The sequence below is a fragment of the Heptranchias perlo genome, chromosome 26 (genome assembly GCF_035084215.1).
Source record: "Heptranchias perlo isolate sHepPer1 chromosome 26, sHepPer1.hap1, whole genome shotgun sequence".
NCBI lineage: Eukaryota > Metazoa > Chordata > Chondrichthyes > Hexanchiformes > Hexanchidae > Heptranchias > Heptranchias perlo.
In genome coordinates, this window is record NC_090350.1 from 43285689 (window position 1) to 43574046 (window position 288358).

A 288358-nucleotide genomic window follows, 5' to 3' on the forward strand; every position below is an offset into this window, starting at 1 on the left:
CTATGTTCTGATTCTCCCTCCTCCGTAATGGATTCTTCCTTGGATCCTCTATGTAATTCACTGTCAGGTATCTGTTATTCCCTATGTAACCCAATGGCAGGCATGTGATTAAGCTCCATGCACTTTAATGTTCATATTTTTCAGTACCATACAAGTGTAATTTACCAGTCATGCAACCTCTGTACCACCTATTGCTAAAATACACTTAATGATACATAAACAAGAAATTAATGTCCAGCCTAGTGAACAATATTTTTTATTTATATCAAAATACATATTTTGGAAGATATATTTTAGAACATAGCAGAGTCTATCTGTGACCTACCGTGGTCTATTTTGGTGTAACACCACTAGGCTCTGTTTACCTTCTGGGTAACTTTATAGTTAAAAAATAAATCTGAATTGAAGAGACTAAACCATGAGTTTGAAGAAAACAAAATGCTAATTTTTAGTTGAATCATCTCAGATGCAGTATCATTTTCGGCTTCATTTTTTTTCTCCAGCTTTAGTCCACTTCCTCTATGGTTGGTCCAGCAGATTCTGGGGCACTTCCTGCTCCTTGGGGGAATGCCCCTGGACCAGAGGCAGCACCACTCTGGTACAGCTGGGTGATGACAGGGTTACACACCTTCTCCAACTCTTTTTGATGAAAATCAAACTCATCCTTTTCAGCCATTTGGTTCCGATCTAGCCAATCCAGGGTCTCCTTCACCTTGTTCAAGACTTTCTGTTTGTCATCTTCACTAATTTTTCCCTGGAAAGATAAAGTGGAAGATATAATGCTCCAATCCATTAAATGGCTGATATGGTGGAGTTAATTCTCAGTCATGGACACTGAGGTTTGAGCCTCACTGATGGAAGGGCAGTTGTTAACTCTTATTCAGTGATGGTGGTGTTGGCAGCTCTTGTTGAAGGATACTGAGGTTTCATAATGGACAGTGAGGAGTTGAGCTTAGTGATGGATGAAGAGGAGATTGGTCTGATTGATTAACAGTAAGGAGATTGGTCTTATTAATGGACAATGAGGACATTGGTTGTATTGATGGACAATGAGGAGCTTGAACTTGGGCTGAGGCCAATTAAAATCAGGGATCAAACCAGGGACTTTCCTGATGGACATTGAGGAGATTGGTCTTATTGATGGACAGTGAGTAAATTAGTCTTAAGATGGGCAGTGAGGGGTTTGGACTCATTATGTGATAGTGGTGATAGTTGGGGTTACGTCTAAATCGATGGATTTTGAGGATTAAATTCCAAAAATAAATAGTAAGTGCCATACATCATTGATAGATAACAAGGGCTAGATGGAATATTATGCATGAATGGTTAAATATATCTTTAGATTGTATATTGGTTTGTCAAATTTGTAGTCATGGACATTGACTCAGCTTTTACACGAGGAACTAAAAATGTTTCCAAAACCCAATGGGCTATGACCAAATGAATTTTCAGGTGAAGAATATCTGAACAACAATTGAAATTATTTCCTTACATCAGTCTTGTTTCCACTCTCTTTTTCCTGACTCCTTCAATAAGAGGACTCTGTTTGTTTATTTAGGCCACTTACACTACCACGACATTTTATCTGAATTTAACCATGGACTTGAGGGTCCTGTGTAAAGCCTAAATCTCCCGCCCATGACTTTATAGTTTAATTAAGTTACAGTAGATCAGCAGTTGATTGAATGATCTGGTAGCGATCACCCTAAATATGACAGATACTGAACCAAAGGTTATACAATAGAAGTTTGGATTCCCTCAGTTACCACAGGAGATTTTCTTTGTCCCTCCAATTTTCTTCCCTCTTCTCCTAAATGTGCTGACTTATACACCTTCCAATATAGGTCATTGGATATCAAGCAGAAGTGACAACTCTGGCTGATTTTTTACTTTGTGAAATTTGGGGGAGGAGGGGCTGAGGCCAATTAATATGATCTAACTCTGTGAAGACTTCAGATCAAACCAGGTACTTTCCTAGACTGTATGTCTGGACAGTGAATTAACAACTAAGCTATGACGGGAGGGAATCCAATTGCTCCAATCTTTTTAATAACTTGATATGCCACCACTGGGGCTTTTATGCTATCTGATTTGGAGGGTGGGTCTACAGTGGAACAGGAATGAGAACACTTAGACAACAGCCCAGTATATCTTTCTCCCCCTTTCTGAATTGATCATATCATGGCTAATTATGCTCTAGATAATTCTCTCCCTCACAAACATGCACACACATGGACAGACACAGACAGGCACACAAAACTCAGTGAATTTCATGTTATTCTAAAGTGGAACAAGACTGAAGTTAGAAAATATGTTCAACTTGTGTTAAAATATTCTTCACTTGGTACTGAATCTTCACTTGGACATCATCTATGTGGGTTTTGGACATCCTCTGGATCTTTGTATAATACGTGGGTCTGTCCATGAGTCAAATGTTAGTCACATCTATGACCAGAAATTTGGCAGACAAATATTGCTAATTGAAAGACTACTGTTGTATTCTGTTTATAAATGCAGCAAAATACTTAATTGATATTCGGTATGAGTCCCAGTTAGTGGAACAGGGAATAGAGAGATGAAACAATCAATCTATCACTCAAAATGTGATGAAGATAAGTATATAGATTGATTTTTTATTACAAAGGAACCAAAGTGAAGGGCCACGGCCCATAGTACAGGATACCACCAGTGTTGGAAAAAGTAGAAAAGAAAAGAAAATAAATCAGGAAATTACTTTTAAAAGCCTACAGGTAAAAGGGAAGTCTGAGGGAGGGGAGGAGTTCCAGAGTTTGGATGTCCTGGGAAAGAATGGATTGGAGTAGGAGACGTTCAATGAGTCCTGATTTCACTAAACTAAGAATGTAGGAATTTAAATATATTTTCAATTCCCCAGATTACCCAGCAAGTTTATCCAGTGAGTTCTGAACCAAAAAGACCAGAAAGATCCCAGATTTGATCCCAAGTCTGTGCTGAGTTAGCGGATGTCAGTTGGGACAATTTTAGCACATTATAATTGACCTTTAGGTTAGGGAGGGGGAAATTAGCTTGGGCTCCAATCCTGATCACCATCCAGCAATCCCTGCGGCACTGTTCAGGAAATTTGTGTGTGATTGTTTGAGAGTGTGTGTGTGTGTGTGTTTGTCTGTGTATCACTCTGTGTGTGTGTGTGTGTGTGTGTGTATCACTGTGTGTGTGTGCAAATCACTGTGTGTGTGTCACTGTGTGTGTGTGTGTGAGTGAAGGCTCAGGTTTGGCTGTGATGAGCCCATGGTTATAAACCCTGCTGACACTGACCATTACATGAGAATATTGACCACTTTGGCAAGTTAGCAGACGACAACCATTGCCCAGGGAACCGTATCTGAGCAAGGATTCAGTGTCTTGAGTTAAGGAGGGAGAGCAGAAAATTGGCAAGAAGAGGGGAAATAGAGGACTGGGTCAGCTCCGTCCCTGGTCCCTGATGATAGAATCATTTCTGTAAAACATTATTTTAATTTTACCAAAGGGTCAACACTTCCATTCTTTGGTTCCATATTTGTTTCAAAATAGTATGGTGGAAATAGTTTTATTAAGCTCTTTATATACTTAATGAGTACAATAACAAGGCCCTTGGGGAAATCCTTTTGTTTAAGCATCTCCGATCTATGGGTGGATGAAAGTGCGATGTGCCATTTCAGTACCTTGGCTTGGGTTTGGGCTCTTCTACAGCCTACTGTGGAATTATACACTTTCCAGTGATGTGATAGACTGTGCAGAGCTGAGTGCTTTATATCACTGCATGCTCAATGTGACAGATTCACCTGTCCTAAATGTATTATTTTTCTTTTGAAGAATCCACAACCCATGAGAAATTACGTAAACACGAGTGATCTATAGTCACCTCTTAAAACATAATTTGTACAGCACCTTGTAACTGCTCCTGTATTGTGGAATCTACATTACTGACACAATCCAATTCTTTAATAGTCTGTTTGTCCATTTCCTTAGAAACCCCCTATTTGATGTCACAGTCTTCATTCCTACCTTTATGTTGTCATTTTCCACCGTGGATTTCATGCTGTACGCGTAGGATTCAAGGGTGTTCTTGGCAGCTACCCGCAGCCGTTGTGTCTCATCCTCCGTTTTGTAACGCTCTGCCTCATTCACCATGTGGTCAATTTCCTCCTTGCTCAGACGCCCTTTGTCGTTGGTGATGGTGATTTTATTCTCCTTTCCGGTACTTTTATCCACAGCAGAAACATTCAAGATTCCATTGGCGTCAATGTCAAAGGTGACCTCTATCTGAGGGACACCCCGAGGTGCTGGTGGGATTCCTATCAGCTCAAACTTGCCCAATAGGTTGTTATCTTTGGTCATGGCTCGCTCACCCTCAAACACCTGGATCAGGACCCCGGGCTGGTTATCTGAGTAGGTGGTGAAGATTTGGGTCTGCTTGGTGGGGATAGTTGTATTCCTCTTGATCAGGGTTGTCATCACTCCCCCAGCTGTCTCGATGCCCAGTGATAGGGGTGTCACATCCAGAAGGAGCAGGTCCTGCACTGCTTCCGAGGTGTCTCCACTCAGAATGGCCGCTTGCACAGCTGCCCCATAAGCCACTGCCTCGTCAGGATTGATGCTCTTATTCAGCTCCTTCCCATTAAATAGGTCCTGCAGAAGCTTCTGGATCTTTGGGATTCGAGTAGATCCTCCCACCAGTACGATTTCATGGATCTGGCTCTTGTCCATTTTGGCATCTCTCAGAGCTTTCTCCACAGGCTCCAGGGTTCCTCGGAAGAGATCAGAGTTGAGCTCCTCGAACCGTGCCCGGGTGATGGAGGTGTAGAAGTCCACGCCCTCATACAGGGAGTCGATCTCCAGGCTGGCCTGGGAGCTGGAGGACAGGGTCCGCTTTGCCCGTTCACATGCGGTGCGGAGGCGACGTACAGCTCGCTTGTTCCCGCTGATGTCCTTCTTGTATTTGCGCTTGAACTCTTCAACAAAGTGGTTCACCATGCGGTTATCGAAATCCTCGCCGCCCAGGTGTGTGTCTCCAGCCGTGGATTTGACCTCAAAGATTCCGTCCTCGATGGTGAGGATGGACACATCAAAGGTGCCACCACCCAGGTCGAAGATGAGGACATTGCGCTCAGCCCCCACCTAAACAAACAGCCAAAGCAACTTAAATGGGTACAATCCCCACCAGAGGAGTTTAACTAGAAACAAAACCAAACAATATTCACAAACTACAAATCAACGCCTATATAAAGGAATACAACCAATGGGAGGACTGGAACTAAATGAAAGGTTTAATGGGACAATATTATCCAATATTGTAGAACCCAACAGAATGTTATAAATTGGATAGCCAGGTGGTGAAGGATAGAATACTAAAGCCTGGTCTTCAGTTGCTTCCAAGCCTTTATTCACAGAGCTCTGCATTACACCCACACCCTAGATCAGCTCTCTTATAAATGGATACAAGAGAGTTCTCAATTGATACGCACCAGCTAAATCCAGTTAACACTAATTGATATAAATCACTTGGATACAATTAACACAGACAAGCACATTGTCACTATTACTGTTGTAAAGAACATTAGTTTGAGATGCTGTGTGTGAAGGGCAGTTTCTGGACTGGGCTCCATTTTTGATTGGTTTCTCACTGTGTCCCCTGCAATCACTGGGAGGTTGAGTTAATTTAATGCAGTCAACGGTTTTCAGATTATAGTTTTGTGTGGTTCATGGTGGGTGTCAGGATTGTTTTGTGGTTATTTTAATTGGAGTAGTGGGAGCAGTGTCACATGATATGTGAGAAATATTTATCATACTTGTGCGTCAGTACATTGTAATTGTTGAAAAGTGTCACTGCTGCGGATATTGCAGAAAACAGTAATTAATATATAATTGATTATTGTACTCTCTACATACATATTGGATAAGGTCTTTCCCTTATAATCCACTGCCCAGCATTTTCTATTTTTATTTTATATAAACTTTATATTCTATTCTATCAGACAATGAAACAATCTTAATATTGCTTCTAACCGAAGGTAAATGTAATTTGCTCTAATGGTATTGTATAGCCTACTCTCACAATGTACTGCCGCCTAATCTCACAGTATATTTTAGCCTACTCTTATAGTGTAATTAAATCTACTGTCATTGTATACTGTAGTCTAGTCTCACGGTGTATTGTAGTCTAGTCTCACGGTGTATTGTAGTCTAGTCTCACGGTGTATTGTAGTCTAGTCTCACCGTATATTGTAGTCTAGTCTCACGGTGTATTGTAGTCTAGTCTCACGGTGTATTGTAGTCTAGTCTCACTGTATATTGTAGTCTAGTCTCACGGTGTATTGTAGTCTAGTCTCACGGTGTATTGTAGTCTAGTCTCACGGTGTATTGTAGTCTAGTCTCACGGTGTATTGTAGTCTAGTCTCACTGTATATTGTAGTCTAGTCTCACGGTGTATTGTAGTCTAGTCTCACGGTGTATTGTAGTCTAGTCTCACGGTGTATTGTAGTCTAGTCTCACTGTATATTGTAGTCTAGTCTCACGGTGTATTGTAGTCTAGTCTCACGGTGTATTGTAGTCTAGTCTCACGGTGTAATGTAATCTACTCTCATGTTACTGATTGTTACCAGGCTGCCTCCCCACAAGTATGACACTGTGTATTGTACAGAGTAACACACTCTAAAGTCAGTTCCAAGGCAGGAATACATCTGTGGGTGGAAGTGGCGTGAACTTTGCTCCTGTCGTTTCTGACCCCATCTCAAAACATGTTCAATAACCTTATAACATACTCCCACACTCTGCAATTGTCTCCATTAATATCTGAAATATCTGTCTATCTAATCTCTCTCTTTGATCCAGTCCCCAAGGTACACTGTACCTGGTTACCAGATATACCCAGCGATGATAACCCACCTTCTTGTCCAGCCCATAGGCGATGGCGGCGGCTGTGGGCTCATTGATGATCCTCAGGACGTTGAGTCCGGTGATCGCCCCGGCGTCTTTGGTGGCTTGGCGCTGGGAATCATTGAAGTAAGCGGGGACGGTGATGACGGCGCTGGAGATGGATCTGCCCAGATAAGCCTCGGCGATCTCCCTCATCTTGGACAGGACCATGGAGGAGATCTCTTCTGCGGAGAAGGTCTTGGTTTCGCCCTTGTGTTGAACCTCTACTTTGGGTCTGGAGGAGTCGTTGATCACTTTGAAGGGCCAGTGTTTGAGGTCGGCCTGGACAGTCGGGTCGTCGTATCTCCGGCCGATCAGTCTCTTGGCGTCGAAGACGGTGTTCTGGGGGTTCATGGCCACCTGGTTCTTGGCCGCGTCCCCGATCAGCCTCTCGGTGTCGGTGAAGGCCACGTAGCTGGGGGTGGTCCGGTTGCCCTGGTCATTGGCGATGATCTCCACCTTGCCATGCTGGAAGACCCCGACACAGGAGTAGGTGGTGCCCAGGTCGATGCCCACCGCCGGGGCGGTTTTGGAAGTCATGGCCGCGGGAGGTGAAGCGGTCGGTCCGGCACTCTGCGGGTTGGGGTCCGGGGTCCGGGGGCTGCCCTTTATACCAGTGATTAGAAGCTTCTGGACGAGGGCGAAGCTCTGGTATTGGTCCGTGTGTCTGACACTTGGCCGCGATACTCACCAGAAATAGATCGGTTCGTCAGCAGAGCGGGTCACCGGGGATAAACTAAATATAAAGCGGGTCCGCCCGGGGGGTCAGGGGGTCCCGGACACGGGCACGGCATCGAGAGCCGCTCACAGCGACTTATCGCAACTGATCAGAGCAAAGTATCGATTCTAATCAGAGTGGGGTATCGGAACCAATCAGATCCGGTTCCCACTCACCCCATTCCCAGTCTTTCTGTTTCCATTTCAAGCTTCCTCCCTTTTTAATCATCCTGTTCCTCTCCCCTCCCTCTGCCCCATCTCTTTATCTTGTTGTTTATCCTTTTCTTCTCCCGCTGTGATCACTCTCGGAGTTTCACAGCTGAGGCTCAGGTTGCACCTTCTGGAAGTTGAGAGAAGCGGCCGAGTGTTTGGGACACTCAGTGAGCAGCGGCGATGCTCTATTTAAAGCCGCTTCTTTCCCTGGGCCATCACTCTCTCTATTAATATCAGGATTGCTGCAGCGTGAATCATACTCTGTAACCAGCTCGCTGAAAGTTGCACCCTGCTCACAGTCCCGACCCCTTGTGTTCTCATAGTCCCCAGTGCGGTCGCGGGTATTTTGGAGCCTTAAGTGAGGAGTGGCTGCGAGTATGAGCGGTGCCCCCTCTTTAAATCCCGCAGCTTGTCCACAGGACACCGAGTGACAGGTTTCCCGGTGATCCAGGCAGCCATGGTCTGCTGTGCAGGCTCAGTGAGAGGGAACTGAAGGAAGGGCTCTCTCAGCACTGCAATGCTGGTGAGTATTTATTGCCCGTCCCCAGTTGCCCTGAGGGAATGAAGAGTCAGCCACACAGTGTAGGATTGGAGTCACGTGTAGCTCAGACTGTTTAGCGGTGGCAGGTTCCCTTCTCTGACGGGCATTACTGAACCAGCTGGGTTCTTGTCATAACCCAACAGCTTTCAAGGTCATTTTTCTCTGGTACATTAAAACCCACGTATTAACCTGCTGCTAAGGTAGAGTTTGATTTCACTTGATTTGTCCCTTAAAGTCCTAAAATCTATTTGTTGTAAACTGGTATATCCTAAGGTGGCTACAAGAGCAGGTCAGAGACTGGGTATTCTGCGGCGAGTGACTCACCTCCTGACTCCCCAAAGCCTTTCCACCATCGACAAGGCACAAGTCAGGAGTGTGATGGAATACTCTCCACTTGCCTGGATGAGTGCAGCTCCAACAACACTCAAGAAGCTCGACACCATCCAGGACAAAGCAGCCCGCTTGATTGGCATCCCATCCACGACCCGAAACATTCACTCCCTTCACCACCGGCACACTGTGGCTGCAGTGTGCACCATCCACAGGATGCACTGCACCAACTCGCCAAGGCTTCTTCAACAGCACCTCCCAAACCCGTGACCTCTACCACCTAGAAGGACAAGGGCAGCAGGCACATGGGAACAACACCACCTGCACGTTCCCCTCCAAGTCACACATCATCCCGACTTGGAAATATATCGGCCGTTCATTCATCGTCGCTGGGTCAAAATCCTGGAACTCCCTTCCTAACAGCACTGTGGGAGAACCTTCACCACACGGAATGCAGCAGTTCAAGAAGGCGGCTCACCACCACCTCCTCAAGGGCAATTAGGGATGGGCAATAAATGCCGGCCTCGCCAGCGACTCCCACATCCCGTGAACGAATTAAAAAAGGTCAATTAGAGCCTAATTGCAGTTGTTGAGAGAAGTCTGTCTGTAGATTGGTTGCTGCTCGCACATGAAGCGCCTGGGGACGTTTTACTACGTTAAAGGCGCTATGTAAATGCAAGTTGTTATTATTGTCCTTATTATGTTACAAACCTTTTTTTCAATACTGAGCTTTTATCTTAATGGAGAAAATAAGATGATAGCCAAAATTTTAAACATTCCTATTGTATCCCCTCTCAGTCTTCTCTTTTGGAGGGACAAAAGACCCCGGGTCGTCAATCATTCCCTTAAGTTCTGGGATCAGCTGTGTAGCCCTTCTCTGTACTCCTCCAATAACTTCATATCTATTTTGAAATAGGGAGTCCAAAACAACAACAACTTGCATTTATATAGTGCCTTTAATGTAGTAAAACGTCCCAAGGCGCTTCACAGGAGTGATTATCAAACAAAATTTGACACCGAGCCACACAAGGAGATATTAGCATGCAATACTCCAGAAGTGGTCTCGCCAGGGCCAATCCAGTTTCAAAATGACCTCTCTGGATTTTTACTTGACACCCCTTGCTATACATCCCAATATTCTGATTTTTTTTTAACAGTTTGGGAACATTGTGCTGTTGGTTTCAGTAACCTGTCCACGAAAACCCCAAGATCTCTCTCCTGCTCCGATACCTCGAGTACATTTCCATTTAGCACATAATCCATATCAACCTTCCCTCAGCCCAATCTCATCACCGTACATTTTCCTGCATTAAACTCTGCCTGCCATTTCTCCACCCACTGATTTAACTTTTAAAAAATTCGTTCATGGGATGTGGGCATTGCTGGCGAGGCCGGCATTTATTGCCCATCCCGAAATGCCCTTCAGAAGGTGGTGGTGAGCCGCCTTCTTGAACCGCTGCAGTCCGTGTGGTGAAGGTTCTCCCACAGTGCTGTTAGGGAGGGAGTTCCAGGATTTTGACCCAGCGACGATGAAGGAACGGCGATATATTTCCAAGTCGGGATGGTGTGTGACTTGGAGGGGAACGTGCAGGTGGTGTTGTTCCCACGTACCTGCTGCCCTTGTCCTTCTAGGTGATAGAGGTCGCGGGTTTGGGAGGTGCTGTCGAAGAAGCCTTGGCGAGTTGCTGCAGTGCATCCTGTGGATGGTACACACTGCAGCCACAGTGCGCTGGTGGTGAAGGGAATGAAGATTTAGGGTGGTGGATGGGGTGCCAATCAAGCGGGCTGCTTTGTCCTGGATGGTGTCAAGCTTCTTGAGTGTTGTTGGAGTTGCACTCATCCAGGCAAGTGGAGAGTATTCCATCACACTCCTGACTTGTGCCTTGTAGATGGTGAAGAGGCTTTGGGGAGTGAGGAGGTGAGTCACTCGCCACAGAATACCCAGCCTCTGACCTGCTCTTGTAGCCAAAGTATTCATGTGGCTGGTCCAGTTAAGTTTCTGGTCAATGGTGATCCCCAGGATGTTGATGTTGGGGGATTTGGCGATGGTAATGCCATTGAATGTCAAGGGGAGGTGGTTAGACACTCTCTTCTTCGAGATGGTCATTGCTTGGCACTTGTCTGGCGCGAATGTTACTTGCCACTTATCAGCCCAAGCCTCGATGTTGTCCAGGTCTTGCTGTATGCGGGCACGGACTGCTTTATTATCTGAGGGGTTGCGAATGGAACTGAACACTGTGCAATCATCAGCGAACATCCCCATTTCTGACCTTATGATGGAGGGAAGGTCATTGATGAAGCAGCTGAAGATGGTTGGGCCTAGGACACTGCCCTGAGGAACTCCTGCAGCAATGTCCTGGGGCTGAGATGATTGGCCTCCAACAACCACTGCCGTCTTCCTTTGTGCTAGGTGTGACTCCAGCCACCGGAAAGTTTTCCCCCTGATTCCCATTGACTTCAATTTTACTAGGGCTCCTTGGTGCCACACTCGGTCAAATGCTGCCTTGATGTCAAGGGCAGTCACTCTCACCTCACCTCCGGAATTCAGCTCTTTTGTCCATGTTTGGATCAAGGCTGTAATGAGGTCTGGAGCCGAGTGGTCCTGGCGGATCCCAAACTGAGCATCGGTGAGCAGGTTATTGGTGAGTAAGTGCCGCTTGATAGCACTGTCGACGACACCTTCCATCACTTTGCTGATGATTGAGAGTAAACTGATGGGGTGGTGATTGGCCAGATTGGATTTGTCCTGCTTTTTGTGGACAGGACATACCTGGGCAATTTTCCACATTGTCGGGTAGATGCCAGTGTTGTAGCTGTACTGGAACAGCTCGGCTTGTCCAAATCCTTTTGAATTTGTGTACATTGATGTTCATCATTAACCACTGTTCCCCAATTTGATGTCTGCAAATTAGGACACTTTTGACATAATTCCTTCCTCTAAATCATTTATAAAAATTATAAACATCTTGGCCCAAACACCGAACCGATAAGTGGCACTCCATTGGCAACTGGCTACCAACCAGATACTTGCCCATACTTTCACCTTTAAACTGTACCCTTAATTCCAACATTTCTCCCTCATTTTTTTGTGAACCACTGTTGAAAAATAACGGTTAAATACTACAGCAATTTCTCTATCTTTGGAGACCACTTCCCCGTAAAGATGGGCCTTTGACACATTGGATTTCATCCTTCCAGAATACCAACCCTACTGTCTTCCCATTACACTGGTAAACGAAGCCAGTATCCCATCCTCATCATTGTTGTTTACCAAACTTTGCTCTGTTTTCACTTTGAAGTTAGTTTTAGTTTTTTTTAACGTAACTTTCAAGTATGTAGTTCCGAAAACAATTCCATTGACTTGTGGTCTCTGGGTAGATGTTGTTCTTCACCTGGGTGGGGATCTGGCCCAGTGGATTCTCTCCCCTTTATATAGAACCCACTTGACTTTCAACCCATTCATTTCAATGGGATGAAAATCAGGTGGGTTCTGCAACAGGCTGGCCATCCGCTCCCAGATTCTTTCAAATAGCTGGCACAGGCACGATGGGCCAAGTGGCTTTCTTCTGTGCTGTTCCATACAATGATACTGACAACCAGTGAAGACCAAAATGTACCCCTCTGTCTGCTCCCTTTCTATCTCTACCTCTATGCATCCCTTTCTCTCTCTCTCTCTCTTTCTCACGGTCTCTCTCAATCTTTGTGTTTGTTTCTCTCTCTCTGTTCTCACTCTGTGTTTGTTTCTCACTATCTCTCTCCCTCTGTTTGTTTCTCACTGCATCTCTCTACCTTTCTCTGTCTATGTATTTCTTTCTCTCGCTCTGTTTGTGTTTCTCACTGTCTCCTTCTCTCTCTCTGAGTTTGTTTCTCACTGTCTCTCTCCCTTTGTTTCTCACTGTCTCTCTCCCTTTGTTTCTCACTGTCTCTACGTGTTTGTTTCTCACTCTCTCTCTCTGTGTTTCTGTGTGTGTGTGTTTCTCACAGTGTGTGTGCGTGTGTTTCTCAGTGTGTGTGCGTGTTTCTCACTGTGTGTGTGTGCTTCTCACAGTGTGTGTTCGTGCTTCTCACTGTGTGTGTGCGCTTCTCACAGCGTGTGTGTCTCACTGTGTGTGTGTGTCTCACTGTGTGCGTGCTTCTCACTGTGTGTGTGTCTCACTGTGTGTGTGTTTCTCAGTGTGTGTGCGTGTGTTTCTCAGTGTGTGTGTGTTTCTCAGTGTGCGTGTGTTTCTCAGTGTGTGTGTTTCTCAGTGTGTGTGTGTATCTCACTGTGTGTGTGTGTTTCTCAGTGTGTGTGTGCGTGTGTTTCTCACAGTGTGTGTGTGTGCGTGTGTTTCTCACAGTGTGTGTGCGTCTCACACTCTGTGTTTCTCACTCTCTATGTTTCTCTCTGTCTCTCTGTTTCTCTGTGTTTCTTTCTCTCTCTCTCTCTCTGTTTCTCTGTGTTTCTTTCTCTCTCTGTTTCTCTGTGTTTCTCTCTCTCTCTGTTTCTCTGTGTTTCTTTCTCTCTCTGTTTCTCTGTGTTTCTTTCTCTCTCTCTCTGTTTCTCTGTGTTTCTTTCTCTCTCTCTCTCTGTTTCTCTGTGTTTCTTTCTCTCTCTCTCTGTTTCTCTGTGTTTCTTTCTCTCTCTCTCTCTGTTTCTCTGTGTTTCTTTCTCTCTCTCTCTGTTTCTCTGTGTTTCTTTCTCTCTCTCTCTCTCTCTGTTTCTCTGTGTTTCTTTCTCTCTCTCTCTGTTTCTCTGTGTTTCTTTCTCTCTCTCTCTCTCTCTCTGTTTCTCTGTGTTTCTTTCTCTCTCTCTCTCTCTGTTTCTCTGTGTTTCTTTCTCTCTCTCTCTGTTTCTCACTGTCTCTAAATGCCTCCTGAGTACACACCTTGGCTCCTCAATGATTGACAGATGTAGCGGCAAATGGGGGCTCGCCGCCGCCTACCTGTGAGTGACGCGGTGTTGGGCGGAAGCGGCTGAAGTTTGGACCTCTCCGCTCAGCCTCGCTCTCTCCACTGTGTTTGGTCCGGAGTCAAGAGAAGATGGAACCGATTAACACCTGGAGTCCTCGCAGGGTCTTGGTGTGGTTACAAGGTGAGAGATCCTGAGATGCCCAGGGGAGGAGGGGGAGGAATGAGGAAGTGGGGCGAGTGCTGCTCCTTCAGGGACCGGTCGTGTTGGGTCTTGTTGACCTTCGCGATCTATTCCTGGGTCGGGTCGCCGCTCCTGCAGAAAGACTGATGAAGAAATCTATTTACCATCGTCAGATTGTGTAACTCCCTCCCCGCACAAGCAGTTCTCTAACCTGATCCTGAAACTCGGTGAAGTGTTGCTGGTGTTTATAGGCACATTTACAGATGTTTATAGCAAAAGAACAACAAGCGGCCATTGCTGCCCTGGGGAGCTTGTCCACCTTTGGCCAGGACTGAGCTATCCATGTTTTCCAGCGGCTGCCCCTCCTGCCAGCTTGGGCAAACAGGCCTTGACATTGTACAAGGGAAAGAGGGTACTTGAGCTGGTTCTAGTCCCAGGGGTTGGAATGGAGATTCAATGTCACCGTGGGGGCTCAGTATCTGCAAGCTATAGCTAAACCTTTATAAATCACTGGTTAGGGCTCAGCTGGAGAATTGTGTCCAATTCTGGGTGCCACACTTTAGGAAGGATGTCAAGGCCTGAGAGAGGGTGCAGAGGAGATTTACTAGAATGGTACCAGGGATGAAAGGCTTCAGTTATGTGGAGAGACTGGAGAAGCTGGGGTTGTTCTCCTTAGAGCAGAGAAGGTTAATAGAGGTGTTCAAAATTGTGAACAGTTTTGATAGAGTAAATAAGGAGAAGCGGTTTCCAGTGGCAGGAGGGTTGGTGACCAGAGGACACAGATTTAAGGCGATTGGCAAAAGAACCAGAGGGGAGATGAGGAAATTTTTTTTGGGGCAGAGAGTTATGATCTGACTGCATTGCCTGAAAGGGTGGTGGAAGCAGATTCAATAGTAACTTTCGAAAGGGAATTGGATAAATACTTGAAAAGGAAAAATTTGCAGGGCTATGGGGAAAGAGGGGATGGAGTGGGTATAATTGGATAGCTCTTTCAAAGCGGCGGCACAGGCACGATGGGCTGAATGGCCCGTGCTGTATGATTCTATAGCACTGACACACCAACTGTCTGTGGGGTCAGACTGTGATGTCTTCTGATGCTCACTGTCTGATGTCTGTGTGTTAGGAGGGGATGTGGAGTGGAAGTCGAGGCATTGGGTTGGAGGGAAAATTAGGAAGGCATGTTAACCCTGGCAGCTACTGGAACCTGGACACCAATTGGCACTGATGGAAAGCTGGGAGTAGAATGCCTTGTCTGACAGAGAATGGGATATGGTTTATTGACACTGTTGTGGCATCAATGGTTTTTATTATGTCAGAATTTTGAAATCCAAATACTCTTACCAGAAATCCTGTTTAGTCTATCCAGTGAAACACTGGGAATGGAATATTGTTGTTTGACTATTGAGGAGGGGATTCCATGCTTGGCATGTAAGACATTGTCTTCAATTCTGTGCAAGAAACTTATCACAGTCTCTGGGGTGAAATATGGCCCTATAAATCAATCACTTTGTCTGCAACAATTATACATCATAAGTGGAACGAGCAGAACCAAAAAAACCTTTGAATCATGATGGAGCTCAGCAGGTTCTTACACATTTTTGGTGTTAAGGTCAATTAGTGCATCTGTGCAAAGCCCAATAATAGGTTCAGCAGAGCTGACATCATACTTTTGAGATGATCTAATAACTCATTCCATGCTCTGTGATGTTGGGTTGTCTCAGCAACAGCCACTTTGATAGTCAAACCATTGCTTAGTCAAGAGACTGGGAAGAACCAATGAGATGTTATCTGAGGCAAAAAGCAACTGTTTTCTTCAGGCCCCTCTAGCGGATTCCCTGATTGACATAGTTGAGCAAAGTGACTTCTGCTTCCAGAGTTATGATATTTGGAACTCATCTTTATATGACATTAATTATAAGGGACCATTCTGAGCTGAGAACATTTGCTATAGGCTACTTCATGTATATCCAAGCTGCTTCAAATGCTTGGTAAGGTAACTAAGCCCAAGCAATAACTGAGAAAGCACCTTTAACATAGTAAAATATTCCCACTTCGACTACAGAAGGAAATTCAAATTTTCTTCAAATCCATCAAACACAGTTAAATGAGCTAATTGCTGTTTGTACACACTGATGCAAATAAAACGCTCGAGATGGTTTGCATTAACTCTGCTCCATCTGTTAGATTTATATTGTCGTTTATCTGGTTCACAGAAAAGATGGTCCATTTTAACAAGAATACAGTGCTGTCCGCCAATGTTTCAGGATCTGGGACGATGTAGACTGCGATCAAATCAATCGCAGGCGGGCATTCCACTTGTGGTTAGAACTACCCACAAAACCAAATGTGAATCATATTGCTGTGCAAGGTGTTGGTGAGATCCCATCTGGAGCACTGTGTGCAGTTCTGATTACCTAATCATAGGAAGGAGATAAACAAGTCCGGGTATCAGGAAGTAAAGTTATGAGGAAAAGTTGAGAGCGTTTTATTTGGAAAATAGGAGACTTTGAAGTGATCTAATCAAAGTTTTGAAAGTAATGTAGGACATGAGTGAAGTTGATCCTGGAAAATTGGTCACTATGATGAAGGGTTCAAATACCATGGGGCACAGGTTAGAAACTAGGAAGAAGGGAGTATTAGAATTATAAGATAAATTACTAGATCAGGCGACTGAACTGGACCAGTATAACTGGGCTAAGGAGACAATTGGATGTGTTTCTGGAGAGAAGGGATTGAAGGACATGGTGAGATCTATCGCAAAGAGATAGGCTTGTTGGGCCAGACAGCCTCGCCCTGTTTCTAAACAAATCTTCCATTCACCATCTTCCTAAGAGCCCTGATATGTGTCTGCTCAAGGGATTCTGTAAAGGCCACTGTGCCCATCAATTGTAAACAATTTTACAACACCAAGTTATAGTCCAGCAATTTTATTTTAAATTCACAAGCTTTCGGAGGCTTCCCCCTTCGTCAGGTGAACGATGTGAAATGAAATCCTCGAAATGAAATCGCATTTATAATTCACAGAACAATGCTTGGTGAGTACAGACAGTTTTTTCAACTGCCCGTTGCCAAGGCAATCAGTGTGCAGACAGACAGGTGTTACCTGCCAGGTCTCACAGAATATACAAATCACCAAAAAAAAAACAAACAAAAAAAAACAGTCATGATGTGGAGATGCCGGTGATGGACTGGGGTTGACAATTGTAAACAATTTTACAACACCAAGTTATAGTCCAGCAATTTTATTTTAAATTCACAAGCTTTCGGAGGCTACCTCCTTCCTCAGGTGACTGGGAGGGAACCCTCCAAACAGGAGGGTTCCCTCCCAGTCGGGGAACACTTCAGCAGTCATGGACATTCATCCACCGACCTTCGGGTAAGCGTTCTCCAAGGCGGCCTTCGAGACACACGACAACGCAAAATCGTCGAGCAGAAATTGATAGCCAAGTTCCGCACCCATGAGGACGGCCTCAACCGGGATCTTGGGTTCATGTCACGCTACACGTTACCCCACCAGCGAACAAATGTTATCTGTTTTTAATATAACGGGTCAGTTGCTGTCTTTTCTATGTTTCTACCTCTCTATCTCTGTTTTTTTTTGTTTGTTGTTTTTTTTTTTGGTGATTTGTATATTCTGAGAGACCTGGCAGGTAACACCTGTCTGTCTGCACACTGATTGCCTTGGCAACGGGCAGTTGAAAAAACTGTCTGTACTCACCAAGCATTGTTCTGTGAATTATAAATGAGATTTCATTTCGAGGATTTCATTTCACATCGTTCACCTGACGAAGGGGGAAGCCTCCGAAAGCTTGTGAATTTAAAATAAAATTGCTGGACTATAACTTGGTGTTGTAAAATTGTTTACAATTGTCAACCCCAGTCCATCACCGGCATCTCCACATCGTGCCCATCAAAGCAGAAGTTGCTTTCTTCAACATTTAAAAATATTGTTTTTCTCTTTTCCCCTTAACTCCCCTTGTCACCCACCGTCGCTGGATAATAAAACATGCAGGTGACATGCTGTCCGGCTTTTCTATGTATGTTCAGTACCCATCTGTTGGAGGTGCATAAGAGCATCCATCAATAAAGATGTCTGGCCTCTATTATGCACCATGTGGGTATGCCTTAGGTTAGGAACTCACTAAATGCTGATTGTGACAGGGATCTCTGTCCAATTGCTCTGTAATGTATAAAACTGGAACCCAAAGCATCGTCACTGCATTCTTCACTCTGATTCACTGGCCTGTGGCAGTGACAATACAAGTGGCTGCAATACTCTGGTGAAAAGCAGCCTCTCTTACAGTTTTCCTATAGCTGCTGATGTATCTCCCGTATCACCAGTAACTAAAGGAGAAAGCAGAATCTCTGGGCAAGTTTGTTAGAAGGCCAAGCTTCCATTAGACAACATATCTGTTTATTATTATTCAGTTTGGTGCAACTGACTCTGGTAACCCCTTAGAGTCCTGTCAGAAGTTCTGGCTGTGTTTCATCGAAAGGAATTCCACACAAACTGTCTGTATTTCATCAGTACTTACCCTCCCAAGGACGCATCGTTAACCACCTGAAGGGGAAAGATTAAAACTCGATGACTGGACACTGCTTTGGGGGAGGGACACAGGTTTTCCTCTAAATTGTTTTTTTATGAATGGGTCAGAGAAACCTCATTCTGCAGATTTTATGAACTTCAGGAAGGTAAATAAAGGATGTGCTCTGAATATCTGAAAGCATTCAGGTTTAGATATTCAGGGGGTCAGGCAAAAAAACACTTTAGTGAGCATTGTGGCATAAAATGTTTACATTTACTCCTCATTCATTGTGTCTTAAAGTTCCTACTAGTGGCAATTTGAACCACCCAATGGTATCTCAGCTGAAGATGTGATGTTGCTTGAACTAGGCAAATGAATCATCTGTTATGACTTGGGATTTTTTCAAGACTTTTTTTCTTGTGTAAACGGCGCGACAACCATTTCTGCAAACAGACTGTGTTCCTTACCAACTCAAACCGGTTTCTCTCACTCCCTGCTGCACCGGGTGTTGTTCAGGTCTTGCTGCAAATGACTGCTGGAGAGAATGTCAGATGCATGTAGAATGTGGAAAATATTCACTCTGCTGTGCTGGTTTGTACAGGTTGGACCACAGACCAAATTTATTTACAATTTAAAATGATTCATCGAAGCACACACCAAACCAAGATACTGTACAGCACAACTGGCAACTTACAATAAGTGCAGCTGGGTGACTGTTTCCCACAATTCCTTTGGAAAGACTCGGGCCCTAAGATTGCGTGGGACTCGCCCTGATATCCCACTGTAACGATGGCGGGACTTGGCAGACACTTGGAGAAGTATTTCTAGCCATTCACGCCGTTACTCTGGAGGTTCCACTAATCTCCAGTCAACTTTATAGGGGGGCATTGGGAGAACCCCCATGGAACCTGATGGCCTCAGTCTTTGGCAGCCTGTGAGCCAGGCACCTATGATCTGGGTCCTGGTCGTTATACTGTTAAATCTAGTTTCTGCAGACTTGTAGATCCAGTTTTACTGGGGTCTAAACATGCCCACCAGCTGATGGGAAGCAGATTGAACAGCTCATGGATAAAAGCAGATCAATATATCAGGGCCTTCTGCCTCCTCTAACACCTGGAGCAGCCTGATCAACAGAACTAATGAATAGCCATGAGGCTGACATTTCTACACTAGATCCATTGATGTAGAAGCAGTCTCTTTGAAGATGGTTGTTACATTTTTGGGTTATTTCTATCTTCTTACTATAGACTTCTTTGCCTCTTATAAGAACATAAGAAATAGGAGCAAGAGTAGGCCATACGGCCCCTCGAGCCTGCTCCGCCATTCAATAAGATCATGGCTGATCTTTTACCTCAACTCCACTTTCCCGCCCGATCCCCACATCCCTTGATTCCCTTAGTGGGAATGTAGGTCCATTTTACTCAATTTCTCCTCATAGGACAACCCCCTCATCCCAGGAATCAATCTAGTGAACCTTCATTGCGCCCCCTCTAAAAAGGTAAGTATATCCTTCCTTAGATAAGGAGACCAAAACTGTACACAGTACTTCAGGTGTGGTGTCACCAGAGCCCTATACAATTGCAGCAAGACCTCCTTACTCTTATACTCCAACCCCCTTGCAATAAAGGCTAACATACCATTTGCCTTCCTAATTGCTTGCATGTTAATTTTCTGTGATTCACGTGCCAGGACATCTAAATCCCAGATTTCTTAGTCTCTTGCCTTTTAAAAAATATTTTGCTTTTCTATTTCTTCCTATCAAAGTGGATAATTTCACATTTCCCCACATTTTACTCCATCTGCCACCTTCTCGCCCACTCACTTAACCTGTCTATATCCCTTTGCAGACTCTTTCTGTCCTCCTCACAGCTTACTTTCCCACCTGGCTTTGTATCGTCAGCAAACTTGGATACATTACACTTGGTACCCTCATCTAAGTCATTGATATATACTGTAAACAGCTGAGGCCCAAGCACTGATTTGCGGTACCCCACTAGTTACAACCTGCCAACCTGAAAATGATCCGTTTATTCCTACTCTGTTTTCTGTGCGTTAACCAATCCTCAATCTATGCTAATATATTATGCCCAATCCAATGAGTCCTAATCTTGTGTGGCACCTTATCGAATGCCTTTTGAAAATCCAAATATATGACATCCACTGGTTCCCCCTTATCTACCTAGCTAGTTACACCCTCAAAAAATTCTAATAGATCTGTCAAACATGATTTCCCTTTCATAAAACTGTTTTCACTCTGCCTAATCATATTATGATTTAAGTGCGCTATTACCAAGTCCTTAATAATAGATTCTAGTATTTTCACTACTACAGATGTCAGGCTAACTGGCCTGTAGTTCCCTGTTTTTTTCCCCTCCTTTCTTGAATTGCAGGGTTACATTTGCTACCTTCTAATCCACGGGGACCGTTCTAGAATCTAGGGAATTCTGGAAGATCAAAACCAATGCATCCACTATCTCTGTAGCCACCTCTTTCAAAATCCTAGGATGTAGGCCATCAGGCCAAGGGATTTATCAGCTTTTAGTCTGATTAATTTCTCCAGTACTTTTTCTTTACTAATCTTAATTACTTTAAGTTCCTCACTCTCATTAGACCCTTGGTTCCCCACTATTTCTATTTATGTTTTTTTGTGTCTTCTACTGTGAAGACAGATACAAAATATTTGTTAAACGTCTCTGCCATATCCTTATTCTCCATTATAATTTCTCCTGTCTCTGCCTCAAGGGACCAATTTTTACTTTCGCTACCCTCTTCCTTTTTACATACTTGTAGAAGCTCTTACAGTCTGTTTTTAATATTTCTTGCTAGATTACTCTCATTCAATTTTCTCCCTCTATCAATTTCTTGCTCATCCTTTGCTGATTTCTAAAACCTTCCCATCCCTCAGGTTTACTACTCTTTTTGGCAGCATTATAAGCCTCTTCTTTTAATCTAATACTATCCCTAACTTCTCTAGTTAGCCACGGTTAGATCATTTTTCCAGTAGAGGTCTTTATTCCTCAAAGGAATGTATATACTAGAAAAAAGCTACTTGAAGGTAAATCAGTGTCAGAGCAGTGGGAGGCATTCAAGGGGAAGATTCAAGGGGTTCAGAGTGAACATGTTCCCACAAAGAAAAAGAGTGGGGCTGCCGATCTAGAGCCCCCTGGATGACAAGGAGCATACAGGGTAAGATAAGGCAGAAAAGGAAAGCTTATGTCAGACACCGAGAACTCAATACTACAGAAAGCCTAGAGGAGTATAAAAAGTGCAGGGGTGAAATTAAAAAGGAAATTAGGAAAGCAAAGAGAGGGCATGAAAAAATATCGGCAAGTAAAATCAAGGAAAACCCAAAGATGTTTTATAAATACATTAAGAGCAAGAAGATAACTAAGGAAAGAGTAGGGCCTATTAGAGACCAAAAAGATAACCTATGTGTGGAGGCGGAAGATGTTGATACGGTTCTTAACTAATACTTTGCGTCTGTCTTCACAAGAGAGGGACAATGCAGACATTGTAGTTAAGGAGGAGGAGGAGTGTGAAATATTGGATGGGATAAACTTAGTGAGAGAGGAAGTATTAAGGGGATTAGCATCTTTGAAAGTAGATAAATCACCAGGGCCGGATGAAATGTATCCCAGGCTATTAAAAGAAGCAAGGGAGGAAATAGTGGAGGCTCTGAGCATCATTTTCCAATCCTCACTGGATACAGGCGTGGTGCCGGAGGATTGGAGGACTGCTAACGTTGTACCATTGAAAAAGGGAGCGAGGGATAGACCGAGTAATTACAGGCCAGTCAGTCTGACCTCGGTGGTGGGCAAATTATTGGAATCAATTCTGGGGGACAGGATAAACCGTAACTTAGAAAGGCACGGAGTAATCTAGGACAGTCAGTGTGAATTTGTTAAGGGAAGGTCGTGTCTGACTAACTTGATTGAATTTTTTGAGGTGGTAACAAGGAGGGTCAATGGGGGTAGTGCATTTGATGTAGTCTGCATGGAACTTAGCAAGGCTTTTGCAAGGTCCCACATGGCAGACTGGTCAAAAAAAATACAAGCCCATGGGTCCAAGGCAGAGTGGCAAGTTGGATCCAAAATTGGCTCAGTGGCATGAAGCAAAGGGTAATGGTTGACGGGTGTTTTTGTGATTGGAAGGCTGTATCCAGTGCGGTTCAGTACTAGGTCCCTTGCTTTTTGTAGTATATATTAATGATTTCGACTTAAATGTGGGGCACAATTAAGAAGTTTGCAGATGATACAAAAATTGGCCATGTGGTTGATAGTGAGGAGGAAAGCTGTAGATTGCAGGAAGATATCAATGGACTGGTCAGGTGGGCAGAAAAGTGGCAAATGGAATTCAATCCAGAGAAGTGTGAGGTAATGCATTTGGGGAGAGCAAACAAGGCAAGGGAATACACAATAAATGGGAGGATACTGAGAGGTATAGAGGAAGTGAGGGACCTTGGAGTGCATGTCCACAGATCCCTGAAGGTAGCAGAACAGGTTAAGAAGGCAAATGGAATACTTTCCTTTATTAGCGAGGCATAGAATATAAGAGCAGGGAGGTTATGTTGGAACTGGATAAAACACTAGTTAGGCCACAGCTTGAAACTGTGTACAGTTCTGGTCACCACGTTACAGGAAGGATGTAATTACACTAGAGAGGGTACAGAGGAGATTTACAAGGATGTTACCAGGACTGGAGAATTTTAGCTATAAGGAAAGATTGGACAGGATAGTGTTGTTCTCTTTGGAACAGAGAAGACTGAGGGGTGATTTAATTGAGGGGTACAAAATTATGAGGGGCCTAGATAGAGTGAATAGGAAGGAACTACTTCCCTTAGCAGAGAGGTCAATAACCAGGGGACATAGATTTAAAGTGATTGGTAGAAGGATTAGAGGGGAGCTGAGGAAAATGTTTTTCACCCAGAGGGCGTTAGGGGGCCTGGAACTCTCTGCCTGAAAGGGTGGTAGAGGCAGAAACCCTCAACTCATTAAAAAAAAAGAGGTGGATGTGGACCTGAAGTGCCGTGACCTACAGGGCTACGGACCAAGTGCTGGAAAGTGGGACTAGGCTGGGTGGCTCATTTTCGGCTGGCGCGGACACCATAAGACCATAAGAGTTGGAGCAGGAGTAGGCCCCTCGAGCCTGCTCAGCCATTTAATGAGATCATGGCTGATCTGATTTTTACCTCAACTCCACTTTCCTGCCCTTTCCCCATACCCTTTGACTCCCTCGCTGATCGAAAATTTGTCTAACTCAGCCTTGAATGTATTCAATGACTCAGCCTCCACAGCTTTTTGGGGTAAAGAATTCCAAAGATTCACTACGCTCTGGGAGAAGGAATTCCTCCTCATTTCCATCTTAAACAGGCGACCCCTTATTCTGAGACTATGCCCCCTAGTTTTAGATTCCCCCATGAGGGGTAATATCCTCTCAGCATCTACCCCATCGAGTCCCCTCAGAATCTTGTATGTTTCAATAAGATCTCCTCTCATTCTTCTAAACTCCAATGAGTATAGACCCAACCTGTTCAATCTTTCCTTATAAGACAACCCTTCCATACCCAGAATCAACTTAGTGAACCTTTTCTGAACTGCTTCCAATGCAAGTATGTCCTTCCTTAAATAAGGGCACCAGAACTGTACGCAGTACTCCAGGTGTGGTCTCACCAGCACCCTGTATAGTTGTAGCATGACTTCCCTGCTTTTATACTCCATCCTCCTAGAAATAAAGGCCAATATTCAGTTTGCCTTCCAGATTATCTGCTGCACCTGTATGTTGACTTTTTGTTTCATGTACGAGGACACCCAGATCCCTCTGTACTGTAGCATTTTGTAGTATTTCGCCATTCAAATAATATTTTGCTTTTTAATTTTCCTCCCAAAGTGGATGACTTCATATTTTCCCACATTATATTCCATCTGCCAAATTTTTGCCCATTCGCTTAACCTGTCAATATCCCTTTGCAGACACTGTGTCCTCATCGCAACTTGCTTTTCCACCTATCTTTGTATCATCAGCAAATTTGGCCACAAGACACTCTGTTCCTTCATCCAAGTCATTGATATATATTGTAAATAGTTGAGGCCCCAGCACTGATCCCTGCGCCACCCCATTAGTTACAGATTGCCATTTTGAAAATGACCCTTTTATCCCGACTCTTTGTTTTCTGTTAGTTAGCCAATCTCTATCCATGCCAGTATATTACCCCCAACACCATGAGCTCTTATTTGTGCAGTAATCTTTTTTTTTTATTCGTTCACGGGATGTGGGCGTCGCTGGCAAGGCCGGCATTTATTGCCCATCCCTAATTGCCCTTGAGAAGGTGGTGGTGAGCTGCCTTCTTGAACCGCTGCAGTCAGTGTGGTGACGGTTCTCCCACAGTGCTGTTAAGAAGGGAGTTCCAGGATTTTGACCCAGCATCTTATCGAATGCCTTTTTGGAAATCCAAATATACTGGAAATCCAAATATACTGCATTCATTGGTTCCCCTTTATGCTCTCTGCCTGTTACTTCCTCAAAGAACTCTAATAAATTTGTCAGACATGATTTCCCCTTCATAAAACCATGTTGACTCTCCTTGATTGTATTATGAGTCTCCAAATGTCCTGCTACTACTGCCTTAATAATGGATTCTAGCATTTTCCCAATGACAGATGTTAAGCTAACTTTTTAAAAATTTGTTCATGGGATGTGGGTGTCGCTGGCAATGCCGGCATTTATTGGCCATCCCTAATTGCCCTTGAGAAGGTGGTGGTGAGCCGCCTTCTTGAACCGCTGCAGTCCGTGTGGTGAAGGTTCTTCCACAGTGCTGTTAGGGAGGGAGTTCCAGGATTTTGACCCAGCGACAATGAAGGAACGGCGATATATTTCCAAGTCGGGATGGTGTGTGACTTGGAGGGGAACGTGCAGGTGGTGTTGTTCCCATGTGCCTGCTTCCCTTGTCCTTCCAGGTGGTAGAGGTCACGGGTTTGGGAGGTGCTGTCGAAGAAGCCTTGGCAAGTTGCTGCAGTTCATCCTGTGGATGGTACACACTGCAGCCACTGTGCGCCAGTGGTGAAGGGAGTGAATGTTTAGGGTGGTGGATGGGGTGCCAATCAAGCGGGCTGCTTTGTCCTGGATGGTATCGAGCTTAGTGTTGTTGGAGTTGCACTCATCCAGGCAAGTGGAGAGTACTCCTGACTTGTGCCTTGTAGATGGTGGAAAGGCTTTGGGGAGTCAGGTGGTGAGTCACTCGCTGCAGAATACCCAGCCTCTGGCCTGCTCTTGTAGCCACAGTATTTATATGGCTGGTCCAGTTAAGTTTCTGGTCAATGGTGACCCCCAGGAGGTTGATGGTGGGGGATTCTGCGATGGTAATGCCGTTGAATGTCAAGGGACGGTGGTTAGACTCTCTTGTTGGAGATGGCATTGCCTGGCACTTGTGTGGTGCGAATGTTACTTGCCACTTATGAGCCCAAGCCTGGATGTTGTCCAAGTCTTGCTGCATGCGGGTACGCACAGCTTCATTATCTGAGGGGTTGCGAATGGAACTGAACACTGCAATCATCAGCGAACATCCCCATTTCTGACCTTATGATGGAGGGAAGGTCACTGATGAAGCAGCTGAAGATGGTTAGGCCTAGGACACTGCCCTGAGAAACTCCTGCAGCAATGTCCTGGGGCTGAGATGATTGGCCTTCAACAACCACTACTAGCTTCCCTTGTGCTAGGTATGACTCCAGCCACTGGAGAGTTTTCCACCTAATTCCCATTGACTTCAATTTTACTAGGGCTCCTTGGTGCCACACTTGGTCAAATGTTGCCTTGATGTCAAGGGCAGTCACTCTCACCTCACCTCTGGAATTCAGCTCTTTTGTCCATGTTTAGACCAAGGCTGTAATGAGGTCTGGAGCAGAGTGGTCCTGGTGGAACCCAAACTGAGCATCAGTGAGCAGGTTATTGGTGAGTAAGTGCCGCTTGATAGCACTGTCGATGACACCTTCCATCACTTTGCTGATGATTGAGAGTAGACTGATGGGGCGGTCATTGGCTGGATTGGATTTGTCCTGCTTTGTGTGGACAGGACATACCTGGGCAACATTTACCTGAGGAAGGAGGAAGCCTCCGAAAGCTTGTGAATTTAAAATAAAATTGCTGGACTATAACTTGGTGTTGTAAAATTGTTTACAATTGTCAACCCCAGTCCATCACCGGCATCTCCACATCATGGGCAATTTTCCACATGGTCAGGTAGATGCCAGTGTTGTAGCTGTACTGGAACAGTTTGGCTAGAGGCGCGGCTAGTTCTGGAGCACAAGTCTTCAGCACCACAGCTGGGATGTTATCTGGGCCCATAGCATTTGCTGTCTCCAGTGCACTCAGCCGTTTCTTGATATCATGTGGAGTGAATCGAATTGGCTGAAGACTGGCTACTGTGATGGTGGGGATATCGGGAGGAGGCTGAGATGGATCATCCACTTGGCATTTCGACTGAAGATGGTTACAAACGCTTCAGCCTTGTCTTTTGCACTCTCGTGCTGGACTCTGCCATCATTGAGGATGGGGATGTTTGCAGAGCCTCCTCCTCCCGTTAGTTGTTTAATTGTCCACCACCATTCATGACTGGATGTGGCAGGACTGCAGAGCTTTGATCTGATCTGTTGGTTGTGGAATCACTTAGCTGTGTCTATAGCATGTTGCTTCCGCTGTTTAGCATGCATGTAGTCCTTAGTTGTAGCTTCACCAGGTTGGCACCTCATTTTTAGGTACACCTGGTGCTGCTCCTGGCATGCTCTTCTACACTCCTCATTGAACCAGGGTTGATCCCCTGGCTTGCTGGTAATGGTAGAGTGAGGAATATGCCAGGCCATGGGGTTACAGATTGTGCTGGAATACAATTCTGCTGCTGCTGATGGCCCACAGTGCCTCATGGATGCCCAGTTTTGAGCTGCTAGATCTGTTCTGAATCTATCCCATTTAGCACAGTGATAATGCCACACAACACGTTGGATGGTGTCCTCAGTGCGAAGACGGGACTTCGTCTCCACTAGGACTGTGCGGTGGTCACTCCGACCAATACTGTCATGGACAGATGCATCTGCGACAGGTAGATTGGTGAGGACGAGATCAATTAGGTTTTTCCCTCTTGTTGGTTCGCTCACCACCTGCTGAAGGCCCAGTCTGGCAGCTATGTCCTTCAGGACTCAGCCAGCTCGGTCAATAATGGTGCTACCGAGCCACTCTTGGTGATGGACATTAAAGTCCTCCACCCAGAGTATGTTCTGTGCCCTTGCTACCCTCAGTGCTTCCTCCAAATGGTGCTCAACATGGAGGAGGACTGATTCATCAGCTGAGGGAGGACGGTAGTTGGTAATCAGCAGGAGGTTTCCTTGCCCATGTTTGACCTGATGCCATGAGATTTCATGGGGTCCGGAGTCAATGTTGAGGACTCCCAGGGCCACTCCCTCCTGACTGTATATCACTGTACCGCCACCTCTGGTGGGTCTGTCCTGCCGTTGGGACAGGACATACCCAGGGATGGTGATAGAGGAGTCTGTGACGTTGGCTGAAAGGTATGATTCTGTGAGTAGGGCTATGTCAGGCTGTTGCTTGACTAGTCTGTGGGACAGCTCTCCCAATTTTGGCACAAGTTCCCAGATGTTTTTGAGGAGGACTTTGCAGGGTCGACTGGGCTTGGTTTGCCTTTGTCGTGTCCGGTGCCTCGTGGTCCAATGCCAGGTGGTCTGTCCGGTTTTATTCTTATTATAACTAGTCTATAGTTACCTGCTTTCGGCCTCACTCCCTTCTTGAATAGGGGTGTTACATTTGCGGTTTTCCAATCCGCTGGGACCTTTCCAGAATCTAGTGAATTCTGGAAGATTAAAACCAATGCATACACGATCTCTGTAGCCACTTCCTTTAAGACGCTCGGATGCAAACCATCAGATCCTGGGGGCTTGTCAGCCTTTAGACCCATTAGTTTACCTCGTACTTTTTCTTTAGTGATAGTTTTTAGTTCCTCCCTCCCCTTTGCCCCTTGATTTTCTACTATTATTGGTATGTTATTGGTGACTTCTACTGTGAAGACAGATACAAAATATCTGTTCAATTCCTCTGCCATTTCCTTGTTTTCCATTATTATTTCCCCAGTCTCATATTCTAAGGGACCAATGTTTACTTTAGCTACCCTCTACCTTTCTACATACTTGTAGAAGCTTTTACTGTCAGTTTTTATATTTCTTGCTAGTTTACTCTCATAATTTATTTTCTTCCTCTTTTAGTCATCCTTTGCTGGTTTTTAAAGTTTTCCCAATCTTCAGGCTTACTAGTAATCTTTACCACATTGTATGCTTTTTCTTTTAACCTGATACCATCCTTGACTTCCTTAGTTAGCCATGGTTGGTTCACCCTTTTTGTGGAGTCTTTCCTCCTCACAGGCATATATTTTTGTTGAGTCATAAAATATCTTTTTAAATGTTTGCCACTGCTTATCCAGCATCATACCATCTAATCTGTTTACCCAGTCCACTTCAGCCAATTCTGCCCTCATTCCATTGTAATTGCCCTTATTTAAGTTTAATACAGTAGTTTCAGACCCAAGATCCTCACTCTCAAACTGGATGTGAAATTCGATCATGTTATGATCACTGCTTCCCAAGGGATCCTTTACTTTGAATTCATTAATTATTCCTGTTTCATTACCAGATCGAAAATGGCCTGTTCCCTGACGTATTGGTCTAAGAAACAGTCCCTAATACACTCTATGAACTCCTCCTCAGGGCTATTTTTGCCAATTTGATTTGTCCAATCTATGTGAAAGTTAAAATCGCCCATGATTATTGCATTACCTTTTTTTACAAGCCCCCTTTATCTCCTGATTTATATTTTTCCCTACAGCGTAGCTACTGTTAGGGGGCCTATATACTACTCCCACCAGTGATTTCTTTCCCTCGCTATTTCTTACCTCCACCCAAATTGATTCGACATCTTGATCTTCTGAGCCAAGATAATTTCTCACTATTATACCAATTTCATCCTTTATTAGCAGAGCTACCCCACCGAATATTTAGCTCCAAACCTTAGTCACCTTGCAACCACGTCTCTGTAATGGCCACGAGATCATACCCATTTGTGCAGTCAATTCATCTATCTTATTACAAATGCTGCACACATTCAGATAAAGAACCTTTAATTTTGTCTTTTTACCATTCTTTCCTACCACAGCCCCATTTGCTCATGCACTCTTATGTTTGTACGCTCTGTCCCTTCCTGACACGCTCTGTTTATCATTACCCCCATCACTTTCCTGTACTACTTCCTTGTTTTTTCTCTATCAATCTAAACTTTGCCCCACTTGAGCCCTCCCCCCATTTAGTTTAAAGCCTTCTCTACCACCCTAGTTACTTGGTTTGCCAGAACACTGGTCTCAGCATGGTTCAGGTGAAGCCCCTCCCAACAGAACAGCTCCATCTTTCCCCAGTACTGGTGCCAGTGCCCCATGAATCAAAACCCACTTCTCCCACACCAATCTTTGAGCCACACATTCATCTCTGATCTGATTTACCCTGTGCCAATTTGCTCGTGGCTCAGGTAATAATCTGGAGATTATCACCTTTGTGGTTCTGCTTTTTAATGTAGTCCCTAGCTGCTCAAACTCCCTCAGCAGAACCTCTTTCTTAGTCCTACCTATGTCGTTGGTACCTACACAGACCATGACAACTGGATCCTCCCCCTCCCACTCCAAGTTTCTGTCCAGCCCTGAGGAGATGTCCTTAACCCTGGCACTGGGTAGGCAACACAGACTTCGGGACTCTCGCTCTTGGCTGCAGAGAACAGTGTATATCCCTCTAACTATACTGTCGCATTCCTTTTTACTCCCCCCACTTGAATGGCCCCCTGAACCACAGTGCCGTGGCCAGTTTGCTTATCCTCCCTGCACTCATCCACAAGGGCTGCAAGAACCTCGTATCTATTGGACAAGTGCAGAGGCTGAGGCTCCTGCAATGCTACCTCCTGGATCCCCGTACCTGCCTCACTCACAGTCACACCCTCCTGTCCCTGACCACGTGCCAATTCTACAGTATTTAGTCTAAGGGGCGTGACTGCCTCCTGGATCAAAGTGTCCAGGTAACTTTCTCCCTCCCTGATGCATCACAGTGTCTGCAGCTCGGACTCCAGCCCCTCAACTCGGAGCCAAAGTTCCTCGAGCTGCAGACACTTACCACAGATGTAGTCACTCTGGACAAAACTGTCCAGTAGCTCCCACATATTGCAGCTGCAACACATCTCCTACCCTGTCATAACTATTTATTTAATTGATTACTACAATGCCAATCAAATTATTTTTAGGTTGAACCAAGTACTGGCCTTGTTTAATTTATTAAATTAAGTTTAGTCTTTTTTAAAAAAATTTAGTTTTATGCTGTAAGTTACTGAGCCCACAGTCCTAAGAAAGAAAACAGAAGAGATCCTCACCACCAACCACCTACCTGCCTTACCTGTGACATCACACTGCAGTTTTGTTTTGTTCTGTTTTGTTGTTGCTGTGACCCGCTCTCGGTACGCTCCTCTCTGCTGTCTAAACAAATGCACCTCACCCCTTATTGCACCAAATTCCCAATTGTAGACTCTGTCAAAACCAGACTCCATCAATAGCTGCTACTCCATATTCCTTCACTCCATGCATTAGCAAAACCCTTCTGAATTTATGCTAGCTAGAATGCCAATCACCTGAGTCAGCCCCAGCTGACAGTAGATTACTAGTTCTAACCAGTCACCTAATTAACTAGGTGACCAACTGCCACTTCAGGCTGCTTGTTTACCACTAACTGAAAACTGCAAGTTAAGATTGAATTTAAGTTAAATGCTTGATGCCAAACTTAGTCAAATTTTAGATAAAAGTCCCCTCACTCACCAAATTCCCAATTACAGACTCTGTCGAAACCAGACTCCGTCGATAGCTGCTACTCCATGCTCCCTCACTCAATGGGCCAAATGGCCTCCTTCTGTGCTGTAAATGTTCTATGATTCTACATTTGTTGAGAATTATTAATTATTTCTTTAAATGTTCGCTATTGCTTATCTACCGTCACATCTTTTAATCTAATTTCCCAATCTACCTTAGCCAACTCGCCCCTCATACCTACGTAATTGGCTTTGTATAAATTTAAGATCCTAGTTTCGGACTTAACTACATCACTCTTAAACTCAATATGAAATTCTATCGTATTATGATCACTCTACCCCAGAGGATCCTTAACTATAAGACTACTAATTAACCCTATCTCATTACATAATACTAGATCTAAAATAGCCTGTTCCCTAGTTGGTTCCTTGACATAATGTTCTAGCAAACTCTGTTGAATGCATTCCATGAACTCATCCTCCAAACTATGTCTTGGGTCACTCTTCTGGGCATGTCCCAACTCCCTATGTCTTCAAGAGTTTCTATCCCAGCCTTGAACTCTGAGTCAGCTTTCAGTAATGTGCCCTGGATAATGATACCGAAATCTCGATCTGTTCATTATTTTTAGCTGCTGGACTTATTCTATACGTTCAAAGGATTTCTCGTCTTCAATGAATAAATAAATAGAGCATCACGCTTTCAGACCCTGCTCTGAGTCCAAAACTATTAACTGAATTTATTTAACAAAAAACAAGCCAGTAACTGTCAGATAACACGGATAAATATTTACAGTAGAAATCGTTGCACCTAACTCATCAAGTGGAAAAACAACAAAAGGATCATATACCAAGGCTCTAAACTAACCATTTGTTTTATACGATGCAGTGTTTCTTTTACCATTTGTGAGTGTACTATCTGAAAATATTACATATAAATCATAAATCTTTCTCTCTAGTTCTCTCTTTTCCTTTCTCTCTCTCTTCCCCTAGATCTGTCTCTTCCTCTTGATGTCTTTCTATCTCTCTTCCACCCCCTTCCATTTCCAACGGATCCCTCCTCTGAGATTTCAGTCTGGCTTTCCATTTCAAACAGAACAGCTCTTTTTATGTCCCACGTAAGAGTTACTGGGATGTCCAGAATTTTGGATTTCTAAATCCATAAATTTAAAAATGACCTGTCAGTCAGATACAAGACACAATATTGCTTGTTTGAATTATTCTCTTAAGCCTGTAACTGATAAAAACATGCAGCATTGTATTGATTAAGCTTGGGATAAGAATTTGAACTGCAGTTTTTTAAAAACTGCTTATACACTACAACTGGAATTAAAGGAACAGCTGAAAGAAAACCACAAAACCGGACAAAAGTACTTATTTTTGTCCCAATTGTAAAGTAAATCTTAATAGCCTTAGCACCTTGGTAAATAATTTGATGACAGTCGTGTCCTCTCGGGAGTTTCCTACATTTTCAGTGCATATCTAGACACGTGCCAATTACTCTGCCCAATCACACCAGAATGTTAGTGAGGTAAACACACACATCTGCATTCCAATACCATTGTACCAATTGATGTCCTAGTTCACAATAATTAAAGTACACAATCTAACCTCTAAACATGCTCGAAAGGTTAGTTGGCTGTCTGCATGCATGTTCCCATCCATTATGGATTATGACATTGTGGGGAACACACCCAAGGTTTTGCTCCATACCCGAGTGCAAATTTGGAAAATCGGCCCCATGGTCTCCAAGCAGCTGTTTCAGTTATCAGTACAGCACTTGGAATACATCTTAGAGCTGGGTTACCACCACTTTTAAAAGACACAAATAAGAGATCTATGCAGATAACCAGCCGAAAGCTCCATTCTGTCAGTGATGTATAACACTGCTGGGGGAAACAGAGAGACTGCGGAATTTGCCTGAAATGGAATGGCTGGTAACAGTGGAAGAGAAAAAGATTGAGCTAATGGACAGGATTTACGAGCAGGGGCCATTGAAAAGCCTGGCCCATCATCACTTGAAACAAAAGTTAAATTAATATTCCACACCTCTCAGGACTGTAGAGAGATAAATAAATGAGCTGAAAACAGTGTTGAGTGAAAATATAACAATATAAAACAAATGAAGTGCAGAGAAAGGCCACAGAGCACAGAGTAAACACCTTCCACAGTCTGACAACATGACTCACTGATGGGAAAGATTTCACCTTGCAAGCACTTGCTCAGGCTGGTAATTGAGAATAACATTTGCCTGTTCAACTGATAAATTCTATCCTAGCCACCTCCTTCAGTTCTATAATCCGTGTATGCCAACAATACTTAGTGAAGCCTTCTAGATCCTCTGGTGTAAATCACCTGATGTAAAGGCTTGGTGGTAGAGGTGGCGGGTTTGGGAGGTGCTGTCGAAGAAGCCTTGGCAAGTTGCTGTAGTGCATTCTGTAGATGGTACACACTGTAGCCACAGTGTGCCGGTGGTGAGGGGAGTGAATGTTTAGGGTGGTGAATGGGGTGCCAATCAAGCGGGCTGCTTTGTCCTGGATTGTGTCAAGCTCCTTGAGTGTTGTTGGAGCTGCACTCATCCAGGCCAGTGGAGAGTATTCCATCATACTCCTGACTTGTGCCTTGTAGATGGTGGAAAGGCTTTGGGGAGACAGGAGGTGAGTGACTCGCCACAGAAAACCCAGCCTCTGACCTGCTCTTGTAGCCACAGTATTTATGTGGCTGGTCCAGTTAAGTTTCCGGTCAATGGTGACCCCCAGGATGTTGATGGTGGGGGATTCGGCGATGGTAATGCCGTTGAATGTCAAGGGGAGGTGGTTAGACTCTCTCTTGTTGGAGATTGTCATTGCCTGGCACTTATCTGGCGTGAATATTACTTGCCACTTATCAGCCCAAGCCTGGATGTTGTCCAGGTCTTGCTGCATGCGGGCACGGACTGCCTCACTATCTGAGGGGTTGCGAATGGAACTGAACACTGTGCAGTCATCAGTGAACATCCCCATTTCTGACCTTATGATGGAGGAAGGTCATTGATGAAGCGGCTGAAGATGGTTGGACCTAGGACATTGCCCTGAGGAACTCCTGCAGCAATGTCCTGGGGCTGAGATGATTGGCCTCCAACAACAACTACCATCTTCCTTTGTGCTAGGTATGACTCCAGCCACTGGAGAGTTTTCCCCCTGATTCCCATTGACTTCAATTTTACTAGGGCTCCTTGGTGCCACATTCGGTCAAATGCTGCCTTGATTGTCAAGGGCAGTCACTCTCACCTCACCTCTGGAATTCAGCTCTTTTGTCCATGTTTGGACCAAGGCTGTAATGAGGACTGGAGCCGAGTGGTCCTGGCGGAACCCAAATTGAGCATCGGTGAGCAGGTTACGAGTGAGTAAATGCTGCTTGATAGCACTGTCGATGACACCTTCCATCACTTTGCTGATGATTGAGAGTAGACTGATGGGGCGGTAATTGGCCAGATTGGATTTGTCCTGCTTTTTATGGACAGGACATACTTGGGCAATTTTCCACATTGTCGGGTAGATGCCAGTGTCGTAGCTGTACTGGAACGGCTTGGCTCGAGGCACAGCTAGTTCTGGAGCACAAGTCTTCAGCACTACAGCTGGGATGTTGTCAGGGCCCATAGCCGTTGCTATATCCAGTGCACTCAGCTGTTTCTTGATATCACGTGGAGTGAATCGAATTGGCTGAAGACTGGCTTCTGTAATGGTGGGGATATCGGGAGGAGGCTGAGATGGATCATCCACTCGGCACTTCTGGCTGAAGATGGTTGCAAATGCTTCAGCCTTGTCTTTTGCACTCACGTGTTAGCCTCTGCCATCATTGAGGTTGGGGATGTTTACAGAGCCTCCTCCTCCCATTAGATGTTTAATTGTCCACCACCATTCACAACTGGATATGGCAGGACAGCAGAGCTTTGATTTGATCCGTTGGTTGTGGAATCACTTAGCTCTGTCTATAGCATGTTGCTTCCACTGTTTAGCATGCATGTAGTCCTGTGTTATAACTTCATCAGGTTGGCACCTCATTTTTAGGTATGCCTGGTGCTGCTCCAGGCATGCTCTTCTACACTCCTCATTGAACCAGGGTTGATCCTCTGGCTTGTTGGTAATGGTAGAGTGAAGAATATGTCGAGCTATGAGGTTACATATTGTGCTGGAATACAATTCTGCTGCTGATGGTCCACAGCGACTCATGGATGTTCAGTTTTGAGATGCAAGATCTGTTCTGAGTCTATCCCATTTAGCACGGTGATAGTGCCACACAACACGTTGGACGGTGTCCTCAGTGTGAAGACGGGACTTCATCTCCACTAGGACTGTGCGGTGGTCACTCCTACCAATACTGTCATGGACAGATGCATCTCTGACAGGTAGATTGGTGAGGATGAAGTCAAGTTGGTTTGCTCACCACCAGCCGCAGGCCCAGTCTGGCAGCTATGTCCTTCAGGACTCGGCTAGCTCGGTCAATAGTGGTGCTACCGAGCCACTCTTGGTGATGCACATTAAAGTCCCCCACACAGGGTACATTCTGTGCCCTTGCTACCCTCAGTGCTTCCTCCAAGTAGTGCTCAAAATGGAGGAGGACTGATTCATCAGCTGAGGGAGGGCGGTAGGTGGTAATCAGCAGGAGGTTTCCTTGCCCATGTCTGACCTAATGCCATGAGATTTCATGGGGTCCAGAGTCAATGTTGAGGACTCCCAGGGCCTCTCCCTCCTGAATGTATATCACTGAACCGCCACCTCTGGTGGGTTTGTCCTGTGGGTGGGACAAGACATACCCAGGGATGGTGATGGAAGAGTCTGGGACGTTGGCTGAAAGGTATGATTCTGTGAGTATGGCTATGTCAGGCTGTTGCTTGACTAGTCTGTGGGACAGCTCTCCCAATTTTGGCACAAATCTCCAGATGTTTTTGAGGAGGACTGTGCAGGGTCGACTGGGCTTGGTTTGCCTTTGTCGTGTCCGGTGCCTAGTGGTCTGATGCCAGGTGGTCCGTCCGGTTTTATTCATATTATGACTTTTTGTAGCGAGATTGTACAACTGAGTGGCTTGCTGGGCCATTTCAGAGGGCAATTAAGAATCAACTACATTGCTGTGGGTCTGGAGTCACATATAGGCCCAGACCGGGTAAGGACGGCAGGTTTCCTTCCCTAAAGGACATTAGTGAACCAGATGGGTTTTTATGACAATCCGGTAGTTTCATGGCCACCATTACTGATACTAGTATTTTTTTAATTCCAGATTTTATTTAATTAATTGAATCAAAATTCCCCAGCTGCCATGGCGGGATTTGAACTCATGACTCCGGATTATTAGTCCAGGCCTTGCCTGGAGTCTTGTATTGTAAATTCTCTCGTGTGTCAGCTTGGCTCGGTTGGTAGCACTCTCACCTCAGTCAGTCATGAACGTATAATTTAGGCCGACACTCCAGTGCAGTACAATGGAGGTGCTGTCTTTTGATGGGATGGTAAACATAGGCCCTGCCTGCTCAGATGGATGTTAAAGATCCCGTGGCACTATTTGAAGAAGAGCAGGGGGAGTTGTCCTGTCCAACATTCCTCCCTCAACCAACATCACAGAGGTGGAAGACTCTGTCCCAGTGATGGAGTGAGGGGTACAGACAATGTAGAGAAGGCCAGTCCCAGAAGAGCAGAGTGTACGTACTGCTAGGGGTGGGCTGCCGCACACTGTGAGGGCGGGGGTGGGCTGCCGCACACTGTGAGGGCGGGTGAGGTTGAGCTGTCGTGAATGAGATCAGCTAACCCGGGCCAGACTAGAGCCTGAACTGTTTGCAGGTCTGTGTGGCTCAGTAACTCACCAGACTGCGTCCTTACTCACTGTGCAGTCGGAGAAGCCGATTGTTTGTTTCAAATCTGTGAAATCAGCCCTCCCTGACCCAGACGCTGCCTGTTGCTCTGTTCCCTAGGCCTGGACAGCAGTGTGCAGAAATATCCATTTGATCAATGGCAGGTGAATGGGGAGCAACTTCTGCGACTATCACACCAAGACCTGGAGGAGCTGGGCGTGAAGCGGATCGGACACCAGGAGCTGATTCTGGAAGCAGTGGAGCTGCTGTGTGCACTGGTAAGGGAGGGGCATCGCTTTGTGTGTCACATGACTTCTAATAACACTGGAGGGGGCTGTGGACTGACTCCATTAATTTTGCTGCCTAGGACTCTGACTTATGTTGGAATGTTTCATATTCATGTCAGTCGGTTATTCAATCCCTCAAATCACTTAGATTTAACTCTGAGTGAGAAGCCAGTACCGCATCAGTGAAGCTTCCTGGCCTTGCAGGTCCATCACGTTTGTTTATATTCCAAGAGGTGAGTTGAGCTCATATCCTCCTTTCAATAAGGTTTCGGTAAATGATGACGGAAAACCATTTATAAGTGACTGTTGGTGTGAAGAATTTGGAGTGTTTCATTTAACAGATGACATCATTTGTTTCAGGATTTGGTCTACACTCTACTTGAGTGTAGATTTGTTGAAACCTTCCAGTGTCACCACCAGACTCTGCCCAATTCACCCAACCTGCCCAACTACTTACATCCTGTCCCAATTTAGTATCATCGGCAAACTTGGAGAGTTTTTTTATTATTGATGCCTCCATTAATTTTTAATCAATCATTAATATACATTAAAAACAGCAATGGCCACAGAACCCATCCCCTACAATACCCCACTAGTCACCTCTTTCCGTAATAGCATAGTAACAATTTTCAGCAGGTGTACCCCATTGGTCCATCTCCCTATGCATCCAACTTCCCCAACAAGATTACCTCGATCGCAGTATCATGCTATCATAGTACGTACAGCACAGGAGGAGGCCATTCGGCCCATCGTGCCTGTGCCGGTTCTTTGAAAAAGCTATCCAATTAGTCCCATTCCCCTGCTCTTTCCCCATAGCCCTGTTAATTTTTTCCCTTCAAGTATGTATCCAATTCCTTTTCGAAAGTCACTGTTGAATCTGTTTCCACCACCTTTTCAGGCAGTGCAATCCAGATCATTACAACTCGCTGCTCTTTTGCCGATCACCTTAAATCTGTGTCCTCTGGTTACCGACTCTTCTGCCACTGGAAACAGTTTCTCCTTATTTAATCTGTCAAAAATGTTCATGATTTTGAACACCTCTATCAAATCTCCTTTTTTTTATATTTCAAAATATACTTTATTTCATAAAATTTAAAGATACACACAGTTCAATATAAAAAGACACAATTTCAAGCAGTGCAGATCGTACACACTATGATCCCATTATTACAATTCAAAACACAGTACATATCCTCTAATACGTTTTGTACAATACAGAGTGTGGTGGCCTTTCCCCATAGAGCCTTTGCCTAGGCTGCACCTCGCTTCAGTGCGTCCCGCAGCATGTACTCCTGGACCTTGGAGTATGCCAGTCGGCAACTCTCGGTCATTGACAGCTCCTTCAGCTGGAAGACCAGCAGGTTTCAGGCCCTCCTTCACCAAGTTGATGGTCTTCCAGCAGCACTTGATATCTGTCTCAGTGTGCGCCCCGGGGAACAGCCCGTAGAGCACAGTGTCCTGTATCACCGAACTGTTTGCGATGAACCAGGACAGATACCGACGCATCTTTCTCCATGCTTTCTGCGCAAAGGGGCAGCCCATCAGGAGGTGGACGATGGTCTTGTCCCTGCCGCGGCCTCAAGGGCAGCTCGCGGTGGCACTGAGAGTCCGTGCGTGTTGGAAGGACCGCACTGGGAGGGCCCTTCTTACCACCATCCAGGCTATATCCTGGTGCCTGTTGGTCAGTGCTGGCGATGAGACATTCCATCAAATGGCATCGACCATCTGGTTGGGGAACTGCCTGATCGGATCCACCCTCTCCTTTCCCAGCAGGACCCACAGAAGGTTCTGTGCCGACCACTATCTGACGGCCATGTGGTTGAAGGGGTTCCTCCTCAGGAACTTCTCCACCTGGGACAGGTGGTGGGGTACGGTCCAGCTGGATGGGACGTCCTGTGTCTGTTCAGCCAGCATGGCCAGACCCAGTCTTCTCAGTGTGGTGGACAGGTAGAAACTCAGCACGTAGCGACACTTGGTGTTTGCGTACTGGGGCTCTACACACATCCTGAGGCAGCCAAACACAAAGGTGGCCATCGGGATCAAAGCGGCATTGGGGATGCCCTTCCCCCCCTTTGTCTGGGGGCTTGTACATGGTGTCCCTGCGGACACGTTCTACCTTGGACCTCCAGACAAAGTGGAAGATAGTTCAGGTGACTGTGACGGTGGAATAGGCCAGACCTTGGCCAAGTAGAGCAACACCGCAAGTACCTCACACCTTGTCAACTCCCCTTATCCTTCTCTGTTCTAAGGAGAACAACCTCAGCTTTTCCAGTCTCTCCACATAACTTAAGTCCCTCATCCCTGGCACCATTCTAGTAAATGTTTATAAATCTAATAATTCTAAATCATGCTGGTTGACAGCAACTTCTTCAGTCCCTTCTTGAACCCTATCTTAGTTTTGTGCTGCCCCACCCTTGACCGTGCTGCCCCACCCTTGACCGTGCTGCCCCACCCTTGACCGTGCTGCCCGTACTTTCCATATTATCAGACTTTTACTGAAAACATTTGCCTGAATTTCCCATTTTCCTTTGTCGTCCCCATTTTGAAACTGTGAGCCCTTATCCTTTAACTCCGTACCTGGTAGAAAAACGTACCTGGATCCAAATTTTGCAAACCCCTCATAATAAATACTTCTGTCCAATTAGAGCCCAGTCTTCTCTCTTCTCGACAGAAAAATCCCAGGGTTGCTAACCACTCTTCATAAGTCTGTTATCTTGCTGGTAACATCTCTTGTTACAAAGATAAGTTGTTGCTGCTCCTTTTGCATCCCCTTACTCAACCAGTTTGTTATCCACTTCAAAAGCTTCCCTTCTATCAAATGTCTTTCTACATTCTAAAGTAATCTCTTGTGCGGTACTGTGTGAAAGGCCTTGCTAAAGCCTAGGTCTTAAATCTACTGAATGACCTTGTCAGCTAACTCAGTTAGATCCTCAAGGAACTCTAATAAATTTGTCAAATGAGACCTGCCTACTGTGAAGTCACACTGATCTTATAGTATGTTTCTCTCTTCCCGCATGTTTTCAATATATAAATAAACTTAGTTTTAGCACGGCAAAAAATTATATCGATTCCATTTTGTGACGCTTTCTATTGAGTGCGGTTGGCAGTACTGTTGGTGAACAGTTCCGCTCTCATAAAGAACTGAAACTAATTGTGCAGATAACATCAGCGTGGAGAGGGGCTGGGTAGTGTTGTGGGTTAGAACACTGTCTGTACGTCTCTTGGATCTGGGTTTGAATGCAGCCCAGATGCTACTATGAGAAATTGATAAGGACCTGCCTCAACCAGGCACCTCCATGATTCATGGTTTAACTGTACAAAACTGCCCTCAAATTGGCAATCTTACTGACCAGCTTCCATCACTAGACACATCCTCTTGGAATAATGTTACATTGAGTTCACAGCACAGAAACAGGCCCAACTGGTCTATGCCAGCGTTTGTGCTCCACACGAGCCTCCTCCCACCCCTTTTCATTAACCCAATCGGCATATCCTTCTATTCCTTGCTCCCTCTTGTGCTTATCGAGCTTCCCCTTAAATGCATCTATGCTAGTGACCTCAACTACTCCTTGTGGTAGCGAGTTCCACATTCTCACCACTCTGGATAAAGAAGTTTCTCCTGAATTCCCTATTGAATTTATTAATGACTATTTTATATTTATGACCTCTAGTTTTGGACTCCCCCACATGTGGAAACATTTTGTCTACATCTACTCTATCAAACCCTTTAATAATCTTAAAGACCTCGATCAGGTCATCCCTCAGCCTTCTCTTTTCTATTGTAAACAATTTTACAACACCAAGTTATAGTCCAGCAATTTTATTTTAAATTCACAAGCTTTCGGAGGCTTCCTCCTTCCTCAGGTGAACGTTGTTGGAAATGTCTCTTTTCTAGAGAAGAGACCCAGCTTGTTCAGCCTTTCCTGATAAGGATATCCTCTCAATTCTGGTATCATCCTTGTGAATCTTTTTTGCACCTTCTCCAGTGCCTCAATATCCTTTTTATAATATGGAGACCAGAACTGTGCACAGTTCCTAAATAGACATTGCTTTCCCCGTCCACCCAAAGAAGATTGTTGGTATACTCGCTCAAGAAATGAGAGAACTGCTACTGCTCGGTCCTGACCTCTCACCTTGTCCTGAATAATGAAGTATTGGAATTAAGCTTGTCAGGATTAACGTAACTATTAGTGATTGATGGAATCAAAAGGCATTGGACTAGTTTGGATCAGTTCATTTTCATTCAATCGCCACTATTTCTGGTCTGCTTCCATTAGCAGCCAAGACAATATGGAATATAGAATGAAGAGCTGCAGTGAACTCCTTGGTTGCTCTTTACAGGTTGTCCAGTGCCCATGTTGCTTGTGTTACAGTTCAGGTAATGTGCATGGTTTAGTACTGCAATGCTCATTACCTGTTTGTCACTCCAGTGTATTATGGTCTGGTACAAGGATTTGCAGCATCTATATTGCTCTGACTGCAATAAATTGTGTGGTTTGTACGTGGCTATTGCAAGTCTAAATTAGTCCTTGGTCTGTAGATAGCCCCATGTTCCTGGTCGTTGAATGTGCTGCCCATTGTTTAAGTCTCTTTCTGGATGATCTTGTCTACACTTTCAGACCTATGACCTGGAGACGGAGAATCTAAAGATTCTGATGGAGAAGCTGAGAGCCGTATCTGGAACCCTTCAGTCCTTCATCGTCAGTCGGAGGAAAGTCAGCCCAGGACCACAGAGACCTTCTGGAGACCTCCTCACCTCTGTCATAGACCTTCTTCAAATCACGAAAGCTATATTTTCCTGGCTAAACAGGTACTAGGACAAATCAATACTGCAAATTATTCCTGTCGGTTACAAAGATCTCTCAGGAAATTGCCAGCATTCCTCCCACTCCTTCCTCCTTGAGGTCATCAACTGTCAGACATTAAATGTTCCGTTAATATAAGGGATGAAATTACGCTCAGCAACAACTTGTATTTCTACAGTGTCCTCACTTATAGGGAGACATCGTGTGCGGTTTACAGGGCAATGAACAGAGTCAACGCTAAGCTGGACATCAGCAACTTGTATTCATACCAAGTCTCTTTAACGTAGAGAAGATTCTTCGGAGGAGGAAATGGTGGATGCTGAGCGTTAGTGGGAGAGGTTGTCCAAAACTTGGGTTGAAGAGATGGATTTTAAGAAGGTTTTTAAAAATGGAGTAGGGGAGGAACAAAGAGGTTTAGGAGGAGGGACTTCCAGAGAGTAGGGCCAAGAGGCTGAGGCTCTCTCATCGATGTTGGAATGGAGGGAAGGAGGTACACAGAAGACCAGAGAGCAGAGGAAGGGATGTGAAACTGGAGAAGATGCAGAGCTAGAGTGGGGCAAAGCCATATAGAGATTTGTGGATGAGGCAGAAGATTTTAAACTTGATATGTTGGTGTGTGTTGGGAGGCAGGGTAGGTCAGTGAAAACCAGCGCGAGGTGAGTGTGGCTTAGGGCAGGTCAGGATGTAGGTAGTGGGGTATTGGAGACGTTGCTGTCTGTGGAGGTTGGGAGTAAAATTGAAGGGCTCTGGTGGTGTTTGCTAATCAGTTTTGGGGGACCTGAGGCCCTAAAGAAATTCTAACTGTGCTTCTTCTCTGTCTCTCACCTGCTAAACCAGGTACCCATTTATATGTATAATCAACTACTCCACCATGAAGAAAGAGATCATCCGGTTATGTGTGGAGCTGGCAGAGAGTATTCACAAGGTTTGTAGAATACATCAAGTCCAGTGTAATTCATAGAATTACATAGAATTTACAGCACAGAAACAGGCCATTCAGCCCAACAGGTCTATGCCGGTGTTTATGCTCCACATGAGCCTCCTCCCACCTTATTTCATCTAACCCTATCAGCATATCCTTCCATTCCTTTCTTCCTCATGTGCTTATCTAGCTTCCCCTTAAATGCATCTATGTGTGAAAAACTTTGATGATGTGTGTAGATGTTACAAAATATAAGGATTTTTTTCCTTTGCCTTTCTATATTTTTCCCCTCTCCTCTCCTCTCCTCTCAGTGCAGACTCTTGCTGGGATACAGTTCCATGGTGGTATCTCCCCAGTGGCCATATTAATTTCCGAGGCTGATTGTAGTTGTGGTAGATGGTGAGTATTGGCCTCTGGTCTAGAGTGTGATGTGGTGAAGCCAATGGATTGCCCAGACAGAGTTTGCAATAACATTAATGTTTTGCTTATTCTTTCCCCTTCAATCCCAGAAACAGCTCAAGTGCTTTAAAAGAGGTAGAGTTTCCTCTTGCAGGAGAGGCTCCATCTGCCCTTTGCAACCTCCTTCAGTCATACATTCCAGCCAACACTCTCTACACTTCCAACTTTGGCCTCCTTTGTATCCTGTCCTGCACTCTACCTTGTGGCAGCACCTTCAGCCTTCTGGGCTCTTCTCACTAACCTTGTTATCTCTCCCCATCTTCAAAATTAAACTCTTCAACCATCCCTTCTCCAACTAGTGCGCAGCGTCCATGCTCTGCTGTGTGAAGCAACTTGGACAGTTTGCTATGTTAAAAGCGCAATGTAAAAGTGTAGGTGTGCATGCTCGCTCGATGAGAGTTCCTGGAATTGGGAGAGGCAGAGGATGTGGGACCAGATTTGCAGTAATCTGGCGATACTGCATTCAGTTCTGGGCACCGCACCTCAGGAAGGATATATTGGCCTTGGAGGGGGTGCAGCACAGATTGACCAGATTTGTACTTGAGCTAAAAGGGTTAAATTATGAGGACAGGCTGCATAGACTGGGCTTGTATTCCCTTAAGGGGTGATCTAATTGAGGTGTTGACAATGATTAAAGGATTCGATAGTGCAGATAGAGAGAAACTATTTCCTCTGGGTGGGGGGGGGGGGTCCAGAACAAGGGGGCATAACCTTAAAATCTGAGATTGATATTTTGGCATAGCAATCTTCAGCCAGATGTGCCGAGTGGATGATCCATCTCTGCCTCCTCCCGATATCCCCACCATCACAGAAGCCAGTCTTCAGCCAATTCGATTCACTCCACGTGATATCAAAGAAAGGCTGAGTGCACTGGATATAGCAAAGGCTATGGGCCCCGACAACATCCCGGCTGTAGTGCTGAAGACTTGTGCTCCAGAACTAGCTGCGCCTCTAGCCAAGCTGTTCCAGTACAGCTACAACACTGGCATCTACCCGATAAAGTGGAAAATTGCCCAGATATGTCCTGTCCACAAAAAGCAGGACAAATCCAATCTGGCGAATTACCGCCCCATTAGTCTACTCTCAATCATCAGCAAAGTGATGGAAGGTGTCGTCGACAGTGCTATCAAGCGGCACTTACCTATAATCTGCTCACCAATGCTCAGTTTGGGTTCCGCCAGGACCACTCGGCTCCAGACCTCATTACAGCCTTGATCCAAATGTAGACAAAAGAGCTGAATTCCAGAGGTGAGGTGAGAGTGACTGCCCTTGACATCAAGGCAGCATTTGACCGAGTGTGGCACCAAGCAGCCCTAGTAAAATTGAAGTCAGTGGGAGTCGGGGGGAAAACTCTCCAGTGGCTGGAGTCATATCTAGCACAAAGGAAGATGGTAGTGGTTGTTGGAGGCCAATCATCTCAGCCCCAGGACATTGCTGCAGGAGTTCCTCAGGGCAGTGTCCTAGGCCCAACCATCTTCAGCTGCTTCATCAATGACCTTCCCTCCATCATAAGGTCAGAAATGGGGATATTCGCTGATGATTGCACAGTGTTCAGTTCCATTCACAATTCCTCAGATAATGAAGCAGTCCGTGCCCGCATGCAGCAAGACCTGGACAACATCCAGGCTTGGGCTCATAAGTGGCAAGTAACATTCGCACCACACAAGTGCCAGGCAATGACCATCTCCAACAAGAGAGAGTCTAACCACCGTCCCTTGACATTCAACGGCATTACCATCGCCTAATCCCCCACCATCAACATCCTGGGGGTCACCATTGACCAGAAACTTAATTGGACGAGCCATATAAATACTGTGGCTACGAGAGCAGGTCAGAGGCTGGGTATTCTGTGGTGAGTGACTCACCTCCTGACTCCCCAAAGCCTTTCCACCATCTACAAGGCACTAGTCAGGAGTGTGATGGAATACTCTCCACTTGCCTGGATGAGTGCAGCTCCAACAACACTCAAGAAGCTCGACACCATCCAGGACAAAGCACCCCATCCACCACCTTAAACATTTACTCCCTCCATCACCGCCCACCGTGGCTGCAGTGTGTACCATCCACAGGATGCACTGCAGCAACTTACCAAGGCTTCTTTGGCAGTACCTCCCAAATCCACGACCTCTACCACCTAGAAGGTCGAGGACAGCAGGCACATGGGAACACCACCACCTGCACGTTCCCCTCCAAGTCACACACCATCCTGACTTAGAAATATATTGCTGTTCCTTCATCTTCATTGGGTCAAAATCCTGGAACTCCCTACCTAACAGCGCTGTGAGAGAACCTTCACCAAACAGACTGAAGCGGTTCAAGGTGGCTCACCACCACCTTCACAAGGGCAATTAGTGATGAACAATAACCCACATCCCATAAATGAATAATAATTTTTAAAAAATCAATATTCTCATTTAACATCTGAACAAGGACTTGAACCCTGAACCCTCATATCTGTGTCGCTCTTAATAGACTAATGTTCTACCAACTGAGTTACCCAGCCTCCCAGCTATGTCTCTGTTACTGAGTCCTGCAATGGGGTTTGCTTGGTTAGATAATCAACCATCACTGGTTTTGGCATTGAAATCTTGCATTTGACATCTGTTCCATTGTTTAGGACTGCAACCAGACAGAGAAAGAAAACCGGATACTAAGCATCGTAAGTACAAACCAATTGTCTCCTTTCTGTTACACCATGGTGAAACTGAGTGTCAAACTAATGTTAATTGCTGTGTCAGCCGTGGCTCAGTGGGTAGCACTCTCGTCTCTGAGTCAGAAGGTTGTGGGTTGAAGTCCCACTCCAGAGACTTGAGCACATAATCCAGGCTGATGCTCCCAGTGCAGTACTGAGGGAGCTCTGCACTGTCGGAGGTGCAGTCTTTTGGATGAGAAGTTAAACCGAGGTGCTATCTACCCTCTTAAGTGGACGTAAAAGATTCCACAGCACTATTTCGAAGAGAGTTCTCTCCGGTGTTCTGGACCAATACTTATCCCTCAACCAATATCACTGAAACATTGTTTCATTGTTCTTTGTGGGACCCTGCTGTGCACAAATTGGCTGCCGTGTTTCCTGTATTACAACAGCGACTACACTTCAAAAGTACTTCATTAGCTATAAAGCACTTTGGGATGTCCTGAGGTCGTGATAGGCACTATATGAATGTAAGTTTGTTTTTTTTAAAAATTGGAATCTGATTACTGAATGTAACACAGGCCTGTTCAATGTTGATCCATTATTAAAATTCAGAGGATTCTGACCTGTAAGCAATTGATGTATGCCTCAGACAGGGGTTTAGGAATTATGCTGCCTCTAGGACATGTTAATAATTATTAGCAAAAGGCAGATGCTGGAAACATGAAATAAAACCAGAAATTGCTGGAAACTCAGCAATCTGTGTCAGCATCTGTGTCTAACCACCTCCCCTTGACATCAACGGCATTACCAGAGCCCACCATCAACATCCTGGGGGTCACCATTGACCAGGAATTTAACTGGATGAGCCATGTAAACATTGTGGCTACAAGAGCAGGTCAGAGGCTGGGTATTCTGCGGCGAGTGACTCACCTCCTGACTCTCCAAAGCCTTTCCACCATCTACAAGGCACAAGTCAGGAGTGTGATGGAATACTCTCCACTTACCTGGATGAGTGCAGTTCCAACAGCACTCAAGAAGCTCGACACCATCCAGGACAAAGCATCCCGCTTGATTGGCACCCCATCCACCACCCTAAACATTCACTCCCTTCACCACCGGCGCACCGTGGCTGCATTGCGTATCACCCACAGGATGCACTGCAGCAACTCGCCAAGGCTTCTTCGACAGCACCTCACAAACCCGTGACCTCTACCACCTGGAAGGACAAGGGCAGCAGGCACATGGGAACAACACCACCTGCACATTCCCCTCCAAGTAACACACCATCCCAACTTGGAAATATATCACCGTTCCTTCATCGTCGCTGGGTCAAAATCCTGGAACTGTGGGAGACCCTTCACCACACGACTGCAGTGGTTCAAGAAGGCGGCTCACCACCACCTTCTCAAGGGCAATTAGGGATGGGCAATAAATGCTGGCCTTGCCAGCAACGCCGACATCCCATGAACGAGTAAAAAAAAATCTGTGGTGATAGAAACAGAGTTAATGTTTCAGTTTGATGGCCTTTTGTCAGAAGTCAGAACTAATTACAGTGTAGAGGGGGCTGCTGTCTCTGATTCTCAAATTGTTTGGTCTGAAAGTGGTTCTGCTTTGCTGAAACTGTTGTGTGTTTTGCGTGACGATACTCTACATGAACGTGGCCATTTGTGTTTTACATATGTTGTAATCAGGCTCAGCCAGCTCTGCACCTGAAATATTACCTGCCTTTTCTGTTCCAGATGCTGTGTATTTCCAGCATTTTCTGGTTTTCCATCATTCAGTTCCTTGTTTTTATCTTTGATATAAGTTATGCGTTAATATTTATTACAGTATGGGGGTCATTTTTAACTTGCCTCTGGAGCATAAAGCCAGTGTTGCGGGTCAGGGACCTGTTCTAGGAACTGCCCAAAATCAAGGAAAAGAAACTTGATCAGTTTCTGAAACAGGCACGACCCGCAACACTGGTTTTACACTCCAACATTAAGCTGCAAATTACCCCAATATATTCCCATGTTTCACAAGATTGGTGCTTTTTCTTAAAGCGCAGTGGAATTTGCCCTGTTGAAGGGAGATAATTCCGCAGCCTGGTTTTTGTTTTATTATTTGTAAGATTCCCCTCCCCTGCACAGTGTCCCAGCTGAGGGGGAGGGGCAGGTGTGTAAAGGTGACTTCGAGAGTCTCTCCTGTGGGGAAACATTTGCTTTTGTTTGTTACCTCCCCAACAACATGGGATGCAGGAAGCTCAACTAGCACTCCTGTCTGAGCGTCTGTCTTGCAGCTTGTTAGACAATAGCAAACTATGGTGCTGTCCCTTTAAAGTGCTATTATGTTGCAAACTGCTTTCCCAGTTCTACGTAATGTAAGTATGGCAATGTTTCTGTGCATGTGATTGGTTCTGTTTGGTCCCATCATTTAAAGACTCTGTCTCACTCAGTGCAGGGAGCTCTCTGGTTTCTGTGAGGACATGCTTATGGGCAGCCCCGAGGTGTTAGTGAACCAGCGTGCCTGCCTGGAGAGTATACATCTACTCACCACCTCACCAGGACAGAGTCTGGTGAGTACAGCATGTGTCCTGTCCTGTGTTATACTGGGGATTGTGGAGGGAATACTGGCCGTGGGCTTGTTACTTTTCCTTGAATGCCAAGATAATGGGCTTTATAGACTAAGGTATGTAGGAACAATACTCTTCCCAATTTATTTTTTGAACTTTTTTTTTGAGAAAGGCAGATTTAATTTATACCTCTTTGATCCAGAGTGTTCATCACATTCTCCAAAGTGTCTGGCTGTGCTTCACATATAGTGAGTTATCTTGAGGTGCAGTGACTGTTATGTGGACACTTTGAAGACATTTATCCTCCAGCTTGGCTCGGTTGGTAATATGTCATCTCTGAAGCAGAAGGCTGTGGATTCAAACTCCACTCAAGGATTTGATCATATATTCTAGCATTCACTCCAGTGCAGTACTGAGGGAGTGCTACGTTGTTAGAGGTGCCAATGAGATGTTAACCTGAGGCCCTGCCTGTCTGCTCTGGTTCAAGTAGACATTAAACTACAGTCTATTCCTGTTAATTCAAGATGTGGAGATGCCGGTGATGGACTGGGGTTGACAATTGTAAACAATTTTACAACACCAAGTTATAGTCCAGCAATTTTATTTTAAATTCACAAGCTTTCGGAGGCTTCCTCCTTCCTCAGGTGAACGTTGTTGGAAATGAAATCCTCGAAATGAAATCGCATTTATAAATCACAGAACAATGCTTGGTGATTACAGACAGTTTTTTCAACTGCCCGTTGCCAAGGCAATCAGTGTGCAGACAGACAGGTGTTACCTGCAAGGTCTCCGAATACACAAATCACCAAAAAAAAAAGAGATAGAGAGGTAGAAACATAGAAAAGACAGCAACTGACCCATTATATTAAAAACAGATAACATTTGTTCGCTGGTGGGGTAACGTGTAGCGTGACATGAACCCAAGATCCCGGTTGAGGCCGTCCTCATGGGTGCGGAACTTGGCTATCAATTTCTGCTCGACGATTTTGCGTTGTCGTGTGTCTCGAAGGCCACCTTGGAGTACGCTTACCCGAAGGTCGGTGGCTGAATGTCCTTGACTGCTGAAGTGTTCCCCGACTGGGAGGGAACCCTCCTGTTTGGCGATTGTTGCGCGGTGTCCGTTCATCCGTTGTCGCAGCGTCTGCATGGTCTCGCCAATGTACCATGCTCTGGGGCATCCTTTCCTGCAACGTATGAGGTAGACAACGTTGGCCGAGTCACAGGAGTATGAACCATGCACCTGGTGGGTGGTGTCCTCTTGTGTGATGGTGGTATCTGTGTCGATGATCTGGCATGTCTTGCAGAGGTTACCGTGGCAGGGTTGTGTGGTGTCGTGGACGCTGTTCTCTTGAAAGCTAGGTAATTTGCTGCGAACGATGGTCTGTTTGAGGTTGGGTGGCTGTTTAAAGGCGAGTAGTGGAGGTGTGGGGATGGCCATAGCGAGGTGTTCGTCGTCATTGATGACATGTTGAAGGCTGCGGAGAACATGGCGTAGTTTCTCCGCTCCGGGGAAGTACTGGACGACAAAGGGTACTCTGTTGGTTGCGTCCCGTGTTAGTCTCCTGAGGAGGTCTATGCGATTTTTTGCTGTGGCCCGTCGGAACTGTCGATCGATGAGTCGAGCGTCATATCCCGTTCTTACTAGGGCGTCTTTCAGCGTCTGTAGGTGTCCATCGCGTTCCTCCTCGTCTGAGCAGACCCTGTGTATTCGCAGGGCCTGTCCATAGGGGATGGCCTCTTTGACGTGGTTAGGGTGGAAGCTGGAATCGTCCAGCTTCCACCCTAACCACGTCAAAGAGGCCATCCCCTATGGACAGGCCCTGCGAATACACAGGGTCTGCTCAGACGAGGAGGAACGCGATGGACACCTACAGACGCTGAAAGACGCCCTAGTAAGAACGGGATATGACGCTCGACTCATCGATCGACAGTTCCGACGGGCCACAGCAAAAAATCGCATAGACCTCCTCAGGAGACTAACACGGGACGCAACCAACAGAGTACCCTTTGTCGTCCAGTACTTCCCCGGAGCGGAGAAACTACGCCATGTTCTCCGCAGCCTTCAACATGTCATCAATGACGACGAACACCTCGCTATGGCCATCCCCACACCTCCACTACTCGCCTTCAAACAGCCACCCAACCTCAAACAGACCATCGTTCGCAGCAAATTACCTAGCTTTCAAGAGAACAGCGTCCACGACACCACACAACCCTGCTACGGTAACCTCTGCAAGACATGCCAGATCATCGACACAGATACCACCATCACACGAGAGGACACCACCCACCAGGTGCATGGTTCATACTCCTGTGACTCGGCCAACGTTGTCTACCTCATACGTTGCAGGAAAGGATGCCCCAGAGCATGGTACATTGGCGAGATCATGCAGACGCTGCGACAACGGATGAACGGACACCGCGCAACAATCGCCAGACAGGAGGGTTCCCTCCCAGTCGGGGAACACTTCAGCAGTCAAGGACATTCAGTCACCGACCTTCGGGTAAGCGTACTCGAAGGCGGCCTTCGAGACACACGACAACGCAAAATCGTTGAGCAGAAATTGATAGCCAAGTTCCGCACCCATGAGGACGGCCTCAACCGGGATCTTGGGTTCATGTCACGCGACACGTTACCCCACCAGCGAACAAATGTTATCTGTTTTTAATATAATGGGTCAGTTGCTGTCTTTTCTATGTTTCTACCTCTCTATCTCTTTTTTTTTGGTGATTTGTATATTCGGAGACCTTGCAGGTAACACCTGTCTGTCTGCGCAGATTGCCTTGGCAACGGGCAGTTGAAAAAACTGTCTGTAATCACCAAGCATTGTTCTGTGATTTATAAATGCGATTTCATTTCGAGGATTTCATTTCCAACAACGTTCACCTGAGGAAGGAGGAAGCCTCCAAAAGCTTGTGAATTTAAAATAAAATTGCTGGACTATAACTTGCTGTTAATTCAAAGTCATTTTTTGCTCAAAAAAAAAATCTCAGCCCTGTTGTTTCGTTACTCAGCAGTGCAGGTTATCAAACCTGCATCACACTATCCATGGCCCTGAATATTGCTGCTTCCACATACTGTGCCACCAGCCAGAATAATTCAGTGCTGTTTGTATGACTATATATGGGACGTCCCTGGGGCCACTTACAGAGCCTGTTCTTGAGGCTTCAACAGACAAAGATGGCTGCCTGCTGACACTTTTATGTAATTTAGGAACAAATCAGTTATGAGGCACAGGAGTCCTTATGATTTCCTCCACTCGTGAGTATGCTTGCATGAGTGGATGTCGTGTGAGCGTGCGCGAGTGTGTCATGTGCAGAGAAGAGGGATGACTGTTTGATTATGGTTATTTTCTCTCCATCCTTGGCAGTCCCACACACTCCCACTAACTCTGGTGCGAGCAAACCCTGCTCTCAATAGTCTTTTATTCCCGTGGCTGGTTTCTCGGGTAACCTGAAATATAATCAAAGTGTTAAATGTCTGGAGCATGAGCGGAGACCTCTCGTGGATACACTGGAGAGTGATTTCTGGCAAATAGATGATGGGATCATATTTCCATGTTCAGCAAAGGAGTATTTTTAGCTTTCAGCCCAGGGAAGGGTGGCTTTGGATTTTTTTTCTTTTGTTTCTCTAAATGCTGAATACTCCTCCCACATGCTCACTCCATGTGCATCGCTCCCCCCACCCCTCCAATTTCCTATGCTAACTTAGTCTTTGCTAGGGGCTCAAAACCTGGGACCTCATTACCTCCCTCAGTCTCCTGCCTACAATCTCCAGACTTTTTAAACCTATGCCAGATATCAAACAATCATTACACTCTGATTTCCCTTGTATTCTCTTCCATTCATTTCAACCCTGGTGGTTTCCTGCACTTTGGGCCTTGGTTCTTCAAGTGAGCTTCTCGATTGTACAAAACAAAAGTTGATATGATCTAATTTTATTGGAATCTCTTGGTTGGTAGAGAGACGAAAGGAGCTCTTGAACGGAGTTTAGGAGCTGTCCCTCTCTCTGTGTCCCTCCCTGCCCTCTCTCTCTCTCTGTCCCTCCCTCCCTCTCTGTCCGTCTCTATCTCTCTCTGTCCGTCCCTCTCTCTCTCTCTCTCTGTCCGTCCCTCTCTCTCTCTGTCCGTCCCTCTCTCTCTCTCTCTGTCCGTCCCTCTCTCTCTCTCTCTCTGTCCGTCCCTCTCTCTCTCTCTCTCTGTCCATCCCTCTCTCTCTCTCTTTCTGTCCATCCCTCTCTCTCTGCCTGTCCCTCTCTTTCTCTCTCTCTCCATGTCCGTTCCACTCTCTGTCTCTGTCCATCCCCGTTCTCCCCCCAGTCCGTCCCTCTCTCTCTCTCTCTCTGTCCGTCCCTCTCTCTCTCTCTCTCTCTCTGTCCGTCCCTCTCTCTCTCTCTCTCTGTCCGTCCCTCTCTCTCTCTGTCCGTCCGTCCCTCTCTCTCTCTGTCCGTCCGTCCCTCTCTCTCTCTGTCCGTCCGTCCCTCTCTCTCTGCCTGTCCCTCTCTTTCTCTCTCCATCCCCGTTCCCCCCCCAGTCCGTCTCTGTCTCTTTCTCTCTCTCTCTCTGTCCGTCCCTCTCTCTCTCTCTCTCCATGTCCGTCCCCCTCTCTCTCTGTCCGTCTCTCTCTCTGTCCGTCTCTCTCTCTGTCCGTCTCTCTCCCTGTCCATCCCCGTTCCCCCCGAGTCCGTCTCCGTCTCTCTCTGTCATTAATCACCTGTTTGGGATGGAATCATTAAGATGCAGCATTGATTTCTCTTGAAGCTCAGACTGCACTTCTCCATAATAACTCGATTTACAGGACTGGTTTAATTGCAGGCTTCTCATGAACATTGTCCATTTTGAGATAGACACGTATTTAGAATGATTCATAATTCAAACTATTGTCTGAATAAAATCTGTAATTACCGTGCCTTTGTATAAAGTATTTACCATTCCGCAGATGAATTATGATTCAACTAATGACTTACTCATCAACAAATATCCTTTTCCTCTTCTGTCCTGTAGGCACCGATTCTTGCTGGGTATTGTTCCACAGGCTCTGATTGCCCTCTTGTACTACAGCCAAGTGGTTGTCCAGTGCTGCCCTAGACAATGTGTGTTGACCGGCTGGTCAACCATGGGGGAGTGACACAACCTATTCCAATCCTGTGCTCACCTGACAAGCTCACACACGCACATTCCAACAAGTGTCACTGCGTAGTGATCAGGAGTAGGATCCCTGGTTGTTCCTTTAATCACCCTCCTCCCTAGCCCAGGGGCACTGCGAACAATTATCGTGCCTCTGTAACTACTCTAGCGGAAATCAGCTAGCTCCATCCTGATCTGTATGACCCTTTACAAAATGAGGCATTGCGTAGGGGAGAGTTCTCACTTTTAACTTGTGGCCTTTAACCAGGGTCGCCAGATGTTTAGATACAATGATCCACTGATAGTTATATTTTAACTCATAACTTTACTCAAATATGCACTTTACATTGCTCCTAACTATACCTGTCTGGCTGTCTGTGTGCTGAGGTTAGCCTTGGGACTGTGCAGGGACAGCGCTATCAGTCCAGTCTGGGTAAGGTTTGGTTTTAATTTGTCCAAATTTGATAGTCACTGTAGGAGATTTTAATTTTCTGAATTACCCACAAGGAGTGGGCACATTCTGGTCTGTGAAGCCCCCACCACGTATTGACCTGGGTGTTGGTGGCATGTTCGGTGAAGGGCATGAGTTGAGGGATGACCTGATAGAGGTCTTTAAGATTATGAAAGGGTTTGATAGGGTAGATGTAGAGAAGATGTTTCCACTTGTGGGGGAGACCGAAACTAGGGGCCATAAATATAAGATAATCACTAATAAATCCAATAGGGAATTCAGGAGAAATTTCTTTAACCAGAGAGTGGTGAGAATGTGGAACTCGCTACTACAAGGAGTAGTTGAGGCAAATAGCGCAGATGCATTTTAGGGGAAGCTGGATAAGCACATGAGGGAGAAGGGAATAGAAGGATATGCTGATAGGATTAGATGATGAAAAATGGGGGGAGGAGGCTCACGTGGAGCATAAACACCGGCATGGACCAGTTGGGCCGAATGGCCTGTTTCTGTGCTGTACATTCTTTGTAATCCTTTGAGTTTCCTGTAATCAGCAGGTTCAAACTATTTATAGCATTCATTCAAAGTTATAAACTAAAACCTAATGTCAAATTAAAAAAAACCCTTGGGCTGTCGTTCCAGCTGATTGACTATGGGTTGTGACCAGGGCCGACAGCTGTGGCAGTGAATGCTGACATGGGCATTCAGTACTGGCAATGTCACAGACGGCTAAGATGTTAAACTCAAGAAGTATTTTAGTAAATTGCGTGGAACTGCTGCAGATTCATGAGTTCAGGTCTGAGGAACAACAAGTTCTCAAGCAATTGCTCTCTTTCTGAGTCCCCTCCCCCACCCCTGGATTAAAAGCTGTTCCTTTACATTGTTCAGGGAATTGAAATCAAGTCGAATAACGGGCTGCACTTTATCACAGGAACCACGGTAAATGTAAGTGAAATTTATTCATCTCAATCTCTCCCACACGGTCTCTCTTTTCGGTGTTGCTCATTTTGTATGTGTGTGCACGATTTGAGTTCCCTGTCTCTGTGAGTCTTGGTCAGTCCACTGTCTGTATGTGTCACTTTCCCTGTCCATTTCTCTCTTAAATTGTGCTTGCGGTATGGGTGACACTGGCAAGGCTGTGTTTATTGCCCACAGCCTTAAAAGCTGTTGATGGGCTGCCTCCTTGAACTGGAGGTTCTCCCCCCATGTGTGAATCTTTGTCTGTCTCTTTACGTGTCTGCGTGTGAGTGTGTGTGTGTGTCTCTCACTTTTCCCCTCCTTTTCTCTGTGTCTCTCTCTCCCTCTCTGTTTTCTGCCGGCCGTCCCTCTTGTACTGTACTCAGTATCACCCCCCTCCACCATCAGCGCACTGTGGCAGCACCTCACTCCCCGCAACCTCTACCACTGAGAAGGACAAGAGCAGCAAAGTCGTGGGAACACCACCAACTCCATGTTCCCCTCACATCATTGTGACTTGAACATATATCACTGCTCCTAGGAATTCCCTATCGAGCACCATCATCACAAAGACTGCTGCAGTTCAAAGTCAGGCCCTTCACCACCTATGCAGGGCAACTAGGGATGGACAATAAACATTGCCTTGGCAGCATCTCCCACATCTCCTGAACAATTTTTTTTAAAGTGCTCATTAGGAATTTACACATATGCTTTTCAACACTTCTAATAATTAAATTTTTCTCACTTGCTTTCACGTTTCCTTGCAGAATATCATTGTTGTGTCCTGGTGCAAATGTATTTATGCGCTGTGCCTAAAATTCTGAGGCCACACTCAACTCTGGAGGTCAAAGGGTAGCAAATAAAATCTGAAAGTGTCATTTTCCCATTTTCTGACCAGCGCTGCAGTATGAGAGATTGGATAGTGAGTGTCAGCAACACAGCCAAGAAATTCCTTTCCTCGCCTGTTATCAATGTATGGCATCATCAGGAATGGGAGCCCTGGCTCATTTACATTTTTCCCTTTCTGTAAGAGATCTGAAATCAATTGTACCACCATGACGACTGCCCCAGCTGGGATCAGGGAGGTGCCACCCAATGTGGTGCTGACGTAAAAGCCAGGAAGGTTCTTGACGTAAATGTCTCAGTTCGACACTGGGATGCGTATCTCGGGTCTGTATGGCTCAGTGCTACACTGCATACTACAACCCTGGTCTGTGTAGCACAGTGCCACACCAGGCAATATAGTACCAGTCTGTGTAGTTCAGTATGATACCAGACTGTACCTACTTGGTCAGTGTGGTTTAGCGACACACTGGGTGGTACAGGCCTGATCTGTGTGACTCTGACACACTGGGTGGTATGATTATCTACTGAGGACACCTATTGTTTTTCCCTTTAAAAATCTAATATCTAATTTGGGATTCCATGTAGATGGAGTTTTGGTTCCAGTTGTAGCCAACATGTGATCCATTCTGGAGTTTTTAATGTTTTCTCGGGATGGACCTAGATGGCTATAAAAATCCAAGTGGTAGAATCTCGGGGGCAGGTTCAGACAGAGTCGATCTGCTGTACAGAAAATTACCTATGTCCTTTGTGAAGATTTGAGGGAATTGCTGCAGAATTCCTGGTAAGGCAGAGGATGGGTTATCGGAGATTCCAAAATTCCATTCTAAAGCACTTGGTTTTGACCTATCTTATTTTTATGCTGCTGAGTGGGAGAGGGGAATGTTGCAATGTAATGTGTGGTGTACCTGAGAGACGGGCTCAGCTGTGACTGTCCATCTGACACAATTGCTATTACAGCCTTTCCGCAGAAGAGGTAATTTATAATTCAGAGAAATGGTACACCTCTCCTGGAGGCTCTGGTCCACATCTCTGGGCTGGATTGTCCATGATTGAGTGTTTTTAATGGTGTTGCCTTCACTTCCTGTTCTTCAGTCTCCTGCTCACCGCTCTCAGAAGATTCGGCCAGGAGATGAGGTGGTCCAAGTGAATGATACAGTTGTGGTAAGTATCAGGTATCAGACAATCTGTATTGGATGATTTAGGAATGGTATGGATCAGGTGATGGGTGATGGGGTGTGTACGGACCGGAATAAGGGGTCGCCTGTTTAAGACAGAAATGAGGAGGAGTTTCTTCTCCCACAGGGTTGTGAATCTTTGGAATTCTTTACCTCAAAAAGCTGTGGAGGCTGAGTCATTGAATACATTCAAGGCTGAGATAGACAAATTTTTGATCAGCAAGGGAGTCAAAGGATATGGGGAAAAGGGCGGGAAAGTGGAGTTGAGGTAAAAATCAGATCAGCCATGATCTCATTAAATGGCAGAGCAAGCTTGAAGGGCCAAATGGCCTACTCCTGCTCCTATTTCTTATGGTCTTATGGGTGATGGGGTGTGTACGGACCGGGTGATGGGGTGTGACAGGTAAGGGAGAAAGTAGAAATTACAGCACAGAAGGAGGCCATTTGTCCTATCTCTGCTGTACCAATGTTAGCTCTTTAACTGGAGCTGACCCTGAGCTACCCCTCTATCCATTCAGCTACTTTCCCTTTAATACCATAGGACTAATTTTGAAAGGCATACTCCCCATGTAGACCCTTGCTACACAGGAGCACAGGTCACAGAATTGGCCCTATAGTGTTCTAGCCCTGTCTCTGACCCATGCTCCCAACTAGCGAGGCTCTATACTGGGAGCAGAGTCTCTCAAAAATTACTTCTTATGTATCTTAAATTTCACTTCTGAAAATCCATATAGACAATCACATTCTCTTTATACACTCTGTGATTTCCTCAAAAAAATCAATTAAATTAGTCAAGCTTGGCCTGCCCTATACAAATCCATGCTAACTGTTCCAGATTAGCCCACACTAATGTTTATTAGTTTCATCCTGTGAACCCACTGAGGTGGGACCAACTGCCTATAGTATCTTGGCTCATCCCTTTCCCCTTTCTTGAACAGGAATGTAACCTTTTCCACCCTCCAGTCCTTTGGCACAATTCCTATTGCCAAAGATTTTTGGATAACTATGGTTGGTACCTCTGCCATCTTTCCCCTGTCCCCAAACCTCCCTCAGTATTCTGGGATAATACCACCCGGATCTGCTGATCTTTCAACTTTCAGTCCCATCAACTTTTTTTTTAAGATAGTTTGTTTTTAAATATTTCTCTCCAGTCGTGTCTCTTGCACCCTCACCAGATACTCCGACTGTCCCACCATCACCTTCCCCTGTAATACTGAGGAGAGATTCTCATTAAGCATCTCTGTCATTACTTTCCTTTCAAGTACAAGGTGGCTCCCTTCTCTGGTTATCCTTTTATTTCTTTTGTGCTTATAAAAGCCCTTGCTTTTTCCCTTTTATGTTGACCACCAATCTTTTTTCTATATAATCCATCTCAGCTTTCCTCACCTCCCTTTTTTGCTTTCCTTATGAATTTTTTATTTCTGTTTTCTTCCGTAATGTCCCCAATATTTAACATGCAGCCCTTTTTTTGAATTCCGGCTATTGATCGAAGTTTAGTTGACAATGTAATTTCTCATAAGACCATAAGAGACAGGAGCAGGAGCAGGCCATTTGGCCCCTCGAGTCTGCTCTGCCATTTAGTGAGATCATGTCTGATCTGATTTTTACCTCAACTCCACTTTCCCACCTTTTCCCATATCCTTTGACTCCCTTGCTGATCAAAAATTTGTCTAACTCAGCCTTTAATGTATTCAATGACTCAGCCTCCACAGCTTTTTGAGGTAAAGAATTCCAAAGATCCACAACCCTCTGGGAGAAGAAATTCCTCCTCATTTCCGTCTTAAACAGGCGACCCCTTATTCTGAGACTATGTCCCCGATCAGTTGACAGCTCCCTAGGTGTCAGTGTGGTACTGAGCCAGACAGACCAGAGTGCCCAGGTTCAGTGGAGAGCGAGCTGGACCTCCCACCTTGACCCCTAGCTAATGATTGCTGCTGGAAAGTGAGCATGTGCAGATGTTGGGTGGACACAGATTGAGCTTGACTGCATGATTGCATGTGCTGCCGACATTCATCGGAACATTAGGAACAGGAGGAGGCCATTCAACCCCACAATAAAATCATGGCTGATCTGTACCTCAACTCCATTTACCTGCCTTCGATCCATATTCCTTGGTATCCTTATCTCACAAAAATTTCACTTGACCCCCAGTATCCACAGTGTTATGGGGGAGGGCCACACAAATAATAATCACTTGCACTAGGTACTGCTGCTCATACAATCCCAACCTCAGCAAGAGGCAGCACCTTAAGGAGAGATGAGAAAAAATCCAGTACTAACTCAAGTTGGATTGATTTGGTGTAAACTTGAAAAACTCTTGTTTGACACAGTCTGGATAGCGATCTTCCCCTCAAGATTATTTTGTTGTTCTGCGTTTCTGTAACCTCATCACTATCTAGGTAGTTTCCCCATCCCCTCAAATACGGCGCACCATTCCCCTCCCCCCAAATGGGGGAGGGGCCGGAGAGCTGTTCCCAGCCAGTTGCCAATCCTGTTTCTGAGCATGTGCATGGCATCTTGTGTCCCAGTAAGGAAGCATGCGCCTCTGCCTCTATACCTCCCACTTCCACCCCCTCCAAAACCGTCTGTCTGAGATGGGGAATCGCGAGTGCAAAGCCTCACTGTACCAGCCTGTTGCTCAGCGACGATGCAGCGTGCTATTACACTGACACTTCTTAGTCAGAGCTGATCTGCTAAAGTCTCTCTCCTTATTTATTAACACTGGCACCAAAGAGAAACTTTGTTCTAACAGTCTTTGTAATAATGAGCTTTCCACTTAAAGACTCTAATTCTTGTTCTTTCCCATGCCATTAGGTTGGGTGGACACTGAATAACCTGGTTGCCAAACTGCGGGAAAATCCTAATCAAGTGGTTCTTGTTATGAAAAAGGTGCCCCTTGATATATTACCATCTTTCTGTTCCTCAGAGAGTGCACAGCTACAGCAACTCCACCAACCACAGGTGAGGACAGCCTCTCAATCAATAAATTGAACATTAGACCATATGTAGTGTCATTCTGTTATTAATTGATGATCGGAGGGATTCTCGTGCAGTTATCTGTTGTCCATGCACCCAGCCTCAGCTCAGTCAGTTCTGGTGAGAATGCCAAACGAAAGGGGTGGGAGGGAGGTGCAACTTGGGAGGAGGAACAAAGGATCCTTTGGCTTCCCACCGAATTGGTGCCTGGCACTGGCCAATCGCAAAGCAGCATTAATGGTGAATGCAGACAACCCCTTATCCCAGATGATCCCACCCTCCCTGCTGGGAGAGAATAGCTGGTGGTTACCTGCGAGGGGAAGGAAAAAAAAATAGTTTTGAGATGGTCTTTCATCAATGGAACAGAATTAGTGCAGGTCGACTCGGAAAGGGACCCGTGGGTAATAGTGGACTCGTCACTGTCAACATCTGGAAGTAATTTGAAAGATAATAGATATTTTACTGAGGTGGTGCTGAGGCTGTGCAATGCACTGTCTGATCCCATTTGGAGCACTTGAGTGGGGTTCTAGTCTCCACACTATAAAATGGATGTGCCAGTGCTGGAGAGGGTACAAAGGAGAGCAACAAGAATGATTCCATGTGTAAAAGGATGAACTATCGGGAAAGATTTTTTAAAACTCAATCTATACATAGATCAGGGGGATAGACAAACTGGTGAAATGGGCAGACACATGGCAGATGAAATTTAATGCAGAGAAGTGTGAAGTGATACATTTTGGTAGGAAGAATGAGGAGAGGCAATATAAACTAAATGGTACAATTTTAAAGGGAGTGCAAAAACAGAGAGACCTGGGGATGCACATACACAAATCTTTGAAGGTGGCAGGACAAGTTGAGAAGGCTGTTTTTAAAAAAAAAAGCATATGGGATCCTGAGTTTAATAATAGAGGCATAGAGTACAAAAGCAAGGAAGTTATGCTAAACCTTTATAAAACACTGGTCAGGCCTCAGCTGGAGTATTATAGAATCATAGAAGTTACAACATGGAAACAGGCCCTTCGGCCCAACATGTCCATGTCGCCCAGTTTATACCACTAAGCTAGTCCCAATTGCCTGCACTTGGCCCATATCCCTCTATACCCATCTTACCCATGTAACTGTCCAAATGCTTTTTAAAAGACAAAATTGTATCCGCCTCCACTATTGCCTCTGGCAGCTCGTTCCAGACACTCATCACCCTTTGAGTGAAAAAATTGCCCCTCTGGACCCTTTTGTATCTCTCCCCTCTCACCTTAAATCTATGTCGCCTCGTTATAGACTCCCCTACCTTTGGGAAAAGATTTTGACTATCTACCTTATCTATGCCCCTCATTATTTTATAGACTTCTATAAGATCACCCCTTAACCTCCGACTCTCCAGGGAAAAAAGTCCCAGTCTATCCAACCTCTCCCTATAAGTCAAACCATCAAGTCCCGGTAGCATCCTAGTAAATCTTTTCTGCACTCTTTCTAGTTTAATAATATCCTTTCTATAATAGGGTGACCAGAACTGTACACAGTATTCCAAGTGTGGCCTTACTAATGTCTTGTACAACTTCAACAAGACATCCCAACTCCTGTATTCAATGTTCTGACCAATGAAACCAAGCATGCTGAATGCCTTCTTCACCACCCTATCCACCTGTGACTCCACTTTCAAGGAGCTATGAACCTGTACTCCTAGATCTCTTTGTTCTATAACTCTCCCCAACGCCCTACCATTAACGGAGTAGGTCCTGGCCCGATTCGATCTACCAAAATGCATCACCTCACATTTATCTAAATTAAACTCCATCTGCCATTCATCGGCCCACTGGCCCAATTTATCAAGATCCCGTTGCAATCCTAGATAACCTTCTTCACTGTCCACAATGCCACTAATCTTGGTGTCATCTGCAAACTTACTAACCATGCCTCCTAAATTCTCATCCAAAATCATTAATATAAATAACAAATAACAGCGGACCCAGCACCGATCCCTGAGGCACACCGCTGGTCACAGGCCTCCAGTTTGAAAAACAACCCTCTACAACCACCCTCTGTCTTCTGTCGTGAAGCCAATTTTGTATCCAATTGGCTACCTCACCTTGGATCCCGTGAGATTTAACCTTATGTAACAACCTACCATGCGGTACCTTGTCAAAGGCTTTGCTAAAGTCCATGTAGACCACGTCTACTGCACAGCCCTCATCTATCTATCTTGGTTACCCCTTCAAAAAACTCAATCAAATTCGTGAGACAAGATTTTCCTCTCACAAAACCATGCTGACTGTTCCTAATCAGTCCCTGCCTCTCCAAATGCCTGTAGATCCTGTCCCTCAGAATACCCTCTAACAACTTACCCACTACAGATGTCAGGCTCACCGGTCTGTAGTTCCCAGGCTTTTCCCTGCCGCCCTTCTTAAACAAAGGCACAACATTTGCTACCCTCCAATCTTCAGGCACCTCACCTGTAGCTGTCGATGATTCAAATATCTCTGCTAGGGGACCCGCAATTTCCTCCCTAACCTCCCATAACGTCCTGGGATGCATTTCATCAGGTCCCGGAGATTTATCTACCTTGATGCGCGTTAAGACTTCCAGCACCTCCCTCTCTGTAAAAAGTACACTCCTCAAGACATCACTATTTATTTCCCCAAGTTCCCTAACATCCATGCCTTTCTCAACCGTAAATACCGATGCGAAATATTCAGGATCTCACCCATCTCTTGTGGTTCCGCACATAGATGACCTTGTTGATCCTTAAGAGGCCCTACTCTCTCCCTAGTTACTCTTTTGCCCTTTATGTATTTGTAGAAGCTCTTTGGATTCTCCTTTGCCTTATCTGCCAAAGCAATCTCATGTCCCCTTTTTGCCCTCCTGATTTCTCTCTTAACTCTACTCCGGCAATCTCTATACTCTTCAAGGGATCCACTTGATCCCAGCTGCCTATGCATGTCATATGCCTCCTTTTTTACTAGGGCCTCAATCTCCCAAGTCATCCAAGGTTCCCTACTTCTACCAGCCTTGCCCTTCACTTTATAAGGAATGTGCTTACCCTGAACCCTGGTTAACACACTTTTGAAAGCCTCCCACTTACCAGACGTTCCTTTGCCTGCCAACAGACTCTCCCAATCAACTTCTGAAAGTTCCTGTCTAATACCATCAAAATTGGCCTTTCCCCAGTTTAGAATTTTAACTTTTGGGCCAGACCTATCATTCTCCATAGCTATCTTAAAACTAATGGAATTATGATCACTGGTCCCAAAGTGATCCCTCACTAACACTTCTGTCACCTGCCCGTCCTTATTTCCCAAGAGGAGGTCAAGTTTTGCCCCCTCTCTAGTCGGGCCATCCACATACTGAATGAGAAATTCCTCCTGAATACATTCAACTAATTTCTCTCCATCCAAGCCCCTAATGCTATGGCTGTCCCAGTCAATGTTGGGAAAGTTAAAGTCCCCCACTATTACCACCCTATTTTTCTTGCAGCTGTCTGTAATCTCCTTACATATTTGCTCCTCAATTTCCCGTTGACTATTTGGGGGTCTGTAGTACAATCCTATCAAAGTGATCTCTCCCTTCTTATTTTTCAGTTCTACCCATATAGACTCCGTGGGCGAACCCTCGGATATATCCCCTCTCACTACTGCCGTGATGTTCTCCCTAATCAAGAACGCAACTCCCCCTCCTCTCTTACCTCCTGCTCTATCTTTCCTATAGCATCTGTACCCTGGAACATTGAGCTGCCAGTCCTGCCCCTCCCTTAGCCATGTTTCAGTAATAGCTATAACATCCCAGTCCCATGTACCCATCCATGCCCTGAGTTCATCTGCCTTGCCCATCAGACTTCTTACATTGAAATAAATGCAGTTTAATCTAGACTTCCCTTGGTCTTTGCCCTGCTTTCTCAGACCATCGGTCCAGTCATGTTCTGTACACTCTCCCTTACTGCCTTTTGTTTCTGTCACCACTTTACTTTCCACTGACTTCCTGCATCGTTTCCCATCCCCCGCCACATTAGTTTAAACCCTCCCCAACAGCACTAGCAAACACTCCCCCTAGGACATTGGTTCCAGTCCTGCCCAGATGCAGACCGTCCAATTTGTACTGGTCCCACCTCCCCCAGAACCGGTTCCAATGGCCCAGGAATTTGAATCCCTCCCTCTTGCACCATCTCTCAAGCCACGTATTCATCCTAGCTATCCTGTCATTCCTACTCTGACTAGCCCGTGGCACTGGTAGCAATCCTGAGATTACTACCTTTGAGGTCCTACTCTTTAGTTTAACTCCTAACTCCCTAAATTCAGCTTGTAGGACCTCATCCCGTTTTTTACCTATATCGTTGGTGCCTATATGCACCACGACAACTGGCTGTTCACCCTCCCCCTCCAGAATGTCCTGCAGCCGCTCCGAGACATCCCTGACCCTTGCACCAGGGAGGCAACATACCATCCTGGAGTCTCGGTTGCGTCCGCAGAAACGCCTGTCTATTCCCCTTACAATCGAGTCCCCTATCACTATAGCTCTGCCACTCTCTTTCCTGCCCTCCTGTGCAGCAGAGCCAGCCACGGTGCCATGAACCTGGCCGCTGCCACCTTCCCCTGGTGAGCCATCTCCCCCAACAGTATCCAAAACGGTATACCTGTTTTGGAGGGAGATGACTGCAGGGGACCCCTGCACTGCCTTTCTACTCTTCCTCTGTCTGTTGGTCACCCATTCACTATCTCCCTCAGTAATTTTTATCTGTGGTGTGACCAACTCACTGAACGTGCTATCCACGACTTCCTCAGCATCGCGGGTGCTCCAAAGTGAGTCCATCTGCAGCTCCAGAGCCGTCAAGCGGTCAAACAGTAGCTGCAGCTGGACACACTTCCCGCAGGTGAAGGAATCAGGGACACAGGAAGGATCCCTGAATTCCCACATCCCGCAAGAGGAACATGACACGGCCCTGGGATCTCCTGCCATGACTTAACCCTTAAGTTAGCTTAACAACAACTACAATGTCAAGAGAGAAAAAAAAAGGAAAGAAAAACTACTTACCACTCCCTTTAAGAAGTTTACTCCTTTAAATTAAATTATTCTTAATTTAGAGAATGTCAACTACACTAGGGACCTTGATTCACTAAAAAAAAACGCTACTTGCTATAAGACCTGCAAACCTTACCTTTCTTTTTACTTTAGTTACTGTAGATAAGTAGAAATACTCACCTGAACCTACTCACCAATCAGGTGCCTCCCCTGTGTCGCGTCCCTTTCTGATTCCTGACGTCACTTCGAACTCTGTCGCAGCTCCCTCTGAAATCCCGCCTTTTTATGTGATGCTCCCTCTGCTCCGATCCGCTCCTTAGCTGTTCTCAGCGCTCTGAAATCCCGCCTTTTTATGCGATGCTCCCTCTGCTCCGATCCGCTCCTCTCAGCTGTTCTCAGCGCTCTGAAATCCCGCCTTTTTATGCGATGCTCCCTCTGCTCCAATCCGCTCCTCTCAGCTGTTCTCAGCGCTCTGAAATCCCGCCTTTTTATGCGATGCTCCCTCTGCTCCGATCCGCTCCTCTCAGCTTACGTTCAATTCTGGGCACCACATTTTAGGAAGGATGTCAAGGCCTTAGAGAAGGTGCAGAAGAGATTTACTAGAATGGTACCAGGGATGAGGGACTTCAGTTATGTGGAGAGATTGGAGAAGCTAGAGTTGTTCTCCTTAGAGCAGTGAAGGTTAAGGGGAGATTTGATAGAGGTGTTCAAAATCATGAACGGTTTTGATAGAGTAAATGAGGAGAAACTGTTTCCAGTGGCAGAAGGATTGGTAACCAGAGGACACAGAATTAAGGTGATCAGCAAAAGAGCCAGAGGCAATATAAGGAAACATTTTTTACACAGCGAGTTATAATGATCTGGAATGCGCTGCCTGAAAGGTTGGTGGAAGCAAATTCAATAGTAACTTTCAAAAGGAAATTGGATAAAAACTTGAAGGGAAAAAAATTACAGGGCTGTGGGAATGATACTAATTGGATAGCACTTTCAAAGAGCCAGCATAGACACGATGGGCCAAATGGCCTCCTCCTATACTGTACGTACTATGTTACTATACGGCCCAGAGAGTACCTGGTAAACAAATAAACCATTTAGATCAGATACCTGAAAGAACTCCTTCACACAAAGATTGAGAAATGTTTGCATTAATCTGCCCAGCCAGGAAGTCAAGACACAGATTTTAGGGACACTGGAAACGTGGCTGGATGCCAGGCTGGGAGAGTTGGAACATTAGAGCGACGAGCTTCAGTGGGAAATTGGCCTCTTTTCATCCTTGGGGGTAATTTTGACTTTGGATAAAACATGCAATGTAGGCTCAGCAACCCATTGAACATCTCTCCTGATCTTCGTTTCCATTGACTTCAATTGAAACTGAAATGGGGAGAGGTGTTTAACGGGGGGCTGAGCCAATATCTGCCAATATACACTATCATCCAAAGTCAAAATTACCCCCCTTGACTTTTTCTTGCTCTTGTGCCTCTGGAGAACATGTGTATGTACAGTTGGTGTGAGACTGAACCTAGCGAAACTCCTCTTTTGGTTCCCTAATATCTGCTTTCTCTCCTAGGTACTGGGAAGCAAGTCAGAAGACGCAGCATTGTGGCCGGACCTGAGTGTGCTCTCAGAGAGATCGGTCCAGTTAGTGCCAATTTAATTCCTTTCTTCTCTGGGGAAGTTGTGCTTTACTTGGTGCCTGCAAAAGTTGCCCCGCTCCAGTTTCAGATTGCCAGGAAGCTGGTTAGTGATCCAGGCTCACTCGTGCCGATGGGCTCGGTACCAAAGTCATTGGCAAATTTATGATCCATTCTGCTTTTGTCAGTTTTGGCTGCCTTTCAATCGGAAGTACATTTGGGACTGGCCAGATAGACTGTAGTGGTATTTGTCAGTCCTGTACATTCCTAAATTGGTCAGCTGTGGATGAGTTGAGTTAGATCAAGTCCCTACTATGGAGCAGCTCTTGGTCTGATTGATGTGAAAAAGTGAATGAGCAGCCTGCTAGCTGCAATGGCAGAACTGTGAGCTCCTGAGGAGGAGAACTGGGCCTGAAGTCCAGCATGGCCTTCACCCTTCGGCTATCTCCATGAGCACGAGCCAAACATTGATCTCTTCCTTCATAGTCCACTTGCAGAGTGAATGTACTTTGTTTCTCATCTAAACCACAGAAAGAAATGATGGGCCAAACCCCAAATTTGTTGTTTACTTACCTCCCCGACAAGGTTAGAAAAAATATCTTTATGCAGAGGGTGATTAGAATGTGGAATTCTCTGCCAGAAACCCTTGTTGAAGTAGAGTTCATGGAGTGGATGGTTGTAAAAGAGGAAGATTAAAGTGTATGGGGAGTGAGCAGGAGAGTGGGATTAGACTGCATGGGATATCAAAGGGAATGGGGAGCAAGCAGGAGAGTGGAGTTAGACTAGATGGCTCATGTGGAACATAAGAATTAGGAGCAGGAGTGAGCCATACGGCCCCTCGAGTCTGCTCCGCCATTTGATAAGATCATGGCTGATCTTCGACCTCAACTCCACTTTCCCGTCCGATTCCCATATCCCTTGATGCCCCTAGAGTCCAAAAATCTATCTATCTCAGTCTTGAATATACTCAACGACTCAGCATCCACAGCCCTTTAGGGTAGAGAATTCCAAAGATTCACAACCCTCTGAGTGAAGAAATTCCTCCTCATCTCAGTCTTAAATGGCCGACCCCTTATTCTGAGACTATGCCCCCTAGTTCTAGACTGTCCAGCCAGGGGAAACAACCTTTCAGCATCTACCCTATCAAGCCCCCTCAGAATCAATGAGACCACCTCTCATTCTTCTAAACTCCAGGAGAAAAACACCACACTGACTTAATGGTCAAACGGCCTATTTCTGTGCTAGAAAGTTCTTATTCTTCACTAAACCTGCTGTTCTTTGGGTTAGGCAGCCAGTTAGTCCCACTGTATGGCCCTTGTTTAGATTATGAATAAAAATAAAGAAGAATCCCAGCTCCCTAATGGCTTGTCAAGTTTATCCAGTGAATCACTGATCCACACTGACCAGGAAGGCCCCAGGCTCAGTCCCCAGTCGGTGCTGATTTATGGTCAGCAGTAGAGGTGTTATGGTTGATCTCATCATACTGGCTTAGGGACGGGAAAATTAGCCAGGATTCCTGCTGCTGTTGGGTATTCAGTGACCTCTCTGCTGGGGAACGTGTATGTGGACCTCTCTGCTGGGGAACGTGTATGTGGACCTCTCTGCTGGGGAACGTGTATGTGGACCTCTCTGCTGGGGAACGTGTATGTGGACCTCTCTGCTGGGGAACGTGTATGTGGACCTCTCTGCTGGGGAATGTGTATGTGGTCTTCAGTGAGCACACAATCAGCATGGCTGTGATGCTCCCTGCATTGATTAGCCTGTCAATCCTCTTTGTCAAGGTGTAGATTAAACAAATACTTTGGTTCTGTCTTCACAGAAGAGGACACAAATAACTTCCCAGAAATGCTAGGGAACCAAGGGACTAGTGAGAAGGAGGAATTAAAGGAAATTAGTATTAGTAAAAAAATAGTGCTGGAGAAATTAATGGGACTGAAAGTCGATAAATCCCCAGGACCTGATAATCTGCATCCCAGAGTACTAAAAGAGGTAGCCATGGAAATAGTTGGATGCATTAGTTGTCATCTTCCAAAATTCTATAGATTATGGAACAGTTCCTGCAAATTGGAGGGTGGCAAATGTAACCCCACTATTTAAAAAAGGAGGGAAGAGAGAAAACGGGGAACTACAGCCCAGTTAGCCTAACATCAGTAGTAGGGAAAATGCTAGAATCCATTATAAAGGATGTGATAACAGGACACTTAGAAAATATCAACGGGATTAGACAAAGTCAATATGGATTTATGAAAGGGAAATCATGTTTGACAAACCTACTGGAGTTTTTTGAGGATGTAACTGGTAGAACAGATAAGGGAGAACCAGTGGATGTGCTTTATTTGGATTTTCAGACGGCCTTTGATAAAGTCCCACATAAGAAGTTAGTGCGCAAAATTAAAGCACATGGGATTGGGGGTAACATACTGGCATGGATTGAAAATTGGTTAACAGACAGGAAACAGAGAGTAGGAATAAATGGGTCTTTTTCAGGGTGGCAGACGGTGACTAGTGGGGTACCGCAGGGATCAGTGCTTGGGCCCCAGCTATTCACAATATATATCAATGATTTGGATGAGGGAACCAAATGTAATGTTTCCAGGTTTGCTGATGACACAAAACTAGGTGGGATTATGAGTTGTGAGGAGGATGCAAAGAGGCTTCAAGGCGATTTAGATAAGTTGAGTGAGTGGGCAAATACATGGCTGATGCAGTATAATGTGGATAAATGTGAAGTTATCCACTTCGGAAGGAAAAACAGAAAGGCAGAGTATTATTTAAATGGTGATAGATTGGGGAATGTTGATGTACAAAGGACCTGGGTGTCCTTGTACATCAGTCACTGAAAGCAAACATGCAGGTGCAGCAAGCAGTTAGGAAGGCAAATGGTATGTTGGCCTTCATTGCAAGAGGATTTGAGTATAGGAGCAAGGATGTCTTACTGCAGTTTTACAGGGCCTTGGTGAGACCACACCTGGAGTATTGTGTGCAGTTTTGGTCTCCTTACCTAAGAAAGGATATACTTGCCTTAGAGGGAGTGCAGCGAAGGTTCACCAGACTGATTCCTGGGATGGCAGGACTGTCGTATGAGGAGAGATTGGGTCAAGTAGGCCTGTATTCACTAGAGTTTAGAAGAATGAGAAGGATCTCATTGAAACATATAAAATTCTGACAGGGCTAGACAGACTGGATGCAGGGAGGATGTTTCCCCTGGCTGGGGGGGTCCAGAACACGGGGTCACAGTCTCAGGATACGGGGTAGGACATTTAGGACTGAGATGAGGAGAAATTTCTTCACTCAGGGTGGTGAACCTGTGGAATTCTCTACCACAGAAGGCTGTGGAGGCCAAGTCACTGAATATATTTAAGAAGGAGCTGGATAGATTTCTAGACACAAAAGGCATCAAGGGATATGGGGAGAGAGCGGAAATATGGTATTGAGATAGAGGATCAGCCATGATCATATTGAATGGCGGAGCAGGCTCAAAGGGCCGAATGGCCTACTCCTGCTCCTACTTTCTATGTTTCTAGACATGAGTAGTAGCCACTTGGGAGAGATGCCAGAGGGAATGCGCATGCAATGGGTCATTGCCTTCAGGAAAGGAGGGGGGAAATCAGGGAGCAAAAAAGATGAATTCTGATTGGCTGTAAACTGTTGTAAAACTCTTGACATTTTCCACAACTGAATGAAACTGGAACACAGCACCCTATGCAGTTGTAGGATATTGGCTGTTCCCTCTCCTCTTCTTGTTCCCCAGCAAAAGAATGCAAACGAATGCTACTGTGGAGCAGGATTATCCCAGCTTCCATGCAGAAAGTTAAAAAGCCCGATTAAAATAGAACTGTTGACCCTATAGTTTTTCCTCCTCTGGAGAAGGGATGAGCCTTCATAGTATTATAGAATCTTGCAGCACAAAAAAAAGGCCATCGTGTATGTGTCAGCTCTTTGAAAGCTATCCAATTAGTCCCACTCCCCTGCTCTTTTCCCCATAGCCCTGTAAATTTTTTCCCTCAAGTATTTATCCAATTCCCTTTTGAAAGTTACTGTTGAATCTGCTTCCACCGACCTTTCAGGCAGCGCATTCCAGATCATAACTTGCTGCGTAAAAAATGTTCCCTCATGTCACCTCTGGTTCTTTTGCCAATTACCGTAAATCTGTATATTCTGATTACGGACCCTTCTGCCACTGGAAACAGTTTCTTCTTATTTATTCTATCAAAACCATTCATTATTTTGAACATCTCTATCAAATCTCCCCTTAACCTTCTCCGCTCTAAGAAATGCAACAATGTCCACAACAATGATTGAAGCAGCTGTGTGTGTGAAGAGTTGCAGGTTCAGACACACGCCACATCCATGGTGCAGCGTTTCTGCATGACCCTCAAGCAAGACATTAACTGGCGTTGTGTCTCTCAACAAAATGTAAGTGAATAACAGGGTAGAGATCTGGCTGCCTGCCAGTCAGTCCTTAGTTTTGGATGCACTATTATCCAGGTGAAGGCTCTCCTTCCTGTTCAATATTAGAAAGTACAGTTAGAAGCCTTTCAAACTCCTAAGATTTTGTTTACACCACTCTCTGTTTCATCGTTTTGTTGCATGATCTCATATGCAGTATTGCGGCCTTCCTTCTCAGTGTGTTCTCACAGTGAGCATGCCCCCTGATCTCCTGATGCCCCTTTATCCCTGGTACACCATTCTTATTTATTTTTGTTCCTCCAAAAAACTGCAGTGAATGAGGTCACAAATAACTTTTCCAAATTAAAAAGAAACGCACATGATTTACTTAAAACCAGAAGTGGCAAAGACTGTTTCCTCCTTTTTATTTCAGGCATTCTCGGAGAGAGAAAGTGGGGCTCCAGCAGGTCACACACCTCGATTCCAACTCCTCTGAATCCAATGCAGACTGTGAGGACAAGGATCAGTCAGTGCTGCCTGACTCCGACTCTGAAACTGGGACTGTGAGTGATGGTGGAGAAGGGGATCAGGTGCAGCCAATACAACAGTCTCACACTGAGGGTAAGGAGGAACTTTGGTATATCTATATGCACGCACACGCACATGGCACACACACCGACTGATTTTTGTTGGGAATTGTCAAGTGCTGGATTCTTGTTCCGAAGGAGTGAGACCCAAGTCCTGATTGTTATTCGAATATGATTTCTCTCAGTCAGACTGTGAGGGACATGACTCCCTGGTACTGGTTTATTATATATCTTGGGCGGGTGGGGGGGCGGGGGGGAGAGAATAGAAGAAACCAGAAAGCTAAGATCCCAATGCACGGAAGTTTAGTTAGTCAGGTAATCGTGTAGCAATATTAATGAAGCCCATCAACATCCATGACCCAGACTTTCCAGATTTCAAGGCTAAAGGTGGAAATGTGGTGAGAGTAAGCAGCGGCAGACAAAAGTGTGCGTGTGTTGAGAACATGTGGTAATGGGATAAATGTTTTGAAAAGGAGCTTCAGAATACGGTGGAATCACTGCTTGTGGTGATGGTGAAGATGTCGTGCTCAATTTTTAAATGCCCAAACCTGCATTATATTAGATGCCTTATTTATTCAATTCCTTGTAGTGATCAGCACAAGTCAGTTGTACTAATCACTTTCATTTACTTTTTTTATTTGTTCTCAGGGTGTGGGCTTCGCTGGCAAGGTAGGTATTTATTGCCCATCCCTTGACTAATAAGGTAGTGGTGGATCTTCACCTTTAACTGCTGCAGCCCATGTGGTGTTAGATAGGGACTATTGAACCAGTGAAGATGAAAGAACAGCATTTTATGTCCAAGTCAGGATGATGTGTAATTTGGATGTGATGATTGCAGTGGAGGCAGGTGCTGTTGAACTAATCTTGGTGAGTTGCTGCAGTGCATCCTGTAGATCATACATACTGCAACCACAGTGCACCGGTGATGGAAGGGGTGGATATTAAGTCCAGTGACTGGGGCATTGGTCAAGTGAACTACTCTGTCCTGGATGGTGTCGAGTTTTTGAGTGTTGCGGCTTTACTATGAAGGAAATTTCCAACTTGTACAGTGACCAGCTGGTCATACACGCTCCATTCTACTTTGCTCACCAGCATGGTTTAAAATTAGATTCTGAGATGCAGAGCACATGATAGCTAAAGCCAGCTGGTTATAGTAACATACTCCTGTAACTGCTGGTGAGTGGAAATATGACTGGGCAAGCCTTCAGGAACACTGGGACTCAGGTGGCTGTGGCAGTCTTCTATACAACCAGTGCTACTGAGTATTTAGTTTACTGAATACGTTGTGGTTTGGATCTCTCATTGGGTGTGGACTTACTATATTATACAATAACATGCTACGTGTTACTGAGTATACATGTGTGTATATATAGAGAGATACGTATAGTGCACATCCGTGGGGGTCGCACTTTATTGTACATCATGCCTTAAAAGTCCTCATTGGTTCAGATAGCCACTATCTGTTAACATCGCTGATTGATCAAATGCCCCATGTCATTGTGTTAAATTTGATGTTTTTTGTAGTATTATTGTGGTAGCTGTCTGTTTAAACCCATCCATTGTGCATGTGGAGTTCACCGTCAGCTAGTCAGAAATCTTGGGCCCGATATTACCAGGGCGGCGGGGGGGGGGTGCGATTGGGCGCGTGGGTAACGCACCCGGTGAAATCAGTCTGCCCCGAATGCAATCGCAGACTAATTGGATCCACTACCTCTTGTTCTGGGTTCCCCGCTGCTGAGCTGCGCGGACTGCGCGTGCATAGTAAGGTCTGTCAGCTGGAGGAGCTCTATTTAAAGGGGCAGTCCTCCACTGACTGATGCTGCAAGAAATAGGAAAAATTACAGCATGGAGCAGCCCAGGGGGAAGGCTGCTCCCAGGTTAATGATGCCTCACTCCAGCTCTTATTGGATGGGGTGCGGAGGAGGGAGAGGACAGAGATCTTCCCCCTAGTAGGCGGGAGGAAGCGGCCTGCCTCTGTCACCAAGAAGGCCTGGCTCGAGGTGGCAGAGGAGGTCACCTGCACCACCAACATATCGCGCACCTGCATACAGGAGGCGCTGCAATGACCTAAGTAGGTCAGCCAAAGTGAGTACACTTACTCATTCCCCTACACTCCGTCTGCCACATCACCGCCCCCACCTCACACCTCCATCTGCACTGCCAACACTACTCTGTCACATCACCCCTCACACCCACTCAAACCTCATCCTCATCTTACCTGCACTTACTCACCTCGCAAGTACTCATCCCGTCACTACCACTCAACCCAATCCTCATACAATCTCATGGCTCTATCTCATACTCACCCTCTCATGCATCTCTTTCAGTCAGCCTCACTCAACCTGCCACTACCTGTGCTGCAGCCACAGGGCATGCATCACATATGTGCAGTAGGAAGCGTAAGGCAAACGTGTCGTGAGCATGAAGGGGATGCACAAGGGTGTTTGAGGGTTTGTCATGGTTTTTACTTCTATTTAATTTCTGATCAACTCACATTACATATTATATTGGCACCACTACTGCCACGTCTTTGCGAATCTTGTCTGGTCTGTGCAATAATGCCCTTTCCTGAGGATCACAGTGAAGACCCACACCTGATGCCACCCATTGTGTTACTGCAGAGTGGGTGTAGGTGTATTTGCAGGGCTCTTTTGTGCAGACGACTGAGGGACGTCGGCGATGTCCCCGATGGCACCCTGGAAGGATGCGGAGGAGAAGTTGTTGAGGGCAGTGGTGACTTTGACAGCGACAGGTAAGAAGATGGTGCTCGGGCCAGCCGGGAGCAGCTCGGCATGAAGGAGGCTGCAGATGTCAACGACTACATGTCGAATGACTCTGAGCCTCCGTGTGCACTGCTGCTCAGAGAGGTCCAGGAAGCTGAGCCTCAGTCTGTGGACCCTATGGCGAGGGTAGTGCCCTCTGTGATGCATCTCTCTCTGCCGTTGCCCTCCCTCCTGCTGTGCAGGTGAATGTGTCACAGCACTGTGTTGTGGAGCTCCACGTGTCAGAGGTGGCCGGCGAGGCTGGTGATGTTGTTCAGCCTCCGAGGAGGTCATGACTGCAGCTATGGAGGCCCCCATCCGGCAGATGTACATCTGAGGGGGTCCGCAAGGTAGGTACATGTGCCTGGACCCTGGGGTAAGTGTGCAAGTTGGTGAATTTTGTTGTTAGGAGGAGGGTGGTGGAGGCCAAACTTTGTCCAAAGTGACAGAGTGGCCTCCTGCAATGAGTGAGGGTTTCCCCCCTCCACCTGTCAAATGGACCTTTGCAGCTGCCACAGGCTGATAGCTGCAACACGTCCATTTGAACTGGGAGTGTTTCTCCCAGTACGGGAAACAGTCTCAGTTGTTTGTAAAATCCCAACCCTCCTAAAATATCTATATTAATCAGGTCTGTAAACGACCTGAAATACCAAGATAAATAGCTTAAGTGGCACCCCGCCGGCTTTAATTGCCGGCGGGAGTCCCACATGCGGGGGGCTGCGCGCGCATGTCAGCGCGTCTGTAGGAAACCCGGAAGTGGGCGGGTTGGAGCCGGGCTGCCGCTCCGCCCTGGGAATCCCCGATTTTCGGAGCCTCCCCGCCAGGAACGCACCTGATCGCGGGTGCTAAAATCATGCCCCCTGTATCAAGCCTTTCCCGATGCAATGATGCAAGTTTCATCAGTGACAGGATTGAGAGGCATAATGAAAATGTGAACAGGGCTGTGCGGTTGGTTCAGTTTGTAGCCAACCGTTCCTTTTTGAATTTGACAATTCAAAATCCAGGATGTCTCGGTAATTCTTTTCCAGCATATTAAAAAGATAGTTCTGTTTGAATCAGAGAGATAGTTGGGACAAATCTCAAGAAGCAGCCAGTGGAAATTTGAAAAAGGCTGACCATTGGAAATTCCTGGAAGAAAAGAGAAACTCACTGTCTATTTAAGTCATTTATCAAAGATTAGATTAGTTTGTCGAGTTGAGGGAGGCAATTTTCAATGTCAGCTCCTGGGTGGGAACCAGCAGAGCGGATCACCCGCCTGATTTTCATTCCATTGATCAAGGGGACTGTTCTGACCTGGATGGTGTTGAGCTTCTTGAGTGTTGTTGTAGCTGATCCCATCCAGGCAAGTGGAGAATATTCTATCACAATCCTGACTTGAGCCTTGTAGATTGTGAAAAGACTTTGAGGGGTCAAGATATGAGTCACTTATTACTCATGAGAGAGTACCCAGCCTCTGCCCTGCTCTTGTAGCCATGTTGATATGGCTGGTCCAATTAAGCTTCTGGTCAATGGTGAGCCCCCCCCCCCCAGGATACTTGGCAGTGCAATGCCGTTGAATGTCAAGGGATGGTGGGTTGGGCCTTTTGTTATTGGAGATGTTCATTATCTGGTACTTGTGTGGTGCAAATGTTATCTCCCTCTTGTCAGCCCAAGCATGGATGTTATTCAGCTCCTGCTGTCGGCTGGCATGGGCTGCTTCATTATCAGAGGAGTTGTCAATAGAACTGAATACTGTAAAATTGTCAGTGAACAGCCCAAGTCCTGACCTTACGATGGAAGGAAAGTCATCAATGAAGCAGAGGAAGATGGGTGGGCCAAAGACACTTCTCTTAGGAAATCCTGCAACATTGTCCTGGATTGACCTGATCACAATGATTGGCCTCTAACAAGCAGAACCATCGTACCCTGTGTCAGGTATGACTCCAATCATTGGAAGGATTTCCCCTTAAATCCCAATGGCCTCAGTTATGCTAACACACCTTGGTGCCATACTCTAGCAGTATGCTGCCTTGATGTCAAGAGCAGCTATTCACACCTATCCTCTAGCAATCATCTCTTGCACCCCAATGGAGTGGGTCCTCACTGTAAAGATGAGACTTTGGGGATAATTTTAACCTAACCTGTCTGGCAGGAAACTGACCGGATTGGATCAGCTGCAGGTTTTGCACCCTGCCTGATTTCACTTTCTATTGACCGTATTGTCTGGGCAGCAGATACTGACCCGCAGACAGAGGACGTCAAAGCTTCAAGTGTCCAATCAGCTTAGTTGGTAGTGCTCTTGCCTCTGAATAAAGATTCCAGAACTTGAGCTCATAGAACTAGATTTTCTGCTCGTTCATAATCATGTTTTCTAGACTGACAGTGTAGTGTAGTGCAGTACTGAGGGACTGTAGCATTGTTAGAAATAATGTCCTTCAAATGAGACATAAAGGGCTCGATTTTCGCACCCGCGATCAGGTGCGTTCGTGGCAGGGGGGTTGTGAAAATCTGGGATTCCTGGGGCGGGTCTGGAGCCCGGCTCCAACCCGCCCACTTCCGGGTTCCCCAGTGACGCGCTGACATGCTCGTGCAGCCCCCGCATGTGGGACTCCCGCTGGCAATTAAAGCCGGCGGGGTGCCACTTAAAGTACTTAAACAGGTACTTCAGGTCGTTTACAGACCTGATTGACCTGATTTTTTAGGAGGGCTGGGATTTTGAAATGAACTGAGACTGTTTCCCGTACTGGGGGAAACACTCCCAGTTCAAATGGACATGTTGCAGCCATCAGCCTGTGGCAGCTGTAAAGGTCCATTTGACAGGTGGGGGGAGAGACCCTCACTCATTGCAGGAGGCCACTCTGTCACTTTGGACAAAGTTTGGCCTCCACCACCCTCCTCCTAACAATAAAATTCACAAACTTGCACACTTAGCCCAGTGTCCAGACACATTTATCTACCTTGCGGACCCCCTCAAACATACATCTTCCGGATGGGGGCTGTCGTAGCTGCAGCCATGACCTCCTCAGAGGGCGAACAGCATCACCAGCCTCGCCATCCACCTCTGAAACGTGGAGCTCCACAACACAGTGCTGTGACACATCCACCTGCACGGCAGGAGGGAGGGCAACCGCAGAGAGAGATGCGTCGCAGAGGGCACTACCCTTGCCACAGGGTCTACAGACCGAGGCTCAGCTTCCTGGACTTCTCTGAACAGCAGTGCACATGGAGGCTCAGAGTCACTCGACATGTAGTCGTGGACATCTGCAGCCTCCTTCATGCCGAGCTGCTCCCGGCTGGCCCAGCACCATCTTCTTACCTGTCGCAGTCAAAGTCACCGCTGCCCTCAACAACTTCTCCTCCGCATCCTTCCAGGGTGCCACCGGGGATGTCGCCGACGTCTCTCAGTCGTCTGCACAAAAGAGCCCTGCAAATACACCTACACCCACGCTGCAGTGACACAATGGGTGGCATCAAGTGTGCGTGTTCATGGTGAACCCCATGAAAGGGACCTATTCCACAAGCCAGTCAAGAATGGGCAAGACGTGGCAGTAGTGGTGATAATAATATTTATTGTGCATGTGAAAGAAAACAAATATAAATAAAAAACGTGACAAATCGTCGGACACCCTTGTGCAGTCCCTTTGTGCTCACAAAACCTTTGACGTGCGTTTCCGGGAACCCCTACGTGGTGCTACCCCTGTGGCTTCAGCAGAGGTAGTGGCAGGTTGCTCTTGTCCATGCCCTGACCAATGAGATGCTTTGGGCCGACGCTCTCTGGGTTTGGGTGCCCGTGAGGGCCCCTCCAAAGACTGAATCTGTCTCGCCTGAATCTTCAGGCGAGACAGAGGGGGAGGTATAAGAGGAGGGGGGGGTCGCAATATTAATTAAAGAATCAATTACTGCCATAAGGAGGGATGATATATTAGCAGGTTCCTCTAATGAGGCCATATGGGTGGAGCTTAAAAACAAAAAGGGGGCAAGCACTTTGATGGGAGTGTACTATAGGCCCCCAAACAGTCAGGGGGAGATAGAGGAACAGATATGTAGGCAAATCTCAGAAAATTGTGCAAATAATAGGGTAATAATAGTGGGGGATTTCAACTTCCCCAATATTAACTGGGATACTCAGAGTGTAAAAGGCTTAGAGGGTACAAAATTCTTAACGTGCATCCAGGAGAGCTTTTTGAGCCAGCATGTAGAAAGTCCTACAAGAGAGGGGGCGGTACTGGACCTAATTCTAGGGAATGTGGCCGGCCAAGTGGAAGAAGTGCTAGTAGGTGAGCACTTTGGTGACAGTGACCATAATTCGGTGAGATTTAAGGTGGTCATGGAAAAGGACAGGGAGGGGCCGGAAATAAAGGTTCTAAATTGGGGGAAGGCCGATTTTAATAGGATAAGGCAGGATCTGGCCAAAATGGACTGGGATCAGCTGCTTGTAGGAAAATCCGCATCGGAGCAATGGGAGTCTTTCAGAAGGGAGATTGAGACCATACAATGGCAACATGTTCCCGTAAAGGTCAAGGGTGGTTCCAAGAACTCCAGGGAACCTTGGATGTCAGGGGATAGACGAGAATGGATTAGGAAAAAAAGGAGGGCTTTTGGCAGATACAAAAGGCTAAAGACGGAGGAAGCCCTAGAGGAGTACAAAAAGTGCAGGGGGATACTTAAAAAAGAAATTAGGAGATCAAGGAGGGGCCATGAAATAACACTGGCGAGCAAAATAAAGGAAAATCCTAAGATGTTTTATAAGTATATTAAGGGTAAGAGGATGACTAGGGAAAAAATAGGGCCCATTAGGGACAAAAACGGCAATCTGTGTGTGGAGCCGGCAGATGTAGGAGGGGTTCTAAATGAATTTTTTGCATCTGTTTTCACTATGGAGAAGGACGATGTAGACATAGAAATACGGCAGGGGGACTGTGATATACTCGAACATATTAACATCGAGCGGGAGGAGGTATTGGCGGTTTTAGCAGGCCAAAAAATGGATAAATCCCCAGGCCCGGACGAAATGTATCCCAGGCTACTGTGTGAGGCAAAGGAGGAGATTGCGGGGGCTCTGACACATATATTCAGAACCTCTCTGGCCACAGGGGATGTGCCAGAGGACTGGAGAACCGCTAATGTAGTACCATTATTCAAGAAGGGGAGTAGGGAAAAACCGGGGAACTACAGGCCAGTGAGCCTAACATCAGTGGTAGGAAAATTATTGGAAAAAATTCTGAAGGACAAAATTAGTCTCCACTTGGAGAAGCAAGGATTAATCAGGGATAGTCAACATGGCTTTGTCAAGGGAAGATCATGTCTGACTAATTTGATTGAATTTTTTGAGGGGGTGACTAGGCGTGTGGATGAGGGTAACGCAGTGGATGTGGTATACATGGATTTCAGTAAGGCCTTCGATAAAGTCCCCCACAGGAGACTGGTCAAGAAGGTACGAGCCCATGGAATCCAGGGTGCCTTGGCACTTTGGATACAAAACTGGCTTAGTGGCAGAAGGCAGAAGGTGATGGTCGAAGGTTGTTTTTGTGACTGGAAGCCTGTGGCCAGTGGGGTACCACAGGGATCGGTGCTGGGTCCCTTGCTGTTTGTGGTCTACATTAATGACTTGGATATGAATGTAAAAGGTATGATCAGTAAGTTCGCTGATGATACAAAGATTGGTAGGGTGGTAAATAGCGAGGAGGATAGCCTCAGTCTGCAGGACGATATAGATGGGTTGGTCAGATGGGCGGAACAGTGGCAAATGGAATTTAACCCGGAAAAGTGCGAGGTGATGCACTTTGGAGGGACTAACAAGGCAAGGGAATACACAATGAATGGGAGGACCCTAGGCAAGACAGAGGGTCAGAGGGATCTTGGTGTGCAAGTTCACAGATCCCTGAAGGCGGCGGAACAGGTAGATAAGGTGGTAAAGAAGGCATATGGGATACTTGCCTTTATTAGCCGAGGCATAGAATATAAGAGCAAGGAGGTTATGATGGAGCTGTATAAAACACTGGTTAGGCCACAGCTGGAGTACTGTGTGCAGTTCTGGTCGCCACACTACAGGAAGGATGTGATCGCTTTGGAGAGGGTGCAGAGGAGATTCACCAGGATGTTACCAGGGCTGGAGCGCTTCAGCTATGAAGAGAGACTGGGAAGATTGGGTTTGTTTTCCTTGGAGCAGAGGAGGCTGAGGGGGGACATGATTGAGGTGTACAAAATTATGAGGGGCACAGATAGGATGGATACTAAGGAGCTTTTTCCCTTCGTTGAGGGTTCTATAACAAGGGGACATAGATTCAAGGTAAAAGGCGGGAGGTTTAGAGGGGATTTGAGAAAGAACTTTTTCACCCAGAGGGTGGTTGGAGTCTGGAACTCACTGCCTGAAAGGGTTGTGAAGGCAGGAACCCTCACAACATTCAAGAAGCATTTGGATGAGCACTTGAAATGCCATAGCATACAAGGCTACGGACCAAATGCTGGAATATGGGATTCGAGTAGACAGGGCTGATGGCCGGCGCGGACACGATGGGCCGAAGGGCCTCTATCCGTGCTGTATAACTCTATGACTCTATGCTCCACCTGCGCAGGGGCAGACTCGACCACCTGGAGAGGGGGCAGCATTGCGGGTACTGGTTGAGAGGGGGGCAACGGGTGAGAGGTGGGAGTGCTTTGAGTGGCGTCCCCACTTCCATGTCCTCTTTCACCATCATCCCTCTCGTGGCCCAGGCCCACATCACTCTTTCCACCCTGCTGGACGGCAGTTTGGAGGACTTGTGTGAGGCCTTGGAAGGCCACTTGTAAAGTATGTCAGCCTGTTCAAGGCGGCAGAATGTTGCTCACCCTGAATCCGAATGGCTGTTGTCAGGGCCTGAATGGACTCATTGTTGAGCCGTGCTTGACGCTCGAGGGAGGCTAGCCTTTCCTCCATCGCAGACATTCCCGCACCTACCCGCGACACTACCTCAGAGGTGCCTTCATGTCCCTGCGACACCATCTCGGAGATACCCTCCTGTACCTGTGCCACCATTCCTCCCATGCAGGAGTTGGACTCCTCCATCCTCTGCGCGATTGTGGAGAGTGCACGTGGCACCTGTTCCAGCACCTCGGCAATGTGCTGCTGCCCCTCAACAACTCTCCTTTTCACGGCTGGCCCTGAGGGTTCAGCGTCTGGGTCCAGCTCAGCAGAGCCTGGAGAAGAGTGCTCCCACCGACGCAGACTCTCCACGGCTGCACCAGGGTCTGCTCATGCTCACATGCGTGGTGACTCACCATGTGCAAGCCCAACTAAGTGAGGATGGGGACCCACCGAGGTGTATGTATCTGCGCTGGTGGATGCATGGCTCATATGTGACGATGGACCCTCAGAGGCCGGCAGGTCCTCTGAGGAATCGCCCTCCACGGTCACAGCGCTCACAGATGGCCCTGCAAGAGAACAGAAAGCAATATTAGGCATGTGGACAGATGTTGAGGTGCTGCAGATGCCAAGTGATGCTAAGATCATTCGCTATCATGAGTGCTGAGTGTTAGCTTTCTGTCACCGGCTGCTTGTGCAATCCCAGCCTCGGCATCCGCCACGGACAGGCACTCCAGCGTGCGGCTGATGTCTAATGCCTGCTGCTCTGCGGCTGTTAGTGCCACCTGGTGTGGCGGGCCCCCTCCGGTCCGTGCCCTCTCCCAGGCGTTCTGGCATCTATTCTCCTATCAAGGCAAAACACAGAGGCATGATTGAGTGATGGTTGCATGGTGAGCCGCTGCATGCATTGGTGTGGGTGGGGTTAAGCGTGAGGGAGATACATGGGAGGGTGCGTGTGCAACATAGCCATGATATTGTATGAGGATTGGGTTGCGTGGTAGTGTTCGAATGGGGACGGGGCGGTGAGTACGTGCAGGCAAGGTGAGGATGATAGTTGAGTGGATGTGAGGAGTGATGCGAGAGCGTTGTGGTGGCAGTGCCGAAGGGGTTGTGAGATGGAGGAGGTGATGTGGAAGACGGAGTGTGGGAGAATGCATAAGTATACTCACTTTGCCTGACCTGGTTAGGTCATTAAATCTCTTCCTGCACTGGACCCAGGTTTGTGGCACATTGCCGCAGCTGGTGACCTCCTCGGCCACCTCCAGCCAGGCCTTCTTCGTGGTGGAGGGAGGGCACTTCCTCCCATCAGACGGGAAAAGGATTTCCCTCCTCCTCCTCACCCCATCCAGCAGCAGCTGAAGTGAGGAGTCCGAAAATCTTGGGGCAGCCTTCCCTCTGGCCTGCTCCATGGTTCAGCATTGGTTGTTTGCTGCAGGAGGAGCATTGGTGGACTGCCCCTTTAAATAGGGCTCCTCCAGCTGACAGACCGCCCGCCGCGCAGCTTACCAACGGGAAACCCGGAAGCACAGGTAAGTGGCTCCAATTAGCCTGCGATTCCGTGCGGAGCACACTGATTTCACTGGGCGCGTTACCCACGCGCCCAGTCAACCCCCCCCCCCGCTGAGAACCCGCTGCCCTGCTAATATCGGGCCCAAAGCCTGTCTGCTGGTTCAGGTGGATGTTAAAAATCCTATGTCACTATTTGAATTACAGGGAGTTCTCCCAGTCTCCTGGCCAATATTCTTCCCTCAACCAACATCTCCAAAAACAGATTAACCTGGTCATCCATCTCACTGTTTGTGGGACTTGCTGTGCAAACTGGCAGTTGTTAACAAGAGCACAATTTAATTCACTGTAGGTGGGGAATTTGCGCTGTTTCTAAGAAATTAAGGCACTATATTAATATAAATTCTTTCTCTCTTCCTTCCTCCACTTCCTTCCTTAGAAGCTGAGAGATTAAGGAACTGTGCCTTCATCTACTGTGCTTTTGTACACCAGCCATTCCTCCTCCATGCTCCTCCCCTCAGTACTGCCAGATCCCAGCCTTCCCTCTCAGTGCCATAAGATCCCTGCCCTCCCCCTCCCCTCAGTAGCACCTGATTTCCCTTCCCCCCCCCCCCCCCCACTAGTGCTGCCTGAACCCAGCCTGCTTGATCTGTTCCCAAACCCCAGCCATGCACCGTCAACCACTTCTTCCTCATGCCCCCACAACATTTTCCCATTCCATCCTGCACCCCAAACCCCAAAACCCTGGAATCAGCCTAATACCCGAGTTTCTCTCTCACCAATGCATGTTGCACCAGCTTCTGGTCAGAATGTTTTCACCCAATCCCAGTTCCCAGCTCCAACCCAGTGCAAGTTTGCTTATATTTTGTCAAAGATCCTAGGCGTCAACCAAGATAAGATATAAAAATTGAGTACTTCAGTAAAGGAATTTTAAAAAAATTAATTCATGGGATGTGGACGTCGCTGGTAAGGCCAGCATTTATTGCCCATCCCTAATTGCTCAAGAAGGTGGTGAGCTGCCTTCTTGACAACTGAGTGGCTTACTAGGCCATTTCAAAGGGCAGTTAAGAATCAACCACATTGCTGTGGTCACATATAAGCCAGACCGGTAGGTTTTCTTCGCTAAAGTGAACCAGATGGGTTTTTACGACAATCCGGTAGTTTCATAGTCACCGTTCTGGTAATAGCTTTTTATTCCAGATTTTATTTAACCGAATTTAAATTCCCCAGCTGCCGTGGCGGGATTTAAACTCATGTCTCCAGATTACTAGTCCAGTAACATAACCACTATGCTACCATACCCGTAGGTATATACGTGAGATACCGATATACAGAAGAGAGGAATAACAGAGATAGAATGAGACAAGCAGAGTGATAGAGACAGCACAATGAAAAACTGAGAGCCATACAGAAAGAGAAACACAGTGGAACACAAACAGAAAGACAGAGAAAGGAACACAATTGGAGTGGGAAAGAAGCAGCAAAACAGTTACACACTGCCATGTTTGTCCACAAAACAAGTGACCACACTTCAAAAGTAATTCAATGGTTGTGAAGTGCTGGGACATCCAGAGGATGTGAAAAGGGCCTATAAATGCAGATATTTTTCTTTCTTACTGGGTAGTATGCTGCCGTCCCTTAATAACGTACTGTGGCTTACTGAGATATGTTCAATGTGTATTGTGTATTAACGCTGTGTGTGTTACTTGGTATAGGACATCTGAATAGATTATAAAACACATTGTATAATTAAAAGTCTTGCATCTGACACTTAAATGTCACATATGCAAAATGTATGTCACACTTAATTGTTTCAAATAGCTATTATCTATTAAGTTAACCATGCTGATTGGCTGAAGTGCAGACAGAAAAACCTACCAATCCATGCAAATCTGACCAATCAAATCATGGAAATTTGTTTCAAAGCTACCAATCAGGAAACAACAACTGCAGCAAAATGAAGTAAAGAAATCACAAACAATTTTCTGATTTCTTTTGTTTCTGTTATTTCCTGAATCAGCGTCTGTAACAAGTAAAACAATACAATTTACAACAAGTCAATAAACACTTAAATAATCGGCAAAAAAATCCCTAAAACCTACCCATGTCCAAGTCCTGTTGTAACTCCTGTTCGAGGCCTTTCATAGGGGTCCTGTTTTCTTCCTTTCCTGATTAACTCTCGTTACCACTGCTCACTCTTTTGTTTGCAGCGCTTTTTTACTACACAAGAATAAACAGTTGTCTGTCCCCCTGCTCTGTGCAGTATCTATGTTTGGTGTAGATTTTCATCTTCACCACCTGGCTGGTAATCTGAAGGGGCTGATCACACACCCATTGCAGAACCCGCCTGATTTTCATTTCATTAATTTTAATGTGCAATTCCCCCCCCCACCGCCACCAGATTACCACCCAGGTGGTGAAGCTGAAAATATACCCCACACATATATACACTACACAGAGGGGTACACTTTGCATTTAATGCACATTCTTTGCACTTCAGGTACCACACAGCAAAGCATTTAAAAGAAAAGGCTTACTGGTTTCTTCTGACCTGGAGCCAGAAATGTACAAGCAAATTCCCTCACTAACAACAATTAACTTGTAATGAACCCAGGTTGTCCTGTATAAACAGCATTAGACTGTTTGGCTGTAAAGTGATGGACAGGTTAAACACAACTTAGCCTTAACAACAGAATAATACATTGTGCAATGTAATGCTCCTGTCCATTATAACCTCTGCCACAGGAATTCAGCAAGTTTTCAGTAATAATGCACTGTACATTCCAGTATATATTCTATAATAAAGCACAGTGTTATTGGCCACAGTGTTATATAACACATTGTGATCATGTTCCAGTGTGCATTAGTGCTGAGTGTGTTTTGTTTTTACAGGTGAGCACATGCAGGTAATGAGTCAGCTGTCTGTAGGGAGCACTGTGACTTTGTGCGATGGAGGAGAGCTAGTAAGTGATGATACACCAACTCCCAAATCTCCGAGAATAACTGAGCCTCACGATGTTGAAGATAGAATGAAAAATGATTCTGACTGTGAGACAACACCAAGATCACAGTCACCAGATGATGAGAAAGCAGTGAGTGCTGAGTGTTTTGTTGTGTCGTCGTTTACCATGAATTTTGTGCACTTTTAAGCTGTTTGTTCCAGGAAATGTTGACGTCAGTCAGTATAAACAGAAATCATCTTACAGAAAATAATGAAAAAGGCAACATTAGCAATACCCAGCATCAACATCGAACACTCCCAGGGCAGGTACAGCTCGGGTTCGATACAGAGTAAAGCTCCCTCTACACTGCCCCATCAAAACTCCCAGGGCAGGTACAGTACAGGGTTAGATACAGAGTAAAGCTCCCTCTACACTGCCCCATCAAAACTCCCAGGGCAGGTACAGTACAGGGTTAGATACAGAGTAAAGCTCCCTCTACACTGCCCCATCAAAACTCCCAGGGCAGGTACAGCACGGGTTAGATACAAAGTAAAGCTCCCTCTACACTGCCCCATCAAACACTCAGCTATGCGTGTTTAATTCCGCTCGGTCAGTAATTCCAAACTTCTAGTCACAAGATGTCACCTCTGTACATTTAAATCAAAAATCCAGAGAAATGGACAAACCGAAAGCACTCCAGTAAAAGGTCATTCTGAGAACAGTTTGGTTTTTAGGAAGGATTCTGATGACAAAATACACTTAAAACAAAACAGTGAGGCAACAGGAAGCCTGGGGCTGCGAAACCCAATACAACAGGATATTGGACAATAGGTCCTGTGGTGCTACTCATTCACATGAGCTCTCATACACGCCAAATAAGATATGTAAAGAGATCCCTGCTTTCAGAGAGCCTGAATTGATTATTAAGAGCTGTTTAAGTTAATTCAAACACTGCACTAGTGCTGCTTTTTCTCAGGATCCCACTCCTTTATCTGTCCTGGAGAAACCAGTGTCAGGAGTCGATTTTAAAAAAAATGTAACCTGAATTGGGTAAGATAGATCAAAGTGATACTAGAAGGAAAATGAACCCAAGACAAAGGGAGACAGCTAATGTAACCTTGTAGACTGAGGTTCGGAGGGATGAGGGTTCCCGATGTGAACCTCGGTCAGTCACCAAACGTCCGGTCTGTGGGCAGGAGCCAGTGCCCTGGTCTGAGGCTTGTGGGCAGGAGCCAGTGCCCTGGTCTGAGGCTTGTGGGCAGGAGCCAGTGCCCTGGTCTGAGGCTTGTGGGCAGGAGCCAGTGCCCTGGTCTGAGGCTTGTGGGCAGGAGCCAGTGCCCTGGTCTGAGGCTTGTGGGCAGGAGCCAGTGCCCTGGTCTGAGGCTTGTGGGCAGGAGCCAGTGCCCTGGTCTGAGGCTTGTGGGCAGGAGCCAGTGCAATGCTTTGAGAAGTTGTTGAACACTCTAACGCGAGGCTTGGTGCAGGCACAGAATGGGCTGGAGTTCTGAGAGTTGGTGCCAAACATCTCAATCACAAGCTCAGGGTGGGCAGCAAACACTTGCAGCCTCCTGCTCGGAGAGAAACATTCTAGCCATGCCCTTTCCTGGCTTTGCACCGTACCCTTCTTTTTATTAATGACTTCAAAGCTGTTGGTTCCAGCTGCCTCCTCACTGTGTTGATGCCCCTGTGACTGACTGACTCCCCCTGATTCTCCTCACTGTGTCGATGCCAGTGACTGACTCATGCCCCCTGATTTGCCTTGGTGTAGTACAATCTGAAACTGAGGTAGGAGAGAACTGTAAATGCCTTGGACTCCTGAGATCCTTGGAGAGCTGGTGCAGGACACTGAGAGAATTTCCTGTTTGCTGATGTCTTGTAACCATTGTTGGTGGTGCTGTTTTCACGCGTTTAATGACTGTTGTACCTTTTTCAGGTGCAATTACGGAACAGGCGGAAGAAAAAAGGTGAGTACAGGTCCTGCTGTCGCTGTCTGAAGCCTTTACTTCTCTGACCTTTATCCTATTGCATTCACTCCAGGGACAGGACCCATAGCCACAGCTGTCCCTGACCTTCCCAGCCTGTATCAAATTATGAGTAACATCAACGTCTGGATGAGTGCACTGCCCATTGTGGTATTGGGCTGCTGAGATGGCTGTAAGGTTGGAGCAGGTTGCAGAAATAGGGTGAAAGACCGTGGAGGGATTTGAGGATGAAGATTTTAATGTGTTGGTGGACAGGGAGCCACTGTAGGTCAGTGAGAATGGGAGTTGATGGGTGAGTGGGACTTAGTGCAGTGGAGGGTACAGACAGCTGAGTTTTGAACAAATTGTAGTTTGTGGAGGGATGGAGAAGTGGACTCTGGTGAAAGGGACAGCCGCCTGGATAAGGGTTTCAGCTGCAGTGGGGGTGAGTAGGGGCAGAGGTGAGTGCAGAGGTGTAAATAAATGGTCACGGTGATGGATAGGATGCAGGATATTAACTGGTTATTCATCTGATTGCTGTATGTGGAATGTTGCTGTGCAGAATTACTGCTGCATTTGACAACATAACAGCAATCACTGCTTTTCAAAGCCATTCATTGTGTGAAGCACTGTGTGAAAAGGTGCTACGTAAATCCAAGTCTGTTTCTTTCAAACCAGTGCTTTTGTCTTTTAAATAACAAGATATCTAGGAAATATCTGGGCAAATTATTGGAATCAATTCTGAGGGACAGGATAAACTGTCACTTAGAAAGGCATGGACTAATCAAGGACAGTCATCATGGATTTGTTAAGGGGAGGTCATGTCTGACTAACTTGGTTGAATTTTTCAAGGAGGTGACAAGAAGGATCGATGAGGGTAGCGCAATTGATGTAGTCTACATGGATTTTGGCAAGGCTTTTGACAAGGTCCCACATGGCAGATTGGTCAAAGAAGTAAAGGCCCATGGGATCCAAGGAAATGTGGCAAATTGGATCCAAAACTGGCTCAGTGGCAGGAAGCAAAGGGTAATGGTCGACGGGTGTTTTTGCTGTTTCCGGTGGGGTGCCGCAGGGCTTGGTACTAGGTCCTTTGCTTTTTGTGGTGTACATTAACGATTTGGACTTAAACGTAGGGGGCGTGATTAAGAAATTTGCGGATGACACAAAGATAGGCCGTTTGGTTGATAGTGAGGAGGAAAGCTGTAGGCTGCAGGAAGATATCAATGGACTGGTCAGATGGGCAGAAAAGTGGCAAATGGAGTTTAATCTGGAGAAGTGAGGTAATGCATTTGGGGAGAGCAAACAAGGCAAGGGAATACACAATAAATGGGAGGATACTGAGAGGTATAGAGGAAGTGAGTTACCTTGGAACGCATATCCACAGATCCCTGAAGGTAGCAGGACAGGTAGATAAGGTGGTTAAGAAGACATATGGATTGCTTTCTTTTATTAGCCGAGGCATAGAATATAAAAGCAGGGATGTTATGCTGGAACTGTATAAAACACTGGTTAGGCTACAGAATGAGTACTGCACACAGTTCTGGTCACCACATTACAGGAAGGATGTAATTGCACTAGAGAGAGTGCAGAGGAGATCTACAAGGATGTTGCCAAAACTGGAGAATTTTAGCTATGATGACAGATTGGATAGGCTGGGGTTGTTTTCTTTGGAACAGAGGAGGCTGAGGGGTGATTTGATTGAGGTGTACAAAATTATGAGGGGCCTAGACAGAGTGGATAGGAAGGACCTATTTCCCTTAGCGGAGAGGTCAATAACCAGGGGGCATAGATTTAAAGTGATTGGTAGAAGGATTAGAGCGGAAATGAGGAAAAAAATTTTCACCCAAAGGGTGGTGGGGGTCTGGATTTCACTGCCTGAGATGGTGGCAGAAACCCTCAACTCATTTAAAAAAAATACCTGGATGTGCACCTGAAGAGTCGTGACCTGCAGGGCTATGGACCAAATGCGGGAAAGTGGGATTAGGCTGGGTGGCTTGTTTCTCAGCCGACGCGGACACGATGGGCCGAATGGCCTCCTTCTGTGCCATAAATTTTCTATGATTCTATGAAACACTGCTCCTGTGGCTATGAGGATCTAGGTGGTACAGATTGTGCTGGGAACTGAGGAAAATTTAGGAAAAGTCAGTTTGCCTAACAGGCTGGTCCCATTGGGCTAATCTCCTCCCGGGGATACGAACATACAAACAATGATGGATATGGAAAAGACCCTCTGGTCCATCCAGCTTGTCCCACACAACTGTGATACCTTGTGTATCACAATATATACATTCACCACCCTACCCAAAACCATGTGATCTTCTGGGAGAGGCAAAAAAAAGATAAAAAACCCAGGCCCATTTGGGGGGGAAAAATATGGAAAATTCCTCTCAAACCCCTTTGGCAATCAAAACTAGTCCAGGAGATCACTCTGGCCCTGGTAATTCTTTGCAGTAGCTACCTTTTGTAAGAAGTGATCTCCACCCCAGCCAGAAATAGGTCCAGCTCTGATCCAGATGTGCTTTTTTTTCCCCCTCTGACAGGGGTAGCGACTGCCCTGAGCCGTAGACGCATATCGTGTAGGGACCTCGGTTTGGGAGAGTGTTATGGCTGGCTCTGGAAGAAGAAAGAACATTCTAGATTCATGTCACAGAAATGGAAGCGTTGCTGGTTTGTGCTGAAGGGGTCCAGCCTGTACTGGTACAACAGTGAGAACGTGAGTGTGCAAGGACATGTAGCTGGTGGGGGAAGGCGGGAATCCTTGCAGACCTCATCTAGAAACATAGAAACATCTGTCTTGTGCTTGAACTGAAGGAGAGATTAGAATATTAAATTACACAGGCAACAAGGACACCCGCCCTAAGCCAGAGGGGGTCCTCTTTCAATATGCAGATTGGTCTCCGATGATGTCATCGGGACCTAATCTCCGATTTTAACCTGAGGCCTGAGCGGGTGAGTAGTGATGGTTTGTGCACCAGGCCAAACCTGCGGGGAACAGCAGCCAGAGCCAGAAAAGGCCCAGTGAGGTAAGTTTTTTTAATTACTCCTCTGGGCCGCAGAAGGAAACTTTGGGCCTCCCCTGCCCCAAGCTACCCCCACCCCCCACTTCCCACATAGCAATTCCCTTCCTGGAACACTTAACTTGTACCGGGGACCATTCCTGCCAGTCTCCAGCAGTGGTCTCCTGCTGCCTGATTGCCTTTTTGGTTGGCAAGCAGCATGCTAATGAAGCCCTGCCGTTAAAATCGGCCAAGCCCACCTGCTGCCACTCCCAGTGGGGTGTGTGACTTGCTTTACTGCGTTCCTGCCCAAGAGTTACAATCGAGCCAGAATCGGCCCCTTTAACCTCCAGTCCTACATACTACAGGCCTGACCTGCACGCTGCTATCCGTTTACAAGGTGCATCTTTCTGTAGGGGTGGACCTGATCTGGCTCCATTCAGAATGTCTCTTCGTCTAATTGGGCTTGTCACTAAACCCAGATGACTGCAGGGTCCCTCTGAGTCTGTATGTTCAAAGCTACAGCAACTGGGACTGTGAACAAGACTGTATCCAGGCTGTGAGAGGCTCTGGATGAAGCTGTGTCCACATTGTGGTCAAGGCATCGCCTCTCGAACATCTGTTCGGGAGGGAGCGATTCTGGGGTAAAATGAAAAGAGTCAACAAATGCTAGTTAGTGAATGTGAAAAATGAATAACTTGACAATTGTAGATAGAGCTGATCATTTTTCCCTTCTCCCTTGTGAGCCTTGGTTGAGTGTGACCGGTGATGGCTCCCAGTGTCACCATGGCCAACAGGAAGTGTGGGAGTGGCCCAGGGCAGCTGATCCTCCCAGACTCCACTCAGCATCTCCCTCAAGGCACAACTAGGGTCGTGAGGTCACTGTGGACACTCTCGTACCCTGGCACTGTTTGAGGTCCGGTGCATGGTGCCTCACACTCTGCACCGTCTTACAGTCACCTACCAACTGTAAGACACCAAGACAGTTGCACCGTTGCCAGCTGAGTTTCCTGATATCTCCTGACTGGAGTGTTTGTTTTGCCGTCCTGGTTTCTTCCCCCTTTATTCGCTGACATCTGAGACTGGAACTGTCCAGGTCATGGGGGTTACATTCAATTCGCTGGTATGGGGGGGAAGGGTGATTTTTTTTTTGGCTGGAATGGGAGGGTGTGTCTTGGCTGGAACAGCGGTGGTGGGGGGGGAAAATGTTTGGTTGGTTTGGGGGACAGTCTTTGTTCTGGCAGCATGAGGGTGTAAAGTTTAGTTGATGTGTGTTAAAAAGATCAGGAGGAAAGGGCTGCTGTCTGAACTGTAGGACTGAAAAGAAACGGGCCGAAACAGGCCTCTGAGTGAATTACTGCCTGTGTGAATCTCTCACTGTCACTGAATAACTTGCTGTTTGTCGTTCTCGATAGGACGAGAAAGCCGAGGGGTTAATCAAATTGTTTTCGTACTCTGTGGAGGCAGCTGGAGAGCACAAGAGAAAATTGTAAGTGTCTGAGATGCTCCCTCCCTCCCCCTTCGTTTGAGTACGTCATCACAAGTGAGCTGTGGGAGGGGCTGTCCAGTGGATGAGAGGACAATGATCGGAGGGATAATGCTCCCCCAGCACTAGTGCCAGTTCAGAGTAGCTCTGGTAGCAGGCTGCCTGACCATTGTCTTGGTGTCTTACAGTTGGTAGGTGACTTGGGAGAGCCGGAAAAGGGCAACAAAATGACTTTGGGGTGGGGAAGAGGGGTGGGAACTCTCCCCAGCAAACATTTCTGAAAGCAGAGCAACAAGAGGGAACAACACAAATTGGCTGCTGAGTAGCCATGGCATCAACTATCAGCAATGAAACGGTCCATCCCAGATGATGAGTGAGACGTGTGAAGGCCTGGTGCTGAGGGCTCTTCCTGCTCCTTCTGCTTTGGCTGACATCAATTGAATGATCATTTAGGGTGGATTTTGCACAAAATCCGGACACCACCTCTCCATTGGCAGAAAGACGCAGGAATTCAGGGATGTTTGGATTGGCCTGAATCTGCTAAGATTCCAGAATTTGGATGGATTTTGGTTCCTGCCTGATTTCCCAGATGCTCCACACTGAGAACCATAGAAACCATTTCTTGAACTGATAGATCAGTGAGCTCCCAGTGTGGTACTAAACCGTAAAGAGTACCAAGGTTCCAGACTTGATACCTGGTCTGTGCTGTGCTTCGATCAGATCACCCCTTAACCTTCGAAACTCCAGAGAATACAACCCCAATTTGTGTAATCTCTCCTCGTAACTTAACCCTTGAAGTCCGGGTATCATTCTAGTAAACCTACGCTGCACTCCCTCCAAGGCCAATATGTCCTTCCGAAGGTGCGGTGCCCAGAACTGCTCACAGTACTCCAGGTGCGGTCTAACCAGGGTTTTGTATAGCTGCAGCATAACTTCTGCCCCCTTGTACTCTAGATATAAAGGCCAGCATTCCATTTGCCTTCTTGATTATTTTCTGCACCTGTTCATGACACTTCAATGATCTATGTACCTGAATCCCTAAGTCCCTTTGGACATCCACTGTTTTTAACTTTTTACCATTTAGAAAGTACTCTGTTCTATCCTTTTTTGATCCAAAGTGGATGACCTCACATTTGTCTACATTGAATTCCATTTGCCACAGTTTTGCCCATTCACCTAATCTATCAATATCGCTTTGTAATTTTATGTTTTTATCTACACTGCTTACAATGCCACCAATCTTTGTGTCATCGGCAAACTTAGATATGAGACTTTCTATGCCTTCATCTAAGTCGTTAATAAATATTGTGCATAATTGAGGCCCCAAGACAGATCCCTGCGGGACTCCACTAGTCACATCCTGCCAATGTGAGTACCTGCCCATTATCCCTACTCTCTGTCGCCTTTCGCTCAGCCAACTTCCTAACCAAGTCCGTACTTTTCACTCGATTCCATGGGCTTCTATCTTAGCTAACAGTCTCTTATGTGGGACCTTATCAAATGCCTTCTGGAAGTCCATATAAATAACATCCATTGACATTCCCCTGTCCACTACTTTAGTCACCTCTTCAAAAAAATTCAATCAGGTTTGTCAGGCACGACCTACTTTTCACAAATCCATGCTGGCTCTCTCTGATTAACTGAAAATTCTTGGTGTTCAGTCACCCTATCCTTAATTATAGACTCCAGCATTTTCTCCACAACCGTTCATGATTTTGAACACCTCTCTGAATTCTCCCCTTAACCTTCTCTGCTTTAAGGAGAACAACCCCAACTTCTCCAGTCTCTCCACATAACTGAAGTCCCTCCTCCCCAGTACCATTCAAGTAAGTCTCCTCTGCACCCTCTCCAAAGCCATTGGTTGAGGACAGGAGTGGGCTCGATGTTTTTTTTTATTATTCGTTCATGGGATGTGGGCATCGCTGGCAAGGCCAGCATTTATTGCCCATCTCTAATTGCCCTTGAGAAGGTGGTGGGGAGCTGCTGCCTTGAACCGCTGCAGTCTGTTTGGTGAAGTTTCTCCCAGAGTGCTGTTAGGTAGGGAGTTCCAGGATTTTGACCCAGCGACGATGAAGGAATGGCGATATATTTCCAAGTCGGGATGGTGTGTGACTTGGAGGGGAACGTGCGGGTGGTGGTGTTCCCATGCACCTGCTGCCCTTGTCCCTCTAGGTGGTAGAGGTCGCAGGTTTGGGAGGTGCTGTCGAAGAAGCCTTGGAGAGTTGCTGCAGTGCATCCTGTGGATGGTACACACTGGTGCACCGGTGAAGGGAGTGAATGTTTAGGGTGGTGGATAGGGTGCCAATCAAGCGGGCTGCTTTGTCCTGGATGGTGTCAAGCTTGTTGAGCGTTGTTGGAGCTGCACTCATCCATGCAAGTGGAGAGTATTCCATCACACTCCTGACTTGTGCCTCGTAGATGGTGGAAAGGCTTTGGGGAGTCAGGAGGTGAGTCACTCGCCACAGAATACCCAGCCTCTGTGATTGCGCTCCAAGTATAAAAAGCCTTTCTGTTTAGACTCGTACAAAGAAAGGCCACTTGGATGAGACACAAGAGGGCGTCTGGCACCTGTGGAACATGTACTGTTGAGGAGACTGGGGGGTGGGAAGGAATGATCGTGTGTTTTAGCCTCTAGTCATGATGTCTTCCCCTCACTCTCTTCAGTGTGTTCCAGCTTTGTCACCGGAAGTTCAAATCCTTCGTCTTTTCGGCAGACAATGTGGATGAAATGAGGAAGTAAGTAGTTGCTTGAATGTAGGTCTTACCACAAACTGTACATGGAATATTTTCTCAAGGCGCTGAAACAGCTGCAGTGATATTGCTGCAAACTCCTTATATAACATTTAAAAAACTACATTGAACAGAATGTTTAAGTAACAGCTGTTCTCAGGTTCCCTCTTCTGGAAAATGATATAAAGCAGCCTGGGGTTTTTGCCCCTTGATGTGAGGTTGTGTGACGTGATTTGCCCCTTGATATGAACCTGCCCTTGCACATGTTGCTTGTGTTCTCTCCTCTTTCTGTTAGGCTCTCCTCTGCTCTGATTGACATCCAGTCAGTCTCAGAAACTCAATGAGAATTAGTCAGCTGGTCTCAACAGCACAATAGGTAACCCGGTTCAGCAGCAGTTTGAGTCACTTTGCAGCAAGCTGTTGAGTCCCTTTTTCTAATACTCTTTCCCCCTTTGCCCTTCCCAGTTGGTACAGCTAAACAACCCCAAAGGAGGCCCAAATAGCCAGCCAGATGGCACCACTGGTGCTGGCTTCTCTCTGCTCTGTATCCTGGGAGACAATCCCTCCTGTCAATGCTACCGCACCGTATTTTGGGGATGGCCCATTCCTCGCTGCCTTCTGTTGCTCAGTGCAGTCCGCGGTGTCTCTGGTTCTGACTCTCCTCTTGTTCTTTAGGTGGATTAACAGCCTTATCAGTGCTATCCAAAAATACAGAACCGAGAAAGTCTCAGAAAACAAAGAGGAAGGTAAGGTCAGGGCGGAACAATTTCTAGCGAGCTCCTGCCCCAACTCTGAATAAACAGAATTGCAGTGTGTGAGGCACTGAATGCATGCTGCAAGAACCAGGGCCAGGCCCCTAACTGACACACTCCGATACAGCTCCATCATCTGAGAAGCAAGTACCCACTGGAAAAAGAAACCTAATTGAACTTATAATTGATTACATGCTGGGGTTCACTGCTGTGTATGTGCTGTAAACGAGTAACGAGGAACCAGTTCAATTACAAACATTCAAATTGTAATTTAACAGATTGCCAACTTATAAATAGTGGCGTTGTTAGTCTGTCCTGAAATGCAGTATGAGCTGTGGATAACGGCACTGCCCTGTTTGGTACTGTCACGTAGAGCAGAAGGACCCTGATTCCATCTCCAGTCTGTGCTAAGTTAGCTAATCTGAAAGGGGCAGCACTTGGGGTGATGCAATTAGCCTCAGTGCTCCTGTGTTAGGGATGGGGAGAAATGGCCAGTGATCCCTGCTGGAAAGTCCATGTGTGGATGTCAGGAGGAGAGGGTTGTGCTTGGCTGTAGACTGCCTATGGATTGTACCCAGCAAGAATCGGCACCTTCAGCATAGAGGGAAATTGGGTTGGGAAGGAAAGAATACTGAAAGAACTTGCATTTATGTAGTACCGCTGAACATTCCAAAGTGTTTTACAACAATGGATTACTTTTGAAGTGAAGTCACTGTTACATAGGAGCCAATTTTCACACAAGGTCCCATAAACAGATAATCTGCTTTTTGGTGGTGTTGGTTGACGGGAAGAATGTTGACAAGGATACAAACAGTGCCATGGGATCTTTAATATTCACCTGAGAAAGCACACTCAGTTTAATGTCTCATCTGAAAGATGGCACCTCCAACAGTGCAGCATCCCTCAGTACTGCACTGGGAGTGTCAGATTAGATTATGCGCTCAAGTCTCTTGAGAGTGGCTTGAACCCACAACCCCCTTATCCAGAGGCACGAATGCTACCACTGAGCCAAGCTGAAACTGGAGAGCTCATTTTCTAGACATGCTTAATCCTACAGCATTCCCATTCCTCCTCAAAATCAGAACATTATCTTTTCATTTAATTTACATGATACAAATTCCTTTTTGGACTGTTTTCTTCCCCTTCTCTCCTGAAGATACTGACTCTCGCTGGGATACAGGTTCCACGGGCATTGGGCACTCTCCAGTACCTCACCCAAGTGGCATTCTACAAACGTGAGCCAAAAAGTGAGTGTTAGGAGCCTACTGGACTGGGGAAGGCATCACAGCCAAGCCCAATTCTGTCCTTGCCTGACGTACAGCTCAACCACTTCCTGACTGGGATCAGCTAACTCGGCTCCTACCGGGTCAAACCTGGGCCTTCCTGGTCTGTCTGGTCGCCTCATTGAATAAACTCACTGAGCCATCAAGGTGGGTTGGAAATTTTTGGTCAGATCTCACTTTTATTTTAGGTAGGGTTGGATCAGAGTTAATATTCTCATTAAAGTGGGGAGTGGCATGAAAATGTATATTCTTTGCTGCAATGCATATTCTTGCCACTGGAGGGGGTGTAATACCATCAATGTTGAGCATGCTTCTAATTGATATGGTTATAATGCTGTTCTGTTCTGTTTGACTTTGCTTCTGTTAAAACCGAATACTGTCCCGCTGCAGACTGCTGGAGTGAGACAGAGAATGAAGAATGTGACGATTCCCCAGATATGCCTTGTGCTCCCCGATCTAAATCCTACCTCGTAAGTACTGTCAGAGTTGGAATGAAAAGTGAACAGGCAAAAAAAAAAAAAATCACCTTTCACTTTCTAGTCAATAGGCTTTTAGCAAAAACTGAGAGGAGAGGGTCAGGACTTGTAGCAGCTGATGCAGTAACCTGGCACTGAGTGTAAGGGGTGCTGGAGAGGAGAGCTGGTGTGGAGGCACTGAGTTGCAGGCTAGGCGCTGCCCCCAGGGAACACCTGGTGTGAGTGTACAATCCAATGTAATCCATTCTCTGCCATATGAAATCCAGCTTCGTACTGGTCTGGCTCATCACTACATGTTTTTTCCCCCTCTTTTCCCCCTCCCCCCAGTTTCCCCCTCCTCTCATGAAGGGGGGCTTATTCCTTTCTGGGGTCCTGTTCTGCAGATGCCAATTGCTCTTCAAGTCCTCACCTGTGTAATCAATCATCACATGTGAGCCTAGACTGTGAGTGTTGATGGAATATTCAACTGAGGGAGGCATCACAGCTGAGCCTAATATCCTGCCCTTGCCTGATGCTTGCACAAGGGGACGTTCCAGCAGAAGTCACTGGATACCAGTCAGGAACAGGAATAGGGACTCTGGCTGACACCTCCTCCCCCACCCTGCCAAAGGATTTGTGGATAATTATTGGAGGATGTTGTGGAAAGGAGGGTTCAGTACAGAGTTCCTTCAGGGCTGCGTGATTCCTTAACTTCATTCCTGTTAGTGGATCAGTATGGTGATTGTGGTAATTAACTCTGGGTTATCAGGAGGTGCGTGTGCACTAATACTGCTACAATTGTAAGTGTGCACATAACTGTGCAAACAGCATGGAGTTCACTGGCCAGGGATTGGGGGAAGCACCATGACAGGCCCTTGGGTGAGCCTTGCACTGCGGCTGTAATGCACTAATACACTGCGCCCCCAAGGCTCTAATTAAAGGGCCTTTGAATGCTTTAAATGTACAGTGAGGTCTCCAGTGGCATTGCTTGGGGATAGTTTGGGGTCTGGAACACGGATGTGATGAATAGCTGCTTTTTAAGGCCATTGCTCTTGAGGCGAAGGGACGGTGGGAGAAAGTACGTACGGAAGGAAAAAAGGAATTGATTGATGGGAAATGAAAAATGCCTGATTCATCAGCAACAACGTCCCTAAAGGCGTGCTTAGCCAGAACAGTGGCTAATCGGAGATCTGATTGTCTAATGTGAACCTTGCACCCGTTTGTTTGCAGCAGGCACAGAGGGGCAGTGATTTTTCACCCATTGAACGATTCAGACATTCATCAGTTAGCTATGGACAAGTTGGACAATGTGGTGACACCAGCAGCCTCAGTGGGCAGTCCAGCCCCAGCAAGGAGTCAAAGCTGATTACAGGTAGGAGCAATCGGACAAACCCTCAAACAGCTGCTGAAAATAGAGTCCGTCCCTCAGGAAAATCTCACCTTTTCGTGACAATCTCCGGAAGGAGTTTACCAACACTCCCCCCGTACCCCAGGGCCGGCGCCGCTTCCCCCCGTACCCCGGGGCCGGCGCCGCTCCCCCCCGTACCCCAGGTCCTCTAGTTTTCACTCAAAAATATCCTGCACGATACATTGAGGTTTAATTTCCTCTGGTCAACTGATCAACATGTTGGTATAAAATTTCTTTTTGCATTAGTTTAATGCGGTCGTTAATTATTTAAAATAAATGGTTATTGATTGCATCAAAATAAAGCACAGGAGTTTTACGCGAATATGCTAGCCAATTGTTATGAACCAGTTTAAAGCCCCAAAGTTTTAACTGGCCAAATATACCCCTTCCCTGTGCATGACTGCTGGGGTACAGGAGGTTACAGTGACTGTCTTCTAAACAGAGCTCACTGATGTTTCTGTCCGTCTCTTTCAGAACCCGCTCAGAGTTCTAATGATGAGCTGGAGACGTTAATAAAGGTCTTGCAGCAGGGAGGCGTGTCACTGATCGGCAAGGAGCAACCCTTTCGAAAAGATTATCATCAGTCATTCATCAGACGAAACAAGAACCCAGTCATCAACGAGAAGGCCCACAGTCTGCGAGCACTGCAGAGCACACTGAAGGCATGTGGTTAGATCATTACCATTGTGGGATACATCGCATTGTGTGATTTTGAACAGTTTGTTGTTGTAGTCACTAACCTTTGTTATTTGAACATTTTTAGGCCAAGCTGGTAGATTTGCAATCCATTAACAAGATCCTGGATGATCCCAATTTAACAGCGGAGAAGTTCCGAATTTGGAAAGAGGAAAACCAGGAGCTGCTTGCAGACATCAAGAAGGTTCGGCAGCTTGCGAACGAAGGATGGGAAGAGAAAGCCGAGCTTCAGTCAGCTCCTGAACCAGGAACGTCATTTCTGACAGAAATGGGACTGGGAGCTACAGAGAATCCTCTACCTTGGTTTGATATGGGGCAGATATCAACAGAAAGCTCAGCCTCCATGTTAGATGTAGAACTGGAGAGCAGAAAAGGAGTCAGGTCTAACAGTGCATCTGTGCAATTGGGAATTGGAGAACATGACTGCGGACAGGGGACGAATTCCCAACAGGACTCAGGCGCAGACAGGACATAGTGCTGACCCGAATCATCCAGCAGTTCAAGATCAGGGCCATAGCAGCTCTGAAGACAGATCAGCGCAATGAGAAAAGAGCCATTGAATGAAGCCCAAAGTCAAAGTCGGAACTGGGCACTGTTTATTCAAAAGACATTGTCGCTAGTGAACAAATTTGCCGATCTCCCAGAACTCTTTCCATGACGTAGAGTTTCAGTGCCTTACATTTACAAGAAATATAACCATTTTTAAAAAATAATTCTTTGTAGAGAGTTCTAAAGCCAACAAAATTAATCAAACTGGAGAGTAAGGAAAGAGCAGCAGTATCTTTGAGTTGTGTCATTATGTAGAATTTCTATAAAGAATACAAGCATTTTACATGTTTACATTGGTTTAATATGATACCAGATATCTGTATGTTAACAAGATCAATCTGTTAACCCTGGAATGTAATCCAAAAAGTATACAAGTACAAAAAGATTCATTACCGTGGAGATTTGACAGACATTTTTTTCCCTTTTTACGATGTGGATTAATCAGTGTGTGTGTGCTCTATGGTAGTGCCCTGAACAGGAGACTAGAAACACACACTAGCCTCAGGTGTACACTTAGTTACGGAGTGAGAGATGTGACTGTTCGACTGCAGTGGAACTATGTAGTCTCCTCTGAACTTTTCTCTCTTGTACCTTTTACTCCATCGTACACACTCTCTGCACTGAATCAAGACTCATAGCACCATCTCCTACCCAAACTCATTCTTTCCCAGGACCTCACAGTTGTGGAACGCTTCATCTACCTCAGCCTTCCCTTTCTCCTACAATCTACAGGCTTATAAAACCCAACCATCGTGTCACTTACTTGATCTCCTCTCCTACTGTCTTCACCCGGGATGGTGTCATGCACGGTGGGCTTTGGCCATCACCTGGATTTCTCAATAACCTGATCAGTATTTACCTGGTGTGGGTGATCCAGTTGGGTGCAGTGGCAGTTAAATTGTGCTCGTGCAGCTTGCCAGTGTAGTAACCCTGAATCAGGTGACTGTTGTGTTCACAGGTTTCAACACGTGCTGATATTTTCAGTCAAGTGGCATCCAACTGACTTTTGTACATCTCTGCTGCTGAAGAATCTACCAAAAAACATGGGAGATGGCTGGGGACTGCAAACTCTTCTTGTTTGCCAGTCTTCCCTGAACACATTAATCTTGTTAATGTAATGCTGCTGCTGGTTGCAAACAGTCAGCTGAGAAAAGTAAGCGGATTAGATATTCCCAATCCTGTTGCAAGCCCACAATGATTTGGCTTTAGGAAAATTACTTTGGGTTTCACAATTGGTGTTTGATGATCTGAAATGTGTGAGTGCGTGTGTGGAGGAGGCAGTGACTGTCCCTCGCAGGTAAGCAACTTTTCATGTCCCTGTGTAACCAAGTTTTCCCCTTTGCCTGTGTCCTTTTTCCTACAGGTTTTCTTCAGGTTTTCCAAGCACAATGTTTTCTTCTCTTTACCACCAGGCTACACTTGCACAGGCAGCAGTCATCTTCTGATACCTCACTAAAGTGGGTCAATGTTCACGTTTGTGTCTTGTCAGAGAGTGATAGTAGGCTATCCGACTGTGGAGAATATCATCTCCAAGCTTGGGAACCACATGCGTGCACTTCCAGTATAGACTGCTGAATCGTGATTGGAGGCAGGAACCCTGGCTGATTTTCTTCTCTCAACCCAGTGGTGCTGAGGTCAACTGTAGCATCCCTAATACTACAGCAGCTGAGACCAGCTAGCCGCGCAGGACAGGGATAGAACCTGGATCCTTTCCGAGCTGCATCACTCAGAGATGGGAGACCTACCTCCAAGCTGTGTGAAAGACTGCATCTTCATAGTGTCATAGTAGGTACAGCACAGGAGGAGGCCAATTGGCCCATCGTGCCTGTGCCGGTTCTTTGAAAGAGCTATCCAATTAGTCCCACTCCCCTGCTCTTTCCCCGTAGCTCTGTAAATTTTTTTCCCTTCAATTATTTATCCAGTTCCCTTTTGAAAGTTCTTATTGAATCTGCTTCCACCATTCTTTCAGGCAGTGCATTCCAGATCATTACAATTCGCTGCGTAAAAAAATGTTTCCTTGTGTCGCCTCAGGCTCTTTAGCCAATCACCATAAATCTGTATCCTTTGGTTACTGACCCTTCTGCTACTGGAAACAATTTCTCCTCATTTGCTCTGTCAAAACCGTTCATGATTTTGAACACCTCTATTAAATCTCCCCTTAGCCTTCTCTGTTCTAAGGAGAATAACCTCAGCTTCTCCAGTCTCTCCACATAAAGGAAGTCCCTCATCCCTGACACCATTCTAGTAAATCTCTTCTGCACCCACTCTAAGGCCTTGACATCCTTCCTAAAGTGTGGTGCCCAAAATTGAACACACTATTCCAGCTGAGGCCTAACCAGTGTTTATAAAGTCTAGCATAACTTCCTTGCTTTTGTACTCTGCCTCTATTAATGAAGCTTAGAATCCCATATGCTTTTTTAATAGCCCTCTCAATTTGTCCTGTCACCTTCAAAGATTTGTGTATATACACCCTCAGGTCTCTCGTTCCTGCACTCCCTTTAAAATTGTATCATTTAGTTTATATTGCCTCTCCTCATTCTTCCTACCAAAATGCATCACTTCATACTTCTCTGTGTTAAATTTCATCTCCCATGTGTCTGCCCATTTCACTAGTCTGTCTCTGTCCTCTTGAAGTCTTTTACTAGCCTCCACATTGTTTACTGCATTTATGAATTTCGTGTCATCTGCAAACTTTGAAATTATACCCTCTTTTCTCCTTTTTTCAACCTTGGTGATATCTGCATCTTGGTTTCTCAGTTTTAAAAAAAAATGTGGCTCGTTTAATCCCAATAAATGTAACAGTGAATCATAAAAGAAATAGAAATGTTTATTTCGAGTATAAAAAGGGATTATTTCCAACAAACATTAGTAATAACTGCTATATATAGCGCTACTCAGATAACCACTTGGAGCATTACAAGGGAGGCAGTGGACACAGAGCAGGAAATGAAGGAGTTCAGGGTGAGATAGACTGAAGGCACTGTCCAATATGTAGCTTTTAGGAAACACTTAAAGACACAAAGTGAGGGGCAGCAAGCTAACGTAGATTTGGTAGAAAAATCAAGAGACTGAAAGAATAGAGTAGAGGGGACAGTAGTCCTGGAGCAGAGGGGGGTGCATGGGACATGTATCTGGAAAAGATTCAGGTAGGGTGGAACGATACTCTGCAGGGATTTGAAAACAAGGACTGACTTGATTCTCTCGGGCAATTTGGCGAGGATGGAGCGGGAGTGTGAGAGAGAGTATACAGGTCACAGAGTTTTGGGTTAGCTGGATTTGGTGAAGAGGTGGTATGTAAGCTGGTGAGGAGAGTACTTGCGAAATCAATCCTAGTGGTGTTAAGGCATGGATTAAGGTTTCAGGTGATGTGGGGGTAGTTGGGGTGTAAGTAAGCAATGTGCAGGAGGTAGAAGGTGGTCTTGGTGATGGACAGGAGGTGGAATAAAAAGCTCAGGGCAGGGTTAGGGTTCTGCACCACTGGATTCCACCCAAGGAGGCAACCAGGATGACCGATGGCGACAAAGGATGTGGGGGATGAAGAGAGCTTCGGTTTTGTTGACGTGAACCTCTGTGCAGTATTTCTAAAAGATGCTGGGGAGATTCAATCAGCTCTGTGACTCCCACAGTTATCAGAAAATATTAACCCTTGCAGCAGTCTGCCTCAATTCAGTAGGAGGGATTGATTCGAACCTTCAAATTCTCATGAAGCTTTATGCTGAAAATATTCTGTTATAGTGACATTCCCTTTTAATTCTCCAACTTTTTATTCTCTCTTCTTACATTTCTCATCCATAAGAGAACAGCACAGACTGATGTCCAGGTTTGTGGGCAGCAGTGCTAGCCTCTCGCTGCTTCACATGAGCCTGGACTGTGAGTGTTGGTGGGCTATCAATGGTTGGGAGACGGAGCATAGCCAGGCTTGATCCTCATCTGGTACATGTGAAGTTTCAGCAGGGATGCTGGGCTTCTCCTCTCCAGATCAAATTAATTTAAGTGTTATAGCAGCATTCCATTCAACAAAGTCAATTAAAACTCAGTTTCTCTGCAAAATTGTAATTATACCACAATATCCATTCTAATCTGTTACTGAAAATAAAGTACTTGTTCTTTCATTCAAACAAATTTGCTTTAAAGTGACCATTATACCTGCATGAAAAAGGATTCAGAGGTTACTGGGGGCTAGCGACTGGCTGACTCCTTACTTGAGCAGCGACAGATACACTGCACAGGGTATAACGGTCATGGTACCCACAGCTTGAGAGATCGAAACCTAACATGGCAAATTGTGAAATTGACCTCAATAAATCTAGCAATCTGTGGGCTAGCACCCAAACAAGTTCAGGAAAAGGATCTTGCCATCGCTAGCCTACATGTCCATACTATGGGTTGACTCTGAAGTGGCCCAGCAAGCCATCTTTTCAGCACAATTAGGTATGGACAATAAATGCAGCCTCACTAGCATCACTCATATCCCGAACAAGTTTTTAAAAAACTTCTCACTTATGTGGATGATTTGATAACACTAAATGGTTAATATTGGAAAATACAATTTAAAATTATGGAGTGTTTATTTTACATTATTTTAATAAACCCAAATATTGCAACCTCGTGTTTGTTTCTAGTTCTCTGAAGGTTAAAGGGGCTAAGCCTTCTGTTTTGGTAGATTGAGCACTGAAGTGTGTAACACAGTAGATATATAGCTGCACACATTCCATTCACATACATCACATTCAATAGTTTGATTCACATGGCCGGTGTCCTGCCTCATTCTGATCCAGGTGTGCTGTAATCCTTGAGGGGAACATGTATCCTTCCCTCTGAAAGCGGCTGCCCAAGTTACATCTTTCAGCAATCTTGCCTTTTTTTTTTAAATGTAAGAGGTGCCTGATAGCTCATCATCCCGGCCCCTTGTGGATGAGCAAACGGCTTGGCCTGTTGAAAAAGAACACCACCCTTACCAAATAGGGGAGGCAGGGGATATCCATGGCTCAGTGGTAGCACTCTCTTCTTGGAGTCAGGAACATAGGAACAGGAGTAGGCCATTCAGCCCCTCAAGCCTGTTTCGCCATTCAATGAGATCATGGCTGATCTGTATCCTAACTCCATCCACCCTCCTTGGTTCTATAATCCCTTAATACCGTTGGCTAGCAAAAATAATCTATTTCAGATTTAAAATTATTAATTGAGCTAACGTCGGCTGCTTTTTGTGGGAGAGTTCTACACTTATACCACCGTTCACGTGAAGAAGTGTTTCCTAACTTCTCTCCTGAATGGTGTGGCTCCGATTTTAAGGCTATGTCCCCTTGTCCTAGATTCCCCCACCAGTGGGAAGTTTTTCTCTATCTACCCTATCAATTCCTTCAAAATTCTAAAAACCACAATCAAGCCACCCCTTAACCTTCTATATTCTAGGGAATACAAGCCCAGTTTATGTGATCTCGCCTCATAATCTAACCCTTGGAGCTCTGGTAACATTCTGGTGAATCTGCATTTGCACTCCTTCTAAGCCAATATATCCTTTCCAAGGTGCGGTGCTCAGAGCTGTACACAGCACTCCAGATGTGATCTAACCAGGGATTTGTGTAGCTGTAGCAAAACTTCCCTTTATATTCTAGTCATCTAGTTATAAAGGCTAACATTCCATTAGCCTTTTTGATTACTTTTTGTACCTGACTACTATATTTTACTGATCTGTGTACATGGACCCCTAAATCTCTTTGGACCTCCACAATTTAAAAAATACTTGGATCAATCCTTTTTTGGTTTAAAATGGATGACCTCACACATACTTGTGTTGAAATCCATTTGCCACAGTTTTGCCCACTTACTTAATCTAACGATGTCTCTTTGTAATTTTATGCTCCTTGTCTACACTACTTACTATGCCACCAATCTTGTGTCATCGGCAAACTTGGATATATGGCTCTCTATTGTGTTATCAGTCATTAATAAATATAGTGAATAGTTGAGGCCCCAGCACAGACACTTGTGGGATACCACTAGTCACTTTCTTCCAATTTGAGCACATACCCAATATCCCTACTCTGTTTTCTACCTCCTAACCAGATCAATAATTTGCCTTTGATTCCATGAGTTTTAATTTTAGCTAACATAAGAACATAAGAAATTGGAGCAGGAGTAGGCCAATCGGCCCCTCGAGCCTGCTCCGCCATTCAATAAGATCATGGCTGATCTGATCCCAACCACAAATCTAAAGAACACAAGAAGTCGGAGCAGGACCCGGCCACATAGCCCCTGGGCCCTCTCCGCCACCCACAGGGCATTGACCGATCCGAACTCAGCTTCATGTCCAATTTCCTGCCCGCTCCCCATAACCCCTAATTCCCTTTACTTCTAGGAAACTGTCTATTTCTGTTTTAAATTTATCTAATGATGTAGCTTCCACAGCTTCCTGGGGCAGCAAATTCCACAGACCTACCACCCTCTGAGTGAAGAAGTTTCTCCTCATCTCAGTTTTGAAAGAGCAGCCCTTTATTCTAAGATTATGCCCCCTAGTTCTAGTTTCACCCATCTTTGGGAACATCCTTACTGCATCCACCCGTCTCTTATGTAGAACCTTATCAAATGTCTTCTGGAAGTCCACATAATCTACAGCCACAGACATTCCCCTATCTATTACTTCAGATACTTCCTCAAAAAATTCAATTAGGTTTGTTAAACATGACCTACCCTCTACAAATCCATGTTGGCTTTCTAATCAGCTTAAATTTCTCTAAGTGCTCAGTCACATTCACTCCCTTCACCACCGGCACACTGTGGCTGCAGTGTGCACCATCCACAGGATGCACTGCAGCAACTCGCCAAGGCTTCTTCGACAGCACCTCCCAAACCCGCGACCTCTACCACCTAGAAGGACAAGGGCAGCAGGCACATGGGAACAACACCACCTGCACGTTCCCCTCCAAGTCACACACCATCCCGACTTGGAAATATATCGGCCGTTCCTTCATCGTCACTGGGTCAAAATCATGGAACTCCCTCCCTAACAGCACTGTGGGAGAACCGTCACCACACAGACTGCAGCGGTTCAAGAAGGCGGCTCACCACCACCTTCTCAAGGGCAATTAGGGATGGGCAATAAATGCTAGTCTTGCCAGTGACACCCACATCCCGAGATTGAATTCAAATAAAACACGTCTTGGAAGGTATCTTCCCCTTTAATTGTAAAGGTTATTTACAACCAACACAGAGAGGATTCTGTTTTAAAATCTGATTTGTGTGAAATTTCTTCTCACCCGTTACATTTCTGTGATTTTAACTGGAATAATAATCAGCTTTCTATGTTCTATATAAAACTGCGGTTGTGCCAGCCGCAGTGAGTACCGGACCGGTGCAGAAACGGTAATTGTACTCACTCAGTCCAGTGTTTGAAGAGTTGCTGCTGGAATAAGACGGCCCTCCAGCTGAACAATATTCTCAATACATTCACACTCGTGAGGACTGAAGTGCATGAAATGTAGTGAAGTGACATTAAGCAACTGATGAGCACGGTCCCCGGGCGCTGCCTCTCCCCTCCTCCCGCTCAACCGTCTCCAACGGTTTTGTTTTCAAATCTCCCGCCAAAACCACAAACTGCCGCCCAAGAAAGCGCGCCCACGCGCACGCGCACTGGAGCAGCCCGCCTTGCGCAGCCTCGGTGAGATTGGAGCACGCGGCCTTTGACGTCACAGGCGGGCTGTGTGACTTCACAGGGGGCGTGGAATGTTCGCGCGGGCGGGCGGCGGGCCGGCGGGCGGAGTGAGCGGCGCACCAGCAAGGGCAAGGCCGGGGCCGGGCTAGGGCCGAGGCCACAGAAAGCCAGCCGCCAACACAATGAATCTACCCGGGCTGGAAGACCTTAGGAAATACTCTGCCGTCGTGAGTCTGACACCTTCTGTTCCTGTTTCTTTGAATGGCAGTCCAGGGTCCCATGGCTCGGGGTTTCTCTGGTGGTTGGTGTTGACGTTGTGAAGCAGGCCCTTCCTGTGTGTAGTGTGTGAGTGTTGGGTTAAACCCAGCCTCACACCCCAGGGCCCACCCCCAGAAATCGGATGGCCATTTAACTCCAGCCTATCCAATCAGTCACAACCAAAAATGCATTGGTCACATTAGAACATAAGAAATAGAAGCAGGAGGAGGCCATCCAGCCCCTCGAGCCTGCTCCGCCATTCAATAAAACTATGGCTGATCTTCAACCTCAACTCCACTTTCCTGCCAGAATACCCATATCCCTTGATTCCCTGTTTTTATTGGCTGTTGATTCAGAGGTTTTTATAAAAATGATGATTGAATATCCAAAAGTTTTGTTGATCCTTGCTCCATGGCTGTTTTCAATGTGCCTTTGGGATTTGTCCCCGGAGCACTGGTTGAAGCACCAGTGCATTCAATTGTTGGGTGTGTGTCCCTTTCACCCAATAAGATGTAGAAGGGGACACACTCTGCTTTGAAAATGTTTGATTTTCCTCCAGATTCCCGATGGGATGATCAGTTTTAGTGTATCAGCTATTTTCAGTGAAGTGAAAAGGTACAACACTCAGTCAGATTGCTCTAATTTTAAATAGTGCATTTGAATATTAGATTGCTAGAAATTGTTCTCACTTTATGCACCATGACATTGAAACAAACACAGATATTATGGTGATAGAGCAACTTAAACATTAGGAATTACTTTATTATTGTAATATTAGCCCTTGTAGAAATTAAAAACTATAACACAATTTTAAATAAAATAAATAAATATGTTATTGTCTCTTTTCCCACTAATCTTGCACCTTCCTAGGGTGGCCACTATTTGTTGAACATAAGCATTGGAGAGGGGACAGAATAGAGCCAGGGCAAGGGATGGGATCATGGCTTGGATTCGATGTTTGCTTTCTTGAATTAATCAGAAATCTTAATAACTAAACCTTAACATGATTTTTTTCACTTTCTTTTCACCATATCCCGAGAAGTAAGCGGGAAAATATCGATATTGCATTTTACCTAGATATTCTCTCAAGTTCAGCATCATTGGCCACTCAGACTCAGTGGGTAGGACTCTTACCTCTGGGTCAGAGGTTGTGGGTTCAAATCTCGTTCCAGAGACTTGAGCACATAATCCAGGCTGACACTCCAATGCAGTACTGAGGGAGCGCTGCACTGTCGGAGGTGCCGTCTTTCGGATGAGATGTTAAAATGAGGCCCCGTCTGCCCTCTCAGGTGGAAGTAAAACATTGCAAGACACTATTCAAAGAAGAGCTGGGGAGTTCTCCCCGGTGTCCTGGCCAACATTTATCGCTCACCCAACATCACTAAAACAGATTATCTGGTCATTAATCTCATTGCTGTTTGTAGGACCTTGCTGTGTGCAAATTGGCTGCCGTGTTTCCCTACATTACAACAGTGACTACACTTCAAAAGTACATAATTGGCTGTAAAGCACTTTGGGACATCCTGAGGTCGTGAAAGTCGCTATATAAATGCAAAGTTTCTTCTTTCCTCTTGCAGAAAATAGCAAGATTGATATTAACCTTATATGACCTGTTTTTACCTTCATGCTGTTTCCAATAACAAGATACAAAATAGGAACTTGAATTTAGATAGTGCCTCTAACGTAGGAAAACGTCCCAAGACGCTTCACAGATGCGTAATTAAGACAAAATCCAGCGCCGAACCAAAGAAGGAGATAATAGGTGGGTGGCTAAGGGCTAGGTCAAAGAGCTGGGTTTTAAGCAGGGTCTTAAAGGAGCAGAGGGAGGTGGAGGGGTATAGAGAGGGAATTCCAAAGCATGGGAATGAAGATGCAGCTCGTCAGATACTACATGAGTCCCATCCCCCCCATAGAATACACAGACAGCACAGGTCATATTAATACCTTACTGAAGAGCTTTGAGTAAGAAGGGTACGCTTCTCCACAACCTGTCAACCTGCGACCATGTTCATCTGCCTGCACTGCTGTCTCTGTGGCGACGAAGCTTCCAGCGCACTGAACATTTATGGCACTGGCTGATTTCAGGCAGCAACGGGTGATCTTTGTAATATCAGTCAGGCTACAGTGCGGGAACGCATTCGTCAGGCCACTGATGCGCTTACAGGAGAGTTGGCAAATTCATCATTTTTGGCATCACAGCGAGGCAGCAGAGAGATAGAGCCATTCAGTTTTACAAGGTTGCAGGCTTCCCCAAGGTCCAGGGTATAATCGATGGGACCCACATTGCTCCCACAGAAAACCCCCTCAATTACCTCAACGGGAAGGGCTTCCACTCCCTCAATGTAGATTGTGTGTGATAACATGAAGGGGATCCTACATGTCAACATGTGATATACTGGAAGTTGTCACAATGCTTTCATCCTTCAAAATGCAGCCCTCCTGACCTCTTTGTGGAAGAAAAGCATGTGAACAGATGGCTTCTGGGAAGCAAAACCTATCCTCTGCTCCCATGGATAATGACCTTAGTAAGAGCGGTTGAACAGCAGCAGAGGAACACTACAATGAGGCACATGCCTCTACTAGATTGGTCATCGAGAGGATCATCAGGCTATTAAAGGCACACCTTCGCTGTCTGGACAGATCAGGTGTTGCTCTGCAGTGTGCTTCAGATTGTGCACACAAATAATTGTAGCCTGCTATATTCAAAAACATTCACATTCAAAAACATTAAGGAGGCCTTGGCTCCTTTGGAACCGGAACTAAACGGAGGAGACCGTCATGATAACCTACACTCAGAGGACTCCTGAGTAACTCCTGCTGCAAGGGGCATAAGAGCACAACTCATCATGGAGATTGAGGAGATATGGGGAAGTCTAGCAGTTGAGGAGTGTGCACCAAGTGGAATGTGAGAGCTGAAGTAAGAGATGTGGGGCTATCAGCCTGTTAAAATGGAGGAAGAAGATTTAGGGTTGTGCATGTGAGTAACTGCTGGAAGGGGAGCTGGTAGCCGTAGTGCAAGATGCTGAATTAGAGCACCCTTAACCAGAGGGCAATCTGAAGGGTTAGTTAAGTGTTCCTCTTAGAGGGTTAAAAGTGTGCTGGTGTGGGCAAGGAAGAAATGGGAGATTGTCCGGTGCATTATCTTACCTCCCCTGATGAGATCATTAAACTTCTTGTGGCACTGGTCGGCAGTCCTGGGGGTGAGAGTGTCAGTGCCATCTCCCTCCAGATGGCACAAGTTACATTCCTGACAGACTTGCTGACACAGACATCCAGGAGTCTGTGCCTTCTTAGTTCAGTTTCCACGAGGAGGGCTTAGAGGTCCAAGTGAGAGAAATTCTAAGTCCTTCTGTACCTGGACGCCATGCCCTGCTACCTTGAGGGTCCTGCTGTAGAAATCCTTGAAAAAACTCCTCAAATGATCAATGAGACATGCAGTGAAGTTATTGGAGAGCCAAGCATTGCCCCTTCCTTCCCTGCTTGTCCCCCCATTCTGCTGCTGAAGTGTATAGGCAGAACTATCTTTTTATAGGCTGCACTCCAATTTCAGTGCACTCTCACAGCTTACACATGGATTTGCACTAATCACTATTCCAATGGGTATGCAAATGAGCTGACCCAGGAAATCCTTGTGCAAATACCTCTCCTTACCACTGGCAAATCTATCCATTGACGTAACAGCAGTGCAACTCACCGTGTGACAATTCACCTCCTTGGTGAGCAAACACTGACTTGCTGGTTGTTTGACTGCACTCTGCCATGGTAGTAAGAGGAAATGTCATTGATGCAGTAGTTATTTAACCTTCAGACACGTACCTCTTCATTTTATCTTCAAGGCCACAATTTAGAATGGCTAGGTTAAGCACTACTACCTCCTTTTATCTGATCAGAAAGACCTGCAGTTCCTCCTTTTATCTGATCAGAAAGACCTGCAGTTTGGCAGAGCTGGGTTCAGCTTTTCTGTGGATTCCAGAAGATGGATTATTCTTCCTCCCTCTGAGTTACTGTCATGGGAGAGCTGCCCATAATATTGAAGTACCACCTTCAGTCAATGAGTGATCATTAAAGGTGAATGATCAAATTCTTCCTTATTTTTCTCATACATGTCAAGTGTTCCAGATACCAGCTTATTACATAGAATTTTACATATTTCCACTGGGAATCTGTCTCAGTCTGGTCATTCAAAGAAGCCAATTGTTTTTTTTCTTGCATTTTGACATTTACTGGTCTAATAAATCTAAAGGTTCCTGTGACATTTTATTTAATTGCATTTCATATCTGAATATTACAATTGCCTTATATTCTGCCATATTCTCAGAAGCTGCTGATTGACGTAACTGAATAAATACTTGTCTAAAATTAGCTTTATCAAGTTATTAAATTAGCTTTATCAAGTTTTTTTAAGTTACGTTAATAGTTGAGCTGATCAAACCCTGTCCCTAATAATAAGCCCCAGTGAAACAGTGCACACTGCAGAGCTACAATAAGTATTAAAATCATTTTAAGTTTCCATTGGCGTTTCTGTCCACTAGGGAGTTGATTAGTTGAATATTTTAACTTCAGGGATCTGTTGGCTTGATATTTTCAACTCAGATTTTTTAAAGAAAGAAGCAAAATCAATTTGCTTTTTAAGAATGCTTTTACACAATTGGCAGGCACTTCCCAGGGAATATTTCACATTTGCATTCATCTCAACATACTCTTGTGTCTCCTTCCTTCGAAATTGCAAGAACTTTGCATTCTGGAGGAGCCAGCCATACTTAATCTTTACCTTTCTGTTCTAAGTGTCTACTTGATTGACTCAACATGCATCCACAATGGGACACAATCAGATATATCAATCCTACCTGTCCTTGCTTTTGAAGTAACTGCAATCACATTCTTGTAAACTAGGTATGTCTAATAAGTGACCTCTTCAAAAAAAATGAAGGAATGATCCCCCTCACTGGGGTTTGCTAAGTGTCCACAGCCACAATCTTCAATAGTTGCTTATGGTGAATTGGTTCTAGTTGGTCTCCCTGACCAAATGAATCCAGATTATCAAGAGGCTTATTGACCCAGTTGCTATCTGCCATTTGCTGTACTGTCTGTGCTGCTAGTGAGGTATAAAAGAAAGGGTCAAATCTTATAAGAACCACCAGTCAATATATAATCTGTAGTCATGCACCTGTAGTTTTTGCCCTGCTGAATTCGTTCAAATGGTGCCATCTCCATTCCAGTCCAGCTGTTTGCTAGTTTTCTAGAATTAAATTCTGAGGGAAAAGTCTTCTGCTCCCAGGCTCTGCACAATTCATCTTTAACCTTCTTTCTGAGATGATTCCTTCTGATAAAAGTTCATCATGTTTCAGTGCCTCGATTTTAAATTCCTCATCCTCGTGTTCCGGTCCCACCATGGTCTCACCCCCTCCCTATCTCTGTAACCTCCTCCAGAGCACCAACCCTCTGAGATCTCTGCATTATTTCAACTCTGGCCTCGTGCATCCCCCACTTCCTTCCCCCCACCAATGGCAGCTGTGTCTTCAGCCATCTAAGCCCTAAGCTTTGGAATTCCCTCCCTTAATCTTTCTGCCACTCCAGCTGGCTCTCCTTTATGACGCTGCTTAAAACATACCTCTTTGACCAAGCTTTCAGTTACTCGTCCTAATATCTCCTTCTTTGGTTTGGTGTCAATTTTTGCCTGGTAACACTCCACTGAAGCGCCTTCGGACGTATTTTTAAAATTCTTTCATGGGATGTGCGTGTCGCTGGCGAGGCCGGCATTTATTGCCCATCTCTAATTGCCCTTGAGAAAGTGGTGGTGAGCCGCCTTCTTGAACCGCTGCAGTCCATGTGGTGACGGTTCTCCCACAGTGCTGTTAGGAAGGGAGTTCCAGGATTTTGACCGAGCGATGATGAAAGAACGGCGATATATTTCCAAGTCGGGATGGTGTGTGACTTGGAGGGGAACGTGTAGGTGGTGTTGTTCCCATGTGCTTGCTGCTCTTGTCCTTCTAGGTGGTAGAGGCGGGTTTGGGAGGTGCTGTCGAAGAAGCCTTGGCGAGTTGCTGCAGTGCATCCTGTGGATGGTGCACACTGCAGCCACTGTGCGCCGGTGGTGAAGGGAGTGAATGTTTACGGTGGTGGATGGGGTGCCAATAAAGCGGGCTGCTTTGTCATGGATGGTGTCGAGCTTCTTGAGTGTTGTTGGAGCTGCACTCATCCAAGCAAGTGGAGAGTATTCCATCACACTCCTGACTTGTGCCTTGTAGATGGTGGAAAGGCTTTGGGGAGTCAGGAGGTGAGTCACTCGCCGCAGAATACCCAGCCTCTGACCTGCTCTTGTAGCTACAGTATTTATATGGCTGGTCCAGTTAAGTTTCTGGTCAATGGTGACCCCCAGCATGTTGATGGTGGGGGATTCGGCGATGGTAATGCCATTGAATGTCAAGGGGAGGTGGTTAGACTCTCTCTTGTTGGAAATGGTCATTGTCTGGCACGAATGTTACTTGCCACTTATGAGCCCAAGCCTGGATGTTGTCCAGGTCTTGCTGCATGTGGGCTCGGACTGCTTCATTATTTGAGAGGTTGCGAATGGAACTGAACACTGTGCAATCATCAGCGAACATCCCCATTTCTGACCTTATGATGGAGGGAAGGTCATTGATGAAGCAGCTGAAGATGGTTGGGCCTAGGACACTGCCCTGAGGAACTCCTGCAGCAATGCCCTGGGGCTGAGATGATTGGCCTCCAACAACCACTACCATCTTCCTTTGTGCTAGGTATGACTCCAGCCACTGGAGAGTTTTCCCCCTGATTCCCATTGACTTCAATTTTACTCGGGCTCCTTGGTGCCACATTCGGTCAAATGCTGCCTTGATGTCAAGGGCAGTCACTCTCACCTCACCTGTGGAATTCAGCTCTTTTGTCCATGTTTGGACCAAGGCTGTAATGAGGTCTGGAGCCGAGTGGTCCTGGCGGAACCCAAACTGAGCATCGGTGAGCAGGTTATTGGTGAGTAAGTGCCGCTTGATAGCATTGTCGACGACACCTTCCATCACTTTGCTGATGATTGAGAGTAGACTGATGGGGCGGTAATTGGCCTGATTGGATTTGTCCTGCTTTTTGTGGATAGGACATACCTGGGCAATTTTCCACATTGTCGGGTAGATGCCAGTGTTGTAGCTGTACTGGAACAGCTTGGCTAGAGGCGCAGCTAGTTCTGGAGCACAAGTTTTCAGCACTACAGCTGGGATGTACAACTCGGTGCACGTACTGTTCCGGTGCACATGCTGTTTCGGTGCATGTGCTATTCCAGTCATGTGCTGTTCCAGTCATGTGCTGTTTCGGTGCACGTGCTGTTCCATTCACGTGCTGTTTCGGTGCACGTGCTGTTCCAGTCGTGTGCTGTTTCGGTGCACGTGCTAATCCAGTCATGTGCTGTTTCGGTGCACGTGCTAATCCAGTCATGTGCTGTTTCGGTGCACGTACTAATCTAGTCATGTGCTGTTTCAGTGCACGTGCTGTTCCAGTCGTGTGCTGTTTCGGTGCACGTGCTAATCCAGTCATGTGCTGTTTCGGTGCACGTACTAATCCAGTCATGTGCTGTTTCGGTGCACGTACTAGTCCAGTCATGTGCTGTTTCGGTGCATGTGCTGTTTCGGTGCACGTGCTATTCCAGTCATGTGCTGTTTCGGTGCACGTGCTATTCCAGTCATGTGCTGTTTTGGTACATGTGCTGTTCCAGTCATGTGCTGTTTCGGTGCACATGCTGTTCCAGTCATGTGCTGTTTCGGTACACGTGCTATTCCAGTCATGTGCTGTTTCAGTACACGTGCTAGTCCAGTCATGTGCTGTTTCGGTGCACGTGCTGTTCCAGTCATGTGCTGTTTGTTTCGGTGTATGTGCTGTTTGTTTCGGTGTATGTGCTGTTCCGGTGTGTGTACTGTTCCAGTGTATGTGCTGTTTTGGTGTACGTGCTATTTCGGTGCAGGGGAAATTACGAGCATCTGTCATTGTTGTATTGTGTTCTCATAACATAAACTCTAGTGATGTGTGGATTCAGTCTGTATGGACATGCAGATGTAAAATCTGGAGCTAAGTGAACGCTACAACATCCACCATGTGGTCTGCACTACTCTCCAACTTCATATCATGGAACTTTTTATGGACTTTCTGGAGCTGAGTGTCACTAGGCTAGTGACGTGCCTCCAGCCCCATTGTGTCTGTTGTTTCTGTGCTCTGTCTTGTGGTATAGGAACAGGAGAAGGCCATTCATCCCATTGAGCCTATTCTGTTACTGATTATTCTGTTTGGTCAGAACACAATTGATTGTCACCCCAATGTCCCGCTCAGTGGAATGAAGTTTATCAGTTCTTCCTTGAGCAATCAGTGTCCTGTATCCCTTTCATCAACAGCTGGATGAATTAAACTTTCTGAATTTAAGAAGATAACTAATTTAGCCCATCGAAACCTGAGAAACCAGCATAATTACAGATACCTTCCCATTGGCCTATTTTTCAAGCACTAAAATTAGTGAATTTACGGATGATTCAGGCTAAAAATGAGTACAAGCTCCCATTTTATTTCTCAGCTACAAATTCAACAAAAGAAGCACAGAGGGAAATGTTTCTCCCAGAAAGAGCAGGGTAAAGGCGTGGACATCAGCATGGTCTGGTTTCGAGGCCAGGGAATGGCCAACCCATTTTACTGTAATACCCAGTAACTGCGCTATCCGTTTGTGTATACATTTAATGAGCAGCCCCGGGTACAGTAGTTTAGTGGTTATGGTAGTGAAGTGATAACCACATAGGTCATGAGTTCAAATCCCTCCATGGTAAATTGTGAAATTGAAATCAATAGTCTGATAATTTGTGAGCTGGCATCAGAAAAAACGGCCATGAAAGCTGTTGGATCGTCCTGCAGTACTCCAGCGTGACCTCCACACTACGTGATTGACTCTTAATGCCCTCTGAAGTGACCTAGCAAACCACTCAATTGCCCAAGCAATCACTTAAAGAGGAAGGCCCACCACCACCTTTTCAGGGCAGCTAGGGGTGGTCAATAAATGTGGCCTGAGAAAAAGAAAGTAACCATAGCTTGCAGGTGCTGATTGTACCTGCCCAGTCTGCTGTCATTAGTTTCCTATGAACTGTCAGAAACTGAACATAGCCAGAAACCATTTACAAATGGGCTGCAGTTTTGCTAAATAATAAATAGATGCTGTCAGGCATTGCATTGGTGTTAATTATTAACAGTTAGTTTACATTACAAAAACACCCGGTTAAAACATCTTGTATAGGAGACGTGTAAAGCAGGATCCCACAGGATAGGTGTAGTGGGCTGGCTATAATGTCTGCCTCTCCTGTTGCTCTGGTGGGATCTAGTGGGTTAGGCAATGTCTTTACATGATCAGAGTGCAGTCGACTACACACATGCATCTCTCTCTCCATCGGCCACAGAATGCAGCGCCCTCACAAAATCATGTGGTGCTTTTTGACTTGGTAATAACTGGGTAATAATTTGGATTTTTTTGTTGTGTTGTACTGAAGGCTTACACACTCTGTCAATGTCATGGCTCAATACTTTCACACAAGACTTGCAGACACATACACTGAGGATCACATATAGTTATACGGTTCTAAACATCAGGGTGGGAATACTGAGTAACAGGGCCAGGGTCATTCTAGTCAAGGGGCTGTAGATTCAGAGGGGATGTGTGGAAGTCCATCGATATTGAGGCAGTTTAGATGGCTGCCCATGAAAACACATTATAAGATGATGTCACAAATTTTAAACACATTGAAATGTTTCTCTTAGTGTTTGGTGAATATCTTATCAGGCAGCAAAATCGCTTTCTCTTTCTGTCGTAGGAAACTAAAATCAACATGAGAGAGTTGGAGGTCGACTTCAATGATATCATAGAGGGAAAGGTATGTCACCAGTCTATTGTCTGCTAGCTCTAGTGTGGTACAGTGTGACAGATACACTAGTGTGGTACAGTCTGACACATACACTAGTGTGTTACAGTCCGACACATACACTACTGTGTTACAGTTTGACATACACTAGTGTTTTATAGTCTGACTGATACACTAGTATGTTACAGTTTGACAGATATACTAGTGTGTTACAGTCTGACACATTAGTGTGGTACAATCTGACACATACACTAGTGTGGTACAGTCTGACACATAAACTAGTGTGTTACAATCTGACACATACACTAGTGTATTACAGTCTGACATATACACTACTGTGTTACAGTCTGACTGATACACTAGTATGTTACAGTTTAACAGATATACTAGTGTGTTACAATCTGACAGATACACTAGTGTGTTACAGTCTGACACATACACTAGTGTGTTACAGTCTGATAGATACACTAGTGTATTACAGTCTGACATACACTACTGTGTTACAGTTTGACATACACTAGTATGCTCAGTTTGGGTTCCGCCAGGACCACTCGGCTCCAGACCTCATTACAGCCTTGGTCCAAACATGGACAAAAGAGCTGAATTCCAGAGGTGAGGTGAGAGTGACTGCCCTTGACATCAAGGCAGCATTTGATCGAGTGTGGCACCAAGGAGCCCTAGTAAAATTGAAGTCAATGGGAATCAGGGGGAAAACTCTCCAGTGGCTGGAGTCATACCTAGCACAAAGGAAGATGGTAGTGGTTGTTGGAGGCCAATCATCTCAGCCCCAGGGCATTGCTGCAGGAGTTCCTCAGGGCAGTGTCCTAGGCCCAACCATCTTCAGCTGCTTCATCAATGACCTTCCCTCCATCATAAGGTCAGAAATGGGGATATTCGCTGATGACTGCACAGTGTTCAGTTCCATTCGCAACCCCTCAGATAATGAAGCAGTCCGAGCCTGCATGCAGCAAGACCTGGACAACATCCAGGCTTGGGCTCATAAGTGGCAAGTAACATTCGTGCCAGATAAGTGCCAGGCAATGACCATCTCCAACAAGAGAGAGTCTAACCACCTCCCCTTGACATTCAACGGCATGACCATCGCCGAATCCCCCACCATCAACATCCTGGGGGTCACCATTGACCAGAAACTTAACTGGACCAGCCATATAAATACTGTGGCTATGAGAGCAGGTCAGAGGCTGGGTATTCTGCGGCGAGTGACTCACCTCCTGACTCCCCAAAGCCTTTCCACCATCTACAAGGCACAAGTCAGGAGTGTGATGGAATACTCTCCACTTGCCTGGATGAGTGCAGCTCCAACAACACTCAAGAAGCTCGACACCATCCAAGATAAAGCAGCCCGCTTGATTGGCACCCCATCCACCACCCTAAACATTCACTCCCTTCACCACCGGCGCACTGTGGCTGCAGTGTGCACCATCCACAGGATGCACTGCAGCAACTTGCCAAGGCTTCTTCGACAGCACCTCCCAAACCCGCGACCTCTACCACCTAGAAGGACAAGAGCAGCAGGCGCATGGGAACAACACCACCTGCACGTTCCCCTCCAAGTCACACACCATCCCGACTTGGAAATATATCGCCGTTCCTTCATTGTCGCTGGGTCAAAATCCTGGAACTCCCTTCCTAACAGCACTGTGGGAGAACCGTCACCACACGGACTGCAGCGGTTCAAGAAGGCGGCTCACCACCACCTTCTCGAGGGCAATTAGGGATGGGCAATAAATGCCGGCCTTGCCAGCGACGCCCACATCCCGTGAACGAATAAAAAAAATGTTACAGTTTGACAGATACACTATTGTGTTACAGTCTGACAGATACAAATTGCATTTTGAACATAGGCATTGAAATTACACTGTGATGACCAACAAAAGATTAATGTGGTTATATAAAATTCCATTGCTATTAAATAGAGACATTAACCTGTTTTTTTTACAGATTTAAACTTTATTATGCTAATCATTACACAATGTCATTTCAAGGCATGACTTTTTCTGAAAATCATAGAAGTTTACAACACAGAAGGTGGCCATTAAACCCATCATGTCTGTGCCAGCTTTTTCTTAGAGCAATCCAAAGCTAATCCTACTCTAAACTCATAGCCCTGTACCTTCTTCTGCTTCAAATATTTATCTAATTTCCCTTAAAAGATGCAATAGTCTAGCCCTCCCATTCCCTGTGTCCAAAAACACTCTGCATAAAGAAACCTCTCCTAACCCACTCCTCACACTCTTAGTGATCATTTTAAATTAATGATCCCCATCACTGATTTCCCAATGAGAGGAAATAGCCTTTCCCTATTCAATCATTCAAACTTCTTCATAATTTAAAAACAAACTATTAAATCTCCTCTTAGCCTTCTCTGCTCAAGTGGAAATAGCCCGAGGATCTCAATTCTCCTCATAACTACAGTTTCCCATCCCTGGCATCGTCCTGGTGAATCTGCACTGAACGCTCTGTATGGCATTCATGTCCCTTCTATAATCAGATACCCAAAACTGCACTAACTGTAAACTTTATCACAGTTAACCTTAACACCAAGCCAAAGAAGGAAATACTAGGACTGGTGACTAAAAGCTTGGTCAAAGAGGTAAGTTTTAAGGAGCGTTTTAAAGGAGATGGCGAGGTGGAAAGGTTTAGGGAGGGAATTCCAGAGCTTAGGGCCTATACAGCTGAAGACACGGCTGCCAATGGTGGGGCGAAGGAAGTGGGGGATGCACAAAAGGCCAGAGTTGGAGTAATGCAGAGTTCTCGGAGGATCGTAGGGCTGGAGGAGGTTGCAGAGATAGAGGTCATAGAGATAGAAACCTTGAGGTTTCTCTGTTCATCCATACCATTCAGTCTCTTTTCTTTGTGTATACTCTTTTGACCTTCCTAATCTTCCTTTCTATGCGATGTAAAGTGTCAGCTTTGGCCCAGTGGTAGCACTCTTGCCTCTGTCAGTAGGTCATGGGTTGAAGCCCCATTCCAGAGACTTGAGTATACAATGTAAGCTGCCACTTCAGTGCAGTAATGAAGGATGCTGCGTTGTTGGAGGTGTTGTCCTTTGGATGAGACATTAAACTGAGGCTCCAAATGCCTGCTCAGGTGGATGAAAAAGCTTGCATGGTACAAATTGAAGAAGAATAGAGGAGTTGTCCTGGCCAGTATTAATCTCTTAACTAACTTCACTAAACCAGGTTAACTGGTCATTTATTTAATTGCTGTTTGTGGGATCTTGCTGTGTGTAAATTGACTGCTGTGTTTCCCTACATTACAACAGTGACTACACTTTAGGAATACTTCATTGGCTATGAAGCAGTTTGGCATGCCCTGAGTGCACGAAAGGTGCTGTATCAATGCAAGTTCTTTCTTATACTTTTTACATTTCTCATACTTTAGTTCTGCATTATCACCCTATATGTAAAAAGCTTTTTTATATCTCATTTTTGCTCTGAGTTATCTATATCCGTTGGGCCTCTTCCTTTGATACACCCCTTTACTCCTAGTTGGATTGTATTTAACCTGTACTTTATCCATCTCATATTGAAATATCTCTCACTAGTCCATTGTTTGATCTGCCATTTTTCCAACCAATTCATCTGGGCTGCTCCGGGTCCCCATTCACCTCATTTCCAGTCCAACACCTTTTATCTTAACTCCACTTTTATTCTTTCTCTATTTCTATTGTGACCCTTATTATGTTCTGGTCTCTGTTTCTCAAGTGTTCTCCTCCTTCCCGGTCACTTACTTGCCCTTTTTCGTTGCCCAGACCCAGGTCTAGCACTTCACCCTTCCTTGTCGGACACACAACATCCTGATTAAGGAAGCAATCCTGGTTAATTCTAAGAATCGCTCCCCATTTTGACCACAAAGCTGTCTCACATTCGAGTCTATCATAAGATAGTGACAGTCCTCCATTATTGAAACTCTGTTACAACTAGTGTTTCCAGCCCTCCAGGATTGTCCTGGAGTCTCCAGGAATTAAAGATTAATTTCCCGGACACTGATGTGAACAACCCGGGAGAAAAATCATAAGGGCTAAAAAATTGGAGATTGGAAGAAAGATTGGAAGTTTGACTGACAGTCAGGAATTATCCATTCAGGTGATGAAGAGCCTGTTCGCTTTCCAATTGGCTGTGGGAAGGCAGAGGGCCACGAACATGGACGAGTTGGGTGACCATTAGCGGGAATGTGGGGGTGGGGCAGTTGGAGGTGGGAAATCATGTGATGAAACCTCCTGGAATACGTCCAACCATCATTGGCAATCCTACTTATTGATTCACTGGATACAGCAAAGGCTATGGGCCCCGACAACATCCCAGCTGTAGTGCTGAAGACTTGTGCTCCAGAACTAGCTACGCCTCTAGCCAAGCTGTTCCAGTACAGCTACAACACTGGCATCTACCCGACAATGTGGAAAATTGCCCAGGTATGTCCTATCCACAAAAAGCAGGACAAATCCAATCCGGCCAATTACCGCCCCATCAGTCTACTCTCAATCATCAGCAAAGTGATGGAAGGTGTCGTCGACAGTGCTATCAAGCGGCACTTACCAATAACCTGCTCACCGATGCTCAGTTTGGGTTCCGCCAGGACCACTCGGCTCCAGACCTCATTACAGCCTTGGTCCAAACATGGACAAAAGAGCTGAATTCCAGAGGTGAGGTGAGAGTGACTGCCCTTGACATCAAGGCAGCATTTGACCGAGTGTGGCACCAAGGAGCCCTAGTAAAATTGAAGTCAATGGGAATCGGGGAAAACTCTCCAGTGGCTGGAGTCATACCTAGCACAAAGGAAGATGGTAGCGGTTGTTGGAGGCCAATCATCTCAGCCCCAGAGCATTGCTGCAGGAGTTCCTCAGGGCAGTGTCCTAGGCCCAACCATCTTCAGCTGCTTCATCAATGACCTTCCCTCCATCATAAGGTCAGAAATGGGGATGTTCGCTGATGACTGCACAGTGTTCAGTTCCATTCGCAACCCCTCAGATAATGAAGCAGTCCGAGCCTGCATGCAGCAAGACCTGGACATCATCCAGGCTTGGGCTGATAAGTGGCAAGTAACATTCGCGCCAGATAAGTGCCAGGCAATGACCATCTCCAACAAGAGAGAGTCAAACCACCTCCCCTTGACATTCAACGGCATTACCATCGCCGAATCCCCCACCATCAACATCCTGGGGGTCACCATTGACCAGAAACTTAACTGGACCAGCCATATAAATACTGTGGCTACGAGAGCAGGTCAGAGGCTGGGTATTCTGTGGCGAGTGACTCACCTCCTGACTCCCCAAAGCCTTTCCACCATCTACAAGGCACAAGTCAGGAGTGTGATGGAATACTCTCCACTTGCCTGGATGAGTGCAGCTCCAACAACACTCAAGAAGCTCGACACCATCCAAGATAAAGCAGCCCGCTTGATTGGCACCCCATCCACCACCCTAAACATTCACTCCCTTCACCACCGGCGCACTGTGGCTGCAGTGTGCACCATCCACAGGATGCACTGCAGCAACTCGCCAAGGCTTCTTCGACAGCACCTCCCAAACCCGCGACCTCTACCACCTAGAAGGACAAGAGCAGCAGGCGCATGGGAACAACACCACCTGCACGTTCCCCTCCAAGTCACACACCATCCCGACTTGGAAATATATCGCCGTTCCTTCATTGTCGCTGGGTCAAAATCCTGGAACTCCCTTCCTAACAGCACTGTGGGAGAACCGTCACCACATTGACTGCAGCGGTTCAAGAAGGCGGCTCACCACCACCTTCTCGAGGGCAATTAGGGATGGGCAATAAATGCCGGCCTTGCCAGCGACGCCCACATCCCGTGAACGAATAAAAAAAAAAATTTTTTTAAATTCAAACCTCTCTAAATTGACCTCAACTCCATTTACCTGCCTTTGATCCATATCCCTTGATACCCTTACCCAACAAAAACCTATCGATCTCAGTCTTGGATATTTCAATTGACCCCCAACATCCACGGCATTTTGGTGGAGCAAGTTCCAGATTTCTGCTACCCTTTGTGTGAAACAGTGCTTCCTGATTTCACTCCTGAATGGCCTGGCTCTAATTTTAATATTGTGCCCCCTTGTTCTGGATTTCAGCTTCTCTGTATCTAGCCTATCGAATCCTTTTATCATTTTAAACATCTCAATTAGATCACCCCTCAACCTTCTAAACTCAAGGGAATACAAACCAAGTTTGTGCAATCTGTCCTCATAATTCAACCCTTTAAGCGCTATCATCATTCAGGTGAATGTGTGCTGTACCCCTTCCAAAGCCAATATATCCTTCCTGAGGTGCAGTGCCTTTAATCGGAGAACATTAATCAGTTGTTTAACAAGTGCAGGAAGAGCAGTTAGTTCTGCAGAGGAAAACATCTGTGAATATATCATCCTTATTAGAAACAAGAGATTGGTATGGAATGGTACAGATTTATAATTAGAAGTTTCACTTGGTAAAATAGCAATTATATGTATGAACGGTGAAACTATCAATAAAATAACAAAGTAAGGGAGTTATACCGGTCTACAGAAAAATAACTTGTTAAAACTAAAATTATTGATAAGGGACATGGGAAGTAGCTCACTAAAATTCGCCTTATATGGTGTTGTATTATGTAACGCAGAAACGTGTGGAGTGTCATGTAGAGGGATAGAAAAAGATATAAAAAGTAGGTTTTGAAACAGATACGAAGGTTACGTAAAAGCCTAAGATACTGAGCTCAGACTGTAACATGTTTGAATTCCCAACCAACCATCATTAGGTCTGGTTGTATGTATTACCTTTTAAGTGTATGTTTACATACAATTACATGTACTGTATGCTTAATAAATCTGTGACAGCTGATATTCAATGTTTAGAACCATGTTGATTTGAGGAGTAAATTAGAAATAAGAACACACTAACACATGCAGTTCCTGGTTGTTTGCAGGACTGCATGCGCCAGATTTAAGTTTCATAAATAGCTCACTTCCATTCAAGGCTTTGATTCAGAACTATATTACAAAGTATATCAAGGCTTGTAATGAAGGTCTTTGAAGCAATCCCTCTGCTTGTTGATGCCGAAGATTCTGATAATTCATTTTTGTTTAATGTCATTTTTAGGATGATTGGAGTGTGGAAGACAAAATCTCTCAAAAGGTTTTACGCAGTTTGCTGGACCATATTCTGCTGAGGTCAGTTGTCATCGCACTGCTTGTTGGAAGCTGTGTTTCCATCGGTTGTCAATCCAGCCCTACCATCTTAGAGGTAAGGAATGGGACTGTATTAAACCCTTCAGATTCATTGCTTTCTGTTGCATCTGGTATACCTGGACCAATAATCCAGAGAACCCTAGACTAATAATAATCTAGAGAACGTGAGTTCAAATCCCACAGTGGCAATTTGAGAATTTGAATTCAGTTTTAAAAATTTGGAGATAAAAAGCTGGTACAGTTCCCACTGCTTATAAAGGGTGCGTTGGTGTTAACACAATTTGCCCACTATAAGAAGGACTGTAAATTGTGAGAGAACATATTACTGAGATTTTAACTGCTAAACATTCCTTTTAATTAAAAATGCTTCATTTTCCTTCCAGAATATAAAAGACCTTATCAGCCTTTTCTCACTGTTTGAACCTAATTGTAACCACGCTTGTCAATGGCAGATATTTGTAATATTTTGCTGTGTTGTAAGAATTCCAACCCCGTGAAAGGTACAATGTAAAGGAGAATGCGATAAAAGGCAGATTATTAATTTTTCAAGCTTTACTTCCAGCCTGTGCAGTGTACAGGTCTCTGAAATGTGCTGGAGGTGTACAAAATCTGAAAACAACTGCCGTAATTAGCTGGCGCACTTAATGTGTTATAAATGGCACTTTTGTAATTGACTTCAGTGGTGATGGCAAGTGGTTAGCGCCATTTGCTGGATATAGGTGGCTGCGAGGGGGGTATGAGCGGCAGGGACTGTGTGAGTAAAAGTGACCCTGAAGCTGTCAGATTGTTGTAAAAACCCAACTGGTTCACTAATGTCCTTTAGGGAAAGAAACCTGCCGTCCTTACCCTGTCGGGGCCTACATGTGACTCCAGACCCACACCAATATGGTTGACTCTTAACTGCCCTCTGAAGTGACCTGGCAATCCACCAAGTTGTATCAGGGCAAAAAGAGATGGACAATAAATGCCGACCTTGCCAGCGACACCCACATCCCGAGAACCTAGCACACTAACATGCTCACTAACGCCTGGATGTAACTATCACTCTACTTCTATTGTGGAGCAAAACCACGTGTAGAACCAGATAAATGAGTTGTGATAGAGCCTGCCCAATGGTTCAGTAGGTAAGTGCATCACCCAGTGTGGTACTAAGCCATACAGAGGCTTAAGGTTTGCTCCTCACTCTTCATTAGCTGATCTCAGGCAGGGCAGCAGTTAAGGATCAATGATTAGCCTCAGCTCTTACACTGTTTGCAGTTGACCTACATTACTTCCCAGTCCAGCAACGCCTCGATTTTAAAATTCTCATCCTTGTTTTCAAATCCCTCCATAACCTCGCTCCTCCCTATCTCTGTAACCTCCTCCAGCCCTACAAACCCCTGAGATCTCTGCGCTCCTCCAATTCTGATCTCTTGCTTATTCCCGATTTTCATTGCTCCACCATTGGCAGCCGTGCCTTCAGCTACCTAGGCCCTAAGCTCTGGAATTCCCTCCCTAAACCTCTCCACCTCTCTACCTCTCCTCCTTTAAGACGCTTCTTAAAACCTACATCTTTGACCAAGCTTTTGGTCACCTGTCATAATATCTCCTTATGTAGTTCGTGTCAAATTTTGTTTGATAATTGCTCCTGTAAAGCACCTTGGGATGTTTTACTACGTTAAAGGCTCTATATAAATGCAAGTTGTTGTTGTATATTTTTAGTGCAGTGTTGCTGTTATTAGTGGTTTATTCCATATTTTGATGCTTCAATTTTTAATATATAATATTTATTTAAGAAACATTTTAGAGAGAGCAAATTTTTTTTTACCACTTGAGGTAAGTTTTGAAAATGCATCAAATACAGTATTTTGTGTTTCAGGTGGCACAAGGCAAAAGGATGCCAGAGAGATGAACAGACCATAGTGCTGAAATTCCACGGCCTCCTGCCATAACCATGGCGGATGACTGCAAACTCTATCAGAAACTCTGGGCCATGGCCTTACCTGGGTGTTTCTAGTGGCCTTTTTGGTGGTGGAGCCTCCAGCCATTCCAACCCAGGATACCCATGTACCCGCACCTTCTCCCAGAGCAGCAAAATCGCACCAGAGTTTCCAGAGTTACATCAGTCAGCATGGCCTAGACCGTCAGGCCCTTTCCTACAAATGACATGACACAGTTGCTTAATGTCACTCCACTGCTTAGTTTCCCAAAGTACAAGGGATCATTGATGGATGCTGTATGTCCAATCTGTAGCCATTCTGGGTGTCAGTAAAGTGAGCATGTTTGTGTAGCAATGGTTTCATGTGTGAAGCCCTTGGGAGTTATGAGGGTGGCAAGGCTTTTCTTTGTAAGTTGCAGCTTGAATGTGTGCCCTGCTGAAGTATGGGTATGCATGAGAACAATGGAAGAACTGTAAGGTTGAAAGAGAGCTTGCATGGGCAAGTGTTAAATGTGACACAGATTGAAAGACAATATTTAGTGGCATGGCATCTTGCAGCATTTACCTGCTGTATGGCATTGTTGGGTGGTCTTACCTCGCCAAGTACCTTACAGTATGCCACCTTGTCCTGCACCTATTCGTGGATCCTGCAGATACCGTACACAGTGTTTAGCCAGGCCAACACCTTCCGTCAGACATTGTGTACTGGTTTCTTGTGAGAGGATCCCCTTCTTATACTCACCTTGTGCAGCAGCTCATCCACCTTGTCAGCCTTCAACCGGGAGGGTTAAGGCCAGTAAGGCCAGCGTCACTCCGCCATTTGCCTGCAAGGCTTCCTTTTGTGCCTTGACATTGGGTTCGCCTTTGCTTGTTTTTGGTTTGCTACTCCTCTGTCTCCTCCACCACTCATTCCACCGCCCCCCCCACCCAACCCATACAAATGTTTGAAAAGCAATATCTAGTCTTTCTAAAGGATGGAATCTTTTTCTCCCCATATGCCTATTTGGTCACTTACCTTCTCTTTAATTTTACTCAGCAGACTTAACGGCTGCCAGGTGACAGCCCATAATCATGCATCCACAGTGCGTTGTGCACTCAGCACTGAGAGTGAATGGAAATTACTTAAATCAGCTGACCTCACATCACATCGCAGGATCAACTTCTTCCCTCACAGACCCACCCGATGTGCAGCCGTCTTGGTACCGCTACACCACGACTGCATTATCGCCAGGGTTAATCATACCCATCTTCCTACCACAGGTTCTTGCCACCCAACACATAATGGTCATTTACATGCGCGTCCTCAAAGTCTTGGGGCTGCAGGCATGAATTACCAATCTTATAATTTGTCCTCGGGATTTAGGCATCGCTGGCAAGGCCACATTTATTGCCCATCCCTTGGCCCACCCAAGAAGGTGGTGGTGGGCCTTCTTCTTGTAGCATTATTTTTTTTACAAGAGTGGCTTGTTATGGGACTGGAGTCACTTGTAGGCCAAACCAGGTAGGGGTGGCAGGTTCCCTTCCCTGAAAGCTTAGTGAACTAGTTGGGTTTTTACAACAATCCGGTAGCTTTCATGGTCATTTTCTGGTACCATCCTACAAATTACCGCAGTTCTATAACTTGCTATGGTAGGACTATTACTCAGGATGCTAAGTTACTAATCCATTATCATAATATTACACTGTCATTCCTGAAAGTGTGTTCCTGGTGGGCTGCCTAGTTCCCGCTCTCTACAATTCCCTCTCTAAACCTCTCCACCTCTCTCTTTTAAAATCCTCCTTAAAACCCACCTCTTTCATCAAGATTATGGTCACCCCCGAAATCTCCTTTGACTCAGCGTCTGTACTTCCTCACTGTGCTGTGAAGCACCATGGGATGTTTTTCTACATTAAAGGTGCTACCTAAGTGCCAGGTGATGTTGTTAATGATATTAGCTAATTCAGCATAGGTCTAGGATTAAACCTGAGACCTTCCAGTGAACTGTTTGATTGACAGTGACCTGGCTCCAGTTTGGAGCACCTGCTCCATTTGAACTGATGTGTAACGCCCAAAGATTATGCTGTTTGTGTATAATTGCGACTGTGTATCTGTACCAGTTTTGCTGGCATGGTTAATGTAAGTTGTCTAATTCCACAGATCAGTGTTTTGGTGACTTCTTTGTAAAGCAGATTATTGTTGGTAATAGTTAATATACACTGAGGTGTAATTGTATTCATGAATAAAACTTAAATTAAGGTGGACCCATTGAGGATCACTCCTGGTGGGCCTGTCTCGTAACAATGGGTGCTCCTGTGGGCTCCTTACTCTGTAACTTTGCTTCTTTTCCTCCAAACAGAGATATGCTGTGTTCTTCATGGTGTTTGAACAGATAGTGGTGACGATCTTTGTCTGGGAGATGCTGCTGAAATGGTACTATGGCTTCTGGATATTCTGGAAGGTAAATATCGGCTCCTTAGTGGCAAAGCAGTGTACCGGTTTAGCAAAGATGGGAAAGGAAAAGGACCCGGGTGTGATTATTGATCAGTCAGCATGAAGCTCTCATCAACAGTGATAATAATACCAAACCTATCCAATTGATAGTGTCAGATAAGTTATTCTAAACTTGTATAGGTCACGGATAAGACCGAGGTTGCTAATATTGTGTGTGATTTCTTTAAGTGGATATTGATGTGTTGAAAAGGGTTGAGAAAAAAGTGTTTCTGGGTCTTGGGCCTTAGTTATGAAGTTGTTTTCATTAGAGCAGAAAACAATTCATGGCAGGGTAGAAGAGTGGAGATGTGGGCCTGGATGGATATCCTGGAACTCTGCTTGATTATCTTTGGGAATCAGGGAGTATTTTGCAGAACTTTCTAATTCAAATAGGTGGGGTAGAGTCCCTGATAGGGTAGATTGTATCTGATCTCAGGAAGGAAAGAGTTTGATGGGCCTAGTGGTGCTTGCTTTCGTATGCCACTAAAACTCTAATCTATGCGTTCGTAACCTTCAGGCTTGACTTCTGCAATACTGACCTATTGAGCTCCATCCTACAGAGACCCCAAATCTCCACTGCCTGCATCCTGTCCCACACTCCCACACACCCATCACCTCCTCCCCCCTGACCTTCATGACCCAAAGCCCATCTACTCACTTATAAATCCCTCCTCAGCCTCACTGCACCCTACCTCTGCAACCTCCTCCAGCTCTATGTCCCAGCTCATGCTTTATGATCCTCTGAGTCTGCCCTCCTGCGCATCGCCCCCCTCCCCCTGACATAGAATCATAGAAATCATAGAAATTTACAGCACAGAAGGAGGCCATTCGGCCCATTGTGTCTGTTCTGGTCGAAAAAGAGCTATTCAGACATTCCTCACTTGGTGTCACAGCTTTCAGCTATTTGGCTTCTACTCTCTGCAACCCACACCCTAAACCCTTCCCTTTTGCTATTTCTCTCCCCACTCCTCTTGAAACATCCCTTTGCCAACTGTACTTTCAATCATCCCTCCTGAAGTAGAATCATAGAACTATACAGCACAGAAGAAAGTCATTTGGTCCATCATGCCTGGGCCGGCTCTTTGAAAGTGCTGTCCAATTAAGCTCAGCTCGTTTACATATTTTCTGGGTGCTCTCTACATGTAGCACTTTTTACACCAAGAACGCCGTAGGAGCCCGGGGCCAGACTGTCAGTTGCCAGCAGCTCATAAAGGGCCGAGGTAACCTTGGCAATGTCTACTATGTCTACTGGCTTTTAGGGTCCTATGTGAAATGCTATTGGGCAATCTCAATCCTGTTTATAATGAGAATAACAGGACAATACCCTCTCTAAGTCGGCACTAACTAGCAGTCTCACTCAGAGGGGCCCATGTATTACTAGATGCCCAAACTCATTTCACGTAGGGACTTTCCCCATAATGTGTCTAGAGCATCTGACTGGTGCTCTGGATGCTAAGAGTCCATTTGGAACAGCTACTTCACGGGAGACCTGCAGTGGAGAAAAAGGTTTTGATCCTCACCTTTATATACTTGCCATGGTTACTTTGGCCTCTATAGGCCTACTCTTCATCGGGGACTTTGTGATCCACATGCCTGAGTTTTCTCCTTGATTCCAGTAGGTCTGCCCTCTCAGGTGAACGTAAAATATCCCAGGGAACTTTTCAAATAAGAGCAGGGGAGATGCCCCCCGATATCCTGGCCAATATTTATCCCTCACTAAAAAAACAGATTAGCTGGTCATTTATCACATTGTTGTTTGTGGGATCTTGCTGTGCGCAAATTGACTGCAGCTTTCCTACACTGCAACAGTGATTACGCTTCAAAAGTACTTCATTGACTGTAAAGCGCTTTAGGACATTCCCGAGGTTGTGAAAGGCGCTTTATAACTGCAAGTTTTATTCTTTCTTTCTTTGCTCTTATGTTTTTCTAGGATGGCTGGAACATTGCAGATTTCTTCGTCACAACCACCTTGTTCGTGGGTTCCACACTGTCGTACACGAGAAACAATGAGTTTTTCTATGTGTTGAGGTAGGAGGCCATTGTTAATGCATAATTCTGTATGTTGAGGTAGGATCATAGAATTATAGAATCATAGAATGGTTACAGCACAGAAGGAGGCCTTCGGCCCATCCAGCCCGTGCCGCTTCTTTGTAAGAGCAATCTAGATAGTCCCATTCCCCTGTTCTTTCCTCGGAGCCCTGCAAATTTTTTCCCTTCAAGTATTTATCCAATTCCTTTTTGAAAGCCACGATTGAATCTGCTTCCATAACCCTTTCAGGCAGCATATTCCAGATCATAACTATTTGCTGCGTAAAAAAGTTTTTCCTCATGTCACCTTTGGTTCTTTTGCCATTCATCTTAAATCTGTATCCTCTGGTTCTCGTCCCTTCAGCCAATGGGAACAGTTTCTCTTTATTTACTTTATTTAAACCCTTCATGATTTTGAACACTTCTATCAAATCTCCTCTCAACCTTCTCTGCTCTATTGTAAACAATTTTACAACACCAAGTTATAGTCCAGCAATTTTATTTTAAATTCACAAGCTTTCGGAGGCTTCCTCCTTCGTCAGGTGAACGATGTGAAAATGGTTCACATCGTTCACCTGACGAAGGAGGAAGCCTCCGAAAGCTTGTGAATTTAAAATAAAATTGCTGGACTATAACTTGGTGTTGTAAAATTGTTTACAATTGTCAACCCCAGTCCATCACCGGCATCTCCACATCATGACTTCTCTGCTCTAAGGAGAACAACCTCAGCTTCTCCAGTCTATCCACGTAACTGAAGTCCCTCATCTCTGTAACCATTCCAGTAAATCCTTTCTGCACCCTCTCTAAGACCTTCAGATCCTTCCTAAAGTGCGATGCCCAGAATTGGGCACAATACTCGAGTTGTGGCCGAACCAGTGTTTTATAAAGGTTCAACATAACTTCCTTGCTTTTGTACTCTATGGGCTCAATTTCGAGATGGTGGTGGGTTGGCAGCAGGGGGGTGAAGGTGCATGTGGCAAACCCGAATAAACAAAACTTACCGTTTCCGACGGGATCGCATCGTAATTGATGGTGATTAACGTGCTCTCTGGGTTTTGCGCACGGCAGCCGGCCTGATTGACAGGCTGGCTGTGGTCAGAAGCTGCAACACGGGTTGGTGGGGAAGAGAAAGAGAGAGAGTGAGATGTCATCCGGCACTGGAATGGAAGATTGGGGTGTGGGGAGAGTGGAAGATCAGGGGAGGGGGAGAGTGGAAGATCAGGGGAGGGGGAGAGTGGAAGATCGGGGGAGGGGGAGAGTGGAAGATCGAGGGGGGGGAGAGTGGAAGATCGGGGGAGGGGGAGAGTGGAAGATCGGGGTGTGGGGAGAGTGGAAGATCAGGGGGGGGGAGAGTGGAAGATCAAGGGGGGGGAGAGTGGAAGATCGAGGGGGGGGAGAGTGGAAGATCGGGGTGTGGGGAGAGTGGAAGATCAGGGGAGGGGGAGAGTGGAAGATCGTGGGGGGGAGAATGGAAGATCAGGGGAGGGGGAGAGTGGAAGATCAAGGGGGGGGAGAGTGGAAGATCAAGGGGGGGGAGAGTGGAAGATCGGGGTGTGGGGAGAGTGGAAGATCGAGGGGGGGGGAGAGTGGAAGATCGAGGGGGGGGAGAGTGGAAGATCAGGGGGGGGGAGAGTGGAAGATCAAGGGGGGGGGGGAGAGTGGAAGATCGGGGTGTGGGGAGAGTGGAAGATCGAGGGGGGGAGAGTGGAAGATCGAGGTGGGGGAGAGTGGAAGATCGTGGGGGGGAGAGTGGAAGATCGTGGGGGGGAGAATGGAAGATCAGGGGAGGGGGAGAGTGGAAGATCGGGGGAGGGGGAGAGTGGAAGATCGTGGGGGGGAGAATATCAGGGGAGGGGGAGAGTGGAAGATCAAGGGGGGGGAGAGTGGAAGATCAAGGGGGGGGGGAGAGTGGAAGATCAAGGGGGGGGGAGAGTGGAAGATCGGGGTGTGGGGAGAGTGGAAGATCGAGGGGGGGAGAGTGGAAGATCGAGGTGGGGGAGAGTGGAAGATCGTGGGGGGGAGAATGGAAGATCGGGAGGAGAGGGGAAGATCGGGGGAGGGGGAGAGTGGAAGATCGGGGGAGGGGGAGAGTGGAAGATCGAGGGGGGGAGAGTGGAAGATCGTGGGGGAGAGAATGGAAGATCGAGGGGGGGAGAGTGGAAGATCGAGGGGGGGAGAGTGGAAGATCGAGGGGGGAGAGTGGAAGATCGTGGGGGGGAGAGTGGAAGATCAAGGGGGGGAGAGGGGAAGATCGGGGGAGGAGAGAGGAAGATCGGGGTGTGGGGGGAGTGGAAGATCGAGGGGGGGAGAGTGGAAGATCGGGGGAGGAGAGGGGAAGATCGAGGGGGAGGAGAGTGGAAGATCGTGGGGGGGAGAATGGAAGATCGAGGGGGGGGAGAGTGGAAGATCGAGGGGGAGGAGAGGGGAAGATCGGGGGAGGAGAGGGGAAGATCGGGGTGTGGGGAGAGTGGAAGATCGGGGTGTGGGGAGAGTGGAAGATCGGGGGTGGGGGAGAGTGGAAGATCGAGCGGGGGGAGAGGGGAAGATCTGGGGAGGAGAGGGGAAGATCGGGGTGTGGGGAGAGTGGAAGATCGGGGGAGGGGGAGAGTGGAAGATCGAGCGGGGGGAGAGGGGAAGATCGGGGGAGGGAGAGTGGAAGATCGAGGGGGGGAGAGTGGACGATTGGGGGAGGAGAGGGGAAGATCGGGGAAGGAGAGGGGAAGATTGGGGGAGGGAGAGTGGAAGATCGGGGGGGAGTGGAAGATCAGGGGGGTGAAGAAGGGGAGATCGGGGGGACATCGGGAGGGTAAAGAGGGGAAAATTGGGGGGACATCAGAGGGGTGAAGAAGAGGAGATCGGGGGAAAATCAAGGGGTGAAGGGGGAGATTGGGGGACATCAGGGGGGTGAAGAGGTGTGATCGGAGGGGTGAAGAGGGGGAGATCGGGGGGACATCAGGGAGATGAAGAGGCAGAGATCGGGGGGATGAAGAGGGGGAGATCGGAGAGGGAGACATCAGACATCGGAGCAGGGTGGAAAGGTAGGTTGATGTTGTGTTTTAAATTCATGCAATAGTTTTTTTATTTAATTTATTTTGTTTCTTTTTGCCTGATCCGGCCCTTCACGTCTGGTTTCACCAGGCGTGTATCAGAAGCCGTGGGAAAGCCGCCCAGGTAAGTTAAAAATCGTTCTAGCTACCTAACATGTCACAAGTAAAGTGCCTTAAGTACCTCAGTGGTACATTTGGCTCTTTAACTATCAATCCGCCGGCTTTAATTGCCGGCAGAACTTCCGGATTCGGGATGCCCACACGCACACAGGTGCATCCGTGGGGAACTCGGAAGTCGGCGGGTTGGAGCCCAGCTCCGAACCCAAATGGGATTTCCCCAATTTTCGGAGCCCCTACGCCCCCAACGCACCCACAATTTCCAGGGAAAATCGAGCCCTATGCCTCTATTTAAAAAGCCCAGGGACCCATATGCTTTTTTAACCACTTTCTCAGCCTGTCCTGCCACCTTCAAAGATTTGTGCACACACACCCCCAGGTCTCTCTGTTCCTGCACCCCCGGAGGACACTGTTAATGGATAATTCTGTGTAGAAATGAAAAGAAAAGCCACGGATCATGGAAATCCGAAATAAAATCTGGAAATTGCTGGAAACATGCAGCAAGTTTGTCAGCATCTGAAAGGGAAAAGACAGACGAGTTTAGAACTCCGATGAACTGTCTCGTCTGAAATACTAACCTCTTTTTTTTTCTTTCAGGTGCTGACTGGTTTTTCTGTGTATTTCCAACATTTTCTGTTTTCATTTAGATAATTTGAAGTGTTCTTTCCCTCCAGTTTTCTGCCCTACTTTTCTGACCTATTTCAAATACATATTCACTCTTGCCCATTTGGGCATTGCCTTTTTACATTAGCTATTAAGTACTTATGCATAATCAGTAAATGTGGAAAACTTAATGTAATGTATAGTTAAAAACATAAAATATATGATTAATATTGTACAGTCCAGATGGTGTGTGCAGCCATGCACCCTCATCAGGCCCAACATTTAAGAGATTCTCGCTAATAACTCAGAATTGTCTGTTCTTGTGAAATTATAGTTTTTTCCCTGGGGATCACCACCTGATAAAATTACACCTACTGCCCCATATTCTGAATTAAAACAAGGGGCACAATTTTAGTATGCCGGTGGGAAGAGTCCGGGGGGTGGGGGGATGATATGCGGGCGCCAAACCTGGAAGGGAAGTAGGGGGGGGGTCAGTCGCAACCCTAATGAGGCCAATCAAAACCTCTTCCGGGTTTCGGGCCTGGCAGCTAGCCTGATTGACAGGTTGGCTGCCGACAGGACTGGAGCTGCACATCCGAGGGGGGCGGGGTGGGGCGGAGAAAGAGAGAGAGAGAGAGACCTTATCGGCAGTTAGGATAGAAATGGGGGGGGCGATGGTGGGGGGGGGATCAAAGATTAGAGTGGAGACATCGGACATCAGGATCAGAGGGCAGACATCGGGATCAGAATGGGGGAAGTTCCAGGCAACATTGTTTTTTAAAGTATATTTATTTAATTTGTTTGCAATGGGAAATGTAATTTTATTCATTTAGTTTATTTTTCACTGATCCGGCCCTTCCTGTCTGGTTTGGCCAGACGTGAATCGGAAGCTATGGGAAAGTCACCCAGGCAACATTAAAATCTTTTTAACTATCCAATACACAAAAAATAAACTACCTTAAGTACCTCAATGAGGTACATTTGCTCCTTTTATTATCAGCCCGCCGGATTTAAGTGGGGGCGGGACTTCCTGGTGACTACGCACGCACACAGATTTGCCTGAGTCTCATTCAAAAATGTGCGGGTTCCAGCTGGGATGTCTGCCTGCTCCCAAAAACAGGGATTTTGATTACCCCCCGCCCCCAACCCACCTGTTTTTCCCTTTTAAAATCGTGCCCAAGGTGATTTTTCACTCCTGGAAATTAATTAATTTTCCCATGTGAATGAGTACTACATTTTTTTTTCATTTCTGCCTTTAACAACTCAATTTTAATTTAATTTCCATATATAGTCTTCATCTCCATGTTAAGGCTGATTTTTTGCCTTACCTTGGTGCTCTTTTTTTTTAAGTGGAGAAACTTCTTCCTCCCAGCTCCCCACAGTAGCTGAGCCTGCGTTTATGAGCTCTGTGAAGTATTGTCAGATTCTTTATTGTTTACTTGTGGGCACAAAAAGGGTACCTCATTCCTGCACGGTACAATATGATGATGCAGTCCGTGAGATTTTATTGTGCCTTTACTCTTAAAGGTTTTGCATGCAGTTTGGCTGGATTAACAAAATATTCATCATTTATGCTGGTTAAATTGCCATTAGTTACTTGAAGTGTAAAAGAAGGATTATTATAGATGAGTAATGATTAACTATTTTGTTTTAGTTGTGCCATTAATGAAATTGGTTTGCATGAAATGGGCCAAAATGAAATGGGCATTTTTTTTTAATGGCTGCAAAATCTTCAGAAAAAATTCATGAGCTCTTTTTCAAAAAAGAGGAAGATGTCTATTGGGTGTTTCCTTCCTCACATGGAGCTTAGAGAATAACAAATTTTTTTTAGGACAAGTCTAATGTGTACTTTGTAATGAAGTGAAAAGTAAACATTGGTAAATTGATTAGCATGAAAAAGTCTAGTAGTCAAATAGCTTGAAAATGTTTTACTAACGCGTGGCTTGTCATTTTAAGTAAGGACCTTGTGTTGGTTATTCTAGAGTGCTGAGGGCTCTGCGAATGGTGCGGAGTTTAGCCGCCATCCAGGCCCTGTCCATTATGGAGCAGGTAATCTTCCAGTCAATTTCCGACATGGCCAACATTATCTTCCTGCTCATCTTGATCACATTGGTGAGTACAAGTAAGTAACGTCTGCATTTGCACTGGTGCTACTCATAATACAGCCAAGGGGGCTACCTGCAGCCCACATCCCCTTCATCCACAGTCATCACAGGCCTGCTGCTCTCTTTGTCATTTGGCCTCCATTCATGGCCATGGAATGACACTGAAGATAGTCATTCTGTACTGTCCAATAAGAGAAAACAGGGCAATACTATGGGTCAACTGAGTTACCCCAGCTTGCCTAGAGCAAATGCTTGGCTCGAATAAACCTATAGAACCTGACGATTTAATAAACCTGTAGGACCTGCAGTTTTAATAAACCTATAGGACTTGTAGTTTTAATAAACCTATAGGACTTGATGTTTTAATAAATCTATAGGACCTGCAGTTTTAATAAACCTATAGGACTTGTAGTTTTAATAAACCTATAGGACCTGCAGTTTTAATTAAGCTATTGGTCCTTTGGTTTATTTTCCTCTTTCTGGGTGAAGTTGGGGGAGGTCCCAAGGTACCAGACCTAAGATCAAGATGTCATTGTGTGAGGTGAGTGTGACTCTCATGTAAGACCCTATTTGTGATTGTGGCACTCAACAGAAATTTAACAAAAGACACTGGAGCCTATTTTCAAGTGACGGCTTCCATCAGGTTCCAGGCGGGTGGCAGATACCCAGGCCACCCATTTCAAGACCCCCGACAAAACAGCGGGAATGGAGCAGTAAGTGTTGCGCTGCCATTTTCATTGCACTACTGCCCTGTTCCCACCGGGAGGGGGAATGATAATTGATACCAAAGAACCTGAAAGCTTAAACAATGCCTTAGGCAGCTGTACTTAGTGGCAGCCCATTCTAGTCTGGAAATTACTCTGAGCGATATCAATGGGCAAATGCTTAACCCAGTCATATGACATTCCTCTGACTTCTATTTTAATGCAGGAGTTAATTAGCTTATTGTGATACCAAAGTACTAAATGTTTGTCTGTTAATATCATTCGGTAATTTCTAGGCTTCTATCCTTAATCATCAGACGTCAGTAGGTCAGATATTCATGTCTGTGTGTTAGGGTACAATCTACCCTTGTCCATGTTCTTTCTATTTTTGTACCATTCACTGGCACCTCTGGATGCTGGGGTGCTGGTGCATGAGTCTGTGATGAGAGCTTGTGGAAGGCACATCTGAGAGAGCTTTGCATCTCATGTGGCTTGCTGTCCTATTTATTTGCTGTGCCGTTTTTTCACATTAGCTTGGGCAAAACGAAGACCTAGGTGAGAATTGCATCACTCCTTGGGCCTCACCTGTGGAGTGTGACAAACTGCAAACAACTTAAAAATGTACAAAACTAAGGCTAAACAGCCAGAGTTTACTCTGCCCTCTCAAAAATGGGCCGACTAGTTGCCTGCCATTCATATGCGGCATGAATCCATTTCCCCCGAGAGCATGATGTTGAGTAGCTGCTTACAATGGGCGGATCTTGTTGAAAAAATAACAGTGTGCTAACGACGCATGTCATTATTAATCCGCAAATCGGCCAGCAAGTTCAGGGGATGAAGAGCTACGCCCTGAGTTGCGAATCTCCAGAACTAGCTGGTCTGTTTGCGTCGCTCTGTCGTTTGCCTCACAGAAATGCATCTCGCCCTTAGCCTCCCTGTTATTTCTAAGAACTTGCTGAATTTGCACATTAATTGTCCATTAAACTCGTCGCAGAAAGTTAGAGCTGGAACTTAACAGCGTAAATACCTTTTTAACAATGTGATAATTGTTAATGCAATGCCAATCAACCTCTCTGGCCCAGAAAGGGAACAATTTAAATTGTTCAATCTCATTCCTGCATGTAGTCAATTCTTCTTAGAGATTTTAAAAATGTCAAATTTTAAATTTTAACTTTTTTTCTTACTTTTCCTTTCTGTCTCTTTTTCTCTCTCAATCCAATCTTTCTTTCCCTCTCTTTATTTCTCTTTCTGTACTTGATTTGACTCTAATTTACCCTCCTTCTCTGTTGTTCCTCTGTTTCTTAATCCTTAAATCTCATTGGTTAAGGAGATGGACTGTTGGTCTCTTCGTTCACTAAGGTCCCAGATGTCCCGTTGCTCTCATCGCACTGTTATCAGCTCGCACTTCCAGCAAGTTAGAGCGCAAAACATTTTGAGCTGAAGGATGCAGGCAAAAGCCTAACTAACGGAGTATGCCGCGACATGCCCCACTCCAGCAAGATCTGCCCCAATGTGTTTGTGTCTCTGGATAAATGTCACTTAGGCTAAAAAATCCAAACTAACATTAGGGATATGCTATAGATCACCAGGTCAGCTTAAGAATGAGAACAATTTGTTCTTTGAAGAGTTAGATAGGGTATGTCAGAATTGTAAAATTATTTTAATTGGAGACTTCAATCAACCAAACATTAACTGGGATAATCCAAATTGTTTAGAGTAAGTTGGTAGATGTAGTGCATTGAGGAACCCATGAGAGGCAGTGTTCATCTTCATCTGGTATTCATACGTGACCCAGAAAATGTACAAGAAAGGGAAGTCCTAGCATCCCTGGTGACAGCATTTAACATGATCTGGGAGTGAGAAATATCTAGGGCTAGGAGCCAGTTTGGACTAAGCAAGTGTGACCTTAAATGGATCCTAAACAAATTAGAAATGAGCCAAAGAGGAAAAATGACCTGGCCAAATCCTGCAGGAGGACATCAGAAGGCTGATTGGAATGAATGCAAGAAAATGCAGAAACATATTGAAAGGGTAATCAGGCAGGCAAAGTGATACCTAGTAAAAAGTAATGCATCCGAGGCAAGGCATAACAGTAAGACATTCTTTCAGTACCACAACAGCAGGGAGCAGTCAGAGAAGAGGTGAAAACCGTGGGCTTGAAAAAATGGGCTTGAAACTGACGATAAGCTCAAAATTATTTCTGCATGACCAAGTATTCAGAAGGGATGACATGAGCAACATGCCCTCTCCAGACAAAGACATCACAAGCAAAATCAATGACTTTACTATAAATGAGATGGAAGTCTTAGACAGGCTAATTGGACTTAAAATAAATACATCCTCAGGGATAGTTGATATTTATCCCAGAGTGCTAAAGATACTAGGGAAGAGATTTGTGAAACACTGACATTGGATACTGGGGAGATACCAATAGATTGGAAAGAGGTCAAGTGGTGGCCATATTCAAAAAACGGGACAAAACAGACACAGGTAACTACAGACCCTTTAATCTTACTTCCATTCCATGCACAATAATGGAATCAATTATCAGGAGTAAAACTGAGGATCGTCTGTATAAGGATAACCTAGTTATCAGCAGTCAGCATGGATTCAGAAGGGGAAGATCCTGCTTGACCAACCTCCTTGACTTTTTTGAGGAAGTGACAACCCGAGTGGAATGCAGTAAGCCCTGTGACACAGTGTACTCGACTTCCAAAAGGCTTTTGACATGAAAGGCTATTAAGTTCAAAGCTGTGGGGATTCAATGTAAACCCTAGGAATGGATTTTTTAAAAATGTAGGAAACAACAAGTGCTGGTTAGAGAGTTATGGCGGATGGGGAGGAAGTACTGAGTGGGGTACCTCGGCTTGGTGCTGGGACCGACACAATTTCTAATTTACGTAAATGACCAGTGGAATTGAAAGAGGCAGCTAAGAAATTACAGAATAGGATAGACAAGATATGTAAATATGTAGAACAATGGCAGATGAAACTTAGTGCAGACAAGTGTAAAGTGCTACACATAGGCTGGACACACAGATGATATGTGTGTACTCCATGTTGAAATACCTAATGATGAAGTTGAAAGAGATCAAGGCTCCTTAACAGACTCAATGCTGGAAATGATTAACCAATGAAGAGCTGCAATCAACAAAGTCAATAGGATGTTGAACGACATGGCCAGTCAGTAGAATATAAGACAGAGGTGTTATTGATCAAACTGTACAGTGCTCTGGTCAGACTGCACCTTGAATACTGTGTCCAGTTCTAGTCGCCAAGATACAAGAGACATTCAAGTGTTGAAGGCAGTGCAAGAAGAGCTACGAGGCTGATTCCATCCCCCCATGCCAGGGGTTTCAGTCATGAGGAAAGTCTGAAAAACCTGGGGCTCTTCAGCCAGGAAAGGAGGTGCCTGAGAAGTTTTCTTATAGAGGTACATAAGATTGTTAAGGATATAGAAAAAGTTAACCTGCAATTTTATTTAAATTAACCAGCAGGACTAGAACAAGTGGACAGAGGTTCAACTCAGGACAGATAGCAAGAGATTATTTTTCACACAAAGAGTAACCAACATGTGGAATAAATGTTCAGATAGAGTATTGGAGGCAAAATCCCTGGAATCATTTAAGAAACAAGCAGATGATACAATGGAAGGAGGGCAGTCGGCTCTTTCTGGGTGGATGAATTAAGATGGGCTGAATGGCCTTCCTCATCCGTAATTATCTGGTGATCATGCACCGTAAGATAAGCCGTGCTTACGGTGAAAGAGCCGGGATTGAATTCTCTAATGTATAAGACAACTGTAATAGCAGGGGGACTAGAGGGGCAGTGGTTTAGCATACTCACCGTTTACCTTCACAGTTCCTAACTCCTGTCCAGTTCAGATGCTGCCTGCACTGAATGTGTTCCTTCAAAAGTGTTAACGTTTTTCAAGTTAGACTGCAGTGGTATTCTGCTGGCATGTCAACAGCAGATTCCATTGCTGAGGTCAGATCTGTTGTACTATTTGGTCAAACAGCAGGGTTTTTTGTCTCTCTGTACTTTATCCATACTGTGGCCATTTCTCCTTCGAACTTTTGCCATTTTGTTCTTCCTAAGTTCCAAATATCCTGCCCTGCACATCCTTCCTCCTCCCTGCATCCCCACAGTACTGAAATTGAAACTCAGTATCCGTCCCTTACTCTAACACATTCTTTCCCAAAACCTCAAAACTGTAGAACTCCTCAACTCCCTAAATCTTCCCTTCCTTCTGCAATCTGCAGGCTTTTAAAATCAGAAACCTGGTTTCAAAATAGCCTCGAAATAACACTGGATATTAAAATTGGAAAGTACTTGTGTTAAATTCCCCTCTCTGCTATTTAAACGGAGCTTCCATTAAACAGCAGATAAATACTGGAAAGTTCAACTTTGGCGGGAGTGTAAAACAGGTGATAGCGGATTGTGCACTTTGTCCAATTTTCCTTTCAGTTGTCTTCACTGAGCGGCTAATCCGCCTGTTTTACACCCCTGCCAAGGTTGAAAGTTCCACCCAAAGTGTTTGTACAATAATATATCGCAGTGTAATTTTCAGGCTGTAGTCACTGCTATTCTCTTAACTCTTTTCAGCCTTGTTGGCATTTTGCCTTGGTGCTTCAACGCATTTGTCAGCTTCAAAATCATCTCATTCAAGCTGCAGAAAATGAGATCTTTCCTTTTGCAGGTTTTCGCTGTGTTTGGGGTGATCATCTTTAGCACCAATATTCCAGAGTCGTTTGGGAGTTTGGAGAAAGCTATGTATTCACTGTTTATCTGCATCACGCAAGACGGATGGGTGCAAATTTATGATCAATTTGTGTAAGTTCATATGTCTGCCTGATACATTCCCAGGCCTATGTTTGCCTGTTTTATACTGCGTGCACATGGGTCAGTTTAAGAGCAGGATGGCAACCAAGCGGTTTATTGGGTAAAGCAGATCAGGGATAATATTCTCAGAGTGCAATGAACAAACCAGGATAGAACATTAGAAGTAACAGCACAGGAAAAGGCCATTTGACCCATCATGTTTGTGCTAGCTCTTTGCTGGAGCAATTCAAAACTAATCCCACTGTCCCACTCTCTCCCCAGAGCCCTATATCTTCCTCTGCTTCAAATATTTATCCATTTTCCCTTAAAAGTTACAATGGTCTCTATTTCAGCCACTTCCTGTGGCAAAGCAGTCCATGCTCCAACAACCCTCTATGTAACAAAATTTCTCCTAACCTCTCTCCTAGCTGTCTTAGTGACAATTTTAAATTAATGCCCCCTCATCAATGACTCCCCAACCAGAGCAAATTGTCTTTCCCTATTCATTCTGTCTGCTCCACCGGAAATAATCCCAGCATCTTAAGTCTCTCCTCATAACTATAGGATCTTGGACAGGCACCCATTCCTTATAGTACACCCCTTATATTGTACCTTGCACAAAGGCGATGTCTTTGTAAAATGGGGGAGTAGAGGAAGCTCGGATTTTCCACACAATTAGCACAGATTAGAGCTTTTCATTAACTTTTTATCCAAGCACATTTGCTAGGAATTAAAGCACAGAACGAGGCCCTTTTGGCCCGTCATGGCCATCCCAGAGCCATCTAGTGCCATTTGTGGGCTCTTTCCCTCCACTCGAACATGTTTCTTCTTCAGGTGTGCCTCTGATTCCCTGTTAGACATGGTGATTGGCTGGTTTCAGTGGCCCCTTGCAGTAATGGATTCCATATTCCAATAACTGCATGAAAAATGTTCATTTAACCACCCCCTCCCAACTTTATGCTTCCAGTGTTGAATCATAGAATCAAACATCACAGAAGGAAGCCATTCGGTCCATCGTGCCTGTGCCGGCTCTTTGAAAGAGTCATAGAGTTATACAGCACGGATAGAGGCTCTTCGGCCTATCGTGTCCGCGCCGGCCAACAAGCCCAGTCTAATCTAATCCCATATTCCAGCATTTGGTCCGTAGCCTTCCAATTAGTTCCACTCCCCTCAACCCTTTCCCCATAGCCCTGCAAATTTTTCCTTTTCAAATATATATCCAATTCCCTTTTGAAAGTTATTATTAAATCTGCTTCCACCGCCCTTTCAGGCAGCGCATTCCAAATCATAACGACTCGCTGCGTAATAAAATTCTCCTCATCTCCCCTCTTGTTCTTTTGCCAATTACCTTAAATCTGTGTCCTCTGGTGACCGACCCTCCTGCCAGTGGAAACAGTTTCTCCTTATTTACTCTATCAAAACCCCTCATAATTTTGAACACCTTTATTAAATTTCCCTTTAACCTTTTTGTACTAAGGAGAACAACCCCAGCTTCTCCAGTCTCTCCACATAACTGAAGTTCCTCATCCCTGTTGTGCCCAAAACTGCACATAATTCTCCCACTGTAGCCTAACTAGATTTGCAATCACCCCTGTGCTTTGTATTCATAGAATCATAGAAGGAGGCCATTCAGCCCTTCGTGTCCGTGCTGGCCAAAAATGAGCCACCCAGCCTAATCCCACTTTCCAGCACTTGGTCCATAGCCCTGCAGGTCACGGCACTTCAGGTGCACATCCAGATACTTTTTAAATGAGTTGAGGGTTTCTGCCTCTACCACCCTTTCAGGCAGTGAATTCCAGACCCCCACCACCCTTTTAGGTGAAAAATAATTTCCTCAGCTCCCCTCTAATCCTTCTACCAATCAATTTAAATCTATGCCCCCTGGTTATTGATCTCTCTGCTAAGGAAATTGGTCCTTCTTATCCACTCTACCTAGGCCCCTCATAATTTTGTACACCTCAATTAAATCACCCCTCAGCCTCCTCTGTTCCAAAGAGAACAACCCCAGCCTATCCAATCTTTCCTCAGAGCTAAGATTCTCCAGCCCTGGCAACATCCTCGTAAATCTCCTCTGTACCCTCTCTGGTGCAATCACATCCTTCCTGTAATGTGGTGACCAGAATTGTACGCAGTACTCAAGCTGTGACCTAACCAGTGTTTTATACAGTACCAGCATAACCTCCCTGCTCTTATATTCTGTGCCTCAGCTAATAAAGGAAAGTATTCTATATGCCTTCTTAACCACCTTATCTACCTGTCCTGCTACCTTCAGGGATCTGTGGATATGCACTCCAAGGTTCCCTCACTTCCTCTACTCCTCTCAGTATCCTCCCATTTAATGTGTACTCCCTTGCCTTGTTTGCCTTCCCCAAATACATTATCTCACACTTCTCTGGATTGAATTCCACTTTTCTGCCCAACGGACCAGTCCATTGATATCTTCCTGCAGTCTATAGCTTTCCTCCTCATTATCAACCACCCAACCAATTTTTGTATCATCTGCAAACTTCTTAATCATGGACACTTATGTCCAAATCATTAATATATATCATAAAAAGCAAGGGATCTAATACTGAGCTCTGCTTACCTTGGTGGTGGGCAAACTATTAGAATCAATACTGAGAGATAAGATAAACTGTCACTTGGAAAGGCATGGTTTAATCAGGGATAGTCAGCATGGATTTGTTCAGGGAAGGTCATGCCTTACAAATCTGATTGCATTCTTTGAGGAAGTGACAAGGAGGATTGCTGAGGGTAGTGCAGTGGATGTTGTCTACATGGATTTTAGTAAGGCAATTGACAAGGTCCCACATGGCAGACTGGTCAAAAAGGTAAAAGCCCATGGGATACAGGGAAATGTGGCGAATTAGTTCCAAAATTGGCTCAGTAACAGGAAACAAAGGGTAAAAGTCGATGGATGTCTTTGTGAATGGAAATCCGTTTCCAATGGTGTGCCACAGGGCTCAGTGTTGGGTCCCTTGCTATTTGTGGTATATATTATTAATTTGGACTTGAATGTAGGGGGCATGATTGGCAAATTTGCAGATGACACAAAAATTGGCCGTGTAGTTGATAGTGAAGAGGATAGCTGTAGACTCATGGAAACATAGAAAATAGGTGCAAGAGTAGGCCATTCGGCCCTTCGGGCCTGCTCCGCCATTCAAATGATCATGGCTAATCGTCTAACTCAGTACCCTGTTTCCGCTTTTTCCCCATATCCCTTGATCCCTTTAGCATTAAGAAATATATCTATCTCCTTCTTGAATACATCTAATGACTTGGCCTCCACTGCCTTCTGTGGTAGAGAATTCCACAAGTTCACCACCCTCTGAGTGAAGAAATTTCTCCTCATCTCGGTTCTAAATGGCATACCCCGTATCCTGAGACTGACCCCTGGTTCTGGACTCCCCAGCCATCGGGAACATCCTCCCTGCATCTAGTCTGTCTAGTCCTGTTAGAATTTTATATGTTTTGATGAGATCACCTCTCATTCTTCTAAACTCTAATGAATATAAGCCTAGTCGACCCAAACTCTCCTCATACGTCAGTCCTGCCATCCCAGGAATCAGTCTGGTAAACCTTCGTTGCACTCCCTCCATGGCAAGGACATCCTTCCTCAGATAAGGAGACCAAAACTGCACACAGTACTCCAGATGTGGTCTCACCAATGCCCTGTATAACTGCAGTAAGACATCCTTGCTCCTGTACTCAAATCGTCTTGCAATGAAGGCCAACATACCATTTGCCTTCCTAACTGCTTGCTGCACCTGAATGCTCGCTTTCAGCGACTGGTGTACAAGGACACCCAGGTCTCGTTGCACCTCCCCTTTTCCCAATCTATCACCATTCAGATAATAATCTGCCTTTCTGTTTTTACAACCAAAGTGGATAACCTCACATTTATCCACGTTATACTGCATCTGCCACGTTCTTGCCCACTCACCCAACTTGTCTAAATCACATTGGCGCCTCTTTGCATCCTCCTCACAGCTCACATTCCACCCCAGCTTTGTGTCGTCTGCAAACTTGGAAATGTTACATTTAGTTCCCTCATCCAAATCATTGATATATATTGTGAATCGCTGGGGCCCAAGCACTGATCCCTGCGGTACCCCACTAGTCACTGCCTGCCACCCGGAAAAAGACCCGTTTATTCCTACTCTCTGTTTCCTGTCTGTCAACCAATTCTCAATCCATGCCAGTATATTCCCCCCAATCCCATTTGCTTTAATTTTACACACTAACCTCTTGTGTGGGATCTTATCAAAAGCCTTCTGAAAATCCAAATACACCACATCCACTGGTTCTCCCCTATCTATTCTACTAGTTACATCCTCAAAAAACTCCAGTAGATTTGTTAAGCATGATTTCCCTTTCATAAACCCATGCTGACTTTGTCCAACCCCGTTAATGCCTTCCAAGTGTTATGTTATCACATCTTTTATAATAGACTCTAGTATTTTCCCCACTACTGATGTTAGGCTAACTGGTCTGTAATTCCCTGTTTTCTCTCTCCCTCCTTTTTTAAATAGTGGGGTTACATTTGCCACCATCCAATCTGTAGGAACTGTTCCAGATTCTATAGAATTTTGGAAGATGATCACCAATGCATCCACTATTTCCAGGGCCACTTCCTGTAGTACTCTGGGATGTCGATTATCAGGCCCTGGGGATTTGTCAGCCTTTAGCCCCATTAATTTCCCAAGTACTATTTTTTTTTCCTAATACTGGTTTCCTTCAGTTCCTCCCTCTCACTAGACCCTTGGTTCCCTTACATTTCTGGCAGGTTATTTGTGTCCTCCTTTGTGAAGACAGAAGCAAAGTATATGTTTAATTGTTCTGCCATTTCTTTGTTCCCCATTATAATTTCCCCCATTTCTGATTGTAAGGGACCTACATTTGTACATACTGCCCAGCCTCATTTCCTAAAACTAAATCTAGAACTGCCCCCTCTCTTGTTGGGCTTGCTACGTACTGGCTAAAAAGTTCCCCTGGATGCAATTTAAGAATTTTGTGCCCTCTATACCCTTCACTCTGTTTGTGTCCCAGTTAATATTAGGGTAGTTGAAATCCCCCACTATTACTGCCCTACTGATTTTGTACTTCTCAGAAATTTGCCTACATATTTGCTCTTCTATCTTCCTCTGACTGTTTGGGGGTCTAGTACACTCCCAGTAGTGTGACTGCCCCTTTTTTGTTCCTTAGCTTAACCCATATGGCCTCATTTGATGATCCTTCTAACATATCATCCCTCCTCACAGCTGTAATTGTTTCTTTAACCAAAATTGCCACCCCCCCTCCTTTTTTATCCCCTTCTCTATCTCATCTGAAAACCCTGTAACCAGGAACGTTGCCCCTCTTTCTTGCCCCTCTTTAAGTCATGTTTCTGTAATAGCTAAGATATCGTACTGCCATGTGTCTATCTGTGCCCTCAGCTCATCTGCCTTATTCACTATACTCCTTGCATTGAGGTATATACCACTAAGCACTGCCAAACTCCCTTGCTGTTTATTTTCTAACCTTTGTTCCCTCTGCCTTCTTAAGTTACTTACTAATTTTCTGCCTTCTATCTCCAGTTCTGATTCTGTCCCATCTGAATCTACACTCAGGTTCCCACCCCCCTGCCAAACTAGTTTAAACCCTCCCCAACAGCACTAGCAAACCTCCCCGCGAGGGTATTGGTCCTGGCCCTGTTGAGGTGCAACCTGTCTGGCTTGTACAGGTCCCTTCTCACCCAGAACCGGTCCCCAGGAATCTAAAGCCCTCCCTTCTGCACCATCTCTCCAGCCACGCATTCGTCTGCTCTATCCTCCTATTTCTATACTAACTAGCACGAGGCATCGAGAATAATCCAGAGATTGCTACCTTTGAGGTCCTGCTTCTTACTCTTTCTCCTAACTCCTTAAAATCTTCCTACAGAACCTCATCCAATGCCTAAATATAAAAAAAACAGAATCCCATTTGTTCTTATTATGTCTTTTTCCACCAGCAATCCTGGTTTTAAAATCTGAACCCTTGTATCTCTTTGTTCCTCCAATCCATTGAGAATTTTACCATTTAAGGTATATTTCCATTCTCCCAAAATGTACCAGTCACATTTATCTCAATTGAACTGCATTTGCCACATACCTGCCCTCTCCCTGACCAGTCTATTTCCTCTCATAGTCTCCTGCATTCTTCGTCACAGTTTTCCATGCTTCCTAAATTGGTATCATGCCCAAGTTTTCCCCCTGATCTCCATGCCCAAATCATTAATGTATATGAAGACCTAAGAAGGTCCCAACATAGATCACTGGGGGATGCCACTACCTACATCTTGCTAATCCGCCTTACGCTCAGTTACTCTTACTCTCTGTTTTCTCTCCTTCAGCTATTCCTCTATCCATGTCAACATTTATTAATCGTATATTTAATACTATTGGCCTTAACCTTCACAAGTCTCCTATGCGGCACTTATGAACAGACAAAAATGACGGACAAGAAAAGACTAACTGGTCCATCGAAAATTCTTGTCCCATATAGTTTCGTGCACCTGAGCATCACGATCCTCAATACCCCCCATTCGAAAGCAGCCACGTAATCTCCTGGGAGAGAAAAAACCCTAGGCTAATTCTGGGGGGAGAATCTAGGAATCTCTTCCGTGACCCCCTCTTCCCATGATGATCAAAACAACTTCCATGACACCACGGTGGCTGTGAGGCACATCACCCAATACTCCACATACCTTTTGTACACAGTCAGGAACTTTGTCAGACACCTTTTGAAAATACAAATATATACCACCCACTGCATTCCCTTTCTTTATCTGTATAGTAGTTTACTTGATTCAATTTGTCAAGCATGACTTTTCCTTTACAAATCCTTGTTGATTGTCTCTGATTAGTCCATATTCACTAATGTTACCTATTATTATAGTCACTAGCAGTTTTCTTACTAGTGATCTGAGGCTAACTGATCTATAGTAACCTGGCTTGTCCCTTTCTGCTTTTTGAGCAGGCTATAGCATTCACCCCTCTAGTCCTGTTTCCAAAGAGTTTTTAAAAATTCTGGTTCGTGCCCCTACTATTTCATCACATGCCCCCCTCAATAATTGGGGGAGTAGACCATCCCAGGCCTGGTGAGAACTTTAAGTCCGTTTGTAACTCAGCAAACCCCTAAGTTGAAATTTTCTAACTGGAAACCAGATACCTCCCCATAGGCCATAGGATCTATAATGCAATAAACTGTAGGCCCCATAGTTGTAATAGAGCCCTTTCATTTGTACAATGAGGTTGCTGGGACAGCTCCACCTCCTTATAACATTCACTTTCTCTCAAGACGGGAGAAACAGCTCTGAATCCCAGCTCTGGCAACATCCCACAGCCAGACAAAACCAGACTGTAAATAGTATTATGAGTACCACTGGCACATAACAGCTCAAGGCATCCCAGGCTCAGAAGAGCAAGGGCTATTACATCTACATGTCCTTTACATACCATTATAGAAATACATAGATGCACATGCAAATTCGCACATACACACACATGCACAGCACTATAATGTACCCAAATGGTGCATATCTCAGATGGGGTACACAGTACTATAATGTTCACAAATGGTGCATATCTCAGGTGAGGTATACAGTACTATAATATACCCAAATGGTGCATATCTCAGGTGGGGTACACAGTATCATAATTTTCACAAATGGTGCATATCTCAGGTTTTTTTTATTCGTTCATGGGATGTGGGCATCGCTGGCAAGGCCAACATTTATTGCCCATCTCTAATTGCCCTTGAGAAGGTGGTGATGAGCCGCCTCCTTGAACCGCTGCAGTCCATATGGTGAAGGTTCTCCCACAGTGCTGTTAGGTAGGGTGTTCCAGGATTTTGACCCAGCGACAATGAAGGAACGCAATATATGGTGGGGTACACAGTACTATAATGTACACAAATAGTGCATATCTCAGGTGAGGTACACAGTATATAATGTATACAAATAGTGCATATCTCAGGTGAGGTACACAGTACTATAATGTACACAAATAGTGCATATCTCAGGTGAGGTACACAGTATATAATGTATACAAATAGTGCATATCTCCTCTACACACAGTTTCTGTGTGGGGTGCACATATCATACCTCTTAACCTGCAATGTGCTAAAAGGATAGAATTCAGATCAACCTTTGTAAATTGGCAAATCAACTGATTTTTCATGTGTGGGAGTTCTCAGTGGTGCTGTTTAACGGGGGGATGTCACAAATAAACAGGACAGTTAAGTACGACATGCTCCAGCATCTCCTGTTACTCAGCTTGCTGTACAGTTTTTAGGAGCCCCTGTAATGTCTGCCCAGACCTCAGTCTATGTGATAGAATCAATAGATTCTGGCCATGGTTGGTCTGGGAATGAAATGATTTCCACTGGTGCTGACATTAACAAAACTGTCTTCTCCTTTCCAGGCAGAAGGACGGAGTGATAATGTATTGGGGCGCACTGTACCTCTTCATATTCATCATAGGAGCATCTTTTATCTTTGCAAACATCATGGTTGCCGCGGTGACGTCAAACCTGGAGCAAGCAATGACAGAGCAAGAGGAGAAGAGGCATACACTGACCGGTGGGGCAGGTCTACTGGCTGAGGTAGGATGTGAGCCAAGAGGCAAGATACCTACTGGTGCAACACTGAGACAGAGAATGCTCGTTTGGAGCTGTACTCTCCAGCCCAGACTTAGAGGATGAACGTCTCTGTCTGTCGGGGTCCTGTGTGAAATGAGTTTGGGCCGTCGAACCCCATGTCCGAATGGATATAGGTACAAAACTATCCCTAATTTGGCACTAGGTTAGCAATTTCATTCAAAATGGCCACAGGATAGCTAGTGTGGGAAATGGAAAAATGTCCAACTGCACAGTACAGGATGTTTTGAGGCAGTGGCTGAGGCAGATTGTCGGGAGGGAGTAGACAAGCTTTAGTTTGCCTCTAGCTGTGATGTCCTTCACTTCGGGAGTGCTTGTTGCTGACTCTGGGTGTGTTCCATTCCCCAGCACTCACCTTGATGAGCTGGTTTGGTGATGCATTGCATTGGTGTACTAAGGCCTAATGCCTCAGGACAATAGGACTGTCTCACCCATGGATCCCTTCTTGCCCATGTCATTGGGAGTGAAGAGGGTATTGGTGGAGGCAATGTGTTCTGTTTAGGGGGAAGGTTGGGTCGCTCGTGATCCCAAAGCTGTTCTTGTACACCTCAAGGCTGAAACTGCACATGCACCATCTGGCTTTTGACCTCTCACTGAGCACAGTGCATGGGACAAAACAAGTTTCACCAAAACTTGAGCTAGGCATAATTTAAAAATAACCACAACTAATCAGCATCTTGTTAACATGACACTTATAACAAGCGTCAGAGCTCATACTGCCCTGAATCTTTATGGCTGTCCTGAGATGTAACCCCCTTACACATGTCCTGATATGGAAAATAAGAGCCTCAGTGCCAAATGAGAAATTAGTCCTGTCTGATGTCCTAGGAATCTTTAAAATATATATATTTTTTGTTATAGTTTTGAGAGTACCACTTTAAATCGATTACCGTGGGATTTGCTTCTCTATGTTGAAAGGGAAGCTGCAATCACAGGGTTGGCTGGAATTTAAGGACAATTTCAGTTGCTCCAATCATATACAGTAAAAGCTGACTGACTGGTCTCAACTATACAACCAAGGGCTCTGAAAGGTTAGGTGTTAGAATCCGCAGGTTTTAAAAGGCAATATTGGTGACCTTTGACACTCGCTCGGCCCAGGATGTTACTTTTGCTTGAGAACCTGTTTACAGAGGCAGAGATCATTCCTGAACCACCAAGGGATGCAAATTTTCTGTTAGCAGATATTTCAGCCGGTCAGGTGCCTTTGTATGTTTTGATTGTTGATTGACAGTTCTATGCTCAGTCAGAGAAATATATTGTGCAGTCTTTGGCCAGCTCAGCAGTTCTCTCCCTGTTCTATTGATGTGGAAGGCTTTGGGAAGTGAGCTTCACTAATTGTCCATGTTCTGGGTTGCTAACACTACTCCAGGCTCATTGTAATTAGGAGGGTCAGTGAATCATTGCATCTTTTACTGTTTTGGAGCCGGGAATTGTGAGTTTTATGTTGTAAATGTAACGAAACAAATATTTTACTACGGTTTAACTTGTCTTTTAGTAATCTTTGTTCATAAATCATACCTAAGCCACGTGGTCTGAAAGCAATTAATCCTCTGTTATCCAAAGACTCAGAAGGCATGAGACAGCTCATGTCACCTCCAGTGAGCAAATTACAATTCCACCCCTGGGCACCACTACATTACCAGATATTGTGTATATAAGAGCACACTCCAGTTTGTAGGGAGCAATGGATCACTTTGGGAGTGTTATTTGGTGCTGAGCACAAGAAAATCATAACTCTGATTAAAATTATTACTCACAGTGACACTCTTAAAGGAGAGTTCATGTTTCCAATTCCCAACAGCAGATATCTTTTTAAAGTGATAAGAAAATAAGAAATAGGAGTGGGATTAGGCCATGCGGTCCTTGAGCCTGCTCCTCCACTTGATAAGATCATGGCTGATCTTCAACCTCAACTCCATTTTCCTGCCTGATCCCCATATTCCTTGACTCCCTTAGAGTACAAAAATCTATCGATCTCAGTCTTGAATATACTCAATGACTGAGCATCCACAGCCCTCTGGGATAGAGAATTCCAAAGATTCACAACCTTCTGAGTGAAGAAATTCCTCCTCATCTCAGTCCTAAATGGCCGACCCTTTATCCTGAGACTATGCCCCCTAGTTCTAGACCCTCCAGACAGGGCAAACAGCCTCTCCAAATCTACCCTGTCAAGCCCTCTAAGAATTTTATACGCTTGAATGAGAATCACCTTTCATGGTTAACATCATGAAATCTAGAACGAGGGGTTGAGAGGCACACTTCTGAGTCTAGCATTAAATTCGCTTCAATGGGCTATATGGCAATGAAACAAGATTTTGGTGACATAGACTAATGTGATCGGTTGTGTGAAACATAAAAACATAGAAAATAGGGGCAGGAGTAGGCCATTCAGCCCTTCGAGCCTTGCTCCGCCATTCAATATGATCATGGCTGATCCTCTATCTCAATACCATATTCCTGCTCTCAGCTCATACCCCTTGATGCCTTTTGTGTCTAGAAATCTATCCATCTCCTTTTTAAATATATTCGGTGACTTGGCCTCCACAGCCTTCTATGGTAGAGAATTCCACAGGCCCCCTGAGTGAAGAAATTTCTCCTCATCTCAGTCCTAAATGTCCTACCCCGTATCCTGAGACTGTGACCCCTCGTTCTAGACCCCCCCAGCCAGGGGAAACATCCTCCCTGCATCCAGTCTGTCTAGCCCTGTCAGAATTTTATATGTTTCAATGAGATCCCCTCTCATTCTTATAAACTCGAGTGAATACAGGCCGAGTCGACCCAATCTCTCCTCATACGACAGCCCTGCCACCCCAGGAATCAGTCTGGTGAACCTTCACTGCACTCCCTCTATGGCAAGTATATCCTTTCTTAGGAAAGGAGACCAAAACTGCACACAATACTCCAGGTGTGGTCTCACCAAGGCCCTGTATAACTGCAGTAAGACATCCTTGTTCCTGTACTCAAATCCTCTTGCAATGAAGGCCAACATACCATTTGCCTTCCTAACTGCTTGCTGCACCCCCATGTTTGCTTTCAGTGACTGATGTACAAGGACACCCAGGTCCCTTTGTACATCAACATTCCCCAATCTATCACCATTTAAATAATACTCTGCCTTTCTGTTTTTCCTTCCGAAATGGATAACTTCACATTTATCCACATTATACTGCATCTGCCATGTATTTGCCCACTCACTCAACTTGTCTAAATCACCTTGAAGCCTCTTTGCATCCTCCTCACAACTCACAATCTGGCTGATGTAGCCTGATGTAATCAATTGTGTGTTTGTGATATAGACCGATGTGATCGATTGTGTGTTGGTGCATTGGTGAGCGGCTACGTAACAAATGTGCAATACAAGATTTTAGTCTGTTAGTGTTATTTAATGTTTGATTTCTCCTCGAACTATTCTTCCCATTACCACTATCCTCTAAATTCCATTTTTTCAGTTGAAAGATGAGAATGAGCCAAGCCCAGAGTTGGACTTGGTCCATATGCAAGAATGTATCAAGCAGATCATCATGGCTCACAAACAGCAACCGATGAAGTACAGCTCCCTGGAGAATCTCAACATGAAAACGTACGAGGAGTTCTGCCTAGTGCTGGAAGCCATCCAAAGGAACCTCCAGTACTATAAGCAGATTCGCCTTGAACTCAACAGGTGGGCACCACTGCTGCATTCCTTAATATACAATGTGAGTTACAGTCACACTGACCCACCCACAGTGTGAGTTACCGTCACACTGACCCACCCACAGTGTGAGTTACCGTCACACTGACCCACCCACAGTGTGAGTTACCGTCACACTGACCCACCCACAGTGTGAGTTACCGTCACACTGACACTCTCACAGTGTGAGTTACTGTCACACTGACCCACCCACAGTGTGAGTTACTGTCACACTGACCCACCCACAGTGTGAGTTACCGTCACACTGACCCACCCACAGTGTGAGTTACCGTCACACTGACCCACCCACAGTGTGAGTTACTGTCACACTGACCCACCCACAGTGTGAGTTACTTTTGCTGCGTTTAATGGTTATTTTTTTGCCCACTCAGCATTGTGAAAGAGTTGCGGGACATCCTGTTTAACCGCGAGCAGCAGAAGCAGATTATGCAGCATGAGAAGCGGATATTGGACGTTACCGATGCCCTGCTCACCAATGATATGCCGACGTTCAGAAAGAAAGAAATGCTCAGCCACCTGCTGACACAGGAAAAGGTGAAAGTCTCAGCCATCAGACAATGCCCCACGGCTGCTTATATTTTGACTGAGGGCCTTATAGAATTCTTCATACGCACACTGGGTTCTGCTTTCAGCCAGATGCTATTTTACCGTTTGTATTTCCTTATCATGTTGCAATTTAAGCCATTTTACCAACTCTAGCCGACAGGATGATGTTTCATTAAATACGAAATTCAGCTGAATCAGCCACTTAAATGCCATGGCTGCTACAGCAGGTCAGAGGCTGGGTATTCTGTGGCGAGTGACTCACCTCCTGACTCCTCAAAAGCTCTCTACCATCTACAAGGCACAAGTCAGGAGTGTGATGGAATTCTCTCCACTTGCCTGGATGGGAGCAGCTGCAACAACACTCAAGAAGCTCGACACCATCCAGGACAAATTAGCCCACTTGATTGGCATCCCATCCACAACCCTAAACATTCACTCCCTCTGCCACCGGCGCACCGTGGCTGCAGTGTGTACCATCTGCAGGATGCACTGCAGCAACTCGCCAAGGCTTCTTTGGCAGCACCTCCCAAACCGCGACCTCTACCACCTAGAAGGACAAGGGCAGCAGGCACATGGGAACAACACCACCTGCACGTTCCCCTCCAAGTCACACACCATCCCGACTTGGAAATATATCGCCGTTCCTTCATCGTCACTGGGTCAAAATCCTGGAACTCCCTTCCTAACAGCACTGTGGGAGAACCGTCACCACACAGACTGCAGCAGTTCAAGAAGGAGGCTCACCACCACCTTCTCAAGGGCAATTAGGGATGAGCAATAAATGCCGGCCTCGCCAGCGACGCCCACATTCCGAGAATTAACAGTTAAATCCAAATTAGCATACTCAGAAAAAAAACACTTCTGTTAGGTTTTCTGCAGAAATTCGTCCCCTTACAAGGCTGACTGGGGATTCAGTGCATTCACGGCCCTGCTCTTTGCCCTTTGGTTACAGTGGGAATCTGACGGGACACCCTGATGAAATTTGGGGCTGCTGTCTTTTGGGAGAGGTTTGAACCAGAGCAATTTAGGTGGATATTAAGGATCCCTGGGACTATTTGAGGAAGAGCAGGGACTTCTCCTTGTGTCCTGGCCAACATTCATCCTTCAACCAACACCACCAAAAAAATGATTCACTGGCCATTTATCCCATTGCTGTTTGTGAGATCTTGCTGTGTACAAAGTGGCTGCCCAGTTAACCCACACAACAACCATGGCTGCACTTTAAAGTGATCCATCTTGTGTGGTGCATTTTTGATATACTGAGAGAAGTGATAAGGTGCTATTTAAATGTAAGTTCTTTCCTGTCCAGAAACACAAGAACACATTTGAGGCTCTATGTTACTGTGAGTGTGATATGAAGCTTACCTGCCCAATGGACACAGGTCCACACCTCCAGTTTGGATAAGAATGTAAGAATGTCTTAAGCTGAACAATGTATCCCTTTTTTAACTGCTTGCAACCTCATCTATCCATCTCCTACTCTATCCCACAATCCTTTCTCTCTTCAGAACATCAACTGGCATTTATATAGCATCTTAAAAGTAGTAAAAATGTCCCAAGGCACTTCACAGGATCGATTATCATAAAAATTTGACACTGAGCCACATAGGAGATATTAGGACAGGTGACCGAATGCTTGGTCAAAGAGGTAAGTTTTAAGGAGCAACTTAAAGGAGGAGAGAGATGTGGAGAGGAGGAGAGGTTTAGGGAGGGAATTCCAGAGCTTAGGGCCTAGGCAGCTGAAGGCACGACCGCCAATAGTGGAATGATGAAAATTGCGGAATGCGCATTAGGACAGAATAGGAGGAACGCAGAGATCTGGGAGGTTTGTAGGGCTGGAGGAGGTTACTGAGATAGGGAGGGGCGAGGCCATGGAGGGATTTGAAAACAAGGATGAGAATTTTAAAATCAAGGCATTGCTGGACCGGGAGCCAATGTAGGTCAGCGCGCACAGGGTGGGAAAACGGGACTTGGTGTGAGTTAGGATACATGCAGCAGAGTTTTGGATGAGTTCAAGTTTACAGAGGGTGGAAGGTGGGAGGCCAACGAGGAGAGCATTGGAATAGTCGAGACTGGAAGTAACAAAGGCATGGATGAGGATTTCAGCAGCAAATGGGCTGAGGCAGTGGTGGAGGCAGGCGATCAATTGTCTCCTGAACTCATTTATACTGTCTGCTTCAGTGATGTTCGCTGGTAACTGATTCTAGAACTCTTTGGCCAATAAACTTTGCTCTGACTTCTCTTCTTACTCCTAGTTTGTAACTTGTGTCTCCTGGGACTTGAACCATTACCACAGGGAACAATTTACCTGGTTCAACTTTGTCAGTTCCTCTCATAACCTTGCACAGTTGTTAGGTCTCCTTGAAGTCTCTTCTATTCCTAAGAGTGTAATGTAACCAGAAGACTTGACATGGAACCTGGGGTGAGATTCTTCTGCCACTTGTGGTGCTGATCTTAATTAACTTGTGATTTTAATGGCTCAAAAGTTTCCTCAAACCCCTCCTCTGAACATTGTCCTGGGAGAGTGGGCTAGTCAATGGCAGACTCATCTTCAGCTTGTTCTTGTGCATTTGTCAGCTGCAGATCACATTAAAGAAGGAACTTGCATTAATAGGATCATAGAGTGCTACAGCACAGAAGGTGGCCATTTGGCCCGTTGTGCCTGCATCGGCTCTTTGAAAGAGCTGTCCAATTTAGTCCCACACTCCAGTATTTATATAGAACCTTTCATGTCCCCAGGACATCTCAAAGTTCTTCACAGCCAATGAATTACTTTTTGAAGTGTAGTTACTGTTATGTAGGCAAGTACAGCATCCAATTTGGGCACAGCATGGTCCCAGAAACTGCAATGAGATAAATGACCAGCTTAGCGTATGTATTTAGGTCTCTACAGTGGGGTTTGAACCCAAGACCTTCTGACTAAAAGGCAAAAGTGCTACCACTGAGCCAAGGCTGACATCCTAATCTATGTGGGGACAACAGGATGGAAACAGGGAATAATCTCAGTGGTAAATGCTTCTGTGTCTCACTCGATCTTTATTTCTTTTCTTGAAAGCAGGTGCGCAGGATGAGCTTTAGCAGTCCGGCTGGTGCCATATACCCAAAGCCGGCGGAGATCCCACTGTCTGCTCCACACCTGATGAGACGTATGCCTGATGACTAGTTACTTGGTATTAAGCTCAGCGCATCATCTGCTACACAGACACATTGAAGCCTCTGGTTGACTTGGCCCTGAAGTGTTGAGGAACAGTTCAATGTAATTATGAAGATGTCGTTTCCAGGACAGCAGTGAATGCGATCAATGTAGATTGGAGGCATTCATTGGGCTGGGAAATAAAGGCAACTCAAGTCAGGATCTCTTCGAAAGGTTATGGACTGCAGCATGGAGAGGGTGGATGGGAACGGCCCAAGATCTTTCCAACCCAGCAAGAGCGGTGACAGAGCCGGTGCTCATTTGTCACATCGGATTCTGATTGTTATTGGTCTTTGTCCCCTGCTCTTCCTCAATCAGTTTCATCGTGTCGCAGCCACACAGGAAGAGTGCTTCTGACATTGGAACTGAAAGGGGTCCACACCAGGGGACATTGCACTCAGGAGAAGGGGAACCTCAGGGAACATACAGTACATCCTCCCATGTGTGCCAGCACCCAGATAACGGAATCTGTGTCGCATTTGTACCCCACCCATACAGCAGTTATATGCACAGATACGCCCCAGTTCATCCTGGTCCTGCTCTCAGGTGCTGGGCCCCTGTGCTGGTTGGTGGAAAGCTGTGTAAAAGGATTGCACATCAGCCATACAGTACTGGCTGACAGGCAACTGTCGGTTTGTATTCAGGACTGCACTCTGAGTATGTGACTGTGCTGCAAGGTAAATAAGGTGGATGTGAAAGTTAAAAGCAGCAATATATATGAAATAAGTATTTTCAGTTAAATAATGTGAGTAACAGATATGCCTTTTACTATATATATTATATACATATGAATAAAGATTTTATTAATTATTTGCAGTGTTCATTGCTTTAGTGCAGCCCTCTTGCCCAAGCTGGATTTCAGTGCTAGTCCTTCTCCTTTTCTTGCGCTTCAGCAAAAAGAGACCAAACAATTTACTAGGGTTATCTCCACTTCCATTCAGAAAGGTCCTGAAATAACAGAACTAGTTTGTTGGACAATGGACTCCACTGCCTGAAGTTCCTGGCCTTGCACGATTAAAATCAGGAGCTCACCGTGTGGGGGAATCACAGACACAGACCCCGATCCCATCACCGTGTGGGGGAATCACAGACACAGACCCCCGTCCCATCACCGTGTGGGGGAATCACAGACACAGACCCCCGTCCCATCACCGTGTGGGGGAATCACAGACACAGACCCCCGTCCCATCACCGTGTGGGGGAATCACAGACACAGACCCCCGTCCCATCACCGTGTGGGGGAATCACAGACACAGACCCCCGTCCCATCACCGTGTGGGGGAATCACAGACACAGACCCCCATCCCATCACCGTGTGGGGGAATCACAGACTCAGACCCCCGTCCCATCACCGTGTGGGGGAATCACAGACACAAACCCCCATCCCATCACCGTGTGGGGGAATCACAGACACAGACCCCCCGTCCCATCACCGTGTGAGGGAATCACAGATACAGACCCCCGTCCCATCACCGTGTGGGGGTATCACAGACACAGACCCCCGTCCCATCACCGTGTGGGGGAATCACAGACACAGACCCCCGTCCCATCACCGTGTGGGGGTATCACAGACACAGACCCCCGTCCCATCACCGTGTGGGGGAATCACAGACACAGACCCCCGTCCCATCACCATGTGAGGGAATCACAGACCCCCGTCCCATCACCGTGTGAGGGAATCACAGACACAGACCCCCGTCCCATCACCGTGTGGGGGAAATCACAGACACAGACCCCCGTCCCATCACCGTGTGAGGGAATCACAGACACAGACCCCCGTCCCATCACCGTGTGAGGGAATCACAGACACAGACCCTCGTCCCATCACCGTGTGGGGGAATCACAGACACAGACCCCCGTCCCATCACCGTGTGGGGGAATCACAGACACAGACCCTCGTCCCATCACCGTGTGAGGGAATCACAGACCCCCGTCCCATCACCGTGTGAGGGAATCACAGACACAGACCCCCGTCCCATCACCGTGTGAGGGAATCACAGACACAGACCCCCATCCAATCACCGTGTAGGGGAATCACAGACACAGACCCCCGTCCCATCACCGTGTGAGGGAATCACAGACACAGACCCCCGTCCCATCACCGTGTGAGGGAATCACAGACACAGACCCCCGTCCCATCACCGTGTGAGGGAATCACAGAAACAGACCCCCGTCCCATCACTGGCTTAGATTCAGACCCATAGAGTCCCTCCATCACAGACAGACATTGACCTGAAAATATTTTTTGCTTGGTTTATTTTTTTTATTTCACTTTATTAGCCGTGCTGGCAACACTTAAATTAAAATAAAACATTCTGATGGCTGATGCTTGTAAGGGAAGGTTTGATGGATTGGCTCCATATACTAAGACAGCCTGGCAGAAGCCTGTTGTGACATTGTACAAAAAGCCTTTGATTTTTAACATTGCTTAATCCTTCACAGTTCCGTCTTTACTCCCTAGCGTGTCATTCAGTAACAGGAACCTCAGCAAGTTCTTAGCAATAAATGTCTCTCTTGTTTTAATTAAACATTTTTCAGAGTTGAAATAAAATGCCAAACAAAGCTACAGACACTGGCCTGGAAATTCAGTCGCACCCGGTGGGGGGGCATATAGTGGGCGGGACACGGGGCGGGGGTGTGTGTGCAGGGACTGGGCATACGGGGGCAGGGCATATAGCAGGCGGGGCATGAGTTGGGCAGGGCATATAGTGGGTGGGGCTCTGAGGAGATGTGCAGGGGCAGGGCATATAGTGGGCAGAGCATACAGGGGTAGGGCATGTAGAGGACATGGGGGCAAAGGAAAACCTTTCATCATTTTGGAAACCTCTATTCAATCTCTGTTGACCTTCTCTGTTCCACTTTCTATTCCTGTTTGGGTTGGTTGCTGGAGTTCTCTCAAACATTGACAGACGCCAGGCTCACTGTTCTGGCACCAGTCATATCAGGAGTTTTATTTTACTGACTGATCCTGGGGATATTATGGTTTGTTTGCTTTGCAATGTGAGTAATGCCCCAACCTGAAACTGCTGGAATCTTTATTCAAGGTTTGGGCTGAGGTTCAGCTGCATTATTGGGAGTCCAAGAGTAAATGGAGAGGCAGCGATTGAAGCTAACATGAGATTGAAAGGCAAATGTTCTTTATAAAGGTAAAGTTGTCCAGTGATCGCAGCGGGGGGGAAGCAGCAGGAACTCTGCATCAAAGTACACGGCAGAGCAGCCCAGCTCCTGGTGCCAATCACACTGTCAGTTCTCTACATTCAATGCTGAGATTTCCTCCTTGCACCAAAGCACAGATCAGGGGCTTGGGCTGGAGAACAAAAGACTGATTGAGGAAGGCTGGAAACAATCAACAGCTGAAAGGGTCTGTAGTCAGTTAAAGGGCCCCCGCCCCGAGGGTCTCGAATCATTCCGGTCACTGATCAGTGGAACTAGGCACCGCCCTCACCCTCCACCTCCACCCCCATCATGAACAACACCCCACGCCTTATCTGTGACAGACAGGTGTGGCGAGTGGCGTGTTGGAAAAGCAATCAATCTGCATTCCTTTGGTTTCTTTTATCTAATTTCCCCCCCCCCTTCCCCTAAAAGGTGCTGACCCTCACTGGGGTACAGATTCATGGGCACTGGGAGCCTCTGATACCCACCCCATTTACCTGGAGGGTGCTGACCCTCACTAGGGTACAGATCCATGGGCATTGGGAGCCCTCTGGCCAAGTGTGAGTTTAGACAATGAGCATCGGCAGGATATTTGACTGTGGATGGCATCACAATTGAGCCAGATCCTACCCACACTCTCCAGGAGGGGGCAGTGGCTGGCAATCGGATTGGAAGCAGGTCCCTGGTTGACTTTTCCCCTCCTTAACCCAGGGCACTGAGGCCAATTGTAGCATACCAGCTGTCGTCAGGATGAGATCAATTGACTCAGTGCACTTCCTATTTTCAGTTGGAAGCTCAGCTAATAAACCCTGTGTGATTGCTGACAGGGGTCACCACCGGGCTCAGGAAAATGCTGCAGTACCTGGTTCAGCCACCAGGAGAGGCAGCAGCAGCAGCCTTTCTCTGAGTCAGTTTCTGTGCATTTCACCTACTGGCAGAATAAAAGTTCTGATGAAAGGTCTTCGACCAGAAACGTTAACTCTGTTTCTTTCTTCTCAGATGCTGCCTCACTTGCTGAGTTTTTCCAACATTTTCTATTTTATTTTAGAATAAAAGCCAGGACTGGTTGAGTCACTAGGGGCTGCCAACTCAGGCTGGACATATTCCTGGAGGTTTCACCTCCTGTCTCCAATTGCCCCGCCCCACTTGCTTGTCATTGGTCACCCAACACATCCATCCTCACCGTGCCCTGCCCTCATACTCCTGCCATTGGTCACCTGCCACGCCCATCCTCAGAGCCCCACCCCCACCATTGGTCACCTGCCACGCCCATCCTCAGAGCCCCACCCCCACACTCCCACCATTGGTCACCCGAGACGCCCATCCTCAGAGCCCCACCCCCACACTCCCACCATTGGTCACCTGCCACGCCCATCCTCAGAGCCCCACCCCCACACTCCCACCATTGGTCACCCGAGACGCCCATCCTCAGAGCCCCACCCCCACACTCCCACCATTGGTCACCTGCCACGCCCATCCTCAGAGCCCCACCCCCACACTCCCACCATTGGTCACCTGCCACGCCCATCCTCAGAGCCCCACCCCCACACTCCCACCATTGGTCACCCGACACGCCCATTCTTGCAGAGCCCCGCCTTCCCACAGCCAATCAGAAAGCGAATAGACTCTTCTTCACCCGATTGAATGATTCTTGACCGTCAGTCAAACAACCTTTTCTTTCCCATCACCAACATTTTTATACCTAATAAACAAAAGTGTGGAAAGGAAATTATTATTTTTATTGCCCATATAATTTTTCTGCTGGGTTTTTGCTCCCAGTGTCCGGGAGATTAATCTTCAATTCTTGGAGACTCCAGGACAATCCGGGAGGGTTGGCAACCCTATGAGTCACTGGTTGTAAGTTGATCACAATGAATAGATTGACGGTTGGTGTACTGACGCTATCAACTAGATGAGGATGGACACACGGTCACACTGAACTTAACATGTAACATGTCCTTAGTATAAAGTAGCTTGTTAGAAACAGAGGATTGGCTCCTTCTCAGCGGGGTGCTCTAGTAATCAACCTCGGAGGGTCTTTTGGCGTTTTGTCGTGACTCTCTGCACTTCTCACACGTTGGACAGTTGAAGCTCAGGGCAAGGGCTATTCCACCAACGATCTCGATGCAGCTTCCTGCCCATCCAAAGTAGAGCGAACTCCCAATCTGGTACTGGGTGTGGGTGTCAGGGCTGATTTCCTGGAAGGTGGCCATGTAGAGGGTGAGTGGGGTGATGCACAGGCATCCGGCCAGGATAATGACGATCCCACTGGCTCCAGCGACATTCCGAAGAGGGAAGTCCATCCAGCAGCGAATCCCAACACTGGCCACAATGATCCCCATCCCACACACCAGGAGGGAGCTCAGCATCAGGGCCCGGGACCACTGCACCATCTCGTCCCTCTGGTACACTGTGGTCACTGGCCAGCACTGCCTGGTGTCCTGCAGTTCCAGGCACGACTCCCACAGTCCGTCAGACTTCGTGGCCGTGTTCTTTCCCAGGTTAATGGGTCCCTGTCTCCAGTGCGGTGTCAACACTGCTACAAACACCAACACCAGCCCGACAGGAGCACTGATGATCCCAATGATCATAAGGGGCGGGGTTCGCATGTTGCAGAGACTCAGGGACCCAACCACGACCTGTGGGGAGATTAAACAAGGAGAGGCAGTCAGTGCACATCATGAAGAGCACTTGGAAACAAACTCTCCTGTTCTGGGCGAGTGAATGAACGAGACTCCGAGAGACTGGGACCCGCGCACCTCTGAGTCGCGCCGCTCCGAGGGGGAAGAGGCTTCCTGAGCCCGGGGCGATTGGATCGTCTGAGTGCAGCGAATATCGAAAAGTCGGGCAGGCACAGGCCGAAGGGAACTGCTCAACTTTCCCATTCGCAGCATCCAGGCCCAGGAAGATCAGTGTCAGTCTCCAGGCCTCCCCCCAAGGTGGCTCAGCCACTAACAGCAGTGACCTTCTCCTGCCCTCTCAGCCTGTTAAACCAACAGCTCCGATTTCCACACTTAACTCTGTTCCAACAACAACTCCTCCCATTTATATCGCGCCTTTAATGCAGTAAAAGGGGCTTCACAGGAGGGATTATCAAACAAAATCTGACACTGAGCCACATAATGAGATATTAGGACAGGTGAACAAAAGCTTGGTCAAAGAGGTAGGTTTTAAGGAGCGTCTTAAAGGCAGAGAGAGAGGTAGAGAGACGGAGAGGTTTAGGGAGGGAATTCCAGAGCTTAGGGCCCAGGCAGCTGAAGGCACGGCCGCCAATGGTGGAGCGATTAAAATCGGGGATGCGCAAGAGGCCAGAATTGGAGGAGCGCAGAGATCCCGGAGGGTTGTAGGGCTGGAGGAGGTTACAGAGATAGGGAGGGGGCGAGGCCACGGAGGGATTTGAAAACAAGGATGAATTTTTTTTTTAAAAAAGTGCCGTTGCCAGACCGGGGCCAATGTAGGTCAGCGAGCACAGGGGTGATGGGTGAACGGGACTTGGTGCGAGTTAGGATACGGGCAGCAGACTTTTGGATGAGCTCAAGTTTATGGAGGGTGGAAGATGAGAGGCAGACAGGAGAGCATTGGAATAGTCGAGTCTGGAGGTAACAAAGGCAGGGATGAATGTTTCAGCAGATGAGCTGAGGCAGGGCGGAGACGAGTGATGTTATGGAGGTCTTGGTGATGGAGCGGATTATGGGGTCGGGAGCTCATCCGCACAATAAAACTGGGCCAATAAAAAGTGCTATTTAAAATCCATTAAAACCGCCTGCCACATTACACCAGTAATCGACATGTTCATTGTGTTCCAGCTGGTCACACACTGTTATATATTATAAGTTTCCTGAGGCGACACTGAAGGGAGGGAGGGATATGGCTGGTTGTCCACAGTATATATGAATGAATGGGGTACCCACCAGGCTGGAGTCAGAAAGCATCAGGTAGAGTTTGGGTAAAACCTGCTCCCAACAATCACCAGAAATAAAACAAATTAAACCAGGTTTCGCTTCTCGGTCTTTTGGCTCAGATCAAGTGTGTTCCTATTCGGGTTTATTTGGATCTGAGCGGATTGGAACGCTGGCTGCGACCTCATGCGCTTGCAAAGTGTGGACTTTGCTGCGATTGGTCTATTTGTGTGTTAGCTCCGCCCCCAAATTTGCCTAGTGACGACATCAATACTGCAATGGCAGTGAAGGGCACGCGGGCACTCGGCCATGGTGTGCGAAACCGCGTCAGGGTGATGGTAAAGACAGTTGAAAACGTTACGCCAATGGATTGTGTGTTTTTTGTGAAACGAGTTTTGTTCGATTGCTGTGGATTCAAAGCAGCGGACATCTTCTGCCTACAGGATTTCCCTCGCAGCGGATATTTCGATGTCACCTTCAAGACCATCGCTGGATGCCAGAAGTTTCTTCAGGTGTTCAAGGAGAAGGGAAGTGAAGGACCGCTGGCGATTCTCACTGCGGAGCCGCTCTTCACCCTCCCAACGCAGAGGAATCGCAAGCTGATTGTCCACATGTACAACCCACACGTCCCGGTCATCGATGTGCTGACGTTCCTCGCCAGATACGTCAACAGGGCGGAGAACAGCGTCGACGTCAACGAAAGCTTTGAGATCTGGACCAGTAAGAGGGAGGTCACGGCAATGTTGAGAATGGACGCCCACGGCAACATCCTCCGCCCCCTCCAGCCTCGCCATCGGAGGAAGTCGAGGGTACATCATGTACGTGGGGCAACCCAGAGTCTGTCGCACCTGCGGCAAATCCGGCCACGTGGCGGCCTCCTGCACTGCAACCGTCTGCAAGAACTGCAAGCAGGAAGGGCACCAGACTAAGGACTGCAAGGAGAGCAAGCGCTGCAACCTGTGCGGGCTGGAAGGCCATCTCTACAGGTCTGCCCCAAACGCAGCTTCAGCTACGCCCAGGCGGCCAAGAGCAACACAACAGAGGAGGAGGAGGGGGCAACAAGCAAGGCTGCCCCAAAGTAGGCCAAGAATCCTCGCCCCGGCGTGACCCCCTGTGAGAAGACCCCGACCCAGGAAGACAAGGAGCGAGGAAAGAGTCAAGCCGAAAACTACCAGACCCCGACACCCAGCTCCGAGCCTCCCCACCAGAAGACAGAGTCCATGAACGAGGAGGCAGCAGAGGAAGAATGGCAGCTTGTGAGCAAGAAGAACAGAAAGAGGAAGCCAGAGGAAAGGAAACGAGCTCCTGCCGACTCTGCAAGCAGGGGTAAAAGAGCGCTCGAGTCGCAGGCGGACTATAGCGACTACCCCGCGTCTGACGAGGAGGGACGACAGGCACGAGGCAGCCAGGCTTCTTATCGAAAGCGTCAAAACATCTGCTCCTGGCAGGCAGCGTGTCAGACTCCATGAGGAAAGGCATCATCACCCTCATCTACAAGCAGAAGGGGGAGAGGGAAGAAATCAAAAATTGGCGACCCATCTCACTGCTTAACGTGGACTACAAAATCCTGTCCAAGGTCATCGCCAATCAGGTCAAGTCCGCCCCAATCAGACCTGCGCTGTACCCGGCAGGAAGATCTCTGATAGCCTGGCGCTACAGCGACGCGATCGACAGCCCCCATCTCCAGAACACTGGGAGCAACAACACCTCCAGCTCTGGGACGCCGGCAGCAGCAAAGTGCCCAGCGCACACCAGCTCCGGGACACCGGGAGCACACCGCAGAGAGCGAGGAACGGCTCCGGGACACCGGGAGCACACCGCAGAGAGCGAGGAACGGCTCCGGGACACCGGGAGCACACCGCAGAGAGCGAGGAACGGCTCCGGGACACCGGGAGCACACCGCAGAGAGCGAGGAACGGCTCCGGGACACCGGGAGCACACCGCAGAGAGCGAGGAACGGCTCCGGGACACCGGGAGCACACCGCAGAGAGCGAGGAACGGCTCCGGGACACCGGGAGCACACCGCAGAGAGCGAGGAACGGCTCCGGGACACCGGGAGCACACCGCAGAGAGCGAGGAACGGCTCCGGGACACCGGGAGCACACCGCAGAGAGCGAGGAACGGCTCCGGGACACCGGGAGCACACCGCAGAGAGCGAGGAACGGCTCCGGGACACCGGGAGCACACCGCAGAGAGCGAGGAACGGCTCCGGGACACCGGGAGCACACCGCAGAGAGCGAGGAACGGCTCCGAGACACCGGGAGCACACCGCAGAGAGCGAGGAACGGCTCCGGGACACCGCGAGCACACCGCAGAGAGCGAGGAACGGCTCCGGGACACCGCGAGCACACCGCAGAGAGCGAGGAACGGCTCCGGGAAACCGGGAGCAGCACCGCAGAGAGCGAGGAACGGCTCCGGGAAACCGGGAGCACACCGCAGAGAGCGAGGAACGGCTCCGGGACACCGGGAGCACACCGCAGAGAGCGAGGAACGGCTCCGGGAAACCGGGAGCACACCGCAGAGAGCGAGGAACGGCTCCGGGAAACCGGGAGCACACCGCAGAGAGCGAGGAACGGCTCCGGGACACCGGGAGCAGCAACAACGAGGAGCCCCAACTGATCGAGGATCACACAGGCTCTCCACCCGAAACCACCCCGCCCATGTCATCCCGTTGGAACGACAACCCCCTCTCTGAGGCAGAACAGGACTCGTACCACAGCTCAGGGAGCGTGGAACACTTTGCACAGATCACCTGGATGCAGGGACACGGCCAAGAGCTGGAAACAGCAAACGGACTGTCGGGTGAGACTTTAAACTGTTGTTAAAATGGGTCTGAAAGTCGCGTCCATTAACGTGCGTAGCGTTAAATGCACGACGCGATGTGTGTCGACCTTGGACTACCTGGCCAAGGTCAAGAGCGACCTGCTGTTCTTGCAGGAGTGCGGCCTGCCGCATCTCAACAATTACCGGCAACGGTCGCAGCGGTGGGCCCACGGGCCGTCGATCTGGTCGGGAGGCAACGATTGCCGTGCCTCCGGCCTGGGGGTTCTGCTGCGGGGAGGCAACTTCACCATCACCGAAGTAAAGGAGGTGGTGGGGGGGCCGTCTCCTCGTAGCAGACGTAATGTACAAAAACGCTCCGCTCCAGCTGAACAACGTGTACGCCCAGGCTCTTCATCCTCAAAAGGTGTTCAGAAGGTGAGAGGGGCAGAGGGAAACGTCCCGACTCCAGAAAAGCATGCAGAATCTTCTCCTGCTGCAGTCGATGGGGATCGATGTCGGGGAGGAACTCAGAGGTGAAGGACCAGCAAGCCTCGCTCTTTGCCTCCGAGGCCTCCAAGATCATCTTCCGGTCCAGAGTCCGCTCCGTGGAGCAGGACGAGACTTGCTCGCGTTTCTTCTTCCAAAAGGTGCAGAGAGAGAGCTCTGTGATCAGTAGCCTGAAGGAAGAGGACGGCTCGGTCACGTCCTCGCAGCCCGACATACTGAGGATCTGCAAATCCTTTTATGCCGGACTGTACGACGCGAAGCCCACAGACAGCGCGGCCTCCCAGTCCTTCTTGTCGTCTATCACGGAGGTTCTAGACGACAGCAAGCGGGAGAGTCTGGATCACCCGCTAACTCTGGACGAACTGACAAAGGCCGTCCGTTCCTTCGAGAAGAGTAAGACCCCCGGAAGTGACGGCTTACCGGTGGAGTTGTACTCGGCTCTGTGGGACTGGATAGGCCCAGACCTGCTGGAAGTGTACGGGGGTATGCTCCTGGCAGGCAGCATGTCAGACTCCATGAGGAAAGGCATCATCACCCTCATCTACAAACGGAAGGGGGAGAGGGAAGAAATCAAAAACTGGTGACCCATCTCACTACTTAACGTGGACTACAAAATTCTGTCCAAGGTCATCGTCAATCGGGTCAAGTCAGCCCTGGAGGTGGTGATCCACCCCGATCAGACCTGTGCCGTACCCGGCTGATAGCCTGGCGCTACTCAGGGATACAATCGCCTACGTACAGGACAGGGGGGTGAACACCTGCCTCATCAGCCTGGACCAGGAGAAGGCCTTTGACAGAATACCCCACACGTACATGATGGACGTGCTCTCCAAAATGGGGTTTGGGGAGGGAATCCGCAATTGGATCCAACTGCTCTACACAAACATCAGTAGCGCAGTTTCAATCAACGGGTGGGAATCAGAAAGCTTCCCGATCAAATCTGGAGTCAGGCAGGGCTGTCCTCTCTCCTCCGTCTTGTTCGTGTGTTGCATCGAACCCTTTGCCGAGTCCATTAGGAGGGATGCGGGCATAAGAGGGGTGACGATCCCAGGCAGCAGAGGTACTCAGGTCAAGGCCTCCCTGTACATGGACGACGTCGCTGTCTTTTGCTCGGATCAGCTCTCAGTCCGCAGATTGATGAGCATCTGCAACCAGTTCGAACTGGCCTCGGGGGCCAGGGTAAATCGTAGCAAGAGCGAGGCCACGTTCTTTGGGAACTGGACCGACCGATCCTTTGTCCCCTTCACCGTCAGGTCGCATTACCTGAAGGTGCTGGGGATCTGGTTCAGGGGGGCCGGGGCGTGCACCAAAAACTGGGAGGAGCGTATTGCCAAGGTCAAGCGGAAACTGGGACTGTGGGATCGACGATCCCTCTCGATCGTGGGCAAGAGCCTGGTCATCAGGTGCGAGGTGCTCTCGGTGTTGCTGTACGTGGCACAGGTCTGGTCCATACCTCGCTCCTGCGCCGCGACAGTCACCCGAGCCATCTTCCGCTTTGTCTGGAGATCAAAAATGGGCCGTGTCCGCAGGGTCACGATGTACAAATCTCCAGAGAAAGGGGGGCACGGCGTGCCCAACGTGGCCCTCATCCTGATGGCCACCTTTGTGTGCAGCTGCATCAAGCTGTGCATAGATCCTCGGTACACAAACACAAGTGTCACTACGTGCTGAGGTTCTACCTGTCCCCGGTGTTGAGAAGGATGGGCCTGGCCACGCTGACATGGAACGCTCCGTCCAGTTGGACCGTTCCGCCCCACCTGTCCTTCGTGGAAAAGCACCTTTGACCACAAGGCGATCAGCAAGTGGTCCGCACATAACGTCCTCGAGACCCTGCGGGAAAAGGAGATGGTGGATCCTGTCGGTTGGTTCCCCGAGCAGACTGTCAATGTCATTTGGCAGAACGCCTCATCACCAGAGCTTTCAAACAAGCACCAAGACCAAGCTTGGCTGGTGGTGAGAAAGGCCCTTCCCATCAGATCCTTCATGCACTCCCGGACTCTCAGCGCCACCGCGCACTGTCCCAGAGGAGGCTGCGGTGGAGACGAGACCGTCACCCATCTCCTTCTGGAATGTGCCTTTGTAAAGAAGGTCTGGAGAGAGATGCAGTGGTATCTGTCCAGGTTCGTCCCGAGCAGTTCCGTAACACAGGATTCTGTGCTCTACGGGCTGTTCCCGGGGACGCACACCGAGACGGACATCAGCTGCTGCTGGAAGACCATCAACTCGGTGAAAGACGCCCTTTGGTCTGCCCGAAACTTGCTGGTCTTCCAGTGCAAGGAGCTGTCCTTGACCGAGTGTTGCAGACTGGCACATTCCAATGTCCAGGACTACGTGCTCAGGGACGCACTGAGGATGGGTGCGGCCGCCGCAAAGGCTCTGTGAGGAAAGGCAATCGTTTAGAGCCTTCCCGCCATTGTATACCGAGGGGCTGCAATCAGGGAAAAAAAACCCTGGGCAGAATGTAAAATTCAAATTGATGTAATGTACCTGTAATGAATCTGTAATCAATAATCTGTATTGAGTGTAATGCAATGAGGCATCCTCGAGTGTCATGAACTGTAATTATGTACAATGTGTTCATTGAACTGTACTCGATGTAACCTGCAAATTGTATAATCTGTATTGTGCACGTTTGGAACGGGATAGGACAACTGTATTGTATGTATTGCTGCAAGTTTTATGAATAAAGTATATTTTTTGAAAAAAAATTAAACCAGGTTAAGAAAAAACAAAGGGGCAGGTGGCAATTAAAGAATTAAATACACAGAATAAATCAATGATTCGCTTTCTGAAATATCGGAGAATCATGAACTTGAAATGAAAGGACCAGGACAAAGAACAAAGAAGGAGGAACCTCAGCTCTCCAGACTCGACACTGGGCTGTGGGGAGGGGGTTACAGGGCGGGCCCTCCATCGATCTACACTCACCCTCACTGCCACTTCATGCAATGTCCTCCTTCATACAGTGATGTCTTTAAGGATAATTAATTCCATCCTGATTTCATCTCCCACTCCCAATGACGATCGGCTGTAGGTGGGGTGGAGTCACAGGGACTGCCCTGGGAGTGACCCACTCAGTAATAATCGACTGTCCCTGCCCTGACCCAAAGATTCTTTATCTCCTGGAATGATTTTCTCTGATTTTTTGTTTCATTTCCCTTTTTGCGATTTCCTTCCTATTAATTATTTGTAATTTCTCTCTCTCCATGAACTTGGTTTCACATCATCTCAGCATCCCATTATCAGTTTATTTAATTTCCTTCCAGTGTCCTGGTCCTTTCATCTCTCATTTTCTGAAATATCTGATGAATGAATCAGTGATTTCTCCTATTTATTTAATCACCCCCCACCCACCCGTCAGCCCATCACCCCCACTCACCCCCCCCACCCACCCGTCAGCCCATCACCCCCACTCACTCCACCCGTCAGCCCATCACCCCCCCGTCACCCCCCCACTCACTCACCCCCCCCCCCCCCTCACCCACCTGGAGGTGTCTGTCTGTCACTGAGTAACTTTTATTTTCTGAGATCAGAGATCATTGAGGGATGAGAGTCCTGGGGGAGGGGGGGGGTGACGGGTGAGTGGGGGGGGTGACGGGTGAGTGGGGGGGGTGACGGGTGAGTGGGGGGGGGGGGTGACGGGTGAGTGGGGGGGGGTGACGGGTGAGTGGGGGGGGTGACGGGTGAGTGGGGGGGGTGACGGGTGAGTGGGGGGGGGGGTGACGGGTGAGTGGGGGGGGGTGACGGGTGAGTGGGGGGGGGTGACGGGTGAGTGGGGGGGGTGACGGGTGAGTGGGGGGGGGGACGGGTGAGTGGGGGGGGTGACGGGTGAGTGGGGGGGGTGACGGGTGAGTGGGGGGGGGGTGACGGGTGAGTGGGGGGGGGTGACGGGTGAGTGGGGGGGGGGACGGGTGAGTGGGGGGGGTGACGGGTGAGTGGGGGGGGGTGACGGGTGAGTGGGGGGGGTGACGGGTGAGTGGGGGGGGGGTGACGGGTGAGTGGGGGGGTTGACGGGTGAGTGGGGGGTGTGACGGGTGAGTGGGGGGGGGGTGACGGGTGAGTGGGGGGGGTTGACGGGTGAGTGGGGGGGGTTGACGGGTGAGTGGGGGGGGGTGCTGTTTTCCATCTGGAAGCCGCGGCCGGGCTGTTGGGTCACATTGTGAGATTGTCTGATTCTCCTCTGCCGTATTTTAGTGGAGATTATTGGCAATTAAATTAAATGGGTTCATTATTCTTTTAAAAAGCAGCGAGGAGAATTGGATGTCTGTCACCCAGAACTGAGAGTGGGTTCAGAGCCAAGGATTCAGGGGGGTGAAGGAGAAAGGCTTTGATCAGAACCTGGAAAGACCTCACATCCCATCCAGCCGGTCCCATAAACTAATCATCTCAACCACCCACTCCCCTAAATATCTATCCAAATCTGCCTTGCATTTCCCGCACTCTCTGCCCCACTGCGAACCTGTGCGACCCAAACATTCGCCATCCTTTGTGTAAAGTGATGAAATCAGCTCGACAGAGGCCAGAGATTGGAGTGGAGTCAGTGTGAGAGTGTCCGCGGATTCAGAGTGGGCTCTCCCCCTCCCCTGTGTACATTGGAGGTGAATGATCGGATTGTGTGTTTACACCTCATCGCCTCGCTGTGATTCTGATGGTGAAACATCCCAGAGTGCAGTATTAATTCACAAACTGCTGGTGCAGCAAAAACATCAGAAATCAGTGACTGGGGAACAATGTACACACTCCAGTAATAATCTGCTGGTTATTTTCCTGACTCAGCCTTTCACTTTAATCTGTGAGACTCTTACAATCAAATGAGGCCATGATGTGGAGATGCCGGTGATGGACTGGGGTTGACAATTGTAAACAATTTTACACCAAGTTATAGTCCAGCAATTTTATTTGAAATTCACAAGCTTTCGGAGGCTTCCTCCTTCGTCAGGTGAATGTGGAAATGAAATCCTCGAACCTCTCGCATTTATAAATCACAGAACAATACCTGATGATTACAGATAGTCTTTCCAACTGCCCGTTGCCAAGGCAATCACAGTGTTCAGACAGAGAGGTGTTGTAAAATTGTAATCAAATGAGGAGCAGCGATATTTTTTCTGGCTTGATTTGAACTGACAAAAGAAAATTAAAAATCAGAAGGTGGGAATTGAGTCAGAGTTTCTCCATCACATTCCACTCACTGCCTTGTTTCATTTTCAAACATTTATAAAAAGGATTCGGAAGAAAGGAATGAAGCGCGTGTTTAATCAGCAGTCGGTCTCTCTTCTCTGCTGATCTTGGCTCATCTGGCAGTGAGGAGCGACTGGTCGGTCAGTCAGATGTGACCGGTTACCGAGCCGGTCACAGACCGACCATATCACTGGTCAATCAGATACCATCGGTCATATCAGACTGACTGGCTAATCTGAATTGAAACTTTAAATCTGGATCCAATCGCGGGATATGAATCAGGAATTCCAAATCCAAACTCCTGGATTTCACTTTGGTTCCTGGTGCTTTCGTTTTTCGTTTGGTTTTAAAACCCAATGTGGAGGAGACGGAATGAATGGAGGAGACGCACTGATCGCAGCTGAACGTGTCTAGTCAGTCAATTCACACCCACCAATAATTCAGACTCAGGCTCTTACTGTTCACGTTAAGAAATAGCAATTTAATGGGCGGGACTGTCCTCATTAAACACTTTCTACACAATAACAAACAGCCTTTTCAGATAGTTTAATTTTTGAAATGATGCTCGTGTTTACAGTGAACTGATCAGATAGTTTCCGCTGCAAGAATTGCAGCTTGATTTAATTAAAGTTCCCTTCTACTTCATTAACTCACCAACAGATAAAATACAATTACGTTAACAGTAAAACGCAGCTCCTATAATGTGTTTACTCGGTTATCAAAGCACCTAACCAGGTCCAGAATAATGATTCCGTTCACGAGCGGAGCTCGGTTTCCTGCAGGAACACTTCAAATTGCACATGAGTGTTATCCCACCCAACAGCTCCGCCGACCCCCCAAACCAGCCCAGGTACAGGCATGTCCCCAGCTGATACTTATCTGCAGGGGGAACTAGTGGGTCTTGAATTGTCCTCACCAGCCTGTACCCAACGTAGGAAACAGGAGCCAAGCAGGCTGCCCCCGAGAGGACTATCAGCACCCCGCCCAGTGCGGCCAGGTTGGGGCTGGGCCCTTCTGTCCACCATCTGACCCCTGCCTGAGCCACAAGGTAGCCCAAGATGGCCAGCAAGACAGACAATAGGCACAGGGCTCGGTTCAGCTGGGTAAGCCATGAAGCCGCAATCTCGTCCGATAGTTGATTGCAGTCTCTGGAGCTGGTGGTTATTGACTCTCTGCAGGTCTCCCACAGTCCGTCATAGAAGTAGCTATCGGGTGGATAGCCGGGCCTTTGAGAAAGTTCCCTCCACTGAGGAGCAACGGTCCCGGCCAGCACCAAAACCCAGCCCATGGGCGTCACGACCAATCCGACAATCATGGACGTGGTGACCATGGTCTCCAGAAGGAGGTCTTCACTTTAGTAAAGTTCAGACACAGAACAGGTCCCAGTTCAGGAGAGTCTGTCGCTGCTGCAAAAACAATTCAAATGCAAACCGTGTTGTGGAAGTTTCCAGTGAACGTTGGCCGGTGGGACTGGTTTGGTTTTGGTGTTCGTGCTGCGCAGGTCAATGCTGGAGGCTGACTGCCGATTACAGCATTAGACTCACTGCAACTCACCTTCCCCACACTGGCTTCATTATCCCGGAATCAGCAGCAATTCAGCCTCATTTACACAGTGAGGTATTTGTAATTGGTTTAATGACTGTTACTGTACGGAAATAAGAAGGAGCAGTGATTGGAGGGGAACCTGCCCAACACCCAGCCTGAGACAGCCAGGTAGTTAACCTTTCACCCCTTCACTCACTGCAAACACCATTAAACCCATTATTGCCCTTTACATCTTTTAAAAGTTTTTTCGTCCTTTTTCTGGTTTCTCCTCTCCGGACTCCTGCTGGGATATTGGGTGTAAATTCAGTGCTCGCTCACTCCCAGTGGAAACCTGCACTCAGAGGGAGTGTGGAGCAAACAAAACTGGGGTTTGCAGGCCTCCCCCAGAGCCCCCCCTCCTCCCCCGGTCTATTTTTTAAATCAATAATTAATTTGACTGTTTTTCTCGTTTCACCTTTCACTGATCCAGTGCTGTCTCTCTCGCCCTGGACTGTGGAAACGAGTCTCTCAAACATTAAGGAGCAGAGGAGGGTTCCCCTCAGGCCCTCAAATCACAGGTTTCCCTCCAATCACTGCTCCTTCCCCTTTCCGTACAGTAACAGTCATTAAACCAATTACAAATACCTCACTGTGTAAATGAGGCTGAATTGCTGCTGATTCCGGGATAATGAAGCCAGTGTGGGGAAGGTGAGTTGCAGTGAGTCTAATGCTGCAATCGGCAGTCAGCCTCCAGCATTGACCTGCTGCCCCCCTCCCAGTAAAACATTCCAGGCGGGGGGTCTGTGCAGAGCCCGGCCCCGGGACCAGGTTGGAGTCCAGCGGCTCTCAGGTGGATGTTCAGGATCCCGTGCCTGGATTCAAAGTTCTCCGAGTGTCCTGGTCAACATTGTGAATGATGGAAAACTGAGTGAAACCAGGAGAGGCCGGAGAGCGGGAAAACTCAGCTCATGGCACTGCCCCCCCCCACACTCCCACACACACTCCCCCCCCCCCACACACTCCCCCACTGCCCCCCCCCCACACTCCCACACTCCCCCCCCCACTGCCCCCCCCCACACTCCCACACACACTCCCCCCCCCCCACACACACACTCCCCCCCCCCACACACACTCCCCCCCCCCCCACACACACTCCCCCCCCACACACACACTCCCCCCCCCACACACACTCCCCCCCCCCACACACACACTCCCCCCCCCACACACACACTCCCCCCCCCACACACACACTCCCCCCCCCACACACACTCCCCCCCCCCCCACACACACACTCCCCCCCCCACACACACACACTCCCCCCCCCCCACACACACACTCCCCCCCCCCCCCACACACACTCCCCCCCCCCACACACACACTCCCCCCCCCCACACACACACTCCCCCCCCCCACACACACACTCCCCCCCCCCACACACACACTCCCCCCCCCCACACACACACTCCCCCCCCCCACACACACACTCCCCCCCCCCCCACACACACACTCCCCCCCCCCACACACACACTCCCCCCCCCCACACACACACTCCCCCCCCCCCACACACACACACTCCCCCCCCCCACACACACACTCCCCCCCCCCACACACACACTCCCCCCCCCCCACACACACACTCCCCCCCCCCCACACACACTCCCCTCCCCCCACACACACACTCCCCCCCCCCCACACACACACACACCCCCCCCACACACACACTCCCCCCCCCCACACACACACTCCCCCCCCACACACACACTCCCCCCCCACACACACACACTCCCCCCCCCACACACACACTCCCCCCCCCCCACACACACTCCCCCCCCCACACACACACACTCCCCCCCCCACACACACACACTCCCCCCCCCACACACACACTCCCCCCCCCCCCACACACACACTCCCCCCCCCCACACACACACACTCCCCCCCCCACACACACACTCCCCCCCCCCCACACACACACTCCCCCCCCCCCACACACACTCCCCTCCCCCCACACACACACTCCCCCCCCCCCACACACACACACACCCCCCCCACACACACACTCCCCCCCCCCACACACACACTCCCCCCCCCACACACACACTCCCCCCCCCCACACACACACTCCCCCCCCCACACACACACTCCCCCCCCCCCACACACACTCCCCCCCCCACACACACACACACTCCCCCCCCCCACACACACTCCCCTCCCCCCCCACACACACTCCCCCCCCACACACACACTCCCCCCCCACACACACTCCCCCCCCCACACACACACTCCCCCCCCACACACACTCCCCCCCCCACACACACACTCCCCCCCCCACACACACACTCCCCTCCCCCCCCACACACACTCCCCCCCCCACACACACACACTCCCCCCCCCACACACACTCCCCCCCCCACACACACTCCCCCCCCCCACACACACACTCCCCCCCCCACACACACACTCCCCTCCCCCCACACACACACTCCCCCCCCCACACACACTCCCCCCCCCACACACACTCCCCCCCCCCACACACTCCCCCCCCCCACACACTCCCCCCCCCACACACTCCCCCCCCCACACACTCCCCCCCCCACACACTCCCCCCCCCACACACACACTCCCCCCCCCCCACACACACTCCCCCCCCCACACACACTCCCCCCACCCACACACTCCCCCCCCCACTCACTCCCCCCCCCCACACACTCCCCCCCCCACACACTCCCCCCCCCCACACACACTCCCCCCCCCCACACACACACACTCCCCTCCCCCCCCCACACACACTCCCCCCCCCCCCCCACACACACTCCCCCCCCCCCCCCCATCCTGTGTCCAGCCCTGTTCCATTCACCATGTTAATACAGACGCTGCTGGATTAGCCTCAGGAGCGGGAGGCCGGCTGGTTTCCCCCCTCTCTCGCTCGGGGCACTGAGGACAACTCTCCTCACAGCTCTGGGCAACGTGTGCAGCACAGGGCTGGCATTGAACCTGGGCAGCACTTTCACCCACTGCAGACATGGGGAGGGCGGAGGGCGGAGACACATTAGGTTTTGTGCACCCTTTGAACTGTGGTTCATTCATAAACAAGCGGGAGCCGTGAGGGACCTCGGGATAGATTGGCCTTGTGTGGGGGGGGGGGGTCCAGATTCACCAGAATAATACCGGGGCTAAAAGGGTTGAATCATGAGGACAGGTTACACAGACTAGGCTTGTATTCCCTCGAGTATAGAAGATTAAGGGGTGATCTAATCGAGGGGTTTGAGATGATTAAAGGATTTGATAGGGTGGATAGAGAAACTATTTCCTCTGGTGGGAGAATCCAGAACAAGGGGGCAGAACCTTAAAATTAGAGCCAGGCCGTTCAGGGGTGATGTCAGGAAGCATTTCTTCACACAAAGGGGAGTGGGAATCTGGAGCTCTCTCCCCCAAAAAGCTGTGAATGCTGGGGGTCAACTGGAACAAGAGTGAGATGGACGGATTTTTTAGGTAAGGCTATCAGGGATATGGAGCAAAGGCGAGTAAATGAGTTAAGATACAGATCTATCGTGATCTAATTGAATGGCGGAACACGCTCGAGGGGCTGAATGGCCTCCTCCTGTCCCTATGGTCGAGGCGAGGTCATTGGCTCTTGCTTAGTAATCAAACTCCCATTGATCCTTCTCAACACTGCAACCTCTAATATGTGATTGTAAATATACAGAGGGCTGTCTGCATGAGCTCCACTGTCCCTGAGCTCAGAGTCCTCGAAACAAACTGAAACTTTCTGTCTTGTCTTAAATCTCCTGCTCGGCCGAGGGTGACTGAGGTGCTCAACAGGATTCCAATGAGAAAAGTGACCGAAGCTCGATTACTAACTCCTGTCAGTGACGTTATTGGGACCTTTTAACATCAAAACACTGAAAATCATGGTCGCACTGTGCTGGAATTATCAGTCAGTCATTAATTATCAATCAATAAAGATCATTACATTTCATAAATTGAACTACACATAGGCACAGGTTCCCATGACAACCAGTGCTGGCTTCTCACCAGGTGCACCAGCTCCAGACTGACATTCAAAGTCTAATCACTTGGTCCTTAGTTACAGGGAATCTTTTGTAAACAATTTTACAACACCAAGTTATAGTCCAGCAATTTTATTTTAAATTCACAAGCTTTCGGAGATTTTCTCCTTCCTCAGGTAAATGTTTCAGGATCTCCTTGAAGCCTACGCATTTATACATATTGAATAATACATTGACTCGGAATAAAGAGGAAGACCAGCCGCTTTAATCAGTTCCTTTTACATTGGGCTCCATCTGTCCACGGGGAGGTGATCTTAAAACAGTCGGTGACTTCGGAATGGGACGTTGCAGTGAGTTGGATACTGACCCCCCACCCGGCGGCTGCACCAACGCATCCCCCCTCCTCCTCCCCCTCCTCCTCCTCCACCACTCCACGGTTGCACCAACACATCCCCCCTCCTCCTCCCCCCCTCCTCCTCCTCCTCTCCACGGTTGCACCAACACATCCCCCCTCCTCCTCCCCCCCTCCTCCTCCTCCTCTCCACGGTTGCACCAACACATTCCCCCTCCTCCTCCCCCCACCTCTCTCCTCCTCCACCCGACGGCTGAGGCTACAAACAACATGCTTTTTCCAGAATGTTAGAAAATCTAATGCTGATGTCTGTCAAACCAAGTATCACCTTCCGAGGAACAGGTCTGATGTTATGATCCTGTGACCCAGTGTGTGATCCAGTGTGTGATCCATTGCGTGACCCAGTGTGTGACCCAGTGTGTGATCCATTGCGTGACCCAGTGTGTGATCCATTGCGTGACCCAGTGTGTGATCCATTGCGTGACCCAGTGTGTGACCCAGTGTGTGATCCATTGCGTGATCCAGTGTGTGACCCAGTGTGTGATCCATTGCGTGACCCAGTATGTGACCCAGTGTGTGATCCATTGCGTGACCCAGTGTGTGACCCAGTGTGTGATCCATTGCGTGACCCAGTATGTGACCCAGTGTGTGATCCATTGCGTGACCCAGTGTGTGACATTTAACACACCTGCTCAACCGTGACCCTGAGAGTTCAAAGATCTGAGGTGTTCCTTCCTCTCAAACACTGGTCCAGTTCTGTAAGTCCAGACATAAAGGACTAAGGACATCGATCTCAGAGCCCTGGGTCCAACATGGCAACATTCCTGAACAAAGAGGGCTGTTTTCATGCAAAACTCTGATTGGCAGGTGCATCGGAACAAAGAGTTACTGGTTAATCTGCTATAGAAACTATGACATGTTCACTATGTGCTGCTCAGTACTAAACATAGGAAGGTAGAAACGGACACTTACCGCTCTGAGCACCCGGACAGAACTGTCTGTAGTCAAGGGCTAGGCTCCTGAAACCTACTTGTTTTCATATACCGTAGTCTCTGGCTGCGAGTGCTGCTCACTGGCCCTGTCTGCCTGATTCAGTCTCTCATCTCCCCCTTACGGATTCCCAGCTCATCGGAGCACAGCCAACCAGGAGAAGATCGCTCCTCCCTCAAACAGCAATAAATATATCAGTGGGAATGTGAAAGGCAAATTCGAGCAGATTGGAATTTCATTTAAAGGGACAGTGACACCATCTCCTTAATTGCAGATTAAAAACTAAAGTGAAATTGTGCATGAATGTCTCAGCATGAACCCTGCGGGGGGAGTTCTCACCAAGTTAGGAGTCATGATGTGGAGATGCCGGTGATGGACTGGGGTTGACAATTGTAAACAATTTTACAACACCAAGTTATAGTCCAGCAATTTTATTTTAACTTCACAAGCTTTCGGAGGCTTCCTCCTTCCTCAGGTAAATGTTCAGGAGTTCCTCGAAGCCTACGCATTTATACATATAGAACAATACATGGTGTTTACAGAATGCCCCTGCAACTGCCTGTTGCCAAGGCAATCACCGTGTTCAGACAGAGAGGTGTCACCTGCAGAACCCCCGAATACACATTCAACAAAAAAACAAACAGGAAAAAAAACAGAGAGAGGCAGAAACATCCGGAAGGCAGAGAAAGCCAGCAAATGACCCATTATATTAAAAACAGATAACATTTGTTCGCTGGTGGGGTAACGTGTAGCGTGACATGAACCCAAGATCCCGGTTGAGGCCGTCCTCATGGGTGCGGAACTTGGCTATCAATTTCTGCTCGACGATTTTGCGTTGTCGTGTGTCTCGAAGGCCGCCTTGGAGTACGCTTACCCGAAGGTCGGTGGCTGAATGTCCTTGACTGCTGAAGTGTTCCCCGACAGGGAGAGAACCCTCCTGTTTGGCGATTGTTGCGCGGTGTCCGTTCATCCGTTGTCACAGTGTCTGCATGGAGTACTCCAAGGCGGCCTTCGAGACACACGACAACGCAAAATCGTCGAGCAGAAATTGATAGCCAAGTTCCGCACCCATGAGGACGGCCTCAACCGGGATCTTGGGTTCATGTCACGCTACACGTTACCCCACCAGCGAACAAATGTTATCTGTTTTTAATATAATGGGTCATTTGCTGGCTTTCTCTGCCTTCCGGATGTTTCTGCCTCTCTCTGTTTTTTTTCCTGTTTGTTTTTTTGTTGAATGTGTATTCGGGGGTTCTGCAGGTGACACCTCTCTGTCTGAACACGGTGATTGCCTTGGCAACGGGCAGTTGCAGGGGCATTCTGTAAACACCATGTATTGTTCTATATGTATAAATGCGTAGGCTTCGAGGAGCTCCTGAACATTTACCTGAGGAAGGAGGAAGCCTGCGAAAGCTTGTGAAGTTAAAATAAAATTGCTGGACTATAACTTGGTGTTGTAAAATTGTTTACAAGTTAGGAGTGACATTGAATTCCAACTTTTCTGGGAAACTGAAAGAAGTCAGTAGCCCTCTCCTGACGGTGCTGACCCTCACTGGGGTACAGTTCTCCTGAAGGTGCTGACCCTCACTGGAGTACAGTTCTCCTGAAGGTGCTGACTCTCACTGGAGTACAGTTCCCCTGAAGGTGCTGACCCTCACTGGGGTACAGTTCCCCTGAAGGTGCTGACCCTCACTGGAGTACAGTTCCCCTGAAGGTGCTGACCCTCACTGGGGTACAGTTCTCCTGAAGGTGCTGACCCTCACTGGGGTACAGTTCTCCTGACGGTGCTGACTCTCACTGGGGTACAGTTCTCCTGAAGGTGCTGACTCTCACTGGAGTACAGTTCCCCTGGAGGTGCTGACTCTCACTGGGGTACAGTTCCCCTGAAGGTGCTGACTCTCACTGGGGTACAGTTCTCCTGAAGGTGCTGACCCTCACTGGGGTACAGTTCTCCTGAAGGTGCTGACCCTCACTGGAGTACAGTTCTCCTGAAGGTGCTGACTCTCACTGGGGTACAGTTCTCCTGAAGGTGCTGACTCTCACTGGGGTACAGTTCTCCTGAAGGTGCTGACCCTCACTGGGGTACAGTTCTCCTGAAGGTGCTGACCCTCACTGGAGTACAGTTCTCCTGAAGGTGCTGACCCTCACTGGAGTACAGTTCTCCTGAAGGTGCTGACCCTCACTGGGGTACAGTTCTCCTGAAGGTGCTGACTCTCACTGGAGTACAGTTCTCCTGACGGTGCTGACCCTCACTGGAGTACAGTTCTCCTGAAGGTGCTGACTCTCACTGGAGTACAGTTCTCCTGACGGTGCTGACCCTCACTGGAGTACAGTTCCCCTGAAGGTGCTGACTCTCACTGGAGTACAGTTCTCCTGAAGGTGCTGACCCTCACTGGGGTACAGTTCTCCTGAAGGTGCTGACCCTCACTGGAGTACAGTTCTCCTGAAGGTGCTGACTCTCACTGGAGTACAGTTCTCCTGACGGTGCTGACCCTCACTGGAGTACAGTTCCCCTGAAGGTGCTGACTCTCACTGGAGTACAGTTCTCCTGACGGTGCTGACCCTCACTGGGGTACAGTTCTCCTGAAGGTGCTGACTCTCACTGGAGTACAGTTCTCCTGAAGGTGCTGACTCTCACTGGAGTACAGTTCTCCTGAAGGTGCTGACTCTCACTGGAGTACAGTTCTCCTGAAGGTGCTGACCCTCACTGGAGTACAGTTCTCCTGAAGGTGCTGACTCTCACTGGAGTACAGTTCTCCTGAAGGTGCTGACTCTCACTGGAGTACAGTTCTCCTGAAGGTGCTGACCCTCACTGGAGTACAGTTCCCCTGAAGGTGCTGACTCTCACTGGAGTACAGTTCTCCTGACGGTGCTGACCCTCACTGGAGTACAGTTCTCCTGACGGTGCTGACCCTCACTGGAGTACGGGTCCCTCCTCTCCTCAGTCTCTATGTCCTGGTCTGAATTCTCCATTAGATTACCAGGGTCCCTAATTGATGTTATCAGCAAATGTTCATTTCATTCCTCTTGTACCTGTATCAAAATCATTTCTCTAAATGGAAAAACAAGAGTTGCCAGTACAGATCCCTGGTTCCCAGTATCCCCATCCCAGCTCTAGTCTCTGCTTTCTCTCACCTCTTTATTCCCTTTTAATGTTAGTTTTTGCATCAAGTCTCAGATATGGAACCTCTTCAGTGCCTTCAGAAAATCTTTCTTCTGCTGGGTGTGAGCAGTTGTTCCGATTGATTGAGCTGACCACAATAAGAGGCTCAGGAGAAGAGCTGAGGATCACTGCAGGGATCCCAACAATATTGGAATGAGTAGGAGCCAGGAAAGTAACCAGGAAGTAGTGACACTGAGGGTCAAAGGCTGAGTCAGCTCCCAGTGTCACTAAGTAAAGTGTCCCTGAACTGACACCATTTGTTTTAATGAATTCCTCCGTCCCCTGCTTACAGTCATGGGAAGGTAGAAATTTACAGCAGACCAAAGAAACCAGTTCTGATTTCCATTGGTGTTTGTTGCCATGGAGACAGTATTCTTCTGCCTTTGTATCTTTTTGCTGTGAGCTGCATTATATACAAACTGTAGGTCTCCCGCCAGTCTCCATGGCAACCCTGGTACTATAAAATACTGGGATGGCCTTCCAGTTGTTTAGCGCCAAGACCCAAGGCCATGTTGTGTTTGTGACACTTACTGCAATGGGGACCAAACATTGATGTCTTTATTCGTTGGATCTCCTCATGTAACTTGGTTTTGTTCAGTTTTTCCTCTCACTGATCTGAGAAATATTTATCCAATTATGGATCCATAGGAACATAGGAACAGGAGTAGGCCATTCAGCCCCTCGTGCCTGCTCCGCCATTTGATAAGATCATGGCTGATCTGTGATCTAACTCCATATACCTGCCTTTGGCCCATATCCCTTTATACCAGTGGAAAGATTTTACCCCAAGTGCTGGTCTGGTGAAAGAGCTACTTGAGGGAGTGGCAGCGATAAAAACAGTAACACAGCGAACAGAGAGATCCAAGAAGGATCCCAAAAGGCCTTCATTAAAGTATCGCATTGTCGACTCATGACTAAGGTCAGAGCATGTGGAGTCAGGGGACCGGTAGCAGAATGGATAACAGAGAGCGGGGTTAAGGTTAGTTACTCAGACTGGTAAAAGGTGGGAAGTGGTGTTCCACAGGGATCGGTGCTGGGACCACTGTTGTTCACCATTTACATCAACGATTTGGATTCGGGAATCGGAAGTAAAATTTCAAAATTTGCGGGTGACACCAAATTGGGGGGTGTAGTTAATACAGAGGAAGAATGCATGAAAATGTAAGAGGACGTTAATAAACTTGCAGAATGGGCATGTAATTGGCAAAGAAATTTCAATATAGATAAGTGTGAGGTGGTGCATTTTGGTAGGAAGAATAAGGAGGCCACATACTGCTTGGATAATAAGAGTCTAAATGGGGTAGAGGAGCAGAGGGATCTGGGGTACAGATCACAAATCACTAAAAGTAGCGACGCAGGTTAATAAGGCCATAAAAAAGGCAAATCAAGCACTGGGGTTCATTTCCAGAGGGATAGAATTGAAAAGCAAAGAAGTTATGTTAAACTTGTATAGAACCTTGGTTAGACCACACTTGGAGCACTGTGAACAGTTCTGGTCTACGTTTTATGCAAAGGATGTAGAGGCATTTGAGAAGGTGCAAAAAAGATTCACAAGGACGATAACAGAACTGAGAGGATAGACCTATCAAAAAAGGCTGAACAGGCTGGGGCTCTTTTCTCTACAAAAGAGAAGACTGAGGGGTGACCTGATAGAGGTCTTTATAGGGTTTGATGGGGTAGACGTGGAGAAAATGTTTCCACTTGTGGGGGAGACCAGAACTAGAGATCATAAATATAAGATAGTCACTAATAAATCCAATACGGAATTCAGGAGAAAACTCTTTACCCAGAGAATGGTTAGAATGTGGAACTCACTACCACAAGGAGTAGATGAGGTGACTAGAATAGGACATAAGTGGAAGCTAGATAAACACATGAGGGAGAAAGGAATGGAAGGATATGCTGATAGGGTGAGATGAAGTAGGGAGGGAGGAGGCTCATGTGGAGCATAAACACCGGCACGGACCAGTTGGGCCGAATGGCCTGATATGTGCTGTGGTTTCGATGTAACTCGGTGTGAATGACAGTGCAGACACCACATGTAAATTTTTGGACTCGAGGGAAATCAAGGGATTTGGGGATTGAGCTGGAAAGTGGAGTTGAGGTTGAAGACCAGCCATGATCTTATTGAATGGCGGAGCAGGCTCGAGGGGCTGGATGGCCTTATCCTGCTCCTATTTCTTATGTTCTTGTGGGGGTCTGACAGATACTCGGGAGAGCCAGGCCACCGAAAGGCTTACTCAGTTTTACAATAACTCGGGGCTCTCTTTACCCACGAAACTGTTACACTACACATTGCACATCAGTCACATCTCGAGGGCTACATTAAACATAGAGGGTAGTCATTGTAAGAATATCACTTCACATCTCACTGAAGTTTCAGGCACTTTGAAAAGACAACTCTCAGTCTCACTCTCAGTCTCAGACTCTCAGTCTCTCAATTTTTCTCAGGCGTGAATTACAGGCTAAAAGCTACAGTAAAAATATCCAAAATTCAAGACTAAATTGGTTTCAAGTGTTCATAAAAATGGCTGGAGTGAGAAATTAAATTATCTTAGTGGTACAAGAGAGACAGTTTTTCTGAGTCTGTAATGAGGCAGGCAGTATCAAACCTGCCCTGGGAGTGTTTGATGGGACAGTGTAGAGGGAGCTTTACTCTGTATCTAACCCGTGCTGTACCTGCCCTGGGAGTGTTTGATGGGACAGTGTAGACGAAGCTTTACTCTGTATCAAACCAGTGCTGTATCTGCCCAGGGAGTGTTTGATGGGACAGTGTAGAAGGAGCTTTACTCTGTATATAACCAGTGCTGTACCTGCCCTGGGAGTGTTTGATGGGACAGTGTAGATGGAGCTTTACTCTGTATCAAACCCGTGTTGTACCTGCCCTGGGAGTGTTTGATGGGACAGTGTAGAGGCAGCTTCACTCTGTATCTAACCCGTGCTGTACCTGCCCTGGGAGTGTTTGATGGGACAGTGTAGAGGGAGCTTTACTCTGTATCAAACCAGTGCTGTACTTGCCCTGGGAGTGTTTGATGGGACTGTGTAGAGGCAGCTTTACTCTGTATCTAACCCGTGCTGCACCTGCCCTGGGAGTATTTGATGGGATAGTGTAGAGGGAATTTTACTCTGTATCTAACCAGTGCTGTACCTGCCCTGGGAGTGTTTGATGGGACAGTGTAGATGGAGCTTTACTCTGTATCAAACCCGTGCTGTACCTGCTCTGGGAGTGTTTGATGGGACAGTGTAGAGGGAGCTTTACTCTGTATCTAACCAGTGCTGAATCTGCCCTGGGAGTGTTTGATGGGACAGTGTAGAGGGAGCTTTACTCTGTATCTAACCCTGTACCTGCCCTGGGAGTGTTTGATGGGACAGTGTAGAGGGAGCTTTACTCTGTATCTAACCCTGTACCTGCCCTGGGAGTGTTTGATGGGACAGTGTAGACGGAGCTTCACTCTGTATCAAACCCGTGCTGTACCTGCCCTGGGAGTGTTTGATGGGACAGTTTGGAGGGAGCTTTACCCTGTATCAAACCAGTGCTGTACCTGTCCTGGGAGTGTTTGATGGGACAGTGTAGAGGGAGCTTTACTCTGTATCAAACCAGTGCTGTACCTGCCCTGGGAGTGTTTGATGGGACAGTGTGGATGGAGCTTTACTCTGTATCTAACCCGTGCTGTACCTGCCCTGGGAGTATTTGATGGGATAGTGTAGAGGGAACTTTACTCTGTATCTAACCCGTGCTGTACCTGCTGTTGGAGTGTTTGATGGGACTGTGTAGAGGGAGCTTTACTCTGTATCAAACCAGTGCTGTATATGCCAAGGGAGTGTTTGATGGGACAGTGTAGATGGAGCTTTACTCTGTATCTAACCAGTGCTGAATCTGCCCTGGGAGTGTTTGATGGGATAGTGTAGAGGGAGCTTTACTCTGTATCTAACCCTGTACCTGCCCTGGGAGTGTTTGATGGGACAGTGTAGAGGGAGCTTTACTCTGTATCTAACCCTGTACCTGCCCTGGGAGTGTTTGATGGGACAGTGTAGACGGAGCTTTACTCTGTATCAAACCAGTGCTGTATTTGCCCAGGGAGTGTTTGATGGGGTGGTGTAGAGGGAGCTTTACTCTGTATCAAACCAGTGCTGTACCTGCCCTGGGAGTGTTTGATGGGACAGTGTAGATGGAGCTTTACTCTGTATCAAACCCGTGCTGTACCTGCCCTGGGAGTGTTTGATGGGACAGTGTAGAGGGAGCTTTACTCTGTATCAAACCCGTGCTGTACCTGCCCTGGGAGTATTTGATGGGACAGTGTAGAGGGAACTTTACTCTGTATCTAACCAGTGCTGTACCTGCCCTGGGAGTATTTGATGGGACAGTGTAGATGGAGCTATACTCTGTATCAAACCCTTGCTGTACCTGCCCTGGGAGTGTTTGATGGGACAGTGTAGAGGGAGCTTTACTCTGTATCAAACCAGTGCTGTACCTGCCTTGGAAGTGTTTGATGGGACAGTGTAGAGGGAGCTTTACTCTGTATCAAACCCGTGCTGTACCTGCCCTGGGAGTTTTGATGGGACAGTGTGGAGGGAGCTTTACTCTGCATCTAACCTGTGCTGTACATGCCCTGGGAGTGTTTGATGGGACAGTGTAGAGGGAGCTTTACTCTGTATCAAACCCGTGCTGTACCTGCCCTGGGAGTGTTTGATGGGACAGTTTGGAGGGAGCTTTACCCTGTATCAAACCAGTGCTGTACCTGTCCTGGGAGTGTTTGATGGGACAGTGTAGAGGGAGCTTTACTCTGTATCAAACCCGTGCTGTACCTGCCCTGGGAGTGTTTGATGGGACAGTTTGGAGGGAGCTTTACCCTGTATCAAACCAGTGCTGTACCTGTCCTGGGAGTGTTTGATGGGACAGTGTAGAGGGAGCTTTACTCTGTATCAAACCAGTGCTGTACCTGCCCTGGGAGTGTTTGATGGGACAGTGTGGATGGAGCTTTACTCTGTATCTAACCCGTGCTGTACCTGCCCTGGGAGTATTTGATGGGATAGTGTAGAGGGAACTTTACTCTGTATCTAACCCGTGCTGTACCTGCTGTTGGAGTGTTTGATGGGACAGTGTAGAGGGAGCTTTACTCTGTATCAAACCAGTGCTGTATATGCCAAGGGAGTGTTTGATGGGACAGTGTAGATGGAGCTTTACTCTGTATCTAACCAGTGCTGAATCTGCCCTGGGAGTGTTTGATGGGATAGTGTAGAGGGAGCTTTACTCTGTATCTAACCCTGTACCTGCCCTGGGAGTGTTTGATGGGACAGTGTAGAGGGAGCTTTACTCTGTATCTAACCCTGTACCTGCCCTGGGAGTGTTTGATGGGACAGTGTAGACGGAGCTTTACTCTGTATCAAACCAGTGCTGTATTTGCCCAGGGAGTGTTTGATGGGGTGGTGTAGAGGGAGCTTTACTCTGCATCTAACCCGTGCTGAATCTGCCCTGGGAGTGTTTGATGGGACAGAGTAGACGGAGCTTTACTCTGTATCTAACCAGTGCTGTACCTGCCCTGGGAGTGTTTGATGGGACAGTGTAGAGGGAGCTTTACTCTGTATCAAACCAGTGCTGTACCTGCCCTGGAAGTGTTTGAGGGGACAGTGTAGAGGGAGCTTTACTCTGTATCAAACCCGTGCTGTACCTGCCCTGGGAGTGTTTGATGGGACAGTGTGGAGGGAGCTTTACTCTGCATCTAACCTGTGCTGTACCTGCCCTGGGAGTGTTTGTTGGGACAGTGTCGAGGGAGCTTTACTCTGTATCAAACCAGTGCTGTACCTGCCCTGGGAGTGTTTGATGGGACAGTGTAGAGGGAGCTTTACTCTGTATCAAACCAGTGCTGTACCTGCCCTGGGAGTGTTTGATGGGACAGTGTAGAGGGAGCTTTACTCTGTATCTAACCAGTTCTGTACCTGCCCTGGGAGTGTTTGATGGGACAGTGTAGAGGGAGCTTTACTCTGTATCTAACACTGTACCTGCCCTGGGAGTGTTTGATGGGACAGTGTAGAGGGAGCTTTCCTCTGTATCTAACACTGTACCTGCCCTGGGAGTGTTTGATGGGACAGTGTAGAGGGAGCTTTCCTCTGTATCTAACACTGTACCTGCCCTGGGAGTGTTTGATGGGACGGTGTAGAGGGAGCTTTACTCTGTATCGAACCCGTGCTGTACCTGCTGTTGGAGTGTTTGATGGGACAGTGTAGATGGAGCTTTACTCTGTATCTAACCAGTGCTGAATCTGCCCTGGGAGTGTTTGATGGGATAGTGTAGAGGGAGCTTTACTCTGTATCTAACCCTGTACCTGCCCTGGGAGTGTTTGATGGGACAGCTACCTCTACACCGTGCCGTTCTTGGCTTTGTCACAAGCAGAAATTCACGACCAATAGAAATAAAAATATATCTGTGAAAGACTGAGAGGAAATTGTGGTCCAACAGAGGCAGACTGATGGTGGAATGAATTCAGGTCCTGGTTAATGGAGTTTTCAGGACCTTTATTAGAATTTACAGGTTTGATTAAATAGTTAGACATTAACTACATTCAGAGAAGTTAATTGTTTATTTCCGGAGGCAATGAGCCATTTGCAGCGAGTGTGTAATCACTTCACTTGGCACAGTTCCGCTCTGGCAGGAATATGAGATCTTTTCTCAGCCCCATGATCTTCCAGACCAGCTGCCTGACAAATCATTCTTTAACCTCGGACATGGAGAGACTGAGTGAGGTCCCGCCAGCTTGGTCGCACTCAGATGTAGAGAGCAGAGAGTTCCTTTCAGCGCTCAGAATCTGCTCTTCTCCTGGGATAGTGAGAGGGGGGAGGAGCTGCTCCTGATCACTAACCAGTCACCCTGTGTATGGAACCCTGCTCCACTTCAAACCTGGGAATTTTTGTCCAATTTTATCTAGTTTTAAATTGCGAAGGTAACTCAGTTTTAAATGGTTGTAACTTCACGATATTTACGAGGCTCTGGTTTTATTTATTTCTTCCGTCAGTTCTCACCTCCCAATTCCGTGCCCATCTGTCCTGAAACTCCATATTTGAATCTCTCCAATCGGATCTCCAAACCTCCCACAACTCGGAAACCACCCGTATCAAAGTCACAAATGACATCCTGTGACTGGGACCGTGTCGAACTATTTAATCAAACCTGTAAATTCTAATAAAGGTCCTGAAAACTCCATTAACCAGGACCTGAATTCATTCTACCGTCACTGTGAACCACAATTATCTCTCTGTCTCTCTCTCTGATTCTCTCTCTCTGTCTCTCTGTCTCTCTCTCTCTCTCGCTGTCTCTCTCTCTCTCGCTGTCTCTCTTTCTTTCTCTCTCTATCTCTCTCTGTCTCTCTCCCTGTCTCTCTCTGACTCTGTCTCTCTCTCTGTCTCTCTTTCTGTCTCTCTCTCTCACTATCTGTCTCTCTCTCTCCCTGATTCTGTCTCTGTCTCTTTCTCTGTCTTTCTCTCTGTGTCTCTGTCTCTCTCTGCCACTCACTCTGTCTCTCTCTCTCTCTTTCTCTCTCTCTGTCTGTCTGTCTCTCTCTGTCTCTCTTTATTTCTCTCTGTTTCTCTCTCTGACTCTGTCTCTCTCTCTGTCTCGCTCTCTCGCTGCCTCTCTTTCTCTCTCTGATTCTGTCTCTGTTTCTCTCTGTCTCTTTCTTTCTCTCGCTGACTCCCTATCTCTGTCTCTCTTTCTCTGTCTCTCTCTTTCTCTATGTCTCCATCTCTCTGTCTCTAACTCTCACTCACTCTAGCTCTCTCTCTCTGTTTCTCTCGCTCTCTCTGATTCTCTGTCTCGCTCTCTGTCTCTGACTCTGTTGCTGTCTGTCTCTGTCTCTCTGTCTCTCGCTCTCCCTCTCTCTCTCTCTCCCTCTGTCTCTGTCTGTCTCTCTGTTTCTCTCTCTCTGCGCCTCTCTCTGTCTCTCTGCTCTGTCTCTCTCTCTGTTTTTCTCTCTCACTCTGCCTCTCTCTCTGCCTCTCTCTCTGTCTCTCTCTCTGCCTCTCTCTCCCTGCCTCCCTCTCTCTGCCTCTCACAGTGCCTCTCTCTCTGCCTCTCACAGTGCCTCTCTCTCTCTGCCTCTCTCACTCTGCCTCTCTCTCTCTGCCTCTCACAGTGCCTCTCTCTCCCTGCCTCCCTCTCTCTGTCTCTCACAGTGCCTCTCTCTCTCTGCCTCCGTCTCTCTGTCTCTCACTCTGCCTCTCTCACTCTGCCTCTCTCTCTCTGCCTCTCTCTCTGCCTCTTTCTACCTGCCTCCCTCTCTCTGTCTCTCACAGTGCCTCTCTCTCTCTGCCTCTCTCTCTGTCTCTCTCTCTGCCTCTCTCTCCCTGCCTCCCTCTCTCTGTCTCTCTCTCTGCCTCTCTCTCTGTCTCTCTCTCTGCCTCTCTCTCCCTGCCTCCGTCTCTCTGTCTCTCACAGTGCCTCTCTCTCCCTGCCTCTCTCTCTCTGCCTCCCTCTCTCTGTCTCTCACAGTGACTCTCTCACTCTGCCTCTCTCTCTCTCTCTCTCTCTCTGCCTCTCTCTCTGTCTCTCTCTCTGCCTCTCTCTCCCTGCCTCCGTCTCTCTGTCTCTCACAGTGCCTCTCTCTCCCTGCCTCTCTCTCTCTGCCTCCCTCTCTCTGTCTCTCACAGTGCCTCTCTCACTCTGCCTCTCTCTCTCTCTCTCTCACTCTGCCTCTCTCTCTCTGCCTCTCTCTCTCTGCCTCCCTCTCTCTGTCTCTCACAGTGCCTCTCTCTCTCTGCCTCTCTTTCTGTCTCTCATTCTCACTGGGGATGATTTTAACATGGAGGCAGGAAGGGATCGGGAAGGGGGGGAGATAATTGGCCGTGAAACCCGAAAGGTAAGTTGGCGCATCACAATCTATGATCGCATCCAAACACACCTGGGTCAGTCCCTGAAGTGGGTGAGCGGGAGCCAGGAGGCTGTCCCGCTCCAAAAATCCTCTATTTTTACTGCCCAACTACCCCCCCCCAACCCACCCGTTCTTGGGAGTTAAAATTACTCCTTCTCTCTCTCTCTCTCTGTCTCTCTCTTTCTGTCTGTCCCCCTGTCTGTCTCTCTGTCTGATTCTCTCTCTGTCCGTCTCTCAATCATCATCAACAACAACAACAACTTGCATTTATATAGCGCCTTTAATGTAATAAAACGTCCCAAGGTGCTTTGCAAGAGCGATTATCAAACAAAATGTGACACCAAGCCACATAAGGAGATATTAGGACAGGTGACCAAAAGCTTGGTCAAAGAGGCAGGTTTTAAGGAGTGTCTTAAAAGGAGGAGAGAGAGGCGGAGAGGTTCAGAGAGGGAATTCCAGAGCTGAGGGCCCAGGCAGCTGAAGGCACGGCCGCCAATGGTGGAGCGATGAAAATCGGGGATGCGCAAGAGGCCAGAATTGGAGGAGTGAGGAGATCTGAGGGTTGTAGGGCTGGAGGAGGGTACAGAGATAGGGAGGGGTGAGGCCATGGAGGGATTTGAAAACAAGGATGAGAATTTTAAAAACAAGTTGTTGCTGAACCGGGAGCCGATGTAGGTCAGCGAGCACAGGAGTGATGGGTGAACGGGAGTTGATCCGAGTTAGGATTTGGGCAGCAGAGTTTTGGATGAGATCAAGTTTATGGAGGGTGGAAGGTGGGAGGCCGGCCAGGAGAGCATTGGAATAGTCGAGTCTAGAGGTAACAAAGGCAGGGATGAGGGTTTCAGCAGCAGATGAGCTGAGGCAGAGGTGGAGATGGACGATGTTACAGAGGTGGAAGTAGGCGGTCTTGGTGATGGAGTGGATATGGGGTCAGAAGCTCATCTCAGGGTCAAATAGGATGTCAAGGTTGCGAACAGTCTGGTTCAGCCTCAGACAGTGGCCGGGGAGAGGGATGGAGTCGGTGGGTCGGGAACAGAGTTTTCGGAGGGGACCAAAGACAATGGCTCCGGTCTTCCCAATATTTAATTGGTGGAAATTTTTGCTCATCCAGTATTGGATGTCGGACAAGCAGTGTGACAAATGAGAGACAGTGGAGGGGTTGAGAGAGGTGATGGTGAGGTGGAGCTGGGTGTTATCAGCGTACACGTAGAACCTGACGTGTTTTCGATGATGTCGCCGAGGGGCAGCATGTAGATGAGAAATAGGGGGTCCAAGGATAGATCCTTGGGGGACTCCAGAGGTAACGGTGAGGGGGGACAGAAACCATTGCAGGTGATTCTCTGGCTACGACTGGATAGATAGGAATGGAACCAGGTGAGTGCAGTCCCACTGTCTCTGATGACTTTACCAGATCTCTGCAAACTGTTCCTTCTCAGGGCTGGAGCGCTACAGCTATGAAGAGAGACTGGGAAGATTGGGTTTGTTTTCCTTGGAGCAGAGGAGGCTGAGGGGGGACATTATTGAGGTGTACAAAATTATGAGGGGCACAGATAGGATGGATACTAAGGAGCTTTTTCCCTTCGTTGAGGGTTCTATAACAAGGGGACATAGATTCAAGGTAAAAGGCGGGAGGTTTAGAGGGGATTTGAGAAAGAACTTTTTCACCCAGAGGGTGGTTGGAGTCTGGAACTCACTGTCTGAAAGGGTTGTGGAGGCAGGAACCCTCACAACATTCAAGAAGCATTTGGATGAGCACTTGAAATGCCATAGCATACAAGGCTACGGACCAAATGCTGGAATATGGGATTAGAGTGGACAGGGCTGATGGCCGGCGCGGACACGATGGGCCGAAGGGCCTCTATCCGTGCTGTATAACTCTATAACTCTATGACTCTAGGTGAACAATAAGTGAAAGGATTGACCCTTCCCAGGTCCCCATGCCCAGCCAATTGAGCTGCCAGGTAAAACTGCTGCCCTGCTGGGTTAGGGCTCCTGGCGACTGACCCCCACTGACCCGCAGCAACCCCACTGACCCATACTGACCACTAACACCCACTGACCCCTACTGACCCCCACTGACCGCTGACTGTCCTTGACCCCCACTGACCTCCACTGACCCCCAATGACCCCCACTGACCCCCACTGACTTTTACTGACCACTGAACCCCACTGACCCCCAATCCAACAGATTACACGGGAATGTTTACTGAAATATCTGAACCAACCTCCACTGCCCCGGGCTGATGTGGAATGTGGAATGTGGAAAGCACTGGGGATTACAGATTGAACTCTTGTGGACTGATTCTAACAATCGACTCATCCGAATATGAAATGATCCAAAATTCCTTCCAGGGCAAATAGTCTAAAATCTCAAGAGACGCCAGTGGTGCTAATGGATTTTCTCCCTGTGTGTTTTGCATGATCACTACATAGGAACATAGGAACAGGAGGAGGCCATTCAGCCCCTCGAGTCTGCTACACAGAGGCACAGTCCCCGGTTGTCCACTTTGCCCTCATTTGCATACCGGTACTGCGCTCACTGAGTGTCCGAGCTGAAAGTCCCGCAGGGGCAGGAGGTCCCCGTCTGGGGCAGGAGGTCCCCGTCTGGGGCAGGAGATCCCGGTCTGGGGCAGGAGATCCCCGTCTGGGGCAGGAGATCCCGGTCTGGGGCAGGAGATCCCGGTCTGGGGCAGGAGATCCCGGTCTGGGGCAGGAGGTCCCCGTCTGGGGCAGGAGGTCCCCGTCTGGGGCAGGAGATCCCGGTCTGGGGCAGGAGATCCCGGTCTGGGGCAGGAGGTCCCCGTCTGGGGCAGGAGGTCCCGGTCTGGGGCAGGAGGTCCCCGTCTGGGGCAGGAGGTCCCCGTCTGGGGCAGGAGGTCCCCGTCTGGGGCAGGAGGTCCCGGTCTGGGGCAGGAGGTCCCCGTCTGGGGCAGGAGATCCCGGTCTGGGGCAGGAGATCCCGGTCTGGGGCAGGAGATCCCGGTCTGGGACAGGAGATCCCGGTCTGGGGCAGGAGGTCCTAATGTGAACCCTCTTCCCCCGGAGCCATTGTGATTTGGGAATTTGCAAATCGCCATCACTCCCACTCATTAAATCATTTAATAACTCAGCAAAACAAAGACTTTCCACTGTGGTGATTAATGTGCTGCTGTTGCTAGGTGACAGTTGGGAGCAGACTATGATTGGTGCACGGAGACAGGAATTAGGGAAGGTCACTGTTCAAGCTCATTTACAAACAAAACCAGACTAGCCCATTTTGATAGGTCAGGCCCAACTAATGGCTTTCTCACCAGATCCTGCAACCCCTTCTCCACCCAGAAACACACCTCCTTCTCCCTGATCCCAGTCAGTGTTTCCTCTGATAAAATACCCACTGTGCTCTCCGAACAAGCAAACAATTCACTCGAACCACGACAGAGAAAAACATACCCTTCTGTAAAAAGATTCTGTCTAATTGCACAGGTCAGACAGTCCCGTGTAACAGGATCAGTGGTGTCACTGTGTAATGGGATCAGTGGTGTCACTGTGTAATGGGATCAGTGGTGTTACTGTGTAATGGGATCAGTGGTGTCACTGTGTAATGGGATCAGTGGTGTTACTGTGTAATGGGATCAGTGGTGTTGCTGTGTAATGTGATCAGTGATGTCACTGTGTAATGGGATCAGTGGTGTCACTGTGTAATGCGATCAGTGGTGTTGCTGTGTAATGTGATCAGTGGTGTCACTGTGTAATGTGAGCAGTGATGTCGCTGTGTAATGGGATCAGTGGTGTCACTGTGTAATGCGATCAGTGGTGTTGCTGTGTAATGGGATCAGTGGTGTTGCTGTGTAATGTGATCAGTGATGTCACTGTGCAATGGGATCAGTGGTGTCACTGTGTAATGGGATCAGTGGTGTCACTGTGTAATGGGATCAGTGGTGTCACTGTGTAATGGGATCAGTGATGTCACTGTGTAATGCGATCAGTGGTGTCACTGTGTAATGGGGTCAGTGGTGTCACTGTGTAATGGGATCAGTGGTGTCACTGTGTAATGGGATCAGTGGTGTCACTGTGTAATGGGATCAGTGATGTCACTGTGTAATGGGATCAGTGATGTCACTGTGTAATGGGATCAGTGGTGTTGCTGTGTAATGTGATCAGTGATGTCACTGTGTAATGGGATCAGTGGTGTCACTGTGTAATGCGATCAGTGGTGTCACTGTGTAATGGGATCAGTGATGTCACTGTGTAATGCGATCAGTGGTGTCACTGTGTAATGTGATCAGTGGTGTCACTGTGTAATGGGATCAGTGATGTCACTGTGTAATGCGATCAGTGGTGTCACTGTGTAATGGGATCAGTGGTGTCACTGTGTAATGGGATCAGTGGTGTCACTGTGTAATGCGATCAGTGGTGTCACTATGTAATGGGATCAGTGGTGTCGCTGTGTAATGCGATCAGTGGTGTCACTATGTAATGGGATCAGTGGTGTCACTGTGTAATGCGATCAGTGGTGTCACTATGTAATGGGATCAGTGGTGTCACTGTGCAATGTGATCAGTGATGTCACTGTGTAATGTGATCAGTGGTGTCACTATGTAATGGGATCAGTGGTGTCGCTGTGTAATGGGATCAGTGGTGTCACTGTGTAATGCGATCAGTGGTGTCACTATGTAATGGGATCAGTGGTGTCGCTGTGTAATGCGATCAGTGGTGTCACTATGTAATGTGATCAGTGGTGTCACTGTGTAATGCGATCAGTGGTGTCACTATGTAATGTGATCAGTGGTGTCGCTGTGTAATGGGATCAGTGGTGTCGCTGTGTAATGGGATCAGTGGTGTTGCTGTGTAATGGGATCAGTGGTGTTGCTGTGTAATGGGATCAGTGATGTTACTGTGTAATGGGATCAGTGGTGTCACTGTGTAATGCGATCAGTGATGTCACTGTGTAATGGGATCAGTGGTGTCACTGTGTAATGGGATCAGTGGTGTCACTGTGTAATGTGATCAGTGATGTCACTGTGTAATGGGATCAGTGGTGTCGCTGTGTAATGTGATCAGTGATGTCACTGTGTAATGGGATCAGTGGTGTCACTGTGTAATGGGATCAGTGGTGTCACTATGTAATGGGATCAGTGGTGTCGCTGTGTAATGTGATCAGTGATGTCACTGTGTAATGGGATCAGTGGTGTCACTGTGTAATGCGATCAGTGGTGTCACTATGTAATGGGATCAGTGGTGTCGCTGTGTAATGGGATCAGTGGTGTCACTATGTAATGGGATCAGTGGTGTCACTATGTAATGGGATCAGTGGTGTCACTGTGCAATGTGATCAGTGATGTCACTGTGTAATGTGATCAGTGGTGTCACTATGTAATGGGATCAGTGGTGTCGCTGTGTAATGGGATCAGTGGTGTCGCTGTGTAATGGGATCAGTGGTGTTGCTGTGTAATGGGATCAGTGGTGTTGCTGTGTAATGGGATCAGTGATGTTACTGAGTAATGGGATCAGTGGTGTCACTGTGTAATGCGATCAGTGGTGTCACTGTGTAATGGGATCAGTGGTGTCACTGTGTAATGGGATCAGTGGTGTCACTGTGTAATGGGATCAGTGGTGTCACTGTTTAATGCGATCAGTGGTGTCGCTGTGTAATGGGATCAGTGGTGTCACTGTGTAATACGGTCAGTGGTGTCGCTGTGTAATGCGATCAGTGATGTCACTGTGTAATGTGATCAGTGATGTCACTGTGTAATGCGATCAGTGATGTCGCTGTGTAATGGGATCAGTGGTGTCACTGTGTAATGGGATCAGTGGTGTCGCTGTGTAATGCGATCAGTGGTGTCGCTGTGTAATGCGGTCAGTGGTGTCACCGTGTAATGCGATCAGTGGTGTCACTGTGTAATGGGATCAGTGATGTCACTGTGTAATGGGATCAGTGATGTCACTGTGTAATGGGATCAGTGATGTCACTGTGTAATGGGATCAGTGGTGTCACTGTGTAATGGGATTAGTGGTGTCGCTGTGTAATGGGATCAGTGGTGTCGCTGTGTAATGGGATCTGTGGTGTCACTTTGTAATGGGATCTGTGGTGTCACTGTGTAATGGGATCAGTGGTGTCGCTGTGTAATGGGATCAGTGGTGTCGCTGTGTAATGGGATCAGTGGTGTCGCTGTGTAATGGGATCTGTGGTGTCACTTTGTAATGGAATCTGTGGTGTCACTGTGTAATGGGATCAGTGGTGTCACTGTGTAATGCGATCAGTGGTGTCGCTGTGTAATGCGATCAGTGGTGTCGCTGTGTAATGCGATCAGTGGTGTCGCTGTGTAATACGGTCAGTGATGTCACCGTGTAATGGGATCAGTGATGTCACTGTGTAATGGGATCAGTGATGTCACTGTGTAATGGGATCAGTGGTGTCACTGTGTAATGGGATTAGTGGTGTCGCTGTGTAATGAGATCGGTGATGTCACTGTGTAATGTGATCAGTGATGTCACTGTGTAATGGGATCAGTGGTGTCGCTGTGTAATGGGATCAGTGGTGTCGCTGTGTAATGGGATCTGTGGTGTCACTTTGTAATGGGATCTGTGGTGTCACTGTGTAATGGGATCAGTGGTGTCACTGTGTAATATGATCAGTGGTGTCGCTGTGTAATATGATCAGTGATGTCACTGTGTAATATGATCAGTGATGTCACTGTGTAATGGGATCAGTGGTGTCACTGTGTAATATGATCAGTGATGTCACTGTGTAATGGGATCAGTGGTGTCACTGTGTAATGGGATGAGTGGTGTCACTGTGTAATGGGATGAGTGGTGTCACTATGTAATGGGATGAGTGGTGTCACTGTGTAATGGGATGAGTGGTGTCACTGTGTAATGGGATCAGTGGTGTCGCTGTGTAATGGGATCAGTGGTGTCACTGTGTAATGGGATCAGTGGTGTCACTGTGTAATATGATCAGTGATGTCACTGTGTAATGGGATCAGTGGTGTCACTGTGTAATGGGATAAGTGGTGTCACTGTGTAATGGGATAAGTGGTGTCACTGTGTAATGGGATGAGTGGTGTCACTGTGTAATGGGATCAGTGGTGTCACTGTGTAATGGGATCAGTGGTGTCACTGTGTAATATGATCAGTGATGTCACTGTGTAATGGGATCAGTGGTGTCACTGTGTAATGGGATAAGTGGTGTCACTGTGTAATGGGATGAGTGGTGTCACTGTGTAATGGGATGAGTGGTGTCACTGTGTAATGGGATGAGTGGTGTCACTGTGTAATGGGATCAGTGATGTCACTGTGTAATGGGATCAGTGGTGTCGCTGTGTAATGGGATCAATGGTGTCCCTTTGTAGAAGTTAAGATACAAATCAACCATGATCTAACTGAATGGCCTTGATGTGGAGATGCCGGTGATGGACTGGGGTTGACAAATGTAAGGAATCTTACAACACCAGGTTATTGTCCAACTGTTTTATTTGAAAATCACAAGCTTTCGGAGGCTTTCTCCTTCGTCAGGTGAGCGAGTGTGTCACTGAACTGAATGGCGGAACAGGCTCGAGGGGCTGAATTGCCTCCTCCTGTCCCTATATCTTATACTCTCTGTAGCTCCAGACGTTCCGTCCAGAAGCAGTTTACGGCTCCAAATTCAGACTTGCTCCATTGCTCCATTGCTTCATTGCTTCTTTCCTCCCTCGCTCCATTGCTCCTTTTCTCTATTGCTCCGTTACTCCGTTCCTCCATTGCTTGCTTCCTCCGTTGCTCCATTGGTTCCTTCCTCCATTGCTTCATTGCTCCATTGTTTCATTGCTTCTATCCTGCCTTGCCCAGTTGCTCCCTTTGTCCCTTCCTCCATTGCTCTGTTCCTCTGTTCCTCCATTTCTCCGGTCTTCCTCCGGTGCTCCATCGCTTCCTTCCTCCGTTGCTCCCTTGGTTCCTTCCTCCGTTGCTCCCTTGGTACCTTCCTCCGTTGCTCCCTTGGTACCTTCCTCCGTTGCTCCCTTGGTTCCTTCCTCCGTTGCTCCCTTGGTTCCTTCCTCCGTTGCTCCCTTGGTTCCTTCCTCCGTTGCTCCCTTGGTTCCTTCCTCCGTTGCTGACCTTGGTTCCTTCCTCCGTTGCTCCCTTGGTTCCTTCCTCCGTTGCTCCCTTGGTTCCTTCCTCCGTTGCTCCCTTGGTTCCTTCCTCCGTTGCTCCCTTGGTTCCTTCCTCCGTTGCTCTCTTGGTTCCTTCCTCCGTTGCTCTCTTGGTTCCTTCCTCCGTTGCTCCCTTGGTTCCTTCCTCCGTTGCTCTCTTGGTTCCTTCCTCCGTTGCTCTCTTGGTTCCTTCCTCCGTTGCTCCCTTGGTTCCTTCCTCCGTTGCTCTCTTGGTTCCTTCCTCCGTTGCTCTCTTGGTTCCTTCCTCCGTTGCTCCCTTGGTTCCTTCCTCCGTTGCTCTCTTGGTTCCTTCCTCCGTTGCTCCCTTGGTTCCTTCCTCCGTTGCTCCCTTGGTTCCTTCCTCCGTTGCTCTCTTGGTTCCTTCCTCCGTTGCTCTCTTGGTTCCTTCCTCCGTTGCTCTCTTGGTTCCTTCCTCCGTTGCTCTCTTGGTTCCTTCCTCCGTTGCTCTCTTGGTTCCTTCCTCCGTTGCTCCCTTGGTTCCTTCCTCCGTTGCTCTCTTGGTTCCTTCCTCCGTTGCTCTCTTGGTTCCTTCCTCCGTTGCTCCCTTGGTTCCTTCCTCCGTTGCTCCCTTGGTTCCTTCCTCCGTTGCTCTCTTGGTTCCTTCCTCCGTTGCTCTCTTGGTTCCTTCCTCCGTTGCTCTCTTGGTTCCTTCCTCCGTTGCTCCCTTGGTTCCTTCCTCCGTTGCTCCCTTGGTTCCTTCCTCCGTTGCTCCCTTGGTTCCTTCCTCCGTTGCTCCCATGGTTCCTTCCTCCGTTGCTCCCTTGGTTCCTTCCTCCGTTGCTCCCTTGGTTCCTTCCTCCGTTGCTCCCTTGGTTCCTTCCTCCGTTGCTCCCATGGTTCCTTCCTCCGTTGCTCCCTTGGTTCCTTCCTCCGTTGCTCCCTTGGTTCCTTCCTCCGTTGCTCCCTTGGTTCCTTCCTCCGTTGCTCCCTTGGTTCCTTCCTCCGTTGCTCCCTTGGTTCCTTCCTCCGTTGCTCCCTTGGTACCTTCCTCCGTTGCTCCCATGGTTCCTTCCTCCGTTGCTCCCTTGGTTCCTTCCTCCGTTGCTCCCTTGGTTCCTTCCTCCGTTGCTCCCTTGGTTCCTTCCTCCGTTGCTCCCATGGTTCCTTCCTCCGTTGCTCCCTTGGTTCCTTCCTCCGTTGCTCCCTTGGTTCCTTCCTCCGTTGCTCCCTTGGTTCCTTCCTCCGTTGCTCCCATGGTTCCTACCTCCGTTGCTCCCTTGCTCTCCGATACTGACAGGCTCTCAGATTTCTCCACATCCCTGAGCTGTGATGATGATTTAAGTCGAAGGAGGGAGTGATGATTTTCCGATGTGCGGTCCCTGATATATTACACCTTGTAAATGTGAGTGAGTGGAGGAGAGCACAGGCATTTAATGATAGACCCATTTATATGTTTTATATCACGTCTTTTATCTGTTGTGTGAAGCTGTTGAGGGAATCATTGACATGTTGTAGTCAGGCAGACTGAGCCTTCCCCCCAGGAATCTGTGCAGTAACAAAGTCAGGTGTAACCTCACTGCGGACTATTCTCAGGCACTGTAATTGTACAGGGATGGTAATGGTTAAATCCCACACTATGTTGAACACGGGAGTCTCCATCTGCCCTCTCAGGTGGATGTAAAAGATCCCACAGACACTATCTGAAGAAGAGTAGGGAGTTCTCCCCAGTGTCCTGGACCAATATTTATCCCTCAACCAACTTCACTAAAAAGGCAGATTATCTGGTCACTATCACATTGCTGTTTGTGGGATCTTGCTGTGCGCAAATTGGCTGCCACATTTCCTACATTACAGCAACGACTACACATCACAAAAGTACTTCATTGGCTGTAAAGCACTTTGGGACGTCCTGAGGTTGTGAAAGGCGCTATAGAAATGCAAGTTCTTTTCTTTCCTTTCCATCCTGGCCTCTGGGGACTGTGCTGAGACTGTCCCCAAAGACCATCTTATTTCGAGCCATGAGAGTGAGGAACTTTCATCAGTTTGGGCTCAGGTTGCAGGGACGAAAGGATCATATTCCAGCTCAGCATTCTTCAAAGTCCAGCCACTTTATAAAGTCAACGTCACATCAATTAATCAATTATAGCTCAAAATTTCATAACAGACACAGTCAGCAAAACAAAAAATTCAAGTCCGATTCTTTTAATTTTTATAAGAGGCTCCTATTGTCACGATTGCTCGTTCAGGGGCCCTGATCGTGGAGAACACTTTTTATGGGATGCTATTGGTGCCAGTTTCTGTTGGTTGCAAAGTTGCCGTCTGAAGTGTCCAATGGTGCGAGCGTCTGTCAGTGATCTCCCTGTATGGTCAAATATTAACGAGTGGTCAAACAGTTTGTAATGTTAGAATTGGAGGGCGGTAAAGTGTGAAACACATTCATTCCATGAGTGCATCTGCTGAAACTGATGGTTCCATATCTTATTTTTGTGCAAAGCAAAAATGCATTTGCAGGAGTGCAGCTGTTGTGTGCAGGAGTGTGAGATTCAGATATCAGCCATCACTTCCCAACAACATACCAAGGGACTGCTGGCTGAGGACACCCTTTTGTTTTTAAAATGAACAAATCCTTCTTTTAAATTGTACCTCATCATTCACACTGAGTAAAGATTCGAGAGAAGGCAGCACTCGGGGTTTTCCCACAGTGATTGTGAGTCGAAAGACGACAGGTGGAATGAGCTTCATTTACTTGAAGGTCCGTCTCATTAATTGTGCTGCGCCAGCAGCAGTTTTGTGATTCAGAGACCGCGGCAGAACAGCACAGGAACATTGTTTGTAAAGATAATCGTCTCAGTAACAGTCACGTTAGCAGTATCAGTCCTCAGCGCACAATGTTTGAACAGTCTGTTCTTAGACATACATTTAACTGCAGGTATTTTAAACATAAGTAACAGACCAACAGAAATCTATTGTGTTTATTAATCCCATGTATTAATCCGTTCTCTTTATACTGTTGTATCACACAATGTCATTGCACAGCGAATGGCACATCCTTGGGATGCACAAACTGCATCTTTATCGAAAGATTGACCTCCCTTTACTGTAATACCTGATCTGCAGTCAGTGGGGACAATCCCATTGCCCTCTCCAATCCTGCACATAACCAATGGCAAATGTGAGGGAATATTAAGTGTCCAAGCTTGTACCTGATGGGCTGCCAAGGAACATACTTTGGAAACTCATCAGCCACGTGAAGCATGAAACAGTGTTCTTATTAACTTGCAGCAATAATCTTGTACAGGTTCCACAACCCAGCTCTGAGGGGTAACTTTGTGATGCTGCTTCTGCCTCAGGACATCACCAGCAGTGCCTGAAGCAGCTAGAGGTGGTTCGACAGCACTGGGGCCTGGATCGCAGGATACTCAGACTGTCCTGCCTTTGATTCATTCTTGGGATGTGGGCGTCACTGGCGATGCCGGCATTTATTGCCCATCCCTAATTGCCCCTTGAGAAGGTGGTGGTGAGCCGCCTTCTTGAACCGCTGCAGTCCGTGTGGTGAAGGTTCTCCCACAGTGCTGTTAGGGAGGGAGTTCCAGGATTTGGACCCAGCGACGATGAAGGAACGGCGATATGTTTCCAAGTCGGGATGGTGTGTGACTTGGAGGGGAACGTGCAGGTGGTGTTGTTCCCATGCGCCTGCTGCTCTTGTCCTTCTAGGTGGTAGAGGTCGCGGGTTTGGGAGGTGCTGTCGAAGAAGCCTTGGCGAGTTGCTGCAGTGCATCCTGTGGATGGTACACACTGCAGCCACAGTGCGCCGGTGGTGAAGGGAGTGAATGTTTAGGGTGGTGGATAGGGTGCCAATCAAGCGGGCTGCTTTGTCCTGGATGGTGTCGAGCTTCTTGAGTGTTGTTGGAGCTGCACTCATCCAGGCAAGTGGAGAGTATTCCATCCTGACTTGTGCCTTGTAGATGGTGGAAAGGCTTTGGGGTGTCAGGAGGTGAGTCACTCACTGCAGAATACCCAGCCTCTGACCTGCTCTTGTAGCCACAGTATTTATATGGCTGGTCCAGTTAAGTTTCTGGTCAATGGTGACCCCCAGGATGTTGATGGTGGGGGATTCAGCGATGGTAATGCCGTTGAATGTCAAGGGGAGGTGGTTAGACTCTCTCTTGTTGGATATGATCATTGCCTAGCACTTGTCTGGCACGAATGTTACTTGCCACTTATGAGCCCAAGCCTGGATGTTGTCCAGGTCTTGCTGCATGTGGGCACGGACTGCTTCATTATCTGAGGGGTTGCGAATGGAACTGAACACTGTGCAATCATCAGCAAACATCCCCATTTCTGACCTTATGATGGAGGGAAGGTCATTGATGAAGCAGCTGAAGATGGTTGGGCCGAGGACACTGCCCTGAGGAACTCCTGCAGCAATGTCCTGGGACTGAGAAAGAGAGCGAGAAAGAGAGCGAGAAAGAGAGCGAGAAAGAGAAAGAGAGAGAGAGAGAGAGAGAACGCAACTACAGGGCCACAACCACTGAACCCATCCAAGCGTTCAGTGTCATTGATTCACAGACCTGACATTGTCACATTGTCACAGTGTCACATTGTCACAGTGTCACGTTGTTTGTCTATTTCCAGTGGGAGCTTCCTGTGCCTGACGTAGACCTAACCGGAAATGTGTGTGATGTGTATTATGGGCCGAGATTAAGCACAGCTGCCCGAACTTCACACTCACCTCCATTACACCCTCAATGCACTTATTTATGAGGCATTACATCACCTAAAATTGGGGTTTAAAGGTCAATTTTTTGTAGTATAAGAAAAGGGAGGGGAGGTGGGTGAAAATCGAGGGGGAGTCAGTGCAGGCTGGTGGGGACTAGTTATGGGGAGAATCACTGCAGGAAGAGGAGCCAGGTGGAAAACTGGAGGAGCTCCTGGGAATGATGTCCCGTTGTCGTTAGTGTCCTGTGTGTGTGTCTGTTCTACTAGAATTTAATATAGCAGGGAGTTCTGGGACAGTCCTCAATAAAATCCACATAAGGACTCGCTTTAACATTCCTTACACTTCATTTTGCCAAATCATTCTTATCCATGCCCAATATTGATGATATAACTGAAGGTCAGAGGGAGTTTCTGGCCCTCCGGAGGGAGTTTCTGGCCCTCTAGAGGGAGTTACTGAGCCTCGCAATCCTGAGGTGACACTTCTATTTTTTAAGATTATGCTTTGGACTTGTTACTATAGCAACAGAAAACACCGCCACAAACAGCCTTAATGAGAGATAATTCTACCAGGGAGGAACTGTCCAATAAACGAAGCTTCATGTCACATACATGATGCAGCAGTGAATTAGCGAGGGCAGCTCACACTAATTGGACATTGAAACACTCTGACCTCTGACCTCTGGCCTCCGGCCCTGGCTTTCTCTGGCCCTCTCTCTGCCAATAACGTTGAAGGCAAGGTCCTCCATTGGTGTCAGAGTTTTCAGTGTAGCGGGAACGCCCCCTGTTCCTGTACTTGCCCTCCTGTTATGACTGACCACCATCCCTCAATCCCCACCCACCGACCCTCCTCCTCCCCAGTCCCCACCCACTGAACCCCCTCCTCCCCAATCTCCACCCACCCCCATCCTCCCACAAGCGCCACCAACTTCCCTCCTCCCCAATACCCACCCACCGACCCCCCTCCTCCCCAAATCCCCACCCACTGCCCCCCTCCTCCCCTATCCCCACCCACTGACCCCCTCCTCCCCCAATACCCACCCACTGCCCCCTCCTCCCCTATCCCCACCCACTGACCCCCTCCTCCCCCAATACCCACCCACTGCCCCCCTCCTCCCCAAATCCCCACCCACTGCCCCCCTCCTCCCCTATCCCCACCCACTGACCCCCTCCTCCCCCAATACCCACCCACTGCTCCCCTATCCCCACCCACTGACCCCCTCCTCCCCAAATCCCCACCCACTGCCCCCCTCCTCCCCAAATCCCCACCCACTGACCCCCTCCTCCCCCAATACCCACCCACTGCCCCCCTCCTCCCCAAATCCCCACCCACTGCCCCCCCTCCCCACCCACAGACCCGCCTCCTCCCCAATACCCACCCACCGACTCCCCCTCCTCCCCCAGTCCCCACCCACTGACCCCCCTCCTCCCCAAATCCCCACCCACCGACCCACCCCTCCTCCCTGAGTCAGCACCTGTCTGTTTTCCAGTTGGACAATCCATTTCAGCCTGATTGTTAAATTAGAAGACAATTTTTTTCAACAACTTGTCGCCTAATGTGGAAACATTATTGATTCCAACTCAGCAAACACCATGATCCCAGCAGCGGTCCTGTCCTCTCCCTCTCCGGCCCTCTCTCCGGCCCCTCTCCCTCTCCGGCCCTCTCCGGCCCTCTCTCCGGCCCCTCTCCCTCTCCGGCCCTCTCTCCGGCCTCTCTCCCTCTCCGGCCCTCTCTCCGGCCCCTCTCCCTCTCTGGCCCTCTCTTTGGCCCCTCTCCCTCTCTGGCCCCCCTCTCTCTCTCTCTCCAGTCCCTGTCCAGTGTTGCATTTGTCAGAGTGCTGTCTCTATCTACAAACCAAGTAAGGTCCAGTTTTAAATGATCTTCTAACCGATGTTGTCGGATGAATTAGTTCAAACTCTCTCTTCCGTAATGCTGATGTAAGGAATTTGGATTCTTTCCTGCATGTTGTCCGAGGACAGATCAGATAGGCTGGGATAAACTGGGATAGACTCGGATAGACTGGGATAAACTGGGATAGACTCGGATAAACTGGGATAGACTCGGATAAACTGGGATAGACTGGGATAGGCTTGGATAAACTGGGATAAACTGGGATAGACTGGGATAGGCTCGGATAAACTGGGGTAGACTCGGATAAACTGGGATAGACTGGGATAGACTGGGATAAACTGGGATAGACTCGGATAGACTGGGATAGACTGGGATAGACTCGGATAAACTCAGATTGAGCCGCTCTCTGCAATGGATCATTTGATACTTTGATCCAACAGGACGAAAGGACAAGTGAAGCTCAACCATACGAGGAGAAGTGGGTCACGAGAGAAGCCAACAGCAAAACAGATCAAACTCCGTCTCCAGTCTCTCTCCTCAGACGTACTACGTCATGGTAAACCCTCTGCCTGGGGGTTTACTCTGAGATTCAATGTGACCTAACACGTGGATCCTTTGATGGGCTTGTCGATACTCTGGCCTTTCTGACCAGAAGCAGCAGAGAAGGCGTCCTCCAATGTCCAGGATACACGAGGAGCCCCAACCCAGGAATAGAGCATTTCCCAGTTCCCTCTTTAAGATGACGGGCACCTGGTGGTTGTAAAAGTCCACAATGATGGAGTTTGCTGAGCTGGATACTGGGATAAGAACACCCAGCCCACCAATCACAGTCACCTTCGCCTTGAACCTCTCATCTTCCCACTCAAACTTGGTGAATTTCATCCCCAAACTCGACAAAGTAATGGCTGAAAACCCTGAAACGATGGACATGCCACACGAGGGCTCTGGCCAGCTGGATGTCTGGTGGAAGTGCCAACTGAGATTCACACGTCTTGCACTGTACATAGCCTGTGGCATGATAGATACAGTTCATCCACATCATCTCAGAGGTCACAATAGTATTCCCAATGTAGGGAGTTACTTTGCACTGCAACATTCCAATAGTTCCGCAAACCATAATCCATCCTAATATCCCAGTGAAATATCCCAGCAATTGGAGGGCAGTGCTGGCCATTCTCCTGAACAGAGCTCTCTCTCCTTCAGACTGATCGAGCAGTGGTACCTGCTCAGAGAGGGCTGTGTTTCTGGGCTGTGGATTCTCCAATAGTTAATGGTGAACAAAAAGGAGACGGGGACCAGAGGAGCAGGATGTTTGAATCCAGGAGCCTCGTCTCCTCATCCTGTGGCAGCTCACGGTGACAGGGATCGATCGTCTGGTACAGTCAACGATTTGGCTGACTCAGGTGTCAGAGGATGGATTTGGGGGTGAGGGGGGTAGGGGAGGGGTAGGGGAGGGGGAGGGGTAGGGGGTGGGGGGGAGGGGGTGGGGAGTGACAGGACGGGGGGGGTGGAATTATAAAGCTTCAACATTCAACAGGAACGAGGTAAAGCACAGCTGAGTGAGTGAGTGTTAGATTTATGGAACAAATGAGAGATTGTGGCATTAAGGAACTATTATGGCATCGATGTGACCCAGTAACAAGTCACAAAATAAATGTTCCTGGGAATGAGATGAAAGATAAGACAAGAAGAGTTGACTTCAGTCCATCTGCGCTCAAATCATTCACAATAAAAGAACAGTGGGATGCACTTTGTGCAGGGACTGTACACATCGGGGTGAGTGCGCAGAGATCGGATTCTCACTAATAACCCACCTGCCCATTGCTAATGTGTCATTATTTCATGTAACTTGTTCCGGAATCCATGGAAGGGACATTTTTAATATTCACTCTGCCCAATTACAGCTTCTTTCTTTACCAAAGACACACCCACAACAAGCAGTTTCATTAAATTATTAAAAAGCTATTAATTAAATGTTAATTAATTAAATATAAGGTTTGGCCAGATCCCATGAATACATCAGCAGGTCCCAGATCACAGAGTATCCACTGTAACGTGGCAACAGTATCCATGGTAACCGCAGTAACTAGCTGTCCCATTGGCATGGCTGGTATCAGAGAACTCGTGTAGTCTGCCTGCAACACGAGGGCCAACAATTCACTCAGTCCAATACAGAGAAAGAGGGGACGTTTGATGTTTAGGGAGACAGGCTGTGAGTAACTGAGGGACAGGCACCACCTTCAGCATATTAACAAGGCCTCAGGATGTTATTCTTGGAGTCGTACCTGTCCCTGAGGCAGGATAAAGATGGACAGGGCCACACAAGCCCACATTCCAGCCCATCACACCACCCCGATTCCCAGATTAAAAGGGGCCTATCGCCTGGAACACGCGAGTGCTTTGGACACCCGGTGGGAGGCCCCTTTCAAAATGGCACTGGCCGCATCGCCAGTGTTAACGGGACAGTAAGACCCCTGACCCCCATTCTAAGGCCGTCACCCCCCCATTAATCCCAGGCAAAGGGGGAGAAAATTGACCCCACTGAAACACGGAACCATTGTTAAAAAGGTAAAAGAACTTGCATTTATATAGCACCTTTCACATCCCAGGACGTCTCAAGGTGCTTTACAGCCAACAAAGTACTTTTTGAAGTGTAATCATTGTTGCAATGTAGGAAACACGGCATACAATTTGAGCACAGCAAGATCCCACAAACAGCAATGAAATAAATGACCAGATAATCTGTTTTCAGTGATGTTGGTTGAGGAATAACTATTGGTCAGGACACCGGGGAGAATTCCCTCTGCTCTTCTTCAAATAGTGCCATGGAATCTTTTACCTCCACCTGAGAGGGCAGACGGGGCCTTGGTTTAATGTCTCATCCGAAAAAGGTACCTGCAACAATCCTTCGGTACTGGCACTGAAACATCATCCTAGATGATGTGTTTAAGTCCCTGGGGTGGGCACGAGCTTATGACCAGATGATGTGGGGGTATCTCTTCTGCTTTTTGTGCTTAGCCAATCAGGAATGGAGTCCAGGCATAGAGACCCATAAAAGGTCAAGCTGGAGGCCGTACAAAATCCTCTCTGGATTCATTTTATTTTCCTGAGTGTCTGGATCCAGGCCACTGATGTTACATTTGGGGCTTGTTGTTGGGCAAGGAACAGAATGAGGTTGTGGACTTGCTCCATGGATGGTGTCTCCATTGGCAGCGACTAAAGCCATTATAGAGGATTGAGGTTATCCTCCTCACAGACTTTCCCTCACTCCATATCAAAGTCCAGAACAGCCAGCTCTGGGTGGACGTGTGAAATAATCAGAAAACATCACCCACTTCTGCACAGACTGAGCGACGTGCAGCAGATACTGTGCGGATGTGAGAGTAAAGCTGTGTTCAGGTGCCACAGATACAATGCAGGATTCGACACTCCCTCTCACTGCTTATTGGCCTTTTCGCCAACAGCCCAATTGTCAAACTGTTCCTATTTAATAGGGCCACAGCAAAAAATCGCATAGACCTCCTCAGGAGACTAACATGGGACGCAACCAACAGAGTACCCTTTGTCGTCCAGTACTTCCCTGGAGCGGAGAAACTACGCCATGTTCTCCGCAGCCTTCAACATGTCATCAATGAGGACAAACACCTCGCTATGGCCATCCCCACACCTCCACTACTCGCCTTTAAACAGCCGCCCAACCTCAAACAGACCATCGTTCGCAGCAAATTACCTAGCTTTCAAGAGAACAGCGTCCACGACACCACACAACCCTGCCACGGTAACCTCTGCAAGACTTGCCAGATCATCGACACAGATACCACCATCACACGAGAGGACACCACCCACCAGGTGCATGGTTCATACTCCTGTGACTCGGCCAACATTGTCTACCTCATACGTTGCAGGAAAGGATGCCCCAGAGCATGGTACATTGGCGAGACCATGCAGACGCTGCGACAACGGATGAACGGACACCGCGCAACAATCGCCAAACAGGAGGGTTCCCTCCCAGTCGGGGAACACTTCAGCAGTCAAGGACATTCAGCCACCGACCTTCGGGTAAGCGTACTCCAAGGCGGCCTTCGAGACACACGACAACGCAAAATCGTCGAGCAGAAATTGATAGCCAAGTTCCGCACCCATGAGGACGGCCTCAACCGGGATCTTGGGTTCATGTCACGCTACACGTTACCCCACCAGCGAACAAATGTTATCTGTTTTTAATATAACGGGTCAGTTGCTGTCTTTTCTATGTTTCTACCTCTCTATCTCTGTTTTTTTTTGTTTGTTGTTTTTTTTGGTGATTTGTATATTCGGAGACCTTGCAGGTAACACCTGTCTGTCTGCACACTGATTGCCTTGGCAACGGGCAGTTGAAAAAACTGTCTGTAATCACCAAGCATTGTTCTGTGATTTATAAATGCGATTTCATTTCGAGGATTTCATTTTCACATCGTTCACCTGACGAAGGAGGAAGCCTCCGAAAGCTTGTGAATTTAAAATAAAATTGCTGGACTATAACTTGGTGTTGTAAAATTGTTTACAATTATTTAATAGGAGCAGGAGCTTTGGGACGTCAGTGTTTTGATTCTATTTTATTTCTTCTTCTCACACTTTGATTCCAGGCAGGTTTCTCTGCGGATTTGCCTCCAGATTTCTGCTCATTGTCAAAAGTTTCTTTCAAGGTGACTCCACTGTTCCGTTCAGCAGAATGTGGTTCCCATTGGTTTATTCTTAAGAATAAATTTGTCCACCCTGTGACGTTACAACCCTTCGAGGACCAATGACATTGGAAGAGAACAGGCAGGCTTTTTGTGGCCACTTCTGTAGAGTTGAAAGGTCAGAAAGTCTTCCATTGAAAAGCCAGGTTCAGAGGTGACGAAGAATTCACTGAGCCTCTTAAGATCTTTATTTATTCAGCTGGTCAGCAGCTGTTTACATCGGCAGTGGCGAATGTAGCTCTGGTGGACAAGGGTCATCATCTGGTGTCCCTACACACAAAGTAGGAGGCCTTCCCGACACAGGATCTGATCCTCGTCCTCCTTTTGCCCTCCTCTTTCCTACCCCATTCACAGGGACACTCAGAATGGTACAGAGACTGATTGAACGAGATGGCAGGAAGTGCCACTAGCTGTCGTTCACAGTCGCCACCTGTTCATGTGGGGGGAGCACAAGTTCAAGATTTGGGCAAAGGTGGCCCTTGGCATTAGAAGCCTGGGCACTGGAGGCCCTGGGCATTAGAGGCCCTGGGCATTGGAGGCCTGGGCATTAGAGGCCCTGGGCATTAGAGGCCCTGGGCATTGGAGGCCTGGGCACTGGAGGCCTGGGCACTGGTGGCCCTGGGCACTGGAGGCCTGGGCACTGGAGGCCTGGGCATTGGTGGCCCTGGGTACTGGAGGCCTGGGCATTGGAGGCCCTGGGCATTGGAGACCTGGGCACTAGAGGCCCTGGGCACTGGAGGCCATGGGCATTGGAGGCCTGGGCACTGGAGGCCCTGGGCATTAGAGGCCCTGGGTATTGGAGTCCTGGGCACTGGAGGCCCTGGGCATTGGAGGCCTGAGCATTGGAGGCCCTGGGTACTGGAGGCCTGGGCATTGGAGGCCCTGGGCATTGGAGACCTGGGCACTAGAGGCCCTGGGCATTGGAGGCCCTGGGCATTAGAGGCCCTGGGTATTGGAGTCCTGGGCACTGGAGGCCCTGGGCATTGGAGGCCTGAGCATTGGTGGCCCTGGGCACTGGAGACCTGAGCATTGGTGGCCCTGGGCATTGGTGACCCTGGGCATTGGTGGCCCTGGGCATTGGTGACCCTGGGCATTGGAGGCCTGGGCATTGGTGACCCTGGGCATTGGAGGCCTGGGCATTGGTGACCCTGGGCATTGGAGGCCTGTCTCAAGACCAACCGCAACATCGTCATCAAACCAGCGGACAAAGGAGGAGCCATCGTCATACAGAACAGAACGGACTATTGCAAAGAAGCATACCGACAACTGGACAACCAGGAACACTACAGACGGTTACCCGCAGACCCGATCAAAGAACACACCCATCAGCTCAACAAACTGATCAAGACCTTCGATCCAGACCTTCAAAACATCCTACGCACTCTCATCCCACGTAGTCCCCGCGTGGGAGACTTCTACTGCCTCCCAAAGATACACAAAGCCAACACACCCGGACGTCCTATCGTATCAGGCAATGGAACCCTGTGTGAGAACCTCTCTGGATACATCGAGGGCATCCTGAAACCCATCGTGCAGGGAACCCCCAGCTTCTGTCGCGACACTACAGACTTCCTACAAAAACTCAGTACCCACGGACCTGTTGAACCAGGAACACTTCTCACCACGATGGACGTCTCGGCACTCTACACCAGTATCCCCCACGATGACGGCATCGCTGCGACAGCATCAATACTCAACACCAACAACAGCCAATCTCCAGACGCCATCCTACAACTCATCCGCTTCATCCTGGATCACAATGTCTTCACCTTCAATAACCAGTTCTTTACCCAAACACACGGAACAGCCATGGGGACCAAATTCGCACCCCAATACGCCAACATTTTCATGCACAAGTTCGAGCACGACTTCTTCACTGCACAGGACCTCCAACCAACACTATACACCAGATACATCGACGACATTTTCTTTCTATGGACCCACGGTGAGGAATCACTAAAGAGACTACACGATAACATCAACAAGTTCCATCCCACCATCAAGCTCACCATGGACTACTCCTCAGAATAAGTTTCTTTCTTGGACACACGAATCTCCATCAAAGACGGGCACCTCAGCACCTCACTCTACCGCAAGCCCACGGACAATCTCACAATGCTCCACTTTTCCAGCTTCCACCCTAACCACGTCAAAGAGGCCATCCCCTATGGACAGGCCCTGCGAATACACAGGGTCTGCTCAGACGAGGAGGAACGCGATGGACACCTACAGACGCTGAAAGACGCCCTAGTAAGAACGGGATATGAAGCTCGACTCATCGATCGACAGTTCCGACGGGCCACAGCGAAAAATCGCGTAGACCTCCTCAGAAGACTAACATGGGACGCAACCAACAGAGTACCCTTCGTCGTCCAGTACTTCCCCGGAGCGGAGAAACTACGCCATGTTCTCCGCAGCCTTCAACATGTCATCAATGATGACGAACACCTCGCTATGGCCATCCCCACACCTCCACTACTCGCCTTTAAACAGCCACCCAACCTCAAACAGACCATCGTTCGCAGCAAATTACCCAGCTTTCAGGAGAACAGCGTCCACGACACCACACAACCCCGCCACGGTAACCTCTGCAAGACATGCCAGATCATCGACACAGATACCACCATCACACGAGAGGACACCACCCACCAAGTGCATGGTTCATACTCCTGTGACTCGGCCAACGTTGTCTACCTCATACGTTGCAGGAAAGGATGCCCCGGAGCATGGTACATTGGCGAGACCATGCAGACGCTGCGACAACGGATGAACGGACACCGCGCAACAATCGCCAAACAGGAGGGTTCTCTCCCTGTCGGGGAACACTTCAGCAGTCATGGACATTCAGCCACCGACCTTCGGGTAAGCGTACTCCAAGGCGGCCTTCGAGACACACGACAACGCAAAATCGTCGAGCAGAAATTGATAGCCAAGTTCCGCACCCATGAGGACGGCCTCAACCGGGATCTTGGGTTCATGTCACGCTACACGTTACCCCACCAGCGAACAAATGTTATCTGTTTTTAATATAACGGGTCATTGACTGTCTTCCTTATCTCTCTCTCTCTTTTTTTGGGGGGTTGTATATTCGGTGGCCTTTTTAGGTGACACCTTTCTGTCTGCTCACTGTGATTGCCTTGGCAACGGGCAGTAATCACCAGGCTTTGTTCTGTGATCTTAAAATGCAAAGGATTCGAAATTGTCTTTTCCACACTGCCTGAGGAAGGGGAAAGCCCCCGAAAGCTTGTGGGATTAAAAATAAAATCGTTGGACTATAACTTGGTGTTGTAAAATTGTTTACAATTGTTAACCCCAGTCCATCACCGGCATCTCCACATCATTGGAGGCCTGGGCATTGGTGACCCTGGGCATTGGAGGCCTGGGCATTGGTGACCCTGGGCATTGGAGGCCTGGGCATTGGTGACCCTGGGCATTGGAGGCCTGGGCATTGGTGACCCTGGGCATTGGAGGCCTGGGCATTGGTGACCGTGGGCATTGGAGGCCTGGGCATTGGTGACCCTGGGCATTGGAGGCCTGGGCATTGGTGACCCTGGGCATTGGTGACCCTGGGCATTGGTGACCCTGGGCATTGGTGACCCTGCCAGCAGGAGAGATCTGCAGGACAACTAACCAAAGCTTTCCAGGGTGGTCGCCTCTTCAGGGCCCTGATTGGCTGCTCCAGCTGCATTATGATGAGACTCCCCCCTCATTTGCATGAAGCTTTGGGCCTTTTGCCAATTGATATGTAGGATCGGTGGACTTTAGGTGCTCCACCTACACTCGGCACACGGTATCTGGTACACAGCACACGGCACATGGCACATGATACACAGCACACGGCACACGGCACATGATACACGGCACTCGGCACATGATACACAGCACACGGCACTCGGCACATGATACACAGCACATGGCACACGGCACATGATACACGGCACTCGGCACATGATACACAGCACACGGCACATGGCACATGATACACGGCACATGGCACATGGCACATGATACACGGCACATGCCACTCACTAGTTCTCAAGTCTCTGCTCTCAATAAATATGGGGCCCCGCCCCTATGTGTTTGGAAACAAACGAGACAAGGTTCCCAAACATCGTCTACACAGATAGCAGCTCCTTTTAAGATTGATTATTGTGCCTATTGGAAACTGTCTTCAGTCCACGTGACTAACTGCCCCCTTGAACTGCGAAGATCAGAATTCTGTCTATACCCCAATACCCCACATCGTGAGTTCAAACCCCACTCCAGGTCTTTAACACACAGTCTAGGCTTGGTCAACAGTTAGGGTTGTCTATGCTGGTTGGAGGTATTCCTGGAGGTGGAATCATGTGACATGTGACATCTGACCACATGATACCTGATCACATGGCATCAGATCACATGACATCTGATCACATGACATCTGACCACGTAATGTTTGCAAATGTTATTGTGTTTATAAAGGTTGGGTCCCCTGTACTTGAGTATTTTTGTGCCAGCGAGAAGTTCTGAGAACCAGGAGGCCACCTGTGAGCAGGAGGTGAGGGGAAACCAAGGGCAGGGGTAACCGAGGGAGGGGGAAACCGAGGGAGAGGAAGAGGGGAAACAGAGGGAGGGGGAGAGTGGAAACCAGAGGTGGGAGAAGCTTTGATTCCACTAGTAATTAATAGTAACTCACTGAAACAGCACCAATAACTAATAGTAGTGCTGGTAACACTCAGATTCCCCATATAATCAACAGTAATAGCTCATTGATAGTCTATGTGTAACTGATAGTAAGAGAGTAATGCCTGATTGGTGTTGTGTGAATGGCCTCATGGTGCCCTGGTATAGTCTGTGTCCATGAAATCAGGTAATCGAGATAAATGAGGGCATTGCGGTGGATGTTGTGTATATGGACTTTCAAAAGGCGTTTGATAAAGTGCCACATAATGGGCTTGTCAGCAAAATTGAAGCCCATGGAATAAAAAGGACAGTTTCAGCATGGATACAAAATTGTCTAAATGACAGGAAACAAAGTAGTGGTGAACGATTGTTTTTTGGACAGGAGGGAGGTATACAGTGGTGTTCCCCAGGGGTCGGTACTAGGACCACTGCTTTTCTTGATATATATTAATAACTTGGACTTGGGTGTACAGGGAACAATTTCCAAATTTGCATATGACACAAATCTTGGAAGTGTATTAAACACTGAGGAGGATAGTGATAGACTTCAAGAGGACATAGACAGGCTGGTAGGATGGGTGAACACGTGGAAGATGAAATTTAACACTGAGAAGTGTGAGGTGATACATTTTGGTAGGAAGAATGAGGAGAGGCAATATAAACTATTGGAGACTCCCAGTCAATGGGGGAAGTCTGGAAACCCGAGTGTGGAAACTCTAGTGCAGTGCTGAGGGAGTGCTGCAATATCGGAGATGCTGTCCTTAAGTTAAGATGTTAAACTGAGACCCCGTCTACCTGCTCCAGTGCTTCAAGTGGATGTTAAAAATCCTGTGACTCTATTTGAAGAAGAGCAATGAAGTTCTCCCAGAGTCCTGGGCCAACCAACACCAGATTTATTTTTATTATTCGTTCATGGAATGTGGGCGTCATTGGCGAGGCCGGCATTTATTGCCCATCCCTAATTGCCCTTGAGAAGGTGGTGGTGAGCCGCCTTCTTGAACCGCTGCAGTCCGTGTGGTGAAGGTTCTCCCACAGTGCTGTTAGGGAGGAAGTTTCGGGATTTTGACCCAGTGACGATGAAGGAATGGCGATATATTTCCAAATCGGGATGGTGTGTGACTTGGAGGGGAACGTGCAGGTGGTGTTGTTCCCATGTGCCTGCTGCCCTTGTCCTTCCAGGTGGTAGAGGTTGTGGGTTTGGGAGGTGCTGTTGAAGAAGCCTTGGCGAGTTGCTGCAGTGCATCCTGTGGATGGTACACACTGCAGCCACAGTGCGCCGGTGGTGAAGGGAATGAATGTTTAGGGTGGTGGATGGGGTGCCAATCAAGCGAGCTGCTTTGTCCTGGATGGTGTCAAGCTTCTTGAGTGTTGTTGGAGCTGCACTCATCCAGGCAAGTGGAGAGTATTCCATCACACTCCTGACTTGTGCCTTGTAGATGGTGGAAAGGCTTTGGGGAGTCAGGAGGTGAGTGACTCGCTGCAGAATACCCAGCCTCTGACCTGCTCTTGTAGCCACAGTATTTATATGGCTGGTCCAGTTAAGTTTCTGGTCAATGGTGACCCCCAGGATGTTGATGGTGGGGGATTCGGCGATGATAATTCCGTTGAATGTCAAGGGGGGGTGGTTAGACTCTCTCTTGTTGGAGATGGTCATTGCCGGGCACTTGTCTGGTGTGAATGTTACTTGCCACTTATGAGCCCAAGCCTGGATGTTGTCCTGATTAACCGGTCAGTCATCTCATGGACCTTGCTGTGTGCTAAATGTTTGCAACATTGACTATATAACAAGTGGCTTCAAAATAATTCCCTGTGCGTGAATCACTGAGGTCTTTCTGAGATAAGTTGTGTTCTCCTCGAGCCAAACCACATGTTAAATCTTTCTGACACCTCAGACTTTGTTTCTGCGAGTCCAGTCACTAACAGGACTAATTAGGTCACCTCACTCCACATTATCTCTTCACAATGATCAGTCAATTAGTCTCGTATTAGTTACTTTCATTACCTTTGCACAAAGTCCAATCTTCTCCTTGGGCTGATTCACATTAGTCACGGATCTAACCTGTGAACAAATGGCCCTGTCCCTGGGGATCCTCAGCCCTGTTCCTGGACAGAACCGTGGGAAAATCCGTGATCACTGCATGGGCTTCATAACAGCTGGTAAAGATCTTCCCATTGTCTCCTCCTGCCCAACATCAACAACAATTTGGATTTATATAGCTCCTTTAACGTAGTAAAACGGCCCAAGGCGCTGTCTGTTGTGTGGGCAGAACTTTGGTGCCTGAAATGATGAAATGTTCACTGTTTTGGTTATCTGGCAACATAGGAACATGGGAACTGCTTGAGGATAAAAGACCACGGTCCATCGAGTTCACCTCCTACCGTCCCGGTACTCGCATGATACAACAATACTGGAGTTTATGACTAATCATGGCAATCAATCTCTATCAATGAGTCTACAACAGACCCAGAGATGAGGTGAGGAAAACCCCCAGTGGTGGAGAGCTTTGGGAACCATAGGTCCAAAGTCACCTGTTCCTGCAAAGCTTAAACCAGCCCGGCACAAAATTGACCAGGAGTAACTCAGATACAGCAGTGTGAGTACCAGCAGTGCGGGCAGAGAAACACATGGTCATTGGCTCAAGAGGTTAGTTGGGTGAAAGAAGTCTCATTAGTCAACGAGTTTGAATTGTTTCACGTTTCTGGTGGTTTCTCATTATTCCTCCTTTCACACATCCCTCCCAAGAGGCCAGCATGGGATTGGCTGGTGAATTTTAATCCTGTCGCTATGTGCTGACTTTGAAGAGGTTTTTTGAAATATTCTCTAAACCTCCAATTATTGAGATCACAGGATCACATGGGTAAGGACCCCTCATCAACCCACCCATCGTCCATCCCCCCGTCTCAGTGTCCTTCCTCAGAAAGAGGAGGTTGTGGGTTTGAGACCCACCCCAGTGCTGGGTGAATTACTCATTGACATGAGGTGTTGACCCTGGGGCTAATCTGGGAGCTCTCCTGGTGTCTTGGCCAACATTCCTCCCTGAAGCAACATCACCAGACACAAATTAATTCATCATCCACATCATTTCCCATTTGTGGGATTTGTGCTGCTGCATTTCCTGACATAACAACAGTAACAAGACTCCAAAACAAATTCATTGGCTGTGAAGCACTTTGGGAATTCCTGAGGATGTGAAAAGTGCAAGTTCTTTCTTTCAAAGTTAGTCAGGGTGTGTGAAGTGTTTTGGGATCTTTCTGAGCAATGTGATAGTCTGTCCCCACACAGCAACACACAGTCATACCTTGGAGAGCATTTCTTCAGTAACAGAAACTGAACCAAAGACTCACACATAATGAAAGTTTAATTGGCTCTGACGATATAGGAACCGAGTAATTCATGGAGTTATTTAAAGCCACTTGTCCTGATTCTCTGAATCTGTAAGACTATCTGCAACTCATGTCAGCTGGAAGCTCATTGCAACAGAATACCACAGAGTAAAAACACATAAACCAAACCAGCTCGCATCATAGCTGATATGGAGTCTTTGCGTTCAGTTGGGTTACAGCCTGTGAGAGTCCCTCACAGTGAGGCAGGAAGGGAATTCAGGATCCATTAGCAACATTGGTTTAGTCAGTTTCTTAACCGGGAGTGAGGACAGACCTGAAACTAAAGGTGGAGTTATGACATTGCTGTCTGCAAATGATTGTAGTTTGATATTGGCACATATAATGTGAATAACCATAAGATACTCAACACACAGAGTGATTTGTGGCTCCTAAAGAGGAGGAGCTTCATTAAAGTGGTATTACTCGTCCTGGCCCTGCTGATTAATACTGGGACATTACTCCGTTCATTAAAATATAGGGAACTGAAAACGGCTTTAAAAATGAGTCTGAGAACGAGCGTCACCAAAATCCATCCGAGACCACACTTTCAAATATGGAGAGATTGCACCTTTCTCTTCCTCTAACTCTCAGCCTGTTCCTGCTTTGTCCGAGTGTGTCTTAATCATACATCCCACCAACCTGCCAAATCTGACTGCATGGCCCAGAATTTCCTCAAAATGGGATATGCCATTGATATCCCTTTAAAAACAATGCAGAGGGAGTTTCACCTGGGTTTCCCGCGGCTCCTCGTTTACATTCCCATTGGTGCAGTCACTGGGGAAAACCAGTGTGAGCAGCTTTACATATTCAGGTCAGCCAGCACTCAGCAGCTGATGAGGGGTCTGAGAGGAACAGCATTGAGTTCTCTCACTCCACTCTCGAGTAACTGCACCACATATCTTCGCAATGATTTTATGACTCTTGTACAAAATTCTGAAACCATCTGAGTCCAAGAACTTCACTGATTCAGGCCCTCCGAACCCTCCGAACCCTCCGAACCCTCCTCAAGGAAATTGAAGGCCACAGGCACAGGGCCCTGGTCTGCCCGGACAGTAACTCTTGCTGCACTGATATTTAGTCCCAACTCCTTCGGCCCCAGGACTGCAGTACAGAGCTGCAAAACTTTCCACGTGTCACCAGAGCTGGCAAGTAGCTCACTGCACACTCTCTCCTGTTCGTCCTTGCCCAGACCACCACCTCTTAAAGCAACACTTGTACAACTAATCCTTCACACTGCTCTCTGGTTAAAGGGGCTCCAACTCAGCATCTTGCACTATGGCCAGCCAGCTTCCATCACAGCCGTCACTCACATGGACAACCCTAAACACCACATCTCTTCATACACCTCTCTCCCCGTGCCACTTGGCACAAACCTCAACTGCCAGCCTTACCCTCACTCACTCTATCTTCATGCAGGAGAAGTCAGTGCACAACGCCCACCAAAGGGAGGCCACCTTCAAACCCCTCACCCCCATCCCCATCCCCACCATCAAACCCCTCACCCCCATCCCCAAACCCATCACCCCCACCTTCAAACCCCTCACCCCCATCCCCACCTTCAAACCCCTCACCCCCATCCCCACCTTCAAACCCCTCACCTCCATCCCCAAACCCATCACCCCCACCTTCAAACCCCTCACCCCCATCCCCACCTTCAAACCCCTCACCCCCATCCCCAAACCCATCACCCCCACCTTCAAACCCCTCACCCCCATCCCCACCTTCAAACCCCTCACCCCATCCCCATCCCCACCATCAAACCCCTCACCCCCATCCCCACACCGCCTTCAAACCCCTCACCCCCATCCCCACCTTCAAACCCCTCACCCCATCCCCATCCCCACCATCAAACCCCTCACCCCCATCCCCACACCGCCTTCAAACCCCTCACCCCCATCCCCACCTTCAAACCCCCTCACCCCCATCCCCGCCTTCAAACCCCTCACCCCCATCCCCGCCTTCAAACCCCTCACCCCCATCCCCACCTTCAAACCCCTCACCCCCATCCCCGCCTTCAAACCCCTCACCCCCATCCTCACCTTCAAACCCCTCGCCCCCACCCTTACCTTCAAACCCCTCGCCCCCACCCTCGCCTTCAAACCCCTCACCCCCACCCTGCCTTCAAACCCCTCACCCCCATCCTCGCCTTCAAACCCCTCACCCCCACCCTCACCTTCAAACCCCTCACCCCACCCCCACCTTCAAACCCCTCACCCCCTTCCCCACCTTCAAACCCCTCACCCCCGTCCCCACCTTCAAACCCCTCACCCCCATCCCCACCTTCAAACCCCTCACCCCCTTTGAGGACGAGACCATACAGCTCGGCCAATCCCATGGGAGATGGTGAGGTCAGTGGCACCGTGTGGTTGTGCCAGGCGCTACATTAATGCAAGTTCTTTCTTTACATAACGGGGGCATTGAATACAAAACAAGAAGTGATGAATTTGTACAAGATGTGGGGAATGCCATCGTTGGAACATTGTGCGCAGTTTGAGGTATCCCATTATAGAAAGCTGAGTGTCCAATCCATTCAACGCACTGAAAATCCCAGGATCACAGGGGCTGTTCCAAGGATTGTCTTGGGACACGTGATTTCATGAACCAGGGTTCGATGCCTGCGGCCAACAGTCACCAAGAACGTAACTGTGATTTCATCCGTTCCTCTTCAAAATCAGGCAGAAATGATTGGCTGAGAATAAAAGAGTCATGTGATAACCCAGGGATGAAGGTGCATGATGGGATTTTGTCCATTATCTGCCACCTACATATTGATGGGCTCGTAATGTTGCGGATCGCGTCAGATATCGCCACTGTGCACTGTCCATTACAAGCAGCATCCAAGCAAACTGGCTGTTGTACTGAATCATGAATGAGAGGCCTCCAGTGCTCCTGAACTTCAGGGAAATCCGTGAATCTAGAAGCCCTCACACGCAATAAGTTTCAGCTAATGACTGTATCTGGGCCTTGTGCACTGCTCGATGTAACTGCACTCACCCCCCTGGGCCTGGAAGGATTCTGTGACACAGAATCTCACGGCTGTTTCAGTTTCACAGTTTCAGGCAATGCACAGATTGTGACCCCAAGTCTGCATGTGACCAATGCCATGTATCAGTGAGCAGGGGCTTGCTGAGTAGACATTACTTGTTAATACCAAATTCTGCCATAGAAATCCTCCATCTCCAGAGCGACCCTTCCCTCTTGTCTTGTCTGTGCTCCCTAAACAAACACTCCAGACAACTGCTCACCGTCAGTGCTAAGGGATTGGGTGAAAATGGTGAATAAACTGACTTCAGCGTGACGTGGAGCATGAGCGATCGTCATGTTAGAAAATGTACATTTTAAAAAGATAATAAAAGATTCACCAGGTGTCCAGGGTTAGAAAGAGACTGGGGGATTACGTTTTTTATTCCTAACAACTAAACCCAGTCATCGGGAAATTTCTGTAAAGCACAAAGCTCTAACATCTCACGATTCACTTATTTTTAAAACAATATTTCAGTCAGGTCCTGAAACGCAGCCTTGGTCTGCACATCTCGGCCACGAGGAGTTCTACAACATTTATGAAGAAATATAATCTTGGGCGCTGGGAGCCAACGGCTGCCTCTGATTCGCCAGGTGATGGGTGGAGACTGTTTCAGGTCACATGCTTGTCTCCATCACACTGAAATTTTAATGTATCCGGCAGCAGTCAAAGAGCTCAGTAAATCTGCCCTGAATCGGTGCCCGAGGCAGGGTCGAAAGGATAACTAACTGTCTTCATCTTCACGGCCGAGCTTACAATGCCCAGGGCCCTGAGCGTTTGGTACTAGGTTCAGACTCAGCCCCCTGTCCGTATTAATGGGCTCCTGACAACACAGCTCAAGTTTTCTCTTAACTAAAGAACACAGAACCAAAATAATGAATCCAGCATTCTGGAAAATCTACAAGACCAAAGTGCTGAAAAGTTTCACTGTTGAAGAGGAGGAAGAAATCAAGGAGCAGGTTTGTGACATGTCCCTTCACCAACTTTCCGTGTTTGGTCTCTTGATGATACGTTGAGCTTACAGCGTTGTTCCAGGAAGATAAATTTTTTACTGAACTTACGAAACATTAGATCAATGATTAAAACTCTTCAAACAGTGGGCAGAGTGTAAATATTAAACTGTATTTCCAAATGTGTTAATGAAGGAGTTGAAATCTGAAATGATGATGCAGCTTTTTGGTATCTAACTTGTCAAATAAAAAAACAACATTTCTTTCAGAACAATGACACGGTGATGGATGTGACTGCAGAGGAAGGATCGAGTTCTGTCTCACAATTGGCAAAAAAGGTACAAATTATTTATTTCTAACCCATCACATGAGCGTTCATTTCACCAGGCTGGCAGATTCTGGGCACTGAAATTTCACCAGCTCAGTAAACACATCTCTCAGATCGAGAGAGGAGATTACAGCCGGGCGGCTGGGATGGTTCCGGAGAGGTTCGGCAACTGCACAGTCATCAGGTTAAAGAGGGAATGTGAGTGTCCCCAGCACCCTCGGTCTGAACACCTTTACTGGCTGTTTGTCTTTAAATGGAGGATAGTAGGAGATGGCCCAGGGGCTCAGGGGGTGAATGCATCACACATTACAGAGTCACACCGACCCGCAGGGGCCCAGACTGGACTTAGACCAATCACGGCTGGGGCAGTATTGGGCGGCTACATTTGGCCTGAGTCTTTCTGGATTAAAGCTGGAGACAAACAGCCAGTGTTCCCAATCCCAATCCCGATCCCGATCCCGGTGCACCGTCTCCCACTCCTGCTCCTGTTCCCAATGCACTGACTCCTGATCCCAATCCCAGTGCACCGACTCCTGCTCCTGTTCCCGATGCACCGACTCCTGCTCCTGTTCCCGATGCACTGACTCCTGATCCTGATCCCGGTGCACCGACTCCTGCTCCTGTTCCCGATGCACCGTCTCCTGCTCCTGATCCCGGTGCACTGACTCCTGATCCTGTTCCCGATGCACCGACTCCTGCTCCTGATCCCGGTGCACTGACTCCTGCTCCTGTTCCCGATGCACCGACTCCTGATCCTGATCCTGGTGCACTGGCTCCTGATCCTGGTGCACTGGCTCCTGATCCTGGTGCACTGACTCCTGATCCTGATCCTGGTGCACTGACTCCTGATCCTGATCCTGGTGCACTGGCTCCTGATCCTGGTGCACTGACTCCTGATCCTGATCCTGGTGCACTGACTCCTGATCCTGATCCTGGTGCACTGACTCCTGCTCCTGATCCCGATGCACCGACTCCTGATCCTGATCCTGGTGCACTGACTCCTGATCCTGATCCTGGTGCACTGACTCCTGATCCTGATCCTGGTGCACTGACTCCTGCTCCTGATCCCAATGAACTGACTCCTGATCCTGATCCCGATGCACCGACTCCTGCTCCTGATCCCAATGAACTGACTCCTGATCCTGATCCCGATGCACCGACTCCTGCTCCTGATCCCAATGAACTGACTCCTGATCCTGATCCCGATGCACCGACTCCTGCTCCTGATCCCGATGCACTGACTCCTGCTCCTGATCCCAATGCACTGACTCCTGCGTCCCTGGGAGGACTGGACTTTGATTAATATCCTCCTCCCACAAGCAGACAGTCAGCTCTCACCAAATGTCCAAGCTCACACGTAAAAAGCAGCCACTGGGGGTGAGACCCACTGCCCTGGGCAGTCACCGTCACTGGAGTGAGGGGAAAATACCAGGATAACAGAGAGCTGGCAGTGAGTTACAAGGCTGTCATAGAGGAGAGCGAGTCGGAAAGTGTCACTAAATCAGGAAAACACTCCATAGGATATCAGCACAACCTTAAGATGAAATTATTGTTGAGAACCATCGACAGTTGCTTCTTACTGTAATATTAACCGAGTTTATCGCAGTGTCATGGGTGAGTGTACAAGAAAGACTACTGTGTGGGCACAGGGGTGAGGGGACCCTCAATGTGGGCACAGGGGTGAGGGGACCTGACTGTGGGCACAGGGGTGAGGGGACCCTCAATGTGGGCACAGGGGTGAGGGGACTTGACTGTGGGCACAGGGGTGAGGGGACCCTCAATGCGGGCACAGGGGTGAGGGGACCCTCAATGCGGGCACAGGGGTGAGGGGACCTGCCTGTGGGCACAGGGGTGAGGGGGCCCTCAATGTGGGCACAGGGGTGAGGGGACCTGCCTGTGGGCACAGGGGTGAGGGGGCCCTCAATGCGGGCACAGGGGTGAGGGGACCTGCCTGTGGGCACAGGGGTGAGGGGACCTGACTGTGGGCACAGGGGTGAGGGGACCCTCAATGTGGGCACAGGGGTGAGGGGACCTGACTGTGGGCACAGGGGTGAGGGGACCTGCCTGTGGGCACAGGGGTGAGCAGACTGGACTGTGGGGAGTGTTTAGCCTGTACACTGTCCAACTGCTCAGTGTGTCTCTTTAAAAACCGCAGTAACTGATCAATGTCCCATGACACATTCGTGTTACAGTAGAAGAAAGGTGAGAGCTGCTGCATAATTTATTGGATATAATCCCTCACCAAAGTCCATTAGGTTTCACTGAAATATTTAACAGCAGCAGCAGGTCTCAGTTTTAGGGAATGGGACCGAGAGGTTCAGAGTTCTGGTCAATACAACAAAACCAGAACTGAATCACAAGCTCCAAACCTGGAGATGTCCAATCACTTTTTGGTTCAGTTTCTCCAGGAGACTCCGTCTTCGATACAAAAGAAATTTCAAAAATAAAATTCAAATCTCCCTCCCCCCACGGGCACCGACTCTCCCCGGGGTACAGGTCCCCACGGGCACCGACTCTCCCCGGGGTACTGGCCCCACGGGCACCGACTCTCCCCGGGGTACTGGTCCCCACGGGCACCGACTCTCCCCGGGGTACTGGCCCCACGGGCACTGACTCTCCCCGGGGTACTGGCCCCACGGGCACTGACTCTCCCCGGGGTACTGGCCCCACGGGCACCGACTCTCCCCGGGGTACTGGCCCCACGAGCACCGACTCTCCCCGGGGTACTGGCCCCACGGGCACCGACTCTCCCCGGGGTACTGGCCCCACGGGCACTGACTCTCCCCGGGGTACTGGCCCCACGGGCACCGACTCTCCCCGGGGTACTGGCCCCACGGGCACCGACTCTCCCCGGGGTACTGGCCCCACGGGCACCGACTCTCCCCGGGGTTCTGGCCCCACGGGCACCGACTCTCCCCGGGGTACAGGTCCCCACGGGCACCGACTCTCCCCGGGGTACGGGTCCCCACGGGCACCGACTCTCCCCGGGGTACTGGCCCCACGGGCACCGACTCTCCCCGGGGTACTGGCCCCACGGGCACCGACTCTCCCCGGGGTACGGGTCCCCACGGGCACCGACTCTCCCCGGGGTACGGGTCCCCACGGGCACCGACTCTCCCCGGGGTACGGGTCCCCACGGGCACCGACTCTCCCCGGGGTACGGGTCCCCACGGGCACCGACTCTCCCCGGGGTACGGGTCCCCACGGGCACCGACTCTCCCCAGGGTACGGGTCCTGACTGATACAATTGATGGGACAGTGTAGAGGGAGCTTTACTCTGTATCTAACCTGTGCTGTACCTGGGAGTCAAAGTTGAGCAGGTAGCCTCTGGTGGGGGGACAGCTGAGAGATGGGCGGTCAGCCTGTGGCACAAATGACATCCTGTGACTGTGACCGTGGTAAACTCTCCCTCCTCATCCTTCTCGGCCTGTCTGCAGCCCTTGACACAGTTGACTACACCACCCTCCTCCAAAGCCTCTCCTCTGTCATCCAGCTGGTGGGATTGTCTAATCTGGTTCCATTCTTATCTATCCAGTCGTAGCCGGAGAATCACCTGGAATGGCTTCTCTTCCTGCCCCGACACTGTTACCTCTGGAGACCCCCAATGGCCCCCTCCTATTTCTCATCTACATGCTGCCCCTCAGTGACATCATCCGAAACCAGATGTACGCTGACCACACCCAGCTCTACCTCACCACCACCTCCCTCGACCCCTCCACTGTCTCTGTGCTGTCAGGCTGATTCTCCAACATCCAGTCTTGGATAAGCCAATTAAATATTGGAAGACTGAACCCATTGTTTTTGGTCCTGGCTGTAAATTCCGTTCCCTCACCCTCTCCCCGGCCACTGTCTGAGGCTGACCCAGACCGTTCACAACCTTGGCGACCTATTTGACCCTGAGATGAGCTTCTGACCCCATATCCGCTCCATCACCAAGACCGTCCACTCCCACCTCGGTAACATCGCCCGTCTCCGCCCCTGCCTTAGGCTGGTGGCAGGGTGCGGAGGGGTGGAGGCCAGGCCAGCTGATTGTCTGTCTGATTTTGTGCCACCAGACAGAAGGTTGAATGGGCAGGAGCAGAGCCAGTGATGGTGTTTGTCTGTTTACAGGTACAAGGGGCCAGTGTAAAAGGATGGAAATGCATGTCCTCACTTTTCAACAAGGACGACGAACACAAGTTACTCCCGGCTGAGAATTCGGCCCCAGTGGAACAGTAAGTGCACTCCTGCTTCACACTGACACACGACACAAGCTAATCCAGTTCACTATGTACCAACATAAAATGGGATGCCTAGTGACAGGGAGAAGGAAAGGCTATTCAGCCCATTAAAGTCCATACTTCCAATATCCTCACTCTCCCATTCCAAGTTCCCTAACTCTCTCATCAAAACTTCTCCCTCTATCACCCTTACTCTTTGATCAAAGACCATCCCTCTAGTGCTCTCTCTCCAGTCAAAACCCTTCCTTCTAGTACCCTCACTCTCCCAATAGACTCCCATTCCTCCAAGTTTCCTAACTCTCTCATTAAAGCCCATCCCTCTTGTACCCAATATCTCCAATCAAAACCCCTCTTATAATACCCTCTCCCATCAAAGCCCCTCCACTAGTCCCCTCACTCTCCCATCAATGCCCCTCCCCATGTACCCAAGCACTTCCATTGAAGCCTCTCAGCACAGAACCCCACACAATGCTCCGGGGGGGGGGTCTGAGTATGTTGTACAGATTCAGCACCATCTCAGCACACCTGCCACTGCTCTGACTGAACGTGGCAGCATTTTATTAACCATTTAATTGCCTTTCCATATTGTCTAGACATTGTCAGACCATATTACTCTTTCAAAGAGCCGGCACAGGCACAATGGACTGAATGGCCTCCTTCTGTGCTGTACGATTCTATGAATATGGGCACTGAGTGAAAGCCGAGCTTTACCCACCCAGCCAGGGTAGAAGAGGGGCTGTGAGGGGCAGTCACTCGTGACCCAAAGTAGCAGCTCGAAGCAGTACTGACAGAGGCAACGGAGCAGGACAGTCGCTCGACCTCTCCCTAGTCTGACTGGCGAAGAATAGATTGAGCTTTTTAATTATTGTGAAACCCAAGCAATGGGCCAGGTCACGTTGTCCAGGCTCAATCAATCATTGGCCGCCTGACGCCAAGTTTAGGCAGGAGCTTCTCTCCAAAGGTGACGCCCGGCATTTTAATCATAGAATGATCCAGCACAGAAGGAGGCCATTCGGCCCATCGTGCCTGTGCCGGCTCTTTGAAAGAGCTATCCAATTAGTCCCATTCCCCTGCAAATTTTTCCCCTTCAAGTATTTATCCAGTTCCCTTTTGAAAGTTATTATTGAATCTGCTTCCACCGCCCTTTCAGGCAGTGAATTCCAGATCATAACAACTCGCTGCATAAAAAAAATTCTCCTCATCTCCCCTCTGGCTTTTTTGCCAATTATTTTAAATCTGTGTCCTCTGGTGACCGACCCTCCTGCCACTGGAAACAGTTTCTCCTTATTTACTCTATCAAAACCCCTCATAATTTATACAGGTGTTCAGAACCCAAGAATGCAACTAACACTCATTTTATTGTCACTTGCTATAAATCACCCCATCCACCACCCTAAACATTCACTCCCTTCACCACCGGCACACAGTGGCTGCAGTGTGTACCATCCACAGGATGCACTGCAGCAACTCGCCAAGGCTTCTTCGACAGCACCTCCCAAACCCGCGACCTCTACCACCTAGAAGGACAAGGGCAGCAGGCACATGGGAACACCACCACCTGCACGTTCCCCTCCAAGTCACACACCATCCCGACTTGGAAATATATCGCCGTTCCTTCATCGTCACTGGGTCAAAATCCTGGAACTCCCTCCCTAACAGCACTGTGGGAGAACCGTCACCACACGGACTGCAGCGGTTCAAGAAGGCGGCTCACCACCACCTTCTCAAGGGCAATTAGGGATGGGCAATAAATGCCGGCCTCGCCAGCGACGCCCACATCCTGTGAACGAATAATAAAAAAAATAGTAGGTTTTCCAATCGGTCTCTGTCACTGACAAATTAAGCAAACAAAACAGAACCTCACAATTTAAAAGTACACATTATGGGAATCAGCCTGGGGCCATGTTTAACACACTCCTGGTTAGCCTTACAGTGAGTGTGAACTGTGCAACAGCCTCGTTCATAGTGATCTCAGGTCACTCCCCTTCTCATCAAAAGCTGACAATTTGCATTGTGCCCAAAACTAAACGAGAACTATGGACAAGATTGTAAAAATAAAAGAACCAGAACAGTCCCAGTTTCTATCCCGGGACTCGGTGCTGATCGCTGCAGCAGGAACAGGGTCATGAATGGATCAGGGAGAGAGAATAATGAACGGGAGTTGCTGCTCCTGACTCTCAGCTGGTGACTGCGGCTGGAATGGCCATGTGGATACCAGCTGAGGACAGGATTGTATCGATTGTGATGCACCCTAAGGTGGAATATCCTTTCAACACTGTCTCTAGGTTCACACATGAAAAATGCCTGCTTGGGTGAGGTACTGGGGGTGGTGGGAGTGGTGGGAACTGTGGCCCAGTGACAGTCGGCATCTTCAAGAGAGGAGGGGAAATAGTTAAAACACAGAACAAAGGACTGGGTAAAAGCTGATAGAATCGAGTACTCCAAACATGTCGGTGAGCAAGCTGCTCCCAGGCTGGTCCTGATCCTGGTCTGCTCCTGCTCCTGATCCTGGTCTGCTCCTGGTCCTGTTCCTGCTCCTGGTCCTGTTCCTGCTTCTGGTCCTGGTGCTGTTCCTGCTCCTGCTTCTGGTCCTGTTCCTGGTCCTGATCCTGTTCCTGCTTCTGGTCCTGTTCCTGCTTCTGGTCCTGTTCCTGCTTCTGGTCTGCTCCTGCTTCTGGTCCCGTTCCTGCTCCTGGTCCTGGTCCTGCTCCTGGTCCCGGTCCTGGTCCTGGTCCTGCTCCTGCTCCTGGTCCTGCTTCTGGTCCTGTTCCTGCTCCTGGTCCTGTTCCTGCTTCTGGTCTGCTCCTGCTTCTGGTCCCGTTCCTGCTCCTGGTCCTGGTCCTGCTCCTGCTCCTGGTCCCGGTCCTGGTCCTGGTCCTGCTCCTGCTCCTGGTCCTGCTTCTGGTCCTGGTCCTGCTCCTGGTCCTGCTCCTGGTCCCGGTCCTGGTCCTGCTCCTGCTCCTGGTCCTGCTTCTGGTCCTGTTCCTGCTCCTGGTCCTGGTCCTGCTCCTGCTCCTGGTCCTGCTTCTGGTCCCGTTCCTGGTCCTGGTCCCGGTCCCGGTCCTGGTCCTGATCCTGGTCCTGGTCCTGGTCCTGGTCCCGTTCCTGCTCCTGGTCCTGTTCCTGCTTCTGGTCTGCTCCTGCTTCTGGTCCCGTTCCTGGTCCTGGTCCTGGTCCTGGTCCCGTTCCTGGTCCTGGTCCCGGTCCCGTTCCTGGTCCTGGTCTGCTGCAGATAACTCCGATCACAGACATGTTTCAGCACTTGAGTGATCTCTTGTCAAAACTCATTATAAGAATTATACATAATTTAAACAGTTGAGCAAAGGATGTTCTGGAAACGACCAGCTGTGCGCAAGAGTTTGATGGAAACTGTATTTTAATGAAATTGTAAGATTTGGTTAATTTAAAATATGTCAAAAAGAAACCCGATATGATCCATGGACCAATTGACTCGAGGACAGAATCTCCTCTGTTCTCCCATCCAGTTGCTCTGACCTATTTTCTTAGGGTTGCCAACTCTGGTCAGACATATTCCTGGAGATTTCATCACATGATCTTCCATCTCCATAAGACCCACCCAGTGAAACAGAACTTTTCCCATCTCTAAAATTTTTATAAATAATAAACAAAAATGTTCAAAGAAAAATGAAAACGTACAATTATTTTTAACGCTTTCTCTCCTGGGGTTTTTGCTCGGGCAGAGTTCAGGAGATTAGCCTTTAATTGCGGGAGACTCGGAGACAGTCCCGGAGAGTTTATATTTTCCTCTCTCGCCTCCAGTGTCCTCTCAGAGCCGGCGACACAAGAGCCCGTCCCCGAGAAAAAACTGACCGGGTTCTGGGACGCCTTCGCCACCAAATGGAACCAGACCTCTGAGGCCAACAGGGGCAGCGGCGAGGGAGCGGGAGAGGGCGCGGGAGAGGGCGCAGGAGAGGGCGCGGGAGAGGGCGTGACCGCCACGCATGCCGAGGGCGGCAGGACGGAGAACGTGCCCAGTTGCGGCGAGTACAGCAACCTGGAGGAGACCAGCGACCCCGGCTTCAAGTGGAACTTTGTAACCAGCAAGTTGGCGGAACTGAAAAATAAAAGTCTGCAAAAAACCAACTAGACACAGACAGGATGCTCGGGCTCGTGTGGACAGATACCAACCCAGCGACTGGTAACAAGAGCAACATTAACGAGCCAAAGTTTCATTAGATAAAGATGTTGGTGTAAGGTAACAGGGGGCAGTGTGAATAAAACCCGGGCTCTGCTGTTTGAGATGTCAGTAGATTAAATCTGATTCCTTTCTCCACTCTTTAAATCGAGGGACACAGGAATGTCCCACAAACACCACAAGAGTCTCGAGGCTGACGTCACAGGCTGCCATTTTCAACTTTCGTGTAGAATAAAGTTATTTTCAGACACACGGGCAGACCATCCGCAACCACCCCCCGCGACCCTCTCCCCCTCACCCCCCTCCCCCTCCCCTCCCCATCCCCCCCTCCCCCTCCCCACCCCCCTCCCCCTCCCTCCTCCCCCCCACCCCTACCCCCTCCGTGACCCCCCCTCCCCCACCTCCCTTCCCCCTCCCCTCCCCTTCCCCTCCCACCCTACCCCCCCCTCCGCAACCCCCCTCCCCAACCCCTTCCCCCTCCCCCTCCCCACCCACCCTCCCCCCCACCTCCCACCCTCACCCCCCTCCCCACCCCCCGCGACCCTCTCCCCCTCACCCCCCTCACCTCCCCACCCCCTCCCCCTCCCACCCTCCCCCCTCCGCAACCCCCCTTCCCCTCCCCCTTCCCCTCTCCCCCTCCCCACCCCCTCCGCGACCCCCCTCCCCCCTCCCACCCTCACCCCCCTCCCCACCCCCCTCCCACCCTCACCCCCCTCCCCACCCCCTCCGCGACACCCCCTCCCCCTTCCCCCACTCCCCCCCCACCCCTACCCCCCTCCGTGACCCCCCCTTCCCCCACCCCCTCCCCCTACCCTTTAAGGACCCCCGGTCCCTGAGCATTGAGTCCGGTCCCAGGTCTGGTGCCGGTCTCCAGTTAATGCTGTAATAAATCTCCTGCCTATTCCAGGCCGCCTCCAGAATGGTGTCGGGACTCGGGCACCAATGAGCGGGAGATTTAAAACGAAAATTTTCGTCTGCCTAACGCCCGATTTTCAACGCAAATGGGAATCACGCCCGGGGTGTTTGTTTCCATGATCTAATGCCCGGGTGTCGGTGTGGGCAGGGCCTGGGCTGGGCCTGGGCAGTGGGACTGGGCAGTGGGACTGGGCAGGGGCTGGGCAGTGGGACTGGGCAGTGGGACTGGGCAGGGGCTGGGCAGGGGCTGGGCAGTGGGACTGGGCAGGGGCTGGGCAGTGGGACTGGGCAGTGGGACTGGGCAGTGGGACTGGGCAGGGGCTGGGCAGTGGGACTGGGCAGGGGCTGGGCAGTGGGACTGGGCAGGGGCTGGGCAGGTACTGGGCAGTGGGACTGGGCAGTGGGACTGGGCAGTGGGACTGGGCAGGGCCTGGGCAGTGGGACTGGGCTGTGGGACTGGGCAGTGGGACTGGGCAGGGGCTGGGCAGTGGGACTGGGCAGTGGGACTGGGCAGGGGCTGGGCAGTGGGACTGGGCAGTGGGACTGGACAGGGGCTGGGCAGTGGGACTGGGCAGGGGCTGGGCAGTGGGACTGGGCAGTGGGACTGGGCAGTGGGACTGGGCAGTGGGACTGGGCAGTGGGACTGGGCAGGGGCTGGGCAGTGGGACTGGGCAGTGGGACTGGGCAGGGGCTGGGCAGTGGGACTGGGCAGTGGGACTGGACAGGGGCTGGGCAGTGGGACTGGGCAGGGGCTGGGCAGTGGGACTGGGCAGTGGGACTGGGCAGTGGGACTGGGCAGTGGGACTGGGCAGTAGGACTGGGCAGTGGGACTGGACTGGGCTGGGCTTTGAGAGCAGGAGCTCCCATTGCACACTCTGTCGGCCCTAGACTGGAGCCAGATACAGAAAGACGCTGAGGCACTGCCTCGATTGGGGAAGTTCTCAGTCTCCCCCCTAATTGCTCACCTCCTGGGAGAAATCTTGCCCCATGTGCCTGCTCCTTGCACCAAGAGCAGAATATCCCTGACTCAGTCCCAGCCCTCACACTGCTCACTGTGAACACCAACATTGTTCTGCTTCATGTTAACAAGCACTTCGAAGAAACAGGGAAAGGTCCTGGATCTGGGCGCAACATTCACCTGCCTTCCCCTGTACACCTGCCTTCCCCGGTACACCTGCCTTCCCCGGTACACCTGCCTTCCCCGGTATACCTGCCTTTTCATAAGACCATAAGACCATAAGAGACAGGAGCAGGAGTAGGCCATTCAGCCCCTCGAGCTTGCTCAGCCATTTAATGAGATCATGGCTGATCTGATTTTTACCTCAAATCCACTTTCCTGCCCTTTTCCCATATCCTTTGACTCCCTTGCTGATCAAAAATTTGTCTAACTCAGCCTTGAATGTATTCAATGACTCAGCCTCCACAGCTTTTGGGGTAAAGAATTCCAAAGATTCACTACGCTCTGGGAGAAGAAATTCCTCCTCATTTCCATCTTAAACGGGCGACCCCTTATTCTGAGACTGTGCCCCCTAGTTTTAGATTCCCCCATGAGGAGTAACATCCTCTCAGCATCTACTCCATCGAGTCCCGGTACACCTGCCTTCCCCTCTACACCTGCCTTCCCCTGTACACCTGCCTTCCCCTCTACACCTGCCTTCCCCGGTACACCTGCCTTCCACTCTACACCTGCCTTCCCCAGTATACCTGCTGCATTCTTCAGTTTTTTTTTGTACATTTGCTGTACAGGATTGCAGAGTCTCCCACCTGTGCTGAGTTTATTGCTTTCTATATATTGCATGATTCCTTCATTTTGTCAAAGTTGCCACTTGCTGTGTAATGAAAGTGAATTTACATAAATTATACATCACGTGCTTCTGATTTTCTCTCTGTGTCCAGCCGAGTCTCAGTGTTGTCGGCCGGGTTTAATGTACCAGCGATATAAAGAGCACCACTCCCTCACGCTGCTTGCTATTCGGCAGTCCTTCTGGTTGCAGTGCAGTGCCCCAGTCTGACACTCAGTTCTGTGATGTTACATAGTGCACTAAAGCTACAGAGACAGGCTGAGCTGGAGAGCAGGATGATAGGGGGGCTGCACCTGCCCAGCTACATGGTTCAGTAAACAGCACTGTCTCTCTCACCAGAAATCTGTGCAGCTCCCTTTTGAATTCACTGACACACTCTCCCTGTTCACACATTTCATCACTCTCTGTGTGAAGTGTTTAAACCTAAAGGGACCAGAACGGAGAGGTTATAACTATCGAGAAAAATTGAACAGGCTGGGGCTCTTTTCTCTAGAAGAGAAGGCTGAGGGGTGACCTGATAGAGGCCATTAAAATTATGAAGGGGGTCCATAGGTTAAGTGCAGATAAAATGTTTCCACTTGTGGGGAGTCCAAAACTAGGGGTCATAAATATAAGAGAGTCCTAATAAATCCAACAGGGAATTCAGGAGAATCTTCTTTATCCAGAGAGTGGTGAGAATGTGGAACTCGCTCCCACGAGGAGTAGTTGAGGCGAATAGTGTAGATACATTTAAGGGGAAGCTCGATAAACACATGAGGGAGAAAGGAATAGAAGGATATGCTGATAGGGTGAGATGGAGTAGGGAGGGAGGAGGCTCATGTGGAGAATAAACACCGGCATAGATTTGTTGGAGCAGGGTACGGTAGCATAGTGGTCATGTTACTGGACTAATAATCCAGAGTCATGAGTTCAAATCCTGCTAGTAGCTGGGGAATTTAAATTCAATTAATTAATTAAATAAAAATCTGGACTTAAAAAAAACTAGTATCAGTAATGGTGGCCGTGAAACTACCGGATTGTTGTAAAAATCCATCTGGTTCACTAATGTCCTTTAGGGAAGGAAACCTGCCGTCCTTACCCGGTCTGGCCTATACGTGACTCCAGACCCACAGCAATGTGGTTGATTCTTAATTGCCCTCTGAAATGGCCCAGCAAGCCACTCAGTTGTATAATCCTACTATGAAAAGTCATAATAAGAATAAAACTGAACGGACCACTAGGCACTGGACAGGACCAATGCAAACTAAGCCCAGTCGACCCTGCAAAGTTCCCCTCACTAACATCTGGGGACTTGTGCCACAGACTAGTCAAGCAACAGCCTGACAGAGCCATACTCACAGAATCATACCTTTCAGCCAACGTCCCAGACTCTTCCATCACCATCCCTGGGTATGTCCTGTCCCACCGGCAGGATAGACCCACCAGAGGTGGTGGTTATAGTGATATACAGTCAGGAGGGAGTGGCCCTGGGAGTCCTCAACATTGACTCTGGACCCCACGAAATCACATGGCATCAGGTCAAACATGGGCAAGGAAACCTCCTGCTGATTACCACCTACTGCCCTCCCTCAGCTGATGAATCAGTCCTCCTCCATGCTGAGCACCACTTGGAGGAAGCACTGAGGGTAGCAAGGGCACAGAATGTACTCTGGGTGGGGGACTTCAATGTCCATCACCAAGAGTGGCTCAGTAGCTCCACTACTGACCGAGCTGGCCGAGTCCTGAGTGACATAGCTGCCAGACTGGGCCTGCGGCAGGTGGTGAGTGAACCAACATGAGGGAAAAACCTACTTGACCTCATCCTCACCAATCTACCTGTGGCAGATGCATCTGTCCATGACAGTATTGGTCGGAGTGACCACTGCACAGTCCTCGTGGAGATGAAGTCCCGTCTTCACACTGAGGACACCATCCAACGTGTTGTGTGGCACTACCACCGTGCTAAATGGGATAGATTCAGAACAGATCTAGCAGCTCAAAACTGAGCTTCCATGAGGCACTGTGGGCCATCAGCAGCAGCAGAATTGTATTCCAGCACAATCTGTAACCTCATGGCCCGGCATATTCCTCATTCCACCATTATCAACAAGTCAGAGGATCAACCCTGGTTCAATGAGGAGTGTAGAAGAGCATGCCAGGAGCAGCACCAGGTGTACCTAAAAATGAGGTGCCAACCTGGTGAAGCTACAACTCAGGACTACATGCATGCTAAACAGCGGAAGCAACATGCTACAGACAGAGCTAAGCGATTCCACAACCAACGAATCAGATCAAAGCTCTGCAGTCCTGCCACATCCAGTCGTGAATGGTGGTGGACAATTAAACAACTAACGGGAGGAGGAGGCTCTGCAAACATCCCCATCCTCAATGATGGTGGAGTCCAGCACTGTGAGTGCAAAAGACAAGGCTGAAGCGTTTGCAACCATCTTCAGCCAGAAGTGCCGAGTGGATGATCCATCTCAGCCTCCTCCCGATATCCCCACCATCACGGAAGCCAGTCTTCGGCCAATTCGATTCACTCCACGTGATATCAAGAAACGGCTGAGTGCACTGCATACAGCAAAGGCTATGGGCCCCAACAACATCCCAGCTGTAGTGCTGAAGACTTGTGCCCCAGAACTAGCTGCGCCTCTAGCCAAGCTGTTCCAGTACAGCCACAACACTGGCATCCACCCGACAATGTGGAAAATTGCCCAGGTATGTCCTGTCCACAAAAAGCAGGACAAATCCAATCCGGCCAATTACCGCCCCATCAGTCTACTCTCAATCATCAGCAAAGTGATGGAAGGTGTCGTCGACAGTGCTATCAAGCGGCACTTACTCACCAATAACCTGCTCACCGATGCTCAGTTTGGGATCCGCCAGGACCACTCAGCTCCAGACCTCATTACAGCCTTGGTCCAAACATGGACAAAAGAGCTGAATTCCAGAGGTGAGATGAGAGTGACTGCCCTTGACATCAAGGCCGCATTTGACTGAGTGTGGCACCAAGGAGCCCTAGTAAAATTGAAGTCAATGGGAATCAGGGGGAAAACTCTCCAGTGGCTGGAGTCATACCAGCACAAAGGAAGATGGTAGTGGTTGTTGGAGGCCAATCATCTCAGCCCCAGGACATTGCTACAGGAGTTCATCAGGGCAGTGTCCTAGGCCCAACCATCTTCAGCTGCTTCATCAATGACCTTCCCTCCATCATAAGGTCAGAAATGGGGATGTTCGCTGATGATTGCACAGTGTTCAGTTCCATTCGCAACCCCTCAAATAACGAAGCAGTCCGAGCCTGCATGCAGCAAGACCTGGACAACATCCAGACTTGGGCTGATAAGTGGCAAGTAACATTTGCGCCAGACAAGTGCCAGGCAATGACCATCTCCAACAAGAGAGAGTCTAACCACCTCCCCTTGACATTCAACGGCATTACCATCGCCGAATCCCCCACCATCAACATCTTGGGGGTCACCATTGACCAGAAACTTAACTGGACCAGCCATATAAATACTGTGGCTACGAGAGCAGGTCAGAGGCTGGGTATTCTGCGGCGAGTGACTCACCTCCTGACTCCCCAAAGCCTTTCCACCATTTACAAGGCACAAGTCAGGAGTGTGATGGAATACTCATAGAATCATAGAAAGGTTACAGCACCGAAGGAGGCCATTCAGCCCATCGAGTCCATGCCAGCTCTATGCAAGAGCAATCCGGCTAGTCCCACTTCCCCCCCCTGCAAATCTTTTCCTTTCAAGTACTTATCCGGTTCCCTTTTGAAAGCCATGATTGAATCTGCCTCCACCACCTCCTCGGGCAGTGCATTCCAGATCCTAACCACTCGCTGTGTAAAAAAGTTTCTCATGTCGCCTTTGGTTCTTTTGCCAATCACCTTAAATGACGCTTCCGTCAATGGGAACAGTTTCTCTCTATCTACTCTGTCAAGGCCCTTGTGATGGTTCGCTCACCACCTGCCGCAGGCCCAGTCCAGCAGCTATATCCTTCAGGACTAGGCCAGCTCGGTCAGTAGTGGTGCTACCGAGCCACTCTTGGTGATGGACATTGAAATCCCCCACCCAGAGTACATTCTGTGCTCTTGCTACCCTCAGTGCTTCCTCCAAGTGGTGCTCAACATGGAGGAGGGCTGATTCATCATCTGAGGGAGGACGGTAGGTGGTAATCAGCAGGTTTCCTTGCCCGTATTTGACCTGGTGGCATGAGACTTCATGGGGTCCAGGGTCAATGTTGAGGACTCCCAGTGAGGAGGACTTTGCAGGGTTGACTGGGCTTGTGGTCCGATGCCGGGTGGTCTGTCTGGTTTTATTTTTATTATGTCTTTTTGTAGCGGGATTGTACAACTGAGTGGCTTGCTAGGCCATTTCAGGAGACAGTTAAGAATCAGCTACATTGCTGTGGGCCTGGAATCACATATAGGCCAGACCGGGTAAGGACGGCAGGTTTCCTTCCCTAAAGGACATTAGTGAACCAGATGGGTTTTTACGACAATCCGGTAGTTTCACAGTCACCATTACTGATACTAGCTTTTTATTCCAGATTTTTAATTTTTTTTTAAATTAACTGAATTCCCCAGCTGCCGTGGCAGGATTAGTCCGGGGCTCTGGATTACTAGTCCAGTAACATAACCACTGTGCTACTGCACCACGGACATGGTCATACTCACAGAATCATTGGGCCAACATCCTAGACTTCTCCATCACCTTTCTTGGGTATTTCCTGTCCCGTCCCACCGGCAGGACAGACCTATCAGAGATGGGGGCACAGTGGTATAGTTGGGTGGGAGTGACCCTGGGAGTCCTCAACATTGACGCTGGACCCCATGAAGTCTCATGGCTTCAGGTCAAACATGGGCAAGTAAACCTCCTGCTGATTACCACCTACCGCCCACCCTCAGCTGAAGAATCAGTCCTCCACCACGTTGAACACCACTTGGAGGAAGCACTGAGGATAGCAAGGGAACAACATGTAGTCTGGGTGGGGGACCTCAATGTCCATCACCAAGAGTCGCTCGGTAGTATCACCATTGACCGAGCTGGCTGAGTCCTGAAGGACATAACTGCCAGGCTGGGCTTGCAACAGGTGACGAGAGAACCAACACGAGGGAATAACTTATTTGACCTCGTCCTCACCAATCTACCTGTCGTAGATGCATCTGTCCATAATGGCATTGATAGGAGTGACCACCGCACAGTCCTTGTGGAGACCAAGTCCTGTCTTCACACAGAGGATACCCTTTCATCATGTTGTATGATGTTACTTGCTACTTATCAGCTCTAGGTGTTGTCCAAGTCTTGCTGCACGTGGGCATGGACTGCTTCATTATCACATTGTCAGGTAGATACCAGTGTTGTAGCTATACTGGAACAGCTTGGCTTAAGGCGTGGCTAATTCTGAGCACAAGTCTTCAGCACTGCAGCCGGGATGTTGTTGGGACCCATAACCTTTGCTGTATCCAGTGCTGTATCCATGATGTACCATCATGCTAAGCGGGACAGATTAAGAACAGACCTCGCAATTCAAAACTGGGCATCCATGAGGCGCTGTGGGCCATCAACAGCAGAATTATATTTCACCACAATCTGTAACCTCATGGCCCAGCAAATCCCTCACTCCTCCATCACCTTCATTGAATGAGGAGTGTAGAAGAGCATACCAGGAGCAGCACCAAACGTACCTGAAAGTTAGTGCAAAAGACAAGGATGAAGTATTCGCAACCATCTTCAGTCAGAAGTGCTGAGTGGATGGTCCTTCTCGGCTTCTTCCTGAGATCCCCACCATCACAGTTGCCAGTCTTCAGCCAATTCGATTCACTCCACACGATATTAAGATATGGCTGAGTGCACTGGATACAGCAAAGGTTATGGGTCCCAACAACATCCTGGCTGCAGTGTTGAAGACTTGTGCTCCAGAACTAGCTGCACCTCAAGCCAAGCTGTTCCAGTGCAGCTACAACACTGGTATCTACCCGACAATGTGATAATGAAGCAGTCCATGCCCATGTGCAGCAAGACTTGGACAACACCCAGAGCTGATAAGTGGCAAGTAACATTTGCACCACTCAAGTGCCAGCAAATGATCATCTCCAACGAGAGGCTAACCTCCTCCCCTTGACATTCAGTGACATTACCATTGACGATTCCCCCACCATCAACATTCTCCCTAACAGCACTGTGGGAGAACCTTCACCACACGGACAGCAGTGGTTCAAGGGGAAGGCCCCCCGCCACCTTCTCAAAGGGCAACTAGGGATGGGCAATAAATGCTGACCATACTAGCGATGCCCACATCTAGAGAAGGTGCTGCCCAGGGTTGTACATGGAGGTGATGCCAGTGCCTTGGTGAGGCTAATGTCCATTTGGAAACCCTGATTTCAAAGTGTTCACAGCTGAGTTTAACAATTAATAGATACTGAATCCGAGGCGGAGAGGTTTAGGGAGGGAATTCCTGAGCTTAGGGCCCAGACAGCTGAAGGCACGGCCGCCAATGATGCAGCGATGAAAATTGGGGATACGCAAGAGGCAAGAATTAGTTAATGATTTGTAGTGGTTATATTACTGGACTAGTAATCCAGTGGCCTAGACTAATAATCCAGAGAACGTGAGTTCAAATCCCACCATGGCAATTTGAGAATTTGAATTCAGTTTTAAAAAATTCGGAAATAGAAAGCTGGTGTCAGTGTCAGTGACCATGAAGTATTGAAATTGTAGTAAAAACCCAACTGGTTCACTAACGTCCTTTAGGGAAGGAAACCTGCTGCCCTTACCCGGTCTGTCTCCATGTGACTCCAGTCCCACACCAATGTGGTTGATTCTTAACTGCCTCATGAAGTGGCCCAGCAAGGCACTCAGTTGTATCAAACTGCTACAAAGAATAACAAGAATAAAACATTACACGGACTGCAGTGGTTCAAGGCAGCCCACCACCACCTTCTCAGGACAACTCGGAATGGGCAATAAACGTGGCCTTGCCAGTGACGCCCACATCCCAAAAATGAATTAAAAAATACCCGAGTTAGATTTCTTTTCCCCCACAGCCTCCCAATGGGAGAGATCGCATTCTGATCCCTCAGCAGCTTCCAATGGGATTCTTTGGCCTGAGTTCCCCTTGACATTGAATACCAACTGGTACCAAGGGACTTTCAACGGGTCCTACATGGGGAATTCTTTAGCTTGTTGCTATTTTTGCAGTTGGTAACAACCAGTTCTACCAGATTCTCAGTGACATTGGAATGGGAATGTTTCTTTCTTGCCTTTAGCAATTCTTTTATTAGAGGAGTTTTACCCTGTATGATATGGGATATCCAACTCAAATGTTCCAATGGGTGCACACCGAAACCCAGGGGCAAATGTGCCATATGGTGGTGTTCATTCTGGGTGAAGATATCACAACCATGAATTGTGATGGTCAGTGATGGTCAGTAGAACCCTTGGGGGAGCAGCAGGTCAACACTATAACTTGGCTCAGTGACGAGCAGCGTCGCCCAGAAAGGGGAAATTTCTCCGATCCATGGCTGACAATAAGTAAAACTTTTGACAAATTTATTAAAAGGAAACTTAACAACCAGAAACTATGTGAACAACAGGAAGAATATCAACAAACTATACTGAGTATTCTAAACCTACATATTCTATATAAATACTGAAGAATGTCCCAAGGTCAAAACTGACAGCACCATCAGCAACAGAGTCCCATCAAAGTTTACAGCAGACGAGGAAGCCCTTCGACCCATCGTGTCTGTGCCTGCTCTTTGCCAGAGTAATTCAACACTAAACCCATTGCCCTGCTCTCTCCCCAGAGCCCTGTATCTTTCTCAGTTTCTTGTAAATGTTAGTAAATCTTTACTCTTGTACTCTGACCCTTCACACACTTCATATTACAGGTACTTGGGACTTGTTGGGACTCCCAACATACTCTCTCCAAACACTGGGGACAGAGAGACCCCAACACACACTCTCCAAACACTGGGGACAGAGAGACCTCACACACACTCTCCAAACACTGGGGACAGGGAGACCCCAACACACACTCTCCAAACACTCGGGACAGAGAGACCCCAACACACACTCTCCAAACACTGGGGACAGAGAGACCCCAACACACACTCTCCAAACACTGGGGACAGAGAGACCCCAACACACTCTCTCCATACACTGGGGACAGAGAGACCTCACACACACTCTCCAAACACTGGGGACAGGGAGACCCCAACACACACTCTCCAAACACTCGGGACAGAGAGACCCCAACACACACTCTCCAAACACTGGGGACAGAGAGACCCCAACACACACTCTCCAAACACTGGGGACAGAGAGACCCCAACACACACTCTCCAAACACTGGGGACAGAGAAACCCCAACACACACTCTCCAAACACTGGGGACAGGGAGACCCCAACACACACTCTCCAAACACTGGGGACAGGGAGACCCCAACACACACTCTCCAAACACTGGGGACAGAGAGACCCCAACACACACTCTCCAAACACTGGGGACAGAGAGACCCCAACACACACTCTCCAAACACTGGGGACAGAGAGACCCCAACACACACTCTCCAAACACTGGGGACAGGGAGACCCCAACACACACTCTCCAAACACTGGGGACAGAGAGACCCCAACACACACTCTCCAAACACTGGGGACAGAGAGACCCCAACACACACTCTCCAAACACTGGGGACAGGGAGACGCCAACACACACTCTCCAAACACTGGGGACAGAGAGACCCCAACACACACTCTCCAAACACTGGGGACAGAGAGACCCCAACACACACTCTCCAAACACTGGGGACAGAGAGACCCCAACACACACTCTCCAAACACTGGGGACAGAGAGACCCCAACACACACTCTCCAAACACTGGGGACAGAGAGACCCCAACACACACTCTCCAAACACTGGGGACAGAGAGACCCCAACACACACTCTCCAAACACTGGGGATAGAGAGACCTCACACACACTCTCCAAACACTGGGGACAGGGAGACCCCAACACACACTCTCCAAACACTCGGGACAGGGAGACCCCAACACACACTCTCCAAACACTGAGGACAGGGAGACCCCAACACACACTCTCCAAACACTGGGGACAGAGAGACCCCAACACACACTCTCCAAACACTGGGGACAGGGAGACCCCAACACACACTCTCCAAACACTGAGGACAGGGAGACCCCAACACACACTCTCCAAACACTGAGGACAGAGAGACCCCAACACACACTCTCCAAACACTGGGGATAGAGAGACCCCAACACACACTCTCCAAACACTGGGGACAGAGAGACCTCACACACACTCTCCAAACACTGGGGACAGAGAGACCTCACACACACTCTCCAAACACTGGGGACAGAGAGACCCCAACACACACTCTCCAAACACTGGGGATAGAGAGACCCCAACACACACTCTCCAAACACTGGGGATAGAGACACCTCACACACACTATCCAAACACTGGGGACAGAGAGACCCCAACACACACTCTCCAAACACTGGGGACAGAGAGACCCCAACACACACTCTCCAAACACTCGGGACAGAGAGACCCCAACACACACTCTCCAAACACTGGGGACAGAGAGACCTCACACACACTCTCCAAACACTGGGGACAGGGAGACCCCAACACACACTCTCCAAACACTGGGGATAGAGAGACCCCAACACACACTCTCCAAACACTGGGGACAGAGAGACCCCAACACACACTCTCCAAACACTGGGGATAGAGAGACCTCAACACACACTCTCCAAACACTGGGGACAGAGAGACCCCAACACACACTCTCCAAACACTGGGAACAGAGAGACCCCAACACACACTCTCCAAACTCTCTCCCTTCAGATTACAGTTTTTATTCTAAATATTTAATATGTTGCTTTCAGGATTTTTTTTCTGTTTCTGGGTTTAAACAGCAAGTCACCAAATCTTTTGCTTCTCTGTGACCCGAAATGTATAAGAAAGTAACAGTGTGCCAATCACTCACTGAGACAACAGGGAGGAGTTTGGGCTGCACTTTCATCAGGTCAGATTCTGTGATTTTTTGGGGATCAATTTCTGTACATTTATAATGAATCCCATTGGTGACTGAAGAGAATAAATTCCGCTTTCATTTGATGCAATTGAGGATTTTCTGGAAGTTTTGCCGATATCTCGAAGGCAGAATTCTGCAATTCCAATTTTTTATCAAATCTGCAACCCAGAGGGTCGCGCCATGAGCTTTCAGCTCAGTAATGCTGGGACCTGGCCTGACATTCAGGATCACTCAAAGTCACAACTGTGAGTTTGAAGCGGTTTCACAGAAGCAGCTGCTGCAGTTTAGCTGCCAGTCTGAGTCCAGCTTTTTCTCTCATTCTCCAGGTCTTGACCTGAATTTACCGCTACTCACCTGCAGGTGGCGATGTTATTGTGTTTTCCGTGGAGCACTCGCGCCCTCTGCTGGCGGGAAAGTGTTTTTATTCGTTCATGGGATGTGGGCGTCACTGGCGATTCCGGCATTTATTGCCCATCCCTAATTGCCCTTGAGAAGGTGGTGGTGAGCCGCCTTCTTGAACCGCTGCAGTCCGTGTGGTGACGGTTCTCCCACAGTGCTGTTAGGGAGGGAGTTCCAGGATTTTGACCCAGTGACGATGAAGGAACGGCGATATATTTCCAAGTCGGGATGGTGTGTGACTTGGAGGGGAACGTGCAGGTGGTGTTGTTCCCATGTGCCTGCTGCTCTTGTCCTTCTAGGTGGTAGAGGTCGCGGGTTTGTGAGGTGCTGTCGAAGAAGCCTTGGCGAGTTGCTGCAGTGCATCCTGTGGATGGTACACACTGCAGCCACAGTGCACCGGTGGTGAAGGGAGTGAATGTTTAGGGTGATGGATGGGGTGCCAATCAAGGGGACTGATTTGGCCTTGATGTTGTCGAGCCCCATTTATGCCAAACAAATAAGGAAAATGGCCAAAGTTTACCTCTCAGGAGTGAAACAATTTTTCTTACACGTTCCTAATCTATAGAGATCTTTGTGGACTGGACTGTGGCTCCTTTTCTGTGTCGCCCTAAAAACGCACATTGTAAAATGCAGTAAAATTAATTCCACCAGCCAATTAGTAATCCCAGATTTAATGCTGAAGAGATCCCGTAAAATGGAAGCAGTTTGTGAACTGAATCCAGCTGCTGATTAATTTTAATTCTCCCTCCCCGGCGGTGCTGCAGAAATCCAGGAGAGGGCGCCGTTGTGCATAAAGTCCCGCGCTGCCGCCCAGTGGCAGGAGCTGGAATTGCTCCTTTAACCCGTTACTCGGGGACTGATTTAACCCGTTACTCGGGGACTGATTTAACCCGTTACTCGGGGACTGATTTAACCCGTTACTCGGGGACTGATTTAACCCGTTACTCGGGGACTGATTTAACCCGTTACTCGGGGACTGATTTAACCCGTTACTCGGGGATTGTTTAAAGCTCCAGGTGTTGATCCGTGTTGTTCGGACATTTAACGGGAGAGGATCGGTGAACGAGCTGACATCACACGAGTCACAAACTTACAACAAATGCACCTCAGGTCCACTGGACATAGAAACACAACGAGAATAGAACCCTGGGCTGGGGACAGGCCCCGTACCCTGGGCTGGGGATAGGCCCCGTACCTGGGCTGGGGACAGGCCCTGTGCCTGGGCTGGGGACAGGCCCTGTGCCTGGGCTGGGGATAGGCCCCGTACCCTGGGCTGGGGACAGGCCCTGTGCCTGGGCTGGGGACAGGCCCTGTGCCTGGGCTGGGGATAGGCCCCGTACCCTGGGCTGGGGACAGGCCCTGTGCCTGGGCTGGGGACAGGCCCTGTGCCTGGGCTGGGGATAGGCCCCGTACCTGGGCTGGGGACAGGCCCTGTGCCTGGGCCTAGGGATTTTAACTAGCGTAATTCTGCAATTCTGTTTTGACCTTTTGATACAGGAGACATCGGCCCTCCAACAACAACTGCATGTTAGCAGTGAGGGGAAGTGTCTGAGAACCAGGGAGTGGCTGGAAAACCTGCAGACTCACTGCCAGCAGTAGTGAGACACGGTGGTGGAAATGACAAAGGCTCTGGTACAAGTGAACAATGAGTATTATTCTTGTATTGGTCACTATAAATTCCAGGAAATCTATAAACTCCTGATGCAGGAAGACAAGGAAATAGGTAATTAGATCCGACCAGAATAAGGGGTAATGATGAGTGATGTCATTACTCCCATAGAAACAGCGGGCGGGTGTGTCGATGGGTGTGAGGGCTGGCACACCCACTGACACACCCGCCCTCACACCCACCGACACACCCGCCCTCACACCCAGATACACCCGCCCTCACACCCACCGACACACCCGCCCTCACACCCAGATACACCCGCCCTCACACCCACCGACACACCCGCCCTCACACCCAGATACACCCGCCCTCACACCCACCGACACACCTGCTCTCACACCCAGATACACCTGCCCTCACACCCACCGACACACCCGCCCTCACACCCAGATACACCCGCCCTCACACCCACCGACACACCTGCTCTCACACCCAGATACACCCGCCCTCACACCCACCGACACACCCGCCCTCACACCCAGATACACCCGCCCTCAAACCCACCGACACACCCGCCCTCACACCCAGATACACCCGCCCTCACACCCACCGACACACCCGCCCTCACACCCAGATACACCCGCCCTCACACCCACCGACACACCCGCCCTCACACCCAGATACACCCGCCCTCACACCCACCGACACACCCGCCCTCACACCCAGATACACCCGCCCTCACACCCACCGACACACCTGCTCTCACACCCAGATACACCCGCCCTCACACCCACCGATACACCCGCCCTCACACCCACCGACACACCCGCCCTCACACCCAGATACACCCGCCCTCACACCCACTGACACACCCGCCCACACACAGGGAGCGCTGTTGTTTGGCTCTCCTCTCATGGCAGATGGGTCAGAGGTCAGGCCCCACGTGCTGAGGGTTTCTGGTATTAAATAAAAACTAAATGGGGAAGAAACAGAATAGAAATTAAATCGGGAATGAATTGAGTCACAAACTGAAACCCATCACTTTCGAGGAGCCTCGTTAAATCTACAATTGTCCGGTTTACTCAGAATTCCAGCGTTTGATAAATTAAACTTTGCTTTCCTGCACTCTTGTAATTTCATCTCTCCGATTTACACTAACTCCGTGGAAGCTGCTGGAACACTTTTGACTTGACGAGGGTGGATTTGAATTTATTTGCCTCTTTAATCTCTACACACCCAGAATTTGCTCCGTTCCTGAAAGTCGTGACCTCACGGTGTAATAAACAGGAACTGAGGGATTTTTCCCAGATGTGTCAGATGCAGGGCCGGGATTGTCTGGGTGAGGCGTCAGGCCCAGCTCAGCCTGGGATGTGCGAGAGTTCCCTCATTCTCTGCTCCTCTCACTGAAATCTCCACAGGACCAGCTCGATATATTCCCAATGTTCCCGGAGACAAGATTCTGCTGCCAATCGAGATCGGTAAAAAAAATCTGTGTATTTGTTTAAAGCAAATCTTTAAAAAGAAAGCAAAAAGCGAAAACTCCTCTTCCGGTTTGTAACCTGTCAATCGTGGCTCAGTGGGAGAATTCTAATCTCCAGGTCAGGTCGTGGGTTCAAACCCCCCTCCAACACTCGAGGGATTAATCCAGGCTGACACTCTGGTGCCGTCCCGGGGGAGTGCTGCACTGGCACAGGTGCTGTCCCGGGGGAGTGCTGCACTGGCACAGGTGCTGTCCCGGGGGAGTGCTGCACTGGCACAAGTGCCGTCCTTCGCACGAGACACAAAATTGAGATCTCTCTCTTTTCGGGGATGTTAAAGATCCCATGACACGAAGGGAGTTTTTGCAGTGTCCAGGCCCCGCCCTCCTCCCATAGCTCCTCCCTGGGCCCCACCCACCCCCATGGCTCCTCCCTGGGCCCCGCCCACCCCCATGGCTCCTCCCTGCGACTGACTTCCCTTCTTCGACCTACACTACTGAAGGCAGATTAGTCAGTCATTTATCTCAGTTGCTGTTTGCGAGATAAGATGCCACATCTTTCTCAAACTGTTTCCATTCTCTTTAGATTCCAGATGGTCAAAGATATTTAATAAAGTGATGTTACTTGTACATAAACACACCGACACCAAAGTCTGTATTATAACAACAGGGGCATTTTATGTTTTATTATCTGATCTCCCATGGCATTGCCCTGGGGTCTGAGCTCAGTTGAGACATTGAGCTGATAATCTGGCCTTCCCTTTAAGGCCACTGCTCAAGTGTCCTGTGGGGAGACAGAGCCACATAATTGTCGGATAATCAGAGGGCAATTGTACCTAAATTGTAAATTTCTGGCTCCAAGTCAGAAGAAGCCAGCATGAAATGACTGGCATTCTTTCTCTTTGAAGATCGTTTTGCATCTGTAACAAAGTGTGACATCAGCAGTGAGAGTTTCTCGACAATCCGATACTCGAGCACCACAGCACCATCGCTGGCAGAAGGGTGTAATTACAGTGTGACAAGTTTACATAGGCAGATTGCATTATAAATATGCACATAGGAATTCATACTGGAAAGTTGACAGGAAGTGCGTGTAAACATAAGATTCTTATAGATTGGTTATTTCAAGCAACCAAATGCAGCAATACACCATGGTGGGACTGAGAGTCCTGATGTCTGGAGATGTGTGAGATTAGAATTATCTCCAGGGATTCACGACCAACCATCTCCTTAAACCCATGCCAGCTGACATTGTAAATGGTTCACTCTCCTCGTGTACTGCCTCCCATTGTCATCTACACCTGTGAATATTCATTCAGACCGTCTTTTACTGGGCATCATCGCTTAGCAATGCGGACTCTCTGGACTACTTCAAAATTTGTCTGTGTCCACTGAACAGCATGACAAAGTTCTAATGATATTTTTAAAGTGGGCTTCACAGGGGTGATGTAATGATGTGGTTTGGTCCCACCACAGCTGATGCATTTCTGAAAATGTGCTCAGCCATTGGTTACCCACCCGTTACCTGTGAACAGAGCAGGAACAAGCCTGACAGGAACATCGTCACATTCACTCAACACCTGGGAAAGCAGCAACAACCGGGTAAGTTGGATAACATGGAATCATAGAATGATTCAGCCCATCGTGCCTGCTCTTGGAAAGAGCTATCTGATTAGCAGGGAGGTTATGCTGGAACTGTATAAAACATTGGTTAGGCCACAGCTTGAGTACAGTGTACAGTTCTGGTCACCACATTACAGGAAAGATGTGATTACACCAGAGAGAGTACAGAGGAGATTTACGAGGATGTTGCCAGGACTGGAGAATTTTAGCTATGAAGAAAGATTGGATAGGCTGGGGTTGTTTTCTTTGGAAGAGGAGGCTGAGGGGAGATTTAATTGAGGTGTAAAAAATTATGAGGGGCCTAGATAGAGTGAATAGGAAGGACCTATTTCCCTTAGCAGAGAGGTCAATAACCAGGGGGCATAGATTTAAAGTAACTGGTAGAAGGATTAGAGGGGAGCTGAGGAGAAATTTTCTCACCCAGAGGGTGGTGGGGGTCTGGAACTCACTGCCTGAGAGGGTGGGAGAGGCAGAAACCCTCAACTCATTTAAAAAGTACCTGGATGTGCACCTGAAGTGTTGTAACCTGCAGGGCCATGGACCAAGTGCTGGAAAGTGGGATTAGGCTGGGTGGCTCATTTTCGGCTGGCACGGACACGATGGGCCGAATGGCCTCCTTCTGTGCCATAAATTTCTATGATTCTAATCCTATTCCCCTGCTCTTCCCCCAGAGCCCTGCAATTTTCTCCCCTTCAAGTATTTATCCAATTCCCTTTTGAAAGTTATTATTGAATCTGCTTCCACCGCCCTTTCAGGCAGCGCATTCCAGATCATCACAACTCGCTGAGTAAAAAAAATTCTCATCTCGCCTCTGGTTCTTTTGCCGATCACCTTAAATCTGTGTCCTCTGGTTACCGACCCTTTTGCCATTGGAAACAGTTTCTCCTTATTTACTCTGTCAAAACCGTTCATGATTTTGAACACCTCTATCAAATCTCCCCTTAACCTTCTCTGCTCTAAGGAGAACAACTCTAGCTTCTCCAGTCTCTCCACATAACTGAAGTCCCTCATCCCTGGCACCATTCTAGTAAATCTCTTCTGTACCCTCTCTAAGGCCTTCACATCCTTCCTGAAGTGTGGTGCCCAAAATGGAACACACTATTCCAGCTGAAGCCTAACCTGTGTTTTATAAAGGTTTAGCATAACTTCCTTGCTTTTGTACTCTGTGCCTCTAATAATAAAGCCAGGGATTCCATTTGCTTTTTTAACCGCTTTCTCAACTTGAGTAGTTGTGTTGGGGTGTGGAGTACTGAGAATTTGGGCTGGTGCTGTGCAGGTGAATACTCGGGGGTGCTGAGTATTTGGGAAGCAAGTGGTAGATGTCGGGGCGGAGAGTGTCGGGGCGGAGAGTGTCGGGGCGGAGAGTGTCGGGGCGGCGAGTGTCGGGGCGGAGAGTGTCGGGGCGGAGAGTGTCGGGGCGGCGGGTGTCGGGGCGGAGAGTGTCGGGGCGGAGAGTGTCGGGGCGGCGGGTGTCGGGGCGGAGAGTGTCGGGGCGGCGGGTGTCGGGGCGGAGGGTGTCGGGGCGGCGGGTGCGGGAGTGGTGGGTGTCGGGGCGGCGGGTGTCGGGGCGGAGAGTGTCGGGGCGGAGAGTGTCGGGGCGGCGGGTGTCGGGGCGGCGGGTGTCGGGGCGGCGGGTGTCGGGGCGGAGAGTGTCGGGGCGGAGAGTGTCGGGGCGGCGGGTGTCGGGGCGGCGGGTGTCGGGGCGGCGGGTGTCGGGGCGGAGAGTGTCGGGGCGGAGAGTGTCGGGGCGGCGGGTGTCGGGGCGGAGAGTGTCGGGGTGGAGAGTGTCGGGGCGGCGGGTGTCGGGGCGGCGGGTGTCGGGGCGGCGGGTGCGGGAGTGGTGGGTGTCGGGGCGGAGAGTGTCGGGGCGGAGAGTGTCGGGGCGGCGGGTGTCGGGGCGGCGGGTGTCGGGGCGGCGGGTGTCGGGGCGGCGGGTGTCGGGGCGGCGGGTGTCGGGGCGGCGGGTGTCGGGGCGGAGAGTGTCGGGGTGGAGAGTGTCGGGGCGGCGGGTGTCGGGGCGGAGAGTGTCGGGGCGGAGAGTGTCGGGGCGGAGAGTGTCGGGGCGGCGGGTGTCGGGGCGGCGGGTGTCGGGGCGGAGAGTGTCGGGGTGGAGAGTGTCGGGGCGGCGGGTGTCGGGGCGGAGAGTGTCGGGGCGGCGGGTGTCGGGGCGGAGAGTGTCGGGGCGGAGAGTGTCGGGGCGGAGAGTGTCGGGGCGGCGGGTGCGGGAGTGGTGAGTGTCGGGGCGGCGGGTGTCGGGGCGGAGAGTGTCGGGGCGGCGGGTGTCGGGGCGGAGGGTGTCGGGGCGGAGAGTGTCGGGGCGGAGAGTGTCGGGGCGGCGGGTGTCGGGGCGGAGAGTGTCGGGGCGGCGGGTGTCGGGGCGGAGGGTGTCGGGGCGGCGGGTGCGGGAGTGGTGGGTGTCGGGGCGGCGGGTGTCGGGGCGGAGAGTGTCGGGGCGGAGAGTGTCGGGGCGGCGGGTGTCGGGGCGGCGGGTGTCGGGGCGGAGAGTGTCGGGGCGGCGGGTGTCGGGGCGGCGGGTGTCGGGGCGGAGAGTGTCGGGGCGGCGGGTGTCGGGGCGGAGAGTGTCGGGGCGGCGGGTGTCGGGGCGGCGGGTGTCGGGGCGGCGGGTGTCGGGGCGGAGGGTGTCGGGGCGGCGGGTGTCGGGGCGGAGAGTGTCGGGGCGGAGAGTGTCGGGGCGGAGGGTGTCGGGGCGGCGGGTGTCGGGGCGGAGAGTGTCGGGGCGGCGGGTGTCGGGGCGGCGGGTGTCGGGGCGGCGGGTGTCGGGGCGGCGGGTGTCGGGGCGGCGGGTGTCGGGGCGGCGGGTGTCGGGGCGGAGAGTGTCGGGGCGGCGGGTGTCGGGGCGGCGGGTGTCGGGGCGGAGAGTGTCGGGGCGGCGGGTGTCGGGGCGGAGAGTGTCGGGGCGGCGGGTGTCGGGGCGGCGGGTGTCGGGGCGGCGGGTGTCGGGGCGGAGGGTGTCGGGGCGGCGGGTGTCGGGGCGGAGAGTGTCGGGGCGGAGAGTGTCGGGGCGGAGGGTGTCGGGGCGGCGGGTGTCGGGGCGGAGAGTGTCGGGGCGGCGGGTGTCGGGGCGGCGGGTGTCGGGGCGGCGGGTGTCGGGGCGGCGGGTGTCGGGGCGGCGGGTGCGGGAGTGGTGAGTGTCGGGGCGGCGGGTGTCGGGGCGGAGGGTGTCGGGGCGGAGGGTGTCGGGGCGGCGGGTGCGGGAGTGGTGGGTGTCGGGGCGGCGGGTGTCGGGGCGGAGGGTGTCGGGGCGGCGGGTGCGGGAATGGTGAGAGTCGGGGCGGCGGGTGTCGGGGCGGCGGGTGTCGGGGCGGAGAGTGTCGGGGCGGCGGGTGCGGGAGTGGCGGGTGCGGGAGTGGTGGGTGCGGGAGTGGTGGGTGCGGGAGTGGCGGGTGCGGGAGTGGTGGGTGTTTGTGTTGGGGGAAGTGGTTTTGTTCAAAGATGAAAAATACAAGCAATTAAAGAATATTTGGGCCATGTGCTGGTTTTAAAAAACATGGTAAAAGGAAAAAAAATTGAATGTAAAAGTAGATTTTTAATAAATTGGTGAATTGTGTGTTGAATGTTACCCTGGGAAGAGTCAGTCCAATCTCTTGTGGTAAGTGACTGGATGACAGGGCCCACATGCTTTGAAAGGACTGTTATTGGAGAGCTTGTTCTGAGCTCGAATACTGAGACCCCGGGTGAGGGGTGTTTATCTGAGACCCCGGGTGAGGGGTGTTTATCTGAGACCCCGGGTGAGGGGTGTTTATCTGAGACCCCGGGTGAGGGGTGTTTATCTGAGACCCCGGGTGAGGGGTGTTTATCTGAGACCCCGGGTGAGGGGTGTTTATCTGAGACCCCGGGTGAGGGGTGTTTATCTGAGACCCCGGGTGAGGGGTGTTTATCTGAGACTGCCCTCAATCTCTTTTCCCCAAACACTGCAGTGAGGACATCCCGCCCTGGGAGGGTACATCAACAAACTGGAGGATTTTAAATGTCTATCTCCCCTTCTGACCCCTGGCTGTTCCGAATTGCAGGGGCTCTGGCCTCGGAATCGATGGCAGTAGCCAGAGATTTTGGTTTCAGTGATACAGACGTGGAGAAAACAGCATCACCAGCACCGAATGTTCCACCTCCTGAAGAGACTGACGGGAGAACAGAGTGTGGGGTTCATAGAGCTTCCTGCTGCTGTGTAAAGGCGAAGAATACAAGTGTTTCAAGGTGTGGGAGCAGTCGGGACGATTTTTCCTCTTCTGAATGTTGAGCTGAAGGCTGTTTTGCGAATTGGGAGTCAGTCAGTGATTGAGTGGCTTCTTTCAGACGCAGTTTCAAACACGTACACAATCCGAGATGCTGCAGGTAACGGGTTCCAGCAACAGGTGGGTGCACCTGGAAATGATGGGCAGTCACTGCTGCAGGTTCCAGTCAAATTCAGAGCAGTCTGAGCAAAGGCCATTGCTAACGGCTGTTTCATTTACAAATATTACTCATTTTCTTGCTGTCTGATTTAAACAATTTTGTGCAGCATAGAAAATAAATTTATCAAATAATTTTATTATTGCTGGCAGACGTCTGTGAACTGTGCACAGTCTAGTCAGGGGCTGCTAGTTTCAAAGGACTGGAGTGTTGTACCATATAACTCACGGTATATTATTCTGCCACTAAGGTGGAGCATTTTCACGGGGGATCTGCTCGTAATGTATTAAAAGTCTTGCACAGTTCCTTGGCATAGGTTAATTATATGTAAATTCATACAGCTAAGGGGCCATATTCAACCTTGTCCAACCTCAAATCAAATTTCTTTCACCTTATTGGCTCACATGCAAATTTACTTCACCTGGAATGCGCTGCCTGGAAGCAGATTGAATAATAACTTCCAAAAGGAAATTAGAGAAATATTTGAAAAGGAAACACTTACTTGCAGGGCTATGGGGAAAGAGCAGGGGAGCGGGACTAATTGGATACCGATTGCAAAGAGCCAGCACAGGCACGATGGGCCGAATGGCCTCTTTCTGTGCTGGATCATTCTATTATTCTATGATTTTTAAATACAGAAGAGATAAAGAACAGTTCCAGGGTAGAAGTAAAATGTAGGAAGCTTTAGTTTTAAACAATGAATATTACAAAAAGAATAATTTACATGTTCTATCTCCTGTACATGGCGCTCTCCTTTACTGATCTTAAAATGGTGAGTTTCCCCTCACCAACGACACAAAATACCGGTGAGACAGTATCGGAAACTTATAAGAAAGCCTGGGTTCTGGGTCCTGAGCTGCATCCTGACTCTAACTGACCAGCATTTACTTCAAGAATCCAGAGCAATTGCACCTCGTAACCTGAACAAGACGTAACTCTAGATTGTACAGAACATTGTCCTTTCCTCATAAAGCAACCCACCTGCTCTCTTGCCACCAACAGTGCTGTGGGGGATTCACTCACACACGAATAATGAGCCTCTCCTAATCTGGACACGATCCATTCACAACACTTCTGAGACAATCAAAAACACTTCTGATTATTGACAGCCTGTAACTCACAGTGAGCAATGCCAGAGGAGGTCCACAATGATCAGAACTGCAAAGTGATTAAATGCTAAATACAAAAAACTATTTTGGTAAATTAAAATAGATTGTAAGGATATTTATTAAGTAACCAGTTAAAGGTGGGTGGTCTGTATTTCCTGTGCACTCGTTCCTCTGCTAGGTACCAAAGTGTAGTAACCATGGCGTGTGGTGGCCCTGGACTGGTTTATGGAGCTCCAACTATAAAAGGAATAACTTTGAGGGATTTGAGGATTTCCTGGGCCTGGTGTCCCTGCTTGGGCCTCTCTTCAATGTCCACACACCCACTGCTGGATCACAGCCACTCTTCCTGCCCAAATATCCATCATGCTCAGGTGAGTCTGTCAGATCATGAAGTACAACATTAAAAGATATTTAATGAGAGTTTTGTTTCTATTTAATCAAGGTCTTGTTTCCCAGTCAAAATACACTCAGTACTGGGGGAGCTATTATAAGGTGATGTCCTCAGTAACACTGCGAGTTTCTCTCATCCTCCCAACACTCGAAAGTCCGAATCGAATCCATCCCACACGAATGTCAGAGTAAAGCTGCTTTGGTACCTGCTGCTCTTGGAGTTTAGATTCCCGGAGACTGGTGTCCATGAACCAGTTCTCAGGGTCTAGGCTACTTATCCCACACACAGACCCATAGACCCACAGAAGACTGGGCCTGTGATTCTGCTCAGGCCTGGTAATATCCCAGTCAATCTAAGCTGCAAATTTTCCATTGTTTTTATATCCTTCCCATAATAGGGTGTCCAAAATTGCACACAGTACCCCAACCGGGGTCTAACTCACATCTTGTACAAATTCAACATTACCTCTTTGCTTTTACATTCTATGCCTCCAAATACAAATTCAAGCATTATCTACTTGCACTGCCACCTTTAATGAGTGTTATATTACCACACCAAGATCTCTCAGCTCCTGTATTGCATTTGAAAGCTCAGCATTTAAGATGTATTTCATTTCCCTATTCTTCCAAGATATAATGCTTCACATTTTTCTACACTGACCTGCATTTGCCACCTGTCTGCCCATCTCACTGGCAATATTTCATCCCGTGGTCTTTCACAATCTTTGTCACAATTTGCTATATCCCCAGGCAAATGTCTACGTTGTGCGTGGTGAACAATCACACTGTGTGGTGAGTATTTACACTGCACATGGTGAACAATTACACTGCGTGGTGAATATTTATACTGAACATGGTGAACAATTACACTGTGTGGTGAATATTTACACTGAACACGGTGAACAATTACACTGTGTGGTGAATATTTACACTGAACACGGTGAACAATTACACTGCGTGGTGAGTATTTACACTGAACACGGTGAACAATTACACTGCGTGGTGAGTATTTACACTGAACATGGTGAACAATTACACTGCGTGGTGAATATTTACACTGAACACGGTGAACAATTACACTGCGTGGTGAGTATTTACACTGAACACGGTGAACAATTACACTGCGTGGTGAGTATTTATACTGAACACGGTGAACAATTACACTGCGTGGTGAGTATTTACACTGAACATGGTGAACAATTACACTGCGTGGTGAATATTTACACTGAACACGGTGAACAATTACACTGCGTGGTGAGTATTTACACTGAACACGGTGAACAATTACACTGTGTGGTGAATATTTATACTGCACATGGTGAACAATTACACTGTGTGGTGAATATTTATACTGAACACGGTGAACAATTACACTGTGTGGTGAATATTTATACTGAACACGGTGAACAATTACACTGTGTGGTGAATATTTATACTGAACATGGTGAACAATCACATAGTGTGGTGAATATTTATACTGAACACGGTGAACAATTACACTGTGTGGTGAATATTTATACTGAACACGGTGAACAATTACACTGTGTGGTGAATATTTACACTGAACAATTACACTGCGTGGTGAGTATTTACACTGAACACGGTGAACAATTACACTGCGTGGTGAGTATTTATACTGAACATGGTGAACAATTACACTGCGTGGTGAATATTTACACTGAACACGGTGAACAATTACACTGCGTGGTGAATATTTATACTGAACATGGTGAACAATTACACTGTGTGGTGAATATTTATACTGAACACGGTGAACAATCACATTGTGTGGTGAATATTTATACTGAACACGGTGAACAATTACACTGTGTGGTGAATATTTATACTGAACATGGTGAACAATCACATTGTGTGGTGAGTATTTATACTGAACATGGTGAACAATTACACTGTGTGGTGAATATTTATACTGAACACGGTGAACAATTACACTGTGTGGTGAATATTTACACTGAACACGGTGAACAATTACACTGCGTGGTGAGTATTTACACTGAACACGGTGAACAATTACACTGCGTGGTGAGTATTTATACTGAACATGGTGAACAATTACACTGCGTGGTGAATATTTATACTGAACATGGTGAACAATCACATTGTGTGGTGAGTATTTATACTGAACACGGTGAACAATTACACTGTGTGGTGAATATTTATACTGAACATAGTGAACAATCACATTGTGTGGTGAGTATTTATACTGAACACGGTGAACAATTACACTGTGTGGTGAATATTTATACTGAACATAGTGAACAATCACATTGTGTGGTGAGTATTTATACTGAACATGGTGAACAATTACACTGTGTGGTGAATATTTATACTGAACATGGTGAACAATTACACTGTGTGGTGAATATTTATACTGAACATGGTGAACAATTACACTGCGTGGTGAATATTTACTCTGCACATGGTGAACAATTACACTGTGTGGTGAATATTTACACTGAACATAGTGAACAATCACATTGTGTGGTGAGTATTTATACTGAACATGGTGAACAATTACACTGCGTGGTGAATATTTACTCTGCACATGGTGAACAATTACACTGTGTGGTGAGTATTTATACTGAACATGGTGAACAATTACACTGTGTGGTGAATATTTACTCTGCACATGGTGAACAATCACACTGTGTGGTGAATATTTACACTGCACATGGTGAACAATTACACTGTGCACAGTGAACATTTACACTGCCTATAGTGAACATTTACACTGCGCGTGGTGAACATTTAGACTGCGTACCGCAAACTGAATGCTAATCACTCAAGTTGACTGTGGGTGTGACGAGCTGATTTACACGACTCTTGTTCACGGATCCTCAATCCTGAGCTGGAATTTATCCCAATATGTTCTGATGTTATTTACAAGACTGTGCAGGAGAGGAAATATGAGCTTTGAACCCAGACTGATGAAGATCACAGTTACCCTGGAGTCAAGGATCTGCAGGCTGGATATGAAACTCCCAGCTCCTGAGAGTTCACTTTCCATTTCTCAGTGTAATCGGAGTCAGGCTGTTTATCTGACTCTATTTATATTCCAACTTCAGCATCCTAAAAGGCTTATCGGGGTTTACTAACCATAAACAGACCGGAGATAACTGCCCAAATAGTGACAGACCAATACTTCACAACTTAAAGTGTCTAAGACTGACAGTTGAAGTATCCAATGAGTTTAATTTCATCTCTTCCTGTTACAGGAATCAACATCAATCCTTCTGGGGTAAAACACAGTCTCGCACTTTTCTTGGTAGAGAAATATCTGGGTCAGAAAATTTGCCAGAAAACTGTTTTATTCAGAAAGTTGCAGCAGTTGTTTAATGAAGAAGAACAGAAGGTAATCAGATCCCTCAATCAGACCTTAGAGTAATGTGGAAACAGAGAAAGCACCTGCAAATCCAACCACTGTTACACCACAGCCTTTATTTTAATCAACTACTTTATAACAGACAATCTTCCTGTGAATCACAGGGGGGAATTTTAACTCCTCCACCAGGTAGAAACCAGAGTGGGGGGGGGGGGGGGGCAGTTAAAATGGAGCGGGAGTCACACCCACTGGCCTCCTGTGCGAGATTGAGGCCAGTGGGTCCACGTTTAAATATGCAGATCAGGTGCTGATGAGGTCATCAGGACCCGACTGCAATCTTAACCCCAGGCCCACAGAGAGACACCTAGGGGCTTCCGAACCAGGCCAAACGTGTCAGGAACAGGAGCTGGGGCCAGAGAAGTCGCTTCAAATCTTCAACAAACATGTGTTTACACACCAACAGTTGTGCAACACTAACACTGGTGTGTAAACACGGAGTGAGGTCAGCAATCTGATCACCCATCACATTGGAATCTGTAACGTACCTGTCATCAATAATCTGTGTCGTCTATCACGGAGGTTCGAGACGACAGCAAGCGGGAGAGTCTGGATCACCCGCTAACTCTGGACGAACTGACGAAGGCCGTCCGTTCCTTCGAGAAGAGTAAGACTCCCGGAAGTGACGGCTTACCGGTGGAGTTGTACTCGGCTCTGTGGGACTGGATAGGCCCAGACCTGCTGGAAGTGTACGGGGGTATGCTCCTGGCAGGCAGCATGTCAGACTCCATGAGGAAAGGCATCATCACCCTCATCTACAAGCAGAAGGGGGAGAGGGAAGAAATCAAAAACTGGCGACCCATCTCACTACTTAACGTGGACTACAAAATTCTATCCAAGGTCATCGTCAATCGGGTCAAGTCAGCCCTGGAGGTGGTGATCCACCCCGATCAGACCTGTGCCGTACCCGGCTGATAGCCTGGCGCTACTCAGGGATACGATCGCCTACGTACAGGACAGGGGGGTGAACACCTGCCTCATCAGCCTGGACCAGGAGAAGGCCTTTGACAGAATACCCCACACGTACATGATGGACGTGCTCTCCAAAATGGGGTTTGGGGAGGGAATCCGCAATTGGATCCAACTGCTCTACACAAACATCAGTAGCGCAGTTTCAATCAACGGGTGGGAATCAGAAAGCTTCCCGATCAAATCTGGAGTCAGGCAGGGCTGTCCTCTCTCCTCCGTCTTGTTCGTGTGTTGCATCGAACCCTTTGCCGAGTCCATCAGGAGGGATGCGGGCATAAGAGGGGTGACGATCCCAGGCAGCAGAGGTACTCCGGTCAAGGCCCCCCTGTACATGGATGACGTCGCCGTCTTTTGCTCGGATCAGCTCTCGGTCCGCAGATTGATGAGCATCTGCAACCAGTTCGAACTGGCCTCGGGGGCCAGGGTAAATCGTAGCAAGAGCGAGGCCACGTTCTTTGGGAACTGGACCGACCGATCCTTTGTCCCCTTCACCGTCAGGTCGGATTACCTGAAGGTGCTGGGGATCTGGTTCAGGGGGGCCGGGGCGTGCACCAGAAACTGGGAGGAGCGTATTGCCAAGGTCAAGTGGAAACTGGGACTGTGGGATCGACGATCCCTCTCGATCGTGGGCAAGAACCTGGTCATCAGGTGCGAGGTGCTCTCGGTGTTGCTGTACGTGGCGCAGGTCTGGTCCATACCTCGCTCCTGCGCCGCGACAGTCACCCGAGCCATCTTCCGCTTTGTCTGGAGATCAAAAATGGACCGTGTCTGCAGGGTCACGATGTACAAATCTCCAGAGAAAGGGGGGGAACGGCGTGCCCAACGTGGCCCTCATCCTGATGGCCACCTTTGTGTGCGGCTGCATCAAGCTGTGCATAGATCCTCGGTACACAAACACAAGTGTCACTACGTGCTGAGGTTCTACCTGTCCCCGGTGTTGAGAAGGATGGGCCTGGCCACGCTGACACGGAACGCTCCATCCAGTTGGACTGTTCCGCCCCACCTGTCCTTCGTGGAAAAGTTTGTGCAGAAAAGCACCTTTGACCACAAGGCGATCAGCGAGTGGTCCACACATAACGTCCTCGAGACCCTGCGGGAAAAGGAGATGGTGGATCCTGTCGGTTGGTTCCCCGAGCAGACTGTCAATGTCATTTGGCAGAACGCCTCATCACCAGAGCTTTCAAACAAGCACCAAGACCGAGCTTGGCTGGTGGTGAGAAAGGCCCTTCCCATCAGATCCTTCATGTACTCCCGGACTCTCAGCGCCACCGCGCGCTGTCCCAGAGGAGGCTGCGGTGGAGACGAGACCGTCACCCATCTCCTTCTGGAATGTGCCTTTGCAAGGAAGGTCTGGAGAGAGATGCAGTGGTATCTGTCCAGGTTCGTCCCGAGCAGTTCCGTAACACAGGATTCTGTGCTCTACGGGCTGTTCCCGGGGACGCACACCGAGACGGACATCAACTGCTGCTGGAAGACCATCAACTCGGTGAAAGACGCCCTTTGGTCTGCCCGAAACTTGCTGGTCTTCCAGTACAAGGAGCTGTCCTCGACCGAGTGTTGCAGACTGGCACATTCCAATGTCCAGGACTACGTGCTCAGGGACGCACTGAGGATGGGTGCGGCCGCCGCAAAGGCTCTGTGGGGAAAGGCAATCGTTTAGAGCCTTCCCGCCATTGTATACCGAGGGGCTGCAATCAGGGAAAAAACCCCCTGGGCAGAATGTAAAATTCAAAATTGATGTAATGTACCCGCAATAAATCTGCAATGAATCTGTAATGAATCACCTGTATTGATTGTGATGCAATGAGGCACCCTAGAGTGTCATGAACTGTAATGATGTCCAATGTGTTCATTGAACTGTACTTGATGTGACCTGCAAATTGCATAATCGATATTGTGTATGTTTGGAATGTGATATGAGAACTGTATTGTAGGAACTGCTGCAAATTTTATGAATAAAGTATATTGTTTGAAAAAAAAATTGAGTGTAATGCAATGAGGCACCCTAGAGTGTCATGAACTGTAATTATGTCCAATGTGTTCATTGAACTGTACTTGATGTAACCTGCAAATTGTATGATCTGTATTGTGTACGTTTAGAATGTGATATGACAACTGTATTGTATGTATTGCTGCAAATTTTAATAAAGTATTTTTTTGAAAAAAAATCAAAACTAAAACTAGAGATACCCGCATGCAACAGAAACACAGTCCCCACGCCCGCAGTCTCCATACCCGCAGTATGAACGCAGTCTCCATACCCGCAGTATGAACGCAGTCTCCATACCCGCAGTATGAACGCAGTCTCCATACCCGCAGTATGAACGCAGTCTCCATACCCGCAGTATGAACGCAGTCTCCATACCCGCAGTATGAACGCAGTCTCCATACCCGCAGTATGAACGCAGTCTCCATACCCGCAGTATGAACGCAGTCTCCATACCCGCAGTATGAACGCAGTCTCCATACCCGCAGTATGAACGCAGTCTCCATACCCGCAGTATGAACGCAGTCTCCATACCCGCAGCGAACTAAAGCAATTTGCTCAGTTCACTTTGCTCTGTGTAAGTTCACGACTTGCTTCATCAGTCCCTCACACCAAAGCGGTGTAAAGTGAGAAGTGTGCTTGTGTTGCGAAGGCTTGTTGTTTTAATATTAACCAGAATCTTCTGTCCTGTTAATGGAACTGCCAGAGAAAATAATTACTGCATTAAAAACAAAGCAAATAAAAGTTTCACCAAGCTTTTTTCTCAATACACAGCAGATGTGCTTATATTTCTCAAATTATGGCATTTCGACAGGCATTTGGAGAGGCAGGGACTGATTAGGAACAGTCAGCATGGTTTTGTGAGAGGAAAATCATGTCTCACGAATTTGATTGAGTTTTTTGAAGGAGTAACCAAGAAGATAGATGAGGGCTGTGCAGTAGACGTGGTCTACATGGACTTTAGCAAAGCCTTTGACAAGGTATCGCATGGTAGGTTGTTACATAAGGTTAAATCTCACGGGATCCAAGGTGAGGTAGCCAATTGGATACAAAATTGGATTGACAACAGAAGACAGAGGGTGGTTGTCGAGGGTTGTGTTTCAAACTGGAGGCCTGTGACCAGCGGTGTGCCTCAGGGATCGGTGCTGGGTCCGCTGTTATTTGTTATTTATATTAATGATTTGGATGACACCAAGATTGGTGGCATTGTGGACAGTGAAGAAGGTTATCTAGGATTGCAACGGGATCTTGATAAATTGGGCCAGTGGGCCGATGAATGGCAGATGGAGTTTAATTTAGATAAATGTGAGGTGATGCATTTTGGTAGATCGAATCGGGCCAGGACCTACTCCGTTAATGGTAGGGCATTGGGGAGAGTTATAGAACAAAGAGATCTAGGAGTACAGGTTCATAGCTCCTTGAAAGTGGAGTCACAGGTGGATAGGGTGGTGAAGAAGGCATTCGGCATGCTTGGTTTCATTGGTCAGAACATTGAATACAGGAGTTGGGATGTCTTGTTGAAGTTGTACAAGACATTAGTAAGGCCACACTTGGAATACTGTGTACAGTTCTGGTCACCCTATTATAGAAAGGATATTATTAAACTAGAAAGAGTGCAGAAAAGATTTACTAGGATGCTACCGGGACTTGATGGTTTGACTTATAGGGAGAGGTTGGACAGACTGAGACTTTTTTCCCTGGAGAGTAGGAGGTTGAGGGGTGATCTTATAGAAGTCTATAAAATAATGAGGCATAGATAAGGTAGATAGTCAAAATCTTTTCCCAAAGGTAGGGGAGTCTATAACGAGGGGGCATAGATTTAAGGTGAGAGGGGAGAGATACAAAAGGGTCCAGAGGGGCAATTTTTTCACTCAAAGGGTGGTGAGTGTCTGGAACGAGCTGCCAGAGGCAGTAGTAGAGGCGGGTACAATTTTGTCTTTTAAAAAGCATTTGGACAGTTACATGGGTAAGATGGGTATAGAGGGATATGGGCCAAGTGCAGGCAATTGGGACTAGCTCAGTGGTATAAACTGGGCGACATGGACATGTTGGGCCGAAGGGCCTGTTTCCATGTTGTAAACTTCTATGATTCTATGGACGGTTATTATAGGTATTAAGTTATTGGAACACTTTGTATTTCAGCTTCTTCATACTTAGCTGGTGCTGGAGGAGGTTGGAGTGATTGCTGATCTCACTGTGTGCAAAGGCAAACTGCACTTGAGTCCATTGTACGGAGCTTTGTCCAGAGCACGGCCTATGAACTATTGGCACCAGCGACAAACCACATCCAAGTAATATCCGTTTAACCTTCACTGAGAATTCGATTTTCCTAATTGTCTTCGAACTCTGTTCACAAACCAGTCGTTATTTTGCCCCAATTCGAGTTGCACACATCAGAGATGAAAACAGTGAACTTTTTGTCCCTCTGGCTGACACCAGGTCACATGTCTGGGTTCAGCTTTGTTCCCACTCTCCCATCACCACGATGGAAAAACGCGAACTATTTCACCGACTGTGAGGCCGACTGTTCCTGTAGAAACCAGCGGAACGATCACATATCAAGGACAAAATGAAGTTGTTTGTATATTCGATTCCCAACAGTGATGCTCCTGGCACTAACTCCGTACTTTGAAAATTCTAAACAAGTGCTCTGCCTCTTTACTCAAAACCACATATTCCACCCCGACTCCAAACTGCATATTACGTTCTACCCCTATTACAAACTACATATTACATTCGACCTCGACTCCAAACTACATATTACGTTCTACCCCGATGACAAACTACATATTACATTCGACCTCGACTCCAAACTACATATTACGTTCTACCCCTATTACAAACTACATATTACAACATTCTACCCCTATTACAAACTACATATTACAACATTCTACCCCTACTACAAACTACATATTACATTCGACCCCTACTCCCAACTGCATATTACATTCTTCCCTTACTCCAGACCACATATTACATTCTACCCCTACTCCCAACTGCATATTACATTCTACCCCGACTCCAAACTACATATTACATTCTACCCCGACTCCAAACTACATATTACATTCTACCCCTACTCCAAACTACATATTACATTCTACCCCTACTCCAAACTACATATTACATTCCACCCTGACTCCCAACTGCATATTACATTCTTCCCTTACTCCAGACCACATATTACATTCTACCCCTACTCCCAACTGCATATTACATTCTACCCCGACTCCAAACTACATATTACATTCGACCTCTACTCCAAACTACATATTACATTCGACCCCTACTCCAAACTACATATTACATTCTACCCCTACTCCAAACTACATATTACATTCCACCCTGACTCCCAACTGCATATTACATTCTACCCCTACTCCCAACTGCATATTACATTCTACCCCTACTCCCAACTGCATATTACAAACTACCCCTACTCCAAACCGCATATTACATTCGACCCCAACTCCAAATGATATATTACACTCTACCCCTACTCCAAACTACATATTACATTCTACCCCACTCCAAACTACATATTACATTCTACCCCTACGCCAAACTACATATTACATTCTACCCCACTCCAAACTACATATTACATTCTACCCCTACTCCCAACTGCATATTACAAACTACCCCTACTCCAAACCGCATATTACATTCGACCCCAACTCCAAATGATATATTACACTCTACCCCTACTCCAAACTACATATTACATTCTACCTCTACTCCCAACTACATATTACATTCTACCCCTACTCCAAACTGCATATTACAGTCTACCTCTACTCCAAAGTACATATTACATTCCACCCTGACTCCCAACTGCATATTACATTCTTCCCTTACTCCAGACCACATATTACATTCTACCCCACTCCAAACTACATATTACATTCTACCCCTACTCCCAACTGCATATTACAAACTACCCCTACTCCAAACCGCATATTACATTCGACCCCAACTCCAAATGATATATTACACTCTACCCCTACTCCAAACTACATATTACATTCTACCTCTACTCCCAACTACATATTACATTCTACCCCTACTCCAAACTGCATATTACAGTCTACCTCTACTCCAAAGTACATATTACATTCTACCCCTACTCCAAACTGCATATTACAGTCTACCTCTACTCCAAAGTACATATTACATTCTACCCCTACTCCAAACTACATATTACATTCTACCCCACTCCAAACTACATATTACATTCTACCCCTACTCCCAACTGCATATTACAAACTACCCCTACTCCAAACCGCATATTACATTCGACCCCTACTCCAAACCGCATATTACATTCGACCCCTACTCCAAACTACATATTACATTCTACCCCTACTCCAAACTGCATATTACAGTCTACCTCTACTCCAAAGTACATATTACATTCTACCCCTACTCCAAACTGCATATTACATTCTACCCCTACTCCCAACTGCATATTACAAACTACCCCTACTCCAAACCGCATATTACATTCTACCCCTACTCCAAACTCCATATTACATTCCCCCCTACTCCAAACTGCATATTACATTCTACCCCTACTCCAAACTGCATATTACATTCTACCCCTACTCCAAACTACATATTACATTCCCCCCCTACTCCAAACTGCATATTACATTCTACCCCTACTCCAAACTGCATATTACATTCTACCCCTACTCCCAACTGCATATTACATTCTACCCCTACTCCAAACTACATATTACATTCTACCCCTACTCCAAACTACATATTACATTCTACCCCTACTCCCAACTGCATATTACATTCTACCCCTACTCCAAACTACATATTACATTCTACCCCTACTCCAAACTACATATTACATTCTACCCCTACTCCCAACTGCATATTACATTCTACCTCTACTCCAAACTACATATTACATTCTACCCCTACTCCCAACTGCATATTACATTCTACCCCTACTCCAAACTACATATTACATTCTACCCCTACTCCCAACTGCATATTACATTCTACCCCTACTCCCAACTGCATATTACATTCTACCCCTACTCCAAACTACATATTACATTCTACCCCTTCTCCCAACTACATATTACATTCTACCCCTACTCCAAACTACATATTACATTCTACCCCTACTCCAAACTACATATTACATTCTACCCCTACTCCCAACTGCATATTACATTCTACCTCTACTCCAAACTACATATTACATTCTACCTCTACTCCAAACTACATATTACATTCTACCCCTACGCCAAACTACATATTACATTCTACCCCTACTCCCAACTGCATATTACATTCTACCCCTTCTCCCAACTACATATTACATTCTACCCCTACTCCCAACTGCATATTACATTCTACCTCTACTCCAAACTACATATTACATTCTACCCCTACGCCAAACTGCATATTACATTCTACCCCTACTCCAAACTGCATATTACATTCTACCCCTACTCCCAACTGCATATTACATTCTACCCCTACTCCAAACTACATATTACATTCTACCCCTACTCCAAACTACATATTACATTCTACCCCTACTCCCAACTGCATATTACATTCTACCCCTACTCCCAACTGCATATTACATTCTACCCCTACTCCAAACTACATATTACATTCTACCCCTTCTCCCAACTACATATTACATTCTACCCCTACTCCAAACTACATATTACATTCTACCCCTACTCCAAACTACATATTACATTCTACCCCTACTCCCAACTGCATATTACATTCTACCTCTACTCCAAACTACATATTACATTCTACCTCTACTCCAAACTACATATTACATTCTACCCCTACGCCAAACTACATATTACATTCTACCCCTACTCCCAACTGCATATTACATTCTACCCCTTCTCCCAACTACATATTACATTCTACCCCTACTCCCAACTGCATATTACATTCTACCCCTACTCCAAACTACATATTACATTCTACCCCTACTCCCAACTGCATATTAAATTCTACCTCTACTCCAAACTACATATTACATTCTACCTCTACTCCAAACTACATATTACATTCTACCCCTACGCCAAACTACATATTACATTCTACCCCTACTCCCAACTGCATATTACATTCTACCCCTTCTCCCAACTACATATTACATTCTACCCCTACTCCCAACTGCATATTACATTCTACCTCTACTCCAAACTACATATTACATTCTACCCCTACTCCCAACTACATATTACATTCTACCCCTTCTCCCAACTACATATTACATTCTACCCCTACTCCAAACTACATATTACATTCTACCCCTACTCCAAACTACATATTACATTCTACCCCTACTCCCAACTGCATATTACATTCTACCTCTACTCCAAACTACATATTACATTCTACCTCTACTCCAAACTACATATTACATTCTACCCCTACGCCAAACTACATATTACATTCTACCCCTACTCCCAACTGCATATTACATTCTACCCCTTCTCCCAACTACATATTACATTCTACCCCTACTCCCAACTGCATATTACATTCTACCTCTACTCCAAACTACATATTACATTCTACCCCTACGCCAAACTGCATATTACATTCTACCCCTACTCCAAACTGCATATTACATTCTACCCCTACTCCCAACTGCATATTACATTCTACCCCTACTCCAAACTACATATTACATTCTACCCCTACTCCCAACTGCATATTACATTCTACCCCTACTCCAAACTACATATTACATTCTACCCCTACTCCAAACTACATATTACATTCTACCCCTACTCCCAACTGCATATTACATTCTACCTCTACTCCAAACTACATATTACATTCTACCCCTACTCCAAACTACATATTACATTCTACCCCTACTCCCAACTGCATATTACATTCTACCCCTACTCCCAACTGCATATTACATTCTACCCCTACTCCAAACTACATATTACATTCTACCCCTTCTCCCAACTACATATTACATTCTACCCCTACTCCAAACTACATATTACATTCTACCCCTACTCCAAACTACATATTACATTCTACCCCTACTCCCAACTGCATATTACATTCTACCTCTACTCCAAACTACATATTACATTCTACCTCTACTCCAAACTACATATTACATTCTACCCCTTCTCCCAACTACATATTACATTCTACCCCTACTCCCAACTGCATATTACATTCTACCTCTACTCCAAACTACATATTACATTCTACCCCTACGCCAAACTACATATTACAAACTACCCCTACTCCAAACTACATATTACATTCTACCTCTACTCCAAACTACATATTACATTCTACCCCTACTCCAAACTACATATTACATTCTACCTCTACTCCAAACTGCATATTACATTCTACCCCTACTCCAAACTACATATTACAAACTACCCCTACTCCAAACTACATATTACATTCTACCTCTACTCCAAACTGCATATTACATTCTACCCCTACTCCAAACTACATATTACAAACTACCCCTACTCCAAACTACATATTACATTCTACCCCTACTCCAAACTACATATTACATTCTACCCCTACTCCCAACTGCATATTACATTCTACCCCTACTCCCAACTGCATATTACAATCTACCCCTACTCTGCATTCAGCCACCCGCTACTAACCTGGCAGTCTTCTGAACTCCTGCTTCTCTCTTTTAAGAGTTTCTCAAATGACACTCTTAAAAACTGGATGTGGTCCCTCTCCGAATAATTGTTCCCATCACATCATTTAACCTGTAATGTTTCATTTGAGGATCAGATCATTCTGTTTAATCAAAGGACCAAATGGATTTTGTTTCTTTGAGTTAATTACCAACATTGTTCCTATGGTATGAAAGAAATAGTTTGTTCTATTGCAATGAAACCTGATGTGAGGTGATCTATATCTTGCTGGACAAGGCCAGGAGGTTTATCACGTTGATGTATTGCTAAGATATATTGCAGTGTCTCTCATCTACAGAAGTAGAATAAAATAATCCTGCAAATTATTGCCCTTCAGCGTCCTCCCGGTCATCAGTGAAGTGATGGAAGGAATCATCAGTAGTGGCTTCAAGTGACTCCAATAACCTGCTCACCGAGTCAGAACCAATCAGCTTCAGACCTCATCAAAGCCTTAATCCAGACATGAACACAAGAGCTGAACGACAGAGAGACGAGAGAACCTGCTCTCGACACCAAGCTGCATTTGACTGAATGTAGCACGGAGGAGCCCAGGCAAACCCGAGCTCAATGGGGAGAAATGGGAAAACCCTCCTGTGGCTGGAGTCATACCTGACACAAAGGAAGATGGTCGTAGATGTCGCAGCCCCAGGACATCGCTGCAGGAGTATCTCGGGGAAGCATCCTAGGCCCATTCATCTTCAGCTGCTTCATTAATGACTTTCCTTCCATCATAAGTGGGCTGTTCGCTGACAATTCCAGTGTTCAACTCTTCACAGTTCCTCCGATAATGAAGCAGCCCATACCAGCCTAAAGCAGGGTCTGGACAACATCCAGACTTGGGCAGATCACATTTGTGCCACGTCAGTCCTGGGCAACGACCAGCTCCAAGAAGAAAACGTCCACCCACCTCCCCTGGGTTTTCAATGGCATCAATCTCAGTCTTGAAAGCTCCAATTGACCCCCAGCATACACAGCCTTTTGGGGGAAGAGTGTTCCAGATTTCCACTATCCTTTGGGAGAGAAAATGCTTCCTGATTTCCCTCCTGAACGGCCTGGCTCTAATTTTAAGGTTATGCCCCCTTGCCCTGGATTCCCCCATCAGAGGAAATAGTTTCTCTCTATCTACCCTATCGACTCCTTTCAACATTTTAAACCCCTCGATCAGATCACCCCTCAATCCTTTATACTCAAGGGAATACAAGCCCAGTCTATGCAACCTGTCCTCATAATTTAACCCTTTCATCTCTGGTATCATTCTGGTGAATCTGCGCTGCACCCCCTCCAAGGCCAATACATCCTCCTAAGGTGCAGTGCCCAGAACTGAATGCAGTCCCACCACTCCATGCAGTAGGACAGTAAAGCTCAGACACGCTTGCCATGCTGCACTCAAAAGTTTCTAACAAACCAGCAAAGTGCTGTGGAACCTTTTTATTAATTGTTCTTGGACGTGGGCATCGCTGGCAAGGCCACATTACTGCTCCTCCCTATTCGCCCTGAGAATCGCTCTAGTTCTTGTGACCCATCTATAATCTCTACCAGGCCACCTCTCACCCTCTGAACAGCCTGCAATACAACTCCCCAGGTCCATTTACCGCCCACTGATTAACCTACCACCTTCCCTGGATCACCCCTCCCCCCCAGATTAGCCTAGAGCTCCAGATCAGTTTACCAATCCATGCAGCAGTTTCTTGCACCTGCCAGCGGGTGGAGGTCAGAGGGGTGGTGCCTCCCTCTGCACTGCAGCTGGGACATAATGTGGGACAACCAAGAAAGAGCAAAAGGGGGACCATATTGTGAAAAGAGAAAATCTTCCCATAGAAAACTCAATATTCTATAGGGACGTAACAAAAAGAAGTTAATAATTTAAATCATTTACAGAAAACAGGTGAGAACATCCTAATTTCTATTTTTAAAACTCAAAACAGTCTTGAAGAAGTTTGAATAGCAATTTAAAATCCTACAGCTTGCAGCGTTAAATTTACCGTAAATATATCCTAACGTACAAGAACACATTGAAGAAAAGTAAACAGAAATTTACTATTTAAAAAAATACTTTTCACAAATGAATATTAAATAGTTGTTTGTGGTATTTTAAATTTATATATAAAAATACAATTGCAATATGGCAATGTGAGGCTGAAATAATCACATTGAAGTGCTAATTAACATATTTATATAGGATTATGCAGCCAATCAGTGCCATTTCTGTTGCAGTCCATGTTCCTCTATTTAATAATTGTATTTAACCAGTTCCAGTCGTGTTGTTTAACTCACCTGCTCCACGTCAAACTCATCAGGGCTGAAAATATGTTGCAGTGAATCGCCGTTCTAGAAATCTCTTATTCGATCGATTTCAGATTGTCTCCCCAGTGTGTGTTGGTTCCATTGGGTTCCTTGTAGTCGTGAAGTTGTCCACTGTGAATGAACAGTTGGCTCGAACCAATAGGTAACTCTCTCCAGGACATTAATTCCCAGGGGTTGGGGATGGAGGATTCCTTATTGTTTGCAATTTTGAATATTGAATTTTTGGGCTCATCAACATGGAGAATGAAAAGCTGCAGGTACAAGCAGGTTAGATACAGAATAAAGCTCCCTTTACGCTGTCTCATCAAACAATCCCAGGGCAGGTACAGCACGGGTTAGATACAGAGTAAAATCCTTGATCTATACCCCAACAATGTGCCTTAACCCCAACCTCAGAGACAAGCTCTTATTGCACCAGTGTGAATTTTCCTCTTTTCCCACACGAGCCAACCTCAGGCCTGTGTAAAACTGTCCAATTCTAGGGGGTTAACTTCTATGGACTCGTGTCCCCTGGAAACAGAGCTGAGATCATCTCAAATTCATTTCACATGGGACACAACAGTCAGGAGAAGAGGAAGAGAGAGAGAAAAACTGAACTTTTAAAAAATTCTTTCAGCTTGGGATAGATTGATTCCAAAGGTGAACAGATGACCAACAGCATCAACCAGTCACCAATTCTGATCGAGTTCTAATTCTCAGGACATGGGACCATTCTGAGAACAATACATGCAGGAAGCATTCCCATATCATTCTAGAGAGACAGAGATCAAGGAAGCTGCTAAAAATCTGTGCAACAGAGAGAGATGATTGACTCACACAAGAACCCACTGCAATGTGAAGCATGAAATGTGTCCTATATTTATTGAACTGAATACAGGAAGACTGTGAACAATCAATAGGAAGCAGATGCATTTTGGAATATATACAAAGTAGTTGCACAAGGCACTTTATATCACCTGAAGCAACACACAATATAAATCAGAGGCGTCTGTATTGCTTAGTAATGTTATAGATAACGCTACTTGAAATCGTATGACTATAATCCCATTCTCACTGAAATGTTCTCTGGAATTCAGCTTCTACAATGAGCTGCCCATCCAACAGGCCAATTCCTACAGCTCTTTCTTGCTTATTAGTGCGGGGCCAGCTGAGAGTATCACACATTCAGTTGTGTTTTCAAAGTAGGGAGGTGGTGGGGGCAGTTTGATGGAATCAGTGGCGGGACCCGAGATGCTTTGAATAAGATTTGTCTGTTCAGAATGTGGTGCCAATTAAACACCACAATCTCATCCTCGCACAGATCATTTGGGTTGTAAAGTTACAGACAGGGATATCCTCAGAGCCTCACTCATCGAGAACAAACACCTTTCATAAATGAGGGCAGCAATGATGAGAATTAATGAGCAAAGCAATTTAGATAATAAGTGCTACAATCCGAGTCCACCGAGGAATCAAGACATGAATCAACTTCTCAGCCTGTTATACTTTGGCGCACAAGAGACAGGGATTATTAAACCTGATCTGATCACGCAGCCAGTTACACACAATAAATGGACGCGATACACAGCGTTTCCTGAACCTCTCTTTAATTTGCTGTGTATCCAGTATGAAGCAACATTGCATAGTGTGAGCACAGTCAGTTACAGCCAAGGGCTGATGGTATCTGGCAGTACACTGGGTGAGCTCACACACTCTTTAGTATCCCGTCTGGTACTCTGCACCATTTACCCCGCTGCGATATTGTGCTTCTATTGCAGTACTATTTAGTGCCTTTAAATCTCCATACTGCAGATAGTAATTGATTATATTTTGTTAAAATGATGCAGAACAAAGCATTTTAACCCAGTGGGTGGAGAGATGAATGTTCCTGCATCTAGAGAGATGTGCTCAATACATTTATATGGCTGCTTCATCCAATCAGCATGAATAATGCATTAACTGGCTTCCTAACCAATCATGATGCAGTAAACAAGTTTATTCAACCACCCAATATATTATCAATACCGTTTCCTCCAATGGGAGGGATCGATAAAAGTCACAATTATCAATCCAATCAGCACTTGTCACACTGTCCCAGGTTATTAACCAATCAATGTGAGACACAGGGCCTTCCTGCTCCATTCATGGTCTGTATTTAGAGTCTGTCCAAACATCTGGCGTTTCAGAGCATCTGTAAATCCTTTCTATCAAAATTCGAGTCACCAGGTCGAAGATCAGTACAGAGTAGCCAGCTGCTCCTGAACGTTGCTACTGGTGTCTCCCCACCACTCTCCAACACTTTCTGTTCAAACACAGCCCGGGGTCACGTGGTCACTGCGATTGGTCAGATTTAGATACAGCCAAGATCTGCAGTTATCCGATGGTTCGATCTGGGGGACGGCTCGTGGAGACAAGCCTGTGCTCAGTGCTTTGATCTTCAGCTGTTTCATACCTTTTCCTTGTGAGTGTGAAGGTTTGATGTAACCTGGGGGCATAGCAGCACCTGCTGCCTTCTCTGGCACGGTTTTATTCAGGACACACAAACTCGTCTGGAAAAGGGAGGCAGGCGTACTCTGGAAAACCAGTCTAACACCTTGAACACAAGAGCCTTGGTCACACTGAAGCAGCAGAGGGAGCAGCAAAGGGTTTAAAGGGAATGGACAGGAGAGAGAGAGAGAAAAAAAGAGAAAGGCCTTTAATAACATTCAGAAATATTTCTTCACGAGAGATGTTTCAGAAACTGCACCAGGAACAGGATGTGATCAACAGAATTCAACCCAATGGGCTGGGCCTCAATTCAAAGCTTATTTAAATGTATAAAATTAATAACATTTTTATGGTATTAGCTTTCACGAGTGGATATTTATAATGGCTCAGTTATTTCACTAAAGCAAAAAGAGCGGAATTGTGTAAATTTAGCACAGAGCAGAAGTTCCACTGTCACCGTTTAATCATCAGTCCTGGATACGACCCCACTGCTGCCCAGAACGGTAGATGGAGACATCTTGTGAGGGAGACACACTCCATCTCTGGAGGGAGGAAGAAACATTGGAGGAACCTGCTCCAAACCACAAAGGCCAACTTCTATCCGTCACTTTGGAGTGGACTTGACAGTGATGGGGAAGAGTCAGTGACACAGAGTAACCCAGGCTGCCAACCACTGTCTCAGGTTAGACTGAAGACTGAGTGGGAGCAGCAGTCACTGGGAGGAGAGAAAGAGAGAGAACTCCAGAAATAACAGGTAAAAATAATAGAAAATCTGAGAAGCACGATCTGGGAGCAATCTTTTAAACCACCTTTTGCAGCTTCACAGGGTCTGCGTCAGATTACAGGGAGACTTTCTTCATGTGTCCTTGATATTAGAGTGCAGTGGTCCAGGTCAACCTTTGATCAGGTTATTGGCTGCTGTCTTGATCCTAATGATTAAACCGTGCACTGGGCTGATCGAGCGAGCGAGTAGCCCACCTCTGGCAGTATTACTGATGTCCGGTAAACTGACCCGGATGTGCTGAGGCTCAGGGTGATAGTTCATGGAAATCTAAACTCTACTGATATTTTGATACTTTGGCAGAAGGAAATTCAGGTTGGTGTCTGTCGCTGAGGACAATGGGACAATGGATTTATCATCTGCATTCGCCACTGACGTGAGCCCAGTGTACTGGAGGAAAGAGGGTGACTCAAACCTCTGGTGGGGGAGTCTAGAATAATGGGGCACAGAGCTGGGCCGTTCAGGGGTGATGTCAGGAAGCACTTCTTCACACAAAGGGGAGTGGAAATCTGGAACTCCCTCCCTCAAAAAGCTGTTGAGGCTGGGGGTCAATTGAAAATTTCAAAACTGAGATTGATAGATTTTTGTTAGGCGAGGGGTATTCAGGATTATGGGACCATGGCGGGTAACTGGAGTTAAGATACAGATCAGCCATGATCTAACTGAATGGTGGAACAGGGTCAAGGGCTGAATATCAAATCTGGACAACATCTCAACACCTTTAAATAAAATGTCAGCATCACTACAGGGGAGAAAAGAATCATCAGATAGTGACAGCCATAATATGAGCTGCTGGTTCTGTAACATTCACACCGCCAGACGATTACATGTGAAAGTCTCACAATGAAGGAAGGAAAGAAGGCACAGGTCAGAATCTCAAGGCGAGGAGCCTGTGATTGGATGAACTCCAACCAGCTCCCAATTCCAGCCTCAATGTTGTGCAGGGGCTCAGGTGATCAATCGCCTCCTCACAGTGGGAGGGACAAGAAACCAGAGACAGAGGATGGGTTACTGACATTGGCACAGGCCTGGAACCAAAGAGTCACTCAGCTCCAGGAGTGGTGGCCCAGGGAGATGTGCAGAGAAAGGACAGAGGAAGAAATATAAAGCGATTTCACAGCCGAGGAAAAAGAATGTTACACATTTTACAGATCAGGAGATTATTACAAACAAGCCATTAAAAGGAGATGCAGCAAAGGCCAATCGTTCACATCTGCTTGATTGGCACCCCATCCACCACCCTAAACATTCACTCTCTTCACCACCGGCACACTGTGGCTGCAGTGTGTACCATCCACAGGATGCACTGCAGCAACTCGCCAAGGCTTCTTCGACAGCACCTCCCAAACCCGCGACCTCTACCACCTAGAAGGACAAGGGCAGCAGGCACATGGGAACAACACCACCTGCACGTTCCCCTCCAAGTCACACACCATCCCGACTTGGAAATATATCGCCGTTCCTTCATCGTCGCTGGGTCAAAATCCTGGAACTCCCTTCCTAACAGCACTGTGGGAGAACCTTCACCACACGGACTGCAGGTTCAAGAAGGTGGCTTACCACCACCTTCTCAAGGGCAATTAGGGATGGGCAATAAATGCCGGCCTTGCCAGTGACGCCCACATCCCATGAACGAATAAAAAAAAAATTCAAGGTAAGTGGCCAAGTGCAACTAAACAGCATTCCCACCGTCAACAAAACTAAACTGCACTCCCACCATCAGCAGCAGAGAGCAAGACATAGACTGGAGCTAAACACCGTTTATTGCCAAAGGCCCAGACTTCAGTCACGGGTTAAACTCTACATCAAAGCAGCTGATGTTTTGTGAATGAATTCATGAAGAAATGGGACACAGTTGATTGAAACTGAAACTAAACGATTCCTTTAAACCAGATCCACAGCTCCCAGCGGTCAAATCCTGGCAGCACCAACGAGAACGGATTCTGGGCATCTGCCACTGAACCACGAGTGCAACAGCAGCTCACAACTCACACCCGCCTGTTTCACCAGCTCGCCGCTCACACCCGCCTGTTTCACCAGCTCACAACTCACACCCGCCCGTTTCACCAGCTCACAACTCACACCCGCCCGTTTCACCAGCTCACAACTCACACCCGCCCGTTTCACCAGCTCGCCGCTCACACCCGCCTGTTTCACCAGCTCGCCGCTCACACCCGCCTGTTTCACCAGCTCGCTACTCACACCCGCCCGTTTCACCAGCTCGCTACTCACACCCGCCCGTTTCACCAGCTCGCTATTCACACCCGCCCGTTTCACCAGCTCGCCACTCACACCCGCCCGTTTCACCAGCTCGCCACTCACACCCGCCCGTTTCACCAGCTCGCCACTCACACCCGCCCGTTTCACCAGCTCGCCACTGACACCCGCCCGTTTCACCAGCTCACACCCGCCCGTTTCACCAGCTCACACCCGCCCGTTTCACCAGCTCACCGCTCACACCCGTCTTTTTCACCAGCTCGCTACTCACACCTGCCAGTTTCACCAGCTCGCTACTCACACCTGCCAGTTTCACCAGCTCACCGCTCACACCCGCCAGTTTCACCAGCTCACTACTCACACCCGCTTATTTCACTAGCCTGTTTCACCAGCTCACCACTCACACCCGCCTGTTTCACCAGCTCACTACTCACACCCGCTTATTTCACTAGCCTGTTTCACCAGCTCACCACTCACACCCGCCTGTTTCACCAGCTCGCAACTCACACCCGCCTGTTTCACCAGCTCACTACTCACACCCGCCTGTTTCACCAGCTCGCTGCTCACACCCGCCTGTTTCACCAGCTCGCTGCTCACACCCACCTGTTTCACCAGCTCACTACTCACACCCACCTGTTTCACCAGCTCACTACTGACACCCGCCTGTTTCACCAGCTCACCACTCACACCCGCCTGTTTCACCAGCTCACCACTGACACCCGCCTGTTTCACCAGCTCACCACTCACACCCGCCTGTTTCACCAGCTCACCACTCACACCCGCCTTTTTCACCAGCTCACCACTCACACCCGCCTGTTTCACCAGCTCACCACTCTCACCCGTCTGTTTCACCAGCTCACTACTCACACCCGCCTGTTTCACCAGCTCACTACTCACACCCGCCTGTTTCACCAGCTCACTACTGACACCCGCCTGTTTCACCAGCTCACTACTCACACCCGCCTGTTTCACCAGTTCTCGGCTCGAGCCCATTGTGCACGCTCTGATGCAGAGGCAAAGTGTCCCACCGCAGGGACCAGGCCCCAGCAACGGTGCGTCGCAGACAGAGGAAGAGAAGGAGTCACCGGCCCTGACCTCCTCTGGACAGGACAAGGTGTGGTCCTAAATGGAACTTCTTTGTTGGGATATCTGGTGTCTGTTGAATTAGATCTCGGACACAAGACAGAACGGTCCCTTGAGGAAGCAAGGGGGAGAGTGGAGAGAGGAAAGAGTGAGGGCCATTATTCAACATCTTCAGGTGAGGAGGTACGAAAGAGGAGGGGGGTGGGAAGAGAAAATATTCAGGAAAGGGGGTGAGGGAAGATAATGGGGAGAGGGAATGAGGAGTCAACACCTTCAGGAGAGGAGAAGAGGAAGATAGAGGTGAGGGAACATGAGAGGACGATAGACTGTGTGGATGAAGGGAGAGGCTGGGGAAAGGAGAAGGAGGAAGACGATGGAGGGAGAGGGGAGCAGAGAGGAGGAAGAGAACAGATGAGGAGATAAAACTGGAGCAAAAATAAAGAACTTTTTTAATAAAGTGTTTTTCTACAATGTAATTATCTCTAATTAAGGTGGCACTTGCCTCGTTTGGACCAATGACCAAAACAGTGCGGAGAATCACCTGACTGACAGAGAATGGGCAGGAGATATCTGTAAAGCCGCCTGCGCTGCCATGTCTCCATCAGCCAGGTGGAGGCAGGAGGCTAAAGCAACAGACTCTCCACTCGGAGGTGTAACGCCCCAGGATATCACCACATGCACCGAGCCACACTTACACCTGGCAGGGGGGCACTGAGCCACGATCTGAGATCAAAAGCCCATCACCCCATCAGTCTGCTTGTTAAATACAACACAATCCAATACTGGATCCTGGCAATGGGCACAGAGAGAGACATCTGAGTGGGACATAACGATACAGATGTGCTCTGCAGCAAACCTCCACCAGAAATTTCTCTAATTGAGATAAATGCAGAGGAAAATTTTCCAGGAAACTCGCTTCACAAATATACATTCAAAATCAGAGAGCAGGCGCTCCTCAGAGTGATGGAATGAGAGCGTCAGTACACACAGTAGGGACAGAAAGCAACAGGGAGTGAGGCCAACATAGAAAAATAGGAGGAGTAGGCCATTCGGCCCTTCGAGCCTGCTCCACCATTCAATATGATCATGGCTGATCCTCTATCTCAATACCATATTCCCACTCTCTCCCCATGCCCCTTGATGCCTTTTGTGTCTAGAAATCTATCTAGCTCCTTCTTAAATATATTCAGTGACTTGGCCTCCACAGCCTTCTGTGGTAGAGAATTCCACAGGTTCACCACCCTCTGAGTGAAGGAATTTCTCCTCATCTCAGTCCTAAATGTCCTACCCCGTATCCTGAGACTGTGACCCTTGGTTCTAGACCCCCCCAGCCAGGGGAAACATCCTCCCTGCATCCAGTCTGTCTAGCCCTGTCAGACTTTTATATGTTTCAATGAGATCCCCTCTCATTCTTCTAAACTCGAGTGAATACAGGCCGAGTCAACCCAATCTCTCCTCATATGACAGTCCTGCCATCCCAGGAATCAGTCTGGTGAACCTTCGCTGCACTCCCTCTATGGCAAGTATATCCTCTCTTAGGCAAGGAGACCAAAACTGCACACAATACTCCAGGTGTGGTCTCACCAAGGCCCTGTAAAACTGCAGTAAAACATCCTTGCTCCTATACTAAAATCCTCTTGCAATGAAGGCCAACATACCATTTGCCTTCCTAACTGCTTGCTGTACCTGCATGTTTGCTTTCAGTGACTGGTGTACAAGGACACCCAGGTCCTTTGTACATCAACATTCCCCAATCTATCACCATTTAAATAATACTCTGCCTTTCTGTTTCTCCTTCCGAAGTGGATAACTTCACATTTATCCACATTATACTGCATCAGCCATGTATTTGACCACTCACTCAACTTGTCTAAATCGCCCTGAAACACATACAGAAACATCAGCTAGAGAGGACACACAACTTTCAGCAGGAGGCAGGGTTCCCTCAAGGGCAAAGATTCGCAGGTGGTCCCATGTGGGCATCAGGGCTCGTAATATCAACTCCTTAGTCTTCATAGAGAAAGGGTTCGTATTCAATTAATTTTCCAGTAGGACAGTGCACTATTTACAGGCACACTTCCGGCAGGACAGTGCACTATTTACAGGCACACTTCCGGCAGGACAGTGCACTATTTACAGGCACACTTCCGGCAGGACAGTGCACTATTTACAGGCACACTTCCAGTAAGACAGTGCACTATTTACAGGCACCCTTCCAGTAGGACAGTGCACTATTTACAGGCACCCTTCCAGTCGGACAGTGCACTATTTACAGGCACCCTTCCAGTAGGACAGTGCACTATTTACAGGCACCCTTCCAGTAGGACAGTGCACTATTTACAGGCACCCTTCCAGTCGGGCAGTGCACTATTTACAGGCACCCTTCCAGTAAGACAGTGCACTATTTACAGGCACCCTTCCAGTAGGACAGTGCACTATTTACAGGCACCCTTCCAGTCGGACAGTGCACTATTTACAGGCACCCTTCCAGTCGGACAGTGCACGATTTACAGGCACCCTTCCAGTGGGACAGTGCACTATTTACAGGCACCCTTCCAGTAAGACAGTGCACTATTTACAGGCACCCTTCCAGTGGGACAGTGCACTATTTACAGACACCCTTCCAGTCGGACAGTGCACTATTTACAGGCACCCTTCCAGTAAGACAGTGCACTATTTACAGGCACCCTTCCAGTAAGACAGTGCACTATTTATAGGCACCCTTCCAGTCGGACAGTGCACGATTTACAGGCACCCTTCCAGTAAGACAGTGCACTATTTACAGGCACCCTTCCAGTAAGACAGTGCACTATTTACAGGCACCCTTCCAGTGGGACAGTGCACTATTTACAGGCACCCTTCCAGTGGGACAGTGCACTATTTACAGGCACCCTTCCAGTAGGACAGTGCACTATTTACAGGCACCCTTCCAGTAGGACAGTGCACTATTTACAGGCACCCTTCCAGTAGGACAGTGCGCTATTTACAGGCACCCTTCCAGTGGGACAGTGCACTATTTACAGGCACCCTTCCAGTGGGACAGTGCACTATTTACAGGCACCCTTCCAGTCGGACAGTGCGCTATTTACAGGCACCCTTCCAGTAGGACAGTGCACTATTTACTTGCAGCTGGTAGAACAATGTGCTATTTACAGGCACACGGACAATAGGACACTGAGTTACTTATAGATGTACAGCCAGTAGTACCACAGTTAGGACTATATTCTTTGGAAAGAACATTGAACCTTCTATATATACTGAGTATAATTGAATGTCAACTTTGCAGCTTAGAGTCACTCCTCCAAACCTAATCAGCAACTTTAAAGCCTTGTTGCTCTATTTGTTTTGTTTTTCATCCTTCAAGTTACTTCCCTCCCCCGAAAGCACCGAATCTTGCTGTGGAGCACATTCCACCTGTGCCAATTACTGTGCGGATCCCCACACCACTGGCCATTCAACATGTGTGATATTCAACTATGGGGGGCTTCAGAACCCAATCCCATAGTCCACATCCAAGCTTTTCAGTGGGGGACGTTGGGTCAGGGGCGTGAACCCTGGTTTATGTTTTCCCTCTTTAGTCCAGGGGTAGAGGGGCCAATTGTAGTGTCTGAATCACCATCCTAGCCAGGGCCTTCACTACAGAGAGGATTTAGAAAAAACCTTTCATTAAATTTAAAGCGGGAGCTTAGAAAACAGTAACTAGAGAGATGCTGAGAAACATTCCCCGGAGGTGAATGAAAGGAACACATTCCTGGGATTGGGAGCCAACATCACAGGTGATGGAGTGATCGATCATATTATGACAGATGCCCACTTTAATTCGGTCGGTACCGTCACCTTCAAATGCTATTCTCTACAAAAAGCTGCAACTTTCAAATGAACATCCCACAGCTTTCTGTGCTAACGGCAGGCCAGAACTCTGAGATACAGATTCAACCTCAGAGCCATGGAGCCGAGATCTCACGTCAGGGCACATGGAAAACATTTACACAACAGAACAGATGCACAACGATCTGGGATGTTAAAAGGCTGGATAGTGAAGAGCAATTGGGTTAATAGGAGAGCAGCTTGTCGTTGGCGGATGTGCTTCTCCTGCATGCAGTGGCTGTGGGCGATGGAAATGATGACTGGAATAGTGAGCATGCTTACCAGGTAACCATCAGCACCAGCCTCACTCTGTAACCTCTTACATCCAATCAGGCCGTGCATGAAACCGCAAAATCCTCACAAGTATCCTCCTAGGGAACAAACACTGAACATTACACAGAGACCAACAACTGCTCTCTCTCTCCAGCTCTTTCACACCTAACAGCACAATCAGCTGGGAAACCATCAGACTGGAATAAACTGCCCTGCCCCCAGGACTGGGCCCCTGGGATTGGCCCCCCACCACCTCTCCCCCAGCGTGAACTGTCAGCCTGACCTTCACTCTCAGCGGCTGCTCGCTGGACATTGGATTTCAATACAATCACCCACTGAAATGTTACTGTCCTGAGGGGGTGTTTACTGCACAGCACCTACACGCGGGACGCGCCCAGCCGCACAGCACCTACACGCGGGACGCGCCCAGCCGCACAGCACCTACACGCGGGACGCGCCCAGCCGCACAGCACCTACACGCGGGACGCGCCCAGCCGCACAGCACCTACACGCGGGACGCGCCCAGCACCTACACGCGGGACGCGCTCAGCCGCACAGCACCGACACACGGGACTCGCTCAAAACAGTACAGACACGTGGGACTCGCTCAACAATACAGTACCGACACGCGGGACTCGCTCAACAATACAGAACCGACACGCGGGACTCGCTCAACAATACAGTACCGACACGCGGGACTCGCTCAACACAGTACCGACACGCGGGACTCGCTCAACACAGTACCGACACGCGGGACTCGCTCAACACAGTACCGACACGCGGGACTCGCTCAACACAGTACCGACACGCGGGACTCGCTCAACACAGTACCGACACGCGGGACTCGCTCAACACAGTACCGAGACGCGGGACTCGCTCAACACAGTACCGAGACGCGGGACTCGCTCAACAATACAGTACCGACACGCGGGACTCGCTCAACAATACAGTACCGACACGCGGGACTCGCTCAACAATACAGTACCGACACGCGGGACTCGCTCAACACAGTACCGACACGCGGGTCTCGCTCAACACAGTACCGACACGCGGGACTCGCTCAACACAGTACCGACACGCGGGACTCGCTCAACACAGTACCGACACGTGGGACTCGCTCAACACAGTACCGAGACGCGGGACTCGCTCAACACAGTACCGAGACGCGGGACTCGCTCAACACAGTACCGAGACGCGGGACTCGCTCAACAATACAGTACCGACACGCGGGACTCGCTCAACAATACAGTACCGACACGCGGGACTCGCTCAACAATACAGTACCGACACGCGGGACTCGCTCAACAATACAGTACCGACACGCGGGACTCGCTCAATACAGTACCGACACGCGGGACTCGCTCAACAATACAGTACCGACACGCGGGACTCGCTCAATACAGTACCGACACGCGGGACTCGCTCAACAATACAGTACCGACCACGCGGGACTCGATCAACAATACAGCACCGACACGCGGGACTCGCTCAACAATACAGTACCGACCACGCGGGACTCGCTCAACAATACAGTACCGACACGCGGGACTCGCTCAACAATACAGTACCGACACGCGGGACTCGCTCAACAATACAGTACCGACACGCGGGACTCGCTCAATACAGTACCGACACGCGGGACTCGCTCAACAATACAGTACCGACACGCGGGACTCGCTCAACAATACAGTACCGAGACGCGGGACTCGCTCAACAATACAGTACCGAGACGCGGGACTCGCTCAACAATACAGTACCGAGACGCGGGACTCGCTCAACAATACAGTACCGACACGCGGGACTCGCTCAACAATACAGTACCGACACGCGGGACTCGCTCAACAATACAGTACCGACACGCGGGACTCGCTCAACAATACAGTACCGAGACGCGGGACTCGCTCAACAATACAGTACCGAGACGCGGGACTCGCTCAACAATACAGTACCGACACGCGGGACTCGCTCAACAATACAGTACCGACACGCGGGACTCGCTCAACAATACAGTACCGACACGCGGGACTCGCTCAACAATACAGTACCGACCACGCGGGACTCGCTCAACAATACAGTACCGACACGCGGGACTCGCTCAACAATACAGTACCGACACGCGGGACTCGCTCAACAATACAGTACCGAGACGTGAGATTCGCTCAGCCTGTATTGAACTGGGCTGGGTTTTTTGGTCTCTTTTCCAATTTGCTTCTTCCAACCAGAATGAAGAATAAAACGAGGGCGGTCGGGAGGGTTGAGCCATGGGGCTGTGTGGAAGCAGGAGTGGGAGAGACTGGTGGGATGGTGATGGGTAGGAAGATGACAGCGGGTCAGACGGTGCAGGTAGAATCACCATGGAAGGAGGTGGTGTCTGTGTGCTGGGAGTTTCTAGGTGCTCCATTTCAGATGGTTACTCCTGTGATGTCTCCTGCTGTGCTCAAGGCTGAGAGCAGAGCAGGAGAATTTTAAATAGTGTGGAAATGAGCAGCTATGTGATAGCGGGACTTCCTGACGTCAGATTGGAGGCACATGGCCACCCAGAGGTGCACGCACTATTTCCAGGACCTTTGGGGAGAATAAAAGCTGGAAGGAAAATAGAAGGGAAATGGAGCTGTCGATAATTAGTGCAACTCGACTGGTGTTATTGGCAGCTCCACTGGGACATGTGGGCAGGTCAGTGGGGTTCTCCCATCAACCCATATCGCTGAGAAATCGGTGATTAACCAGTGATTTATAGAGGTGATAAAGTCAGCTGCTCTTAATTCAAATCATAGGACCTAGCTCTAATGAGATGCTTCAATGGTTGAATATCCAGTCACACACTCGATGAATGGCCACTTAGCTTGTATTTCACTGCACACATGCCGTCAATTGTGGTCATTCTGGGCAGTGCCTGTCTGCAATCAACTGGACAACTTCACATAGATGCAGGTTTTGAGTAAGTTGGGAGCAATGCTCCTGATGATGATTGGCTTTGTAACAGTGTGAAAGTACAGTAAACTCCTGCTTTACCCAGAGCTCGATAACAAGTAGCACAGCAGAATCCTGATAAACGCTTCCCGAGAAACGTTCCCTCTCATTCAGGAACTCTAAGCCAGTCACTGTTTGCAAACTCAGGACACAGCCCATCTAAACAGTCATTCAACAACTCAATCTAAACAATTTGCTCCCTCCTCTTGCGGGGATGCAGTCCCACCAGTGTCAAGCACACTTCCAGCAGCTCATGCAAGTGGCCATTCTTCATCCACGAGCACTGTTAGTTGGATATTTGGTCCTATTCTCACCAGAAGGCCTTGCAGGAACACAATGATCAGCAAGAACTCTGGTTGATTCTTCCCTTCTCTAACCCAGGGCTACTGAGGCCAATGCAGCAGAGAGCGGAGAACAAACTGGGGACTATCTTGTTCTGCATGGCTCAGTGCCATAGTGAGAAATTGGGAGAGCTTAAAAATGAATTTGTAGTTTAGCAATGGAACCAGATCCTCCTATTTCTCTGTTAGCTGGTGTGCCAGACAGGAGACTCAGTCCAATGAGGCTGTCACTGTACTAAATAGCAGCTAAGGCAAGATCATCTCCAACAAGAGAGTCTAACCACCTCCCCTTGACATTCAACAGCATTACCATCGCCGAATCCCCACCATCAACGTCCTGGGGGTCACCACTGACCAGAAACTTAACTGGACCAGCCATATAAATACTGTGGCTACAAGAGCAGGTCAGAGGCTGGGTATTCTGCGGCGAGTGACTCACCTCCTGACTCCCAAAGCTTTTCCACCATCTACAAGGCACAAGTCAGGAGTGTGATGGAATAGTCTCCACTTGCCTGGATGAGTGCAGCTCCAAAAGCACTCAAGAAGCTCAACACCATCCAGGACAAAGAGCCAGCTTGATTGGCACCCCATCCACCGCCCTAAACATTCACT

General features: G+C 47.9%; 8 protein-coding genes and 1 pseudogene across 9 annotated transcripts in view; 3 read left to right on the forward strand and 6 right to left on the reverse strand.

Annotated features, from left to right (window-relative positions):
* Window positions 1–240: 240 nt before the first annotated feature.
* Window positions 241–7872, reverse strand: LOC137342748 (heat shock cognate 71 kDa protein-like). The gene is made up of 3 exons (XM_068006921.1): window positions 6904–7872; window positions 4024–5136; window positions 241–754 (listed from the first exon to the last, which is right to left on the reverse strand). Exons 1-3 carry the CDS (start codon window positions 7471–7473, stop codon window positions 506–508), a joined length of 1932 nt encoding a protein of 643 aa, XP_067863022.1. The 5' UTR covers window positions 7474–7872; the 3' UTR covers window positions 241–505.
* A 5813-nt stretch (window positions 7873–13685) lies between these two features.
* On the forward strand, window positions 13686–100584 carry LOC137342749 (connector enhancer of kinase suppressor of ras 1-like). Its single transcript, XM_068006922.1, has 21 exons — window positions 13686–13808; window positions 37158–37315; window positions 41944–42134; window positions 42967–43054; window positions 46128–46169; window positions 48580–48699; window positions 55159–55215; window positions 57166–57234; window positions 60063–60209; window positions 66802–66872; window positions 71688–71875; window positions 85822–86021; window positions 87805–87835; window positions 90373–90545; window positions 92244–92317; window positions 94979–95050; window positions 95720–95790; window positions 97470–97549; window positions 98765–98906; window positions 99417–99604; window positions 99706–100584. The coding sequence occupies exons 1-21, from the start codon at window positions 13757–13759 to the stop codon at window positions 100111–100113; spliced, it is 2622 nt and encodes an 873-aa protein (XP_067863023.1). The 5' UTR covers window positions 13686–13756; the 3' UTR covers window positions 100114–100584.
* Window positions 100585–103699: 3115 nt separating this feature from the next.
* Window positions 103700–159085, forward strand: LOC137342778 (cation channel sperm-associated protein 4-like). Its single transcript, XM_068006956.1, has 11 exons — window positions 103700–103762; window positions 117945–118004; window positions 125108–125251; window positions 129451–129552; window positions 131515–131612; window positions 137362–137491; window positions 142888–143021; window positions 151451–151631; window positions 155135–155346; window positions 155748–155910; window positions 158981–159085. Exons 1-11 carry the CDS (start codon window positions 103700–103702, stop codon window positions 159083–159085), a joined length of 1392 nt encoding a protein of 463 aa, XP_067863057.1.
* Window positions 159086–163991: 4906 nt separating this feature from the next.
* LOC137342885 (claudin-23-like) lies at window positions 163992–181623 on the reverse strand. Its single transcript, XM_068007059.1, has 2 exons — window positions 181477–181623; window positions 163992–164910 (listed from the first exon to the last, which is right to left on the reverse strand). The coding sequence occupies exon 2, from the start codon at window positions 164878–164880 to the stop codon at window positions 164287–164289; it is 594 nt and encodes a 197-aa protein (XP_067863160.1). The 5' UTR covers window positions 164881–164910; window positions 181477–181623; the 3' UTR covers window positions 163992–164286.
* On the reverse strand, window positions 174332–176207 carry LOC137342884 (claudin-7-like). Its single transcript, XM_068007058.1, has one exon. It carries the CDS (start codon window positions 175946–175948, stop codon window positions 175346–175348), a length of 603 nt encoding a protein of 200 aa, XP_067863159.1. The 5' UTR covers window positions 175949–176207; the 3' UTR covers window positions 174332–175345.
* A 19683-nt stretch (window positions 181624–201306) lies between the features above and the next one.
* LOC137342779 (S-antigen protein-like) lies at window positions 201307–202842 on the reverse strand. The gene has a single exon (XM_068006957.1). The coding sequence runs from the start codon at window positions 202840–202842 to the stop codon at window positions 201307–201309; it is 1536 nt and encodes a 511-aa protein (XP_067863058.1).
* Window positions 202843–208701: 5859 nt separating this feature from the next.
* LOC137342470 (claudin-like protein ZF-A89) lies at window positions 208702–209329 on the reverse strand (annotated as a pseudogene).
* Window positions 209330–224819: 15490 nt separating this feature from the next.
* On the forward strand, window positions 224820–233550 carry LOC137342471 (uncharacterized protein C1orf232). Its single transcript, XM_068006362.1, has 4 exons — window positions 224820–224933; window positions 225164–225232; window positions 229333–229436; window positions 233223–233550. Exons 1-4 carry the CDS (start codon window positions 224820–224822, stop codon window positions 233548–233550), a joined length of 615 nt encoding a protein of 204 aa, XP_067862463.1.
* A 41033-nt stretch (window positions 233551–274583) lies between these two features.
* Window positions 274584–288358, reverse strand: part of LOC137342750 (palmitoyltransferase ZDHHC18-like) — an 18098-nt gene continuing 4323 nt past the window's right edge. The window contains exons 3-4 of one of the 2 annotated variants that reach the window (XM_068006924.1): window positions 284445–284533; window positions 274584–276345 (exon numbers count right to left, since the gene is read on the reverse strand). In XM_068006924.1, coding sequence (XP_067863025.1) covers window positions 284492–284533 — 42 coding nt within the window. In that variant the 3' untranslated portion in view covers window positions 274584–276345; window positions 284445–284491. The remainder of the gene's footprint in view (window positions 276346–284444; window positions 284534–288358) is intronic. The other variant, XM_068006923.1, reaches the window with a different exon arrangement.

Bases quoted from the DNA above. Each gene is read 5' to 3' on its own strand.
- LOC137342748 (XM_068006921.1), bottom strand. From the start codon at position 7,473: ATGACTTCCAAAACCGCCCCGGCGGTGGGCATCGACCTGGGCACCACC. The intron at 5,137-6,903 runs GTGGGTTATCAT...CTGTTTGTTTAG, and splicing joins CCTATGGGCTGGACAAGAAG to GTGGGGGCTGAGCGCAATGT. The intron at 755-4,023 runs GTAGGAATGAAG...TTATCTTTCCAG, and splicing joins TGGAAAATGACAACATAAAG to GGAAAAATTAGTGAAGATGA.
- LOC137342749 (XM_068006922.1), top strand. From the start codon at position 13,757: ATGGAACCGATTAACACCTGGAGTCCTCGCAGGGTCTTGGTGTGGTTA. The intron at 37,316-41,943 runs GTAAGGGAGGGG...CTACACTTTCAG, and splicing joins TGGAGCTGCTGTGTGCACTG to ACCTATGACCTGGAGACGGA. The intron at 99,605-99,705 runs GCATGTGGTTAG...GAACATTTTTAG, and splicing joins CACTGCAGAGCACACTGAAG to GCCAAGCTGGTAGATTTGCA.
- LOC137342778 (XM_068006956.1), top strand. From the start codon at position 103,700: ATGGCGACAAAGGATGTGGGGGATGAAGAGAGCTTCGGTTTTGTTGAC. The intron at 118,005-125,107 runs GTATGTCACCAG...TGTCATTTTTAG, and splicing joins ATGATATCATAGAGGGAAAG to GATGATTGGAGTGTGGAAGA. The intron at 129,553-131,514 runs GTAAATATCGGC...ATGTTTTTCTAG, and splicing joins GCTTCTGGATATTCTGGAAG to GATGGCTGGAACATTGCAGA.
- LOC137342885 (XM_068007059.1), bottom strand. From the start codon at position 164,880: ATGCGAACCCCGCCCCTTATGATCATTGGGATCATCAGTGCTCCTGTC.
- LOC137342884 (XM_068007058.1), bottom strand. From the start codon at position 175,948: ATGGTCACCACGTCCATGATTGTCGGATTGGTCGTGACGCCCATGGGC.
- LOC137342779 (XM_068006957.1), bottom strand. From the start codon at position 202,842: ATGGGAGCAACGGAGGAAGGAACCAAGGGAGCAACGGAGGAAGGAACC.
- LOC137342471 (XM_068006362.1), top strand. From the start codon at position 224,820: ATGAATCCAGCATTCTGGAAAATCTACAAGACCAAAGTGCTGAAAAGT. The intron at 225,233-229,332 runs GTACAAATTATT...GTCTGTTTACAG, and splicing joins TCTCACAATTGGCAAAAAAG to GTACAAGGGGCCAGTGTAAA. The intron at 229,437-233,222 runs GTAAGTGCACTC...TCTCGCCTCCAG, and splicing joins AATTCGGCCCCAGTGGAACA to TGTCCTCTCAGAGCCGGCGA.